General features: G+C 44.1%; 1 protein-coding gene across 1 annotated transcript; it reads right to left on the bottom strand.

Annotated features, from left to right (window-relative positions):
- Positions 1-4855: 4855 nt before the first annotated feature.
- TANC1 (tetratricopeptide repeat, ankyrin repeat and coiled-coil containing 1) lies at positions 4856-220664 on the bottom strand. The gene is made up of 26 exons (XM_054562425.1): positions 220534-220664; positions 146973-147052; positions 122719-122919; positions 89827-89931; positions 79321-79451; positions 78106-78292; positions 65637-65900; positions 60168-60290; positions 59074-59355; positions 58138-58295; positions 55876-56107; positions 54558-54724; positions 51972-52579; positions 44844-44952; positions 43755-43877; positions 35855-36091; positions 33881-34066; positions 31467-31545; positions 17084-17217; positions 15444-15567; positions 14939-15114; positions 12198-12330; positions 10664-10755; positions 8778-8924; positions 7792-7892; positions 4856-7117 (listed from the first exon to the last, which is right to left on the bottom strand). The coding sequence occupies exons 2-26, from the start codon at positions 147031-147033 to the stop codon at positions 5692-5694; spliced, it is 5586 nt and encodes a 1861-aa protein (XP_054418400.1). The 5' UTR covers positions 147034-147052; positions 220534-220664; the 3' UTR covers positions 4856-5691.
- Between the last annotated feature and the right edge of the window lie 2850 nt (positions 220665-223514).

The following is a 223514-nucleotide window of genomic DNA, read 5'->3' as shown; positions in this document are numbered from 1 at the left end:
ATATCCCATTACATGCAAACATCAGAATAATATAGAATATGATAGATACTGAAATTCTCGGTAATAGCCATTCATTTGATAACTCTGGAATCCTTCCAAAGAGAATTTGTAGCAAAATAATTGATTTGTTTATGAAGAGAAAATAACTTTCCTATGTTTAATGAGCAATTTTGTTAGATTCTAAATATTCAAGGTGTTAATGATTTTTCTCCATTATTCAAAAGCATTGTACAAGTTAAATGGAATAAATTATCATGACTATATTGAGTTAAATTTGCTAAAATATATAAAGTGGTAAATTATCCCTTTTTTTAGGATATAGAATTCTTGAAGTTTCTACATAATAGCCTAAGCGAGGGTGACTATACATCTTTAAGTATATTTTATTGATTATGCTATTATAGTTGTCCCAGTTTTTTCCCCTTTGCCCCCCTCCACCCAGTGCCCCCTTTCCCTCCAGCAGTCCCCCCTTTGTTCATGTCCATGGGCCGTGCATGTAAGCTCTTTGGCTTTTCCATTTCCTATACTATTCTTAACACTCCTGTCTATTTTGTTCCTACCAATTACGCTTCTCAATCCCTGTACCTTTTCCCCCCATTCTCTCCCGTACCCCTCCCAGATGATAACCCTCCAGATGAAATCCATACCTACGATTCTGTTCCTGTTCTGGTGGTTGCTAAGATTTTTTGTTTTGGGGTTGTTGTTTTTGTTTTTTTTTTAGCTTCAGTTGTTGATAGTTGTGAATTTGTTGCTTTTTTAATGTTCATAGTTTTGATCTTTTTCTTAAATAAGTCCCTTTAACATTTCATGTAATAATGGCTTGGTGGTGATGAACTCCTTTAGCTTTACCTTGTCTGGGAAGCACTTTATCTGCCCTTCCGCTCTGAATGATAGCTTTGCTGGACAGAGTTATCTAGGTTGTAGGTCTCTGCTTTTCAGCACTTTGAATACTTCTTGCTAGTACCTTTTCAGAAATCAGCTGACAGCCTTATGGGAACTCCATTTTAGGTAACTCTCTGCTTTTTTCTTGATGCTTTTAAGTTTCTCTCTTTATCTTAACCTCTGGATGTGTCTTGATATGGTCCTCTTTGGGTCTAACTTGTTTGAGATTCTAGTGCTTCCTGGACTTAATGTCTATTATTTCCTTCACCAAATTAGGTTTTCTTTCATTATTTTTTTGACTAAGTTTTCAGTTTCTTGTTCTTCCTCTTCTGGCATCCCTATGATTTGGATGTTGGCACTTCTGGAGATGTCCCAGAGTCTTCTTATACTTTTAATTCTTGTTTCTTCTTACTATTCTGATTGAATGTTTATTCCTTACATTCCAAATCATTGATTTGAATCCCAGCTTCCTTCCCTTCTCTGTTGGTTCCTTATAGATTTTTTTTTTTTCACCTAGTGTAACCTTCATTTCTTCCTTTATGTTGATGTCATATTCAATGAGATCTTTGAGCATCTGATCACCAGTGTTTTGAACTTTGCATATGATAGGTTGGCTATCTCCATTCTGTTTAGTTCTTTTTGGGGGTTTTGTTCTTTCATTTGGGCCATATTTCTTTGTCTCCTCAATTTGGCTGCCTCCCTGTGCTTCTGTGTATCAGGTAGAGCTGCTTTGATGCCTCATCTTAGTAGCGTAGCCTAATGCAGAAAAGGCACCTATAAATTATGTGGGATGGAGCCTTAGGTAATCACCAGGGTGAGGCACCCTGCTTCATCTCTTTGTGGCTGTGTGTGGGAGTACAGAGGGGACTCAGAGAGGGGACTGTGCCGCTGCTTGGCTTCTGGAAGTTTGCCCAGCGTGTACCCCATTTCCAGTCATTTCACCCACTCCCTGTATGTGACTGGTGCCCTTCCAGCTGTTGTCTTGGTGCAGAATCCTGGGGTACAGGGTGGGGTTCTGTACATTCTAATTCCGTGTGGGCCCTTTGAGTTTCCTGAAAATCTGGCAATTTATTCCACCACCCCAACACCCACTGATTTTTATAGCCAGAAGTTACAGAAATTTATCGTCCAGGCACTGGAGCCCTGGGCAGTGTGGTCTGGTCTGGGGCTGGGATCCCTTCACTCACAAGGTATCCCTCCCAAATTTTTATCCGCCCCATGTGAATGCGGGACCACCCCTGCCCGTTCCTCCACCAAAGCCTCTCCACGCCACACTGTGTCTCCTCACCTCTCCACGTCGTCACCCCGCCTACATGTCTGGATGAATGTGGCTTCTTTAAATCCTTGGTTGTCGGAATTCCAAGTTTAGGAAGTGGTGGTTGTATTGCCTTTATATACCTGCTTACCAGAATGGAAGCCATTAGTGGGAAACCTTGGCAAGCAAGGATCTAGATCTGTGCATTTCCCCGCAAAACCCTTGTTGTAATTGTTCAAAAATTTGGGAACTTTGAAATAAACTTGAAATAAAAGGGGAAAGTAATGTAATATAATTACTTTATATACTTAGTCTTTTCCTAAATTTTATAAACTTAGAGCCAGTAAGCTGTATGTTCACAGAGTGATGAGCCTAGCTACCACAGAAGTCTCCAAATGCCTTTTCTTTATAATTACTGCTTTGTACAATTTCAGTCATCTTCATAATGTATTGCCGAGTTATTTTGTGTTCACAATCTATGATTGTGGAAGACTTTTTTTCCCCCTCAATATTGCACATGTTTTTCACATTCTTTAGAGAACAAAAAAAAGTTGGGAACATATTCTAGAAGGTGTTTGTCTATTGTATTCTTTACAGAAAGTACACTAATTCTAACAGATTTTTTAATTGTTAGAGCCCAACACTGGACCAAATATCTTTTGATAAAATACTACTTATTTTCCAAAGGAGGCTTATCTGGTTTTTACATAGAAATTACTAAAAATCATCAAATTCATTTATAGAGAAAGTCATGTATATAAAAGGTTATTTTTTAAATGTTTGTTAGAGGTGTTTTTCTTTTCTACCTCTATAGTTTCTTGTTAAACTGGCTGAAAACTAACATGCCAATAATTTACCAAAGTACTTACAAATAAACCAAAGACAAACAACTCGCTATCCCTGTAAACACACAAGCAAAGACCTAAATGCTCCAGGTCCAGAGCCACCCATAGGAAGGACACACACAAACCCCCGCCACACTCCCCACGTTCCCTCGGGGCTGCACGGGAGCAGCACCCCTGCCTGCTGCCCGGGCCTCGGCACTGACCTGTAGAGCTTCCCAAGGTACTTTACTTTCTGGAATGATTGAACCAAGTATCTTTACTGAGACTGTATTAAAATTATAATGTAGTATATGTAACAAATTCTACCAGTAGTCATACTAAGCAGCTTCACAGGAAAAGTCATCCAACAAGAATTATCTATTGGCCAATAACACTTTCTCCTTCACACCTAGTTTATTTTTAACCTTTAGTTTATATGTATAACTTTAAAGAGGGACTTAAAATTCTATTCTTAGCCTTGTTAGTAATACTAGCGGTGACCAGATAACAACCTGCAGTAGGATTAGGGAATACTCAGGCTTAAGATTCCCAGTCAGGATTTTATTACAGCACAATACAGTTTAATGTTCCCTCTCATTCATTCTACTCCACTTTGAAACGGAAAAATGTGGGTATAAAGACAAATACACACTTTTTTAACTGAAAAGTAATACAGATGTGCTGAGAACGAACTTTCATCTAATAGTGATCTCTATGTTGCCAAAATATTTGAAAGTTATAGTACTAAAGATACCTTGTTGCCAGTAAAAGCATACACCAAGATTTCTGGAACAGATAAAATTATTGAATGTTCTTCTTTGTGCTTTCTTCCCTTTTCAGGCAAAAAGGCTAATTTTGACCCTTGAATATTTTGGGATTTCTAAAAGTTGTCACCCTTGTTTTAAAATTACTAAATGAAATTAAATACACATTTGATAGTATTACTGTAAAAATAGGCTTTTCACTATTTTCTTTAGGGTAACAAGACTGCCCCCGACTGAGCAAGGCAGGCAGCCGCCATCAGCGGCCATCCGCACCATCAGCACCTTCTTCACTTATCCGCGGTTTCATTTAATGCAAAACAAATTCTATTAATAGTCTTTATTCCATGTGGAAAAGTACAGTAGTTGTGCAAAAACAAAACTACATAACAAAAGAGTTAAGACTCACAAATATTAAAGAAAACAAACAATAAATAAGCCATAGTAGTTATAGCAGAACTCAAGAAAAGCCTATAAAAAAAAAGACAAAGCTGTACAAAACACATCAAGAACAAATGTTGAAGAATAACACCAGAGAATTCTATTCGTACAAAACTATAGTGATGCTCACAGGAACTTCATTACAACTATTCATTTTTAAAACATTCTGTAAATATAGACCTTCCTTCTCCCCAACTCTAGAAAATAAACTTCACATCCCAACATATAAAACAAATACATTCCCTCCTTTCTCAAACTAGCATTTTAACATCCTTCAATAGCACACCATTTTCATATAAAAATACCTTTAAGCCAAGGTTCATTCCTGTACCTTATCTTTACAAATGAATAATACATCAGTTTGGATTTAAGTAGCACCTCAAAGGTGTTCATATAAATGAAATAAAGTGCCGTTACTGGTACACTGTTAACATGCCATAATAATATATTGTTCAGTGCAATAACCAGTATGGATGAAGTTTACAAAGAACATGCAAATATGTAACTTTTTTTTTTAAGATTAACTACTTGAAATAGTTATATTTACAAGTCTGAATACACCTTGGCTATTTAATATGTACAACATGTGACTATAAAGTAGTGATTGTATAATAAAAAAAAAAGCAACCAATGAACCAGACCTTAAGTATCCAAATTAAATACTGTCCTTAAAGGACCCTGGAAGGCTCGTTCCAGGACCGCTATCGCTGTTAAAAGCAATCTGTGAACCAGCTGAGCGCTAATTTACATATCACCAAGAACACTATATTCTCAGTGTTACAGCCCAAATCCAGCCTGACCACCAGTCATGATTCCAAATGGCTTATACTGCTTCCAAAGAGTGAAACACCTTGTAATAGGAATATAATTCCAAAAAAGTGCTATAAAAATATGTTTAATGAGAATCATAACATGGAAATAAGTGCTTAATCCTCTTCAGGGCATTCCTATAAAGAAAACAATACTTGGATATTCTCATATTTTGCTTAAAAAGTCAACAATGTAACATTTATAGTCACATAGTCAGGTAGAAATTACTTGGGTCTTAATTTTACCTATGTATGTAAATTGGGATTTGACTCAACGGAACCATAACTTGAAAATTCCATCTTTTCCAGACTATCTCATCTGGCTATTTAGTCAGGAGTTATTCCTATCACTAGACATTTATATTCTCTAAGAAATATTATGATTTTACCACATAGCAAAGACTAGGAGAAAAGTGATAAAAACCAAATAATTTCATAAGAGAAAAAGCATTAGTTAACGTCTTCCTGGGTGTCTTAAGTTTCTAACTTAATAGACATAACTAATAGTTTTCAATTCTGGTTAGCATTCTTATGGTGACTTCTGATATTTATCAAAAGAAATTTTATCCCACATTTTAAATAAATCAATGGTATCTGATCCACCTCTAAAGAAAAAGGAAAGGAATATGGCTAAAAAGTAATTTTTCTCAAAAAAATCATTTAATTACCACCAAGAGCCAACACACTGTTTCAGATTCCACCAGCGGGTCCCTCTTGGCTTACACGTTTGATTCTATGAATGATCGCTTTGGTTTTGCCGAAGGCAGGTGGCCCCGGTGGGCTTCATTACCGATGTGAGGCTGCTGTTTAGAGATACTTTCCTGATACAGATGAGAAACGTTCTTGGTTATCCTGTTCTCTGGACAGTGGGCTGGGATTTGGCACTTTCTTTCCTCTAGCTCTTTCACCTGTGCCCCATTGTGGACACTTCCGCCCAGGGTTGCAACAGAACAGGTCTTTCCTTGGCTACTGTATCCCGCTGCTTGTTTGAGAGAGGGCTTCTCCGAGTTCGAGGACGGCAGGCCCACTGCAGAAGATGTGTTTGTCAGTAGCCCCTCCGGCACCGGGCAGTGCCAGGTGCGGCCCTGGGGGTGGTTCTGCTGCTGGAACCTCGCAGTCTTATCCATGATGCCCATGAACGGAGTGTTGCGTGGCCTGTGCTCAGCTGTGCCGCTCTGAGCCTGGTTAACAGCCTTGTCTTTAATTCGAGCATCTGGTCCCTGGCCCTTGAAGCCATCGGAAAAGCTACTGCTTGAAGTCAAACTACTGGTCGAACTTGATACCTTTATGCTGCTGGATGGAGAACCAGAAGAGCCTGAGCTGGTGAGGGAGGCTGGGTGACGCCCGTCGCCGCAGCTCACTGGCCCACCTTGGTTTAGTGGAGCTGCGTCCACGGCCATGGAGGCGTGAGCCAGAAGCCGCTCTGCCGTCTTTATCTTGCTCGGTAAAGGATATGCAGTGCCGCCCTCACCGTGCTGCAGCTGGGCGCCGTGGCTGGGGCCCAGCCGGTCTCCAAACCGGCCCGAGCCCCCCACAGTGAAAGCGCCTGCTCCCTCCGGAGGCTGGTTCCTGCCGCCAGCAGGAGCTGTTCTGCCTGGCATGGGACTCGGGGGAGGATTCGGAGAAGGGACCTGAATTTTTGTGCTACCGCTTCTCACGCCGGCCTGTCCAGAACCGAGATGCTGGCTGGTCTTCACTATCTGTGCCTGCTTGGTGGGCTGCATCATCGGCCCTGGCTGTGCTACAGGCTCCCGCAGGGGCTTGGAGACGGCTGGCCTGTTCGGTGGCGAGACTGGCCTTATCTTGGACTGCAACCCTTCTTGAAGGTTCCGGATATACGGGGAAGGGACCGATGAGGATGGCTGGGACCTGGGAGTCAGGGAAACGGATTCTTCCTGTGGGGAAGTTTCTTCTTCTTCAGCCTCCTCAAGACGAAAGTGGTCATTTAGTCCAGGGGTGGGGGCTTCCTCTTCGTTTTCTGAGTCGTTGGGTGGGGCCGCGGGTGGGCACTGCTGTTTTTGCTGCTGGCTCCTCTGGAGTTGCTTGCATTCCTCTTCCACGCGGGCCAGAAGCCTCTTGATCTCCTGATTGGTGGGGCACAGTTTCACAGCTTCTCGCAAGTCGGCCAGAGCTGCCGCAAACTGCCTTTATATGAAAGGGGAAGATACAATTACAAGCCATGTAAACACGTGTTCTGAATGTAACTATTCATAAAATATCGGCGCTAAAGGGAAAGAGAAGGTAGGTGAGTGAGTTTTGAACATTTAACTCTGGTGGACAGGACCCATTGAACTCGCCTACAGATACTGCGTGGGACGGCTGAACTCAAACCCAGCTCGGTGGATTCCAGGGCCCTCCTGTCTCTCTGAAGACCCCCGGGCTGGGACTGAGAACAGGCGTAGGTCAGTGGGTGTCAGGATCCTCTTCAAGTTATCTTCACCCTCCCCTTCCCTCATGCCTACCTCTAATTCAAAAGTCTTGTATGCCTCCTCCTCACTTCCCCAACACCTCACCTTCATGTCTCTAGTTGGCAGTTCCACGGACAATATGAACTAATCTAGAAGTTTCATGTGGCCGTAAGTGTCAACTGGGGTGGAGGGGAAGAACAGTCATTCAGATGTCAGGAGAAAAATCAAAGTTTAGCCATTGCTAATAATATCCACTACTGTGTCTCTTGGAAGCTACCAATTTCGTGTGAAAAGAGGCGAGAGGCATCTGAGCACTGCTTATGAGCCAGAAGCCCCAAAGTCACCCAGCGTCTTGACACCACAGAAGCACAAAGCGTTTCTAGTCACGCATCTCACCCCACCCGGGCATACCTGCTATTTCTCTTCGCTCGTGCCCTGGCATAAAAGGCTTCATAGGACTTCGGTTTCAATTCGAGAGCCTTGGTCGCAAATTCTTCTGCCATGCCAAAGTCCTGGTGTCAATAGTTAAAACACATGAGTCAGAAGAAGCACTGAAACAATTACAACTTTTTAACAGGAGTCTTGCTCTAAAGGTTAGCAGAGAATTAGGACATAAGAGGAGACAGGGGAAGGGCTAGGTAAGTCTGTTTTTCTGTTCAGTTTTAAAGTTAGGGGATAGTTAAAGCTTATCAGCATTCTAAAAGAACCCAGTAGAGAAGCAGCAGTAGATTGCTGGGGGGATGGGGATGGGGATGAGGAAGGAGCAGCAGTGCCCCGGAGGCTGCAGCAGGCGGGCCCCGCCCAGCACCGGAGGGCCGGCCTCGGGGAGCGCAGACGCCCCCTCCACTCCGGCAGGGGCAGCCTGTGTGGGCGCGGGCGCGGGCGCGGGCGCGGGCGTGGGCAGGCCAATAGCTTTGGTGGTGGGAGGGTGAAGTTAAAAAATAAATAGAAGAAAGAAGTACTGAAACAAACCTAATAGTTATGTTACAAATTAACTGAGTTAGCTACTATTTATTACAAAGTAAAGAGTTACTGGCATAACTCCTCAGCAAATATAATAAGCCCTATGCAGACTGACACCTTTGAGTTGAACTTGACCACGTCCTTTCATTTTAAATCTGGCGATGGGCAATGTTGGCAACATACAGGTGGGGAGGGTGGGCGAGCGGCTTGCAGTGAAGCCGAGGAAGCTATACCCAAGTGCGCCCTCTCAACATCTTGAGAGGTGGGCGGTGATAGCGATCAAACGGTGGCCATCCAAGAGAACCAGCAGGTTCACAGAAATGTGCACACGGACCTGACAGGAGGTCCCCCGATGTGGGCTATGGCAGGCCTGGCCTTCACCTCGGTGAAAACATCCCATTGCTAAAGGGCTGGAATAAGGGGGCTTAGCTTACATTGGTTTTCCTTCGGCAGCGAGACAGATTGAGATAGAGGGAAACCCTGAGTTCGTTGAATGGTCTCATGTCCTCTCCGAATCCTTCTCGAGGAAACTTCCTTAAGGCATACTGGTACCGCTGGGCTGCCTCTTTCATCTTCCCTTTCTAGGATCCGAAAACCACAGACATTTATCCTTCACCAGATGCTCCAAGATGAACAAGCTCCTACATCCTAAAGATCCTGGAGAGGTTCTCCCCCGGCTGCCAAAACCACAGGGCCGGCTGGAAGGCCCTGAGGCGGAAGCTCCGCAGCCAGAACCAGACCCTGGGCGGCGCGGGCACGGCCTCGCCTCACGAGGGAGGAAGGACGCTGGTTCTACAGGAGGGCAGCTGTAAATTGCCAAACTGGTAACTAGCAATCTTAACACATCAGGTTATCTTTTTAAATACAGTTTTGAAAACCTTTTCATGAATGCTTTCTCATTTTGCATCTCATTGATATCTCATAGTGATATTTTAATGCTAAACGTAATAGAAATCAGATGAAAACATAATACAATTCCTAAGGCAAGCAGAGTCTTGTGGATAAACCCAGAGCTTGCTGTAGAATAATGATGTTTTCTTTTAAAAGGAACGAAAGCATGGGTTTTAAAAATCAGAACAGCACTGCATGTCCTTTTCAAGGCCACAGAAATCCATGTAATGTGCTCAGTCAGTTCCGTCACGCAGCAGGGATGACGCCTGTTGAAAATGGCTTGGTGTTTCTAACCTAATTGCCTACCAAAACTCACATTAAAACCACTTCAAAGCTGCAACAATACACACTCTGAACTCAATTTCAAACTGATTCCAAGCCAGGAACCCTGCTGGGCCACGCTATAGGCCTATTTATTTATTATTTTAAAAAGAAAAGGGGAAAACTAAACCATAGCAAGTGCAGCAGCCTCATGGTAAAAAGGATTAAAATGGTCATAATCTAGGTTTTTGTTCTTAGAATCTTTTAATTCTGTCTAATCACTGACAAGGGAAGAACAGTGATCTATGTAAAGTAAATGGCCTAAGCTGCTGTTTAGACCAGGGAAGTTGGCAAAACGCAGCCCGTGGGCCCAGCGTGGCCCGCCACCTACGTGCACTAATGCAGTCTGACCGGGACGCAGCCGCGCCGGCTTGCAGGTCTGCTGTCTGTGGCTGCGTCGGCACCGCAGCGCCAAAGCTGGCGAGTAACAGGAACCACAGAGAAAAGCCCAAAATAGTTACTCTCTGGCCCTTTCTCGTACAAGTTTGCTTTTGTTCTAAACTGATGTCTTATTTTCGAAAATTTACTTTACAGTCAAGTTTATTCATGTGTAAATCTAATATTTCCATTTCTAAGAGAAAATGGAAAAAAAATTCAGCCTCCTGAGTAACTATTATATATCACTTAATGTCTTAAGTAAAAACATCTGCAGAAACAGTTTCGCATTCTAGAAGCTTACAGATACTAAAAATAATCAAGGCTCAGGAGACTTAATGATTCTTTTCTTCTGAAACTGTCTCTGGAATGTTCCTCTCCCATGCACCTCACGACTCCGTGCTCTGACCAACCTCCTGTGTGATGTGCTTCTTAAATTAGAAGCAAGTCTGTCTTCCCACCAAAGCTTCAGGCCCTAAGTCATAGTTAGAGCCACAGGGAATCGCTCGGAAATAATGGCTCTGGAAGACAACGAGAAGTGCTTTCTGCCTTGAAGATTCTGCCGTTAGGATATTAAAGCCTGGGCGTAAGGCCAGGTCAGCATCTCACGCAACTTCTATTAAAGCCACGCTGCGTGGATTCTGTAGGGGGCACAGCTACATCCATTATACACCAAACTGAGAGGCCGCTCGCGGGCCATTACAACATCATGGAAAAGGGCAAAACCACTTACTTTGTACATCATGTTTCCTTCCTCCATCAATTTCTGCAAAAGTATAATCAAAATATCAGGTTTGGAAGTAGCCATCGCCCAAGCAGCATTTCCTGCAAAATAAACACACGTTCAGAGGGACTCCGGCGCCGCGGAGGAACAGTGCTCAGCAGCCCCCCGGCCCCCACCCCGCCCCGCGGCTGGGACGCGCACAGCAGGGACCCAGCTGCAGAGGACCCTCGCCCACCGGTCCTGCTGGCCTCCTCCAGGCAGCAGGGCCCCGGGGAGCAGCCTTCCCTTCTGATCTTTGTGAGGCTGAACTAAGCACTCAGGGGGAAACGGTACCCGGCACAAAGTGCTGTTGTTCTGGGGAAAAAGGACTGGGAAACTAATGCATCGGAGCAGCAGCTATGGCCTATCCCCCTCTCTGATGGGCATTTGGGAATAAATCAATTAAATGAGGCTTCAGAATGGGCTCCTTAGGTCCCTGCTGTGCCCGGGACCGCAGCAGCGAAGGTGTTCTTACTCCTGCACTCCGCGCACTGTCTCCCGTTCCGTCTACTCCCAGGCTCCTCGGCTCGGCTCTCGCTCTTCCGCCCTCCTCGCACCGCTCCTGCTCTCGGCTGCCCCGGCCCACGGCCCGCCCGGCCCACGGCCCCGCCACGGCCCTCCCGCCATCCCCCTTCTAAACGCGTGCGGTGCGTCGCGCTCCAAGAGCACCGACCAGAGGCCGGCCTGCTCAGGAGCAAACCGGGGCTGTGACCGGAGGGAAGCTCTGTAGCTCCTCTGTGCTCTGGCTTCCTCCCCGGTACCATGAGGGCGTTGTCACCACCTCCTTAGACGGTAGGTGAGAGTATTAAAACAGTGAAAACAGACACGGCCTAGAGAAGTTCCCGATCCGGAGAACTGCTTAGTCATTTCCGCTAATACCATTTATCTTCATCACAGCCCCCCCCCCGCAGACCTGCTGTTGGCCGAAGTCCCGCCCTGTCAGACCGAAACAGGGACCTTCTGCTTGTCTCCCCGCACGTTCTGAGGGCCGTCCTGTTCCAACCAGCCACACACACGGGCTTGCCCTGCTCGATCTCCCCGACCTTGTCTCCGGTCAATCACACCGACGTCCCCTGCGCTGGGGCCGCCATCACGCGCCCAACCAGCCGCGCTTACTCTGCAGCAGCGGCCCCGGACTCGGCTGTCACCAGGACGGCTGTCACCAGGACGGCTGTCACCAGGACGCCCGTGAGCTCCCCCGCGCACGCCCGACCCCCGAGGCCACGGGAACCGCCCGGGCGGGACTCCTGGGCATCCTGAACACCCCGCAATCCTAGGCTGTCCTTCAGGGCTGGCCTCTGCTCCCTACCCACGCTGGCAATAAGAGTAGGAGCTGTTTAAACAGTTTAGGTGCCTGTGATTAAATAAGCATTAGAAGAGAAGGAGAAAAAAAATCTCCAGACATATGGCTTCTTAACCTGGGTGCAGGTAAATATTTATGGTCCCCGATATGCTCCAAAATCTGAAGCTAACCTCCCTCTATAGAACTGAGATGTTTACTGACCTAATTTGGCTCCTTTTCTCAGCAGTGCAATCACTACAGATGTGTTTCGACAGCCAATGGCTCTGTCCAGGGGGCGCATGCCACTATGGTCCACGTGCTCAATCACGGCCCCCTTCTCAACCAGGTACAGCACCTGCGCGGGAAGAGAGGCGTGAGCAGCGGCTCCCGGCCGGAGCCCGTCACTGGCCCACCTACAGTGCGCTGGTGTGGGGGCTTTTCTTGATTTTTGGTGCTTCTGGCCATGAGGGATCCTAGAATGTAAGTGAAGTTGACAGAAGACAGAAAAAAGGAGCTGCCATCCACATCTAAAACCCGCTCTGTTAAAGGGCATTTGATATCAGCAATGAGGCTCCCAGGAGGAGACGTGTTCTGCATACGCACTCATATGTCACAGGTGGGTAAATGCACACGTCCTCATCTGTCTGCCTCACCCCACCTCCCCACCCCAGAGACGAGACACAGTCACCTTTCCATCTCCAGTCACTTGGGAGCCACCCCTGCACCAGCTCCGGCAGGCGGCGGCGGCAGGCACTGCGGAAACACGGAGGCCCAGCCAGCCGCGCCGGCCGGCGGCCGGGGCCAGGGGGACCCAACTGCAGTGCCCTTCAAGGCCCGGGAGCGAGGCCGGAATCTTGGGGCTGTGAAGGTGGCAACATGGAGACCCTGGTATGGCAGCTGATGTGATTTGATAAAATAGTTGTCACAGAGAACAAGAGGAGAAACCACTTTGGCCCCTCAAAGTGATCCACTTACTGAGTAAGAAGCCTGAAGCTACTTGAGATTTTCACGTGGATCTGAAAGATCGATCCTATCAGTCCACCTGCTGTTCAAAATGACACTACAGGGATGAATACCCAGAATATATTAAAAACACCTACACCTTAAGAACAAAATCCCAAATAACCCAATTTAAAAATGGGCAAAGGATTTGAGTAGACTTTTTTTTTTTTTGCCAAAATGATATACAAATGGCCAACAAGCATATGAAAAGCTGCTCAACATCATTAATCATTTGGGAAATGCAAATCAAAACCACAATGAGCTGTCACCTTACAATGTTAGCATGGCCATTATTAAATAAATAAATAAATAAATAACATAAAAACAGAAAACAGTAAGTGTTGGAGAGGATGTGGAGAAGCAGGAACCCTGTGATCTGTTGGTGGGAATGGAAAATGGTGCGGCCACTCTGGACACAGTATAGAGATTCTTCAAAAAAAACTAAAAACAGAATTACCATATGATCCAGCAATTCCACTTCTGGGTCCATATCCAAAAGAATGTGAGTAGATCACAAAGAATTTGCAGGGTATCAATGAGAGAGTTGTATACCCATGTTCATAACAGTACTATCCACAATAGCCAAGAAGTGGAGGAAGCCTAAGTGTCCATAGATGGATGAATGGATAAAGACAATGTAGTAAATACATACAATGGACTGTTTATTCAGCCTTTACAAGGAAGGAAAGCCCATAACACGCTACAATGTGGATAAACCTTGAAGACATCATGCTAGGCGAAATAAGCCAGACACAAAAGGACAAACGCTGTATGATTCCATGTAACGAGGTACGTGGAGCAGACAAACTCAGAGATAGAAATTAGGATGGTGGTTCAGGGGCCGCGGGACGGGAGGAATGAGGAAGAGCCGTTTAATGGGTAAAGAGTTTCAGTTTTACACGATGAGAAAGCCTAGGCATCTGCTGCACAACAGTGTGTTGAACTCTTCACTTTGAAATGGCTCAGATGTAACATTTTGTGCTGAGTTATTTATCACAATTTTTTAAAAGGTGCTAGAATGCTAAATTCCTTCCCTTTTTTCCTAATGTTGATAAGTTACAGGATTTGGTAAGTAAGGTAGTATAAGCTAAAAAATAAAAGTGTAGATTCGTGAGGTTCAGCTAAAGAGCTGTTTTTGAAAATCGATATTAAGTACAGTTTACAATGTTCAGGAAGTGAAGACCATTTACCTCTAATATCACTGCCTTTTAAAAGCATCGAGGCCCAGGTATGCAGGATGGTGATGGCTTTTGCTCCAAGATCCACAGCTCTTAGCAACATAATACCTGACCCTCCAGGTAACCCTAACATTGGGCATATTAAACATTCAAAAGTGATAACTCCAAAGGGGCTGAATATTCCTCTAGGGCCCGCTGGGCACTGGAGATGTGGGTCCTGACAAAGGCATGGTTTCTACCCTGAGAAACATTCTGCAATTCTTGGTTTAGTAAGGTCTTACCCCTCTCACCGCAGTTAGACTTAGGCATCGGTCAGAGAGATAAAGATAGTGCCCACAGCATTCTAGACATTGCCATACTGCTTTAAAGACAACCAGCTAATTATTTGGTTAGCAATTTCTCACACACAAACACACACACACACATGAGTTTTAAATGATCTATAAAGGAATTCTGTTTACATGGATTAATATAGGAAAATTAAAGTACACATGCATGTGTGTATATACACATTCATGTATGTGTCTATTGTACATACAGTTTGCATCATGTATTTTTAAGCTTTTAAGAGTCTATTAAAATCTTTATACTACAGTTTTGGAATAGACTGCATGTCACAGAATTAAGAAAAATAAAAACACCCTACAGCACACACGCACGCCCTGACCCCACGCAGACACAGCCTCACACGCTCTCTGGAAGCAGTCTGGGTCCTGGGTGCCCGTGTGGCACTGACCCTGCTCGCTGGGCAGGTAGAGGGGTGTGCCCGCCCGTGGTACCTACCGTCTCCGCGTCGCCGTAGAAGGCCGCCAGGTCCAGGGGAGTGCGGCCGTTCTTGTCCATCTGGTCTATCTCGGCTCCTTCCTCAACCAGAAACTGGACCACTGCCCTGTGACCTTTCAGACAGGCCCAGCTTAAGGCTGACAAGCCCTCTTTGTCCAGAGAAGAAAGGGTGGCACCTGAAAGAAAAGCCCAATCCCAGAGCATTAACTCTGAAAGACAAAGCCCAGATGCAGCAAAGCGTTGCCCCTGGGTGAACAGCTGGCCCGAGTGTGTGGCCAGCAGGTGCTAAGGAACTGGAAGCTGATTTGGCAACCTGGTCATGCCATGGCAGCTGCGTAATGGGCATGCGGGCTTCATTACCTGTTCTCTGCCCCTGTGTGTCAGTCTCAAAATTTCCATAACAAAATGCCTTTCAAAATTTGAATCAGAAAGTACTGAATGAGTCTGCTAAAGCTCTCTGTCCACCCAAAAGAAACCCCAACGAGCAGACAGTGCACTCCGCTACCTTTGGAAAGGAGAAATTCCACGGTGCTCAGGTGCCCTTCACACGCGGCCACCATGAGGGGCGTCCGGCCCTGCTTGTCGCTTAGGTTCACATCACAGCCGCGGTCCAACAGCAATCTCATGATCTGAAATAAACACTCCGAATTACAATCTTCCTGCTATACTTTATATTATGTTCTCTGTGCCCAGGCAGGATTTCCCACCTTTAAAAGCAGGAAGAGGGCTCTCTTCTTTTGAAAACCCCACTAAGTTGTGTAATCAGGTGGCCTATAACATTTTTCCATTGCATTCTTTTGAACAAAATCTTCTTCGAGGTGTATGCTTTTTAAAACATGCCCAAACCAGGCCGTCACAGGAATCTGGGTGCCAATCACACTCAAGTAATGACCGGACAGCCCCCGCGGGGCACGTGGGACAACTGAGCAGAACTAAAAGGGGGCGAGTAATGGTCACGGATCCTCACGCGGGTGCTGGAGCGACTTTCCTGCCTGCAGCAAAGGGCACAGGCCAGGGACGCGGGGCGCAGGAAAATACTCGCCCACCACACCCCGAGTCATTTTCTCTACTAAGACCCAGAGCTTGGTGGATGGCTTGATGTTCACAGCGGGCAATTCTTAGCAGAGCTTCCTGGAGAAGATTCTCAGCTCAGGGCCACGCCGCTAAAAACAGCACATGTGACGAGGCTGGGGAGCAAAACCAAGAAGCCAGAGAGGTGTCTCCTGCAACCACCGCCCCAGTGGGAGTGGCTGTACATAGGGGGTAGTTAAGACTCTCTGTGGCTTGATACTCATTTCATCGCCACAGGAGAAGGGGGTGCATCCCCGTTGCTTTCTTGTTCTTGATACACTAACGCTTTCCAAAATGCCCCATGCCTTAGGAAGCAGACCAGAAGAGGGGATTAACTGGGCCGTCATGTAGAAGCTGTAGGGCACAGAGAATGCATGGTGCACGCCGAGCTCTGGGAAATAAAAGGAGAAAGGCCGAAATCTTGGTGGGAGCACTCATCGTTCCCGCCAACAGAGCTGGACAGGCAGACGCTACACCATGACGTAAACTTGGGTCTAGAAATGTCTTCCTATAATGAACATGGTAAGATCCATTTATTTGTTTGCCGCTCGTGTGTAACCTGGTGCCTGGCATACGGTGGGTTCACGTTCACTGTTTACAAAATGAAGGAACAAAATGACTGAACTGCTGCTCTCAAGGGTCCCATGTTCCCTTGAATTAAGGACAACACACCATTCACAGTAAAAGCAGTGAATCCCAGTGCTGGACCCAAGGGAGAGACTGTCCTTTTCCGGGGAGCACAGCGGAACCACTCCTCTCTCAAGTGGGACAAATGGGCCACACGATCACACCAACAACAGGTATGTCACAGCAAGTCTTCCGTTAACTTAACGGGGGCCCCCCGCCCCATTCCCCTCCCCAGGTAACAGGGGCTCTGACCCGGCCTACATGGCCCACAGCACCACACGGCTAAACGCACGCCTCCATCCAACAGTACACATGGCACCAGCAGAAGCGAGGACACTGAAATCGGGCGCAGGGCCCAGGGGAGCTGCGTGTGGGCCCAGGCGAGATGGCGAGAGCGAGCCCCACCCCGCTCACTGCCTCTGAGGCACTCCGGGGCCCACTGCGTACCTGCCAGTGCCCTTGGCGCGCCGCACAAAACAGAGGCGGGACCCCTCTCCGGTTGGTCCGGGACACGGCGGCCCCGCGCTCCAGCAGCAGCTCGCACACCTCCAGCTTCCCTCGTCCCGCAGCAGCAGTCAGGGCTGAAGCAAAGTCACAGGAAGGACAGTCTGTTAGGACGTGGTGCTCCCAGCGGCCCCAAATTCTTCGACACTCCTGCCATTGAGAGGAAGGGCTCTACCTATCAATGCCCCTACCCCCCAAATCTGGGGGAGCTCAGTGGCCAAGAGAACAGCAAAAATGATGCCATGCCAGAGTCTGGGCCCAGGTCTTAAGAGATGGGCACCTTCTGCTTCCCCAGAACACTCATTCTTGGACTCAGGTGCTATGCCGTGAGGAAGCCCAGGCCTCCCTGTGGGGAGATCCGCTGGGGGAGGAGCCGAGGCCTGTGTGTGGCTGGCAGTCCCAGGCGAGCTCCCCGCAGCCAGCCAGCAAAAGCCGCCAACCATGCGCGCCATCCTGGAAGCGTGTCCCCAGGCTGAGTCTGTCTGCGCCAGTTGAGGCCGTGGGAGCAGAAACGAGCCTCCTTCTCTACCAGGCCCAGCCCAAACTGCAGATTCCAGAGTTCCTAAGTTTCTGTCTTGTGGTTTACTTTTTACAGCAAGAAATAAGCAGAATAGAGTGCAACACAAACACAGAGATCAGTATTATTGTCCAGCTTGGCCCCTTTCCCTAAAATCATAAATTTCTTTCAATAAGAACTAATAATTATTGAGTCAGTAAAGAGCATATGCTATCATTCCTGCCTTTATGGAGCTTAGAATCTCTGTAACAGGCCAAGATTGGAGCTTAAGGATGTCAAGAAAGAGAAATCAGCCCTGGCTGGCGTGGGTCAGTGGACTGAGTGCCAGCTTGCAAACCAAAGGGTCACCAGTTCAATTCCCAGTCAGGGCACAAGCCTGCGTTGCGGGCCAGGTCCCCAGTAGGGAGTGCATGAGAGGCAACCACACACTGATATTTCTCTCTCTCTCTCTTTCTTCCTCTCCTCCCCTCTCTCCAGAAATAAATAAATAAATAAATAAATAAATAAATAAATAAATATGTGTGTGTGTGTGTGTGTGTGTGTATGTATGTAACAAAATTTATTTTAAAAACAAAAAATGAAATCAGATTACAGAGAGCCCTGAGTGGCCAGGCGAAGCGTCCTCGGGGCAGCGAGCTGCCGGCTGGGAGCCCTGGTGCGGGGGGTGCGTCAGCCACGGGTAAACGTGGCATGAATGGAAAGAGATTACGGAGCAACGGCTCACCCAATACGCTCACACCACTGACCTGCCTCCCCGCCCCTAGTCGTGATTCCTCCTGGGAGAGGATGTTAAAAGGAGGGGTTTGGTTAGAAGAGGGGCCTCTGTTGTGTCACGTGAATCACCATCTAGAGGAAAGGACAGTAGATTCTGGGGACAATCCCAGGCCAGGCCACATGCTTTCACTGGAAAAGGGGACAGGAAGGGGCTGAGGGCGAAGGACAGAGGCACCTCGGGAGGGCACATCTCTGTTGCTGGGGAGGAAGGAGAGGTTTGAGCGTGGTGCTGTGACTCTATCCCTGCTGCCTGCCTGGGACACCTTTGTTTTTTAGAGACAGCCTCAGGCTCACCAATGCCAGCTTTCAGAACAGACCAAGTGTTTCTCCAAATCAGTGAGACATCTCGGTATGGAAACAGGAAAAACACGGAATCAGGCCTTTCACAAGGGCAACATCGGAATGCCAGGGAACTTATTATTATTCATCCAAGTAATTGAGAAGCGGCTGTGCAACGATGGGAATGCTCATTTGCCGATGGTGGGAGTGAGGAGTAGGGGACCGACCTGCTGACACTGAGTAAAGTCGAAGATGCACATACGCTACCACCCAGCACCTCGCGCCCTGGAGACAGGTGCCTGGTGGTGTGTGCCTTGGCGCGCCCCAGAGATGCGTGCAACAGCGCTCACAGCGGCCCCCAGCCGGAAGCAACCCGGACGGCCATCAGCGGCGGAATGCATCCGTACATTGTGGTACAGTCAAACAATTGAATGTCACACAGTAATGACAATAAATGCTATGCAGCTAAATGCAACACAATGGGTCTGTTTCCCAAACTCAACATTAAGTCTAAGAAACAACACACAGAAGCACACACACACGGTGACTTTGTTCAAACGCAGTGCAGAAACTGGGCACTGCTGCGGCAGCCTTAGGAGAGGCCCAGACACGGGCCCTGGCTCGGGCCCTGGCTCTCAGTACCCGCGGCCTGAGCCTGCGTCCTGCTCTCCAGGGACCTAAGACCGGGGCAGCCAAGTATTCAGGGTGCAGCTTCCCACATGCTACCCCTCTCAGGACAGACAGACTCACCTGCTCCATCTTCCCATCAGCCTGTCCATGGCTGAACCCCCAGGAGACACACACATAAAAGGAGGCAAACCTGACACCTAGGCCTGACCTATGACAGAGAGCAGTTCCTCCAGGGGACAAAGAAGTCTCTACAGCCCTTCCTGAGGGTCACAGTGCACTAGGCTGGTGACTTCACCTCTTCACATGCCACAGAGAGGCACCCGCACCTGCCTGACAGATCACCCGAGCTCTGTGTCCGTCCCGGGGGGCTCCGCACCGGGGACGGGAGGGAGGTGGGTGCTAGGGAGCGAGCACACCAGGCAGCCCTACGCCAGGGACCTAGGGACACAGAGGTCAGGCCGAGCAAGATGGGGGGAGGCGAACCCTCTCCTTCCGAGAGGGCAAGTCAGCTCAGGCCCTCCGTCCCCCTGAGGCAGGGAATGTGTGACAAGAGTGGCTTGTCATTCGCAATCTTAATAATGCTTTTATCTGTCTATTCTAAGAATTTCTTACAACCACAAGAAGAGTCACTTCCAACGACAGCCGCCATCTGGAATGACTGACTTTCTCCAGACAGTGCAACCAGGCTAAAACGCAGAAGCGAGGCGCGGGCCACTGCGGACCTCGACTGTGGGGCCGTGCCTCTGCGCAAACAGGCGCGATGCCACTGATCTCAACTCGTAAACAAATGACCAACAAATGCCAGCACCTGACTAGAATTTATATCAGTTTTCTATATTGGTGCACTGGGGTGGAGGTGGGAGGCTCTCATATCCTAAAGGCTTGAAACCCAGTGGCCAAGGTGATCCAGTCTGCACCATGACAGTTGACACTAGAGGGTCCTGGTCCCGCTGCCCTGGGCACACCCATCACAGTTCATCCCTGCTGTGCTGTTAATGCTAATGATTTCTAAATCACTGGGGCACTTTTATATACATTATCTGGATGGGCCTAAACATGCCCCCCGTGAGCAGCTCGCGGGATGGAAGCCCTGGGCAGCGAGCCACACCGCCTGGACCTGCTGCTCCTTTGCAACCTTCCTCCAGTGAGGCCGCCTCTGCCCTCTCCTCCAGCTGTAGCTGAGTATGACAGACAACACACACACATGTGACAGACAGGGACATGGCCAGCACATACATATGCAGGGCACTGTGGAAAGAAAGAAACTCGGGGCTTCCATTTGATGAGGCCTGGAGCAGCTGATGCACCATAACGTTCCATTCGCCTTTATTTGGTCAACAAGGTTCATGGGCAATATAAATGGGCCCTTCAAATCAGTGTCTGCTGCAGCTGCTACTGAATTCCTGCAAAAGCAGCACATCAGAAGTGATAGGCCTGCACTAAAAATAGGACCTGGTGCTTTAAGGAGGCGCCAGAGAAGCCAGAGGACGGAGCAGCTGACAATCGGACGGGAGTGCCACGCGGCCCACCCAGGCCTGGCGACGGGGCTGGATGCCCTCGGCCTCTTTCTTTGAGGCCTGACTCACTATGCATTTGGTGGTGAACTTCCTTCTGAGGTGAGAAAGCACAGGCTGTAAGAGTCTCAGAGCTTCTCAGGCCTGAATCGATCACGTTCTGCACACACATTCCAAATGACGCTCTCATTGGCAAATGATGCCAGTAAAAAGCAGGACCCGTGTTTTCCTCCTTCTACCAAGACTGGATGTTTTTGGCTGCATCCCCCAGGACCCCTGAGGCTAGGCTGCATCTCAAGTGTCAGCAGCCGCAGGATTTAAGGATACCATATTTGGAAATAAGTGAGACTGAAGACTAGTCAACTTACATGCTTAAACAAACAAAATCAAGACAAGACTCTGCTCTGGAATTCCAACTATTCTGCTTAAAAAGCTGACCTCTGAGCTGACAACCAGACTCTAATGAGGGTCACTGCACTTGGCCTGGTCAGATAACAGGAGAGGGGACCAGGACAGCAGGACAGTGCACCCTGGCAGTGGGGCAAGGCCTTGTCTGCTGGCCAACAAAGTTCAAAGATGAAGGAGAAAACCAAAATGAACACACGGCATTTTCTAGGACTCAAACTGCACACAATTTTTTTTTTACTTGCAAAATCCTTAACAAGATGGTGCTATGGTAATTAAATTTCCATGAAAGCATATATCTGCTTCTGATGATTTTAATTTTATAGCAATACTGTCCTCTGTCTTCAGAGCACAAATATGTTTGTCACAGCAGATATTCACTTTAAGAAAAGCCAACTGACATGCAAGTATATGAAGTTATGGAAAGCACCAGTGAAATATGGTTCTTTGTAAAATGGATCATCTGCAGGGATCTTTTACATATTAAAGTTCCCTGGGCAAAGATGTGACTTATGAAAGTACACCTGTCAACTTGCCAGGAGCACAGGCATTCCACAGACAGGGCTGTTTATAACATTTCATCGCAGATCTGTCACTCACACAGGGATGACCTGTTAACCCTCTACCCCATATTCCTCTGTCCCCAGTTTGGAGACTTAGAGAGAAGGGTGACAGGTCAGTACCCACAGAGGCAGTTCCCAGGGTCCAGATGGCAACCTTTTCATAGATTACACACGGAGGACCCAGATCACCACCAAGACCGAGGTGAGCACGTTGGCCAAACGGCACGCACTGCGGCAGCCCCTTCCCGCGGGCTGAGATGGCTGAGGATGGGCGCGGGCGCGGGCGCGGCAGCTCAGCTCTGCTCGCACGCTTGTTTTTATTTGTGCAATTTATTTACTAATATATTGGCTTTCCCCCTCACTTCTAAAAACAGGTGGGATATTTTTTAAAAACTGAAAGTGCCCATCCTAATAGCAAACAGCAGGGTTCTCAAAAATGTCATCTCGGTGTAACCAAGATCGAAACCATTAGATGTGACAAAGGCAGTGACGTTCGAGCCTCAGGTGAAGGCTCACTGGACAAACCCCACTCAACTGTAAAGGGCGAGAATGAAAGTAAAAACTGTACGTGAAATACCGGAAAATTCTCAGTTAACTTATCCAAGAGGTAAAATATAATCAGGGACCTGACTGGTGTGGTTCAGTGAGTTGGGTGTTGTCCTGTAAACCAAAGGGTTGCTGGTTCAATTCCCAGTCCAGACACATGCCTGGGTTGTGGGCCAGGTCCCCAGGCGGTGGCCTGTGAGAGGCAACCAATCGATGTTCCCTTCATATATTGATGTTTCTCTCCCTTTTTCCTCCCTTCCCCTCTCTCTAAAAATAAATAAAATTAAAAAACATAAAAATATAATTAGGGATTTCATGATTTTTTTTTTAAACCTCACTTTCCTTCCACCACTGAGGGAAGGAGGTTTCTGTGAGATAATAGAGCAAACTTCCCAATAGCTATAAATTCCTCATCTCCTCAAAGAGTGGGCAGCTATTTGCTCTAATGCGCAACAACGTGCAGCAGACAATGAAGGCTGCTCTCAATGGAAAATGGCAGGGCACCGGGAGACCACCCTGGGAAGCCTCCGCACCCCAGCCTTGCCGGAACCCCTGCTGGCAGCGCACAGCCACGCTGGACCTTCTGCGCAGGAAGCCAGCACTGCGCACATGCTTTCTGAATCTCACCAGCTCTCGTTCAGAGCACCTTCCTTATTGTCCTGACCCTTCCCGATTGCTCTGCATTGGGCAGAAATGTCCCAGGAAGGGCTGCAGGGGCTGGCGGACAGCCAGCGGGCTGGGGTCAAGGAGAGGGAATCTGTGTTACAAGGTAACAGGCAGCCACCAAGCAGCAGGCAAAACAATGTTGCCTCCCCGACCCCATCAGCCCATTTCCCACTGTGCTACCTTTAGAAAACAAGGCAGGGATCAAATCTGAGGGACAGAGACACTCCTCGCACCTTACAAGTTCTAGTGGAAAAACAGTTAGTCTCTGTGTGCAGATTAAAGATTAAACATGAGCCTCAAATTGCCAAGGAATTCTTTAAAGAAATAAAGTGTGCAACTGCCACTAAACAAGACTTCAAGGGTGACCAAAATGCTTTTCTGTTCTTCCTATGTGTAAAGTAATTACAAAGTAACTATGATTCTATCACTTAAACATTTCAGTACTATATCAAGACCAAATGTATCATATAAATTAGTAATTTATTTACAATAATAACTAACAATCGACTTCTCTCAACCCTGGCAGCTATTACATCTGGTGAACACTTGCAACTGCCAAGCTCTGGGCAAAACACTGTGGGTGAATTCTCATTGCACCTCAACAGGAATCTTTTGAATGAGATGGTTATGTCCATTTTATTGAGGTGAAGGAATGAGTCATAAGAGTCGCATCATTTGCCCCAAATTGCGAAAGCAATCAATGTCCTCCAGGAGCCATGCTATCAAAACAGGAAGATCCTAACGTATTTTAAAAACATATTCTAACACTGCAAAGTGCTTCCTGCATGATGCTTCATGGAGTTCATTCATACATTCATTTCATACACAACTAACCTCTGTGAGGCAAGTACCACTCATCCAGTCTACAGATGAGGAAACTAATGCTCAGAATGTTAAATAATCCATTTATGTAACAGGTCACACCGCTCATGGGAGGCAGGGACGTGACTGGAAGTCAGGGAGTCCGGCTGGAGCCTGCGTTCTTAACTCCCACGCTGTCACCTCCGGAAGTCTCCTTTAAAAATATCCAACTAATCAGATGGGCTATGAGTGTTGTTTTAGAACAAGAGTGCAGAAAAACACTCTTCTTCTCCTGAAGAACCATTAAGCTTTCTCCCACGGACAATAAGAATAATCTACAATAACCCCTTTTCACTCTGGACACGTGGCACCCTCCGGCCAAAACAGCAGCTGAACCTCGTGACCTTCGGACGCGAGGGCAGGGGCACCTTGCTGCTCCTCCTGCCCTCATCCTGACTTCATTTTCCCCCGCTCTTATATGTATCATTTCAAATAAGCCCCTTCGAATCCTTTGAGGAATAATGGGTGCTATAAATAACACATCAATTCAATTTGAAAACAATTTCCTAAAATGCGGATGACATAAATCACCTTCCACACAGACTTTGTTCTAAGGATCTATCAGAAGAGCACAGCTCCGCGCAGCTGTCACTCCAAAGCCCGCTGACAGCGCTCACAGCCCCGACGGGCCCTCACACACCACGTGACTCCCAGCCGCACGGCGCCTGCCCTCCCCTGCTCCTGCCAGCGCCCAGCGCCCAGCGCCCAGCGCCCAGGGCCCAGGGCCCAGGGCCCAGCGCGGCGGCTCGGGAGGGCGGCTGCGTGCAGGTCGCTGTGCAGGGTGTGGGGGTAGAAGAGGTTGTTTTCACATACGCGCTTTACCCAAGCTCACATACCCAGTCTCAAAAAAGGAAAAGGAAGCAAGAAAGACTCCACATGTCATTTCAACAAGAATCCGAAAGACTCAATTACAGGTTTCCGGTGGGAGTGTCAATGAAGTGCCCGGAGCCCTAGGAGTGACGGAAAGACCGGGCAACAGTGTGTGTCGGTGAGGAGGCTTTCAGCTACCAAAATGCAGAAGAGTACAAGTTTTTATCTGGAAAGCAGAGGTTTGTGTTTTAAAAATGATGAAAGAATCACTCACCAGGACAACTCTCTGCACAGCAACAGTAACATAATAAAGGTGTGAACAGAGCTCTCGTAAGGGGTCAAGCGACCAAGCCTTTGCACCTGAGGCACCTCCCTGGGTGTCTGGCAGGGCCGCTCCTCACCCCTGTCCTGCCTGTCGGGCAGGGACACAGAGGCCAGCTGATTTCTGCTGCCCTCTCGGCGGCAGGAGTGGTCTCCGGAACACACCCACGGCAGGGGCAAGGCCCAGGGGTCTGTGCGAGCAGGAAGGGGACGGGGTGTCCTCAGTTCTTACCCCAAATCAACCTCCTCCCCTGTTAGGGTGACTCCCACACCCACTGCGCTTTACCCAGAGCCTGGGTTACCCTCCCGGGTGTCCCACACTATCTCACTCTGTCCTTCCTCTCACAGGGCTCCCCTCCCCTCAGGGTCCCGAGCCACCCCTCTCCCACACGCTCCAGGGCTCCATGTTACCCCAGCGTGGCCCTCCCCTTCCGAAGTCCTGGGTTACCCCTCTCTCAACCACCCAGGACCCTGGATTCTCCACACCCCGTCGTGGGTTCCCCCCAACACACAGCCTCTAGGGCCCTGGGTTATCCCTCCTTCATGCTTTTACACCAAGGCCGACCAAGAACGTCTGCCTTTTTTTGGGCTGACAGAAACCTGGATTCCATTCGCCTCACCTTTCTTAGACCCTAGCAGAGGAAGGAGCGCCTTGACAAGTATTTTCCAGCGACAGTGCCAGGGAGATGCTCAGGACCTCCAAAAAAACCGAGTCTTGAGTCTCAGCTTTTCTCCACAAGATATCTTTAGCAAATTCCTTAACACAAATTCTCCACGTGCCCCAACAAGCAATGGACAAACGCTTTTCCTTCCAGTCTCTCCCCCCAAATTCTGCTCTGGATGTGAATACCAAACTCAGTCCAGTCAGTTTTAAGTTTACTTTAGATTCTTACCACATAACAACCCTCCCTTATCAAGGAAAAAAAAAAAAGTACGGTAAAATTCACACAAAACAAAGGACCATTTCTAACCCGACCACCAGGCCTCCTGTTCCCGGGGTGCGTGCACTGTGCCCTGGGGTAGGCTTGGGGGTGATGAGCTCAGTCTTCTGGGGTCTGGGCCCACCTGCAGCTCAGAACTGAGGGGCACCTGCCCTCTAGGGGGATCAGAGCCAGAGCAGGGAATTAAAGCAGTGCCGTGGAGACGAAAGTGAAACCTGGAAAACGTCAAGGATGACATGCAACTGTATTCCATGGCCCAGTGAGGAAACAGGTAAGAGGACCCTCACCCCCAACACTGGCCTGGAAAGGCCCCCTGCCCAGCTGCTAGGCCTCAGACTCAAGTTCCAGGGCGGGGGCCAGGTCACATCCAGATCCCTCCTTCTGGGTCACTCCCAGAATTAGAGAACAGTGAGCTGCGATTAGAATGCACGCTGAACTGAACGGCTTCAGCGCACTACGGAAAGGGAGGGCTATGTAGCTACGTATCCTATTCAATTTACAGCGGTCAGCATTCAGCCCTTCGCAGAGGCAGAGGCAGAGGTGAAAAAGGTGTTTTTAACAGCTTTAGCGATAAAAAAAAACCCCCACAACATATATTTATAATGACTCAACTCCTTTGGAATGTTTGTGCCAACTAAAATAGCAGAGACAACATAAAAGAACCCTTTACAGGAAGTGTTTCCGTGCCTGTGCAACCACCTCTGTGGGAGCGCCCCTTCCGGGAATTCAGGAAGGGCCGCCCGGGAAGCCGTCAGCCGACGGGCAGGATGGCAACCTACCCCTGTGCGAAACCCGGGCCTCCAGGCCTGCTAGCAGACCAGCAGTGAGGCAGTACGAAGGGTTTCCAAGGGGCAAGCGGGTGAGGCCACAGCACACCCTGGGGCCTGCCGTCCAGCTGGCGCGGCACAAAGGGAGATGCTACGGACGCAAAGGTGGCTGGGGCCGCCAACGCCGTGCTGTCTGTCCGCCGTGCCCATGCCACGTTGGGCTGCTAATAAGTGTTCCCAGAGACGCAGTCCAGCACCCAATCACGCTCACAGCACAAGCGTGACACCGGTGACCAGGACAAGAGTCTCTAAGCCAGCCTGGAATCCAGCAGGACATGACCTGTGCACCAAGACAGACAGGAGACACCAGAAGAAAGGATCCTTGGGAGTCGCAGGGAAGGGGCTCCTGCCCCCACCCCTCCAACAACAAAGCTCCTCCCAAATTATTATGCAACATGAATGTCACCTACCCTAAAAATTGTATGGCTTTGTTTCCTGTAAACCCACTCGTCCACTTAGTTGACACCTACGTGACAAGCACCAGACTAGGAGTGGGGCTACCATGCTGGATGGCACAGAGAGACAGCATCCCCGTCATCACGGAAAATCCTACTGGGCAACACTAGACTAGGCAGTCACCATGCACACAGGTGAGCACAAGAGCCATGCATAGTTCTGCCCCGCTGAGGCCCACGATTTGGGCAAAACCGCCTTTTATCAAATAAGCAACAGCAACATTCACATTTATAAGTGGCAAGTGTTGTGAAGGGAACTGCAAAATGACCTAAACGAGTCAGGGGTGGGGAAGGCTTTGCTTAAAAAACAGGCATTATTTGCACATAAACTGGCAAATGCTTAAATAGAAGGGCCTCTCTACTCCTGCAAAGAGAGAGAAGTTCTGACCAGAAATGGAGACAGCAAGCTCACAGTCGTGAGAGTTGCCTGGAGTCTGGAAACACAGTCTGACAATTCACAACAGCATGAGGTCACCAGGTAAGCATCCAGCATCTCTGATCACTCAGGCTGGGCTGATTCACATCAAGCACCAGCATGGGAACAATAACTCTGTTAGATCGGGCCTTCGTGGGAGCCAGCATTTACTTGTCATGGCTGTGGAATGCCTGAAACCGAGAGCACACAAGCATCTGATGGGCTCTCTCAAGTTCCAGGCTGCCCAGAAACCATGAGACTGAGACAGTCTCACCAAGTCTGTGAATGTCCCGAACAAAGGGCCTGGGCAGGCTGCAGGGCAGAGCTGCTGGGCAGGGAGCCGCGCCCACAAGGCCCGCCCTCAGCGGCGCGAGCTCTCTCCAGCGGATCCTGCTGCTTCTCTGCCCCAGTGAGCGTGAGAAGTGTTAAAGAGCCACCACAGTGCACACCTGGTGTAGAAGGACTGGACTCTCAACATAAAATGGACATAAAAAGCAAATGGCCCCAGATGCTGGTGAAAAGGGAAACTTACCTCTCTAAAACTGGTAGAGATAATCTAAGAATTCTAAAAGCTGTTGCCACAAACTCTAAACATTGTTACCACTTTAAATGAATGTCTTCAAAATCTTATATGCTTTCTTGCTCTTTAAACCTAAGATAGGAACCATCCCCTTTGTCATGACTTCTGATGACTGGGTCATCCGCAGGGAGACACACACGGTACTAAAGGTGCACAGCTGTCCCTGCTCCCACCATCCCCACCTGGACTGACCTGAGTGAGAAGGGACCTCACGTCGGTCTGCCGTTCCCTGTGCCCCCTCCTCTCTGTCAGCTGTCATCCCCTTTCACAGATGACCTAGGACTTCCAACCAGCCCTAGGCATAACAACCACACTTTTGCGATGTACACTACACGCACTGGGATTGCAAAGGTCTCCCCGGGCAGAAAAGCAGAGAAGGCCTCTGCGCACAGATCTGGTGTCCCCACTTCTGGAATGTGGCTGTCAGAGGAGGAAAGGCAGGTAGCTGTGCTCCAAACAGGGTGGTGGCACTGCACAGAAAACAACGGGCCCTTCAAAGCCAGGCAGGGGAGCCAAAAGCAGACCCAGGGGACTCTGCCTTGTAACCCCACCGGCTGGTATTTTAAAGCCGAGCCATTCATAGCTGAAGCTTCACGGACAGACTTGTATACACTTACACAAGGGTTCAAAGACAAATAATGAGCTGCATTATTCACCCGGAGCTTCCAGTGGTTCTGTCATCTTCCCACACTCCAGACAGAATCAGATGCAAGATCCTGCCCTCAGGCTGTGGCTGGAGACAGACAAGCTCCATTCTTGACTGTCTGAGACACAAAGCACCACTGACCACAGGTGGGAATCAGGACCAAACAAAACCAGAGCAAAACAGCTGCTTTCACCTCCAAGGGCCCCTAGCGATTAGAAGCAGCGCACAGAGCAGTGCAGCCGGGGAGCCGCCAGGATGCGGCTCAGGGGGACCGGGGAGGGTGAGCTGGCGCGCCCGTTCGCGCGCTCCTTGTCTGGGCCTTCGGCTCCAGGAGGCATCTGGGGTTCGGTACTGTGGACCCTCCGTGGCCGAATCCCAAACACACAGCTCATGATCTGGGCAATGCCCCAAATTTGCAGATGCTCTCACTGAAAACTCCCTCTGCAAGGTTTCAAAGTACAGCCTTCACTGACAACCACAGACTGGGAAATTAGGAGGGTTGAGGGAGCAGGCAATCGTGGTCATTTCTGAAGAAACACAGGAGAAAGGCGGCAGATAGGAAATCTGAGAAGGCAGGACTGATTTCATGGAGCCGCAGTCCACAGAGAGCCCCCCGAGGGCCCCGAACACCTAAGAAAGAGTGCTTAGCTTTCTCTTGATGTAAAATAAGTCTTTTTTTTAAAAGAAGTCCCTCAAACTGTTGGTCGATGAACTTCACCCTGAAGCCTGCCGAGGAAGGCCGTGAGCTGCTTTCTAGGCTGCAAGCGGTCTGAAGGTCACGCTTTGGAAGGTGGGACTGAGCTGTCCTTTGCCTTTTCATTAGGACTGATGGGAAGTCAGTGGTTTCTCTTCCACGGCTCTTCAGCTACCAACCCAGCAGATTCTCAAGGAGGGGAGGGGGGCCCTGAAATTCAGATCCGATCATCTAGAGACACAGCGGACCATTCACACAGAGTCCCCAAGTGTGGCCCTTCTCTGGGTTTTTCTTCCCGCAAGAAAAATCACTGTCAGTATTAAAGGCTGGAGCTTCCCATTTGAGCTCAGTATGTGCTGTTAGCTACTACTAGCACTAACCGCCATGGCCACCACAGGCACTTCTCAGTATGTGTCACCACAAGTTGGACACTTGACACAGCTTTCACAGCGGTTCTCCATCTGTCCTGAAGTGGCGAGTCACCTGACACAACCTGGGGTGTCTGTTAAGAAACAGAATCCTGGGCTCCCCTAGTCCTGCTGAATCAGGATGTCTAGGCACCCGTATGCCAGGGGTTCTTGTCATTAGGGCATGTGGACAATATTCGGTATCTACATCACGATCCTGGAAAAGTAGCTACTGTTGACCTCATTTGATACGGAGGCAAAATAACTTGTCCCGAGTTGCTACGCTAGGCAATGAAAAGGCTGGGATTTGGACCCTCTGGCTAAGCACAAAGCACAGTCATGCGCTGTCCTGCCCTGCTGCCCACAACACGAGATGGAACTGGATGGAAATGTTTCTTTCCCTGAATTAGAGAGCAGCCTATACCATTTAAATGGGTGTGAGAAAGACCCCGCAAAGAATTAAGAGCAATATTGAAATCTACACACACGTAGCCCCAAGCATAATCCAGGCCTGCCTGGGGTCCTGCGCTCTCCCTGGAGCCGGGCCGCCGCCTCCTGAGGCACCGCACCGCACTGACAGCCTCGGGCGGCCCCCTTCCAGGGGCAGCACCAGGCCCTGTAGGGCAGGCCTGTGTCCCACCCACCCCCAAACTCTCCGAGGCTTTTCTTCAGTATGAGTTAGCGGATAAGCTCTACACACTGCCATTTGGCTTGTTAGGAAATAATTCAGAAGCATGTGGAAACAAATCCGCTCTAGAGAGGCGGGGGTCATGCATACTAACTACACCCCCCACACCGCCTGGAAACGCATATTAAACACTCTTGGCTACATCTTTTCAATAACGACTCTGACCTCCAAGTCTTAGATTCCAATACCAATTCAGTCCAACGGAAAACTTCAAAGCAGCATCTCCGGATCAATCTGACAGGTCACCAACTCAGACCTTCATTAAGACATACTCACCATGGGCTTCATTCCCGTGCTACAGTTAAGCACACCTACCCCACCCCGATGGAAATGGACTTGGTGGCTTGTTTTCAGTGTTTTAAGCACCCCCACCCCCTCCAGGGCCAAGTCCTGCTCTCATTCGACAAGGCAGGCCACCACCTTTCTCGCTGTGAGCACCTTTGATTCATCTGGAGCTGGGGGGGGGGGGGGGGGGGTGGAGGTTCCTGCCCTGCTCACAGGAGACCATGCTGGTTAGGCTAAGGGAATACCTTATTTAGGTATCTCTCGCTGACATTCATCAGATTAACAGGAACTGCTGGTCTAATTCAAAATGATTCAAATTTATATGCTTCCAGAAAAGTTTTACTGCTCATTTGGGAAGGTTTAAAAGCTCTAAGCTTCAAATGTTTCATGACAAAATAACAAAAGGATGATATGCATCCCCAATCATTCATAAGGCAATGAGGCTAAAATGGGGCTCAAACATCAGGCTGGTCCAGGCTGTAAGCAACGGAACCGTAATTACCTGTTTCTCCCCACAGTGTGTCGGCGCCATTGACGTCTATTTCATGTTCCTTTTCCAGTCCCAGCAAGCACTGGACCACCTGTCAGGAGTGGCAAGGTGATTTAATGAGTTCTCATAGCCATATGCGCTTATTATACCCCTCGTATCAAAGGAGAGACTGTGTTGTTTTTTCACCATGATTATCTCATGCTGCACAAGGAGAGAGAATATAATGAAAACCTTTTCAAGCATAATTCATACACTATTTGCACTTTCACTTTGAGAAGCATGAAAAAAATTCTCAGTGAATTTCAGCAACACGGTTCAGGATTACAGGTACTCAGAATTTTAATGAACTCCAGCATGCCCCAGATACGCCAGCCTCATCAACGGAGGGCCCAGGAGATCACACGAAGGGCAGTTTCTGCACAAAGCGCCAGAAGATGGTGACTCCATTTTCACAAGGAAAGAAAACAAGGTGATGCATATCTTTTTATTAAAATAAAATAAATTATATTGTTCTAATGATTTTTCTCCTGACAGCGTTGCTATTCTCTTCTGTACAGGCATCTGCCCCACCAAAGGGCAGGTGGAGTCACAGGGGTGGAGGCAGAACCTGGCTCCTGAGCAGTCGGAAGCCCCTGAGCCCTGAACCAGTACGAACGCTCGCCCTGTGCAACAGCGGCAGCAGGAGAGGACAGCAAAGCCATTTTCCTGTCTCCCAATCTGTACCCTTTGTGGTGAGCTGAACGGCGCCCCCAAATATGTCCATATCTTCATCCCAAAAACCTGGGAATGGTACCTGATATGTCAAGAAGGACAGTGCAAATGCGATTACAAGTCTTGAAATGGGACAATTAACCTGAATTACCCAGGTGCATATCTCATATACACCTGACGTCATCACCACTGTCCTTACAAGAGGGACGGGAAAAACATGTCTGAGGGAGGAGATGGGAGACAGAGGCACAGGTTCGAGTGATGCACTCTGAAGACAAAGGGAGGGGCCACAAGCTAAGGAGTATAGGTGGCTTCTAGAAACCAGAAAAAAGCTAAAAACCATCCCCTATAGCGCCCCCAGAAGGAGCACTGGCTTCCTGACACCTTATTTTAGCTCTGACCTCCAGGTCTGTAAGGAACAGGTATACGCTGTTTTGGGCCCCTGAAATCTGTGGTCACTTGTTACAACAGCATTGGGAAGCTAATACGCCCTTCGAGTTCTTTGCTGAATGAATCCTGCCCTTTTCCACAAAATGGTTACTGGCTGGGCTGAGTTTGCTTTCATACAGCATCCCTCCCAGCCAGCTTTAAAACAAGTTGAGTTTATCATAAACCTATTATATATATAATTTAACACATTTTTATGAAATACGGGTTTTTTTTAGGGAAGTATTTTTTCAAAACGAAAACATGTAAGTTGACTGGTCTTGCTTCCTATTTTTGGAAATCTTTCATGTCTCTCTTAAGAGAGCTGCATTCTCTTATGTTTCTGTATTCAACTTGTTGCAATATATTGTGATGTACTGTATATGTATATTTTTAATGTGCGTGTGCACCCGTGTGTGTGCACATGGGTGTGTAGGCCTGCTTGTGTGTTTTAAATGCCAAAAGTTAGCCAGCCAGCTTTGCACCCAAATTTATGTTAAACTGTTGGAGAGAAAACTCTTACCAAATACTGGCAACTCTGATTGCTTGAGAACAACAGAGAGTGAGAAATACACGGAAGGGAGCAGGTAAAATATTATTCAGTTCACAGACAAACTGGTCAGGAGATGACAATTAAACCTCCAAAGAGAGGACTGCCAACAATAGGGCACCAGAAATAAGTGCCCTATTGAACTACTGCAGGAAGTTTTCCTCCAGCGCAGGAACTGCAAGCGACAGGCATTCTTGTAGGCCATGAGAGCACTGATGGTGTATTTTTTTTAAAACCCTTCAGTGTACTCAAGGACAATTTTAGAATTAGGATTCCAGGTGATTATTTTTAAAAGAGCACAAGGACAAAAGAATGGACCAAAGTGTGTGTGTGTGGGGGGGGCGCGGGCGGGGCGGGAGGTAGAAGTAAAGCCAAAGGGCAAGAGGATAAAAGCAGAAGAGGGAAAGAAAAGAGAAACAGGCAAGGAAGAGCAGAAAATGAACATTACAAATGTTACGAAGGGCATGTGGGAGGGGTCCGCCCCCATCACATGAGCACGCATGTGTTCTCGACACTGTGGGCCCCGCCGGGCTTTCACTCACGGAAGGGTGGGATGCCGATGCCCCGGACCGTGGTTAAACTTGGTCAAACCAACTGCTGTTTCTTGAAATCCTCATTTTCTTCCATCTCTTTCATGCTTCACAGGCTAGTACCCAGAAGAAGGTGACTGGTACAAGTACCCACCCCACTGGACTACAGCCTCCAGTTTCCCAAGAAGGAACCGTGCAGCGTCACTCACCGAGCTGTGGCCCATGCTGGCGGCTGCTGTCAATGCCTGCTGCAGGGCCTGGCTCTTCTTCAGTGTGCCTGGCTGGGAAGGACCCGTTGACCACTCACAGCTCAGCAGGTACTGGAGGATGTCACCGTGGCCCCTCAGTGCACTGTGGACCAGCGCACACTGGCCTTTCTTATCCAAATGGTCCAACTGGAAGGCAGGAGCAGGAAAAGGTCACACTTTAGCATCACCTTTTCTCTGAGAACATGGGTGCAACACAAATGCTGTGTGCAAACCCCATCCCACTGCATATGTACACGGGGACTACGCCACATCCCCACCGGAATTACTTCGACGTGATGAACATACTGTTCCAGGTTTTGGGTTCCCCTTTGTACAACTAGCTATCACAAGACACCCTCCTCACTCCCTGTGTCTCTCCAGCAAGCAACCAGGAGCTCTGAGTTCTCTGGGAAGCGGGGGAGAGGACACAGACCAAAACCTCAGCCAAAGCCCTGTGCTTACCAACTCCAGTCCCCTGAGTGGAACATTCAAAATCTCCTGTGACAAGCTGCGATCTGGGGGGGCAGAGTAGTTCTTTAATCACTAAGCCAGGAGAGCCAGCAAAAGCAGGGGGGAATCTTAAAAACCTACCTCTGAACGAGAAAGGGCAAGAAGGGACTCTGTGAGTGGCATCTGATTAGAGAAGGTGGCCACGTGGTGGCAGGAGGCCAGAGACAAGTCAGTATGTCAAGTGTGGCTACAAAGCCAGGAAGGCCAGCTAGCCCCAAAGAGTGTCTGAGTGCTGTGTACCTCCTGAAGGGCCAAAGGCAGGTGACAATGTGTCAGTCCCTGTCTAAACTCGGGAATACTAAGATGGAATAGGAGTGCAGAGTGCAGGCTCTCCTTGCGTGCAAATTCTGGGGGTGCTCGGACCTTGCCCATCCCCTACAGATCTTTCAGTGGGATGGGAGGGGGCCTGCCAGCCTCCAAATAAAGCTAAGTCACAGTTTGGATGTGGAAATGGATGCATTAGGATGTGCCCCAACGCGCCCACTGGGAAGGCTGAACAGCAACATCTCTCTTCCTCCGCGAGCTACGCTGAAGTTCAGCCATTCCAAATGTCACACGTGTGAGAGAAAAACCAAAAATGCTCCGACTGTTACTATAAGCCTAATGTCTTTTTGTTGAACCTTAAGTATCCTAATTAATATAAAGACGAATATCAGCAATCCATTTCTGTTGTTATTCAAAAGCACATCTCCCTCCCCTGCCCCAAAGAAATGCTTATAGTAAACCTACAGAGAGTTTACAGTGCACTTGGCACTGCTCTCACTTAAGCTATTAACATTGATGTTCGTACAGTAGCCTATTTCATAATAATGTTAACATACTGATTTATTTAACGCTCACACAACAGCCCTGTGGTACTGTTGTTTCGCCCGTGTTACAGATGAGAAGCCGGAGACATGAAGCCTCAACAACTTGCCCAACATCCCAGCTGGTGGCTGGAGAAATGCAGATTCTGGGCTAAGACCCACGGAACTCAATTTTATTGTTTTTAAGAAAGGCATGAAATTATATGGGAGAAGGTGAGAAAAAAATTCAAACACTTAAATCTTTTCAACCTGTCAGTGCTGTGTTAAATTCCATGGTAAGTTCTGTGTCCACATTTGCAGGCTTTTGGAAGGATGGCCCTACTCCAGCTGCTGGTGGCGAGGAAGCTCCCCAGTAGCCTGCCTCCCCTCGGGCAATGTGAGGCTGAGTAAGAGCTTAGGAGCAAAACACACAGCCCCTCGCTCTCCAAGGCTGCGCGCTCGAGCACTAACTCAGGCGGGAGCACCCAGCAGTGCCCCAACTCCACCCTTTCTGTTTACGGGGTGGTTTCTATTCATTGCACCTCCACAAAGTAGAGACAAGGGGAAGACTGGCCTAGTTAATGATTCTAACAAGGATATGACGACATTTCCCTATCCGCTGGGGAAGGCTGCTGCTTACCCTTGCCCCCTTCTTGACCAGCAGACAAACCAGCTTCATGTGGCCAGCAGCTGCCGCGTAGCAGAGGGCGGTCATGCCATTCTCTGACATTCCGTCCAGGCAGGCACCAAATTCCAGGAGCAGAGTGACCACCTCCTCATGGCCCAGGTGGGACTGGACGCACAGGATCGGGGCGTTGTTTAACACTTCTGTCCTGTAGTTCACGTTGGCCCCTCCCAAAATCAGGAGGCGGCTCACCTGTTGGATAATGCCCCCCCAAACACGATTAATTTCTTACATAAATTTCACAACGTTCACAACTTTTTTTTTTCCAATCCTCACCAAAGAAATGTTTATTAATTTGAGAGAGAGAAAGAAAAGATGGCGGGAGTTGGGGCGGAGGGGAGGTGAAGAGAAACAGAAACACTGATGTGAGAGAGAAACATCAAGTAGAGGCTTCCCACACGTGCCCCAACCGGGGACTGGCCTCGCCGCCTCGGGATGCGCCCTGATTGGAATCAAACCCACACCTGTTGGTGCAAAGGATGACATTCCAACCAACAGAGCCACCCGGAAAGAGCAACACTGACAACGACTTTTGTGGAGAAGGGCAGTATTCTTATTTTAATCCAGTGGTTCTCAAACTTGAGTGTCTACCAGTGTTACCTGGGAATGTGCTGCAAGCGCACAGTCTCAGGGTGGCCGTGTGAAATGGCGCGGCAGCTATGGAAACAGTGCAGAGGTTCCCTAAGACCCAGCAAGCCCGTATCTTGGTTTATATCCAAAGGAAATGAAATCAGGATCTCAGAAAGATCGACCTGCTCTGCCATGTTCATGCAGCATTATACACAACAGCCAAGAGGTGGAAGCAAACTGAACGTCCTTCCGTGGCTGAATGGATAAATAGATGTTGCATGTGCCTGCGCGACAATGGAATATTATTTAGCCTTTAAAAGGAAGAATATTCTGACACACGCTCCACCATGGACGAACCTTATGGACATTACGTTAAGTGAATTAAGCCATACACAGAACGATAAACACTGTCGTGGTTTCCTTATATGAGGCACCTACAGTAGGTCAGATTCACAGAGGCAGAAAGTAGGACAGTGGTTGTCAAGGGCCAGGGGGAGGGCGAAATGAGAGCTGTTTAATGAGTATAAAGATTCAGTTTTACATGATGATAAAACTTCTGAAGATCTATTGCGCAGTAATGTGAATATACTTAACACTGAATTCTACACTTAAAAATAATTAAGGTAAAATAGAGACTAAAGGGATGACTACCAAGAGGGAGGGGGTGGGGGAATGAGTGAAAAGGGGGAAAGGAAATACAACCAGCAATACTGTGGTGAGTGTGCACAGTCACAGGTAATTACTAGAATTAGGGGGGTGACGCACTGTAACGTATAAAAAATGTCAAAGCACTATACTGTACACCCGAAACCAATATAATTAATGCATACCAACTAAACTTAAAAAAAATAAAAATAAAAACACAGTTATGATAGTCAATTTTATGGGTTTTTTAAAACCAAAATTAAAAATAAAAAAAGTTTAAAAGCACATTCTTAGTCCACACCTTCTGGACTTCTGATCCGCTTAGATCTGGGGTCAGGCCTGAGAATGTGTCTTTTTAACGAGTTCACAGTTTATGCTGACGCTGTTGGGCTGGGGTCCAACACTTGAAAAATCACTGCTTAATCTAAGTAAAAACAAAATTCGTGTTTCTGGTAATGCAATAATCATCACAGGGTTACATAGTTGACCCTGAGATAACAAGGCCAAAAGTAAGTGCATACACCCTCTTTTCTTCACAAGGAAGTGAGCCTAAAAGAAGAGGCGGAACGCGTGACAATGTTTGTGCCCTGGGATTGTCAGCAGCTCAAGATTCTTAAAAATAATCTTTTTCTAATTATGACATCACCACACACTAAACTACTTGGATCCAGACATGAGGGGAAGTTTATCTATAGATTTTAAAATAAAATCACGGAATACCTTGTGCAAACTGTACTTCTACTAAGGTCTTCTGCATTTCTCCAGACCACTGAAAAAATGATGGCCCTTTAACACCTATTACAGTGCCTCCTGCATTTCTTCTCCCAGTTCCCACCCCCCTCCTCGCCCGCCCCGCCCCCAGCTGCATCCCTCCCTCCCCTCACAGGCCCTGGCAGGCCTCCAGGCTGCCCACCAGGTGTGAAAACCGGAGACTATGTCATTCGTTTGACTGGAGTCACAAGGGATCATTAAAAGATGCAGAAAGACGATACATCATACACATTTCAAGTTATTTCCAAGATAAGCGTCCATAAGAGTAGCCGACAGAATTTTTACAAACTGACAGAAATTAGTATTACGAGGTGGTGAAACCACAACTCGGAACAGTGTGACGCATAAAGACCAGCTACAACCCAACGTGTAAACTGTGAAGGGTCCTGGTTGCTGCTGAAGCTCGAAGCCCAAGAGATCCAGCTCCCTCTGACCCCCTCACCCAGACCTTTCCCTCCCCTTCCCCCACTTCGGCCACACTGGGTCCAATGTTTGTTCTGCAACAAAGGCAAGCAGGCCCCAGCCTCCTGCCTCTACCCTTACAGTTTCCCTCTGCCAGGAACGCCCTTTCTGTAGTGGCAGGTGACAAAGGAGCGCCTCCTATAGGCCTCTGCTCCACCACTCTGCGCACATGCGCACACTTGTCGACAGAGCCACACCCCCACGCACGCCTCAACCTCAGGTGCTGCCCCATACTCTCTTCACACCCTATTTTCCGGCTTACCCACCGCATAGACAGGTGACATGCAGTGCAGAGGAGACCTCATGAGCCAGCCCGCGCCCGGTAACCTAACCCCATCAGAGGGGACCCTCTTCCTGCCCCACCCAGGTCAGCACCAGCTCGGCCCGAGGCTGCCACTGCCAGCCGGCACTCGTGGATGGAAAGGCAGAGAACGCACAGAAGTCAGAGAGGGTGTCCCTGTGCTACACTGACACTTTATGCGTGTCCTGACTCCTGCAGGGCCTGCTTGGCAAACATACATGGGTTTGCTCTTAAAAGCAGCACCAGACTCTAATATGATTCGAAAGTATTTAAAACTGTAAGGGCCAAACAAAGGTAAGGGTTTTTTAGGAAATGATTTCACCTTGGGCAACGACCGTTAGTAATGAAAGGAAGAGGATGACACTGGTGAAATACTTGGGGATTTTAAAACGGATGAGAAAACTGATTCTAACCAAGAGGAATAGAGGAGAAAACACACGTAACATCACCTCACTGAGAGGCACACCAGGCTGGCCACCACCAGACAGGCAGGGTCAGTTTGTACATTCCTCGGGTGACCGGCCAGTTCCCCTCTCCTCTCCAACCAATCCCAGCCCCTCCTGAGACCCATGTGCCTAACAGAAAAAGAAGATAGATTAAACTGAGAAAAAAGAGGATGGATTAAATTGTCTGAGTTCTCAACCAGCTCCTTAATTAACTTGCTGTTGATTTTCAGAGTATTATTCAACCTCTCTGAGCTTGAGGTGCCTCCTGAGAAAACAGCCAGTAGACCACCCATTCTACCCAACAGGTACTCTCTGCTGACAATGTTGGAAGGTGTACTCTCAGTACTCTCTTGCTTACAAGACATTACCTCGATGGTATGTGCTTAAGGGCAAAGCTTTCCTAACGATGTCTGTCATCAAGTGACACCTCATTTGCTTCCTGGGAAAAACATATCCTTCATGGTGCAAGGCGACGGGTATTTTTACCACATTACCCCATCAGTTTGTGGACCTTTCCCTAACCCATGGTTCTTCACCCTGCTGCACACTGAAACCGCCTGGGAGCTTGAAAGTATGCCTGCGCCCTGCCCTGGGAGATTCTGCCTCAGCTAGGCACCCGGATCCCCCGTGATTCTAGTTGGCAGCCAGGTCCGCTGCCGGCGGTGTGATCTGGGGCACGCTATGTTAACTGCCTCGGCCTCATCTGCACACTGGAGATAAAGACAGTTTCACCTCACTGGGGGGTTGTGAAGATTAAAAATGAATGTGACACACACACAGAAACATAAAGCACCTAGCACAGTCCTCAGGATCCCGTAAGTGCTAAATACGTCTTAATTGCTATCATCACACTCATCTTTCACAGACTCTTTAGAAGCGACAAGAACCCAGGTCCCTGACCTGAGAAGGCACAGAAGGCTGCTCTGCCCCAGGCACCCGGCCAGCGGGGTCTGGCCCCCCGGGGCTGTTCACCAGTTCGGGGCGGCAGGACGCCTCATGCTTGTTTGAGGGCAGGCGTGGGCTGCCCAGACCCACCAAATACCCGCGGCAGGCAGCTCCTCCTCACCACCACCGCCGCCACAGGCACATCCAGAAGTTTTCAGGCGCCTACAGCAGAGTCTCAGTTTCCAGAAAGGAGACAAAGCACTAGAAAAAAATAATTAACTTGCCCGTGTAATAAATGCCCAGTATTTTCCCAAGAACTTTAACAGCTCAATGAGGTTTCCCATCACTATGAGACAGGCTCTTTTGTTACCTCTGTTTGATAGGTAAGAGAACTGAGGCTCAGGGGGGATAAAGCACAGATTATCTCTGGGCACAAAGCTAATGACTGCCGCAGATCAGCCTGGCGGCATAAGCAGCAGCTCCAGCTAAGATTACTCCGTATTCAAGGAAGGGGTTTAAATGGTTCATCCTTGACATTTTTCCCCAACTACATAGAAATATTCCAACCATCACTGCCACAGACAGTCTCCTTGGATAACATTTGGAAACGGCAGTATTTCCTATAAACTTCTGGATTTAATGAATGCAAGGAAGCAGAAAGTGGCTGGGGGTCAGCAAAGTGATGTGACCATGAGGAACAGGAGAGGCGCTGGCGGGCACAGCGGAAGGCACGAGCCTCGGTTTCTTCAGTGGTATAAATGGAGGTTCACATCCACACAACAGCTTTAAACTGGGCATTGCCTAGCAATCATGCAAAATATGACTGGATCTTCTCGGCTAAGACAAGAATCACAGCCTGAATCCTCCTGCGTCCACAGCCCTGGGGAACTCGTGGCCAGCAACCAGTCCGACAGGACAGGGTGAGCCCAACAGCCAGCTGGACGGGAGCCTGGAGCGCTGGTGGCAGGGACCCCAGTGGGCCGGCCAGGGCCTGGGCTGGCACGCTGCTCGCCGGGCAGCGGGAGGCTCCATTGTTAGAAGTCCCTGGCATGCCATTAAAATTAAAATTCATCTACCAAGTAATCATTCTGGAGCAAAGTCACTTTAATTTACCAAAGTGACAAACTGCAATTATTGCTCAAAATGACATCCATTTCTGTATGACAACATTTAATACTCTCTAAAAAAAGTCCCTTAATTGCATGCATAATTTTAAATTACTGTAATTTATTCAAGATTCTGTGAAAACCTTTTTATTTTTTTTTTCTTGAAAGATAAAAAGAAACAGAAGGATAATGGAAAGCCTCAAAACCCTACACCCAAGTCGTGGAGTTCAGGGGACAGGGTGATGTGGGCGACGCGCGTCCTCTGAAACAAAGAGGAGCGCCACTGACAAGCACAAGTATGTTAAAGGGGAAAGTTTATAACCTGGGGGGGTCAGGTTCATTAGTGTTATGCTGCACCTTTTAATTTACTGTCTTCAAAGCTCATATTCAACTGAATATGGCGTTTCCCATTTAATTTTCTCCACACTGAAAGAATAACTTCTGTGCCCACAATTCATATAAATAGTAAAAACAGATACTGCTATTTTTATTCCTATTTCTTTCTTCCTTGCCATTGTTATAGAATTTTCTTAATTATGGACAAGCCAAAAGACACACTTGAAGCTGAGAGATGAAACAATGTTGTTATAGTAAACTCAACCCAATTTCTGTAAAACGTAAGACAAAAAGTCTTAATACAAATATTCTAGCATGGGACATCTAAACTCACCTGTGTCCTCCACCTTTCTTTTCGAGTAACTCCATCTAGAGAGGAAGTGCTTTCCTTGATCAGAAGCAGCTGCTTGAAGCTAATTCTCCCTAACCACGCTAACAGCTCCCCTGCCCCCCTGCCCCCCAGCTTGTGTGTGCAGTCCAGTTGAGACACGAGCGCCCCCAGCGACAGGTCTGGAGAGAGGCGCAAACACGCAGGGGAGCAGGGCGGAGCACGGGGTTCCTGAGAGTGGGCCTCCGGGGTGCTCCACTCCCAGGCGCCTGGCCAAGGGGGCGTCAGGATGAGATCCAATGGGCCCCCGACCACCAAGACTGGATCCCTAAAAGGGGGGTGAGCCCACCTGCACAAGGTAGCACTTTTATCTCTGCAAATACCCCATCTGTGTCCACCTGGAGGTGCTAGTCTTTCTCTGATACCAAGGCCCTGTCCTGGGCGGCGGGGCTCCCAAGTCGGAGCACTGCTCGGAGGTCCTCCTGACACCTAGGCTTCTTAGCATCGTTATACCTCCCCTCTGTGTGTCAGAAAGTGGGGCTCTAATGTACAGCACAGTCACTGCAGTTAACCATACCATACCGTGTATTTGAACGTTGCCAAAAGAGCAGACCTTAAAAGTTGTCATCACAAGGAAAAAAAAGTATAACTGTGCAGTGAGGGATGTTAACTAAATATATTGTGGTAGTCATTTTGCAATATATACAAATATCATATCATTATGTTGTGCATGTAAAATATGATGTTAGATGTCAGTTATATCTCAATTTTTTTAAAAAGAGTAAAATAAAAAAAATACACCAGAGAGGCAAGGGAAAGAGAAGAGGGACAGAGCAAACACCTACAGGACAGGGGAAGTGCTCTGCAAGCCCAGATCCCCAGCTACACATCCAAGGGGCACGTGCTGAGGCTGGGGTGTGCAGACAGAAGGGGAGAGGATGTGCAGAAAGTCTCTTGGGACTGTCCCCCCAACCCCAAGTACCATCTCTGGGACATGTGCCCCCTTCCCAGGAGAGTCTGATGAACCCAAAGTGAGAAGTGGAAGACAGGCCCAGAAATTTGCAGGGCTTCCTTAGTCTTTTGCTGCAGGACTACATTGGGTCACCCTCATGCTACTAAGGGGGGAACAGGTGTGACAGTTTTCATGGAGGTGACTGACAGGGAGGATGACTCCCTGGGCATGTGCCTCAGAGCCCCTGCCGGCAGCCAGGCAGCCAGGGCTTGCGAGCATGCCCTGGAGTCGGCAGATGTGTCAAGTGGGTGAAAACATTAATGATCTCATTTTGCTCTGCATTGGGAATGGTGGTTGCCAGCTGCTCTAATGTAAAGCAGTAGTTCCCTTACTGTGTGGGAGTTAACCCTTCTCTGTTGCTTTCACCAGATACTTGGCCTCTGCCTGCTTTAGATTCTTAGGCTGCATTCAATGAGGAAAGAAAAAAAAAACTACTCTAAAAAGCTCAGAGGGAAATTGTGACATGACAGCCCATGATCAAGAGCGAGGACACCACAGGCTCAGCTGCGGCCGACCCTGACACGCTTTCCACGGTCATAAACACACACGCACACGAAACCTTTGGTAATAGTTTTCCTCTATGTACATATTGCTTTGTGTCACTCATCAATGTGTAATTTCCTATGAACCATAAAGAGACAATCCAGATTAGAAACTCAGGACACTTAAAAAATCAATTTTCCCTGGAAATCTCCCTCTGACCTTTGGTTTCCTTTGTGAATTGCTTCCTTATCACACCCGCTCTGAAGAAGTCACTGCGTGCTCACACAGACGCCCGGACCACCCACTCTTCCAGCCGAGGGAAAGCTAAACTTTTAGAAGAGAAATGGTAATAGAGCTTTCAAGTGTGTGTGATTTACATCAGGGAAGAGCATCATTAGAAGCTCCGCCATCTCCTCCAGCACCGCCCAGGGCAGGGGGCGAGAGGGCTGCTGAAGAAACAGCAGCTGGCCTGGCAGCTCTGCTTCTCTTGCAGGAGAGCTGCTTGCTCACCTTGACATTGGGAGTATAGAGGTTCCTGAGAGAGGCGAGGGCAGCAGACAGTCCCTCCGTGCTATACCCGATCCACAGGGCTTGGAGATGGCTTGAGGAGATTCCTGTCTTCTTACTGAGGCCCTGGAAGCAATCAGAGACAGATCAGCCTCAGCTTCTCCTTGTGTGCCCCAGGGCGCGCAGATGCGAGCTGAGCCCTGGTGCAAGCTGTGACAGAGAAGGCCTGGACCTGTGTGCCCTCCCTCCTGAAACCAAGGATCAAGGAACTAACCTGCCTTTGCCACCTGAACCGCAGGCTTGGGGAAAGAGATGGAAGATGAGGAGAAATATCTTCTCCTTAGAGAAGTTCTCCAATCAAAGGAAGAATAAATGATAAAACAGCACCATTCTGTAACCCACCGTGAGTGAATGAATGCAGGTAGACACCTGCAGCGTGGAGGGCACCGCAGCAAGGGAAACAAGCACAAACGCTGTGCTTCCTGATGCAGGAAACCCCATGCAGAATTATATAGAGTTTAAACTCTTAAGGGCAAAGTAATCTCACACCGTAGGCGGGGGAAGGAGGTGAGAATCAAACCTGAATGTGATTAAGCCTCTAGATACAACTACCAAATGGCAGGAAATCGAGAGGAAAGAGGAACATGTTAAACTAGATCATGCGAAATAAGAACAACCAGAAAATACAGGTGGTGCAAAACTAGAGGGCAAGTTGAACTTGATTCTAAATTCAATAGAATGAATTCTTTGACTACAACAACCAGCAAACTAAAGATCAAGTAACTGGTGTTCTTTGACAACTAAGTAACAAGGAAACAACAGGGAATGAACGAAATAGAAACTTTAGGTGGTAAGAAACTTTAAATGGACTTAAAGGGGGAAAAAGTAAAACACAACCATAGCATTTAGATACATACTTCAGTGATTATAAGTCAGAACAGTAGTTCCTTTTAAGGAGAAGGAAGGGGGTTGCGTTTGGAGGGGAGCTTGCGGAGGGCTCTGAGGGCTGATAAAACTGCCGAAAACCTCCCAAACCAAAAACTCAGATAATGCCAACAGTGAGGCCCTTCCTCACAGGGGTGTGTGTCTCACCTTGAAAATGTGTGCCTTCAGGATGTGGTGGCCGAGCTCCATGGTCTGCTGGCGGTTCAGCTTGCCCTCTTGTCGTGAGAACATGAATGCCAGGAGAGCGTGCCCATTCCTGGAGCCAGAAACACAGACACTGGTAACGAACCACCCCACACCACGGGCCCTCAGGTGAGAACGTCACCGCACAAATCCTGAAATCCTGGCACTTCAGCCTCACCACGTTAAACAGTGGAAAGCTGCCTCTTTAAAAAGATGACCAATGCTGTTTGCTCTTCAAGTTATTTAAGGGCTTTCTCTGGATTCCCCTGTTTCCATGGAGTGACTCGGAGGGCAGCCCTAGCCAGGGCAGGTCTTTATCTCCGGAACTATCCCCTCTCTGTCCCTCATCCATCACTCTGTCATCACCTTACTTATGTCAGTCACAAAAATGTAAACTCCATGAAACTAAGAGTCTAGTCTAAGTCAAAAGTGCCCAACCCTTAGTAAGTCCTCCAAAAATTTTTCTTGGATGGATGGATGGACAGAGAGATGGACGAATGCACACGGTCACAGATGGAGCAGAGCCAGTGCAGGACCTGGCATTCAGACCTCCCCTCAGGACAGTCACCACTGGGGCAAACCTGGGCCAAAGGACACAGCCTTATAACGGGAGGGAAAGAAAAACCAGGTCATGCATAGTAACAGCTCGTGATCAGAACACCAGAATTCTACACTTGGCTGGAGCACAACCATCTGGCTGTGGGGGAAAGAAAGCCAAAGAAAGAAAGGTGTATGAGGGGGCTGGCTATGTCTGGGCACATGGTGGACATTCAGCTGACACCACCAGTGAACTCCCGACCAACCGCTGCATGGAGGAGCCATGCCACCCACTTTCCCCTGTGTGTTTGTGGAACTCCTTCTGTCTCCTGTGGACTCCATGCCTTTGTCTGAGCCAATTTCTTTGGAGAAGATGCTAATGGTTGCTTCTTCTGACAACAGTGACTTCTGCACAGTGTGAATTATTTTCATGTCTATCAACTTGAAAGCTGTGAAGTGCTGAATTTGGGGGGTGGGGTGGGAAGGAGGTATTTGTGGAGGAAAAGATAAACATTATGGAGGAAAATGCATTCTCCTAAATGTTTTCTGATAGGTACTAACCTAGATGATTAAAAGCCTTCATGATTTCAACAGTGTTCATCCAGATGCATCATTTTTCTCAAACAGGTTATAAACCATTTTAGAGATGGGGAAATAAAGGCAGGTGGATGCCAAGAGATTGTTTTTTATACTATAGGCAAAGGATGACTCTTAAGGCCACGTTGCCACTGAGTGTCCAATCCAATGTTTCATAATGGGCTGGAGCTTCCCCTTGAACACACCGCCCGGTGTTCCATGCACATGCCTCACCTCCTGAACCTCAGGCTCAGAGCTCCCTGCTCAGGTGAGAGCCTCCCGTGCTCCCACCTCTCCTGCTCCCTGTTCCCATGGAAACTGCCCTCTGCTACCATCAGTGCTCCAGACCCGCCCCCCATCCCAGTCCCTATCCGTGGGCCAGTCCCAGGGCTCCACCTGGTCCACATCACTCCAGCCACGGCCACTTTCCCAACCACGGCTTGGCCATCCTCAGTTTCCCAGTCTGCTGAGCTCTGCGGCCATGTCAACTGTGTCCTTACCAAAAATGTGCTGGCCCTTACCAGTGACAGCCATGCATGTGTCGATGGCTGGGCCAAAGGTTTCCAGGGCTCGCAGCTAAGCATGTGGCTTCCCACCTCTCTGAGGAGACAATTCACCAGGCAGTCGCAGGGTGTGCGTGCCCTTGTGGCCAAGCTACCTTTTCTTCCTTTCCTCCCGGTCTCGCGATCACGTGCCCCCTTCTAAGTCGACCCTCAGTCACGAGTCTGTTCATTTTGCGCAGCTTACACATATCAAGATTTACTTTATGCCAGATGCAGAAACTTAACTGAATTATTTCTTTAACCTGCACAACCTTGTGAATCACTAAGTATTAGGATTCCCAATTCGTTTACATGGGGAGATAGAGGTCTGAACGAACACCTTAGTGATTTGCCCAAGATCAAATGTCTGGTGAACGACTGAGCAGAGATTTGAACCTCAGTCTGCCCAGTGTGAGAACCCATGCTTTCAATCAGCAAACTATACTTTCTCATTCATTCATTTGTTCATTACCACCCCCCTCCCCCGCCCCACACCAGGCTTGATATTGGGGCTTCAGTGGGAACAATGGAAGGTGCTTCCCCTTGGGGAGCTCTCAGTGACTGCAGGAGATGCACACAAACAGGAGGAAATGCAGCTAGAATGGTGCTATGAACAGGCTCAGTGAGGACACAAAGGCTGCAAGCTGCCCCCCTCACTTAGCCCCCATTCCCTTGCATTTCCAGCTTCCCTTGCTTTAGGGATTGTGTTTCCAACAACGTCCCAATCTCCTGTATATTAAAAATAAAAACCAAACTCTTCCCCACACTTGAACAATGCCAACCTTTCCACCCTTCCACTTTCCAATCTAGGAGGCTGGCTCTCTCCCCTTTCACTCCCCACAACCCATCAGAAGGAGTCCCTAAGGATCCAGGATGCTCCCCCTGAACTGAAAAGACAATGGCTTTCTCTTAATCCTCATCTTCGTTCACCTCTGGACAGCCCTTCCACCCCAGCCTCCTTCCCTGCAACCCTCCGCCCTGCCCCAGCGGCCCAGCGCTCCCTTCCCTCTAAGGACACTTCCTTGCCAAATCCCACCCGCCCCTCTCCACCAGTGATGCCAAATCTTGAACTCCGACTTCTCCTCCAACCTGCAGACCCCACCTGCCATCGGAGCCTGTCCCGCTGGGGGAGCCGACCCCGCGAGCTGAAACTGCTGAAACCAAAAGCCAGCTCCCGCTCCGCAAAACCCCTCTCACACCTTCTGCCTTTCTTACCCTTCCAGAGAGCGAGGCCACTCCTGGTTTCTGAGGCTCGACACCTTGACATGGCACCTTCTTCCCCTCGACTTTGCCCACAAGGGCAAGCCACACCCACCTATCTCATGTCAGCAAGGCCTGTCTCCACCTCACTGCACGCTAAAGGCAGGTTTGACAAGCCCCCACTCCTGGCTGTCACAGTGGCCCCGACACCCCCCCCCCCCGCCCCCCCCCCGTCCACATCAATGCTCTCCACTCCAGAACCTTCACAGGTTCTTCGGAGGTGACTGATAAAAGGCCACACTCTTTAGGCACATCCTTTAGGCAGTTCTTTCCGCTCCTCTGTCCCACGACAAAAGCTCCAGCCGAACTTGATTTGTTGCTGCCGGAAGGCGGCCAGCTTATTCTGATGCGATGCCTTACACAGCTCCTTCTGTCTGCAACAGCCTTGTTCTACCTACTGAAACCCTAGCCATTCATTCCTCAAGTCAATGATGTGGAAAAAAAGGGGAAGGGAGACTGCTGGAGATTGAAAGAGTCCTTGTGCAACCCTAATGAATCAAAGGACCCCGAAATGATCCTCAATGGCTCTGAGAGACATTAAGACATTAGTGCCTCCTGATGGAAGTACTCTCTACAACCTATTAAGTATCTTTGCAAAAAAATTAAAAAAGGTAAAATATGACCAAGCTTCTAGATTTAATTAACCAATTTACAGAGAATAAAGGTGATAAACACATTCAAAACTACCATGAGATCACAACCAACAAAATTCACAGTACGGGAAACTAACAGAACAGACTGCCCCGTTGTTCTTTTCAAACAAATACAATGCGAAGAAAAAGCAAAAAGTAGGGGGGAATCCATAGATTAAAAAGGACACGATAAAGTGCATTTTATGGACCTTATCTGGATCCTGATTCACACATACTGAAACAATATGAAGAAAGTGGAGAGATAAGAGCATAATCAAATGTGTGATGATACTGCTAAACAGTATTAATATTTTAGGCATTGTGCTTAAATATGAAAATCTCCTTGAGATTTATAATCAATTATTTCAGGTAAAATGTCATGAAGCCTTGTATTTCAACAACAACAAAAAAAAATAGATGGAGCAAATTTTGCAAATATGTGCCATATTTAAGTCTAGGCAATGTGAATGAGGGCTCTGAGTAACTTAATTCTTTAACTTACTGATTCTGCTCCTGGATTCAAACCTAACAAATAATCAAAAACAGGAAGAAAAGAAGGAAGGGAGGAAGAGGGGGAAGGAGGGGGAGAAGCAGACCCTGTTGAGCATGTCTCTCTGTGAGGCTACTGTAACACAATGAGGCAATGGTCTTTTTCTTTTTACAGATAAGATGACTAAGGTTAAGAGAATTAAAATAACTTGTGCACAGAAATTACACAAGGTACTCATGGAAACAGCATGGTAATGCAGACCTCCTTCAAACACTGCTGCTTTCCTGTAAAGCACCAGGGTATTCGCAATAGGTTTTTATGTTTATAATTAATCAGAAACAATGCGAAAGACCCACAATAAGGGTACAGTGAAGGACATTATCATTTGCCTCCTAGGAGTTTTGCACAGCCATGCAAAATGACAGTTCACTAAGATGTCCACGGTGTACTAAGCAAAACAAGCAGAATGGGAATTTTTATGCAGAAAAAACAATTTGGAAAATGTTTTAAATGCAGGGAAAGGCAGAAACAAAAAGAAGTGTCGTTGTCTCTGCATGTTGGATTCTTTTTCCTTTCTCTTCTTTGTAACTGGGGGAAATCACCACTGCTTGGGGTGGGAAGAGAAACACGACCTATCTTTCCAGACCCACCTCAAATGTTACCATGTATGCGAAGCCCAGTCCAGAAATGATCGCCCCCCAGAGAAGCCCCTTCTCCTCTGTCCTGAAGGTCCACGCGCAGCGTGGCTCCCTCCCAGCACCGTCGCTGCCCGCCTCACTGCCCTCCTGGGTGGGAAGCCGTCGAGAACAGGGCCCTCGTCCCCAGAATCTCTGTATCTGCCATATGCCCCTGCATGCGGAGGGTCCGCAAAAACGTTTGCTGAGCTAAGTCCGGTAGCTTCCTTCCCGCATTGTCCTGTATATTGTCTGTCTGCTGATTGAAGTTCAAAACTATACAGGTCTCGGGTAAATGCTGACTCGCACAATCCTGAGAAGTATTGGGTTGGCCGAAAAGTCTAATTTTTCCCATGTGATGGCTTAGTTGTCTTCACTCAAAACAATCTTGTTAAATTGTATTGTGACAGCCATCATATCAGCATGCATTTTTTTTTTAAGAAAATCAAAACTGGTGAATTTTTGGGCAGCCATCTTAATACTAAAGATGGAAGGAAATACACATTTTTGGCATATTATGCTTTACTCTTTCAAGAAAGGTAAAAATGCAACTGAAATGCAAAAAATGATTTATGCAGTGTGTGGAGAAGGTGCTGTGAATGATCGAACGTGTCAAAAGTGGTCTGCGAAGTTTCTTGGTACCACTGACACTCTGGCCAAATAATTCTTTGCTATGGGGCTGTCTTATGCACTGGAAGATGTTTGGCAGCACGTCGGGCCTCTACCCACTAGAAGCCAATAGCAGTAGAGAACTGACATACTCAAAATATCCAAATCCATAAAGTTAGTGGTGAAAATAAAAACTGTCTTTTACAGAAAAAAGGTAACAGACCTTTTGGCCAACCCAATAACAACTCCTTTCCACTTGTTTGCCTTAGCCTAGTTCTGGCTCTGCCCATGGTAAGTCCCCATGCCTACTTACAGGGACACATAAGCACTCAGGAGTCCACGACCACGAGTAACAACCCATCGGTCACCCCACTCTCATCTCTGCCCTAGGCTACATGAACTCAATGCCACCCACCACCCAAAAGGGAGTGAAGCGTAACTGTGACTACAGCCCAACCACTGCCTCAAACCCCTGTAACGAATCCACGCCCACTGCTGAAGTCTTTCAATTTGTTTTATGTCTCGACAAACTCAATGACAGCCTGTCTTCCCAGAAAATGATCTGACTTTTCCTAGAAAATAACCCGTCTTGACTAAATATGTCATGACATAAAATTTACCTAGTATTAAGGTCTGGTTCAATAACCCGGGTGTTAAAGTTTATTGCCCCGCACCAGATTTAAAAGATAAATTCTTGACCCTGGGTCACCTAAGAAAACACTGCTATCACAACATAAAATAGCAGCTAGACCTATTAGGTCAGCATTGTCAACATTCGTGGGGAGAAAGGTGGTGTGCTGACCACAAGTTCTTATTCATTTCTGGATCCCTGCATCTGGTCAAATGCCCTGTCCAGCCTGAGAGGAACAATTTACCAGTTTGCCAGACCTGCTGTGCGAGTCTGCAGCAATTCCGACTCTCAGAGAGCAGAGCCACTCAAGACAGCAAAGGTGCCGGCCAGGGCCAGGGCCAGGCAGTAGTGGTGGTGTGAACATACCCTCATCTGAAAGCACCTGCACCTCCAAACCCCCTGCCCTCACCCTGACTGGCATCAGGCCACACAACAGGCAGGTTTACCACCACCTCTTCCCCTGAGCAGTAAGGAGAACCACATCCCGGTGCCGCTCTGCTGCAAATCCCTCAGTGGAACCTTCGTGGACGCAGCTGCCCCACCACCATCTCACCAATGGGGATCTGAGACTGGAACCTCGGACCTCCTGACCCACACCCCAGTCTGTTACACTGAGCTAAACCGCAAATGCAAAACGAGGCCGCACAGTGTAATCACTGTGCTCCCCTCTGGGTCAGCAGCCACATCTGATCCTGGGGACAAGCTCCATGCTCATGAGTTAGCAGGTGGGGAGAGGTGTTAGCAGCCCAAGTCAGCCCACAGGCCCCAGGGGAAGACAGTGAGCTGGGAACAGCTGCTAGAGTAGCCCGCTGCTTCCTGGGGCTGATATCACACCTTCCCGCCACGGACGGCTCCTGTAACAGGGACTGAATGGCACAGACACAGCACCAAAAGGCATCGCCTAGCCTCGCTTTCACCCAAGCGTACTGAGGAGTCCTAAAGTTCTAGCAATTAAAGAGAGGAAGCTTTTGGTGAGTAGCAGAGAAAATTTTCCATTGTTCCTGAAATTTTCATTCTGTGTTGTCTTTCCATTTAAAAAAAAAAAAAAAAAGAAAGAAAAAAGGTGAGTCACGTTCGAAATTCCTTCCCCACGTGCACAACAGACCCCTGCAAAGAGCTGGCAGAACGCGTCCTGTCATACCTGGGCTCACACAGGAAGGCAGTGTTTTCCCCATCTGCTCTCCACACCAGCCATTCCCGGAAGGACGGGTGGCAGAACATGCGGGTTTTGTCCCGCCTCTTGATGAGGAAGCAGGACAGGGCTTCCATCCTCTGCTGGAAGTCTTCCCATCCCTGCTCCCCTTGTATGTGGCCGGCATTAATGGCCTGGAAGATCTGCTCGTCCGTCATGGGGTGGAGGGACGCGAGGGCCACGTTTAAAATCGGAAGTGCCCTCTCAAAGGCGGACTGGGTCATGAACTTCATGTTGCACTGCAGCAGATAGAGCTCAGACAAAGACACGGGCACCACCTTGTAGCTGGCACTTTTGATGACCAAGTGTCCCCTCTGGAAGAGGTCCAAGGTGAGTTTGAGGTACAGGTAGGAGCCGAGGCTCCGCAGCACCAGGTGGCTGCTCACTTTCCCGATGAGGGCGGCATCGGCCTTGCCGTTCAGGGAGATATTGCTGAGGATGTCCTGGCTGCTGTGGACCCTGTGCTGGACATAGGCATGCAGGTCGCTGTGAATGTCCTTGTTGTCAGGAAAGTCATCTAAGGAAAGCTTGACAAACGGCAGCGCACTTACGATTTCCTGAAAAAGAAAAAGAAAAAAAGCCCCCAAACCACCACAGTGTCATTCCACAGAGATTTCTTTTTTTTATGTCAGCTGCATTTCAAACCAGATTCACTAGTTTTCTTTCAAGGAGGATTTTCGTGGATTACAGGGACTCATTATTTCGTATTAAAACATGTAATAGGATAAGGTGAAGATAAAAAGCTTATGTGAAAGAAATCCCGATGCGAGATTGAATCAGTTAAGGCTTTTCCAAAGCCCTGATCTGAAGACTCAGAGCCAAGAGAGATGTAAGAGCCCCAGCAACAATGCCACCTGGCCGAACCCGCAGAGGGGCAGTGAGGCCCGGAGGTGACCTGATACCCATAATCCTTACATTGTGCAACTGGTTATATAACAAGGACAAACACAAACCACCACTGTATCCCTAAGAACACAGCCAGACACAGAGATAAGAGGCATCCCTCTTAGTGCAGATACCAGGGCTGCATAACTGCACCAGGAAACCCGACGTGGCCTTCACGCAGTGCCTGGGGACAGCCTGCTGTCACACGGTGCCCTACTCTAGTAGAGCCCACTATCGTTTTCTTAAGTTGCTGGTTTGTAGTAAACTTTTAAAACTGTAGTAATGCATGCACAAGTGCACAAATGTAAGGGCACAGTGCCATTAATTTTCACAAAGTCAAAATCTACCTGGTAACCAGCAGCTCGGTAGAGAACACCAGCTCCCTGTCAGCACCTTGTCCCTGAGTGTCTCTCCCGTCCTGAAGATAAGCACCATCCTGACACTTGACAGCAGAGATGAGTTTGGTGGGCTTTTTTAAACGTGTCACTATCATTTCTGAGGGATTTAAGTGCATGTCCTCATTGAATGTAACAGCTACAGGGGGCAGGCTGAGTACAATGACTCCCATTTTATGTGAATGCTAACTAAACTTCTGGAAACTTACACAGCTGGTACGGAAAACACAGGACTCCTGTCCTTGCGCTCTGCTGACTGCTAGATTCTGCACCAATCAAAATTCCATGTTAAAAAAGTTTGACGGCGTTCTCATGCCACTTTCAATGAGGAATAAAAGAACCCAAATGCTATTGATTATTTTATTTTACTTTTTAAAAAATTTTATTTATTTTTAGGCAGAAGGGGAAGGGGGGGAGAGAGAGGGAGAGAAACATTAATGTGAGAGACAGAAACACTGATCAGTTGCCTCTTTCATGTACCCCGACCAGGGACCAACCTGCAGGCATGTGCCCTGACCAAGAATTGAACCGGAGACCTTTCCCTTTGTGGGATGAGGTCCAACAAACTGAGCCACACTGGTCAGGGCCCAAATGCTACTTGTAAATAAGTATCATAAAAGGGCAAAAATTTAATGTCTTTACTAAAAATGAGCAAGGTGGAAGGAGTCAATGGTTGAGATACAATTTTAGGGTTCAAATGAGGGGAAACATGAGGAAAATTTTAAAAAATCACCCTTCATCTCACTGAAAATGTTATCTCATGTTTAAGTTTTCGGGGGGGGGGGGGGAGACCTTTTCCAGAATAGGTCTTAAAAATGCCCTTCTTCATCCGTCCCTTTTTTCTTCATACAAAAAAAAAAAAAGAAAAGGAAACAAAGTCCCTCTGCATACCCATGTAAATAACTACTAGCAGGAATAACTTTAAATTCTAGCAGACCTGTTAGCCACACACCTCAAACAGCTCCCCAGACTGAGCGATGGTAGCACAGGGCTGGACACTTCCACTTTAGAAGCGCACATACAGCTGAATGCTAATAGAAAACTTACCTGACATCTTGATAAATGTGCCTTGAGGGGTAAAAAGGTTAGAGTTTCACCCATTTGGGGTTCTGTGCACTAATATTTCAAAGTCATAATAATAGTTTTAAATTCAGCAGCTAAGTGGTTTAAAACAATTTAAATTGTTAGTATTAATCACTGTAAAATTTGAGAATAAGGACTTGGAAAGAGATTTGAAAGTTCTTTTTTTTTTTACCTGAAAATTTGCTCTTACAGTCACAATCAACTTCAACCAGGCAGGAAATTTAGAGATAATCTTGGTAATAAATGAAGAAAGTGTATCTCCATAATCAGGTTTATGAAACTCAGCTTCATTCAAGCCATCTATCAAAATAATGTATTCTTCTTCAGGAATTTTCTGCTCTAAAGGATAAAATATTTTTTTAATTAAGAAATTATACATTTCTATAAGATGGCCCCACCTACTGTATTTTAATGCACAGTTTAAAGTGTTAGGAAAAACTAAAAATGTTTACATATGGCAGAAGAAACAGTTTACGCAGAAGCATATTTTCTATTAAATGCATTATGGAAACTGGAGCACAGAGCCAAAGAGAAAACCACTTCGCACAAAACAGTTTTCAGAAACATATTGCATTACACATATTTAGCAGAATTTTGCCCATGTATTACAGTTAGCGCTTCATAAACTACTGTCTCTGGGGTGAGTACAGCGAAGATAACATACAGAGGAAATCTGGGAAAGACCCTCAGCCCCGCACCTCCCCAGATGGGGCACCTTCGGTGGATTTCTGGGGAGGAAAAGTCACCCCCAAAGGGCACAGCGTCCAGCCCGAGGCACGTAGCTAGCCGGGGTGAGAGCTCTGCTGTAGAGATTCCTAGAACACGGTTCTTCCCTACAAACCTAAATCTAGTTTTCTATTTATTAGCACGAACTTTCTGCCCAGGGAACTGAGGAGACATGATGACATCTGTTTCAATTCCCTCTCTGTAGCACCTTTTGAAAGAAGTGCTATGGAAGCAGGTAAACTAGCGCAAAATGCGAGGAGGAGGAAGGATGTAAAACCAAAGGGCCTATTATAGCACTAATGCCCCGCCCCCCGCATCTTGTAGAATATTCAAGGGCAACAAAATCAGACTTCCAGAAATGGCTTTAGGTTCAACTCAGCTGAGCAGAGGCCCTGAAAAAAACATGCCGGCAATTTTCCTAAACAATCAGCTTATCCCCCTGCTATGCAGGAGTGCAAAATATGCAGGCAACAGTTTCTGGAGTGTAAGTCATCTAAATAACCTACAGTTGCAAATTAGCTACCTTGGAAATGTTCGACTGGCGAGTTAATTCTTATTAGAGATGTTTCGTTTAAAACTGGGTGGGTCCTTGGAAAGACGGTTCTGAGGAAGGGGAGGAGAGGCGCAGATTCACCCACATCTTCTCTCTGTGCCAATCTCACTTCCACCCCAGGGCCCAGCTGACCCCTCTCTCCTTCTGAGGACAGAAGCCCTGGGGACTCTGAACTAAGACTGAGGGGTTCTGGGGGGCTCATGGGAGGTACCGTTTCTCAGGTTTGTGAGTGGTTCCAGCACTCCCCTCTTGAAGGCAGCCACGGGGTCCTGCACGCAGGATCTGAGGCTCAGCATGCTCTGCAGCTGGGGCTCCTGTATCAGCAGGTCCCTGTAGGCAGCCAGCTGATGGGACCGGCAGAGCAGAGCCGCGATGCTATGCACGAACTCGGGCACCAGGCATGTGTAGGTGTTGTCGGCCTGGCAGTAGTGGTAGGCCACAACCTGGGGGAAGCAGACCAGCGGCGTCACTTCACACTCTTCACACAGTTCCTTTCACGTTCTCACATGGGGACAAATTCTAGTGTCCGCCAGGTAACAAGATACGTTGCTTCCATTCCCCAAGATGGAGCCATAATTTAGCTTAATTGATTCAGTGATTCCTTCATTCAATTCATGCAGTTTGCCGAGAGCTAAGCAACCTTCCCATTGCAGCCACAAATCCGTCTTGATTAGCACTAGGGTCAGCACCAGTCAGTGGCTAGGAAGGCCGGGCTGGGAAGTCACAGCTGCTTCCTCCCCGTGGCGGGAGGACCAGGCAGTCCGGCTCAAGCCTTCAGCCCCTTCTCCACACCCACCCCACACGGACCTGGTGCAGAAGTGCAACAGGGACAATCAGAAGAATCAAAATCGGAAATCAGCAAATCCCTGCCTATCCTGTGCAAGGACAAAGAGGAGAAGGGAGGTTCCTCCCTAGGCCCTGAGAGGGTGACGAGGATCCCCTTTGTACGGACTGGTATGAAGTGGCAGCAGGTTATTCGTTCGAGTCCCCAAGGAGAGTGGCAGATGCAAACTGTCTTGGGGGTAAGCGGTACATTGCAGAGAAATGAAAAACCTGATACTTTGCCCAATGAAGATGAACTAAGGAATATAAGTATGAGGTAAGGAAGGTGAAAAAGGTCAAAACACATAGTGCCAGGTGTTTTATGTTTCTCAGCAGCATCTGAGTCCATGCCGTCCCTCTCAGCTCTACCTCCCCTGCATACATAGAAGAGCCAGTAGCTACGGGTCACAGCTGAGGGCAGCAGATGCATGGATTAGACGCCTTGCCAGGGGGACACAGGTTAGCAACAAAAGATCCGTCTGCACACTCTTAAAAAGCAAGTGGCAAGAGTAGTTGTGGCCAATTCGGAACCTTCAGGGGACTTCCGTTCTAGACTAAATTTATCAGCAACACTCAGGAAAGACGATAGCTCTTCCACCCTCCCTTGGACAGAGTTAGCAGGGCTCCATGAGGACGCAAGGGCTTGTACAAACCACCCAAAGAAGCAGCCTGGACCACAGTCTACCCAGCACCCAATGGTGCGAAAATCAATATGGAGCCAAATACTTTAAAAAAAATGAATACTATAGGACGTAAGAATAAGTAGAGTCTTACGATGCTTTCGTTTCAGTTGTGTGTATGATCATGTGTGTGAGCACTCCTGGGTCTCTAGTGTAAGATCTATTTCTTATCGTGGGTCACAAAGTGGTGTGAAAAATCAGGGTGGCAGGTGCTTTATCGTCTGCCCTGCGTCCCTCACTCCGTATCACCTGTTCGTGAACACAGGACGAGTCAGGGGTCAGGGCTGCCCATGCAAGGGAAGCAGAAGTGAGGAGCAAGGATCTGGGGCAGAGAAGCACTCGTTGCAGTCCCCCCGTGCCTGCCTCTACCCCGGGGCTTCCTCACCAGACGCCCCTCATCACTGCCCACGCCCGCTGGTTCTCCAGCTCCACCCCTCACACCGCCGCTGCTGGGGAGACCCAAGCGGCTCACCAGGAGCGAGACGTGACAGATTTAACACAGGAGGGTGGCTGGTGAACCTGTGATGGAAGCTGAGCATATGGAAAATTTCGGAAGGACCTTGACAAGCATAAATTTAGGAAGGGAAAGTCAGCCAAGTCTCTTTTACAACACCGCAGAAAATGCCAGACAGAAAGACTCAGGGAACCGAGGGCCCCAGGCAAAAGCATGGGCAGAGGTGGCCGGAGGGCCCCGTTAAAGGGTGCATCTGTGGCAAGCGCAACTACCTGCTGCTGACTGAGGAATTTTCAATCCATCATTTAGGATGAACACAAGTCTACTGCCAATGTCTTAAGATACTTATTTTCAGTCATGCTTTTTTCATTTGTAGTACTCCTATCGCATTTTTATTAAAGGCTATACTTCTGCATTAAGCAACTGCTGTCCCTTTTGTAAGATCTCTTTCATAATTCAATTTTCAGGAGCCAAGCTCACTCTCTCTGGAGGTTCTCATAGACCAGGAGTATGTTACCTTGGAAGCGAGGTATTTCACTGCATCCTCTCTTGGTCTTTGGTTTTCAGGAGTATCAGACCCCGACCCAGTGGCCGTTTTAGCTACATTGGCACCACCTGTAGAAGTGCTCGGTGAGAGCAGCGGAGTGAACGGAGGATCTGGGGAGGAATCTGAAGCTGCAGAGAAGAGAGACCAATTACACTGTTTACAACATCACAACAGGGGTATGCATAGTGGGATAGTGAACGTATGTCTTCATTAGAGGCAGGGAGCACTTTAACAAGTGATGAGTGCACACAGGCACCAAATGCAAACGTGCACGTGGGAGCACCGGTCCCTCCTCTGCCGTCTCCCACCCACCCAGTTGTCCTCTCCGGAGAACTGCTGTTTCTCATTTCCTTTATTAAATTATTTTTGGTTTTAAAAAAATCATCTTGCATGGCTCACTTGTTCCTGGTTCAATATGTTAGAGACACTTTCTTTTCATGTGTTTATTAGACGTTAAAGAAGCCACAAATGGTCAAATCTTTGGCAACTCCATTCCATTTCTAAGTTAGTTTTTATGTTTTTGGTAAATCCCGTATAGAAGACAAAACAAAGGCTGCAGAGCACACACTCCTTCTGGTAGGTTCTGCTAGGAGCCTACGTGCCTTGGTTTTAGGACCAAAAATTCCCCAGGGCACTTGACCAGGCCTCGCTGCCTTATCTCTGTTCATACAGAGCAGGAGACCTGAGGGAAGGCTCGCCTCACCCCCGGTCATAGCTGCACAGGCACTACGAGAGGCAGACCCCCAAACAGTTCTCCAACATGTAATCACAGCCCTGATACAGCAGCTGGAACAACTTGAGGAAAATTGGGAATTTATGGGAATTTACATCTATCCAAATAGGAATTTCCTCCATCTATCTGATGCTAATATGATGAGCCAGACAAGCAGTTAAACACGGACATACTTTTAGGTGATGAACTGGGGCTGTTGGAAGCGATCTGCCTCATGCGGCTTCCGTGGCAGCTCAGTGCCACCAGCTTAGAAATGATCGCCGTCTTCCCAAAGCCCACGTTTCCAACAACCACTGCGCCTCTATTTTCTGTCAGTTCTGTGTTCCTCAAGTTCTCTTCTATCTGGTGAAAGAGCCAATCCCGTCCCACAAACACAGAGTCTGTTGTTATGCTCGGTACTTCAAACAACAGGGGCTTCAGCAGGATGTCTTGTGGCTTGTAGGGAGCAAATCGTGCTTAGGAAAAGAAAGATCATTATTTTCAATGAATGCCATCATTTTATACACTAAAAAAGCTCAGTTTATCCTTACATATATGTTATACTTGGTATAGTCTGTAGTTTTACCCTAAAAGGGATTTGTATTTCCAATCTGATCCTATTAATACTTCTGTAAGGCCTCATTAATTATAATATACTATGGGTACTATAAAGTATTCTATTAAAATGACTTTCTGGTCCTTTTATGCCTCTAAATTATTCTCACGACTCAAGGCTGACACAGAGAACGAGAGAGAGTGATTTCAAGGGCCAAGCCATGTCTCATCAGTTTATCTCAAAGAGCATTTAAGATACATTTCTTCCACTGCTACATGAGTAAAATGAAAATGTGCCTTCGCTGGAGACAGGGCCCAGCCCCCATCGCAGGGTCACGGCGCTCCGCCCTGACGGCGACTCTCTGCACAACACAACTGTGCGTTACAGGCGGATGAAGGAGACGGCATCACAGCCCAAGGAAGTGAAACCCAGCTGATTCTTTGTTGATTTAAAAAAAAAAAAAAGAGGGAGTGTTAAACTACTCCTCACTTCAAAGTAACATGTTGCAGAATTACTTTTCAACTCCAAAAGGAAGTTATCACATATTTTAAGAAGTCCAAAATTGTTAAGGATGGCCCCTGGCACAGCTTCCAGAAAAACTTTTACCACACGTGCCCTCCATTCACATCATCTTTTAATAGTAGTTGGTTTAAACGCTGGTTATCACAGATTTTCAGCATTTAGAAAAGGAGCTCAGCATATCCATGTGTCAGCAGATGGAAAGATAAATACCTTTAACTTCCTGCGCCCTACCTCCGGCCGTATTGTGCCATGGTAATCTAATTGACGTTCGAAGGGGAGCATTTCTCTGCCCATCTAAATAACTCAAATCTTCCAATTTGGTCGAGCTGGTCGCTGTAATATGAAACTGAAGTTTAGTCTCTTCAAAGTTGAGTTTAATATCATATCCAAGCTACAATTATAAACTATATAATTTATAAGCGATTCTGTTCAGGCATTCAACAAATTGTACTTCAATGTGATTTTGGTTTTATTCGCCCACCCAGGTTGATTTTCCCAGCAATGCTGTAAACCAAAAAGTGGTAAAAAAATAAAGTGCTGCTCATTCTTAAATGAAAGCATGTTGATATGGTTGCTATCAGTCTCCACGATTCCTGGACATAGACAAACTTCACCATAAATTTTTATGAAGAAATGTGACAATCAAGTGTCACTCTGAAAAGCTCCAGTACTCACTGCAAACAGGCAGCATGGTACTAGTGTTCTCTGCAGCCCTGAGAACCGGCCACCAGTGCCGGAACCCCAGCCTTGGTAATTAGGGGAGCAGATTCCACACGTACAATTCCACAGCGCTCACAGCCCTAAAAGCCAGTTCCTGGCAATATAAGTAGCCATGTGGACTTTAATGGGAATAAGCAGTCCTAAGCTTCAAATATTTATATACGTGTGTGTATACATATTATATTATAATATTCCATATGTATATACTTTTAAAAATTCTAAAAATAAGTAATCACATTTACCTCTGATCAAATCAGTAAGATTTATAGCACATAGCTACCTTTTTAAAAAGGATTTAGGGTCTATTCAAACATAGACATAGTTGTATTACAAAAATACCTAATGCAAAATAAGTTTATTCTCAGCAAATCTTAGAAGCAAATATACAGTGTTTTTGTCTTTAAAAAAAGACTCCTCTTAATTACAAACACATCCTAGGGTCACAGCAAGAGAACTCTAAATACATTTAATTTAATTTGGTTTGTGGGTTAAGTGGCCCAATATAAAGTACTATGGCTCTTAGACATACGATGATTTTCAGGATAATAAAACACAGATGTCATCTGAGGGCAAATGAGGAGGAAGAGGGAGTTACATTCCAAGGCTAACTTAGGCTTCTAAGTACTGGAGAAATCATTAGTGGGACCAAATCTCAAGGGACAGAAGTCAAGTTGGGCCATCTGTCTGCTGAAGACCCCCCGGCTCTGACCCAGCATCCAGCGGCCGACCGGCGCCACCTGCCTGGTCTGGGCCCTTCCTATTTTCCCTCCCAAGGCCTCTGTCCTTTCCTAGATCTCCGTGAGCACCATCCTTCTCCTTCGTTCAACAAGCACCTGGGTGGCTCCATGGCCTGGCTCTGTGACAGTGTGTCCGCTTGCGCTGCATTCTCCAAAGGGCAATCGACTGTGTGCCCTGCTCACCTTCCCAGTCCATGGAGAAACACGCGACACCTTAACTTTACAATAGCACACACTTATGCTTCTGTATCCTCTCAGTCATATCCACACCCTCTTCACATGCTCTGTGCACATTCACATCAATACTTCATGCAATCTCTCCTGTCGGAAAGATTCCACTGATTCCTTATGCAGGACTGCCAAAGGGACCCAAGCTATGGGAATCCAACAGCAGCCTCTGGCTTCTCCCCAGGTCCTTCACGACCACACCCATCACCCTGGCTTCCTATAATGATGTGCCTTGGAATGTTATTTCGGGGGACCTGGGCCTCAGCAAGGAGAGGGATCTGGCCCTCTCCTTGGCATATTCACCATGAATACCCCACATGCCCAGGGTTGAGGTAGAAGGGACAACCAACAGCGTAACCCATAAGCCAGCTGATGAATGTCTGACCTGCTGCTTCGGTGCAGGGGAACACAAAAGATGCTTGGAGCCCTAAAGGGTTTCCCATTTCCCTTCTTCTTCTGACCTCTTAAAACATGACAATTCAGTTTATAATTCTGTGACAACCAAAAGAATCAAGAATTGGAGGCTATAAAGGGCTAAATTATTGCAAAGAAGAGATTGCCAAAAAAGCCCTTGTTTGACACAGAGGCCAGAGATGAAGTTTCAGATGCCTGTTTTCAGATTTCCAGTCACCACGGCCTCAGCTCCAAAGTGTGCAACAAGATGCCTCAGCAACTGCACAGTTAATACGATTAAGCTGTGCTGAAGTGGACCACACTCAGCAGGCCTGCAGGTCACCAGGCGCCGGCTGCCTCTGCCTTCCAGGGTGCGTCAAAGCCATGGACAGAGAAGGACTGCAGAGTAGGAGCAGGGGGGCCCCAGCTGCCCAGCTCTGCACCCGAGGGTCCCACCTCGCAGAGCTGGTGCGTGCGCCCCACTCCACCTTCTTGCATGTGCCTTCGGCAGGTTCTCAGGCATTACCAGTACCAGAATCAGACTTGCTTCTGGTATTTAACACTAAATGCTTTCAAAATCCTACACAGTATTCAGAGCTGACAAAAATCAGAGGTAAAGCAATAATTTCATGCTGCAATAAACCTATTGAGAACATGTCTACAATTAAATTAATTACATATTTATTGCACACACATTGTGTCCAACATCTGGGTGAGAAGTACATTGGAATATGTTCAGAGATGAGTTTTTTGGTGGGATGGAGAGAGGTGGGGTGGGGTCGGGTGGAGTGGAAGGGGAGGCACAGAGAGACTCCTCTAAGCTCCATAAAGAGAAACATCTGTTGAAACACCATGAACTAACCTACCAAAAGTAGATGCCATTAAGTCCAGGCAATTACCAGTTAGAGTTTTAAGAAAACTGGCTAGTAATTATGTTTGTTGGTCTCCTGGAAAATTAAACAGTGTTCTGTGATCCACTTAGGGAGTATTTCAAAAGGAAAAATAGTCAAAAATAGTTGAACCCAATTACCCAACTCCTAAATGATGTAAGACAGCGTTTTAAAGGCTTCTCATTGTTCTTTTAAAGAAAGGAGTAGGTGTCCGCGCCGTCCATTCTGGTGTGACATGCTGTACGGACCTGGGAGCGGCATTCGAAACCAACCCCACTATAACTAGCCATTTACAGAGGAGCCCTCTGTATACTCAATCTCCAAACCTAGCCAACTTACTTTTATGATCTTGTCCATAAGAATGTCACTGTACTAGATGGTTAACAGTGAATAGACAGCCACAGTGCTCTGTGACAGGCTCAGTGTCAGTCACAGCTGGCAACCTCAGGAACTCGTTTCTGCACCCTCCCTCCCCAGGGGTTCCGGGACCCTTGAGGCCAGTATCCGCGTGAACACAGGCCGTTACCTGCCAGTCCATACTCTCCACACACCAAATCAAGTCAGTTGATGTTTCCTAGCAAATGGACATTTATTTGTGTTTACATGGACCTCATGTGCAAACACTTCCGAGAGGTTATAATATATGGTCCTTCACATATGACTGTAATCCTTCCAACATCTAGTGTTGCCCACTGCCTTGTTTGTGGCAGCCTGCCTTCTAATCACTAGACAAACAGTGCGGCATATGGTATAGACACCCTGAATCTTTTATTCTTTTCAGAAATACTTGAAAAATCTGGCTATTCCTTCTTAACTGAGGTTCAAGCTTTAGGGGTAGGCGGGTGGACAATGAAAAATCTACCAGACTTCCAGCTTGTCGACAGATACTATGATGTAAAGGCCTTGCCTACTTCCTTTCAAAATATGCTTTTCGTTTATAAAATGTGCAATACAGAAGAAATGAGCAAACCCATTAGGCCCGGCAGTCACTGCTCAGACCCAGAGGAAAAACTCTCCCAGTTCCACAGGAGGCCCTGCTGAAGTGCACACGGAGGAGCTAATGAATGAACACAGCAGACACCAGAAAGCCCTGCTGCACAATCACTGCAGACGCCTGGAAACACTCAGCTCACACCCACTGTCATTTCACATGGCAGGAGACCACATGAAAGAACATCAAGCAGAACACGTCACTGCAAATGGGGTGCTTTTAACACTGCTGAATTAATTTATCGATGTGTTTCCTAATTTTAAAATAGCTTCATGAAATTGAATACAAGTTTGCTATTTTGTGGGAGTCAGAAAAGCTATCAAGTTCTGGGATAATACAAATGAAGCATCCATCATAAGTCGCTAAATCCGGTCACCATTGCCTTGGGTGCCACATGTTAGGCTGTAGCAGTGGGATGGTGGTGGGAGGGCACACAGGCTTCTGGAAAAACCATCACTCAACACACATAAAGCTCTCCCGTACTTCTCTCTGGCAAGATGTGCCAAACCCCTCCTCTGGAACAAGGCCATGGTATTTCCTTTGAAGCAAATTAGAATTATGCCTCAGTACTTTCCCATCAGGGCAATTTATTTATCAGCTGCTTTAGAGTTCCATTGTTAAAAAAACAACCAACAACCACCAGAGTGACCTGCCTCATCCAGAAGGAACAGTACAAATCACAGAAAAATCCTTTGATGTAGAAAGAGAGAACCTGGGCCCATGCGTTAGTAGAGGAGAAATTTTAAGCACTGCATTGGTAACAAAGGATGACTAAAACAAGGCCCGACTGGGTAGCTCAATTGGTTAGAGCATCATCCCGATACAACAAGGTTGTGGATTCAATCCCCAGTCAGGGCACATACGAGAAGCTAACGAACACACAAGTAAGTGGGACAACCAATTGGTGTTTCTCTCTCTCTCTATCTCTAAAAATCAATAAATAAAACAAAAATTTTCTAAATGACCAAACAACTTCCTCTTCTATGTAAATTCTTCTAAGTTCATTCCAAGGGAACTCTTGAAACTCAGGACCTAAAAGCAGGCATGACAGCTCAGATGCAGAGCTCCTCCCCCCACCCGCCCCAAACTACTCTCCTTGCTTGCCAACCACCCACTGACCAGGCATCTGGCAACAGCACCACTTTCGGATCGTGTTCTAGGTCCAGCTGCCCCGTCGTGCCTATTTTCAGTTCCTTGACTGAGAGCTCTCACTGCCTCTGCTTATGTTTTCAGCTGTGAGATCCCTCCTAACAGAATTATTCAGACACTGGACCTCCCATCTCTAGGATGGACCTTGATTATAAAAACTATGTTTGGAAGTTGGATTAGACATAGGCATTCTTTGAGCTGCTATTAACAACGTCACTCAAAAGCATGATCCCTGTTTACCAAGATGTAGTACAAAGTCATAAATTTACTCAGGTGTAAAATAACAAAAACAAGGACAGAATTTTTGGTACTTTCTTCCCTCATAGACAAAGGGCCATATAGTCGAAATACCAGATTTAAAGAATTCCAGAGCAGAAGGATCATTTAAAGACAATTTAGTGCAGCCTTATCATGTTTACAGATAGGTGAACTGAGGTCTAGGAAAGTTAAGTGCCCGACCCATGAACACAAAGCTGGTTTGTGTCTGGATTAGTGTCCCAAGTGAAAAGAGTGAACACAGGGCACCTCAGACCCAGTAAGATAACCCTTCCAAGGAGAAGTGCGGCCTTACCTGCAACTGAGTTGGGCCGTGGCATTATTAACGAGCTGGAGCTCTGAGAATAAGGGACCGGACCATCTCCAACCGAGGCTTCAGCTTTGGGCGGCACACTCTCCGCTGACCCAGTGGGCTCCTCTTCTGCCACTGGGGAACAGTTATCTGCCCTGCGATCATGAAGCACTCCCTTCTGCACCCCTAACCTTAGGCTTCCATCCTTATTCCATTCCAAACTGGAGCCACTCCGGTCATCATTTTCGGATGAACTTGTAATTGTGGCTGAAATGAGAGACCAAAATACTTTGAAGGAGGCTGGTCACAGCTGAGGCTGTTGAGAGTGTGTACACGTACACACACACACACACACACACTCTCTCTCTCTCTCTCTCTCTCTCTCTCTCTCTCTCACAGCCCTTACCACGATCAAGGGAAAATTTTCCAGTCCACACAGATTTTTATCAAAATATGTTTCATACAATGTATTTTAGTAAATTAGAAGAATGTTGCTTATCAGGGGAAATAAACTGCTAAATTATTCTACAGGGGAGGAAAAGAACTCTAATAAGAAGATAATGAAAAAGCTGTCTAAAAGTGTCTGAGAGTCAACAGTGTATCCGTGTCATTTGGAGATGATGTTGCCTCTCTTTTTAACACAGATGAATTGCTCACAAAAGAATTTATATCTCATTAAATTCCTTTGAACCTTTAAATAATTTTTCCAAAGTAACAACATTTGTGTATAGGATGCGAGGGCAGGGAAGCACCATGGTTAATGCAGAAAAGATGCAAAAGAAAAATCTGTTCAAAGCGACACAACTGTAGAAACAAGCAGAGAATTTGGTCTTCAGAATTAAACTTTGGATCATCTGTTCAAGACAATCCAGAGACTCTGACTTGACTTTATTCCTTTGGTGGCACAGAATGGGAAGCCTCTATGTAAACAGCGAAAGGAAAACACAAGCACAGGAAGGGATGCATGATTGCAGAATTAAAATGTAACCCCTGAGAAAGAAAACCAGCACAGGAGACCCTCCAGAGAGAGGAGGAGGAATATGATGAAGAAAAGCAATACAGTACGGAGCAAAAGTAGGTTTACAGTGGTTTGTATGGTAAATAATACAATAATTAATAAATAATACAAGAATAACTTCTGTGATTCATGTACCCACGACTGTGAACCTATTTTTGCCCTACCCTGTAGTCACTCTATGTAGCTTCTATAAATAGCCACTTCCATTATCAAACCATACGTGATCCCCTTGTAAGGACTATTGACGAAGGACACTGGCTTGAGTCCTTGAGAACAAGGGTCATGACCTCTGATCCCTTTGTGTCCCCAATTGGAACCCAGCAGCCTGGGCCCTTCACTGCTGGAGGTACACGGGCGTGCACAGGGTCAGAGTGCATTCAGAACCCGGCCTCCAGGATTAAGCTGTTTCATCAACAGACCAAGAGGACACATACTTTTATCAGCAGGCTGGTGAACTAGCTCCAAACAGAGCCTGTTATCTAGGATCGAAAGGTCCAAAGGGATTTTGTTTATTTTTACAATGCTCTTCAAGGTTTATAAGTAAAGACAAAACACGTTCCTCGCTGTGGCTGCAAGGCTTTCTGCCCCAATTCTAAAACTGCCTTTGCTCCTGCTGTTCTAGTCTAGACTTACTATCCAGTGCTTATCTGTTTAAAAACCCCTCCTACATGCTGAAGCCTCCCTCTTTAGAGTATCTAGCACCCAGTCTCTTTTTCTGAACAGCACAGTGCCTGGCACATATTAAATGCTCAATAAATGCTTATTCAATGAACGGGCAAATGAACAAACTTCTATTTCAGCTGTGGTCACAGACACTACATTTAACTCATTGTTCTTGGTTCAGGACTGTTCGTGTTACATCTCTAACCAAAGTGTGACTTCATTTGTCACAGGCCCATCACACCTTTTGGGTATCTGTCACTATCCCCAGCATTTCTCAGTACTCTAGCAGGAGTATTAATGCTCATCTCCCCATGTGTTTGGAATCAATCACAGCCTTCACTGTGTGTGTGTGTGTTCTTTTAATGGCTCATTCATATGAGCATAAATACAGCAAGTATGATTCTTTCTATCCTAAACATGCTGCTGCTGGTGGCAATAGTAGCAGCTCACGTTTACTGTAGGTTACTATGCGTCAGGGACTGTGCTTACTGCTTCACAGGCACACTCTAATTAATTAATGTCGTTTATTAATGGTAATTAATTATTAATTATAATCCATTAATAAGTTGTGTATATTTTACAAACCTTCATTTGTAAGTCCAATGTCTGGGACTCAGAATGCTTTTCTCACAGAAATGTTATTAGGTTCCTAGGCTACCCCAGTATCTAAGTTACAGACTGGGCGGGGGGGTGAGTTGTTTGGTTTCAGAGTTGTGTCTGTTTTGCATTGGGGCACACATCCTTAGGGTGAAAAATAAACAAAGTCAAAGTGATGTTTTTCCTCTTCTGTTCCCCTAAGTGTCACACTTCAGAATCAAACCTCCAAGGACCTGAGCCCTGACTCAGACCTCAAGCAGCGGGAACACAGAAGAGGGGCTTCCCTACAAGGGACAGCACGCAGAAGCAGCGCTTGCAGGTTCCAGGAGGCAGCTGAGGAGAGCAGGGGCAGCCTGGTCCGGGCTCCTGGACTGAAGGGACGGACGGAAGGCCCAGCTCCCCCTGTGCAGCCACAGTGCCCCAGCCCTGACCTCCGACAAGTGACACACTTAGGGCCTGGCAGTGAGCACAAGGGAAGTGGGTGGGAGGGAGGCCCCGCTGCAGCAACAGCAGCTGAGATGGGCAGTCCCAGGTGCGGTTGTGGCTGCAAAAGCAGTGTATTATGAGTTGATGATACGTTTTGTGAGTAGGAGACTCTCCCGCTGCCCGCAGGAAGTTCACCTGAGAGACTTGGCTCCCCGTTCACACTCACCAGGCCCTGAGAGACAGGAAGCCAGAAGCTCTGACGCCAGGGGCCCGCCCGCAGAGATGTTCTGCTGAGATCGCCCCACTTCACAAGATTCCTGCCTAGGATCTAATACCGGATCCACCCCCCTGGCCTGAGGCCCAGGCAGTGTACTTTCATCTCGGCTCAGGCCCGATTAAGCCCTGAGGCAGATCCAGTGGGGCAGATAAAGGCCCGGCCTGTCCAGTTTCCCTGCATGACCCAAGAAGCACACCGAGTGGGGCAGCTCCACAGCCGCCAGGAAAGAGAAAGCAGTTACTTACAATAAATGACAAGCTACTGAAAAATATCTATGTTTCTTCCAGGCTAGCAGAAATCCAAACTCCTAATTACATTAACCCAGTCACCTTCAAGTTAAAACACACACACATGCACACACACCATTTTAACTATGATGACTTTTTTGAGAGCTTTAAAAAAAATTAGTGCCATTTGACATTTTCTGGGGGCTGCATAGTCTTTAAAGCTCCCTAGCAATTCAAAAATTCTAACATTTGATTCCTTCAACCAGTTCAGATGCCAGCTTTTGTCAATTAAGACTCGCTACCATCATCATACTGGGTCTCAAATACTCTTCCAACATGCAAGATTCTGTAAATGAGTGCTGTATCAGGCCTCACGTGTTATCATCAAGCTATGAGGTTACGTGCTGCTCACAATGTGGTATCAACTTCGGTTTGGTATTGCTCACTGATTCACATGTGCTACTTCTGATTCTCTGCATAGTTTGAAATTCTTTTTAACCACAAACTGAGTGTTATCTTCCTCTGTAGTAACAGCACAGGGCTATAGTATTTACAAAAAAAGTTTCAAACTCTATTAGGACACATACATGACCACCACAACCATGAGAAGGGTGGACAGGATGAGAACCATCAACCCCACCTTGTAGATATAGATCAGGAGAAACTGCTCGCGTGCTCGCTCGCTCTCTCTCTCTCTCTCTCTCTGTCACACACACACACACACACACACACACACACAGTTAATGGTATGTCCAATACCAGTTCTTTGGACTGCACATACACTGTGTTTTGAAATTCCCTTTGCCATGCACAGTGCTCAACACGCAGAAATGGCTCTAATTATTCTTGGCTCAGAAATACTTTGCAGTTCATGAAGTCTGTCTTGTTAAAAACAGTAGCCCCTGGGCTAGCTGGTAGGGGCCAGCCACAGGCTCAGAGGAGCCAGGAGGGAGCCGTGGTTGGGAGGTGGGGGGAGCAGAGAGATCTACTGAGTCATCCAATGTTTTGCTATATTAAGCCTCTGCAGTAAAACTATATTCTTTCTCTTTCCCAATTTTCCTTCACCCCTTCTTTGTCTTTTAAAGGTTCTTTCTATGTTGAATGTACACTAAACATAGAATCAGGGGAAAAAATCCATTTCATTCCAGGACTCAACAAGTACTTTGATTGGATATAAATCAAGTTATAGGCTTTAAAGAACATGAATAGAAAATTAAACTGACTACACCATTAGTCCAGAATTGTTTAGGAACTAAGGATCATTGATATCAAATGTAAACCAGATAGATAGCAGAGGTCTTTCTGAGCTGTGGAAAAGACAAGAAGTAAAAAATGCAAGAGGCTTGGGTTCAAACCTTGGCTTCTCTTCTGAGGACCCAGGGTGTGGGAGGGTATGTCTCTTTGGGCCCAGTGGTTTTGTCTCTTTCTTACAAACATCATCTTATATATTTGATTGTATCTCTCTCTGCATATATGACACTAGACACTGAAGAATAAAACAGTCTTCCCATGTATAAGCACAATGGATAAAATCTTAGGAGCCTGAGCCTGACTCCTGACTGCATTTTTCTTTTTATTTCCTTTTTCAACTCATACCTACACTGAGAAAGAAAAATCTTGTTTTACTAAATGTCTGTCTGTGAGCATTTTAAGTCCACTGGGGAGAAGTATAATAAATAAGTATCCTTCGGAAATAACAAGTGGCTAAATGAATATTATAATAGTGTTTCCTATGTATGGGCTCTGCCCAAAACCCTTATCATAGCTCAACTCACTCACCACTCACAGAGGAGCCCCACGGGCAGGAGGGCCCCGCACCGCCCACAGCCTTGCCGTGCTCCGAATGGGGCCCTGCACTGCTCTGACCGTGCCACGGCATTCGCAGGAAATTGTGAGGCTGCACCCCCAATACCTGGACTTCTAAATTACGTACGTATGCTATTCTCATTGATTGTAATATACACCACACACAATGAGAGAGGGAAAAAAAATGGAAGTTGAAATTCTCTTCAAGCACTCCGTAACTGTCCTGCATTCTCTCTTTTCCAAGCCAGGGTTCTATGAAGAAAACCCTTTGTCCTTCCCTGGATTGTGGAGAAAATCAGATACAAGCGCCTAAGTGGAGGGCCTCCTATGTCATCAGTGCTCAAGAATATTTTCCTCCCCACTCAACTGAAGAAAAATAAAGTAGCACTAAAAAACAAAAAAAATTAAAACTTCTATATTCAGCTTAATGGTTGACAGGAAGAGTTTAAAAGTTAAAACTCTGGACCAGCGAATTCAAGATCAGACAAGAAAGAAATACAGTGGTTACTTATAAAAATGAGAAAAGAGAAGAAGAGAATAAAAAAGGAAAATGTGGCTACTGCAGATACTACCTGCTTTGACATCACTGGAGAAAGATCACTAACGACTTTTGAAAGGGAAAGCAAAGAAACAAGAAATGAGTGGGAAAAGATCAAAGAGACAAGTTAAGGAAGCAACCTGTGACTCCCCGTCCTCTTGACAGATCTAAGTTTTGCTCCTCTCGGCGCTGCATTTAGGACCTCCCCAGGTGACAAAGGGGAAAATGGCACGGATGAAATCAGCCTGCACGCAACCTTCTGACTAGGACGCCAGCCTGTGCTTCGCCCTCTGCCCCACCCACAGACTGAGAAACCACACAGGGAACTGAGTCGGAGGCTCACCTGGAGGGACTGCTCCCTCACTCCCTTCGCAGAGCAAGGAACGGGCTCCAGTGACGGCACTTGAGCTGACGCGGCCTTCCCCGGAAGGCCACAGGGAGAGTGGCCTGAGTTACCTTTGGCTCCAGGGAACTTTCTGGCTTCTTTTACAACTTGTCATGGACAACAGCTTGGCTCCTCTGGCCAGGCCTGTGTAATGTGCTGCAGAGCCCCACTCTCTTCTGGCCTTGCCCTGTGTTTGGCTTGTGACAGACAGATCTCTGTACCAAATCTCCAGCTCAGAGCTCGCTGCGTTGCGCAAGGCGTGCTCTGCTATGACATGCAGCAAGGCCAGGGACCTGAGCCATGCATTCAGAGCAGCATTCTTCAGGCTTTTGATTGTGGAAACACCTAAAGGATCAGCTGGAGCAGGGCGGTGGGGGAAGGGAGGACAGACCTGCCTCACTCAGCCACTGGCCGTAATTCAGCCGACATAGCAGGTACTAGCCTCTGGGTTTAAACGTAACTTTTTCTAGTGACAGCACACGACACAGTGTTTAAAGCATCACGTAACCTGAACACTGAAGGCGTAGACAGTGGAGCTTGTTACATGGTCCAAAGGCTCCCCAAAGTTCTGGAATCTTCCATAAGAGAGCACAAGGCACTGTGAGTGGTTGATATTATTATGCACCTACAACATACATCTTCCATCAGAGATGCCAACCACCGTCATGTTTTAAACCCTTTCCAGCAGTTGACAACTTGCCAGGCCCTCCAGAGGACAACAGACCATTCTCTGGTCCCACAGGTGGACAGGTTTTGAAATAGATACTGTGCTTATCTTTATTGTCTCTTATTCCAGTACTGGACAAACTTGCTCTTGGTAAACAGGAGGTGCCAATAAATGCTTGCTACGCTGACAGAACAACCAATTTGAATAGAAGCATAGCAGGTGCTTTGCTGTCTCGAATAATCACCAAGGATTTCTTTCCCACATTAAATGTATTACAGAATTATATATGTAAAGGCAATTTTCTTCCTTCACCTAAGAGATTTAAAAAAAAAAGAAAGCGTCTATAATTAAGAATGATTTTTTTAAATTGCAGGCAAGTAGTAAAATGAATATTAACACTGATCTGAAACAGTAAATAGTTATTATCAAATCAGTTCCAAAGCATTTCAATTTAGCAGCAAGCAGGGCAATACAGGTGGCAACAAAGTAACATTAGCATAAAATCAAAAGGGCAGGATTTACCAGTTAAAAATGAAAACACAGGACAATTAATTCCCCTTTGCATGCCTCTCTATGCATGCGCTCATCTCTCCTGGGATACCAGGTCCAGGAAATAAAAGGTCTAAAGCTACCTCCGGAATCACTTTCATTTTACAAGCTTAGGGGGGCATATAAGAGAGACAGGGAGATAAAAATCAGCCCATGATAACTTTTTCTTTTAAGTACCCTAAGCAAAAAAACAAATATTATCCAACTCTATCTAATAAGCACCAGCAGGATAATAATTCAAGTGCCCACTCTTTCATTTTAAGTCACTTTGGCAGGAGAAACATTTCTGTGAAGGTATTCCCCTGCCTAAATTTACACCTGCCTCCCAGCTTTCAAGTGAGAAGGAGGAAAGCAAATAAATACAAGCCCCTCCCCCCAAAGAAAGGAAACAGGAAGCAGGAGAACCCACGTTCTTGCTTTCTCCCTTTCATATTCTGAACACTTCATCGCCCAGAAAGCTACCTGGCCTGGCTGGTGAAACGATGTGGCTCAGGTGTTGGGAAGCCTGGCAGGTGAACAACACACCTGCTCGGTGCAGGAGACATGCCTAGTAGGGGAGATAGGGCCCCTGTCCCTGGGAATCCCTTCCCCTCCCTTCCTGGATCTGTGCAACCACCCGCTCTCAAAAGGAAACACATCTACCGCACCACAAAAGTCCTCTGGAGATTCCAAGTGTCAGCAGGCACAAGCTGAGAGTAGAAGAGGGGATGGAAGGGGTGACTGACTTTTAATGACCTCTCTCCAAAGCCAGGATTTTTCTAATTGCTATCTGTAAGTCCTTGTCCTGGCCACATATATTAAAGATTTATATTTCTAAGAAAATATACTATTTTTATTAAATAATAAAATAAGATAGGAAAGATTTATTATTTTTTAAAATCTTGATAGGAAAGCTGGGTATTGTTTGTTTCTTCTCATCAAATATACATTCTCCTTCTTCCTTGAGAAAAGCCTATTTCCTTAAGGTAAATATCCACACATAAAATATTGATCATGATATGGGCATAAACAAATACTAAACAGTATGTTCAAATAAAAAAAATCCTTCAAAACCCACTATTTTCAGTGGTACTTTAAAAAAATCAGATTGGTTTTCACACAGATTCTGATGAAAACACATTTGTTCAAAGCTGGGATTAATACAGTCCACCATTTCCATTTGTACAGCTGGGAGCAAGTTATATCAAGGGAGTATCAATAAGAAAAAAAATGTTTTCTCAGGCAGGGAGGAGACACCTTTAAAAGCCCCTTCTTTATAATTTTTTTTTTCCTTTTCAAAACAAGTAATTGAAGAACTAGTTTATGGTGACTGGGTACAGCTGGCTTTCACATTTAAAAGGTTTTCACACGGCAGATCAGAAAAATCAGACACTAACTTCTAGGTCATGCCAATGATTTCAATACGTAAAGAGTAAGGAATTTTACTTTTTTTTTTTAAAAAGAAGATATTCATAGGGAATTCAGTTAATCCCATCCAGCTTAGACAGTATTTTTACATGACAGAATTATTATTCTTCTAAAGACATTTATGTTGGCAGAACTTGGACCTCCTGAAACAGGATAGAGTGGGACTCCCCTCTGCACAACACAATCAAGTGTGAACAGGGGGAGGGGAGGATCTGCTGAGCTCTGGCCTCCACAGAGAAGGATCGGAAGGGGTCCAGTAAATGCTTCCAATGGTTATCAGCCTGCCTCTTCTCCTACTAAGCAGTTCCTAAAAAGAAAATTATCTTCCCCTGCAATATGTCAGAACCGGTAGAAACAGGCCCCCGGCAGGGAAGCCTGTGGCAGCCCCAGGAAGGCGACCTGGGCATGTGGGGACGAGCTGCCCTCTGGCCCTGCTGGGCGAAAGCACTTAGAGTAAATATAATCAGCAAGATGGAAATCGGCTTAAGTAGAAGGGGAGGCCCAGGAAGACTTCAGGATGGGTTAGCACTGTTGGAAATCTCCCCTAAATGTCCCACATAAATGGTGTTAACACTGCACACGGAACGCCGGTCCGAGCCCTGTAGCGTGGGGGCCTCTAGTTCCCCAGAGCTTGTAAAGCCATGGCGGCTGTGGGCACTTCACACCGCCCACCCCCAAAACCTTTGCCGCTCCAACCTGGGCTCTGTGGGTTGATGAATCTTAAACGACTTAAAATGGAAAATTCACCAGAAAGCCTCTTCCTCCCTTCCCTGGCCCTACGTAAGTTGGAACATGGATCTGGACCAGCCTATTTTATAAGCGGCTGCCAGGCCTTCCAAAACAGAACGCCAAGGTATCTCGCTTTCATCTCTGCCCACTAGGATCGCTGTGTTCCTGAATATTTAATTCTGTTAAACATTGAAGGTTGCCATTCCCAGGCTACACCTTGCCAAAACAAGCCCTGTTCTTCAGGGAGAAGCAGCACACACGCCACCCCTGGCAATTACAACCAAGAACCACAACCGAGTCACAGGGCCCTGGGTCTCCGAAGAGGCAGTCCCTGGGCTGATTCAGGAGGAAGCTCTTTCCCTCGTCCGGCCCCGCCACTCCTGCCCCTTCAAAGACTGTGGCTACAGTCTGTCTGGAGAGGAAATACTTGCTTTTTTCCCCTTCTCCTCCCTACCACACCTCCAATGTGTCCCTTGGCAAAGGACTGTAATGCTGCAGGTCACCAAGGGAGAGAGAACAGAGGAACGTTGTCACCAGCCCAGCGTTTCCCTCTCAGCCACCTGTAGTCCTTACCCCCCCGCGCAGGGGATGAGCTAAAGCAACGTGAAGCACAGTCTCCAGTCTGGGGGGTCTTCCATAAAAAGGGGGCTTACCACCTCTCATTCCTCCCACTTTCATCTGCCGAGTTAAGGAATACATTGACTTGAGCCAAAAAATGAAGGAAAGCTTTGAGGACATAAAATGTGTCATTTAACTTTAAGGACAAAACTGTTTAAAATACAGATGACGTTAAAGATTTGACAATGCTAACTTGGACTGGGAATCCTGCATACCTTCTTTATAAACCAACTAACATTCCTTCCTTCCACAGAAATTGATAGTAGCAACAATTCTCTTTAATTTCTCATTCTCTACACCATTCTAGGAGCCCAGTAGAGAGCTGGGATAATACAGATGAGTCCCCTCTCCACATGAGATGAAAGTAAACAATAAAACAAGAAAAAACTAAGTTGAAGAAAAACACTGAGGAGTAACGGAGAACATATAACAAGGGGACTGACCAGTCTCAGATTGAGTGGAACTAGAGTAAATCAAGCACTAATTAAAGGCTCAATATTCCCGCAGCTCAGTCTTTCATGGACAACACAGGACCGAACCAGCAACTTTTCTTTCCTCCTGTTAGAGCATTTTTAATTGCAGCACTGTATCTCAAAGAGAAAGAAAGAAAGACAGAGAGAGAGAATGCATACATGAATGAATGAATGTCATTTTTTTGTTATTGAAAAAGTTTCTGACTGTCAAAACAAGTAACTGGATTGGTTGTAGTAAGAGGCACAAAATGCCAATGCCAGAACATACAATGAAAAGGAAAAGTTTGTCCATTAAAAAAAAAAAAAAAAAGGTTGCACTGGCCAACTTCTTGAATGAAAATAAACTCTACAGAGGAGACGGAATTTCAGCAGAGGTAAAAATGATGTAAAGAAAGTCATCTGGCTATCACAGAGCTAATACCAGAGACCTAGCAATGGCGAACAGCTCAGAGGGAGACAGGGCACGAGAACAGAAGGAACACTGGGAAAAGTTAGCTGGACTAGACTAAACAGCAGGTGGGCCAGCAGAGTGAGATGAGAATGGGGAATTGGCAAAATAAGCTCATTTGAAGCAGATTGAGAATTTAAATTTGCTACAAAACCTCAACCCACCATTTCTATGAGTGTCCAGAATCAGCTAACCTACAGAGAGCAGACTGAGCAGGGCTGGAGGTAAAGGGGGAAATGAGATGTGACTGCTAATGGCACAGGATTTCTTTTTGGGGTGATAAATGCATTCTGAAAGCAGGCTGAACTCTGAATATACCAAAAAAACCCCCAAAACGTTCAATGGCTTAAATGGGTGAATATTATGGTATGTGAGTCGTACCTCCATACAGCAATTAATCAAACACCCATTCACCAAAGAGCCTAATCCCAGTGAAAACTGAAGGAAGAGGCTGCCTTATTATGCTGAGGGCCCCAGACAAAGCTGCAGTAAGGATGACACCAAGACGCTCACAGTCCAGCCCCAGGAAGCTGACAGATCTGCGGCCACCTCCAAACTACAAACTGGGTAAACCTGCAACTTGGTTTTTCAAATTGCACTTGAAAGAGAATGCAGGTCACTCAATAAAAACCAGGAGCTCAAATGTCATTCCATTTGGTTACATATTATTAAGGAAGCAAGTGGGGTTCAGTCCATAAGAAAAAGTAAAATATCTATCAAAGACATGTAACCCAGCAAAAGGGAAGGAGCTGCATTGTTCAGTAGAGGACTGATGTTAAACAGCTGCGTGACCTTAGAGCCGAGGCGCCCCTGGGTGATCCGCCCAGCAGTCCCACATGCGTGTTTCCCAAAAGGCGCCAGACAGGAGACCTGAGACCCACAGATGCCCAGGCCAGCCTGCAGAAACTTAAATGCAGTCTGTCTGGGACTGGATGTAAAAACAAAGGCTCTTAAATTCCCTGGATGACTCTGACATGCACCTGGGACTAGAAACTACTAAACAAATCAGAATGCTTAATTTTACAGAGAGGAAAGAGACGTGCAAAGAACTCAAATGTTGCTCAAAGTCACTGAGCTGAGCAGCCCGAGTCAGGACTAGAATCCTGACGTTCACTTCAGGACAACCACACGAACTATGGAGGTACAGGGGGAACGGGGGCGCATTCTTAGAAAATCTTGGCCTCAAAAACTGGCCAAGCCCTATAATGGGATAATTCCCATTATAGGAAACCAAAGAACAAACACCTGGAAATACGTAGGGAAGTACGTGACCTTAAGATTGGGCTGGGGAGACTTTGCAGGATGCGTGGATTTCTCTGCCCTGCTGTGTCCTAGTGAGACCCAATCCCCAACAAATGCAATTCATTAGTGCGGAGGGCAGATTTTTGTAACTTCACAGGCCACATCTGACCGGGAAAATTTTTTACCAGATGAGTCCAGTGTTATAAAAGGAACACCAAGGAATGTCAAAGCCGATGCTTTATTCTCTCGGCTGTGCGTGGAGCCAGCACTGTCTGCAAAGAGCAGGGCAGGCCCTGGCAGACTGACCTTCACAGACCACGCTAAACCCTCTGAAGGGGAGCCTGGAGAGCGAATGCTCTGGCGGACGTGCATTGAGACATTACCGAGCAGTGTGCGCCTTACCTATAATCCCACTGTCCTTGCTTTCCAGGGTGGAGCTAGGGCTGCTGATGGTCTCACAGGGACTTTTGCTGGCTGCAGTCTTGCTGACACAGCTATTCAAGGTTGAGCAGGGGCTATCGGTGCTAGGAGATGCGGTGCTGCTTGTTAGTGTGGAGCAAGGACTGATGCCTTGGCTCAGAGCTGTGCACTGCAAGACGAACGGAAGCAGGAGTTAGCAGGGCTCACACAGGATGCTTCTAACACATTCTTTTGTTTTTAACGCTGAAACAGTAACATGAAAAACAGGAATGTGGAGAATAATTTTTAAAGTCTTGGGAGCTTAACATCTATACGGATCTTACGCGTTTTAAAAGAGAAACATCCTTGATCTGTTCCCCTCCCTTGTGATTCTTGTTTTGTGGCAAGGGCAGCCTTAGAAATAATGTAGTGGGAATGCGCATTTGTGAAACAGAAATAGCAAGCAGGCAGACTTCCTCTCATTTCAAGTCTGCCGAAGACAAATGGGTTCTTTGACCTCTGTACGGAAAATCTGGGAACTCTGTTTTCGTAATGTTTCACAAGCACTGCAGCCCGATTCAATTCCGCAAGATTTATGGGCTCTGGGAGCAGGGCAAGGAGACTGGTGGTCCCTGGGATCTCAGTCAAGGCATGACACCCATGCAGAGACCCTGGCCAGGGGCAGAAGCTCCAACCAGTCCCTCATTGCTATTCAGCCGGACACGTCTCCCCTAGAAGTGGCAGGCTGCTGCGCCCCAGGGTGGGGAGTGCGCTCAGGTAGATGAACCATGTGGTCTCATCTCATTTAGTCTCTGTCTCATCTCCTATAAATCTTTTTCTCACCCCACTGACCCTCCAAAATCTCAAGTGCTAAAAAAAGCAGCCATATGAGAAGAATGCTGCTATAAAGATAAAAGTAGTATCATTACTACGGGATTCTCTCAGCCACTTTAATTCATTTAGCCACTCTTCTCCGGGCGGTGACAGGAAGGTTAATGTGGACATTTTCTTAAGTTCTGCAGCCTCCTGCGTCTCTCCCCACCTCCCCACTGCAAAAACCCACAAGCGGTTGCAATAAATTTCAATACACAACAGCTCAAACTCATTTGACTGAACAATGACTTCCCCACTCGAGGAAGCGAGGAAGCGGGGTGGATGGTCGCCCCTTCATTCATCCTCCGAGCAGGTGAGAAATGCAGTGGCTTCCTCGGGCATTACCATGGTTTCATTTTTTTCTTCAATGGTTATGTGTGTGGCACTTGGGATCCCTTCTCCCAGTAAAAATCCCAGCCTTGTCAACAGTTCTTGAGCTGCCGGCGAACAGCTTGGTTCATTATCAGCCTTTGCTTCTGGAACAAAGAAAGAAAACAATGAAGATGCCCCTGTGGGACATTTCAGTAACACATCTGGAGGAGCTGGCACCAGAGCTGCTTGTCTGGGGCCTTTGCATATTTTTTTTTTTAAATGCGCAAAGTTTGACAATGTTGCCTGTCCTCTAGCAATACATTGTAATTAAGAGGTTGTGACTGGTTAGGGAAGACAGTAAAAGATAAACTCCAGGTGCAGAAGGTGAACTATTTGACCTGAATCAGAAGAACCCAGTGTCATGATCTGAAAGCGATGCTTAGTTCCACGTCATGTGAAAAATGGGTACACCAGACACCTGAAGCAGAAAAAGGCCTACCCTGCCTCTTCCTCTTGGGGAGCACAGTGTGGCCAATGCCCATAGGAGGCTGAAATAAAGGAAAACCCGAGAGGTCTGTTAGCAGAGGCAGGCAGGCTACTTAAATGTTGGGGTAAAACGGAAATCAAGTTTTCATCAAAACAAGGCAGGGGCATGACCACTTCGACAGAAACTTGCTCTGCTCACCCCACAGCAGTGAAAGACACCCAGGATTCCAACCCAAGGGTCAATCATCATAAGTCCAAGTTGAAACAAAGATGGTAAATCCCAGTGAAACGGGTCCTGAGAGATAGGATCCAGTAATACATTCTGTTGTCCACTCCACAAGAATATAGAGAAATCGGGCTGCGTTTTCAACGAGCTCCACAGCAATGCTACAGCACCTTTTACCTGAAGGCCCCCGGCATGCGCGCAAGACTTTCTTTCTTTCTGATCTCCCTAAGGCCAGTCCTTGCTTTTGGCACTGAAGAAATTTTTGTTGTTGCATTTGATTTAAATGTTGAGGTCTAGGTAAACCTTGTATCCAAAAACCTAAGGGTATGTCCTTAATTATGTTTGACAAAATGATATTCACATTATTCTAACCCCTCTCTTACATTTTAAAATCAGCATCCATCAGAGAATGAAGTAATGTATAAAGCAAACTGTGCTTACAGAAATTAGAACGTAAGAATATCCAACCTGTAATATAGTCTCTCATCTTAATGTTTTGTTCATTTTTGTTAAATTATCTAGATACCTAGAGCCATACATTCATGAACCAATTTCCCTAGATGTGGAAATCTGCATATAACAGACAGTAGGTCTTAGAAAAATACAATAAGGAAAGAAGAGCAAAATAGCAGTAATATCGGCACCAAAGTTCAATGGTAACTGCCTTTTGTGAGGAACTGCAAAAATCAAAATAAGCAGAGCTGAGAAGACCTTCTGTATTACCCTCACCCACACATCAGCTTTGCTGAGTCATGCTCCCTAGATGGCAGCTGGAAGGGAAACTAGGGGAGAAACGCCCCACCCTTATTCTCAAAGGCTTCCCGTGTTTGGGATGGGAAGAAGAGCTGTTTAAAACACAACCTGGGATGGTTTTAGTTGCTCTAGAAAATGAGGAATAAAATAACCAAGGCTTGAGTTGCTTGGGTTGAGAGTGCCCTGGATCGTTTGAGTGAAACTCGTAATATGCAGGGGCAGTGGCCGCAGGCCAACAGGGTTAAGGGAACTGCCCAGGGGCAGTCACCCCCACGTGAGAGCCAGGCAGCAGAAGGCCCCTTCAGAGATCTCACCAGAGATCTCAGCCACATTTTGATTCTCAAGGTGCATGGGCACCTGGGTGAGGGAGGCGGGAACCAAACCGAATCAACACTACCCAGGCACACCCAAGGGCCGAACCACTTCACAGCATACTCAGCCCCACCCTCCCTTGTCCCAAGGCTTGGGCAGGGCGAGCTGCTTTATCTTTGGTGGCAGCTGGACCAGAGGGAAAGAACAGGATGCAGATGAGAAGGGGAAGAAGTGGGTGAAGGGGCAGAACTCAGCAATTTCTCTAGTCCACGCCCCCCCTTTCCTTTCGAAACAATCTCTATACACTACCCGATTGTGACTGTGCCCCAGAATGTCTAGCTTCTAGTTCAACCTGAAACACTGGGGAAAGAGCCAGAAACTACTCCCAGTTGGCAGCTGCTATGGCGGCAGGGAGAGCAGCTGCACACGCTTGGCCGCCACAAAATTGGCCCTGAAGACGAGCAGGCCAGGGCGCACTTGGGGCTGGATCCCAGACCCGGCATCCTGCGTTAGGTCCTGCAGGAGCGGGGTGTCCCCGGCAGCGTCACTGCTGCCTCCGCCTTGCGTCTGCACAAAGACAGCCGTGACCGCCAAGGGGATAGAGATCCCCACAGACAACCAGCCATCAACCGTCACTTCAGGCAAGTTGTGGGGAGCAGTGGCAAGGCCAGGTTTAATGTCTGAATGGACAAAAGGCACCAAAATTCATGATTAACTTGTTCTCTAAACCATTCAACTGGACTTTGCTTCTATCTAAATTCCAAAACCCTACTGAGTTTTGAAATGCGTGCACAGACGTTATCTCGGTTTTGGCACTCATTAAGCCACTGCAATTTTTTTCTTCCAAAAGCTTCCCAACTATCTTTTCCTATTGCCCTGTCTTCTACAATGTCACCCTAGGGACCTTCCCCCCTCAAAAGCCCCCTTCAGTCTGAATTCCTCAATTCACATCAAACCTGCTGCATCTTTCCTTCCCTACTGCACAGGGCCTTCTCTCACTGAACTTTTCCTTCTGGCAGACAGACACCCGGCTGAAGTGTGACAGTGTCATTTTGGAAGAGATGAGATGCCGGGGAACTCACACCGACACATTTCACTGTGGAACGGAAGTGCATTCCTGCTTCCATAGTTGACCACCAAATACTGAGGTGTGAAGAGTCAGGAGAGAATTTCGTTAAGCTAATTCTTGCTCCAAAATGACCCCCCAAACCGAAGTCCACTGGGGCATATAAAGGGAGAGCTTCTTTTCATTTGTGTAATTAATACTGAAACACTCATCATTAATGGGGAAACCTTACCCACTACCAGTGGGATATGGGATGAGAGGAAGGCGTCATCTCTTAGCTGCACTTTACATCTCACAGATTTAAATATCCAAATAATTTACGACGGCTGTTATTTGGAGTTGAGAGAGTAACCGGCCTGACTCCCCAGGAATCCAAAAGTCAAGTGGAAGTGATAATTCTTCCCAATGACGGTTTCACAAAATCCTCACATATCACATACCATTGTGGAATACAATGTGGAGAAAGGCAAAGGGTATTTCTTGGATCGCTTCCTGTCTCTTTTTAACTATTCACACCTGTTGGCCCATGTTTGGGGCACAAACATGCAGGTGTAGTCCATAAACTCAGCAGCTCTCCAGTTACTGCCAACATCACTTCAAACCTATTTGTGCCCTTTATAATCATCCCCTCACCTTTCCCTAGAGTCTCAGAACCCTTTACAGTGTTAACTTCTCTAATTTCCTCACCGGGGAAGTAGCCAAAACCTCCTTCTTATATATTGTAAGGCTGTAAGGCTCAAAAAAGCGTGAGAAACACCTTACAAACCAAACATTTTTGAGATAAGATGTTGTATCAAATCGGTCATTTGTCTTTCTAATTTTAACACCAACAGCTATTATTTCATCTTCTAGTATCATGTATTCATATCTATATTCAATGTGCTTATATTTCTCTTACTTAAAAAATAGCTGTTTATAACTTCTCTGCCTTTAACAACTATTTCTGAAGTCACTCTTCCTTCGGAATAACAAATTCCCTCCTTTTTTCCTGATAAACTGTTCCAACTTGGCCCACTTTATTGCTTTCACTTCCCATCTGATCATTCCCTTAAAGTTCTTAAAGCCAAACGGTTATCAGCACCATGAAGATCCCTGATTACCAAAGATTGTCCCATCAAGATAAGCCTTTTTCCCACTCATCCTCCCCAAATTCTACAGAGCACTGGCCATTGCAGGCAATGTCCAGCCACTTACTAGCACCAGGACCTTTAATATCAGTTTCCAAGACAGTATTTCTGAATCAAGTCTGGCAAGTGGAACACATGGGGTTGATGTCAAATCCCTTCCCCTCCCCCCTCCACCTATCCATGACCTGCTTCTTGCCCCAAACCGCTTGTCTTCCTTGCCTCCTATTGACCAGCATTTGCCTGTTTCTTTCCAACTGCTCTTTCGCCTAAGCCATCACCATCCCCTCCTGCTTGGTTCCCCCCAAATACTATTTATAGAGGTGCATCCACCCAGGAACCTGAGCTGGTTCTGTCAGTAACTGATTCTAGTCTGCAACAAAAAAACATAGTTAACACACAAGTTATTTTTAAGCTTTTCATCTCATTCACCCCATACTGAATTATTACCAAATCTTACCATTTCTTCTTTCAAAATGTGTCCTGAATTAGGCTTTTTCTCTTCAGTCACAGTGCCACTTCTGCCTAAAGTGCTCATCTCCGCAAGGCTACATAACTATGAGACTCTAGATCAATTTCCTCCTCTATTTTTATTTTCTCCCTCTCCTTTTTGTTCCTCTAAGCCAGTGGTTCTCCAACATTTCGGTCTCAGGGCTCACTCTTAAAACTTGAGGACTCCAAAGAGCTTCGCCTTATGTGGATTATATCTCTTGATATTTTTAATTTCTAACATAATAAACAAGATTTTAAAAATCTATGTTAATGAATTTTACGTTAAAACATAGATGTTAAAAAAAAACATTTTAAATAAAAATAGCTTTATTTTCCATTTTAAAAGTTAGTTAAGTAGGGCATTGTTTTACATTTGTGCAAATCTCCTTAATGTCTGACTGAATAGAAGACAGCTGGATTTTAACATCTGCTTCTACATTCAACCTACTCTGATCTGTTCTTTTGGTTGAAATATGTGAAGAATTGTGGCCTCAGACAGAAATGTAGTTGGGAAAGGGAGGGACCTTTCTAGTTAATTACAGATATTCTTTGATACCTCATCAGAACTTGACAAGTAGCTATTTCTTAAAGGTTAATTCCAATGTTGACTCTGAGTCCATATGAATGAACTTCTTGTATTCTGTTACAGCAAAATCCATTAGATTTTTTTAGACTTCAAATGGGTTTTTACCCATACAAAATTTTATACCATCATGTTTTGGGCCATTTCAAAAATCTTGCAAATGTTGATATATTTTATTATGTAACACCAAAAAATCACATTCATTACTATCACCACAGATCTCAATTTAAAAGTCCTAGGAAGCCGTCAAGCTTAATGTGACAGATGCAAATCCCCAAAAATCTAATTTTCACTTTAAAGGTCAAATTTTACCATTGGCAACTAATCCTGTCAGGTTTTTTTTTCCTTTTAATTGAAGCAACATGTTCATTTTGTGCCTTTTTGAGAAAATGTGTGTCAAATACCCAATTCCAAATAACCATGGTTTGTCGGTCATTCTTTCAAGTAAAACTGATGTTCCACATTAAAAAATGGCTGTTCAGCCTGCAACGCAAACAATCACACAAGTTCTTTTCCCGAAGACAACCACCGTCTTTCAGCATGCAGAAGCAGTGCTTTTTGCGGATTTCCCATTTCATCAACACAGAACATTAAAAACATGAGTACTCAAGGATCAGGATTTAGTAACATTCATTATTTTTAGTCTTTCATCAAGGACAGTTTCAGTGAATTATTTTTGATGCGAGTGGCAGTGGAAAATACCATGTGTGGCCCTAAAATAGCAGGTGCCCCTACCTTGGCATGTAATAAGGCATCAGAAATTTAACCAGTGATAGTTGTTTGCTTTTTTTTTTCCACCATCAGTGCAAATCTCAATGCAAGAGAAATGAGAATACCTTTCTCAGTGTTATTGTGAAGAAGGGTATTGATCTCAGGGACCCTTGCAAGTGTCTCAGAGCCACCAAGAAGTCCACAGCCTACTTACATTTCGAGAACCTCTGCTTTAAAGTGTCCAATTGTATTACATTCTATCTTTTCTTAAAAATAAATGAACAAGCCACAGTTACATACACACTCCTCACTCTAGTTACTGATCTCTCATCTTCCCTTACCTTCTCAACTTCTTGGGATTAAAAAAAGGGGTCATTCCCCACCAATTCCATTTCCTTATCACCAACCTACAACTCAAACTCATTCGCATTCACAACTCTCCTCAAACATCCCTATTAGGCACAGCACTTTTTTTTTTTTTTTTTTTAAACAGCCTACCTCCTCTTTTGTTTTTCCTGTAGACTGTGACCTTGCAAATCCCGTCTGGCCACAGGCAAGTGGCAACTATCATAAAAGACACACAGAGGGAAAATCCATGGTTCCAGGATACCGTGTCTTCTAATGGGTTTTTCCCCTTCCCCTTCACTGGTGCTTCTACCTTATTCATAGCACATGAATTAAATACCGAAGTTTCTCAGTCCACCCTTCTCAATGACCTTGTCCTTAGTCTACCATACCTAGTCTCCTCTAAACAAAGGGCTGCCCAGCTGACATCCTGAGCTCTTTCTTGAGCCCCAGTTTGACTTTCCAACTGTTTATTGAACACTTTTGCCCAAATGTTTCACCAGCACCTCAAATTCAACGTGCTTGAAACTGACCTCAAAGCCAAATGGATGGTTTGCTCTCCTCCCCTGCCCCTAATGGACTCTCACAGCCTTCAGGTCATTATCTTTGTGTCTAGTGGCTGCAGGTCCTTGCAATTCCTCAAGAATCTGCCTATTCATCACCTCCTCTTTCCTGATCCAGTTCTAATTTGAGATCTTATTCTCTTAACTACTGAAATAATTTTTTAGCCACTCTCTAATCCTAGTCTCCTTGCTTGCCTCACTCCATCCTATAGTGCATCACCATTCTAAGAAGCTGAAAAATAGCAGGAGCTAGGTTACCTCTTGGGAAAGAAGAAGAATATGCTCAGAAGAAAATACAATTGTTTTATCTGTTAACCTGAGTAGTCAGTAGACAGTAGATAGATGCCATTATTCTTTATAGCTTTTTCATTCTCTATATCTTTCTGAAAGTCTGAAAGTAACCAAAAACATAAGGCATCGATATTTACTTAAACATGTATCTAAAAATGACTCACTCCTCCCAATAAGAGAGTTTTGCATTTAATTATTCTGCTGTTTCATATGTGTCAGTTTTACTTGCTAACCAGGTTGCCAGAAAAAATGTTTAATCATATTTTGAGACTGATCTTCATCAAGTAATGACTCATAACACTAAAACTTTCTCACCCCTCCCCATCAAAATCGATCATTACTCAAGTAGCTAATGATCAATTGAAGCAAACCTAAATGGATTATGGTTGCCCCTAATTCAAAGAAACACAGCTGTGAAACCTATTATAACTTAATAATCCTCTCTAATTTACGTGGGGTTTTTTTTTTGCCCTTAAGGCAGAGGTATCATTTTGTGAGCAAATGACATTTTCTCCCTAAACAATATGTTGGTTTAGGATAGAAAGCTTGTTTGTGAAGAGCCGATTCTTTGTGACACAGCTTATTAGGATGTGACGGGAAAAGGACTGCATTTTGTTTGAGGACCTCATTAAGTCACCATTTTTTGCCAGAGTCAAAAATGCTAGATTTCAAAAATATTCTAAAGCACTGAATAAAGTAGAATGTCTTTCCCTAAAGACAAATCCCAGTGAATGCAAATGGTAGCAGGCTCTTTGCTTACATTAAGAATGTTAGTGCTCACTTCAGCAGCACATATACTAAAAAAAAATGTTCATCTGCCCATATAACCCACTTCCCAGATGGCTAAAATATGCAAATTACACGTAAATATAATTACTTACAAATTATAATGAACAAATACAAAGAGCTCATTGGTTTTATTTTAATTTTATTTAAACTTTAAACAAAGAGCTAAGAATCACAAATTTGTGGAGCTACAGGGCCATAAAGCAGGGTGGCTTAGTCCAGGAACGGTATTATAAACACTTAAGAATAAACCTGCTATTTCATGAGTCTGTATGAAATTTCCAAAGCACTTCACCAGGAGCTGTTTTCATAGAGTTGGTTAGTCTGGTGAAAACTGAAATGCTATTATTGACAATACCCAGAAAACTGTCTTACAGTTTTTTTTTAAATGCTCAAAGGAAATATGGAAAACATAAGCTTAAATTTTAAATTAAAACTTAAGTGATGACATGAAACCCTAGAAGTTAGGGTTTGTTCGTTGTGGACCTGTACATACTTGGGTAAAAACTCAAACTCAATTAGCTTTAAATCACTCCAGCCTCTCCTTTAGTTCAATGACCTGGACATAACATTTACACTTTAATATGGCAAACTTAATTAACTCCACTGAAATTTAAAGGACTCCATGGGAATTACAAAACACACCATTCTTTACTATTTGTCAAGTTGAACTGTTAGGCAACCACCTCCTCATCGTCCAACAGATACTTGCCTGGGCTCCCACCAACACCATGACTATCCACATATGACCATGTGCCCACAAACATGAAGTACGCCCCTTTTCCAGACACCAAAAAAGGGAACACATACCCTGTTTCTTAAATCTAGGTGAAACTTCTAGAAACTTCTTGTCCTTGTTCAGAGCCCAGGTATGTCATAATTTCAGATCCCGTGGAGATAGGTGATGCCAAATCTAAGAGCTCAGTCTCAGGAGTGCACATGCAAAGCACAGGTGACTCCAGCAATATCAGTCACTACACTTGAATTCATCTCAGCTGGCAGCCAAGCATAAGAATGCTCCTTCACCCCAAGAAAGACAGCCAATTCCACCTTGAGCAAAAGGAGGGAAGTTGACAATGGAAACTATTTATAACCTCTTTTCTTTGCCCAATGCAAATCCTAAATTTCTGCCCCCTTCTCACTCTAGGGGAAGTCATAAGCTCTAGGAAGGACCTCAACAATGTTCTCTCCCAGAAAAGGAGAAGTTATATAATGGAGCCTAGGCCAGCCAAAATGCCAGGGACATAACCGCCCAGCATTACAAACACTTCAGGGGTGGGAATGAGGGCAAGAGGTGGCAGGCTTATTCTGAAATGGGCAGACAGCCCATAAATTCAATTACTGATATTCACTTTAGAGGAACAGGTTTTTATTTTCCATTCAACACCTGGGACAAAAATGAGAGAACAGATCCACACACAACACCTTGCACACGTGAATCCACAACACAGAGGGCCTTCATGCAGGTAGGATGGCTGTCTTAACCAGATACCACTGTGGACTCTCCCCTCTTCCCCACCACACACTCTGCCTGCCCGTCCTCAGCACAAATCCCACTGTGAACCTCTTACCTAAACCAAATGACTGGGTGTCTGGACAGAAGGGAAGAGGGTGGAATTTCTCATTCCAAGATGCACACAACACCACCTCTTTCCTGCCCCAAATGCCCAGCTTCTGGCCCCGTCTCATCCACCACCCATGCTAAACTGCTCTTCCTGATTTTCATCGTCTGCCAGTTCTCCCCCAGCTTGTTTTTAGCTTTATTTTGACCACCACCACCCCACTCTGTTTTCCTACTACCATGTCCTACTTCATACCTACTCCCCCATACCTCAGCAGAAACACGAAATACATACCTGGTGGTTAGAACATAAAGGAGTTCTGCTCCCACTCCCTCCCACCCCCAACTCAGGAGAGCGGGTGCCAGGTATTTCAAAGTGCAAATAAGGATGAGTTTTCCTAAGTTCTCTTCCAGCATTAACACATAAGCTTGTGCCCACATGGAGGAAAAACAGGTCTGCCTACATAAGCCAGGGTTCCTAAACACATGTTTCTTTAGGAAAATAGGATGTAAATTCGAAACACACAAATTAAAGACCATGGAGTTGTGAGTTGGGGGACCCCCTTCCTCAAGAAAGGAACAATGGGTAAATTCTTGCATTGATTTAGAAACATAAAGTACTATTAATACATCCATACAATGTTGTAAGTTTATAATGTCTGTTACACATTTCCAGCTACAGGGGGAAAAAAGAAAATATAAACTGTCTTCTTGAAAAGGTTTCAATCAGTTTGGAGATTTTTTCTTTTGCCTTACTTCAATGTTTCCCTAAAAAAAATTTTTTAGATGTTAAAACATACGCTTTCAAAGGCTACCAAATGTAAGCTAATTATTATAAGCTTTGTCCAGCTAAATTTTCAGCTTTTCAGACAAAGTCTGTTATTAAATATTTTAAAACGTTGGAGTACCGAAAAACAAAACAAAACAAAGTCCTGGAGGCAGTCCAGTGGCTGCTTTTTTATCCCCCACCTCCATGCCAGGGAAGTCAAAACTGAGAGGAAAGAAGAGTCAACCCTCCAACAATGCATGTGCACCCACTCAACTATTCCTACACTATGTATATAATTCCAGGAATTTACATTAGTTGAACAGATCTCTGGAACTGCCCAAGGGAAAAAACCTCCCAAACACATTCAGTTTAGCAAAATATTCCTGCAAGAGGCACTCAAGTTTCACTCAGAAATGAAGTGCCATTATGTAAAATCTTTAGGGGGGAGAATCATTGAAAACATATTCTTACCATTCTCATTCGGCTCAGCTGGCTTGGACACTTCTCTGAACGGGATTATAACTGCGTCTCCAGGCACTCGGGGGCTTTCCACATACTTGGGCTTCCTGACGGGACCTGCAGTGGGAAAGAGCTGAGTGTGGCTAATTTTTTCCAGATGCAAACAAAGCTTCAGCCTGTACAGTGTAGGTCCTCACCAGGACCCAAATATGCCTAAAGAAAGAGCCAGCCCTTTCCTGTCCCTTGAACAGACACACACAGTCACTTCAGTACAGACACTGGAACGTCCAGCCTGGGCTGCCAAAGAAGAAATGGATAAGCTCAGTTTCGAGAACGTAAACTTTGACAAAAACAAAGCTGCTCTTCTGCTGCGAAGTCTCTATGGCCGTCTTTGGTGTATGTCAAATAAGCAATTTTGACGTGTTCAAACCTGGACAGCTTGGGACCAAGGGTTCTTTATTGGGAATTTTTCTCTAACCAGGACAAAGACGATTGGGTTGCTTGGTCTCTCCAGAGTCAGGAAGCAAGGATCACAGCCAGCCTGTGACAGCAACATGCTCTGAGCAGCCACAGGACGCAGGCATTTAGTCAGATGGGTGCTGTGTGGGCCCTGTGCGGGGCAGAGAAGACGACTGCTTTCCAGGCAGCTGACACAGCTGCCTTCAGAAAGGCACAGCAGCTAGCCTGGCCTGCAATTCGGAGACACCAGAGAGCCTCACGGTTATGTATCTCACTACTCCCTCAGCCACGACTTATCAGAAAATCTGGAATTCTTAGTAAGACAGAGTAGAACCCTCACACCTTGCTAGTGCAATGCCTGGGTACAGCCTCTTTGGGAAAACAGGTGGGCAGTTCCTCAAGAAGGTTAAACACAGAAGCTAATGAATGTCCCAGCAAAATATACGTTCACACGAAAATTTGTGCACGAATGCTCGTAGTAGCATTATTCGTAGCAGCTAAATGTCTATCAACTGATGACAATGAAATTGTGATATATCCACACGATGGCATCTTATTGGGCAGTGAATCTCTCTTATTGGGCACTTATAGAAAGCAGTGAAATACTGATTCATGCATACTACAACACAGATGAAACCTGAAAACATTATGCTAGCTGAAAAAAGCCAGTCCCCAAAAATCACAAAGATTACATTTATATGGAATGTCCAGAGTAGAGAAATCTATAGGAACAATGTATGCCAGGTTGCCAGGGGCTGAGAGATATGCAGGTTTATGGGGTGATGGCTTAGGGGTATAAGACTTCTTTTTGGGGTGATCAAATATTTTAAAATTAGGTCATGGTGACTGTTGCACAACCTTCGGAATATGCTGAAAATTGCTGCAGTGTACCTTTTAAATGAGTGAATTGTATGCTATGAGAATTATATCTAAATAAATCTCCTTGCAAACAAACAACAACAAAAGACTGCTTATTCTGTCTGTTCTTTTCAATCATATCAGATCTGGGTCCAAAATCACCCACTGGACTCTCGTTTTCCTTGGTTGCCTGATACCAAAAGTGCGCTTTTAACAAGGCCACAGAGCCAGGAAACATTCACACTGTGAGAGGAAGGGTGGTGGGGGGAGGGCCCGACAGGGGTCCGTCCACAGCTCTCCCCCCAGCTCAGCACCAGGCCGAAGGCCTGACCCTCTGGGGCCTCTGCTCCATTGCCACACACTGAAGGGGTGAGTCAGGCTGGTTCTGAGCATCCTTCTGAGTGAAGCACCTTACACACCTGAGAAAGTCTGTTCAGAATGAGGTTTTATGGTGAGAGATGCTGCCATCTAAAGGTTTACTGCAAAAGCACCTACGCTACAATAAAAATAATCCAATAATGTACTATGTGTTAAAATAAACTGCATTATCAAAGAAGCTTACCGTACTTGACAAATAGGGCTATTATTTCAAACTTTAGACACCATGGTTTTTAAAGCCTTCTTCTGTTCCAGGATCCAATCTGAGATTCCACTGCATTCTGTGGCATTTAGTCATCCTGTGCCCCTGGTCTCCTCTTCCTGGCATTTCCCAGTCTTTCCTTGTTTTTTCATGACTTTTCCTGATGATTTTGAAGCCTGCTGGTTGATATTTTGAAGTATTTCTCTCAATTTGTATTTGCCTGATGTTTTCTTACGATTAGACTGGGGTTACAGATTTTGGGAAGAATGCCACAGAGATGGCCCCCTTGTCACATATTACTGTGACATCGCATGATATCAGCATGGCTTTTCCTGGTGTTACTAACTACGATCACTGCGTTTGGGGGCAGCTCTCATGTTTCTCTACTGTAAGATTTCTAATTTTCCTTTTCCATCCTCTGTTCCTAAGTAAGCGAGTCACTAAGTTTAGAAAAGAAGAAGAGAATTAAGGTCCACCTCCTGGACGAAAGAGTGTCAAGGGAATTCTGGACATTTGTTAAAAGCACTACAGTCATTAGTAAGTATTTGGGGGAGACACGGTGAGACTTCGCAAATGTCCTGTCTCAGGTCTGCGCACTGATCTGAGTGCCCTCCCTCCGGGGCTGCCTGCAGCCTTTACCCCGGAGGTGTTCCACGGTGAGTTTGTACTTTCCTCCGCTCTTTATTTGCATCACCTGGAATTCTTCTTCTCTAAGGAATATTTGTCCATGTCAGAAAGCTAATTTTTAAAAGGGTAAAATGGAATGGTTATGGGCGGAAGAGGGAGAATATGCTCACAATGTAAGTAGGAGGTGTAGGCTATACAACAGAACACAAAGTGTGATTCAGATTTTAGCTGAGACATACCCGCATCCATACAGGAATATGCATAGAGGAAAAGACCGGCAAGAGGGGAAACTGAGATATTTGCTGTGGAGGAGCCAGAAACTAGGAAGGGCCCAAACAGGGCAGGCAGAGATGGAACCAGGACAAATATGAGAATCTTTCTTCACGTTCAGTTTGGAACCTACTCCCTGTGGTAAAAGAGATCACAAACATATTTCTCTCTGGTCATCTGCTCTTTTCTATTTTAAGGACTTAAGGGAGATAACCCACTTTATCTGCCCAGTTATTCAAACTGTCCCAATCGGCCACCACACCACTGCACAAGAGCCACCTATAAGTCTCTGCTCACCTCAACTGGTCCCTGTCCAACTCTTCAGGTCATAACAGTATATCTAAAAAAAATGTACTTCCTGGCTCCAATCTACCTACCCCATACATCCTTCAAAAATATACTCTAGTGGTAAGTACTCTCTTAAAATGTGGGTTACATCTCATGGACGTATCAGTATTACAAACGGTTGGAATATCGAACCCCAAGGCCATCGGAAAGCATCCAATGCCCACCCACATAACTGTCTGAACTGTGTTCTGTTCAGAGGCCAACCACTAACTATAAGAATGACTCAACACTTAAAATGAAACGAATTACTCAACACTGAGGAGTGAGGGTATTAAGAGCAGAGCCACTGGGCTCACCACACTGACCAGTGACACTAGATGCAAAAGGAGGCCCAGAATATGCGGAAGGAAATAAGACATGTATGCAGTGATCCCACGAGGCTCAGCACTTAACAAACGTTACTTCGTTCAATCTTAATAAATTTGGGAGAAAAACACTATCTCCCCCATTTTTAGTTCAGGAAACTAAGCACCAATCAGTTAAATAATTTGCTCATGGCCTACACAGGGCAGAAATACAGTTTTGTGGTCTGTGCAGATTTGAAGTCCATGTATTCAACAACCACTTAGTACTGATAAAACTAGAAAATCCAGATTAAATGTGCATTTGTAGAAAAGGCCAGGGGAGGGGAAACCTCCACCATCCAAACGTCCACGGACCTTGGCTAAATGTCTTGCTCATACTTACTTGTCTCTGATATCCCACCCCCCCAATAACTTTTACTAGTTTGAAATATTATGATGTGAATATAAACTGCTCTCCAACATGGTCCTTTTATTTAAATTGCTTTTCACAAAAAGCTGGACCTCAAACACGATAAAACAAAATAAATTACCCCCTTCTCGATCACTCATTAAACACTTTGTGTTCACTTTCCATTAAACACAGCAGATGCACCGTCATTTGCCTTTATTCCCTTTCAAAACACCATTAACCTTGCAGTAAAAAGATCTGAGAGAAACCAATGGGGGAAAGGAGACAACCAGAGGCAAGAACCAATCTTCTGAAAGTAGGAAACAGATCACCAAGGAGCAGTGGATGGAGTGGCTAGAACATCTGAGTGCTGGGGGGAGGGACAGGGGGACTCAACCTGAGACAGGAGACATCTCTAGAGGCAGCGGTGTGGGTGGGATCAAACACAGGACCATGCGCTGGATAGCTATTTCAGATCCCCCTACCCAAACCAGGAGCATTCCCTCCCTCATCCTGGAGACGGAGTTTTCCTCTGGAAAGGCTGAGTGCCAAGACCGTGGAGACGCAGGAGCTGAACCCTTGAGGGCTACACTAAATAACAGATTAAGAAAAAATTCTGCAGGTTGCTGAGTCCCAGACAGATGCATCCTCCTTCTCAGCTCTAAGAACCCTGACAGCAAGCTTGCCTACCAAGGCAGGAAGAAACTAGAGGATTCCTCTCTGGGGAAGCTCAACAAGAGAAAAATGACCTATAAATCGTCACAGTTGGAGACAGGCCCCCAAATAAAAGGTGGGTCACGCTGCCCAATACCTGCACTCAGTACGCACCCACCCCTCTCCATGGGCATTTTAGCACCTCATACTTACACACCAACTAGGATCACCAGACAGTCAGGGAAGAGCCCACTCTGAAGGCCAGCCACCAAACCAGGTTAAAAAAGGAGCTCGGAGGAGTTAAAGAAAACAGGAGGAATGTTCTCCAGAATGAGAGAAGCTACTGCATCCACCACACAATGGGCTACTATGACAAGGGCGTTCGAGATCCCTGAGGTGGTCAGCTGACCAAACTGACCACAGAATGAGGACAAATGGAGGCCACACCAGTCCGGAACCATTGACATCATGAGGCACTAACCTTACACTTAACTGTCATCGACCAAACCGCAAAGACACGGAGATGGAAAACTCCCCCTAAATGAAGTGGCCGCATTCCTTGTGAAGTGCTCCACAGATATCAACGCTGAAAACTCCAGCTCCCCGACACCCCCCTTCCTCAGGGGAACTGACTGCCCAGCACCTTGCCACACACAGCTTTCTGCTGAAAATGAAATGCCTAAGCTATCTGGAAGTAAAATAATTTCCCCCCTTTTCAAAAACCAGGTGCCATCAGATTAATCTCCCCAAGGTAACCAGAATGCAGTAACAGTACATAATAATTACCCAGGAATGCACGGTATTCCTGCTACTAGCTATGTTTTAAGGCAAGAGGCTCTTAAAAACAAGACAAGACTGTCAGGTATTAGCTTGAAAATCAGCTCATCTAGAAGCCAAGGTGTTTCCTGGTCCCAGCGGCCTCACTTCCTGTCACTCTTTGAGGGCAAGGCCTCTAAGGGAGACCACCCTTCTCCCACGGGGTCGAAGCAGAGTCTAGGGCTGTGGCTAAAGCGCCAACGTGCCCAGTTTACAAGGTTTGAGGCAAACAGGGATCACTCTTGATCATAAATTAGTATCACCCACCTCACTGCACCTCGGGATCCCTCTCTTCACTCCAATTCCCTCATTCTTCTCCCACCTGCCTCTCCTCTACCAGGTGATACTGCGGAAGGGGGCTCTCAAAGTTAAAGGACTCGAGAGATGCAGAGAAACACAAAATGTGCTAAAAAGAGGTGAAACAAGTACCCCTTTAGGCAGCTTGCACGCCAAGCGCTCCTGCCAGCTCCCTTCCCTGCACAGAAGGGCCTGTGTCCATCAGGGAGGGGAGCTGCAATCCGCCCTTAATTACTTCATTCCAGGGCCTGGCAGGCACAGCGCTCTCTCCATTCAGTCTCCAGCCTTTCTGTAAATCTCCAAACACACTTTTCTCAGCACTCCGTTTCCCTCCTCTTTTTGACATTTTAATCACACAGATAACTATTTTGCTGCTTAGAAACTGCCATATAAGGAATTTTTTTATAAAAGAGATGGCGGAAATAAACCAAACGGGGCTTTACCTCGGGGCAGTGAAAGAGAGAAGGGCAGGGGTTAGTTGTCATTCCTGAGTGTTTCAGTTAAAAATAATTGTATATATACATATGAAAGCATTATTGGGGACGCAGAACACCTGAGGCTATTTATTGCATTTAATACCAACCGTACATTTTTCATGATACCTGGGGACTGTGAAAAGTGATACTTTGCGGTATCAATCATTTTAGAAAATTCGTTTTTAGCTTCTTGAACTTTCACAGTAAAGGTTCCTATCAATTTTATCTGGTCTAGGTTTTCATTTCACGTTGGAAAGTGTTCCCAACAACGAGAGAAAAATACGATGGAGACGAGTAAGAGGAACTTGCAAGGTGGGGGCAGCGAGCTGGGTTGGGGTGGAAACCTTTATCACTAATGCCATGCCAATGTTGTTCATTAAATAGCCATTTCCAAATGGTGAATTATGGCAAACCATCAGATCACTGTCTTGGATTTTTAAAGAGCACGATACCGAGGCTTCCAAAGTTGGGGCCCCCCTACCTCCTAAACCCCATAAAGAAAGAAATGGATGGGGGAGGAAGGAGGAGACAGAATTTGGGACGGAGAAGGGAGGACACCTGGCCTAACAGGAGCACTCCGTCACAGACCTGGGCTGATGACACCCTGCATCTGTGTCCCTTGCTCAGTTGAAGTAGGTGGGTGATGGGGTGGGGCTGCCTACACCCTACATCTGAGGAGTGACAGCCTCTTGGAAGGTTTCACTTTGACAGAAGGAGCCAGACAATTAACTGACCCAAGCAAAAGGCCTCAACTCAAGGGGAGGGCAATTTCAAGCCCAGTGTGTTTCCATCACTTGGATTTCTCCTAAGAAAAAACAGGGGAGAGGCTGTTAAGTAAAAACCTAAAGAACATCTTGAAAGAGCTCTACTCCAGGGAGTGGCAAAAGCAGCAGGGGGCTCCTCCGACCCACAGGCTGGGCGCTGGGCGCTGGGAGCTGCGGCAGGGCGAGGCTCCAGGACCGAAGCGCGCCAGGTGCTGCAGCGGCAAGAGCTTCCCTAGTCATAACCATGAAGGGACATAATCCCTGGAGACTTCCAGAAACACTTTAACAAGGGCCTGGGGCCTGATAGAAGGAGAGGAGGGTAGCCAAGTGAGTTATTACTACTAAGGTGACCTCATCTATATCCAAAGACAGGTGAGGTCTGGGGAAATTCAGATTGCAATTCTAGGGAAGAAAAAAAAAAAAACAGGTGGTGAGAGATAAAAATTGGTCACCTGCTGATGGGTAGATGTCAATATCCATTACCTTTAGGTGCTTCAATCTAGTGGGTAAACAGTTTACCAAAATGCAGCCATGATCCTTCCAATAAGATTTCACTAAAATAAGTGTTGACAAAGATTTTCAAGTTTGTTTGTAGTGTACATGTTTATAGCACTATGAGTATAATAAACTCCTAGTTCAACATAATAACCCAAGTCACGTTTCCACTTTCTTCCAGGGCAGTTTGGTCTGCCATACTGTTACTATACTATATATAATTGTTTGTAGATATTAAAGCACAGAAATTCATTAACTCACTTTATTTACTCAAGTAGTTGTTCCAAGTCCTCTGTGTGCCAGGCCCAGAGTGAGATCCTGAGGATCTCACTTGAGAGACAAGAGTCTTTATTACCTCATCTGAATGAATTTCATTTCAAAGCCCTTCAACGTGAGCAGTGTGATATAAATGTGTGTCTGTTGGCTTTATTCTATCACCTAAAGGCAATTTGTTGACTTAATCTGGAATACCCCAGGAGTAGTCAAGTAGCTTTTAATCCAAAGGCCACACTCAAAGATACCACTGCAAGTCAGTCAGCTAGCCATCCTTATCACCAGCCAACACCAAGGCTGTGTTAATTGGCACACTTGAGGTTATAAGTGGATTTTCACAGGGGCTAAATGTCTTTGTTAATTAGTATAATGCTTGTTGGAAATCTATGACCCTCACAGTAAGAGGATGGACTAGAAATCTCACAGAAGCACTCTTGCCCTTGTATGACCCAGGTGTGAACATCTAGCAGGCCCTCAGAAGGGCACCCTAGACTCACTAAGTGAATGGCCCCAGGTCCAGCTACTGATTCCAGGGAATTGTTAGGCCCAGGAAGCAAACGGCAGGACAACTGGAATTCTGTCTGTGGGAGGCAGAACTCTAACAGTATCGCTCCTGGTTACTGAATCACACATCTGGGTATTGCTGGGAAGGGACTCTGCTGAAGGGTAAGTAAGGTTACTAATCACCTGATCTTAAACTACAAAGATTACCCTGGGTTATAGGGTGGGCCCAAAGTAATCACACAAACCCTTTAAACAGAAAGAGGGAGGCTGAAGAGTCAATCTTTGTCTCATGAGGACATGTGACATGACTCCCTGGGGGCTTCCAGAAACTTCCAGGAACACTTTTACAAGGTCCTTGTGCAAAGAGAGGAAGGAAGCAAGTCAGTGTAATCTGAGTTATTACTACTACCATACCCAAGGAGTGGGAGCTTGAGAAGGACTCAACCCCTCTGGACTTGACCGATCGCTAACTTGGAAGATGGAAGGAGGAGGCCACCAGGAAAGGAATGCAGCCCGTGTGGAGAAGTTGAGAACAATCCCCAGCCCAGAACCAGCAAGGAAATGGGGACCTCAATTCTACAGCCTCGTGGTACTGAATTCTGCCAACCTGAACAAGCCTCCAAAAAAGACAACAGCCCTGCCAACGTCTTCGGCTCAGCCTTGTGAAACTCAGAGCGAAGACTCCACTATGCCCCCTGTGCCCGGCCTTCTAACCTCGGAACTGTAGGATAAATTTGCTTTAAGCTGGTGCATTTGTAGTAATTTCTTAGGGCACTAACAGAGAACAAATACATTGTCTATGAAATACATGCTACAGGTGAACACTGAATGCAAGGTGCTACCAGGCACCAAACGTTTAAAGGGACAGAGCTACAACTTCACTAGACATTAAAAAAACAACAAACAAACAAACAAACAAAAAACCTGGGCTTTGTTTTCATTCATACCCAAGTGAGTTCATAGGAAAGAAATCTCTAGCCTTCACCTCCTGTAACTCTGGTAAATTATAATTTACCATAAAGAATGTAATACCCAAAGTTGGTTTCATTATGCTGGTAAGAATCATTAAGCAAACCATGACAAATAAATGAATAACCATAAATCCTCATCTTAAGATGTCTCTGGAAGTTATGATCTGAGTCCCTGAAATGGAAATCTCAGGGATTCTCTAAGGAACTAGGAAAGGGATTCTCTTGTTTTTCACACTAGCAGGAAACAAGCCCTATGCTGCGTGATAAAGTTAACTGACTCCAGAAAGAACAAAGCGAGGCCCTCGAAAACTTCCTTTCCCTGTGGGTTCAGACTGGTTGTGCTCCAAGCATGGTCTCAAGACCAGCAGCAGCCTCACCTGAGATCTCATTAGAAGTGCAAATTGTCAGCGCGAGTGCAGGCCACTGAGTGATTCAGGTGCACACTGAGGTTAGCCTGGCTGGTGAACCTATAGCAGACCTGGCTCACTCTCTGACATAGCTTGCAGTCAAGGATGGAGGTCAGACAGCAACAGGCACGCAGCGCCCAGTGGTCAGTGTCTTGGCAAGCGCGGCAGCAGTGAGGGGAAGAGGCAGGACCTGAGTGGGCCTGAGGCGGAGGCGGAGGTGACATCACTCCCAGGGGGAGCGCGAAGGGGGGTGGGGGGATTCAGCCTTTCCACTCCTACACAGATCAGCAGCTGGAGGCACAGAGCCTTGCCTCTTGCTGGCCTCCTTACAGTACATATATACTCAGCAGGCACACAAATATTTATTAATTTTGACATGAAAAAGTTTTCTTCTGCTCTTTAAATGAATTAAACTTGCTATAAACTAATAACTTCTAAGGAATTTCCTAACTGTGAATGTTTTTAAAATATTTATGCAGTACAGTGGCTACTATGGAATCCTGTTCTAACCCCTTTCCTCCTTTCTGTCAAGAGGAGATCTGGGGGAAGGAAAGGGGTGCGGGAGAGAAGCATGGGTCCCAGAGGTTCCCACCTGCTGGCAGGCGCTCCCTGAGCCTGCCTAGCCACCTTGGATAGTGCAGGGGAAGAGCTGTCCTGCGTCTCACTCATCAGCTCTCTCCACAGTGTCCACATCAAGATTTCGCCACCCTCTTCAAACAAACCTCTGCTACACGCACATGCGTACACCACGTTCACCCTGCACGGAAAAGCTCAGCTCCTACGTCACAGACATAGTGGCCACCATAAGGAAACACCTGAAATGTTCCTCAACTCCAACCTTACACTCACTTGCAACAATACTCATCCTGTCACCTCTGGGAAAGTTAACCTCTCCACCTGTGCTCAGGACGTCAAGATTAAGAGCAAGGAAAAGCAAGTGAGATGCAGGTTCCAACAGTTTCTACAGAGAAATATACACAAAAAAATGTTGCTTTCAATAGGAGGAGTTATCCATTTAATCAGACTAGATCAAAAGATTCATCATAGGTGCTGGTTACAACCTAAGCTGAACTGAGATCATTAAGTGGGTTCAGTTTAGACAATGAGCTACCACTATACACCTAGCAGAATGGCTAAAATTTAGGGAAAAATTTTTTGATGATTAAAAACTGCTCGTGAGGATGCAGAACAACAGGAACTCTCCTACACTGCTGGTGGGAATGCAAAATAATACAACCACTTTGGAAAGCAGCTTGCATATATCATATAAAATTAAAAACCATATGACTAAGCAATTCCGCAACTAAGTATTGACCCAAGAGAAATGAAATTATGTGTTTACTAAAAAACCCATATGCACGTATTTACAGAAATTTTATTCATAATCATCAAAAACTAACTGGAAGCTACTCAAATGTCCTTCAACCGGTGAATGGATAAACTATCATATATCCATGCAATGCAATAAAAAGTAAAGAAGTATGGATACCTGCTACTATAACATTAATGAATTTCAAATCTATTATTCTTGGTGAAAGAACCTAGACTCAAAAGGCTGTACGTAGACTGTATGATTCCACTTCTGTGACATTCCGGAAAAGGCAAACTATAAGCCTGGAGAACAGCCCAGTGGTTTCCGGGGGGATAGGTGCTAATACCAAAGGAAGCAGGAAGAGGGAATTGTTCTGCACTTAATTGACTCCGTCACGCAACTCTGTACATCTGGCAAAGCTCCTAGATCTGTAAATGAAAAAGAATTGTGTTGTATGTAAATCAAAAAGTTAGTGGAAAAATTTTAATTAAAAAAGGGGGGCCTGACTTAGGTGTCCATCTGTGCAGGGGTGCATCACTCACCCTGTGCGAAGCCTCCATCCTGGGCAGGCGTCTCTGACCCACTGAGAAGCGCGCACAGCCAGAGGCCTGGCCCAGCATCTACCACGCCCTGCGCCTCGGGAAGGGAGCCCTAGTTTGTAACTGGTCACTGCTTTTGAAGTACCCAACACTTAAGAGATTAAAAAAAAAAAGATGATAACAGGGTGTCCCTTCCGTGGGATGCTGGGGGTGGTTTATGTAAAGCAGACTCTCCGGGACAATTCCATCCCAAAGGTATGCAGTCTTGACTGACTTTCTGTCAACTGGGCTATTTTATAGCTCTGCAATTTGCAAAAAAACCAAAAAACAAAAACTGATAGCAATGCAAATGAATTTTGTCTGGCAGAGAATATCGATCTCCGTAATCCAAATTCTCATTTAAACTGGTCTTCACATCTTGCTCATTTCCTCCTTAATTAATGAGCTAACTAAAATGGTTGACATAGGACCTTTTTCTGTTTCCATGTCATATTTTTGCCTTTTTGAGAAATTATACTTCAGCAGCACATCACATTAAGTGAATAAAAGACCATTTTCTAGCCTCTTTGGCAGCTAGGTAAATGCGGCCACTGAAAGAAAAGTGGGTGTTGGGGGGATTTCAAGGAAGGCTGTTTGAGGGGGGCTGGCCTAGCTGGGGGAGCTCCCTCTCTGCTCCTCTCTCCTCCTCGGGCCGGAAACGCTGGCGTGCCAGCCGGTGCTCTCACAATCACCGCAGACAAGGGGGCCTTGTGGCAGGAGGGTGTGGTAGGCTAATAATGGCTCTCAGAGATATGTCCCTGACCAAATCCCTGGCACCTGTACCTGTTACTTTATTTATAAAAAAGGTCAATGTGGATGTGCTATTAAGGATTCTGCGATAAAAACCTCACCCTGGATTATCCACGTGGGTCTGAAATGCCATCACAAATGACACCTTCTTAAGAGAAAGGCAAGATCAGCACACACAGAAGGGCGGGCACGTGAAGATGGGCAGAGAACGGAGTGACGCAACCATGAACACAAGGACCACGTGGAAGCCCCGAAGCCAGAAGCGGCCCGGGCGCGTTCTGCCCAGGGCCTCCCGAGGGAGCACAGCTCTGCTCCCACCTTGAGTTCCGACCTCCAGCCTCCAGAAAGGTGAGGGGACACACTTCTGTCGTTCTGTGATTTGTTAGGCAGCCCCAGGAAACTGGTACCGAGAGTGAGCGGCAAAAGAGAAGCCCAGGTCCCTGATGATACCTGGAAGGCCATTTACCTCCCGACTGTTAACAGAAAAAGTGGAATACATTTTTATCTTTTTTAAGCTATTATGTAGTATTTGAGTGTTTTGTACTTGCAACCAAACTTAATCCCCACACAGTAACGCACCAGAGTCAGGAATTTTGACCCAAACCTCCCCTTGCCTGAGCTGATCTACAGTACTGGTGGTCCTGCAACCTCAGAGGGCTGAAAATTAAGTGAAGAGCTGGGAAAATACGTCAAACCCAAAATCCTTATTTAATGGTGTTATTTTTAGAAACAAATTTGCCATTGCTGGGCATAACCAGGGAATATATCCAGTAGAGAATTTTTAACATTTTAAAAATGCAACAGAATATCTGACTGATTAGCTTTCATTCCTATTTGAAATATGTAATTTTTAGCTTCAAGTGAAATTCACTTTAAGTATATGATTTTAATTATATACATAAGATTTGCAAATTGAATTTAAAAGCTTATGGGAAGCTATGTTTTAAATTTTTAGCTTTAATACATTGAGCAGTAATTTGAAAGTCTTAGTCTCATCTGTACACAAAATGCTGCTGCTCTCAGACACGAAGACGCTCATTTTAACAACAGTGTCTCCACTGTACAAAGTCAGTCTCATACATTCAAAATATTCATAAGAGCTCAAGATTCTCTCATCCTAAAAAAAGAGAGAGAGAGAGAAGCAAGGAAAAAACAAATCTCAAGCCTAACAATGTCTGCAGCCTACCACATACACACACACACACAGAGCTGCTGGTCCGTCAGGTGAATTCTAGAACATTCCATGTCCTTGTGACTCACTGTCATCACTGTGTACTTGTCAGCATCCCCTGCACACTCACTGCTTGGTGCTCCCAGCACCTGTGCAGAGGCAGCGCTCCGCTCTGAGACACCACCTGAGGTCAGGAGCGGCCCACAATGTCTCCAAGCACCATTAGGGTGTTGGTGTGCAGGGCCACATGCACATGGCCTCTCACAATCCCAGAGGGTCCCACGGTACTGGCTGGCTCATCGGAGACCGACAGCAAGGGCTGCAGAGGTTATGCCTGCATGCTTGAGCCAAAGGTCCTTCTCTGCCAGCTAGGGTCAGGGGTGGGGGCGTCACACTTGAAAGCACGTGATTTCCATTATCTGAAATACCTCTTGAAAATATCAGGGAGCTATGAGAGCAGCAGCAACGTGGTATTTTGGGGCTTACCCATTATCTCTTTCGAGTTCGAACATGACAGTTGTACTCACAGATGGCATAGGCAACCCATGACGTCACTGACAAGGAGTCAGGTGAAGAGGCGCAGGCTGAGGTCTCCACACCACACCCCCCTCTGCAGCGACCCTCACAACCCTCCCAGCTGCCACATTCAACTTTGTCAGTGTGCTGGGTTCAGGACACACAGAGAGCAGGTTTCTGCACAACGGAGTTACAGTCCAGCTTCAGTTAGAATTGTTCTTAATTGCCAAAGAAATGACAATTTCATCTCACCTCACTCTCAAAAGCTGATCAAAATAAACATTAAGTTGAGAACTGCTGATTAACACTGACTGGTTACAACCAAAAAAAATTGGCTGCTTCTTGATTTTTTTTTTTTAAACCAGCTCTTAACAGGCTGTCACACTCATCTCCAGTCTCACACCTGCTAACAACAGTCAGCCAGGTCAACCACAGGCCACACTGAAAGCTCCCACCAACTCTTCCACCCACCTCTCCCGTCCTGAAGTCTCCTCCTGCTGCAGAGGGAAACATCCCAGAAGGCACGGAGCCCAGATCCCAACCCGCCCCGCGTTCCCACATAGCATGCTGGGCATTGGCAGGCTCCCTGCTACTCTCCACAGAAGCTTAAATATCTTAGGCCTCAGTGAAAAAACACCTACACACATTTGGGCAAAGAAGGATAAAACTACTACAATAAGTCTCCACTCTGACCAGTGTGGCTCAGCTGGTTGGGTGACATCCCATAATAGGAAAGGTCCTCTGTTCGAGTCCCAATTAGAGCACATGCCTGGGTTGCAGGTTCAGTCCCCAGTGGGGGCATGCATGAGAGGCAACCCATTGATGTTTCTCTCTCACGTGCTGTTTCTCTCCCTTTATCCCTCCCTCCCCCTCCCTCTAAAATAAATACAATATTTAAAATGAAAAAAATAAATAAATTAAGTCCCTCAACCGGCCTGTAGCCAAAGAAAAGTAGCTCCAGAAGATCAGGATTTCAATCTGTTGTGCTCTTAACACCTCAGCTATTAAACAATTCTGAATAATATGGGGAGTTTTAACTTAAAGTGTTTTCTTTTTACGTGAACCCAGGAATGTATAAATGCAAAATCAGAAGGTAGCTTCTCTTTTAAGAACTTGCAATTTTTTTTCCTTAAAGTACTTTTTTACTAGACAGCACACCAGTCAGGAAAGGTACGGAATACCGCTGAAGTTGTTCCTAGAGCACACGGATCCTTCAGCACTGACCACACAGTGGCGCTGCTTCAATGCTAATCTCAGATAAAATCCAAAAGTGTGTTCCTTTACCATCAAGACAACAATGCTTGCTTTGCACCTGTTTGGAGTTAGGAGCACGAAGTCCAGAAATGCTTTTTCTGTAAGGTTTCAGGTAACACACATATGGTTAGCAGTCTACACAGCAGAATTAAACTGCTGAGCCAGCAGCTCTGCACCCATTTTAGGCTGAACCTAACAGCACTCCAACCCTGTGTTTGGCCCCTGCAAAGGCTGATCAGCCTCACTTAGAGCAAACAAGGTAAACGTGGGGTAGACGGGCCTGACTACCTTTGGGTCCACCGCCTCACACGGCAACACTGAAATTTCATCTACCCATAAAGCTACAGTGATGTATGAATCAGTAAATGGGGAAGAAGAGATAAATCTCCCATGCAGAAAAATTCTAAATAATTTATGTAGATATTCCACCCTCAAGGAGGGGAGCATAACTGCCCACCCTTCATGGTGGGCTGCGCACAGTGACTTCCTCCCAGAGTGCAGTATGGAGAGGGGCATAAGGAACACCTGGCGACCGCTACCTTGGTCAGGGGACTGAAGTTATTGTAAGCTGCGGTTAAGTCGTCTTGCTAGCATATACCATCGACGCGACATGATGAGAAGGGCACTTTGAGCCTGTGGTCTTCCTCCCCCAAGACCCATAACTCCAGTCTAATCATAAGAAAAACATCCGATAAATCTCAGCAGAGTGGCATCCTACAAAGTACCTGAACAACAGGACTCAAAACTGCCAAGGTCATCAAAACCAAGGGAAGTCTGAGAAACTGTCTCAGCCAAGAGGAGGCTCAGGAGGCATGACAAGCAAAGGCAGTGCAGCATCCTGGGTAAGAGCCTGGCCATCAGGTATAAACCAAAGAAACAGAGGGGAAGTATAGACTTTAGTTAATAATGTATCAGTGTTAGTTCATTAGTTGTGACAGTGTGTCAGGGGAAACTGGGTATGTGGTTTATGGGAACTCTGAACTATCTCTGGAGCTTCTTCTATAAATAAGAAATTATTCTAAAATAAAAAGTTCATTTCAAAAAAGTTCACTTGGGGCTCAAATGATAATGAAGAGATGCCTGCACACCTAGAAGACTCCCTTTATCTTCTGTAGGGAGGAATGCGGGTGGTGTTCCTGCAAGTCCCCTGCATTCATTACAGAGAAGGGAGGTTGTGGCCGGCTGAACGGCATTCCCCCAAATTCATACGTTGAAGCCCTAAGCCCCCAGTATCTCAGAAACGGACTGTAGTTGGAGATGAGGCCTTTGAAGAGGTGAAGAAGTTAAAATGAGGCCATCGGGTGGGCCCTAATTCAATCTGACAGTTGTCCTTAAATGAGGAACTTCGGGCATACAGACAGACAGAAACCGGGATGAAAGACCACAGAGGACACAACGAGGAAGCGGTCCTCTGCCGGCCAAGGAGCCAGGCTTTAGGAGAAACTAAAGCTGCTGACACCTTGATCATGCACTTATAGCCTCGCTCCTGTAGAAAATAAACGTTTGTTGTTTAAGCCACCCCATCTGCCATACTTTGTGATGGCAGCCTGAGCTGACTAATACAAGGTAAAGCAGAAAACATGGCTTCACTGGTCATGGGAGGAACCATGGCAGGCACACAGAGCTTGCTGGCTTCTGTGCCACCTGTACCTTCTGAGCATCATCTGACCTATGGCTGCCATTTTGAGTGGCAATGAAGTGAAGTGGAAATGACCGGTGCTTTGGACTCAGGCAGACCGAAGTCCAAATCACAGCCGGTCATTAACTAGCTGTGTAACTGACTGTTAGGCGAGGCATCTAAACTCTTGGGTTTGTCCATCAACTATAAGTGGAGGTTAAAAATCTTTCAGCAGTGTCTAGTACATGGTAAGCACGGAATAAATACTAAGTTTCCACTCCCCGTTTCCTTTCCTCTCAGGCAAAAGTCAGGTTGACAACTATGGACTAGGGGTTAAATCCGTCCCACTGCACATTTTTATAAATTAAATGTAAGCAGAACATCGCCATGACCACCCATTTATGTATTATCTACAGCTGATCTGCACCACAGTGGCAGAGCTGAGTAGTTACAGCACAGACCACGTGGCTTTCAAGGCCTGAACTATTTACTCCCTGGCCTGTGACAGGACAGTTTGTTGACTTTACTCTAAGATCATCAATTACCATATTTTCAAAAGCTAACAATCCCTTTCCATTCCTTATCATACTTGACCTTTGTAGCATCTGCCACAGGTGCCATGTCTTGAAATATTCCTTCCTCCCTTGAGGCCAGTAACTTGTGGACCATTCAAGTTTCAAGACACTCAGATATGCAAAGTCAACCGTGCTGCCCGCACCTGACCACCCTGTTTCTGGATTCCGCAGTTGGTCAATTACAGCAGCACCTGCACTGTGACAGGGCAGAGCCATCACCCCCTGGGAATCCCAGGACGGGGCTTGTATTACATCGGCCAGAGCTTCAGTGTCCTTGCCTAAAATACCAGAACAATGACTACCGTGGAGGAACCTGTTAGGGGAAAAATGTAAAGCCACTAGCACAACAGTTTTTGAAATCTGGATCCATCTGGAAAACCAAGCTAGAGCCCTTAGCAAGCTTCTTTACTGGGCGCAAAGGAGGAGGTAAGGGTGTGGGGAGAGGTGGGTCACTCAGCGGTCTGGTCTGCTGGACGGCCCAAGGCAGTGCCCCAAGGGACAGTCCACTCACCCTCACCGCTGGACGGATACTTCCTATGTGTGCCATTTTATGAAAAAGACTCCCAAGCCTTGGCCCTGAGCCACTTTGCCCTTCTCTTCCTTCCCTAATTTTCACATACAAACAGGTCACCACAACCTTTTAGATTCGTCTTCTCCAAAATTTTCTCAAGTTGTCCTCCACCTCCCTCCCTTCTCTCCTTTGTGCCTGCAGAGGTTTAAGCCACTTTACTTCACCGTAAACCATTACAAAAGAGTCCCAACAAGTCCCCTTAATTCCAAGATGGCCTGTTTGAAATAGTTACTGTCTTAAAATTCAAATCTGTATATTTCATCTCTCTACCTTAAAAAATGGTCACACAACACCTCTGCCAAAAGAGTAAAATCCTTCCTTGCTCCCATTGTATGGCCACCCTTGTCTCCAATGCCTCCTGCCCTGCTGGCCTTGTGAGCTCCAGCCACTGCGGGCCCCTCACCCACATGCCCATGTGCCCTCCACACTTCGTGTAGGGCTGTGCCTTCCCTCTGGGACAGTTTTCCTGCCCAGCCCACCCAACCCCTGGAAGCACCCGTTCGCCACATAACCCCTAACTCAACCTTTAAGAGTCCCCTCCAATATCACAAACAACTGGAAACTTATCAGCTCCCCCAACGAGAGTCTTGCTCCTGTCTGTGATGTGACAACTTTGTGGGCACTGCAGTATCTTAACTGTCGTCATCTGTCTCCCTAAACAGAGTGGTCCCCATAGCTTAGGGCCAAGTGTTTATCCATCTTTTCATCGACCTCACCTCTAGTGCAGTGTTCAACACGCAGCTGATGCTCAGTAAACCTGCATAAAACAAGTGTTCATGGGACCTCAGTGAAAAAAAGATTGAAGTAACTAACTCGTGCCTTCAAGGCCATTTGGAAAAATAAAGACCACCACCAACAAAGAAAAGAAAAGAAGTCACATCCACCTACACAGTATCCTTTTATGATGAAAGGGTTCCTAGAAAATCTCTTGCCAACGTAGTTGCCAACAAGGCCAGGAGAGCTGTGGGGAAGAGAGCTCAGGAGAGCGCTGGTCCATTTGTAAAGGCCCAAGGGCACACGAACTAAGAATTTCAACTCTGGAAGGAAGAAACAGGGAAAGTGACAAAAATAATGAATGGGAGTCAAAATGCAAATAATAATATGATTTTATTAAGCAGCCTGCTGGGCTGTTTCTTTCTCACTTCAGGGAAAACATGTTTGCCTCAACAGTCTTCATTTTATCCCTGGTGTATCATAAAGAAATCCACGTGCAATACAGTGAAAGTCAAGGTACCTCACAGGTATCAAGCTACAGTAAGATATTTTCCTGCTTTAAAAGGATCTATAACTCCTCAGCTGTTCATTAAAACACCACAAACTTAAGAAAAATACACAGTGAAAGCTGATGTTGAGCCTGTATCAGTTCCTCAGGAACAACGGAATGTGTACTTCCTTGACCAGGCCGGCTGACATCCTTTCTTCCTGCTATAAGAGGGCTCAGGGGACCATTCCGGGGCATCTTTCTCAGCCAGACAGAACCAACCCTCACTTCAAGCCAACCCACAGATGGAGGGTTTCCCTGCTCCCATCCCCAAAAGCTTTGGTATCAGTTTGCTTCCTGGCGAATTGCTTCTCACACTCCTCCAAAACTCAGTGACTCGTGTTTCTCACTGTTTGATCTTTATCACTTTCAATAAGAGCTACAATAGGACCAAGAATAAATAAACAAGACATTTGGCCGGAGCGACACACACTACGAGAAATGAAAACCAATGAAATAGCAAATAGGACGCTTCCACCGAAGCTGTGTGAATGGGTCAGCTGGTCCAAAACACCATGCCCAGAACTTATGATCACAAATCTAATTAACAATTTAGTGTGAAAAGTGTCCTTAGCATTTACTTACCCGAATCCAAGTATCAACAATTTGACTGCCAAGGTCCCTGCCTTCCCTGCCCAGCACTGCCTTCCCTGCTTCACGTCAGAGGAACAAACTGACGTCAAAAGAGGATAAAGGAAATCTTACCCTTTGTGACAGCATGGAAGGACCTGGACAGCATTATGCTGAGTGGAATAAGCCACTCAGAGAAAGACAAGTACCATATGATTTCACTCGTATGTGGAATCTAATGAACAAACTGAACTAACAAACAAAAATAGAGACAGACTCATAGATATAGAGAACAGATGGGCAGCTGTCAGAGGGGAAGGAGTTGGGGGCTGTATGAAGAAGGTTAAGGGATTAAGCAAAAAAAAAAAAAAAAACAACAAAAAAACGAAACACCTCATAGACATGGGCAACAGTATGGTGATTACGAGAGGGAAAGGGAGGTAGAAGAGGATAAAGGGGGGAGACAAATGGTGATAGAAGGAGACTTGACTTGGGCTGGTGAACACACAATACAATATACAGATGATGTACTATAGAATTGTACACTTAAAACCTATGTAATTTTATTAATCAATGTCACCCCAATACATTCAATTAAAAAAAGAGGATGAAATATGAGAGAGGCCAACAATGAGGGTCAAAGTACCTGACCTCACAAGTCAGGGGCAGCAGCAGCATTTCTCGAGTGTGTTTCAGGAGCCAGTCACTTTACGAAGAGTCCCTCTACCCTCCCCAGATGAGCAAGGCAAGAATCAGAGAGGTTGTCAAGCAACTTCCAAGGACACAGAGCTACTAAGAACAGGGACTGGGATTTGAAACCAAGTCTATGTAACTTTCCGGGCCAGCAACTTCCCATGACACCACAAAGCCTGGGTAGAATTTCTCCATTTACAGAACAGAGAGGGAAGAGAGTCTGAGCTTATCTAATACAGATAAGATCTGCTCAAACCTCACTTCTAAAAAAAAAAAATCACACTCTGAGAATCTTTTCAATATATACCTAAATTTTAATGCATATATATGAGTGCATATATACATTCAATCCAATATTAGAGTATGCAAATTGGACTCTAATAGGAACAATGTAACTGAAAAAAATGCAAAGTATTTTGTAAAAGTGAGCTACTTTTAATAAAGGCTGTTTCTACTGAATTTCTGCTGAAGAGCTTGGAGTCCATAATCATTTTCAGACTGATACAAGAGCCTGTAAGCCTCAACCCAGTATCTCTAATTTCTATATCAAATATTTCCAAGTCAAATATTAATACTAGACTCTAGGGTATGTTCAACAGGCATATATTTCCTTTTGATTACTGAACACCATCATCATCCAGAGTCCTTGTGAAACATCAAAAGGCCCAAGACAGAAGCGCCAATATTTCTGCATTCTCAAATGCCACGTCTGTCCAGTGTTTCAGTGGAGTTATAACCTGGACACTTTTCTTGTATTCACTTACGTAAACGTGCTCGACAAGATGGGAGCAATCCTGGAGGCCAGCTGTTGCTCCCTCAGCCAGCCTCAGCCTCCACCCACCTGCCCGTCACATAATGGGATGCTGGTGTCTAAGTTACATATTTTGGGTGCAATGCAGACCTAAGTACAAACAATCTCCTTTATCTGGTGCTCATCCAAATAAACGACAACCTGTGTTAATGGCAGAGGAAAAACAGCTGTGCCGTCTGGTGACAGTGTGTCTGCATATGGCATTTATGGGCGATGTACGGGATGTCGAGGGTAACCTGACACAAACGTTTCTGCCTTTCCTCTGACCTTATCACTGACCTGCGTAAGGGACAACTCTGAAACTGTGCTCTCATACACGGTTTCAGGCAATAAGTAACTGCTCAACTTCCACTTGAGTTTTGCTCTCATTGCCTGGTGAACAAATTTGGACCTATTCTGGAGCACGTCCTCCTCTCCATCAGCTTCATGAATCACCGTCTCTCATTTCCACGGAGTGCTCATGAGAGCTTCCCAAATTGAGGCAGAGCACCACCGAGTGTCCCACCTCTTTACTTCACCTACATTTATTTTTTCTGTGAGAACCATTGCTTTCTTAAATTTTTGCACTTGCATCACTAGTTCTAAGAGCTGGCTTCCCTCACGGGGCAATTTTAAAGACATAAAATTTTAATCTCAAATCACATGCAAACCAAAAAGAAGATGAGTAACACAAGTGCTTGTTGGCAGAGCTGGAGTTAGAAACCAGACGTCAGTCAGTCATGGCATTAATGCTGCTCTCAGTCCTATTCACAGGGAACAAAGCCTGCTGCATGTCAAGAAGACATGTGCCTGCCAGAAAATAACCAGATCGGAGGGTGAGAACCCACTGGAGGGCATCTGGCTGAGGATAAAGAGTCAAGGAGATGGAAACCGCGGGAATCCATTCTCGGCCACCAAGGCAGATGAAGGAAGCTGAGGGCGGGCTCCGAGGCAGATGGTTACCCCAAAAGAGCAACCACCACAGGAGAAACCTGTGGATCAGGCCCTGCGCTTCGCAGTCTACATTTCATTTAAATCTCACTTATCCAGTAAGAGAACCACTGTTATTAACCCCATCTCTCAGAAGAGGAAACACCTATTAGAATGTCCCAAATCCAAAACACACACCAAAAACTGATGAGGCTATGGAGCAACAGGAATTCTCATCCACTGCTGGTGGGAATGCAAAATGGCACTGCCACTTTGGAAGAGAGTTTGGCAGTTTCTTACAAAGCTAAACTGACTCTTATACTCAATGTACCAATTGTGCGCCTTAGTATTTACTGAAAGGCACTAAAAACTTATGTCCACACAAAAACCTGCACCAGGTGTTTATAGCAGCTTTATTCCAAACTGCCAAGGCCCTGGCTGGTGTGACTCAATGGATCACATGCTGGCCAGTGAACCAAAGGTTGCCAGTTCAATTCCCAGTCAAGGCACATGCCTCGGTAGCGGGCCAGGGTGCCAGCTGGGGGCGTGTAAGAGGCAACCGATACATGTGTCTCCTTCTCCTCCCTCCCTTCCCCTCTAAAGTTAAATAAAATCTTAAAAAGAGACCACCAAAACTTGGAAGTAATTAAGATGTCTCTTCAGTAGGTCAACAAATAAAAGTACTGTAGTACATTCAGACAATTGGAATATTATCCAGTGCTAAAAAGAAATGAGCTAACAAGCCATGAAAAGACATGGAGGAATTTTTAATGCCTCTTACCTAGTAAAAGAAACCAATATGAAAAGGTCACATATTGTATGACTCCAATTATGCAATATCCTGGAAAAGGCAAAACTGTGGAAATAGTAAAAAAGTATCACTAATTGCCAGGGATTTGAGTTGGGGCAGAGAAAGAAGGATAAGTAGAAGCAGAGAGGATTTTCAGGGCAGTGAAAATACTCACTGTGTGATACCATAATGATAGAGACATGTCATTAGACATTCCAAACTCACAACAGAATGTTCAATATTGATATGAACCCGACGGTAAACTATGATACTTTGGGTGTTAGTGGTATGTCAGTGTAGGTACACTGATTTTAACAAATGTACCACTCTAGTGGGGGATGCTGATCATGGGGGAGGCTACGCATGTGTGGGGGCTGAGGGTATATGGGAAATCCCTGTCCCTTTCACTCCATTTTGCTGTGAACCTAACACTGCTCTAAAAAATAAAATCTATTTTTTTAAAAAGTGAACTCAGTGAACTCAGTATCTGCCCGTTAGGACCTTTGACCAATAAAAGAGGACTTTGTTGGTAATGGGAGTGACAAGAAAGCCACACCTCCATCAAAGAGTTTCCTCAATTGTATTTCTCAGAGCCCTTGTACAGAGAAAGGGTTCCGTGGGGAACACTGTTAGCTAGTTTCTCTACGTAAACTCTTGGAGGCACAGTTTACTGGTTTCAATGCTCGAGGCCCTAAAAACAAAGATTTCCCAGGTGGTCCCATTTTTCTTTTGTAAAGCACTCTAGTTCTTACTGGTTTCTCTTCTAAAGATCACCATTCTGTGCTCACTTCAGTTCCCCACTCCAGGCATGGCGCACACACACCTGATCCCTCTGCCTGGAACACAGCCAGCCACACCCACCGACACACACACTCTTGTTTCACAACAAACTGGAGGATTCAAGCTGGAATGTCAATCTTCTTCCTATTTCTACTTTACACTAACATTCATTAATGTCAGATACTAATACAACAGTCTCCATGGGCTTCTGCTTCTCTGTGAAATAGAAATGATCAAAAAGAAGATTCCCACCTCCACTGCCTTGTGTCCCCATCAATTTTCTGGAGATAAAGATACTCTGCCCTGGCTGGTGTGGCTCAGAGTACTGAGTGCGGGCCTGCAAACCAGAAGGTCACCGGTTCGATTCCTGGTTAGGGCACATGCCTGGGTTGCAGGCCAGGTCCCCTGATGGTGGCGTGCGAGAGGCAGCTGGTCAATGTATCTCTCACACATCAATGTTTCTCTCCCTCTCTTCCCCCCATCATCTCTAGAAAACAAATAAGATAAACACACACGCGAGCACATGCGCGCGCGCACACACTTACTCCTAAGCATGGAGTTGGGTGTGTCCCTGCCGCCATCTGACACAACCACAGGTTCCGCTGACACTGCTCTAAGGTGTGACTTGATACAACCTGCCATCAGTATTCACCTGAGGTGGCAGGAAACATGCACCGAAAGTACCCAAAACCTGAAAAAAGCAGGCAAGTAATAGGAGCGTAAAACACAGGGCTGAGGAGGCTGCTGGCAAACCCGGATTCAAACATGCTCCCCTGTACTCGCTGCCTGATGAGGGCAACGCCCTGACGGAGGAGTCATAGAAGCCTCAGTTCTCCCCGGATTAGGGGAAGGTGTGTTCCTAGTTTTATAAAGGTAAGGTGGCATCACATTTAAATTGTTGTTCCATTCATATTTTCAGCCAATCACATGGAGCTGATGAATGCCGACTACTAAAATCCTATTCATTTTAACAGGTACATATATCTGTGCCCCTCCCAGGGATAGCTGAAGGAAGTGATTAGAGCCTGTGTTCCAGGCTTCCAAGGGGGAAACAAAGACAAGACCCAAACAAAGACAAGGAACCCCCGGAATGTCAGGGCAGACGGAGGAGGATGCTCAGAGCTACAGATGTCGGCAGTAAGAAGTCACTTTTCACGGAGGGTAAAAGGCAGACGTGAAGGAAGGCTGGATGACACAGAGACGCACCCAGGCCCGAGCCCAACTCTGACAGGGAAAGTTCTGGCCTAGGGCATGGGGAAAAGAATAAGCAAAGCATAAATGGAACAACAGGGCTGGTTTAGGGCACAGCAATGAGTTGGTCAATCAAAGACCACTCAGTGGGAAAAGAACTCTCTTTTCAGTAAATGCCGCTGGGACAACAGGACGCCCACATGGGAAAGGAAGAGGCTGGCTCTGACCTCATGCCACACGCCCAAAATACTAACTCACGGAAGGGATTACAGACATAGATATATAAGAGTTAAAACTGTAAAACTCTTAGGAGAAAACAAAGGTTTAAGTCGTTGTGACCCTGGATTAGGTGATGGTTTCTCAGATATGGCATCAAAGGACAGCAACAAAATAATACATAAAATGGACATCAAAATGAAGCAATTTTGTGGTTGAAACAACAGCATCAAGAATATGAAAAAGAAACCCCACAGAATGGCAGAAAATATTTGCATACTGCATAACTTGTATGTAAACTATAATAGGAATTCTTACATCTTAGTAATAAAATTACAATGAGATCCCAGTTCAAGTGCACTGGCTATAATCAAAAAGATAGACCATAATAAATGGAAGGGTGTGGAGATACTGAAAGCCTCATACTCTGCTGATAGGGATATAAAATGGTGCCGTTCCTCTGAAAAACAATTCGGCAGCATTTCAATAGGTTAAACAGAATAACCGTATGATCCTGCAACCCTACTGCGAGCTACCACCCAAGAAAAATATGAACAGGCACATCCACACAAAAACAATACATACACAAATGGTCGTAGCAGCATTATTCATAATAGTCAAACGTGAAAACAACCCATATGGCCATAAACTGAAGAATGGAGTTTTAAAGTGTGGCATGAACATAGAATATGTGGTAATAAAATGGAATGAAATACATAGTGACACATGCTACAACATGGATAAACCTAGAAGACACTGTTACATGCAAGAAGCCAGTCAGAAAAGACTACATAGTGTATGATTCTATTTATATGAAATGCCCAGAATAGACCAACTATAAAGACAGAAAACAGACTAGAGGTTGCTAAAGGCTCGGGGCGGGGGGAGCGGGGATGTTGGGGGGGCGGAGGGGAGAGGGAGCAGGAAGGAATGTGGAGTGAGTGCTAATGAAAATTTTTTTAAGGAGATAAAAATGTTCTAAAATTAGATTGTGACAATGGTTGCACAACCCTGTAAAAATGCTAAAAAAAACACAACAAAAAACAACAACATTGAACTGTAAACTTTAAATGAATGAATGATATGGTATGTAAAATATCTCAATAAAGCTGTTTTTTAAAAAATGCAATGGGATAAATCATAGTGAAAATATATTTAAATTTAAATTGAGAAAACAAAAAACTTCTGTGAGTAATAAAACACTGTAAACCTAATTAAATGAAAAATGATGAACTAGGAAAATTTTTTTAATAACCTATATGGCTGAGAGCCTTAAAACAAACAACGAGAAAGCTGGGATCATTCAGTAAGAAACATGTGTTGCCGCCCCAGTAGAACAGAGGATAACTAGTACAAAAAATTCTCCAAAGAAGAAAGTACAAATGACCAATAACTATTAAAAAATTCATTTTAACATTAATGTTTTTACCCAGTAACCCTACTTTTACAGTCTATTCAATGAAATGTCAGAGATGCCTTTAAATATTAATATTGAAGAATGTTCTTCTGGAGGTCTTAGTGGAAAACTGGGAACCTCTTACGTGCCCAGTACTTGGGAGAGGGGCAAATACGTCACTGTGTTTGTGCTACCGAAACAAGACAGGAAAGACATTCAACCAAGCATCAAAGGTCATTGTTTTCTGGGAGTACAGAGGAAACCAGAATTTACTGTATCTTTATTTTATACATTTTTATAATATATTTTCCTCCTCAAATATCATTGCTAAAATTTAGAAACTAAAGATAAATACCTATGTATTTATATTTACCTTCACTGAAAAGGAATTATGAGATATAATCCCACTATCAGTGGCTCTTAAACTTGGCTACATGTTAGAATCACCTGGGAAGATTTAAAAAATTCTCAGTGCCCAGGCCATACCCCATATACATTAAATGAGGCTCTCTGAAGGTCCAACCCAGGCATCAGTATCTTCAAAGCTCTGAGCTGGTTTCAAGGAATAGCCAGATTGTGTATGGGTGAAACAGGAGGCAGGGGCAGGGGAATAAATAGCACTCAAAGGTCCTTAGGTTCCCAGCGGAGCAAGTGTGTGAATGCAGAACAGAAAACGTGTGTGTTCTGGTCATGGCTCAGAGTAGCAGGAAGCACAGCAAGGCTGCCTACTCCTTGGAGGAGGCTGCCACCTAACAAATCTCCAGGAGAAAATGAACAATGTTGTCCTATTCACCACAGCAGGACAAGCTGTCCTTGCTGAAGGTCAGTTCCTGGCTGTGGCCCTGACCACTCAGAGGAGAAAGCAGAGCCCAGAACTAGCTTGTTGGAACTGCGCATTTCCTGTTTTATTCTCCACCTCCCCCAAAACAGGCCTCACAGACGCTCAGGTGCACCACCTGAAGCCTCTGACCTCCCCATGTACATGCAAACACAATGCAGAGCCATGTCATCAGCAGCTCATGTGTCAGCAATAGACAGGAAGAGCGAAGCCGACCGGCATAGGAGAATGTGCTGGAGACAGAGGGAGGGGGCCTGGGCTGAGGCCAGACTCCATCAGCAACTTGTACATTGGGGTAAGTTCCATAAAGATGAGCAGTCTTTGGTTCCTCATCTGCAAAAAGTCCTGACTGGATATGCTATAGAGCCGGGATCCCCAACCCCTGGGCCAAGGACCCATAATGATCCCAATCTGTTAGGAACTGGGCCACACGACAGGAGGTGAGCTTGAATGTAATGCGTTTGAATCATCCTGAAACCATCCCTCCCGCCCCAGTCCGTGGTAAAATTGTCTTCCACGAAACCTGTCCCTGGTGCCAAAAAGGTGGGGACCGCTGCTAGAGAGGCCTTGCCGACTAACTTCTCTATGGTCCTCCATGATCCTCATTACAAAACAGGGACTGTGGGGTTGTAGCTAAAACTGGAAGCCAGCTGAATGCTGTTTCTGACCATGAACTTGATCTGACTCAGCTGTGATATTTCCCCTGACAGTATTGTGGAAAGAAAGAAAATGGAAATTGTCTGAGAAGTGTAGACAGAAGAGAAGTTCAAAAGAGGAAGGTCACAGAAAGACTTCTCTCAGCCGCCTCCTCCTAATTCTCAGTAGTCCACACTCGGCCTGACAAAGCACCAACGAGCACTGTCCATCTAAGACTATTCCCTGAAGAGGTTAACTTCAAAAAGAAACCTCTCAGAAAATGCTAGAGGGAATGTGCAATCAATACGGCTTTTCTGCAAAATGACTGGAGAGCATGTACCTAGAATCCTTAAAAATGCAGCCCGCTTAGTTCAATAATTTCACTTCTGGGAATCTGCCACTTTTGAGAAACCAGCTGTGTATTACAAATCACGGGATAATATTCACATCAGAGTTTTGGAGACTGGTTGCACAACAATGTGAATGTACTTAACACCACTGAACTGTACATGAAAAAGGGTTAAGATGATAAGGTTTAGGTGTATTTTACCACAATTAAAAATTAAAAATTTATAGGCATTTAATGGCAAAACAAACCCAAAGCAAAATATCTTGGCTTACGCTAAAAACAAAGAAAAAAACAAAACAAAACCCTAATGCTCTGGAGCAGTAGATCAGTTGGATGGAGCATCGTCCTGATACACCAAGGTTGCAGGCTCAATCTCCAGTCAGGGCACATACAAGAATCAACCAATGAATGCATAATAAATAAGTAAATCAACAAATCAATTTTTTTTTCCTCTCTCCCCCCCTTCCTCTCTCTATCTCTAAAATCAATTTTAAAAATCCTAAAAAATAACAAATATCACAAAACTGGAAATTAGTTAAAATCAATTATGGAATATTAAAAAAATGGACATTAAGTACAAGTTCTTCAGGCAAATGGGAAATTGCTCATGATATTATATTAAGTGATAAAAGGCAGAGCACATGTGGTCTCAGGTTTAGGTGGCATAGACTTTTTTTAAAAACTAGAAAAATCAAAACGCTAAGGGTAGTTCTGTCTCTGTGCTGGGACTTTCAATTTTCTACAAGAAACAGTCTTGAGGGGTGGAAGGGGGCGGGCCCTGGCAGGCATTAACTCATGGTTGAAGAATCAAAGGGCAGGAGGACTTCCACTCTACAGCCTGTAGCTTTGAGGTTTTCCTTTAAAGAAACAGACAGCCAGAGGGGTTTTCAAAACTGCTACGTCAGCTCTGTCAAAGGACAAAGACCTGAACTGGAAGCAGCAAAGGTGCAAACTGCCAGCAGGATCCAGTCACCCCATAAAAATGAGGACGAGGAAAGCAGTATCACCCGCCTGTCACCATCTGCTGTCTTAGCCATCTCAGTATTTTACAAGGTTGCTTCTCCTAAGTGCAGTACCTTTTGATGGTTTCATAATGGGCCTAACGTGACCTGGGAAATGTAATCCAAATAAATATAAAGGGAAATGTAATCCAAATAAATATAAAGTAACTAATGATATTACTAATAAATAAACCACAGGAAATGGGCTTTGCTCTTCTCTAGAAGACAAAAGGATACATTACAAATATTAATGAATTCTTAATCCAAAAAGGCTTGCACTAGCCACAGAATTACTTTAATGCATACTGGTCTTTGTTTTCATTACCAGAAAATGTATTCTCCATTTAGAAAAAAACAAATTTGAAATACTTGGAAAACTGCATCTTTTGACTAGCAGTAAAATATATATATACAGACATACACAAATGGAGCAAGGTAGTAGGAGAGTAAATAAAAATAATAATTAGCAATGTAAGTGGAATTTAAGAAATTCAATCATGTGAAATGCAGGGTATTGCAAGGTTAATGAAACAGTCTCTAGCCCAGAGTTCCCATGGCCCGAGAGCTAATCACCAATTGTATCAGTATACAAACTTTCATTAATACAGGCTGTGTGAGTGCCTATTACAAGGTTTACAGTATTTAACCTTCCCTAGAGTAATAGTGTTGGTCCTTGACAGTTTCTTTATTAGCATCAATTAGTGAAGAGTTTCTATCAAAACAAGTAAAACAGGTTTAGGTTTGTTCTTTATTTTTAAGCACCTTCTTAAAAGAGAGAGAGAAAGGGGTCTTGTCTTAAAAATGAGGAAAAAAATCATCAAGGTAATTTCAGAGCTGGGTCTGAAAAATGACAAGATCCCACTTGGGTGGAGGGAGCAGAAGGGGAGGGTTCCATACCTATGGGCACTGCACGCACAACACACCGTATTTACTGTATCATTAGCAACTACAGTGCTGCCTTTTTAAATAGATGGCTATCTTTAAATCCAGTGCATGTTCACAACCATATGTCAGCTATTTTTGCAGGCAGGTAGAACATTAGGGCTCTGGATAGTTTTCCAACAATGTGGCTTAAACAGAAATCTGTGTGTGTTAGACTCTGTGGGGATAATATCGTTCGTTTGTCTGATGTATTCTGAGTCACTGCCATTTTCGAGCAAGCTTCTCTGCCCTTAACTGTAAAATTATGAAGACAATAAAGCCAAAGTGCCACCATGAGACACTAATTTGCTGCACAAATTTGGGCACGACACAAGCACTGCTCCTTTAGAGAAGAACCTGCTTAGTGTATTTAATTACCATTTGGGTCAAAAGCATCTAATATGGAGAATGTTTTCTTCAACCCATTAAAAGGTTGAATGCTGCAGAACTACTTCCTTCTATTCATAAGGACTTGAAAGGAATTTAGCAAAAGTGAATTTTCTTCCTACAAGAAATACAAACCCTAGCACATATTCTCAAAACCAAAGATGTGTAATTTGGCCAGGCCACCGGAACAAGGCCTTGTCAGGGACTTCCCTGCAGGTGTGCCTCCCTGCGGCCTCTGAGGCCCTCCTGGACAGCCACACCTCCCAGGCTTCTCATGCCACTCAGTGCTACCTAACGTCCCACTAAAATGCCACTAAGTAAACAAACATATAAATTGTAACTATGTGAGGTGATGGATGTATTAACTAACCTTATTACTGTAATCATTTTTCAATGCATGCATACATAAAATTATGTATACATGTGTCAATTGTATCTCAATAAAGCTGAAAAAAACAAATACATTTGCCCTCTCAAAACATTCAGCAGGGCCCTGGCCAGGTAGAGCTCAGTCGGTTAGAGCGTCTTCCTCTTCCTGATATGCCAAGGTTGCAGGCTCCATTCCCTGGTCAGGGTACATATAAGAATCAATCAATGAATGCTTAAGTAGGTGGAACGACAAATCAATGTTTCTCTTTCTCTCTCCCTTCCTCTCTCTAAAATCAGTTTTTAAAAAGGATTATTAAAGTCCTACTAAAACAAACACTGAATTTCTTATTAATAATGCAATTATATCTGAAATGAAGTATTCCCTAGTCTATCAAGTGTGTGCCTGTCCTAAGACTCAGGCACAAGTCGGCTGCGGCAGGACAGGCTATCGGAGGGAAAACTGTGCTGACAATTTCTCTGCCCTTGGCATTATCCTCGACTGAGGTCCTCTAAGAGTCCACATGGGTTCAGAATTCTCTCTACTACCAATTTTACATAGATGAGGTACACTTAGAGAAGACACAGTGCCTGTCCTCAACCATCAGACATGGAAAGGACACAAATGCCCTAATTCAAGAAAAAAGGACAAATGATGTGGGTGATAAAAGAAAAAGTAAAATGCTGTGCACAATTTAATAGAAAGGGAGTAATTCCAATGGTGCAGCCAGCAAGAAAGGCAGCGTGGAAACTATGATTTAAAAGAAGAGAAGAAATCTATCAAGAGATACAACAGTACGGGGCGGGCAAAGAGAAGGAAAAATGGACATTCCAGGAATTTCCCCAAATACTGATAAACAGGTCAAATTCCTTGGCACAGGAAACCGCTTCATACCAAAAAGGTTTCCAAGTTCCAGCTAATGACTGAACTGTAAACAATGTTGTCCAAAATAAGAAAGTTCTAGAACAATAAAATACTTTGGACACTCACCAATTCAAAGCACCATTTCTAACATTCAAAGCCTTAAGAGTTGCCCTCTTAATTTTACCTCCCCACAAACTGCAAATATCCACTAAATGGTTCGGAAATAATGCATATGACAATAAGGAATACAAATATTGAAGAAACCAGAAAAACAGACACCAATTTTACCATCCCGGGGCACATTTTAGACTAATTCCAAACATGTTTACATGTAAATGAGAAGGATCTGCACTGACCATATAATTAATAAGGCCCAAACTGTCCTACCCTCAGTAAAAACAAACAACTCAGCAAACTTAAAAGAAGATCAAAGAACTTTTGGGACTCCAGGTATCAGCATTTTGGAAAGGCTTTCCTCACATCTGATTCATAACCTCTCCAAGCCAAGTAATGTTGGGTTTTTATAGGTAATGTTAAGTATAAAAACGTGGTAAGCATGAAGAAAGTGAAAAATATTTTAAACAAGTAATCTGTAAGTCCCTTTCCCCTGACACTTTAGAAGTCTGAATTTTCACAATTAAATTTTATAGCTGTGCAAATGCTGGATGATGTAATAAAGAAAAACACATCAGTATATAACACTAGGTAGTAATAACTGTTATCAGATTACACTTGCCAAAATCCAAAGCCTTTAAATGTACCACAATGTGTTCGGATTAAAGTGTTTCCTAATTCATGGCAAGAAAATAACAAAAGCAATGGTTAATATTAATACTGATAACAAGATCTTGAATCTTTGTAAAAGTCTAGCCTGAGTAAGCAATATACTTTATATCCAGGTTGAACCCAGGAAATACATCTATTCAAATCAGAATTTTTAAAAGGATTTCTTTCTAAATTACTGTAACAAAGGAAAAACCTGCTCCCAGATTTCTTGTAAGCCCTAGTTTTGCTTAATTTCAATCCATGTATTCCTACGCATATAACCAAGACCACTGGCGTGGGTACTGTTTTGTGCACTGTTTACCTGGGGACTTTTTGTTTGATCTCGATTGCACCGGGTGAGACTGTCGAGGCAGCAGAGGTGATGAGGGCAAAGACATGGAGACGCCTTTGGCCAAGCTCACTCTGTAGGTGTCCTCTGCTATAGGAAGACTGCTCACAGAAAAGTCGCCCGCAGGGCCAGGGGGCAGGGCTGCGGGGGAAGCGTCTGGACCAAAGTCACTTCCTGGAGTGGAGAAAGCAAACCTTAGGTTAGACCATCCATTGCAGGTAGAAGTGAACTTAATTCCTAAGAACTACATTTTTAGAATGTAATTCCCATATATCATATTGTGTGATGAATTTTTTTAACAATTTCTTTTCTCTACCACTCTTAGGACTTTTGACCCTGTGAAGGAAAAGTCAAGTTTCCCCATTCAAGCATCAATAAACTGCCTCAAACCCTTTTGACACCATCCCACCAGGTCTAGTTTCATTCATAACAATGAGTCCAGAAAGCCACTAATCTGAGATTAGACCAAGATCAAGTATGAATGACTCGTAAGCAGCTTTGGTTTCTAAAGGAGGGAGTTACTGACCTTATCAGTAGAACAGATTCAAACACCAAGATCCATTCCACAACTTCTCTCCAATAAAAATGACCGAGGGAGGGTCTAGCCCACTTCAACGCTCCTCCCCAGCCCCACACATCTCCTCTCATCTGATGCATTTCACACTTCCCATGGCACAAGGTGGACCATCCTGTTACTCAACCAGCCCACACGCTTCGTCATGAGACTGGAACCACGGTTAACTCAGCATTCAGACCCTACATGAACCTAAGACAAAAAAGCTTACTATTACAAAATTACACATTCTGGAATAAACAGATCCAAAGAAAAAATACAAAGGATGTGATTACAGTGTAGAGCATATACATAGAAGGGAATATGTAGGCTAGGACCAGACTCACTGAAAAAAAAAAAAAAAATACAGCCAATTCAATCCTCAAGTACTCAGGTCAGGGCCCTCCTCCTATTGTTCCCCTCAGACCCATCACCTCCTCCCCTGCCCCCTGCTGAGAGGCAACTAAGGAAGTGCAAGCAGAGGAGGTAAATCATTATCCTGGTAATTAAAAACATCTTCAAGCTTTAAATAATGTACCACAGAACTGGAAAGCTTTAGACAGTTTTCCACAAGCAAAGTAGCCTCACAGATGCTGACCAAGCAATCCTTACCATGCCTTCCAGACTCTGAAAACTCAAGGCCTGGATTTGAACTGAAGGCTGTCTAGCCAGGCAGGAATTCACTTTCAGCAGATCTATGCGCACAAGGCTCAAAGGGGATACGACCCAAAACATCCAGTTCAAACTGCATCCTTGTGCTTGTTTTTTGTGTTTGGAGGGATGGTGAAGTAGGGAGTCACCCCACCAGACCTGGAGGGGGTGGTATTTAAAAGAGGCAAACAAGCTGATACCTGACTTTCAACGGCAACTCAAAATCACCATAGCTGTGAGCAGAAAAGCCACGGTACCAGAATGGGTAAGCTGGCAACATCAGTAAGGTAATTTGTCTCACCTGGGCCAGCTATGCTTGAAAGGGTTTTAATAAACTTGGAAACTGAAGACTTATCACTAAATGACGAAATGACTGATATTTGAAGAAAAAATAACAAGAATTACCAGGAATTTTCAAAAAACAAGAACATTCATGCAAATGCCCAAGACAAATACTAGTCTGTCCCTGACGGAAGGAAGCGGGCAGGAGTTACGGGAGCTCCTCACCTCCTAAGTCCACGCAAACAGCAATGTCCCCACCCAGGTCCTCCTCCAGCCCTCCACCCTGCTTCCTGAGCCTGCACTGTGAGATACCGCTACCTCCAATTCCCAGGACCCTGGAGCTAGTCCTATGCCACCACAGTCAAGCCTGAAACCTTTTAAAAAACACCTCCTGAGATCTTGAGGAAGGGCATCATCTTTCCAGCTGCCTCCCCTTCAACTGTCTGGCAATGAAATGGATCTTACGGCAGAGCTGGGGGTGCACCATAAGGCCTACTCCCACTGGGGCCGAATGCCCACTACAGCGAGGAGACTTATGAAAGTAGAAGGGACAGTAGTTTTCTCTGGGCCAATACCTGGCTCTCATGACCAGCCCCTACACCACACTGGTGTCGCCTCAGGAAAACAGGTGCTGCGCTTACAAGAATGGCACCTGGTCACCACATTCCTGGATGTTTAGCAAGAAACACTAGGAGAGAGACAAGCTGTTGGAAAGCACTAAGGCCTCAGCCCACAACCTCAGGGGGTACACACACAGGATGTGGGGTGGGACCCTGAAGAGGGGACAGTGGTTTTCCCTGTGGTTTGAAGAGAACAACCTTGCCCTGGGGCTGCCCTTATGCTGCCTAAATCACCAACATGAGTGGCTGGCGGCTGTGGGACAGCCGGCCGGACAGGCAGGGGCAGGCGCTGTGACAAGGCACTGTCTTTCCTACTCACACGTGGGTATTTCTGGCCTGTACCCCAAAAAATAAATAAATAAATAAAAGACAACCCAGGTTTCAAGTTCCTTCATTTGGAATAAGGACACAAAATTAGGGAGAAATGCATGTACTGTGACAAATACCAGAAACAAAGAGTAAAGCCTGTTACTAAGAAAGGTTTTATTTTCTTAAATATTTAGTATTCTCTAATGTGACAGTGGAGAAATTGGGGATTCAAGGGTAAAAGAGAATTAGAGTTGCCTAATTACAAAATCTGTCCATAAACTTTGTTTATATTAAGTAAAACAAATATTTTCGTTAACTGCAAGTCTGGTGGGGGTGAATTTCCAAATTCACCGTAACCGCAAGGACCTTCAGCCTTCTGAGCAGCTGCGCTCCGGCACTTTGATTCTATGTGGTTGGCAATAAAAGGGGACTTAGAGATGGGGTTTGGGGAGGAAAGGTTTCTATTTCAAGTTGACATCGCACTACAGCATCAGTGCCAAACATGTTGTGTTGGGTTTGTTTTGAAAACACATTTAAAGATCCCTAACTTCCAGCTTCCTTTTGTTATGAAGGGAGACAAGTTTTATGTATGAACAGGTGGCACAAAGCACATGGAGTGATCCAGTGGCTGAGAAGCTACAGACAGAAGCTGTCGAGTCTGGTGCTTTAACTGCACAAGGGCAAAGCGGTTCAGGTCAAAGTCAGTCCAAGAGGCATCACAAAGATGCAGACGACGCCAGTGGCAGAAAGCGAAATCTCTCAGGGGCATCCACCAGAGCTATACAATATTGGTCTGGGCAACATAACACCAGAACTTCTCTGGCTGATTTAACATTCCTCAGCAAATGCTGAAAGAGGTTTAAGAAGAATTAAAAACATTTCACGGCCACGACCAGCATGGCTGGCATATTTCTTTGAGCCCTGAATAGATGCTTTTCTCTTAACTGTGATCTGTACTGTTCCCACCTCAGTCAAGTGATGGGAAGCACACCTCCTGCCGCAGCGGCGGCAGAAAGGCCCAGGCCGGGGAGGGCCGTGCGTCCTCTCCAGGGCAGGGGAGCCGGGAAATCAACCACGAATGCCTTACCAGGCCTTCTGTTCCACTGGCAGGTGTTTCCCATGGAACATTTACACACCATAGCCTTTCACATCCAACCAACATGCTTTTAATCTCAGACAGCACCTAGTCCAAGCACATTGTTTCCAAGACAGAAAGCTAGAGCACAGGGGTTAACCATGAAGAGGTCAGAACTTCCCCCCAAAGTCTCCCCAGCTGGCCAGCTCAGGCTCTACCATGCTCACTATTCTACATGATTAAGCACTTTACTTTGTGGGGGAGGAAGGGGGTCCCCCAAACAGACATGCTTTTAAATGAGTTAAATCTGTAAGAGGTCAATACACATTTGCTATACGGGTCATACATGGTCTCTGTCATTTATTTACATACACACACACACACATATATACACCTTTTCTCATTTTAAAATCATCAGTTTTCCAAGTTCCAAAAATAAAAGACTAGAAAGGGCACAGGGCATAAGATTCGTCCTGTTTGTAATAAATGAGTAAATACATACACACAAAAGAACTATAAATCCAAAACAGTTTGCAAAGATAATGGAATTATCAAAGGGGATAAAGTCATCCAATTGGATGTTTTAAATAGGCAGAAATGGTTTTTGATAATAGTTCTTTATTTTATTATTTTTTTCACTACTACAGACTGTGGAAAGGGATTTAAATGCATAATGAAAGAAAATGCGTCTGGAAGATAATGCATGTTTAAAGGCGGCTATGCAGAATGGCAAGCAAAGTCCAGCATCACAGATTAAAGTACAGAGAGTGCAGGATTAGAGAAGGCTTTTTTTTTTTTTTTTTAAAGGAGGGCAATGGAGCCAGGGAGATGAAAGTAAAAGCACATTTCAAGAAAGACTAGACCTGAGAAAGGCAAGGGTGAGCTCAGACATTCAGGTAAATAGGTCTGCAGATGCAGGAAATAAGATTTCCATTTATTGTTCCGTTGAAGTGGCTAGGTGGAGGAGGGGGGGAATGAAAGCTCAGAATAGAAAGAGAAAAGATGTTCTGTTTATCGAGTTCCAGAAAATGGGGCTTGGGTGAGACACTTAACTAGGGCATTAAATGTGTTAGGCATCTTTTATGCAGTCCCTGCCTGGAGTGCACTAATGTTTCTTAAACATATTTTCCAGCATAAGGTTTTATAACCATATAACTCATATATATTTACAGAAACCTAGAAAATTGGAAAAGATTTCCTCCCACAAGATCCAATATCATTTTTTGGAGGCTTCAGAAGGCACTCTCGGAAACTGAAAGCACTTTAAACCATTTTACATCTTATAGGATCTTCCCAAGTATCCAGCCAGACTGATGGTTAATGTGCATTTTCAAAAAGAAAGATTAATGTACCCGAGAAAGCAATTTTCCAAAACATTATTCGCACATTTGTGACTAATTCTCAAACAATATCACTAACAGGCAACAAAGCAGTGAACCCCCAGAATACAGAAAAACTTGGTCAATAGGATATGCTCAGACTTTTGTCTTCAAAACTCTACCAAGTGGATTCTAAATAGAAATCAATAAGTGCTATCTTCACAGTTTATTCTTAATACTCAACGGTTAAAGGACCAAATGTACTTTATCCTCAAACAGATGATGAGTAAACAGACTGGCTTTTCTTCTCTCATTGTCAGAGTTCTCCCCTGAAGCCATGTCAACATGTAGAGTTGCTGAGTTTTAAGTATAGGTGAACTCGGGAAAAATTCTCAATCCCAAGCCCCACAGGGTACACGTTAAAATTAAAAAACAAAACAAAACAAAACAACGTTTTTTTTTTTTTTTTTGGTAGACCATGTTGGGACCAGGTTTCAGGCTCTTCATATCTATGATCTCATGTCCTCACAACCACCTCCCGAAGTGGGTACTAATCTCACATCCCTCCTTCAGTTAGGAAACTGAGGCACAGGAAGCATCAAGTATCTTGCTGGAGGAAGCTGGCAAATGGCCAAGTTGTATTTGAGCCCCAAGTCCATGCTCTCAATGAGGCTCCCCCAAGAAATGGCTACTGACATAGGCCTTCATCATTACGTCATTTTGTATATTTAATAGAAAAACCAAAAATAGCACATGTAGGTCTACACGCAGTTCTGGGCCACTGTAGGAAGAAACACGTTCTCTCATCTATTTTTGCTTTTCGTGCTGGCTGGTTAATTAGCTCCACAGCACTCCTGGAACACTCCATTTGGGAGGAGCCCAGGCCGCAGGATCATTAATTTCCTCTCAATCACACCTTATGCTGTTACCATACAAGCAAAGTGGATCCGAGATAGATGTTTAGTCACCAAGCACCCTAAATAGTCTCTCCTGATTTCAGTCTGTACTGGAAATTCATTAACTCCTGCAGTCCTTGGGGCCTGCCACCTCTGCCCCGGGTGAAGGCACCAAATGCCATTCCTGACACACAGAACAAAGGATCCTGCCACTGTGCCTGGCCAGGGTGAAGGAGGTAGTGAGGCAGCTGTGGGCAAAAGCAAGCTGGCAGGGTTCGTCTGAAATCTGCACGGGACTCATCTGTCTACATTTCCTTGTCAGGTGTACTCGATACCTAGGTCCTGTCAGATACCTCACTCAGATTCTGAGATCCGCCAGGCCTGCTGCTACTGAGCATGGTGAGTTCCCAGTCCCCACACAGAAGGAAGCCTGAGCCCTTCCCAGGAAGGCTGTCCTGATGGGTCTGGGGTAAGGGGCTCAGGCGCTGGTCGTTAAATCGCATTAGGTGAGTCTCAGGTGCAGCTGGGATTGACAATTACAGAGTCAAGAGGGTCAAAAAGATGTGTGCTCCTATTAGAAGACAAAGAGGTAGGAGTGATGAAAAGGAAAGGCACTTGAGTTTCCATTATTCAAACTGTGTATCTGCAACGTGCATGTGCACATACACACCATGTTCATACATAAATATATGCAAACATTCACACTTGCACATGCATGGAGGGTCTCTAGAAGGACACACAGAAACCAGCAGCATTGGCTGCCTCTGGAACCGGAAATGACCAACTGGGAGTATGAATGAAGGTATGCGTTTTTATAGGGTTTACATCTTTTCTATGTGCACACATTTCCTCTAAATATTTTATTTATTTATTCTTAGAGAGGAAGGGAGAGAGAAAGAGAGGGAGAGAAACATCAATGTGTGGTTGCCTCTCGTGCATCCCCTGCTGGGGACCTGGCCTGCAACCCAGGCATGTGTCCTGACTGGGAATCAAACCAGCAATCCTTTGCTTCACAGGCTAACACTCAATCCACTGAGCCACACCAGCCAGGGCTCCTCTAAATATTTTAATTTACATTCTCTGGCATTTGTGCCATGTGTACATGTGAAAATATGAAGTCTAAATTGGCCACTTGCTATGGCCTACCTTGGCAAGTGGGTGAAATGAAGTTCTAGTCCACAGAGACTGTGATTTACCTGACCTTTTCTCTTTTGATGAAAAACCATCCCTCCCCTGCAAGAAAAACCCAAAACAATAAATGGAAGAAGACTGAGAACACTTAGCTTATTGGTGGAAGAAATGGGAGTATCTTCTTGAAAACTCAAAGAAGATTGAGAAAAAAATTCAGCAAACTGTCTGGCACCCTCAGTAGAATATAGGATAACAGAGCCTCTATACTTTTCATGTGGTGTTTCCTTTTTGATTGCTTTACCTAGAGGTTAGACTGAGATTAGAGGAAAGGGAAGGAAAGAAAGGCAACAGCTAAACTATGGTCCACATTTCAGGCATAAAGAGCAGACTAAACACTCTAAGGAGTCTACTCGGTGAGAGTCAAGCTTGAGGGGGTCTACCCAGGATATAGAGAAAGGGTCAAAGATTTTCATGATGTGAGAAAAGATTATAAATATGGAAAACAAAAGGTTTTTCTGAGAAGAAAACTCAAAGAAAAGAAAAAGAATCTTTTTTGAATTGACTTTTGCAGATTTAAAAGGACCTTCCATGCTTTTAGGCTGTTTCCCAAAGGGAGACCCACACCTGGACTCATCCTGGAAAAAATTTTGATAGTTTAGGAAAAAAATTATCATAAACATCCAGGTAACTACATATATAGGTTTCAAAAAAAATTAATGGGATACAAAATCATGAAACTTCCACAGGAACCAGAACCTAGAACCCAACTAACTGCCCTCAGACTCCTTGAATCCGCTCCCTGGGCTGTTATAGCAAAGCACCAAAACCTGGGTGACTGAGACAACAGAAATGTATCCTCACAGTTCTGAAGGCTGTTAAGTCCAAAATCAAGTTGTTGGGCAGAGTTCATGCTCTCTCTGCAGGCTGTAGGGGAGAATCTGGTCCACGCCTTTGCTTTAGTTTCTGGTGATTCTTGGCTTTCAGACACATCACTCCTATCTCTGCCTCCAAAATCACAGGGAATTCTGTGTGTGTGTCTCTTCTCTTCTAAAGACACCAGTCAAAATGGGTTAGGGCCTTCCTAATTCAGTACGAGCTCATCTACATCTACAAAGACCCTACTTCCAAATAACGTTGCTTTCACAGGTACTGAGGGTTGGGACCTCAAAGTTATCTTTTTGGAGGACACACTTCCACCCACAACACTTATCTTCTCCAACACCAAAAGCCAGAAGTAAAAAAAACAAAAACAAAAACAAAAAAAACCAACAAAAAACATCTATACACCTGAGGGAGCAAGCAGCATGATCAAACCATATAAAATCGAACCAAGTTTCCCATTAACTGCCTTATCAACCAAAAAACACTCTTAGATACTCCCCGGTTCAGAAAACACACACCCTATTTAATCCTTCTTGAGAAAAATGTCACTGAAGAATCGAATTTAATTATTCAACAGTGGGAACATTATGATTTTTAAAAAAGCAAGAAACTAAAACCCAAGCCCGGCCTTCAAATGCTTCCCTCCACTGCTCCCCCTCTGCTTCCACTCTCTTCTCATGCAGGAAATGTGTTTTTCGAACAACATCCTTCACCCCCTAGTGCAAAAAGAATCTCTTACTTTCTATCTGGTGACCCCTTAAAACAATAGCACCCTGTGCCAGAACTTGTTAACAATGGCTAACATTTTTTATTTGATTGTGACACTGAGCAAAGAAAGCTCTCTCTTCACCCCCCTCTTCCCTCCAAACAAGCACAGTAACACACCACAATGACCACTCTCATTGCCAAGAAACTGAAATTACAAAAAAGAAATATTTGAGTTTACCATACGGTCAACATTTTTTAAAACACGTGGAATAAGCCTTTAAGCCAGTGTACACAGTTTTGCATATGCCTTGTGATGGCAATGTGAAAATAATATGCACCACAAAAAGCAAAAAAGTAATTTCAATGAAATATATAGGTGGTGGTGAATCCTAAGAGGGTGGAAGTATCAATAGTTTTTCTCCCTTTCTTTTCCATTTTAAGGTTGGCCTATGTTCTGACATTTTCCTAATGAGAATGTTCTATAAGACACTTTATTTGAAACATAAATTTGTATCCGTCTCCTTTTACTTCCAGAGGTTCCCCAGCAAGCAGCGCCTCCCACCCCCACCCCACTTCCCCATCAAGTTCCTGCTCTGAGTCCCTTTCCCCAGAAAGGAGGGCTCACTTTTTCTTACCCAGGCACCTCTAACTACAACTATTGGTTTTAATCAATCCATCTGGCTCAGACTTGCCCTTGTCCATCTGGCCCAAACTGTCCATAGTTATCTCTCATCTCTCTCCCAGGTCTTACTGATGTCAGATGGTCTTCCTCATTGATTGTTACAGTTTTGGACTGGCTTCCTCCTACAGCCACCACGTGCTTCCAAGACACAGTTCCTTACTCTGTGTGCTTCAAAATAATCCATAAAAGGAACCTCACTGCCCTGGCTCTGTCTACACGGACTTCTCTGCTTTTAACTTCCAATCTCCAACCAATGAATCCTTCTCCTGACTGTACGTTCCCCAATAGCACCACCTGCGTATACCCTTTTAATTTGTAACAACAGAGACAACTCTACTTTTTCCACATAGCTTTCTTGGGGGTGGAGTGAGAGGGGAGCGGCACGAGGAATGACGAGAGTGGGGCCGCCACGCCGCACATCTCACCTCTATGTGAACGGCCCCGGAACGGGCAGTGAGGTGGCCCTGGGGACGACCGCCAAACCAGCTCCTAAGGCCCTTTGTCCGTCTCAGTCCCACACCCAGCCCTGCCATGACTGCCGAGAACATGGACCCTGAACTTCACATGAAGTGAGTACCCAAGTAACACATACGGTTTATATGGAGTTCCAAATACATGTAAAGCTCATCGAATGTATATGCCCTAATAATGAGGATGATTAAGCCAGCAGTTATTAAGACCTTACTTTGTGTACCACGCACCTGGCTAAGCACTTGATTTATGTTAAGTGTATTCATATACCCCACTCCACTGAAAGTAAACGCTGTTATTGCCCCCTTGGTACAGATGAGGAAAACTATGGCTTAGAGAGGCTGAGTTGTACGACTCCCATGGCCTATGAGTGAAAAATCCGGATTTGAACCTATACCGCCTGAGCCCTCAGCCAGAAATCTTAATCATTAAACCATACTGGATGTACCTCATGGATCCCCTAACCAAGGTGCATACCAAACATGGAGTACTGTTCGGTGCTTAACAAATTCTGATTATCATCCACAGATAATTTAGCAAGTCATATTTCCGCTGAATGATCATCATCAGGAACATTCTGTCATATTGGACACGCTGACATTTTGGGGGTGGAAAAATAAGTGGAGGGAAAAGGCTTTTAGAACAATACCACAACCAGTACACCACCCCCTCACTAACTACTCAGCTCCAAACTCTGGCAGGCCTGTCAGCAAAGCTGGCTGCCAACAGACCTCATTACAAGAGGAGGAGAGAATAAAAGGGAGCTGCTACCACTTATCTTATTTCAACTCCTTACAAGGAAAATGGGATCTGTAAACACTGGGGGGGGGGGGGGGGGAAATGACTCAAAGTTTCTAGGCAGCATTTAAAGTTTCATCCCCATAAACACATTAAAAATGCAATACAACCCATTCAGTGCATATTCTAGAAAGAAGCAGACCAAATCAACTGCGTACATGTGGCTATTTAACAAGATCCTTTTCAGGCCTGTATTGTGGAGGCAGGGAGTGGGGAGAGAATAAGATGACTTTACATTTTCTGCCTCTGTCATTTTATTTGCTATGTTCTTCCTCCATCATCACACCAAAAAAAAAAAAAAGAAAGAAAAATCATTGCTCAGTTTTTGAAACAGCAGCCTCAATGACATGTCTGGTAAAAGAGCTTAGCAACAATGTCAATATTGTCTCACCACAGCTAACCATATTAACATTCTACTCTAATCATGATTTCTCAAATATAAAGCAAAATACATGACATAGACAGAAAAATAAAGCAGAAACTCCATTCATTCTCTGAGTTTCACTCTGGGAAAATTGCCTCTAACATTTTCTGTACAGTTGCATGTAAACATTAAAATTATATTCAACAGCTATTAGTGTTTTGTGTCTCTAACCTGAAAGTGTGAAAATAAGCAAATGTTGATGAGGAATCGGCATAAACACAAAAACCAAATAAAATAGACTGACAAACTACTTTGATCAAATCCTGCCCTTTGTTATTTCTGTAATGGAATCCTTTCACTCATCCGCTTGTACATCTATATTCAAATTCATCTTTACAAAGTTGCCAAGAACAGGGTTTACTAAAAAATGGGGGAAGCTCTTTCTCCTAAAAGTTTTTGAAGTCACATACACATCCCTCGGCCGTGGCTGGTTGGAACTGGCCCTTCATACACACAGGAGCGAACGGAATGCCAGTGGATCCCCAACCTGGCTACCCATTCAAAAACCATTTTTAAAAAAATACAGAATCTTGGGCCCCACTGCTGGTGAGTGATTTAGGAGGCCTGAGGGGACTCTGAGTCACAAGTGGCTCCAGTGAACCCACCAGGCTTGGGAATCACTTGACCCACTTCACTAGAGCCAGCTCTTGTGACGGCAAGGTGAATACCAAGTCACGTGGGCACACCACCTTTGAGTGCACCCTCACCTTTCTACAGAGCTCTTTCCTGGGAGAGGGGAGGGGGCAGGAATGTGAGACCTGGCAGTCGGGTCTCGCATTCCTGCCCCCTCCCCAGTAAACACAGGCCCTCCCAGCCTGTTGCAGCAACTGTCCCATAGCACTGCGAGGACCAGGCTTTCCCTGCAGCCTCTCCTCCATCTGTTCTGGGGGGAATGGCCAGCGTCATGTCTGCCACACAAACAAGGAAATGACCGAAACAAACATATCTAAGACGCCACCACTGAGAGTCAAGGGGTGGAAAAGCAACGGAGCCAAAACAGTATAGAAAGTACCATAAATTATAATAGAAAACATTTATAAATTGTGTACTGTAATCCAGGTCCTGTTCTAAGTAGTCGTCCAACTCACTGAATCTTCAGGACGACCAAAAGTCCGAGAAAGTAGACACTGTTAGTATCCCCATTTTACAGATGCAAAAATGGAAACAGTGAGGTTAAGCAACTCGGCCTAGGAATGGAACCTAAGCAACCTGGCTGTTATCCTGCCCTGCACATAAGCTTTGGAGACAGAGAGACAAACTGGATTCAAATCCTGGCTCTGTCACTTACTAACTATAGTCTTCAGTCAGTTCTTTAACCTCTACTAATAAGCTATTGATCACATGGGTTAACTGTATAAGTATTTAACATGACCTCTGATACACAGGAACACGCGAAGAACGAATTCTACTTGTACTGCCATATTTTCTCCCAGGGAGTTCACTTCTGGTGAATCCAGTTTTTGACTATCCCACATTTCTATTAGAAATTTAAATATTTGTATATTTTATTTCCTTGATTAATGGGCATTTCCTAAAACCAAGGATACCACGTTGTAAAAGCAAAACAAAACAAATTCCCTACATCATCACTATCATGCCTAAAGTTTAAGAAAAAAAAAAACTTCGTTTCATTTGACCCTATATGGTTACTAATTGACATGATAGAGACCATTACCTTCATTTTATAAGCAAGAAAAGTGAGGTTCAGAAAAATGGGACAACTCGTTCAAAAAGAATTACTAGGTATGTTCAAACTGGAACTCTAAGTTTTCTGAAGCCAAATCAGCAGTGTTCTTATTCATGTTTAAGATGCTTCTTCCATAAATCAGGAAGGATTTGAGATACTATTTGGGAGTCCAATAAGCCATGGTAACAATTTCATGGATGGAGGGAGAAAAACTCCAGAATTTCTAATCTTCAGAATCCTAGAGCTCTAAGAGGTTTAATCAGATTAGCAGCATCAAAACTCTCATACAAAGCAGGGACAGAAAGCTGACCTCCCTGAAATAATGATTTGTAACCTCTCAGTCAGTTTTCAACATTGAACTTACAGAATTAAAACAAAATCCTTCACCTAATCCTATCAAAATGAAGTAAGGCTTCGATGAATCTTTTTAGGTTTTATAACTCAAAATTAAACATGACATGCTTGAAGTGCTTGGAACTCTAGCTAGCGAACAATCACTGGGAAGTTAACCTTACCAAAAAAATTGAAACAGCTAACGAACTCAACAGAAAAGTAGGTTAAATGAACAGGCAGGGCAGAGAAAGAAATTCAGATCTTTATTTTTGACAAATACTTATATATCACACACTAGCTACCAAGCATGGCTTTAGGCACTTGGATAAATATTAACTCATTTGCACCTTTGAAGTGCCCATAAGGCACAGAAAGTTAAGTAGTTTGCCTGAGCTGACATGGCTGGAAAACTGTGAGGCCAGGCTACAAATCCAAGGCAGGACAGTTTCAAACGACCAATATACATATAAAAATGTGCTTGAATTCATTCCAAAGAATTACATAATTAAAACAATGAGATACAATTTTTCCCTATGGCAAAGGTGAAAGAGTTTACCACCATGGCAAATGTGAACCAGCATTTTCATATACAGAAGGAGGAATTATAAATTTAATGCCACCATTTTGGAAGGCAATTTTATAAAATCTAGGAAAATTGTAAATAAGCAAACGTGTTAACCAACGGTTTTTCTTACAACTATTCTCATGAAAGCAAAGGTAGTTACATACAAGGACACTCACTTTAGTATTGACTATAATGACAACAAAAAAACCACAATGATCAAGGGAAATAATAAGTTATAAAATATTTTTCCAATATAATACTGAGCAACTTTTTAAAAAACTGTGTATTAGAATGTGCTAGCATTAAAAAAAAGTCTAAAAATGCATTCAATCAGCACAGTAATTTACAAACTAAAACACATTATAAGATCTGTGTGGGTTAAGGATCTAAATATGTATCTATGTGTGTGTATGACATATACAGGGTGCAGCAAAAGTAGGTTCACAGTGGCATCCACTTTCAAATAATTAATAAATAACACAAGAATACACTGTGTTGCATAAGCAGGTTTATGGTTTTGAGTGCACCAAGCAGTTTATTCCTATGCTTTTATTTTTTTTAATCTAATTTTTATTTTTGATTTTAGAGAGATGGGAAAGCAGAGAGAAAGAGAGAGAGAAACATTGACTGGCTGCCTTCTGCATCCACCCTGACTGGGAACAAAACCTAAAATCCAGGCATGTGCCCTGACCAAGAATTAAACTGGGGACCTTTCTGTTTGGGGGACAATGCCCAACCCACTGAGCAGCACCAGCCAGAGCTACTCTTGTATTACTATTTATTAAATATAGTATTCAAAAGTGGATACAACTGTAAACCTACTTTTGTTTCACCCTGAGAGATCTGTAAGAAAATATTAACATTAATCAGTCTTTGTGGGGTGAAAAGGGAAGCAGAGAACAAATGGGGATGGTGTCTTTACTTTCAATACCACTGTACAGCCCTTCTTAATTTAACTTTACTCGTACAGTGTTTGAGTGGCTTTACCAAAAAAAAAAGGGGGGGAGGGTCAATTTATAAGAGGCTCAAGGACACCAAACAAAAATGGGCTTTAAGATACAGAAAAATAGAGATATTACTCAAAGTGAGTCTGGATTAAAACTTTGTGACAATTTCAGAAATAATTCTTCTCCTGAAGGAAAAAGAAAGCACTTTTAGTGAAAGAAAAAAAACCAAAATAAATATCCCTGGAGGGAAAAATTATGAATATAAAGGAAATCTACTGTCTTCTATTTCAAGGATATGTTTCCCTTTATATTTACTCATTGCTAGAGATAAAAGGAAGCCTGCCAGAGACATAGTAGACACTGAACTCGTCTAGAACCAAAGACTACACTCTGATCTCATCTTTACTTAGCTCTAGGACCTTGCGCAGTGGCTCAGTGCTTCTTTTCCAAATACTCCTCAAAAAATGAAGACACTGAACTCAATTTCTAAGGTCCTTCTAGATCTAAAACCTTTTATTACTTTATCTCAGTTTGAAAGAATCCCTACCCATAATAATAGAAGACTATAAGCCACAGATAAAAACTGTACACTTAAAAAGACAGTAATTAAGGAGCTGCTTAACTCTCAGGACCCGAGGACCCTCCGACCCTCGGGACCGCGGGGCAGCAGGAAGCACCGGGACTTTCTGGCTGTGCACAGGGGCAGCGCCCGCTCCAGGACTGTGGAAAACCAGATGACTCATCTGAGTTGCTTCTATGCTCCTATTCTGCTTTCTCTATAAAATAAATGTCTTAAATGTAAGCAGGCAGACTAGCAGACCTCGACCCTTGGCTCAAACGCAAAACTTTAACAATGCAGGACACACTTCTATCCGTCTGACACAAGCAGTTTCACTATTCACAACTTCCACAAAAATTCACCAAGGTGTGACTTTATGAGGAAACCCCGCTACTACACACTGGGGGCAACACTGGAAAAAGGGAAAAACCAGACTAAGGAGCCTCATACATTCCCAACAGAAATAAACATACAAGGACATAAAAAGACAATCAATGATAAGAAAATATAAGTATTTAAAGATAAGAGGTCTATCAATCTCAAAGAAATGTGAATTAAAAACACGTTTTAACCTATAAAATTGGCGAAGATTACAATCCACAAATACCCAATACTAGCAAGAGTCATGCAAGCAGGCACGCTCACACGCTGCTTACACAGGTGGCGACCAAAACAATCCTGAAAAACAAACTGGCAAGAGGTTCCACAGCTCCTGAAAAGTTCATTTCCTTTCACCATTAATCCCTTGTCTAGAAACAGTCTACTGAAATAAGCAGAGATTTGTACAAATAAACTTATTTTCCAGACTTATTTTTTAATGAATGAGAAAAACATGGAAACAATTAAAATATACCCAAACAAATCATGGTATATAGTTACAATAAAGTATTAGATTTTTTTCAAAACCTAATGGCATTAAAAAGGATAAAGCAAAAGATAAAATAATATTTTTTTTCTTTTGTCCTATCAGTGTTTTCCCAATTTTCTCCAATGAGCACATACTATCTTGGGCATTGATTCAAAGACTCGTATTTATTCTCACTTTAACTTTTCCAAAACCAAATGTACGGAACAGTTGATGGCATATTAAAATCACTATTAGCCAGGCAGTGGTTGCAATGGCGCGGCCATTGACTTGACTGCGTTATTCCACCTGGTGGTGTAACTAGACAGTTATGAACCCGTTCAGGTTTCAGTCAACAAACCACCTAAGTCCATTGTGGGAAGCATAAGAACTCTGGATTTTACCTGAAAGCCTTCCAGCAAAGCCACCTTTTGAAGTTATGAAAAAATGGCATCAAACTTGCAGAATGGATGTCTACAGCTTGGGACAGAGTCCAAGAGAAAAGAGTAAAGAACTCAAAACGCACTGCAGCATCAATGATCTTGCCTGCAGAGGTGCTGCTGTCGTGGGGGGGTTAACGGCATGGCTGAGCAGGCAGGAGAAAATGTGCAGAAGAATCAAGCTCTAAATATAAATTCAAACTATCTCAACCAACTTTTCACTTACTTTTTCCTTCTATTTTATGAAAGTGATTGAGATATATAAAAATAACTCTAAAAAAGAAAATCTTCAGTAGTATAATAAGTAATCAAGCATTATGTCAGGTTAATTAACAGCAGTTCTTTCTTCCTTAGTAGTACATCAAACAGTGGTGTGTTTTACAATCAGTGAAATTAGGTATTACATTTATAATCAGAATAATAGAGACGAGTGCTATGGGTCGAGTTTTTGAACTTTGAGAACTGAAATGAAAGTGCAGTCCTCGGGACGCCAGCAGTGTTCCGGGCCTGCTCCCGTCCTCAGCCAGGGGTTTGCACCCAGGCTCTCAGCCTCTGCCACCAGCCAGTTCCATGGTCTCTAAACACTCTAGACAAGTGCCCAAACCATTACAGCCACCTATATGCATGTCCTGCATCAGAGACATCATCATGCCTCCGTAATCTGTGCCCTCGGACACTCAGAGGGCACAAAGAATCTCACTGTGTACCAAATCCAGCAGTTTGTCCCCAAACTCTCATAGAAATGGTCAACTCTCTGACACGAATACATTTTAAGGGAGTAAAGAATTAAAACCCTGCTACTCATCTTCTTTTATCTTTATCCCCAAGATAGTGCCGTGGTCCTCAGAACATAGGACAAGATTCTCGGAGTCTGCATTGGTACCCTTGATGGCCGACGTGTTATATAACCAGCCTGCCACCAAAGGGGAGAGAATGGGGGCTAGAGGGTCGAGAGACACACCCTACTTTCTAACTCCTTGATTTCAGATGGAAGAAGGGTCTCTCAATTCGATGCTCTACACCAGGGCTAGGGCTATCCAGCTGGTTACCCCTGAAGGCCATCCTGATGGACAACAACAAAGTGCAAGGTCAACACCCTCATCCCCTTAAGAATAATAAATTTAGATCATCCTTCATGGAGAAAAGAATTCAGTCTAGGTAAAAAATCTTTGGCAGACCACCTCCCCTCTCAGGAGCTCTATTTCCTGGTAGAGTCAAAGAAACCAAGTTTTTTATATTTCTGTAGAATAGAAATAAAACCTTGGAATCCCCCTTCTAGGAAATGAAAATAGGTCACATGAAAATTCAAATGTGGATGTTTTTAATGGGAATTAAGAAGCTATGCATGACAAAGCTCTTTGAAAATGAGGGCTATACAAAATAGGATCATTCGTTTTCTTTGTTTTTTACAGAAAATCAGCTTTGATGAAAAAAATTATTTGTGAAAAGAAATTAGATTTGACCAAAAAAATGAACTCTTAAGTGTTCATTTATATATTTCCCTGCTAAGTTTCCTATTGCATTTACACATAACATACAAAAACGGTATCCAAGTGAGTAAGAGTTGAGAATTTTGCCTCATCCTTTATGATATTCAGATAGGCTGTGACTTACTTTGCTGGAAGGTCTTACTGGCCATAAAAAGTGGAAGATACAGGATGAGTCTTGATTTCATCTTCTTCTCAGTCCGGAGCTTTCTCTAATTATGTCCCTCACTGGAAACAGGCATGGAAACTGGTTCAGGATGGACCAGTTTGGTCCATTGTATGTAGGTGTCTGACACATGATAAATGCTCAGTAAGTGTTTGTTCCCTCCCTTTTCTCTTTCATCCTTTAGATTTCCCTAAAACCTGTGGGAAAGCTACAGAGAGAATGAGGGACAAGGGTTTCCACAAAGAAAGAACTTCATTGACTAAAAATGTGTTGAAATGAAACATTTCAGAAAGTTTATAAACTGTACTTAGAAATCTATTCTTAAAGCTGCCAGCCAACTCCTGAAATCTCCTGAGCAAGGCAAAAAGCCTTTCCGTTTAACTTCATAAAGAAAAAGGATAAAACACAAGTATGTACTTGATATAGGCTAAAAGGTAAAATAAATGGTTTTAAAATATAAACCTCCATGAAACAAACAATTCAGAGATTTCCCACTTTTGTTATGAGCAAAAGGGTACAGATAGCCAAAAAGCTTTTAGTATCCAAGGCTGATGGCAGAATCAGTATTTGGAGGTGGGAAGTCACGGAAAGAAGCTTCTAGAACATACTCGTTTGCCTGAGCTCACTCATGCTTTTTCTTCAACAGAGAAGGAACAAGAAGGTTTAGAAGGGTCCTCTGAGGTACCATACAATTTTCCCCAGAAGGCAAAGCTCTGCTCAATATCTAGCAGAAGCCAGATGTTAAGTGAGACAATGTTACAAAGATGTTCTCTTATTTATCCCAGCAACATCCCTGTAAAGTGGCTTGGCTAAGTTAAGTAATTTGTCTAAATTCAAATAAACTGGGAGGTTATCAAACTAGGATTCAATTCTGTACCTTCTAATTCTAAAAGTGTCCTTTTTCTAGACTTTATAACATGTAAAATTGATAAAAACTGATAAAGGGACCAAACAATCCAAAGGAAACAGCTTTCCTGCTCCTACTAAAATCCAGCCGGGTTCCATTCTATCTTTAAATCACATCCTAATATTTTACAAAATTTGTTTCAATGTCCTGGTAAAGAGAGATACAATAGCTTTACAATGAATTACTTCTGCATATTCTGTTGCTTGGGAAACATTTTTGGGGTCAGTTAAAAACAAGATACTAAATATCCAGAGCTCAGCAAGACAGTCACTGCACTGAATTCCTAAATAATAGTCCACAACCACAGAAAATGGGCAATGCAGCACAGAATAATCAAAAGCAGCTTCATATTTTCCAGATAAAACAAAGCATCGTTTGTATTGAGGCATTTTTAGAAGGTACCACGGAAAACCAGACTGCAGCCTGGAATGGCTTAAAATACCACATTTAACAATCACATCAATGGCTTTTAAACTTTAGAGGCAAACAGCTTCCTTTTACTACAAATTCAAAGTGAAGGATTAGATGCAAAACTAACAGATTAATTCAGTACACATTCAAGCTCAGAGACTACCCATCCAGTGCCTTAATTAACACCATCACAAGTCTATTTAGCCAACCAGCTGGGTTTTAACAATGAAAAGGTGAAGGTCAATATTTTTTTAAAAAATAAATTGCTTCAAACTAAGGCCCCCCGCTTGGAAAAAAAAAAAAAACATAATTAAACTGAAAGAAAAAGACTAATAATTATTTTGGTATATTAAGCAACCTTTCCTTAACCAGTCTATATTTTAATTGAGGCAGGATCACAATTAAAATTTCACTGACCTTTGCTCTTTTGCCTCAACTTGAAGCTACTTCCACACCAATACGGAGTAACTAGGAGAGTTGTATGAGGCAAAGGACTATGGCTTCAAGCCTGGCAGACGGCAAGAGGAGGGCTGCACAGAGAGGCGGGGGGACCAACCCTCTCTAGGAGGGCAGGAGGTCTTACCTAATATTTCCAAAATGATGCCATTATCTCCAGGGTTAAAAACAAAAACATTATCAACTGTGAGCTTAGATTATAGCATAGATGTTAGATAAAATTACATTCATTTCTTGGAGGCCAATAGGAAAAAAAGGCCCACAACACTAGTTAAGCCATAAGGGTGTCCAACCTGTGGCCTGTGGGCCGCATGCCGCCCAACACAAAATCATAAATTTACTTAATATCTTTTTCCCCCCTTTAAGTTTTCATTAGCATTTGTGTAATTAATGTGTAGCCCAAGACTACTCTTATTCTTCCAGTGTGGCCCAGAGATGCCAAAAGGTTGGACACCCCAAGGAGTAGCTGTATTTTGAGCTGTAGTAGATCTCTGTGCTTTGTTTTTGAAGTAGAGAGGACGTGCCTAATCTCTATAACTGAAAAATCATCTGCAATGCACATTTTGGTGGGAGGTAAAGTCCACCTTGCCCTACAGAAGCTAAGTCCAAATACACACTTGTCCAGCCTCTCTTGCAGCTAGAACCCAGGCATGGAAACCAGGCTCAACCATTTACATGCACTTGACCCACACATTCAATTTTTCCTTGGCTATTCTTAAGCATTTTCTCTTTCAGATAAATTTGTAAGTTATGCTGTGTTAAAAAAAAAAAAGACAGGATTTTGGGAGCAATGATATAATAACAGTGGATACATTTCATTATACATTTCTCTAAACCAAAATAATGTATCACACCAAGAGTGAACCCTTATATGAACTATGGACCAGGGTGATAATGATGCGTTGATGGATGTTCATCAGTTGTAACCAATGTCCTACTCTGATGGGGGATGCTGATGATGGGAGAGGCTGTGCATGAGTGGAATCGGTGAGTATACAGGAAATCTCTGTACCTTCCTTCTCAATTTTGCTGTGAACCTACAACTGCTCTGAGAAAATAAAATCTTCAGAAAATGCAGGATAGCATTTGGGATTAAATGAAATGCACAGATAATTCTGTAAGATCTAGTGGTTTAAAAAAATGAATTTGCCTACTCAGGAATGTGGTATTTCTCTCCATTTACTCTGGTCTTCCTTTAAGACCTTCAGTAATGTTTTAGTATTTTCTTCAGTATAAGGCTTGACAATTTCTTCTTAGGTGGATATTTAAATTTTTTGTTTCTATTATGAAATGGGACTTTTTTCCCTATTCTTTTTCTAAACAGTGCTGCTGTACAGAAAAGATGTTAATTTCTTCTTATATTCCCTCTAAATGTTATTAGGTCCACATATGGTGTCAGGATACTCCCAATCTTAGAATGCAGTAACTATTTCATTTTCAAATTAAATAAGTTTAATAACAGTAACATGAAAATTTGGGGATAGAAAGGTCACATAAAATAACAAGACATATGGTAGAAGGTTGTAGACCTCTCTGGAGAGCTCCAAAATAAAGATAACACCTCATTTGTTTGTTTTAGATCAAGGTCCTAACAAAACAGCATGGAGAGAAAACATAAATGCCCTCATCTGATACTCCCCTCATTATGGTTTAATATTGATTTCTGTACCCTTAGGCCCACCCCCCAACTCAAAGTCAAGAGAAAGACAGTGTTCATTTGCCCTGATGGAATGAAAACAAGGTAAATTTACTTTACCAAAACACATTTTAAAGTTTTTAATATTGCATTCTCTGGTGTGACTGCATAGCCTCCAGAAAACACTTTTTGCTTGGCTGTAAGTACTTCCTAGGTAAAAAAGCATAATCATAAAAACAAACAAACACACAAACCAAAAAAACCCTTCAGCCCTGGCTGGTGTGACTCAGTGAATTGAGTGCCGACCTGTGAACCAAAGGGTCACCAATTCGATTCCCAGTGTAGGGCACATGCCTGGCTTGAAGGCCAGGTTCCCAGTAAGGGGTGGGCAAGATGCAACCACACATTGATGTTTCTCTCCCTCTCTTTCTCCTTCCCTTCCCTTCTCTAAAAATGAAATAAATAAAATCTTTTTTTTAAAAGCTCCTGCTATTTTTAAGAGTTCATGCAATGACTTTCAATAATTTAATGTCTCACTGTACATAATATTTCAAAAATCTTTATATAAATATAACTTGAATTTCACTACCTGCTAACATTTTACCAATAGTTTACAGTATATACATGTGATTTCTTCTTTTAGGGATAGGTGCTGAGGATATAACAACTTTTCAATACTTGTGAAAAATACTTGCTTTCATTTTAAGAATGCTAAATTTAACTCAGTAATTATTTTCCAAATTCTTAAAATAGGTTCAGCATATAAATATAGTTCAAAATTGTCTATTAAAAAAAAAACAATTTACAAAGGACAGGAAAAGCAGAACTCAGTATTTTAGACATACATATTTTCTAAATTTCTATGAGAGTTAAGTATATAACAATGAATTTTCCTTTGTGTTTGCAACAAAGATTGTTTTTAATTGGGAACAGTAGAGGAAAATTTTTCCATATTGCAGGAGATATTATTACCCAAGTTTCAGAGCAGTCTCAGTAGATTAGCCAGCTTCAATTTACAGAGAAACTTAGCTATGATTTACTTATATAATGAGAGTTGGCACAGAGCTGAGCATATGAATGGTCAAATTCCAAGTATGTTGCCCAATCATACTGTGATATAACTTCAAGATTTAAAATTCCATCCGCTTTGTTCCCCAACTAATATAACTGGGTTCTAGTTAAGAGGAAAAAGGCACATAGCATACAGATGTTTTATGAGAAATGTTCCCATTGATTTTTCAAGTTGGTTTGCATTAGTGAAAAGCTATAGTGTAGGACTTAGGGCAAAGAAATGATTCAAAAAAAACCCCCAAAACAAAAAACAACAGTAGTTACTCTTAAAGACCAAAGGGGGAATTAAATCCAAAATTACACTCTACAACTAAAAGTTTCAAATGTAAACTATGTGCACCCTCTGGCCCATCTGAAATGCAGGCTGCTGAAAATCATTTATATACTGTTATTTCACATCAGTCTGGACTGGTCATAAAGGACAATAGGTCTGTTGTAAAAGACTGTTTCCGGGCGTGGAGTTTTGGCTTAGAAACCCTGGCCACTGGCTGGTGGCTCTAGCCAGAAAACTTAGGATCTAACCCTATGCTGAAAATTACAACAGCATCTAAAGTAGCAAACAGCAAAGTTCCTAGGATGAGTGTCAGATGAGACAAAACTGGGGGGGCGGGGGGATATCCTTTTAACTGCTTTCAGAAAAATAAAGAGGAGGATGCTTTGGCCATGACCCAACAGAGGATGAATGTTCCTCTAGATAGAAATTATGTGAACTGAAAATTCTCCATAGTAACAATTCTAATTAATTATTCAAAGCTTGGGGTTGATTTTCTAAGGTTAAGAGCTAACTATGGTCTCCTGTTTCTATCATTAAAAACTGGTTTCTTCTTTGTATCTGCTTATTCAGGCATTAATTAGAAGCTTCTACTGGAATCTTATCAACAAGTTCACCACAAAGACTGGACTTTTAAGGTAAGTTTGCCATTTTGCAGATTTGGTTTCAGGGATAACTAACAGGAAATTTGTCTAGGTTCCATAATCAGAAAGTTTTTAAGTCGACTTTATCTGTAAATACAGAAACAACAGATACTGACAATATTATCACAAAGTATTACAAGATCTCTTGAATTAAGGAGTTAACTATAATTCACTGATATTTTGGTAATAAGCACATCTATTTGTATTTTAAGAGAAATCAGAACTGAAATGTCATTCAATATACAGTAATTCGGAAAACCAGCCATTCTCCAACTCTGGATTGACATGAATTTAGAGTGAAACGGCGCATTTCAGGGAAATTAATCCATGCTAAGAGGATTTATTTGTTCAATACAGGTAGACAATATGTAGTTTTTCTAGCAAGAGAAACGGAACCACACTGAGCGGTCAGCAAAATAACCTTACAAGATCCATCACAAGGACTGGAATGGAGAGCGCCATCGACCACACTGTACCAGTCCTCTACAAACAGAAATGAAACCTGAGCCCGGTTAGGGAGCTCTCATCATCATGAAAACCAGCAGGCTGGCACTGAGTGGGGCTACACCTGCTAAGGGGATCATCTGATCCTCAAAAGACAAGGCCCAGTCAGCCAGCCGTTGGTCAGACAGATAAAATGCAACTGCACGTGGCAAAGGGAAAAAGCTTCCTAGAAACCAAATTCCAGGATACACGTGCCATTCCACAACATCTTTAACTTGAACTCGGGATCTGAATGACCTGTTAGAATTATGAACCTTACAGGTCTCCTAAGGGAGGATTTGGTTCATAACCCAAACTCAATTTTCAAAGTCAGCTTCTCATAAAAAAAATCTAGAAGTGTTTTTCGTTTCCCACGGGCTCCAGTATGCTGTTGTTCTAACCTATATCACGTCTCTGACCCGTTCCCGAAGCAGTGACCTCTGCCCGGGCAGGCGAAACGGGGCCCTGAGGCCCCACGCCCACCACGCTTGCTCCACCCAGCTCGTTCCATACACGTACCTGTTTCCTTCTTGCTTCCCTTTCCTCCCTCTCGGCTCTTCTTCAGCACAGCCTTCAACATCTTCAACACCCCTTTGCTTCTGAAGACAAAAGGAGGGGAGAGAACAGCTGTCAGCTAGCATATAACTGGCATATTGACACAAGTGGTAACTTGTGTTCAAACAAACAAATCATTTAGAATAATATAAAGGCACCCTGAACTTTACATTAATTTTTTACAAATAAAGACGGGGAACTAAATGCTAAAGACGCAAGGAGTGTTTTGTAACTTTTAATGAAGTGATCACGAGTTCACTAACTATAAAAGTTAAAGAAAAAAAACAAAACAAAACCCACAACAGTGCATTCTCAGCATTCCACATCTAATTAAAGTAAGGAGGGTAAATCTGGGCACATTACTATAAGGTGTCTGGCATAGCAATGTGGGTCCTCCCAACCAAAAGAAAACATTAAAACAGAGAATCAAAAAGATAATGGTTAAGAAGGAAGCTACATGGTCAAAGGCAACATGTTTTACAGGTGCTACCGATTATATAACCACAAGGATAACATTTTGGAAGACTATCAGAAAGCAACATACCTTATAAGCATTTGCAAAATAAATACAGTGGGAACACATTTTAAAACTGATGTCGGGGACGTGATCAAACAGCCCACACTTGAATGGGTTTTTACTACAAAGAGTTATGACTCTTCTGGGGGATGGGTAGGAAAGCAGAACAGGCCAGTGGCATTAGGGCAGATTCCTTTCAATAAACCAGCTGTATTTTTAAGCAGGGTTGTACTGAGCATGTAAAAACAACACAATGGCCCAGGCCTAAGATGAAACCTGAAACCATCCCGAGAGCAGGAGACAGACAAAAGGACCATTATTTCATCACTTTGGCAGTCTCCCTCGGCTCTCTCCTCCCTCCACTAACTGAGATGAGATGGCTGGACAACTCCAAACACTTAACAAACCGGACTGGGTTGTGTTACCCATCACACCATCGCTAATGCACTAAGAAGAGGAAGGTAGAAAGCAAGCAGGTTGCTCCTGAAAGGAAAAAGAAAAAGAATAGAGAAAGAGAAGAGGAGAGAGTGGGGACAGAGGGAGAAACTCCTACATACTGCAGGGCTCCCAAACCTGTGTGGTTTGCCTGAATGCTTAAAACGGCCTCTGTGGAACACCCTGCATGACCTCTCAACCCCAGCTCAAGCACAGGTTTTGTGGGGATCACTGAGAGGCACGAAAAGTCCCAATGTGCTACCATTCACAGAATCCCACAATAGCAAGTACACAGCGTGACCTTTCTTATCCTTTGGGTCGGGGCCTGTATTTATTTTTCTAGGCCCTTTGTTTTCCTGATGAAGACACAGAGACCCTGGGAGGCTGACATGCCCAGGGGTCAGGCAGCTAATTAACAGCGGGGCCAGAATCCAAACTGCAGGCTGCTGGCGAGGGTCCTCCTCCTTCCTTCCGGGGGACCCCACTCTGTCCTCAGAGCAATGTAAAGCTTTGGGCAACACCGATCAGACACAAAAAGAAAAATTCAACAACAAACAAATAAACCACAGATATACTAGGGAAATAATACTTTACACAGATTTGGAGAAAGCTATACTGAAGTGTATTGGGGTTAAATCATCTTCACAACAAGTCTTTACACATAAGAGGGATATGGCTTAAAGTCTCATTCTTTTTCAAAATGCTACCTAAATGAACCCTTGTAAAAAGACCTGGGTTCCACCTAAAGGGCAAACACTGTGCTGGGAAGAGGGCCGTGGCTGCCTCCACAGGGAACTGTGGCAACACAAGCTTCTCGTGCCAGTCACGCTTCCGAGAAACAAGGCAGAATGTTGTGATGTGAAGACGGTAGGCAAAATTAAATAATAAATAAATAGATGCCTAGTAAGCACAGGCATTTTTTGTCTCCAAATAAATCAACCAACCTTCAGAGTCTGTCACTTAGCAAAGACTATATATTTTAAAAATAAAACAAAGAAAAATATTGAAGAGTTCATCCAAGGTCCCTTTTGAACTCTTCCAATTAATCCTGATGAATCACCCGGGTTGGCACCAACCCATAGCCCATTCATCGTTCCACTTGAAATATACGCCCCACAGGGCAAGCACTAGGAGACACTGACTTGGGCGTCTCATCCCAGACACTCTGTATGCCTATTCTGGAGGAGCTCAGCTGTTTTTTAGGTTAGTCATGTCTTCCACATGAGTGGTCTTGAGTAAAGTGAAAGAGGCTATCAGATATTTGCTGTAATGTTCTCCCTGCCACCGCCCCCCGACCCCCGTTTCCTGCTTTCCTCTATAAATAGCAAGTCAAGGGAAAGCGCTTAAATTCATAGTTACTCAAACTGTGACCTGGAGAAACTAACTGGTTATACCTGGGTGCAAAAGTAAGGAATCCCTGCACGTACACACCACAGAAGCTGAAAGGGAAAAAATTAGACTGTTCCCAGTGAGTGAAATCCTGAAATTAACACAGATCAATGTGGAGCTACACGAAGTCAGCAGGAGTCCCAATCATCCACACACCAAAAGACATAACTGGAATTTGATTTCAACAATATACCTAAAGACAGTGCCCATCTGAAGGTGGTGCCGGGTCAAAAGAAGCAACTATAATAATAGGCGGAATATAGTCCAGAGAAGATTGTCTGACACACCTGATAGTAACTATGTATTGGGTTGGCCAAAAGGTCCATTACATGCGTTCTGTACGATGGCTCCAGAGGTCTTAGTTGTCTTTAACTTCATTTGAAACAATTTTGTTAGACTGTATTGTCACAGCTGTGACATCAGTGTGCATTTAAAAAAAAAAAATCAAAGTTGGTGAATTTTTGTGCAGCCATTTTAATAGCGAACATTGGAAAAGATATGCAACATTTTCAGCATACTATGCTTTATCATTTCAAGAAAGGTAAAAACACAACTGAAACAAAGATTTGCACAATATATGAAGAAGGTGTTATACTGATCAAATGTGTCCGAAGTGGTTTGCAAAATTTCTTGGTATATTGACATTTTGACTAAATAATTCTTTGCTGTGGGGCTGTCTTATGCATTGGAAGATGTTTAGCAGCACCTCTGACCTCTACCCACTAGCAGCCAATAGCAGGAGATGGCCGACAGACTCAAAATATCCGAATCAGTGAAGTTATTTGTGAAAATGAAAAATGTTTTTTTATTTTACGGGAAAAACATAACAGACTTATCAGCCGACCCAATACTTATAAACAGACACCCCACATTCAATTCTAGAAATGGACCCATCAGGCTTTCGGAGCCCAGTGTTATTAAACATTTGGCATCACATAACTACTTTGCCTTGCCCTGATTCTGTTCTCACTGAAAAGCGCCTCATAATTTGGCTCCTTTCTCAGCCTAACAACAGTAGGGAGTGTGCTGGTCTAGTCAACCCAACACAACTGTCTGGCTTGTTGACAGATAGTCTGGGAATAAATTAATAAATGGATGTTCTGGCTTTAAACAAAAGCCATCATGAGCTCTGTTAAAGGGAGCCAGTTTACCAAGTACCATCTATTGGAGAATATTGAGTTTCTGGCCTCAGTCTGAATACCAAAAGGAAGACGGTGGTAACTTCTTGAATGTAAATGCCACCATGATGCAGTCTTGTGAAGTCAGCCAGCAGGCTCTCCCTGAATGACACCTTCTGCATATCATACACGCATCCCTTCCCACCTCAACTTCTACTGTCATTTTTCCCCTATAAAGGGTGAGCGCTGTCCTGCCACAGAAGTAGGTCAAAATAGAAATGATGCAAACCCACTTTCCTGACACAGTCCTTCAGACCCAGCTGATTAAATGACAAGCCCAACACACTGTAAAAGAATGACCAGAAGCTATCAAGTGGCTACTTGAGGACAGCACCTGTGGTAAGGACTTCGAGACAAACATTGCATGATTAAACATAAGAGATAATATCTTTTTCTCACTTTAAATATATTATAGACCAAAATGCACAGGTTCAATTCAAATAAATACTAGCCAAATGGAATCTCTCAATTTCCCCCCATAAAACCTGAGTCTCTATGACAGCAAGTAGTACAAATAAAAGGTTGGATTTGAACACTTAATCTTTGAAAAAATACAAAACTTCAGCTGTAATTTCTTTAAATTATACACATTTGAGAAAGAGGAATGACCAGCCTCTAGGTTACCACAACTGAAATTAACTAACGGGAGAGATTTTCCTATAGTATTCATTTAAGAGAAAATAAAATATGAGTATATGACATTACCCTTTGAAGATCTGTGATCTGAAGTCAACCGAGTTTCCTTGTGTCAAACATCTAAGTTTCCCAAATGCCACAGAGTCTTCATATTAAAATCCCCAGAAGTTAAACCAACCATCAAGCTTACTTTCACTTCTTGGATTTCCCTTGTAACACATAAAGTCTTTGGGGATAGGCACAATGTCTCCATGTTATATGTCAAAATTCTACAGTGATTACCATGGTATATAAAACATAACAAAAATCACCCTAGATAAAATGGTAAAACAGTGAGAAGAATTCAATACAAGACAAAATGTATTCCACTGGCAATCACCATGGTACTTATTGTAAAACAATGGCCACCTTGTCTGAAATCACAGGATAACAAAAGCAATAAAAATATCCCTCTTCTGGAGTGCCACACTGCCTGTTCATACAACTTCAAGTTGAATCTGTGAGCTGAGGGCAGGAGCTATGTTAATTCTTTAACAGATACAAACAGAGGCCAGAACACAGGCTTCACACCCACTCTGTTCTCAGTATTATTTTTTTGACAGATTTAACTAGGTTACAATGAACACAGATGAGTGATTTCTTCCAAATCGAGCAATTAACAAACATTTATAGTAGTTTATAATCTACAAAGAACATTCCTATATATCTTCTCATTCACTAGGAACGCAAGAAAACTCGGTTAAATCCACGTGTCATCAGGCAATGGGAGACAGGGGAAGAAAAGGCTTTCATAGTATCTCTTAATGTCTGCACCTGAATTAATCTTAAAATCTCAAGGTAATGATGAAATCATATTATCTAGTTATCCTGAATAAACACACACTTTGTGCACATTCCAGCTGAGGGAGCTTCTCCCATCAAGCCATCCATCTGACCTCAAAGCAAAGTTGTCTCTGAAGGAGCCCCTTTTTAAAAAAAAAAAAAAAAATCAGTAAAGCCAAAGTAGCCATTTTTACACATTGAAAACACTAGAAACTAAGATGTACATAATTTTTAAGAAATATTTTTATTTCAGAGAAGGGAAAGACATCAAAAACACACTCAATTGCCCTAGCTGGGTGACTCAGTTGGTTGGAGCATCGTCCCATACATCAAATGGTTGCAGGTTGGACTCCTGGTCATGGCACATGCCTAGGCTGCAGGTTCAATCCCCAGTTGGGGTACAAATGGGAGCAACTAAATGGTGTTTCTCATTGATGTTTCTCTGTCTCTCTCTCTCTCTCTCCCCCCTCCACCTACTTCCTCTCTCTCTAAAATCAATAAATGTATGCTCACGTGAGGATTAAAAAAAATCCTCAATTTTAGGAACTCAAAATTTTTCTGCACATTGTAAGGTATGAGACCTTACTATCATCATGTCTTCTGCATGGACTGACTACCTTTGGAACATTTCTTTGCATTAGCAATCTTTAATGTTTATCAAAAGAAAGGATGTAAGTGGTGGCACTTGGGGGTTGAAGCTGCCTACAAGATAAATAAAACAGAACAGAGCAAATAAGAGAAAACAAAGTAGAATAGAGATCACATAAGGAGAAAAAAAAGGGGTGGGGGTTGCCAGAGTGGGCACTTTGCTGTTGTCTGGAAATTCACGGGAAACTGCATCCTGAAAGCAAGAGCCATATCTCAACATTTGTTCAGAGGTCCCATGAGACTGGGGAAAAACCATCCCTTGATGAATACTTGAAATTCCAGGAGGTTTCTCTCACATTTTTTTTTTCCTAAAGTAGAAAAAGCCTAGGAATCAGGAGACCTAGTCCCATAGCTCTGGCCTTAGCACCGTGACTAGGAACCAGTCCCTGAATTTCTCTAGGACTCAGATGCTTTGTCCAGAAAAGATGAGAGAGAGAAGAGTGGTCTCTTGATGAAGCAACCAGAAAGCAATCATGATAATAAGGAAAGAATCAGCCTTTGGTTTTGTTTAACTGGTAGAGCTGGGAAATACGGCATCACTCACTCCCTAAGACACACAGGCCTAACCATTTGGTCTTCTTTATTCAAGCCCACTCTACAAATTGTACCTCTAATTCTCCTGCTCTTTTCTTTCAGTTAGGTTTGTCTTGGGCAAAATGACTTCAAATTTGAGTGTGAGTTATTAAAAAGCACAGTAAATTTATAGTCACAAGTGGTATAAATTTAAGTGTTCTGAACAGGAAGTTTGAACTCAACTGTTTTTAGTTCTGGTGCACAAAATTAAGTGAAAATTTCCTATTAGGTTAAAATCACTTTCAACCTACATTTAAAATATTCTGTAGGGAGATATACAAATTCTTTCAGGAAAAATGTTTTTAAAAAAATCTGATTCCTCTAGACTGGTATTTTAAGCTGCTGAAAAATGATTATATATAATCTTGTTTAGTGAACTTCTCATTTTGAATACTACTTGGCAAAAAGGAAATTTCACTTTTGGAGGAAAATATGAAGAAAGTACCTCCTTCTGGCTGCAAAAGCCATTTTTGTATATTGTGAAGGGATTTGGCAGTCCAACTTTTTCTTTAAAGGTTTATTTATTTTTAGAGTGCGGGTAAGGGAGGGAGAAAGAGAGGGAGCGAAACATCAATGTACAGGAGAACTATCGATTAGTTGCCTCTTGCACGCACCCCAGCCAGGACAAACCTGCGGCCCAGGCATGTGCCCTGACTGGAAACCACGTCAGCGACCTTTTGCTCTGCAGGAGGATGCCCAACCTACTGAGCCACACCGGTCAGGGCTTGGCAGTCCAACTTTTCATACTATCTTCTCCATAAACCCTTCATGGCCCAGTGTAGTCAAAAGGTGTCTGTAATACCATATTCTGCTCTGTACTGATACATGGTTATCATTTAAAATCACAGTGAAAAATGTTGACTCTACAAATCCCCATGGCACCTAGCAATGTACCTTACAAGGTACCACAAATGCTTAAAAAAAAAAATCTCATAAAATGAATGAGTAGCAGAGTTATTATGGAAGGGAAATCGAAACCAATGACAAGTCTCACAGTTGAAGAATTCTTCTGGTACCAAGAACTAATTTTCAAGTTTACAGTCAAAATTATTTGGCTCATGCACAATGAACAAAAAGAATCAAAGCTGAACAGCACAAGGAATCAAAGCTGAACAGGAAGAGAGTGAAGCCTTTAAGAGGTGTGACACCAAGAGAGAACAGGGATGGTATCGGGAGATCAAAGAGCAAACAAAACCAGGCTAAGTCAATGAAGAAGTCTGGTCTTTTTAAATCGACTTGAAAATGTTAGATAGGGAACAATTCTGGACAATGACAAAGTCTGCACGATGGTTAATACCATAGTTTGGTGCAGTAGAATGTCCTCAAGTGATGGTTGTTGAAAGCAAAGAAGTCAAGGAACTTGATTCTTGGTTAGGAAGGTAATGCAAGAGGCAGGATCTGAGATATCAACCAGTATCCTAATAGCTAGTGTTTACTAAGCGTTTACTAAACGTCAGGTAAGATAAAGAGTTTTACATACATATATAATCTCATTTTATCCTCAAAAAATCATCTATGAAATAGTTGACTCTTTTCTTTTTAGAGATAAAAAAAAAAAGCACACAAAAGTTTAGAGAGAGTAACAACTTCCCCTAAGTCCCACGATGAGTAAAGGTGGAGCTGGAACTAGAACCCAGAGCTGACTTGAAAGATCAGGCATTGAGCAGCCACCTCCAAAATCCTCAATGAACTTGGGGTCGGGGGAGAGAGAGAGGACCAGGAGAGCACAAAATACAAGCTTCAAAAACAGGGTAGCTGCTGCATGGGGGTGATGGTGTAGTTGTTACGGACCCAGTCAAGGAAGGCTGAGAAAAAGCGAACGTCAGCTTTGGGCCCTGGAGGCCACACAGCCAAAAGCTCAAGGAGAACCATCTAGGGTTTAAGGTGAATCCCAGTCTTTGAATGTGGTCCTATCCTCTCCCGCCCAGCTCTGGGGAGGGTGTGACTAGGGCCACAGGGTGCTCCCGGGTGTAAGGTTTACAGCAACCGAGACCTAAGTCCCAACCATCATTATGTCTTTTAGCTCCATAACAACCACACTTGATTATATTCTCTTCTCTTTTCCCTTCTCCTTCCTGCTGTGTTTTCTGCTTATATCACACCACCGAGCTATGATCTTTAACTTACACTGACCACCTTCTTGACTTGTAACAACTACGACTCTCCAAACAGAGGTACAAGGCTTTCGGTAAAGAAAATGACTTTGGGCAAGTGGTTTAGCCTTCTACGGATTCTGCTGATGGAAATACTGCTCCCTTTCCTACTTGACTGGACAATTCCAGATCTCTTCCCCTTGTAGGTGTTATAATTTTAAGGAGGAAACTTTATTTCTTGTTCATGAGACCACTGTAATCACAGCAGCCCTTTGGAGGAGTCTATGGCACAGGTGATAGGCCTTGAGTCTGAAAGGAAGAGAGACCTTGACGGCATGTCAGAAAGTCCATTTTTCAAAAAGTGTTAAAAGGCACTCAGTCAATCAATGCCAGTGGAATGAAGTCTGGTATTATAAATCTAAAGAAATTAAATTTTTAAAATTGCACTGCATCTGGCCTCAAAGTGAAAAAGGTCAGACAACTTCAAAGATGCCCGCTGAAAGGCAGCTATTCATTACAGAAAGATCTCTTGCTTATTTATGTAGCTGACAGATGGATCGTTCTTAAAGCCCCAGAATATAAGACATCAAAACCCCTCCTCTACTTCTGTCAGTGACTTGCTATGATGCTCTGAACAAGGTTATAACCTCCCCAGGCCCTAACGTCACTAGGATGGAAGTTCTCAATACCCATGTATTTTTTTTTCTTTTTTAAATAACTCCCCCAAGTGACTCTAATGTGTGGCCAGCATCACTTACCACTAACTATATTCCAGGCCCTACGCTAAGCATTAGTCATTCAATCCTTACATCCACCCTATGCAGAGGTACTATATGTATCTCCAGTCTACAAAGGCCAGTGACATGCTCAGGGTTACACAGCTCATAAAGACAGAGCTGGGGTGCCCATCCAGACAGTCTGACCCAGAGCCTGACCACACAGTCTGTATTCTGTGCCTCCTTTTCTGGATAAAAAAGAGAAAGACTGGCTCCCAGGGACCTGGTGAATTGGTCACACATAGACAAAATTTCCATGTAGGAAAACAAGAAATCATCTTCGGACACACCCCTCCACCCCAGGAGTAGCATCCCATGCCTCAAATCTCTGCGTAAAAAGGGAATTTACCTTTATTGAAAAACACCATTTCCGTAAGGTCTGTCAGGCATCCAACTTATTAGAGTTATTTCAAATTACACTGTTGTGAATGTGTGACCTGGAGGCATCATGCGACAAAATACATTCTAAAATGGGCGAGCTTCTTGTGAGCTCACAGGGGAAGACAATTTGGGGCAGAGATCTCTGTCTCACATGAGCAACGCTCCCCCTATTCCTAACACTTACTCAGAAGGTTAAGAACTATGTTATTCAAGAGGAGCTCCAAAAACCACCCGTGTCTTACGACGTGGATTGCATTGAGGCTTATTAAAAGGTAACGGGATGGGGCAGAGAATGGCCTGTTGCCCAAATTTTCTTTGTTTCTTTGGGCAGTTTCACACAGTCCAGTGGACATAACCAAGTTTTAACCTCCAGCACCAAGTTCTGCATATAAACAAGGGTATGCCTGCAGTGAAGAGCTGAATTGAATCTATACAAACCACACGGCATCATCTCTTCCTATGGCTAAAGCAAATAATTTGAAATTTTAGGCGAAACCATTCTCAGCCAGACACACTCGGGTGCAGGAAGCAGGTGTAACAGGGACTGGCATGGGGCCCTGCGAGAAAAGCCACGTGGGAATGGGCAGTGACTTTATTTTTTAATTTACTCTAGTTGCTCCAAAATGGGGACTACCAGAGCCCCAGATGATAAAAGTCAAAGATACGTCATGCCAAGAAACAAAAGCTAACTATGTTAAGACTCTCTCTCTCTCTTTTTTTTTTTTTATGTTAACAAAACCAGTCTCAAAGCAAGATGGAAAAGACACAAGGGTGCCACCAAAGCAAGAGTGTGTGACCTTTTAAGTGACATGAACTGCTTCAGCAATCTAGACCCTCTAATCAGAATGCTTAGAAATGACTTTGACATTGAAAATATGACTACTCCCCCCAAAAAATCCAATTATATTGAAACACAGATATCAAAATACTATTTAAAAAGCAAATCTGTGACAACAGTAATGTGCTTGTTAATGCATAAAATACAAGGTACAGCTGCGGGTCTAATAGCTATGGTAGTTTTCTAAGCAGAGATAGGCAGAAACGATAGTTTAATCTCCAACAATGTGATATAAAAATCTATAACTTCTATGTGCCAAAGCCACAGTGCTACTGAGAGTACATGGTTTGGTGCCCACTTGCATGACTGAACAGAAAGCCACATTTTTTTGGTTAGAGGTCAGTAACAATGAAGGTGTAAAATTTTTCCCACCCATCCAAGTTCACAGAACCCCTGAAGGCCATCTAACGACCCCAGGGGCGAGAGGCCCGGACCTGGGCAATCACAGTCAGACTCAATGGAACCATTACTCAGACCTGCCAAGAGCTCTGCTAATAGCTCAGTTTTATCCAGCTCACAGAACCACTGAAATTCTGAACATTAAGCAGTAATTTACTGATTGGCAAACATTGGCAGGACTGGGTATTCCACATATGCCCTGCTCCTAGCAACCCAGTGCCAAGTCCTATGATTAGTCTTCAGAGTAGTCTGTAAAAGTTCTGTTTAACAAGAATGTCCATCACCGCCAAATTACAAACTCACCCACAGTAACGAGCCTGGCATTGAAGGAGAATCACCTGGGGAAATTTTCGGTGAGACAATATACAAAAACAGGAAAGCCAGGGTAAATACTTTGGACTGGTATAATTTTTTATTGGTTTTGTTGCTTTCTTGGATGCTCTCCTTACCTTTTTAAAAAGCATTTAAGATCCAGCTATTAATTGGATCAGACTTCCTAGCAAGGGTGGTAGTACGGGCTTGGCTTCTCCTGCCCCCATTGCCTCTCCTACAGTCAGGCCATTTCCCAGCTGCGTGCCCTAAATCAGGGGATGCCCTGATTTATAAATATAATTCAGAGTCCAAAATACATGAACTTGCATTGGGCCACTGCCAGTTTCTCATGGTTCCTGGGTAACTGAGACGGTTTTTGTTTTCATGGTTAGGACTTACAACAACAGCTGCAAGAGCGTAAGACTTTTCCTAGACTCATAAAATTACCTAAGTCTGGCTCGCAGTTTCAGCCGTGGCAGCCGCCAAATTTCCCAGAAAGATGCAAGCCTTGTGTAGTTCTAGAAGAGCTGGGATGGTAGCTGTGTACACTAAACTGAAGGCATTCAAACACGGCCCAACAGCAAAAAGAACATTCCAACTGAATTTTGAATTACAAACTAATTCCTATGCGTCAGGATTACAAATGTTATTTTTAGGAGTTCCATTGAATTTTAAATCAAACCTATGACATTCAAGCTTTACACTTGAAGTTACGTGACATGCCCTGTATGGACATCAGGTTTTTTGTTCTATAAAACCCAGTGAAAGGTTCAATTAAAGTCCTTAGTAACTCTGCAGCGAAACCTTTGATCCTGGATTCTGTCACCCCTTCTCTTAATACATAAAGATGGAATGAAACACAGCTCAGGGCTAAGGACCAAAATTGGTACTGTGACGTGGCACGGGAACCACACATGCATGTCCATGTGCACTCAGCTCGTTTTTCTTCCAGTTGGGGGTGGGGGGGTGAGTTTCAGAAGCAACAGTCTCCAAACTGAAACGTTTCCTTATACATGTACATGTAGCACAGCTACAAAGTTGTTTCCTACATGTAAGTGTGTGGTCCAAATGCCTTCCATTAAGGAAAAGCAGCCCGATTAAAACCCAGTGGAGAAGAGGAACACATATTTTTATTTCAATGTCTTTGAATCACAGACAGTGGATGTGAAATTATTCTAGATATAATGAAGATGTTGCACAGATGTATTAAGTTTTCGTGGTCTCAATGTAACATCTTTCTTGTACAACAAAATATGGGAGTCTGCAACAAAGCTGGATATGAAATAATTTTTTAAATATCTGGTCCTTGTTTTTATGTACTCAACTTCCTAAGACAATTTCCTTCTGCCTTGTCACAAAACTAATGAAGCCCACATTTCAATGTACTGATAATTCACTGAAAACCACAAAGACATTTCATCTCCAACTCAGTTATATTATGACTTCTGATAATTACCTCCTCTTAATACTGTAAGTCTGTTACAAATAGAAGACCTAAATTTACTCCACAAGTCCAACAAACCACCATGAAAATACCAGTGGAGGTTGAAACAAATGCACCCTGAGGCAGGCACCGTTAGGTTTTCATCATGAGGTATCTTGTTTAGTGCTCACAGTAAGAAGGGGGTGGGAGCTATAACTGGCTTCATTGACAGAGAGAAATTGAGACTTAGAGAATCTCAGCAGCCCTACCCCAGGCCACCTTCCCTCTGACCACCACACTCCACTGTCTTTCTTGCAGAAAAACACACAAGAACCCTGACTTGGGCACACTTAGCCTGGATCCCAAGATGACATGATGTACAAGACCAGCCTCCATCGCACAAACTTGGGGCCTACAGACAACACTGTGACAAAATTCCAACGTTACTGTGATCATTCGGTTTTATTTACAACTGCATCACCACATACTCCTAAACATTTATACTTATCCTTCTGAAAGGGAAACTGGATGCCATAACTTCAAATATACAATTTCAAAGCACTCAATCTTGGCTCTCTTTCCTCTGTACCATTTTCTTTGGAAAAAATTATCTTAAAACCACGTTTTTCAACTGCTGCCCCTCTGAGGGCAGCTCAGAGACCCGTCTCCCCACTGTCTGGGCTGTGCTGCAGTGATAGCGCTTGCTTCCCTTGCTGGCCCCCACCCTGGCAACACAAACTCAGCATGTCCCGAAGGGCTCTTCTGCCTCTTCCCGTGATGTCCAAGACCGACTCGCCGGCCTGGGTTCCAGGTCGCTGCGGCTGAGCAACCCCCGTTAGGCCACCAGAGCCAAGGCCTCTAAATCCTCGAGGCTTCTGTCCTTGTCCAACGAACATCCATCAAGTTACTAAGTCTCACAAATCCATCTCCTCTCCTCTCCACTCCCTCCCACCCTTCTGGCGCGGCCTTTGCTAGCTTACTGGGCTAACCCAAAAGCCTGCCGCCGATTCCTCTCACTTCAGCCCAGGTAAAGGGCATCGGAATCACCTGCAGGGCTTGTCAAGCCAGGTTCCTGGGCCCCATCCCCAGAGGCTCTGATTTTCAGGTGTGAAATGAAGCTGAAACTGTATTTCTAACAAGTTCCAGCTGATGATAAGGCTCCTCCTCAGGGTCCACAGCCCCAAAACCCACTGCTTCAGACACTCGCTTTCCACCTCACAGGAATGAATTCTTCCTGAAACGTTCCTTCGGACACTAACCTTATTAAATCTGAAAATGCAGGCCTGTGATAACTAAATGTGGCCAGTAATAGCGACTACTCACCAAAGACCCACCATCTTCAGGTACATTATCTCTGTCGCTGGGCAGTTAAGACAACCCTGTAAAATACACAGCATTACCCCAAATTTGTAGGGCAATTTTGTAAAAAAGAAAAAAAATTGAGACTTAGAAAGGTTATATGATTTCCAAATTCCACAGTAACAAATTGGTTTTATATATTCATTGAAGGGGACCCTCTCCTCAGACAAACTGTTACCATAACATGATGGAAAGGGGAGAACTATGAAGGAAAACAAACAATGTTTTCTTCCCAGGATGGGCCCCAAGGAGAGATCTAGGAGGAAACAATGTACAGGGTATTCTGTGCCACCATTTAGGGTTCCTTTCAGTACAGCACAAAATGTGCTCAAATCTACCCCCATCATGACCAATTTAACAGAATAAAGAAAACATCAGTAGACTGCTTTAATTTACCTGCCTACACCTAAATATGAACTCTCTAGTTTTTGTAGATTATATCCTTACCTGTTCTAAAATAGTTATACTCAGATCCGATAAAAATGAGATCTACATATTCCTTATTAACAAAGTCTTTACCTGACAGACCCTTTTCTGCCTTTATTACTGCTAGCAGGTGTATGATTCAGTCGTCATGATCAGACATCCAGGAGAGTTTATACTTTTACAAGGTATCATTAGTATTGGGGGTGGGGGGGAGGGAGACACTCATCTGAGCTGGCCAATTATTGACTTCCAAAAATAGCCTTGAACTTTAAAGCACATTCCCTTATGCCATCCCTTCTGATTATCATAAAAAACCTTCTGAGGATACACAGCATGATCCCACCATCTTAATCTCAGGTGATCCAGCTAATGCTCAGCTAATAGAGCTAGGGATTGAACCCGGATAAAGATACAGACCATAGCTTTGCCATTAAGGATCCTGTCCTTAGTACCTACTATGTAAGAAAATATATATAACATGACACACACATATGAATAAGACCCAGTTCCTTCCCCTCAACAAAGACAACCTACTCAACCAGAGGTCTCAAATAGCGCTGTGGTGTTATGGGAATGAAGCAAGACTATTTTGGAGTCAGGCAGACCAACCCATAGGTTTAAAATCCGCAAATCCTAACTCCACTGTGCTTTACACGGCCTCTGATCGTGGGCCTATAATGTCATCTCTATGAACCTTAGATTCCTCATTTATAACAGAGGTGATACACCACAAAATAGTTATGAAAATTAGAAATAAACATATGACATGTACCTAGGACTATGCCTAGCATAAAATGTATATGACATAAATAGTCAAAATTGTCTGTTATTAGATCTGCTGATATAGGCCCAAGTGCAACTTTTAAAGCCCATAATAATGTCAGTGAAAGAGTCTTTTCCTTTCTTATTTAGGACATTAAAATGATAGGATTGAATCGCCAATTAAAATATGGGGCTGACTGAGGGAGGATGAAGGATGAATCACAATTCTGGCTTGAATAACGCCAATGACCAAAGTGGGAAAGCAGACAGAAGTATGGGGGTGAGGGGATTTTTTTGGAGGGGTGGGGGGCAGGAAGCAGGCAATAATTAGGAGGGAAAAGAGTTCAGTTTGGCTATTGCAAGTTAAAAGTACATATGAGTCATCCAAGCAGAAAGGCCTGAAAGATTGTTTGAGATGGGGGTGAAGTCAGAGAGAGACTTGAAGGCCATTAATATGTGGGTGGGAGCTGAGGTCATGGAAGTACTGAGGTCCCCCAAAGAGGCTGAGCGAACTAAAGAAAAGCACCAAGGAAGAAAGCCCAGGAAACAGAACATTTAAGGGCAGACACAGCAGGACCCAGGAAGGTATGGAAGAAGAAAAGCAGTCAAGAACGGTGAAAAGGAACCTAGAGGAGAAAGTTGCAAACAAGGAATGCTGTAAGAAAGTCATGTCACGAATCCTATCAGGCTCTGACCGGTGTGGCTCAGTGGTTGGGCGTCATCCTGCAAACCCAAAACCGAAAGGCTACCAGATCTATTCCCGGTCGGGGCACATGCCTGGGTGGCGGCACCCAAGAGGCAACAGATCAATGTTTCTCTCATCCATCAATGTTTCTCTCCCTCTCTTTCTCCCTCCCTTCCCCTAAAGGGAAAAAAAAATCCTAGAAGAGGCCACTTGTGACCTTAACAAGAGCAGTTTCGTGAAGTTGAGGCATCGTAAACCAAATGACAGGTCTTGTGTAAAGTCCCTAAATGGTAAAATTCTTTGATTTCAAAATAGAAACTTATGTTCCTTGAAACCCATATTATTAAAACCTCACAGAACAATGGGCTGCAGAGTTTTCTTTCACAGAAAGGAAATTTGCAAGAGACAGTTAAAACCCATAAAAACCATTTAAAATTATCTTTCCCATTAAGCTCCTATCTCCTTCTTAAAGTTGGTCCCAGAGGAGAAAAAAATTACCTAATTCTTTGCCACCCAAAAACTGGAGGGGAAAAAAAAAGGGTATAACTTACTAAACAAATTTCCTGCCCAACAAATCTCTAAGGGCGATACACTTAAATAGCTATTTCAATGTTACTTTCAGAAATGTGTTACCACAGGTCAGAGGCTTTGGTTTCAATATGCAAATCTATGCATACTTTGGTAAAATTCCACATAAGCAGATTCCCACCTGGATTTCTAAATAAGCCTAAGCTCTTGTTAAATACAGTAAATTGTCCTTCAATGTCCTTGTATACTTACAACCATAGAAAGTGTTGTCACAGGCAATTTTAAATTAAAGTTATAAAATGGCTCTACAATGCAAATTATGGCACAAGGAGGGAATGTTTGGGTTGGCAGTATAAACTGGTTAAACTAGTTAGGAGAGTTCAAAACGAATTCCCCCCAAACATCTGCGCAGGCTAAGAAAGAGGTTTTTGTTTTTAAGTCTCCTCCACATACAAATATTTTTCAAGTAGTTACACACCATCACCTTTTGAGGAGCTTTAAAAAGTAACAAACAAGCAAGGACTCCCTCCCCACCCGCAAAATTCTAACTTAGCACACCTGTGGGGTTCTTGGTGTCCTCATTTTTAAAGCTTCATGGTGGGTTCTGTTGTGCACCTCACTGCCAGGCTCCCGCTGAGAAGCTTTGCCTTTGGAAGGATTCCCCCAAAGTTTTGGGGGGCAACGTGTCTAACCCTGTTCTTCATGGGACGAGCAAGGCATGGCGGGAGGGGTGAGTGCAGAACAGGGAGCCCTGCCAACAAGCCTCACCACACAGACAGCAGAGCGCACCTGCGTATCACATGGGCGGTTCAAGAATTCACAGGTTTCTTTAACCTTGACCCCATCTCCTATGCAGGAGCATTTCCAACACGCACAGAGAAAGGATCCAGTGCAGTTTTCAGTGCCCCTCCCCGCCGGCAGCCATTCCACCCAGGACCCCCTGCGGGTTCCTGCTCCACCGCTGACCGCGGGCAGCTGCGCATACACAGGAGAATCCTCCACGCTCTGCTCACTTAAAGGGGGGACTGCAGATTGGTCTCAGCCAATTCTCTCTCTTAAAGGAAGGAGGAAAGAATTTGAGTCCTCCTACAGGCTACACACTGGAGATAGGGAAGGCAAATAAAAGATGAGTGAAACAAAAATTACCCGTCAGGAACCTCCCACTGGACTAGACCCCTGCAAGTAGGCATCTCTGTTTCAAAAGTTACGAGTAGGACTATACAGCATAGGAAAACCACAGTACAGGAGACATTTAGCAACTTTCCTAAAGTTCCTAAAGCCACACAAATAGAAAATCCTCCTTGAAACCTGGGGGAGGGGAACAGCCCAATTTGAAATCAGTTACAACACAGCCTGCAAAACAGGTGGGAGACAGAACTTCAACCAGAAGGGCCGGCATGACCCTAAAAAGCCAACCCAGGAAGAGTAGAGGGGTGATAAGGAGGGGTGTAAACGTTCTCTTGTTTGTCTCCTGGTAGCTAAAGAGGGATTTGTGATTAAAATCACAAAGTTCTTCACGGGGTACGGGGGACAGGAGAGCGACATTGATAAAAATAGACAGCCAGCGTGACATTATCGAAAATCTGAAAACCTGTGTCAGTTGTACTTCTATGTAAGCAAACTGTAAGCCAAGATACTAAGCCATTCACTCAACATACAGTCAATGTTTTCAGTGCGAACGTACTGTGCCAGACACTATAAAAAGACCAAAAAAAAAAAAAAGGCCCTGTAGTGAGGACAAATAAGTAAAATTAGAAAAGTTCTGAAAGAATGTACTGAAGCATCCATTTTATTAAGAGTGCTTTAACATACCTTAGACACTGATTTTTTTTTTTTAATTATCCTTAAATTTGTAGGAATAAAGACCCGATTTTCCTTCAAAGCCCTCAACATTTTCGGAAAACAGTATATCTTGGAAGCCGTGGTCTGTCAGAGTCCAGTCGCTCCCTCACCTCCGCACTCACACTCACCTCGCCTCACCCCAGGCTCCACTTGCTTGCAACAGAGAGGAGCTGTCTCCCTCGGGGGCACTGGCCAAGTCCCTCCGGATACACCGACCACAGAAAGCTGGAAGGAAAACTGGAAAAAAGAAAACCTGTCAGCACACTCCCAGTGTGAGACACACAGTGCAGAGTTTATAAAACCAGTTACAACCTCCTAAAACTCCCGACGAAGCCACGACGGAGAGAAAAGAGACATCAGCTCATCCATACTCTTCACCGAGGGAAAAGCTGGGTGAGCGGCCGGCACTCCTGAGCGAACTCCTTTCAGATACCCTCTGTTCAAGGTGACCCGGGACGTTTACTGAAAGCCCCTTGTCTTGAGCTTTTACTAGTGTCCCATTTACCTCCTCCACTATCTCAGGTTTTCTCTTTAAGAGAGGCTAATGGGTTTAAAACCCAACACACAAAGAAATGTTTCAAAAGTTGAAGATAAGCAGCCAAGAACCTCTCTCAAACACGGTTCTGAAGTTCTCCAGCTACCTCCCTGCCGTATTTCCTGACGCACTCCTCACAGGCCGCAGCTCTCTCCAAAACTCAGCATTTCCAAACACACTGCCCAATTTCACGCTTTTGGCTCTCCCTGTCCCCCGTCCTGAAACACCTCTCCCCTACTCTGGAAATGAGTCATCCTCCACACACAGATCAAGTGTCACCTGCATGGCCCGCCCCGCCCCCATGGCATCTCACCGGTCCCCCCTCTGCACTGGCCAGTACCTGTGTTCTAGCACTTGCTTCCTTCTGCCTTGACCTCCCCTCCTACCGGTTTCTCAAGAGCGGGTCTCACCTGGCGTCCCCCACACCTTCCTCCTGCTCTGATCACAAGTAGAGGCCTGTGTGTTGACTAGAGGAGTCCAATGAAAGGTTTCCCCATGCTTGGCGCAGACTCTTTCCCTGGGAAATATTCTTTTCACTGCTACACCAATCCTGGAAAATGTTCTTTTTCAAGGGAGCTCTCCGTGCTCCAACACACAGGCAACCCGGCTCTCGCCCAAGTCAATTCCCTCCTCACAACGCTGCCAAGGCTTCTTTGCCAAAAAGGACAAAATCGTGGGTAGTCACGTTTGAGCCAACCAAACCACCTTGGCAGGGCCCCTGAGTACTACTAGGTTTGTGTGTGCAAAGACTGGGTGGAGGCCTTTCCTCCCTTTTACGTCTGTAGAATGGGGTTAGGTCTGGACAACATGGCCCCCTCTCCCACCAGGATTTCAGGGAAGAGAACGGAGCATAGGTGCTCTTCTCTGGGAGGAAACCAGGTGACTCGGGACAGGCTCCGTCTCCCCCAAGTCCCAAGTCAGCGGAGCTCTCTCTCAAGCAGAACACAGAGCAGAAGCCTCCGCGGACCAGGCGGTCACCCCGTGTCAAATGTTTAATGTTTCCTCCAAGAGGCCTCGTCGCGTGTTCGGCGACAGCCCACAAACGCTGCCAAGGCTTCTGGGCTCCTGAGGTTCTTCCCTCACCAGCTTGCCGACCTCACTGGCTAGCACTTAAGCATTCACTGCAGGACAGCACCACCTGGTGAATAGTAGCTCAAATATCTGAGGCGTCCTCCTATTATTCGCTCATAAAAAGGATCACCTGCCACTTTGCAGCGGGCTCTGGCAGCCAGGGAGGGAATCCGTCTGACAGCTGCTGCCAGTGCATCGGCCAAGCTCCTTTCATAAAGCACACCTCAGCAGAAAAGACAGGCTTCTCGTTTGTCCCCACCACAAGGGACAGACAAGTATAAAAGAGTATCCATCGCAGCCGCACCTGCCCACTGTCACACAGACCCTGTGCCCAGAGGACCCACAGACGGGTGTGCCCTTCAAATTAAATGTCACAGGTTATGCCCACACATACTGTCCCTCTGGCCTCTTTTCCACCTAGAGCAACCCAATTGTTACACTACTCTGTCAAGGGCAGGGGGATGAGTCCTTTCTGAGTGTAAGACTACAAAGGCACCACTATAAATTACAGAGTTACAGATGTCCCAAAGGGAGGCGGCTTCCTGCGAGGAGGGTTGTCCCTGCAGCCTGTTTTTGTGGTGATGAGATCACAGAGTTGAGATGCTGTATTTGGTCCTACATGGGTTTTACGGGCCATATTCAGCAATTAGAGAAAGGAGAAAGGAAGGTCAACAAGACCAGAGGAATTCTGAATGGCGTTTGAGCAGTTATAACTACAGTTAGGTCACTCACTGCCCGGACTCAGAAGAGAAGCCATGCCTTCAGTTTTCACTCTTCGTCCTTCAGAATCTATTTTAAATTGGCAAAAACATGGAGCTTTTTACATTTTTTTGTTGCTGTTTTGACATCCCTCTGTTCAAAGGCCTTTTCAATGCACAATCCAAAACTTGAACCCAAGAAAGTTTTGAAAAAGTAGTATTTACACCATAAAATATTCTCATGTAAAATGCAAAAGATGACAAAATTCACTTGCTGAAGGAATTTTTAAGGAACCTAAACACAAGAGTTTAGAGACTAACTGAATGATGACCTCAACTACTTTTTATTTTCAGATCCAATTTCCAATTGGCTCAAAAAAAAAAAAATAAGGCTTAAGATGCTTTTGAGAAGAAGTATTAGGGTTAACCTCCTGGTCATCACCCTCTTTCCAGGATGAACAGAGAAACTTCAAAGTTGTTTTTCCAAAAGAAGTATTCAAAAAAAAATTGTTTTCTCTCAAATACCCTCCTAAAAATGTAGCTCTGAGCCTCCACAGACCACAAGACAAAGATGACTGTATGCATTCATGGTCCGAGCCATGTGACCATCGGTCCCATGTGACAGCCCAGCTCCTCCGGGTGTGCAAGGCTCTGTGGTACTAACGCGGCTCCAGAGAGGCCCAGAGAGGTCAGACTGTGGAGAAGGCCACTCAGGCACAACCTGCCAAGTGCATGAGCAGGCTCCAGTCACCCTCCATTGTTCAGAGAGAGTAGAAAACAATACCACAAAAATCCTAGAGCAAATAAAAGAAAGGTCTAGTTTTTGTTTTGTTTCACTGTGAAGGCTGGTCCTTACAGAAAGCAGGCTTAAATAAAGAAGATAGCAAGGAGAACTCTGTGGGGATCCGGCTCACACTTGAGACATGAATGGCAAAAGGCATTATTTAAAAGGGCCTGTTTCCACTTCTAATCTTGATGCTTCCATCTTCCTTAAGACAGGTGTACTGCACCACCCTGTACTGTTGCATCTATCAACTACCTGAGGTGTGTCTTCAATCCTAACCACCTGTCAGAATGTCCTGGGAAGCTCTGAAAATTCTGATGCCCAGAAGAATTAAAACAGAATCTCTGGGGATGGGGCCCAAATGTCGGTGCTTTTTAAAGCTGACCCACTAACTCTGATGCATAGCCAGGACTGTGAACCACTACCCCTGACCTATCCCCAGGGTATTTTCTTTTATCTTGGGAGGAGGGAAGGAAATATTTCTGCCTTAAAAAAAGAGGATGGAGCAGAAATACAAATGGACTGGGGAAAGGACTCCAAAACTGATGTGAGTAACCACGCAGGTGACGATCCCTTGCTAGGCGCGAAGTGTGGCCGGCAGGTGCACCCCACCCTCCCTGAGGGAAAAGCCGGGAGTGGGGACAGGACTGAGTTGTTCACTACCTAAGTAAGCCCTGGCTGGACTCTATCACCGAGTTGGCAAGAGGTATTAAAGCTCATCTGTAAAGCACATTCTTTTGTCAAGTGTTTACTATGTGAGAAATGATATAACATGATGGCTTTCACATGTGAAGACACTATTAAACTATTTACCCTATGATTTCTCTTGGTTCTTCTAATAACAGCACTAACAGGTTGTTTTACTGACAATCCGTATTTTCTTGCCTGCCCAATCTAACAAAGCACATGCTCATTATAGGATTTCTGCCTGGAGCTACACTGCTCAAAGAACAGAGCTTGCCTAGGTAAAAAACCAGCTGGCTCCTACGAGGGCTGAACCCGAACTTGATTTCAATTAGCATGGTGATGTGCTCAGATGTGGCAGCGACTGACTGCGTAAGCAAGAGAACCTGTGTGCCTGGGTGAAGGCAAGGACTGTGGGAACACTGTCTCCAGCTGAGGGGCTAACTCTGAGCTCGCTTCCATGTTCCAGAATTCCTAGAGTTACCTGCTCCCTACTGGTTTTGTAATAGAGTGACAAAAATCAGGCTGTCCAGCTTGAATGCCTCCTTCCAATTTCTGTCTCTCACGGGGGAATTAATCAGCTTTTGCCTTATTCATCCTTTGCCATCTGTACCAGAATGACCTGGGCCATTCCTGGACACCACCCCAAACTAAATAAAGGAATCGTAATATCTGAAGTAGAGCCCAACAGTCTGCATTTTAAGCAACCACACAGACACAACAGTCTGTGAACACGTCACAAACCCTCATCAGTGCTGCCTTTCAAATGGGCTTATCAATGTCCTGCTAAATCTCTCCATAACCACTGCCACTTCCTAACTGGGGTTTCATCAACTCACCCTCCTCCTTGGTCTCCAAATGCATCTGGTCTCTCCGGTGCATACTGGACTGCATGGCTGCTTACTCGAATACCACCTGGATCACTGCACTGCGGGCCCCACACTCCTGCCTCAAGTCACCCTCCACTGAACTCTCACCCAATGCAAAACTTCTCTTCCTCTTTCAACTGAGGGCTTCAGGTCTGCTAGTTCTCTCTCCCACATGGACGTTAGTCTTCTTGAAGGCACAGTCCCCATCATCCCTCCATATCTTCCACAGGGCTCAGTACCTCTTAGGTTTCAAGAACAGTGGCTGACAGACAAATCAAGCCCCTGCCTCAGTCCCAATTTTCTTTCCTCCACCTTCTTCTTACTTCCCCTGAGAAAACTTTTATTTTTCTCCTTTCCATAACAAAATTGGTAAGGGTAGGAGAGAAGATTTGCATTACCAGGGGAGAAACGGCAGAAGAGAAAAGTCATAAGCTAGCAACCTCAACTATCCAGCCAACAGCCAGGAACCAAGATTTAGTCTTTCCAGCTGCCAAAATCTGCAACTCAATTCCTGCACAATTCAGAAGAGAACTTCCCAACCTCCTCCAAGCTCTCTCCAACACCTCCTTCCCAGGCTCTCCCCGAGAGCTATGTTACTCCTCCTTCAGATACAATTCTAGAAAGAGGGAAATACTTGGTTTCCCAGGTCCCCATAAATTAAGAGGGTGGAGAGCGACTGTTAGATCAAGACACAATGACAGCCCTGAGAAGCTATGACTGACAGGAGACAATTTATAAATCCCAAACCACAGATTACAGGCTGTTAGAGTTTAAATAGCCTTTCAATCCCCCAAAGTGTTCAAGGACACCAAAACAAAGCATTTTGAAACAGTACAATTAGTGGCTCTGAGATTACCCCGTGCCGAAGAAAATGTTACTTCACTTTCAGTGGGTCTCCAGCCACTATATCCAGTGGGAGAAGATGCCCACAAGGCCAACCTCAGTCCCTAAGACCCACGTGTTCTAAGAAAAGGTCAGGGAGGGAGGCTGGTGGGGGGGTTGGGGGGGACTGTATCCAACTGCAATGCAAATCTCTATGTGGTCTCCAATAGCCCTGAACACAGGGACGAACTTTCAGGAGCTGGCACACACCCCTCACCATTGCCATTCTGACAGGGAACCTTCTATCTAGCTACTCCCAACCTCCCCACACGCTCCTCACTTCTCGTCTGCCTTATCTTGTGGTATGTATGAATAGAGCTCCTCACCAGAGTAGAAATTTCCTTCAGCAGAGGGACAGCAGCTTTGTGTGGACACAAAAGCGTCCCCATCACCACATCTCACCCCTGACACTTGCTGGCACTTGGCTAGTTGAATTTGTCCAGAAGCCCTAAGGCCAGATGATCTAAGGGGGCGGGGCGGGGGGGGACACACATATAAATGCGTATGTTTTAAAATAGCCCAAGCAGGCCTGGTCTGCATGGCTCAATTGGATGAACATTGTCCCATAAGGCAAAAGGTTAGAGGTTTGATTCCTGGTCAGGGCTCACGCCTGGGCTGCGGGACAGGTCCCCAACTGGGGTGCGTGCGAGAAGCAACCAATCAATGTTTCTCTCTCATATCGATGTTTCTCTCCTTCTCTTTCTCCCTACCTCCCCCTCTCTCTAAATAAATAAAATATATTTTTTTAAATAGCCCAAGCATTTCTATCATCTTTAAAGGCATCAGTTTTCCTCCTTTCTTATGGAGTTAAAAACATAGGTTTAAATGTTAAGATTCTGTGATCAAGAGGACAATCTTCAGTTTTCTTAGAATCTAATCTGTATGGGTCATAGAGCCAAGGAATAAATTCTGCACCACTGTGTGTGCCTATCTAGACCTCAAAATTTCCCTTGATCTAAAGTAACCTAACCTCAAATAGCTTCATTCAGAAATGATACTGGGTAACTTTATATTTATGTCTTGATCAGTAATAGCATTCAAAAGTATTGATTTGCTTTGGGTTTAGCAAAGACCATATTGTAACAAATTTAACTCACAGTTGTATAATATAAGGTTATGATTTATACTTGGAATTTTTTCAATTTAATTTTTATTTTATTTTTTCCATTTACCATTTAACTCCCTTATACCCTCTTCCACTTCTCCCCACCCCCCTCCCCCCACGCGGTAATCGCCACTGTTGACCATGTCCATGAGACCTTGTTTTTCTTGCTCTATCCCTCCACCCCTGACTCCCCCCACCAGAGCTGTCAGCCAGTCTCTATTTTGCTTGTTAGTTCAGTTTGTTCACTAGATTTCACATATAAGTAAAATCATATGGTATTTCTTTCCCTGACTGGCTTATTTCACTTAACATTATACTCTCCAGGCCCATCCATGCTGTCGCAAAGGGTAAAACTTTCTTCTTTGTTATAGCCAAGAAGTATTCCATGGTGTCAGTTGCTTTATCCACTCACCTACTGATGGACACTGGGCTGATTCCCAAACCTGGCTATTGTAAATAATGCTGCAATAAACATAGGGGTGCTTATATTCTTTCAAATTAGTGTTTCGGGTTTCTTCAGATAAACTCTCAGAAGTGGAATTGCTGGGTTTTTATATAAACTGAGTTAAAAACTAATCGTATTTCCATATTATTAAAAGTAATTCTCAGTCTTGTTTTAAGCTCATTGCTGAATATGCCATTTACACTCTAATAGGGTACAAACAGGGTACAATGACCTGCAGGGTATCGAAAATCTCTCTAGCTAGGTCTAGGCTGCCCAGGACGCCCTGGCTGCTGTTTCCAGCTTCTACAGCCCTTCCTTCCCCACAGCTAAAGCCTCTTGACCCTCGCCCCTACCTTCCTCTCCAATGGGAATTCCTAGAATAGAGATTTAAACAGCTCGGGCCAAGTTGCTCTTGCGGCTCAACAGGCCCTGACCTTGTGTCTAATAACTTGACTTCTTTCTCCTGCATTCCACAGGCCTAACTCAGCCTCTAACTCAGTGATGATAACCGTGCCTGCGCCCCTCTCTTGGTAAGTCCCTGAGGGCTGAGGTGCTGCCCTGTCTTGGCAATCCTCCAGGGGACTGGAGGCCTACTCTGGGCCCACATGGCCACCGTAGGTCAAGGCACATGGGAGCTTAGGTCAGATCTGATGCCCTGGGCCACCCCAGACCTCCGCTTGCCAATCCACTAGCACTGAACACCCCTGCTCTTTCCTTCTGGCACACTGGACTTCCTCTCAGCTGCAAATACCAGGATTGCTGCCCCTACCACATGTCCCCCATGCCTGGGCGGGGAGTTCCAGGCCAAAACTGGGCCTCTCAATAGGAAATGACTCAGGTCACAAGAGGCTGAGGGTCCCCTGGCCTGTACACAAAGAAGTCACAAGATCTGGATGATCCTACCCTACCGAAAATTAAAACCCCAGCAACAAAACATCAACAAAGCAAGAGGAAATAGGATATATCTTCCCCTATGTTGCCAGGGTACATTGAAGCCATGGCACCCTCATTCACTAGCTCTAAGGTAAAACCTGAGAAATATCAGAGAAATAACTACAACTGGGTGGAGGGGAATTAGAGGACCTCTTATAAACCACTTGAAGGCTAATACTTATGACTACTGAAATCACAAGCATGAAAATAACCAAATAAATTCTTCTCTCCTGGGAAATCAAGGAGAGAAGACCCTATTAACAAAGCTAAATTTATATGTACATTTTTACCAATACCCTGTCAAGAAATCAGACAACACTAAAAACTAGCTGGTTAAACTGTCAGCCCCTTCAAAATAACATGAAAAACAGCAACCTTCATTTTCTGGTCAAAGTTTATTTTTGCAGTACCCATCATTTTCTATAGAATTCTAGCATTTTCTGCTTTCTACCACTATTCTGTAGACTTTTCCCCCTTGACTTCCTATCTTTGCTTTTTGATCTTGTTAGCAATCCTGAAAATTCCAACCTTGCAATTTCTTTCAGTCCTGGGAAGGAGTCACACCAGCCATTTAAACCCAAAAGCAGTGTCAACACTTCCTCAATGACACAGCTGTGCTGAGTGACCAGTGAATACAAGTTTGTTTTTCTTTTCTTTTTTTTTTTTTTAAATGATGACTTCTCTTTAAAATAACTCTCAAAGTCATCGAACACATAACTTTGCGGTCAACAACAATAAGGCATTAGTAAAGCAGAAAGTACTAACTGCTGATGGTAAAGCGCAGCGATTATAAACATCCAAGAGGGGCTGCCCAGTGACTCCAGGCAGAAGACAACCCACTCTGCATGTCATGCATTACGTGGGACACACATTCCATTTTATAAACCTAAAAAAACAACAACATTAACAACATATAGGCATATGATTCAGCAATCCCACTTCTGGATATTTATCCTAAAGAATTGAAAACAGGGATCCCCAAGAGATATTAGCAGTTCCACATTCACTACAGCACTATTCATAGTAGCCAAGATGTAGAAGCAACCTAAATGTCCACGGACAGATGAATGGATAAAGAATATATAGTATTGGGTTGGCCAAAAAGTTTGTTTAGTTTTTTTCCTGTACGATGGCTCTAGTAGTGCTTAGTTGTCTTTAACTTCATTCAAAACAATTTTGTTCAATTGTATTGTCACAGATTTCGTATCAACATGCATTTTAAAAAGACAACAAAATTGGTGAATTTTTGTGCAGCCATTTTAATATTGAAGATGGAAGAAAATATGCAATATTTGAGGCGTATTATGCCTTATTATTTCAAGAAAGGTAAAAATGCAAATGAAACACACAAAAAAGATTTGTGCAGTGTATAGAGAAGGTGCTATGACTGATCAAGCATGTGAAAAGTGGTTTGCAAAGTTCCTTGGTACTATGGACATTTTGGCTAAATAATTCTTTGCTGGGGGGCTGTCTTATGCACTGGAAGATGTTCAGCAGCCTCCCTGGCCTTGACCCACTAGAAGCCAAGAGTGGGAGGCAGCTGACAAGACTCAAAATATCCAAGTCAATAAAGTTATTGGTGAAAATGAAAAATGTGTCTTATTTTATGGAAAAAAAAACTAAATAGGCTTTTTTGGCCAACCCAGTGTAGAGCTACAATGGATTATTATTAAACATTTTAAAAAAAGGAAATCTTATCACATGCTACAACATGGATGAATCTTGAGGACATTACACTAAGTGAAACAAGCCAATCATAGAAGGTCAAATCCTAGAAGATTCCAACTCAGGTGACGTATCTAAAGTAGTCTGACTCACAGAAGCAGAAAGTAGAAACAGAAAGCAGGGGCGGAGGGGAGGGGGACGTGGGGAAATGCTCAATAGCTATAAAGCGATGTAAAATGCAGAAGCTCTAGGATCTACTGTACAACGTTGTGCTTATAGTTAACAAAACCATTCCCTTAAAAATTTGCTAAGAGGATGTATCTCATGTCATGTGTTTCTTTTCCACACTTTTTTTAAAAAAAAAGAGAGAGAAAAAACAAGCTGAGGATTATGCTGGTTTCAAAGCTCCCATCCCTTCTGCTTCATGCTACCTACATGCAAGAGAAATACAAACAAAATAAATGAGCATATAATTAAGGAATAGAGTACCTACAATTCTAATTTTTGGATTGCTATTTCTTATGGCGAGAACCCCCAAACACATATCAATGTTCCCAGTTCAAATGGTCTCCCAGTGAAAGAAGGGACCCCGGACATACGTTCAGGAGAAAGGTGCATACAAAACACATAACTAACTATTCTGGACAGAGGGCATTTCTGCTTAATTCCAAAACCACAAGTGTGCTCAGTGTAACAAGATTGCCAGGTGATGCATAATTGTGCCTGCGCAGCGTCTCCATCTCCTTCCTGAGTCACAGCCCACTAAGAGGACTGCTGAGAAAGAGTGGCATCGTGGCCACTCCCCTGACAAGCAGTGTCACCTCAAGGAAGTCACATCATTTCCCCTCCATTAGCCTTCAAGTCTTCAATTATCAAAGTAGGAATACCTCCAAAGGCTGTTGTGAACAAGTAAAATAATGTATATCCAGGGTTTTCAAACCTATTTTTAAGTCAAATTCTTTTCTTGTACAATTTAGAAGTAATGAAAAGGCATTGATCTCTCTATTAATTTCCCTAGGGAAAATTTTCAGTTGTCTTCAGTTTTTCATTTTTTAAATGAGAAAAGTCCCCTCTTTGGGCCTCTAAACTTTTACTTACGGCCTGTATCACACACCCTACCCTTTAATTACATCCCCCTCTGCATTTTATATTCTTTCTTGCACGTAGACAGTATGGTAAAAGAGAAAAGACAGGAACTCTGAAGTCACAATAATCTGGATCCTTGTGCTGGCCTGTCAGTATTTTTCATATATTGTACTTTTTTTAACTTCAAAGCAATCTTTTCAAGTGTGCATGAAAGACAATTTTAAAAAAAGTTCAGTAATTCTTTCAGTTTTAATTTCAGTTGTATGCTGTTAAATTTAAATAAAATTAAATTTACTATTTTCTTTTAAACATCTGCAGTAAATTTCTGAATGGTAAAATTACTTTTCTGTGTATTTTTTTAAAATTTCCTACCAGAAGCATAGATTACTTTTGTCATTGGGGAAATAACTTTTAAAAAGAAAAGCCTTAATAATTTTCATTTAAATGAGAAAAGGGTCCAAACCCTGCCCTCCAGCATCAAACGTGGATCTGAACCACTGACATCCACTGAAGTGAGGGCAAGAGCCAAATATTATGTGCATATGGTATCATAAGAGGTCTGCCCAGGAAAAGTCCAGCCATTGTTAATATAATGAGAATGGTTTGCATGATATCGATGTAACCTGGCAGCCAAGGGGAGTGGACTGGAATGCGCACATGTGAGCAATGATGACTTCACTGTACTAGTCAGTGGGGGCAGTAGATACCATTGTGTGAGCATGTGCACTATATGGCTGTCACATTCAAAATGACTGAGAGTAGAGCAAAAAATCTGCATCAAGTTTTGCAATAAGCTTGAACATTCCTCCGCGGAAACTATTTGGATGATTCAGAAGGTTTTCGGGGACCATGTAATGAGTGCAGCACAAATAAAAGTGTGGCACAAACGCTTCAGATATGGTCGAGAATGTGTTGAAAGTGATCTCACAAGAAGAACACCTGATAATGTTGGCTGTGTACAGGCTGAGATGAACAGAGATCAGCCACTGACAGTGCCAGAACTAGAAGCTGATCTGGGGATTCCAAAAATGACTGTGTCCGACACAGGATCTTGGCATGAAACATGTCATGGCGAAATTCATTCTGCAGCTTCTGCTTCCAGAGCAGAAGGAACATCACGCAGCAGTTGCAAATGATTTGATTCAAACCACTACCGATAACCAGATTTCCTCAAGAAGGTCATAACCAGAGATGAATCGTGGGCCTATGGTTATGATCTGGAAACGAAGGCTCAGCTGCCCAGTTGGAAGTCACCTGGTCCTCCACACCCAAAGAAGGCACAGCAAAGTCGCAGCAAGGTGAAGACAATATTAACTGTGTTTTTTGATTGGGGAGGTGCTGTCCATCACGAGTACACCTCTCCAGGCCAAACAATTAATAAGGAGTACTACCTCAATATTCTTTATCTGTTGAGAGATACAGTATGATGAAAGTGTCCATAGCTATGGGCAACTGATGACTGGCAGCTTTATCAGGACAACGTGCCCGCTCCCACATCGCATCACGTCTCATGCAGAGCTCTTCGGTGAAACATTAAATCACCCAGGTGACTCAGCCCTCCTACAGCCCAGATTTGGCACCTTGTGACTTCTGGCTTTCCCAAAACTCAAATCACTTTTGATAGGGAAGATATTTCAGACTCTCAATGAGAACATATTCAGGAAAATATGACAGGGCAGCTGATGGCGATTCCAACAAAGTATTTTGCAGTGTCTGAACAGTGGAAGAGATGTTGGGAGAACTGTGTGAGGTCCCAAGGTGTCTATTTTGAAGTGGACTGAGGCATCATTGTCCTATGTACAATGTTTCTTGTATCTTCTTCAATAAATGTCTCTATTTTTCATATTACATGGCTGGATTGTGTGACTGGATAGCTTCTGGACAGACCCATATCATCACTCAATATGCAAATTACCTAAGTTAAACATTCTCCTAACATTCTCATTTACAGTATTATCTGTTAGATGATCAGATCATTTAGTTTAGGGTACTGTGCTAATGAGTAAGAACTTGAGTCTCTTTTCTTAGCCTCTTGTAGCTCCAGACTCCAGTCATCTCACAAAGCACAGCAGATGGTCCCAAACCACACCTGTACCAGCAAACCATTTCAAATACCCTGGTGATGACCCAAATGAGTGATAACACATTATTATCCACTAACTTGACAAGCTCTGTTTTCCCAAAGATGACAGAAAGATAAAAGTAAAAGCACTATATTGTCTAGAAAAAGACTCTTAGACAGGAAGCCCAAAAAAGGAGACACTGGCTACACCACACAACAGATGTGTATATGACCTTGAACTAGTCTCAAATTCGTAGGCCCTGATCAGCTTTATGTGCAAAGGCAGCAAAGTGGATTACACGTGTTCAAGCCTTTCCAATTCTAAAATTCTATCTAAATCCACATATTCTTAATTGACTCTGAATTTAAAGAAATAAAGCATGTAAAATCCTTAACACAGCAGCTAGCATACAGTAAGCATGTCATAAATGCTGGCAGCTGTTATTCAAATAAGGAGGTTCAGGTCTGCAAGTGTTATACACAGAATATTTGCATTTCTTTGGTGGGATTTTCAAAAGGATAAGAAACGCACACTTTAAAGTCCTATTTTAATCAGCACTGTTAAAATCAAAGGAGCCCAAAATGAAACAATAAATTATGGAGCTGTACATGAGAGGATATAAGCCTCTCAAATCGACTGGCTTTGTCTTGTTTTAGTTTAGACGCTCAGTGAACCCTTGGCGGCACTGGGAGGAAAGCGGGAGTGTTGTAAAGACGTACTTCGCCCAGCACGCTCAGCACAGGTTTACTGAAAACTGCTGTATGAAAGTTGCCACTGGGGAAGTAGAGACCTTGCCTCCAGTTCTAAACAATGACAAGTGATGAGTGTTCCTGGGGTCCCAACTGTGAAGGGGCCTGGATCAGTGAAAGGTGATCCTGAAACCTCCAGAACAAAGGTCTCAAACTAGCGGTTTGCAGGCTTGGTTTCTGTTTGTAATTGAGTTAGGTTGCCAGCACTTAAAAAATAGAGAGGTCATACATAAATGAGGAGCTCTAACTTCTCTTGGAAAAATGGAAGTGCCAGCAGAACTGAGCCCACATTCCCACTCAGCAGCAGCCTACAGTAGCTGAGCCGCACCTTCACCTCCAGAGCTCCTTTCTTTAACCCCGACCCTGGGGATGAGGATGGGCTGCCATTTGCCATCAGCTCACACCCTCCCTGGCTCGGATCTGGTTTCCTTTGCCCACTCCTCCTGTGCATAATGAAGGAGCTGCTTCAGGCTCAGGAGCAGAAACTACTGAGCTCGACAGACTCTCTGCTCTGCCATATACTAGCCACGCTGTTATCGTAGGCAAGTAATTCAGCTCTCAGTTTCCCAAATGCAAAACTGGGGTAAAAATAGCATTTACCTCACAGGGCTGGTGTGAGGGGAAATGTGCTGTTATCTGCAAAGTGCTTAGAGCCGTGCCTGATACGTAGCAACTGCTCTATAAATATTAGATGTTACTACTTTCTGGTCCCCAAAGGCGTATGCGTTTAGAACGTGTGTCCTAGAACTTTAATACTCTAATGCTATGTACTAAAATTTTTTATGATGAAAAAGAAAATGGCATATGGCAAAAACTGTTCAGATACAACTTAATTACCAGACCCATTAGAAACAAAGGACAAATATTATATGATTTCTCTTATATGAGGTGCCTAGAAGAACAAAGTTATAGAGACAGAACGCAGAGCAGAGGTTAGAAGGGCAGGGAAGAGGAGATGGGGAGTCAGTGCTGAACGGTACAGTCTCTCTTAGGGATGACGGAAAAGTTGTGGCGGTGGATGGATGGCGGGATGACTGTGCGATACTTTAAATGTACTTAATGCCATTCAATTAGTCACTTAAAAATGGTTAAAATGTTAATTTTGTTATGTATATTTTCTTTTTTTCATTTTTGCATGCATGCCATGCCTGTCGTTTCCCTTTTTAAATTAAATTTATTGGAGTGACACTGGTTAATAACATTATATATGTTTCAGGTACCTCTTTATAATACAACATCTATATTTGTTTTGTACATCTCAGCGTAATTTTTTTTAAAAATGAAGTACTAGAGCCAACATAATTTGGTCTGCTGCCTCATGCTAGAATTAAGTTATTAATGACCACAAAGACCCCAAATGCCTGTAAGTTCATGTTCTCAAAAGCCAAATATGCACCGCGCTGCCCGTAACAGTTTAGGGGGAACAGTATTAACTGTTTTAACAGCTGTGCAGCACAACAGCGGGCTTTCTTCTCAATCTGGAGGCTTCCTGGAAATGCATCTGTAGCAACTACAGTACAAGGCTGGTGGGATAGATACCTGCCTACAGCAGTCTGGCTGTTCTTCCTTCACTATAAAATGCTCCACACAGACACCTCATTCTCTCTTTTCTCTCAACAAAAATACAAAATGGGAGGCCTTCTGCCAAGCCCGATGCAACTGGCTATCTCTGAACTGTGGTATGCTGGGCAACAATGACAAGAGATGTTGATCTCCACGTCTTTTTTATAATAGCATTCGAAGCACGTGCACACTCCAAGTCCTGCCAGGCTGTACATCAACATGCACAAGGGAATGTCCCAGACCATTTCAATCAGGGTCTTATTTTTAAATTTTTACATACTGCTACTTTCCATGGTATCTTTCCTTCATTTAAAAAAGAAGCATATAAAATATAAGTTAATATCATTTTGAAAACTGCATTTACCCTGGGAAACATGCTCCCCTCCCCCCTCCCCCGCCAAAGGTATATCCAGTATGTATTTGCAGTCTTCCAACTCAGAACCACTGCAAATATTTCCTTCCTGACATTTACAGGACCCTCCCCTATGAGTCAGGCAAATGGCACCAAAGTCTCTCTAAGAAGAAACTGCACTACACTTCGAAATGTCTTAAGTGAACTGATGACTTTTTTGGCACAAGTGCTTGGCAGGAAAGACCTTTTTAAATATTACTGAAAATTCAAAACGATAGAAGATATTGATATCTTTTATTTTTTTACATATGACATGCTGAGTACCAACCCACACTTGGAATGGGAGAACTACCTGGTGCCTTCTTGATTTCCTCTGTTGCCAGATAATTAAGAGACCAACCACCCAGGTGGCTGCATGTCCTAGCGTTAAACCCTCAAACACTGATGATCATGTTCCCCTGCAAGGGCAGAAAAAGTATTCCATAGAGACTAAAAGGGAAGCGATCATAGGCAAAGTGCACCGTTTACATCTCTTTAAAACCAATGTGTAGATCAAATGACAAGTATTTTTATACTCCAGAGATCAAAGGATGAGAAGATATATGTTTTTAAAACTCACTAAAAAAACAGCCTCAAGCAAAACTATTGCCATCTGAGAAATGGCTTCAGTCTACAGACCAGCGAGGCAGGGAACTGGAGAGGAGTTGTTATTTCTGTGAGTAGGACGTTTGGCCTTCCCTGTCCAAGCTGCATATAAACCAAACAACAAATATTAAACAGATCTGGGAATGTCAGTGAATTAGGAGACAAAAAAAAAACCCCAAAAAACAAAAAAACCCAGAGTGTGACCTCAGATCTGCTGCTGTTCTGGCCTGAATTTGTGTCCCCCTCAAAATTCATGTTGAAATCCTATCTCCCAGTACATCAGAAAGTGATTTTATTTGCAGATAACATCTTTAAACAGAGGTAATCAAGTTAAAATGAGGTCATTGGGGTGGGCCCTAATACAATATGACTAGTGTCCTTACAAAAAGGGGAAATTTGAACACAGAGACAGACATAGAGGGAAGATGCTATGAAGAGACACAGGGACATATGACCAGCAACACTGAAAGGAAAAGAAATCAAAGAGAGGGGGGAAGGGGAAAGTCAAGGAACATATAGCAAGGACTCATGGACAAAACAAAGGGGGGGGAGGGGGGGGGGAAGGGGGGGGGGAGGCGGAAAATGTATTTAAAGTAAAAAAAAAAAAAAAAAGAGACACAGGGAAAAGACGGCCACATATAAGCCAAGGAGGGAGGCCTAGAACACATTCTTCCCTCACAGGCCTCAGAAAAAGCCAGCCCTGCCAGCACCTTGATCTTGGACTTCTAGCCCCCAGAGCTGTGAGACAAGACATTTCTGTTGATTAAGCCACCTGGTCTGTGGTACTTTGTTAGGGCTGCCTCGTAGACTAAGACAGCTATTTACCAGTCGCGTAGCCTCATACTGGACACAGCTCAGTCCCCAGGGGCCTCTCCTATCAAGCGGACACAAGACAACACCCAAGCTATGAAGGCTGTGTAGCCTATCAGCACTGTGCCAGGCACAGTGGGTTACAGAAGAAATCTAAAACCCTCTCTAGCCTCTCCTGCAAAGATCTTGCCACCTAACTGGCACAGAGAATGTATAACACATTGCAAGTTGACCACAATGCTATAAATCAGGACCAAGATTGTAATTTTTAATCAAATTCTTTATCAGACAACAAGCAAAAGAGCCAAGTCAAATTTTAAGATACGATTTTCCCAGGACAAATAGCAAGCACATCATAAATACTCTCATGTTCTGCGAAGTTCAGGCCTATCAGGATGTGTCATCCTCTGTGTCTGACCCCCTTGGGACACAATTTTACTGCAGCAATATGACGTAACCGCCCTGCTCTGTCCACCAAGCAGAATACAATATGCCTTCAATATGGCAGCCCGTTTCATCTCCCTAAATACATAATTGATTTTCAACATTTTATGCTCTAGTTACTGCCCAAAAACAGACTGGGACAAGTTCACATTTCAAATGCTTTTTCCCTTAAAGTAAAAAAGGAATGATCAGAACAAGTAATGATCCATCTTCAACTTTCACTTGGAGGAGTCATTTGCTCACTACTTTCTCCAGTTTCTCTGTCACTCATATATCTACCCTTTGTGTGTGAGAAAGATGCAGAACCTAACCAACCTGGCTGGAAACAGTGCCACACAGACTATGAGAAACCACCAAAGAGAAGAAGAAATTGTCTTTCTTTAGAACACTGAAAGAACAGCTACTTACATTCCCAATAGAAACAGAATTAGGAGCAATGTCAAACAAAAATTAAAAGCTTAAATCTCCCTGAAAAAAAAGTAGAGCTATATATTTAGGTCATTTTATTTTTAACCACAGCCTTCGAAATGACCTGAATACCCCAACATCCACTCTAAATGACAAGTTTTGCAATTTCTATGAATAATTTAGTTGGGCAAATTTGTTGTACTTGTTGAATAAAAATGTTACTTTAGAAAATGACAAGCCAGTTGCCCACAGTAATTTTCAGTCTGAATAGCTTCCATTACCCTTAGGAAAAAGCAGCGTGTGAGGGGAGAGAACAACTTTAAAACCGGGTCTCCTGCAGGGCAGAGACTTCATCAGCCATATGGAAAGGGGCAGCTTTTGTTTACCTGAAATTTTCCATCTATTCACACTCTCTCAAAAAAAAAAAAAAAAAAAAATCTAGATGTACCAAGGTATTTTAAAGTTCCAAAGCATGTGTTTGAATTCCATTTCTGAAAGTCATTGCTATTAGCACAATCAATTACAGTGGCTTCCTTAGAACATGGAGTGAATAATACATGCAATGCCGGAATATTTCACTTTGACTTCCATTAAAATGGAAACAACAGCTGTATTAGCCTCAGCAACAACAATACAGTTAGTGGCTTTTTTGTTTTGTTTTTAAATCCAACCTTACTCTTAAAAAACCAATATCTCAAATAGAAGAAAATCAATGTATCTGGAATGTTGTTAGCCTCGGGGGTAAAAAAAAAAATACAAAAACAGCATTTATTGCCCTGGCCCAGTAGCTCAGTTGGTTGAAGCATGTCCAGATACACCAAGGTTGTGGGTCGATCCTCCGTCAGGGCACATATGAGAATCAACCAGTGAATGCATAAATAAGTGTAACAACAAATTGATCTCTCTCTCTCTCTCTCTCTCTCTCTCTCTCTCTCTCTCTTTCTGTCTCTCTCTCTCTATCAATCAAAATTTTTAATTAAAAAAAAAGCAGCATTTATTATTGCTGGAGAGCAAAGAGTGGGGATGGTGCTGCTTGGTTCTCATTCCCTTTTATGTGCATAGCAACCCTCCCTGGTTCTGGGTCTCTCTCTGATGTCTCGCTCACCCCTTCCTAGAAGCCCTAGAGACTTATCCTTGGTGCTTGGGAACCAAATCTGGGGCCCAGGGCCCAGCCACTCTTCACTTTTTGGGTGCCAAGCTAGCGTCTGGATGCATACATTGAAGTCTGTTTTTTTGTAGAGAGAGGGGAAGGAAGGTGAAAAAGAGAGAGAGAGAAACATCAATGTAAGAGAGAAACATAGATCAGTTCCCTCTTACATGTACCCTGACCTGGGACCAAACCTGCAACTCAGATATGTGCCTTGACCAGGGATCAAACCAGCTACCTTTCCCTTCGCAGGGCAACACCCAACCCAGCCACAACTGTGAGGGCCATTTCGGCCTTCTTAAACATTCTGTCTCCATGGGCGCAGGCCTCCACGTGGGGAAGGCTTGATGGCCCAGCATTGCCTGTGAGCAGCGCAGCCAGCGTGACTATCACGGAATTCACTGTTAGGAAGCCCACCGTTGACACATAGTTCAGTCATATTCTCCAATTTTAGTTCTGTCAGTGAAGAAGGTGCAGTTTTAATTCCTGATGTATTCTTTCTCCTGTCTATCAGAACCAGCTCAGAACTCAGATCGGCAGGAAAACCTGGGGTGTCATTTACTGGCCCCCTTCAAATCCCAAAAATAAAAAAAATTGTTTTTCCTCTTTGAAGGGTAGAATTTAATATCTTAACATTTTTTAAAAGTTTATTTTACTTCTAAGTAACCACTGAGAAAATAGAACAATTCTAATACCCAAAACACTGAGTTTTCTCCTTTCATTCAAAACATAGATGAATCACTGCTCTTATTATTACAACTATTTCTCATCATATTCCAGCTCAGCCACTCACCTAGTGGCAGCTGAGTGAACTTGTCTGTTATTCCTTCATTTGTAAAACGGAAATAGCTATATCCCTACCTCATATGTATGATCTACAGTGAATGACATAATGTGGATTGACTACTACACATAATGTAACTGGGCCATACACACAGGTAGTGTTAAATAAATGTCACCTCCCACCTTCATCTATTCAAATGGACACTCCCATTTAGAACCAGAAGGGGCTCTGGGGAATGTTTCAATAAACCTTTCTTTTACCTTTAGATGAGGAAACTGAGACCCAGCGTGAACCAGTGCCATCTGCCAAAGGTCACTCAGAAGAACAAAATATATTTTTTGAGAGACAGAGAGGGAGAAATATTGGTGTGAGAGAGAAACATCTATCAGTTGCCTCCCACAGACATCCCAACCAGGGATCAAACTCGCAACCCAGGTATGTGCCCTGACTAGGAATCGAACCTGCAACCTTTTGGTGTGCAGGACGACCCTCCAACCAATTGAGCAGAGCAAAAGAAAACTTATGAAAGCTTTCATTCACTTCTACAAACACGCAGTTCTGAATGTTGTTTCCTTTCTGCACCCTTGAAATAGAACTGACAGATCGTAATCTGTGCACTAGAGCCACGTGTACCAACAATGGTGAGGAGGACTTGCAGGATTTATGGGCACGCCTGCCATGGGCCAGGCCAGAGACTAACACTCCCACGGCCTCTCATTCAAAGGGTTAGGAAGGGCATGGTTGCATTCCTCTGGTGAGTAATGTTTCTGGAGTAAGCATAACTTTTCCTTGAGTCACTCTTTGTACAGTCACTTTTCTCAAGGACTCCCAGCAACCCCCAATCCTTATTTTATCGCTTTCTAATTCTACCCTTGTCGTGTCTAAGTACTTGCCAACTATCACGGTTCCTCAGATTGCCCTGCCCATCTAAGCCATAAACTCATAAACCAGTTATTTATGCGAGTGACTAAGCCTCTTTTATGCAGAATTAGGAACAGGAATATTTACTACTGGTGTTCTCTTAATGATGATATAACTATCATTTAAGAAAACATACTCAATCTTTTAAGGAAGTTCCCAAGGGAATAGAAGGTACCCATAAAGATCCATATTTCCTATTTCCACTGGTTCTTTAATATTCAGCTCACCTATTTTCAGAAGAGGTTTTCTTCTCTCTTGTTGTGAAATGCTCTGCTGAATATACTCCAATAGCACGTAAGTATTTTATTTATGTATAATCAATAAAATGCCATCACTATTGAAATGCCGTCCAGTCCCACTTTCCTTCAGTACTAAGTACATAGTTGTGCCGTCTTAAATGAAGCTTTGCCCACATCTATCATTTATTTCTCCAGTCTGCTTTTAGGTCCCCTAGAAATGATAATTTAAATTCTAAATCTGTCTGAAATTCCTAACTTATCACAGTAGTTACACCCTGTCCCAGAGATCAACAAAAACCCGTAGATGATCAGTCTACCCCAAGCATCATCCCAAATGCATTCACACTCACTACTCCCCGCTGCTCTGAGGTGGGCACCGACGCTGTCAGGCTAATGACTTCCACCTTGGAGTGCCATTACAGACCCCACCCCCCACCCCCACCCCCAGGCAGGGACGCAAACAGAAATTTGTTAACATCAGTCTCCTTTTGTCTGATCTTTGAAACCCAGAAACAGGTAAAGTGTTTGACAATCTTAGAAAATGTTCATTTGTTTGGAAAGTAAGACCAATTTACCACCAAATATTCCACAATAACGACAATTAGTGCACCACTCCAGGCTCTCTGCGCTCCTGCCTTTCCAGAGACTTGAGCAGCCTCTGCCCTAATCTCTCCTGGGGGCTGTAATCAGAGTTGCCTCCTCGAGACCCCCTCCATTCACCCACAGCTCTTGCCAAGGTCAAGTCCAGTGACTTCACCTTATTTCCATTTTCTCACTTCCAAAGGATTAACTTGACTCCATTCAGGTCTAGTCCTTTCAAATTTAAAAGTAATTTTGCATACTTTGTATATGAACTGTATTTTTTCCTCCAGTATGTCCAGCATAATCAGTTATGAGGAATTGTTTAGAACATTCTAATAGGGACACTTTAATCTGCAGGAGTGTGGTTTGGGACCACCTCACCAGCATTTTCAGGCAGATGGCCAGGGAGAGCCTTCTAGTTTATGCCCCAAAACATCCTACACTCATACACTCAATCTGTCTGAGATTTTACCCCTCTGTCAATTTCTCATCCACAGATCACTCCAAAAAACTAGCAAACCCTTCTTCAAACAATGCCATGTGCTTTGTCTTTGGGATTACTTTTAGTCTTTCAAAACCAAATAAAACAGGAGACTACAAGGTGATCTCCTGGATTAGAAAAAAAAAATATTACACTGTCTAGTCATGTTTACTTATCTCATTCTTTTTTTGCATATTTCTATTTTTGCACATTTTATAATGCAAATAGCTTACCAGTAAACAATTTGTGATTATAATCCATAAGTAAATCAATGTTGCAGATATAAGCAAAAAAGTACTTTACTGATAGGATTGCTATGTGAAAAATGTTTAGACTACTGGGCTAAACAATAACACTTTCTTATAATACACCTTTTTGGTGCTCTATGGACAACTCTTACTAAAATGTTTAATTCTAGTTGTTTGGCTAATAAAATATTTTATATTCAAGCAGTGTTTACAAAGTAACAATATTCTTATTATTAAAATCAGCTCTTACTTTGGCTTTCCTATCATATCTCTGAACTACATTTTTTCATTTAGGTCTATTCTTAAAGACAGTCTTCATGATTTAAAAAAATTTTTCACTTCACTTGAAAATTACAACCAAGCAAACAAACAATCTTTTAAAAATAAATGACACTCAAGGAAAAACTGCAAGGAAAAAAAAAATATAGCACTTGAAAGGTACAGGCACTAGTCTAAGTTTTTCTTATTTAGTCCTCATAACATTATAATTATAAAATTGTATCATGCAATATTCATTCTAATAGAATTAATTATAAAAATTAGTATTTTTAGTAGATGGGGAACTTTACTTTTCAAAACCCAAGGCAACTTTAAATAATATTTTCAAGAAGAGGCTCTGAAGACATTATTCTCTGTCCCTTCCACTTTCTTCATCTACCTCCTGTCAAGGAATCCCAGTTATTTATGGCGTGGGACTGGACAGGCGATTTAACCTCTGAGTCTCAGAATCCTTATCGGCATTCAGTTCATTTATTGGGTACCTACTCTGGTCCTATTCTTCGTCCTGTTCTTGGCTGGGGGATACAGCAGAGAACAAAAGGCAAGATTCTGTTCTCAAGTGAATAAAAGACAAGATCCTTTTTTCAAGGAACCTATTAGATAATACCAGGAAGGCACTCGGCCCAGAAAATAACCACTCATTATGATGTTAGCCATTATTATTTCCCCAAACGAAGGGCTACCTTAGTTATTATTCTCTTAGTCCTATTTTCACTTTAAGGGAAATCCCATTTACCTCATTCTACCTAGCTCCCAAATGTTTCCTAGCCAGAAAAAAACATCAGGGAAGGCAGTTAAATGACTCATCAGAATTTGGTGCCAACAAGCGTACTGACTCTCTACCTTTCCTTGCACAGAACTGCTGTAAAGCTCTACAGATCCAGCCAGCAACTGGGGGGAAAGCACATCACAGCCAGGAACAGGGTTCTGCAAAGGACTTCGGATGGACAGCACCCTGCTGCACCGACCCTCCCAGGACTGACTTTTCGATGAGGCTGACGAAGGTCCATGTACACCTGGAGGATGTGGTGAGGCGCTGCTGTGCCTTTGACAGCTGCAAGATTCAACTGCAGAGCAACTGCATTCCCAGCAACGCCGGCTTCCAGGCCGCCCTTTCCAGGGCCTGCCATGAGAACATCTCTTTATTTATTCAAAATTATTATCTAATCACAACCGCAGGCCACGCTCTCCATGGCTACCACTGTTACCCAGAAAACACTGCTCAAGCAGCCTGTCTTTCAGGACAAAATCTAAAAGCACCAGCAGAATGAAAGATTCCTCCAGATCCAAAGTAAACACGTGGAGGAAAATGATAACAGGAACTCTCAAGAGAGCACTTCCCTTATAAACAGCTTAGATCATTTCACAAGCTCCTCACTGAATTCAAGTATCTGAGCAGGCCCAGCTCTCCAGCCAGGGGTCACCGATACCACTGGCCACCTCTGAAGACAGGATACACCTTAGGAGATTGTGGTTACAACCTCAAAAACTTCCATTTCCTAATGTATGTATTTCATACCGTTCTGCGAAAAAGAAAGAAAATCGGCCACAAAATGTTTACAGTTTGCTGATCCCCTGCAAAGCCAGGGAGGTGGCTATCATCTGACCCCAGCCTTGGTACCTATCTGCTCTCAGCATTAGAAATAGTCAACCCTCCTCACCATGGTCACGCACCTAACCTCAATATCAGGTTGCTGATTTCAGACTTCATAGGAAGAAGGGAGGAAGCGGGGAAGGGAGGAAGGAAGGGAGGAAGGAAAAGCAGGCACAGGCTGAGCCCCATCTCTGTGCTGTCCATACCTCTAGCCCCTCCTCCCACTGCAGGTCCCAATCTGGGAAGAATCTTCTACCAACAGGACAGTCTGAAGACAGCAGACACCTCCCCCTCAATATTGGGCCCTTAAGCTTCTCTGGAGCCCCCACCTCCTTCTGAGACCAGGTCACCTGGACCTTCCACCAGCTCCGTCACAGCTCACGCTCCATCCAGACACGACAGGACCGCCCGTGCATCCGACCTCTCATCCCCGTGGCCCTGCTGCTCCCCGGCCCCCACTCTTCTCTCCTCGCAGCATCTTCCTTCTTGCAGTCCTGCCTCTACCAACAACGCCCTCCCTCCTCTTCCTCTCCACCACAGCCTCTGGAACCTGCTTGCTCTTGTTAAATTTCCTAGGGGTACTAATAGAGGCTTTGGAGTCAGGGATCTGGTAGCACCCAGTCTCCACCATTTTCTGGGTGTATGGCCTTGGGCGAGTTGACTAATCACGTCAAACCTGAGATGCCTCATCTTTCCAACCGATGAGCATTAAATGAAAGGACCATTAAATGAAAAATACACATAAAGCATTTAGCAAAATCCCTGGCACACGTTCATATATTTGATAAATGCCCATTCTGCACCAGAAGAAAGGGTTCAAAATGGTAGCAATTATTATTTTTTCCCTCCATACTTTTTAAATTTTTACCATGGTAAAAGTATATACAATATTAAATGCATATTTAACATTGTACACTTGCTAATGTTAAGTACACTTGTTTATCAAGTGTATACTTCAATGGCATTAAGTACATTCACACTGTTGTGCAATCACACTGTTGTGCAACGACTACCACCATCCATCTCTAATACTTGCTTAGCTTCCTACACTGAAACAGTATCCCTCAAAAACTAAGTGGCCGTCCCCACTCACCCCTGTGGCAGGGCCTCTCCCCACTAGGAGGTGCTGGATGAGCCCATTTCTCTTCCAACCTCATATACAAATTCATCCACCTTGGAGACTCTTACAGTTCTGTCACCTACCTATTTTTGGTAACTTCTGTTCACTGGGGAAAAAGCAGGGAGGGACTTCGTTCACAACTTTCTCCTTAGCCAGAGGGCAGCTCCTAAAGAAACAAAAGCACGGCTGGCCGTGAGGAAGAGGGTGGGTGGAGGGACTGGACACCCCAGATTGGAATCCCACTATTTATTCACTCTGCGACCTTGAGCATTACTTAAGCAATCTGGAGGTTAAGTTTCCTCACCTGTAAATGGGGGTAATAACGGCACCTGTTCACAGCTGGAAGCCCCTGAGAGCAGGGCCTAGCACACAGCACCTGGTGACTCCACCTCCTCTCCCTTTACTGCTCTTGAGCCTCTAATCCTTGGCTCCTGACTCTAGTCCTCCATTCCCAGGGCCACGCCTTAGAGCCAGAGGGCACGATTCCACCAGCGCGCCTGCTGACCACGCCCTCCCGTCGCTGTAGTGCTCCCACCCCCTCACTCCCTGGAGTGTGTCCCCTTCTTCATTCCCCAGCAGTGTGGACCCCACCGTTGATCATCTGACTCCCCCCCATGCCAGCACCCTCCATTCTCTGCAACATTCTCCTTTTGTCTCACCATTGGGAATTAACACCACAACTCAGCTTCCCTACACCTGAGCCCCGGACCCAAAGCTCCCAAAGAGAAGTCACACCACTCACGAAGAGATGCCACTACATTTGAATGTCTCTGAGCCAGAAAGGCTCTCAGCATCCTAAAAAAAGCCCCCTTCCATTCTCCTCAACCACCATCTCAGTCTTTCATCATCATTCCCAACCCTGCTCTAGCAAATGCCCTTTCCCCCATTTAACCCAGAAAGCCAACCCAGCAAGCTTGATACGCTAACACTGTAACTTCCTGCTAACACTGTTCTTCACCCACCGCACATCTGCATGCACGGACTTGGCTTCTCCTCACTGCTATCCCAAATCAACCCTCCCATGAGCCCCCCTGCAGCTCCCTCCTGCAATCCACGCTGCCACCGCACTCACCCATCTTGTTCCGTGCCCCCGAACACACACTGTTTACCTTACACGCCTCAGCTGTCCTCTCTGCCCAACCACACTTGCTCAACCTACCTACTCCCTTGAGATGAAGCTCAAGAATCACCTCCTCCAGGAAGTCTCCCCTCATTCCTCCTCCTCAGATTCCTTTAACTTCTGCAACCCTCACTTTGCCGTTTCCTCTGATTGTGTCCCTCCCTAAGACTAGAAGCTACAAAGTCTATTCGGAATCCTCAGGTCCTGGCACATGGGGGGAGGGGTGATAACTACTGAATAAATCAAAGGATGAGTACAGCAGCCCTGAACTGTTTTATTAAAATGTCTTATTAAAAATATGACCAATTAAGATTCATAATCAGCCACTTACACATGATGCCATACATTTTCTTCCTCTGATCTAGGCTGAGAAACATCCCTCCCCCTTTTCCCAGAACAAATACTCCTTTGATGAAAGAAAAAAACAGAAACAAAACACTACTTCCTCCTCCACCAAAATAGAAAATCTAAAATAGCAGTTTATGAAAAAATATCCAGCTGATACTGGCTTAGGTGGTAATAAGTGCTATTGTCCAAGCTGAAGAGGAGAAAGGGAAGTTTACTTTGGATGGCTACTTGGGGAGGCAACGATACTCAAGTCCTCAATAAGAAAACTGACCATAATAATAAGTCTCAGATCTATTTATAAGGCAAGGGAGGTGGAGGAAGGGGGTAACTCCAGTGGAAATTTCCTTCCTTTGTTTAGTTTTACTTCAGGTACAGCTTCCATACTAATTTCTCGAAACTAACTTACGAGGATTTATTTTATAGGAAGTAATTTTGAAGGGCCCCAGGGAGCTGCAGATGGTACCTCGGGGGCCCATCTGTTTAAGGATGAAAGCTCGGCGTGCACCATTACATCACCCTGACCTTCCTCAGCAACTTCCTATCCGACAGAATCTAGATGTTTGCTCTGTCAACAAGATATTTGTGTTTGTCCCCAGCCTCCGGCTTTGGTTCCTGATTAGTTTTAAAATCATTATGCACCCAGGCTGAATAGGACTACTGTTAGCAGCTGTAAGGTCCTCCTCTGGGCAAGTCCCCAAGTCTGTGGCCTTCAGGGAGTGATTTCTGTCCCTTCCGTACAATTACACACTCTCCTGATTGATGAGCTGATCAGCTCTCCTACTCCCGTCCGGAGCTGAAGCCTCTCTCTTCCTGCTCTAAGTATTTTCCCAGAGGACCAGAGGGGAGGGAAGAATGGCTTGGGCTCTCTCCCCAAAGACACGCTGGGGCGCTCTACATGGCAGCATGAGCACTCAGCACCGTTCCAGTCCAGACTCGCCGTCCCTTCCCGCCGCCTTGAAAGCAGCCCACGCCGGTCAATGCCAATGCAGGTACTGGAAACACGTGGCGAGAAAACAGCTGCTATTTCCCGCAGGCTCCCAGACCGCACAGTGGCCCCCCCCATGCCCCCCCAAGCACAGAACCACTTCGGTCAAGCATGGTCCCCTAATCACATGCAACCGTGATCATCTCTGAAACTGCCCGTGTGACCTGCGTCCTCTCCATCTTTTCATCCTCTCTGTGCTCAACAGGGCACAATGACAGACACGGCACCAGCTCTGAGTGCCTGGGAGCAGCTTAGTGCTAGATGGCAGCTGTGGCAGAAGTTACATTTTAAATAGGTTTTTGGGTTTTGTTTTTTTTAAGGGGAAGGGCATTATGTGTATTGATGTTTGCAACTTACTTTGAAATACTTTTTAAAATAAGATGAATAGCTAGGTAGGTACGTAATAAAGCAGGGATCGTAAAATCCAAACTGTAGGCTCTTGGTTGTGGGCATGTGGGTGTGCACTGTACATTGCTATCAACTTTACATTGGAATGTTTTCATAGTTAAATGTTGGGGGGAATGTTTTTAGGGTCTTTTAAAAAATAACTGAATTCCACAGTTATTTGGGTCGCACCAGTTTTTTTTACTAATGAATGTCCTTTTTCTGTTCCAGGATCCACATCCGGGATTGCCCTATCTCCTTAGTCTTCTTGGGTCTGTTTTCCATGACCTTCACAGTTTGGAAGAACACTGGTCAGGTGTTGTGTCTCATGTCCCTCAGCTGGGATTTGACTGAACTTTCTCTCACGGTGTGACTGAGGTTATGGGTTTTGGTGGGGAAACCAGAGTGCCCTTCTCATCATATTATATTAAGGGGACACACTAGCAACATGACTTACTGCTGGTGATGTCAACTGTGATTATTTGGTTAAGGTAGTGTTTGTCGGATTTCTCCTTTACCCCTTCCCATACTCTATCCTTTAGAAGCGAGTCACTAACTTCAGCCCATACTCAAGGAGGGTACATTAAGCCCCAGCTCCTGATGCGTAAGTAGCTACACAAATTGTACGGAATTGTTCCATGAGGAAGATGGTTCTTTTCCCCGTGTACATTTATGTATATTTATTTCACACTTTGGGTCACAATGCAGCACTACACTGTTTATTGTTGCTTAAATCATTCCAGCTTTGGCTATTAGGAGCTCTCTGAGGTTGGCGCCTATGTCCTTTTGACATGCCCACATCCTTTGTTCTTTGAGCACTTCCTTCTATTCTGGCAAAATAAGATGCTCTAGACCTATAATTATCCACCTCTCCCAGGAGTCCTGGTTGCTTTTATTGGAGAATAGTGTTTAGAAACCAAGATCTAGGTATGTTGTTGCTTCTGAGTGTCACTGCTTCCAAGCCCTCCCAGTGGACAGACCTAGGAAATGCATTCAAGGACAGAACCCCGTGTATGCACCACACATCTATAATGATTTCTATATCTATTTTAAGCTAAACATAAATTGACGCTGATGTCTCCTCCAACTCTAGTCTAGTGCTGCATGGCTCACTGAGTGCAGCCTCTTGCCCTTGCTCATCTGTAACTTCCCTCTCCAACAGTGGGAAAGCCGGCTCTCACCATCCGCCATCCATATACTTACTTGTTCAACTCCTGAATACATGTATAGAGCATTAGAATTGGTAACTTGTTCAGCCATGAGAAGCAACTTATCAACTTGGGTACCGTGTAAATGTACGGTTCCTTTTGTCTTTAGCCTCACAGTGTCTGGCTAAACACCATTTTCCAAAGTTACTTAGGTTCACGCCTTCTGTCCTCGTCCCCTTTGCTGAGGCCGTATCATACTTGTAAATCAGGTCGATTCTTTTGTCACAGTCCGCACTCACCCCAGGACACATACCCCCACACACCCCTCTCTGGCCTTTTGTTTTTAATTTGTATACAGTTCTTGAATAAAGTTATTTTTCTTGTCTAGCTTTATTGAGGTATAATTGAGAAATAAAATTATAAGATATTTATAGTGCGTAATGTGATGTTTTGATAATATCTATCCATTGTGAAAGGATTCCTCCCAAGTTCATCAACAAATCCATCTCATTTACTTTTTTGGTGAGAACGCTTAAATTTTACTCTCTTAGCACATGTAAATTATACCATATTATACAATTCAGTGTTATGAACTGTAGTTACCATGTTATACATTAGATCCTCAGACTTTATTCATCTTATAGCTGAATAAGCCGTCTACCAAACACTCTATTTCCCATACCCTAGTCCCTGGGAACCACTTTTCTACTCTGTTTCTATGAGTCTGACTTTTTTTTTAATGATTCCACATATAAATGATACCATGTAGTGTTTGTCTTTCTCTGCCTAGCTTATTTCACTTAGCATACTGCCCTCTAGGTTCATCCATGTTGTCACAGTAACAGGACTTCCTTCTTTTTTAGGGCTAAATATTATTCCATTGCTTATATATACCATGGGTTTTTTTTATTCATTCATCTGCTGATGGATATTTAGATTACCTGCTCAAGTTCTTTAGTGCCTATTTTACCTAAATATGTAGTCTATTTAATTACCTGACATTGCTTTCTAATGGTATACATGCTTTACTGTATCCTTTGTACTTTAACACTTATTTCTGAGTGTGCCCCTCAATACCTACAGCATTTCCAGACGACAGTGATTACTCAGATTCTAATAAAATAAACAGAGTCTACAAATTTATTTTTTAAAATTACTATGCTAAGTTGATTTTAACCCAGTTTAATTGCTGGAGGTCTTTCAATATAACTGTAGAAAGTGCATGTTCACTGCATTATTATTTAAAATTCAATAATAAGTAGTTAAAAATTGTTATACCTATAGTTTGAAATATGAAATACATGCAATCATTAGAAATCATTTGTAAAATACATACCAGTTACTATGCACCATAGGTGTGTGTATGTAAAAAACATCAAACTATACAATAAAAGTATAGCATATCATTTAACACAAATAATATATGTGTATGTCTATAAAAAGAAAGCATTGAAGGACACATGTCAAACAAATTATTTTTTAAATTCCTCCTTGTCTTATTTTTAATTAAAACTAAGGAAAAAAGACTGTTTGTTGTGTGGGTAACTTTACAGAGGATTTTTCTAAGGCAGAAGGTGTTGGACCAGACAAAGTGGAAGGAACAAAATCAGCTTCTATGCACCAAGCTCTGCATCACCTTCAGGTAGAGGATGCAAAGAATGTGAGCAAAAAGCACGGCTGGTGGATGCCCCTGGGTCAGCTATAATCTGAAACTAGCACATAAAAGGTGAAGACAGTGGTCCCTGTGCGAACATGGTTACCACGGACAGAAGTACCGAATGGAACTGAGAGCTGTCTGGGAAGCATCCTGAGAAATGAAGGGCATGGATGGAGTCTTAAAGGACAGGAAAGATTTAAATTAGGGGCTGGAAGGTATTAATAAGTCCGCCCACTCGCCTGCAAGTCTTCTCATTATGCCATTCTATAAAAACCCAAGGGCAACCTGAAGCAATGACAGCCACAGGCACAGCTTCAATAAAAGTATCCCGCCCTCTGACAATCCTGCCTCTGGCAAATGGCTCAGGGGGTGAGTGGGGAGAAGATTACCTAAAAGGATCTGGTTAACCTCTAGCAGGTTTGATAACATTCAAACGGCTGATAATAACAGGAGCCTAACTCTGGGTTTCCAACGATTAGCATATTACATTGGAATTTATACTATATCTCTGTTTTTTTAAAAAAGTGCTTTTTAAAAGAGTAACATAAATAAACACATGGTAATCATGCATTCCACTGAAAAAGTTCAACGGCAATAATGACCGTTGCCATAACTTTCAATGCACAACCCTGTGGCCACCAGCTAGCCACTTCCGGAACAGATGTAACACACCCTTACACAAACACAGGGACAACACCCCCAGGGCCTAGGAGGAGCTAGCAATGCTGAACATTTAGCTATACAAGGCAGTGGGTGTTTTACACATATTATCTCTTAGTCTTCACATCTAGCAAGGCAAGGAAGGATTAGCCCTATAAATGGCCACTCAATTCAAAATTAGCAAAAGTTGACTTCTGGTCAAGATGGCGGCATAAGCAGACATGGCTCACCTCCTCGCACAACCACATCAAAATTACAACTAAAATATGGAAGAACCACCACTCAGAACCTTCAGAAATAGAGTTGAATGGAAGTCTGACAACTACAGAATTAAAGAAACCATATCTATCCAGACTGGCAGGAGGGGCGCGCATGTGGAACAGGATGGTCCCTCACCTACATGTGGTGGATAAAAATTCGGGAGGATATCTTAGGAGTGAGGAGTCCCAGTCACACAGCAGATGCCCAGCCCAGGGTTCCAGAGCCAGGAAGATGAGTCCCCACAACTTCTGGCTACAAAAACCAGCAGGCATTGATTCAGTGGAAGAAACTGCTGGAGCCTCAAGCAGTTCCTCTTGAAGAACCCGCACACAGATTCACCTACTCAGTCTCACTCCATCTGAGCTCCAGCACCAGAGTAGTGGCTTGAAAGGCACCAGTGGCATACCAGGAGGAACTGAAGTATTTGGCATCAAGGCATGCAGAAGCCATTGTCCCTTTTCTAAACTCTCCCCATACAGAGCCAGCATGCTGATGCCATATCTGATACTCTATCAACCTGGCTAACACTGTTTGACCTGCCCTGAGATCCCCAGAGACTCTGCCCCACCCAACTTATGGGCCTACCCAAGTTGCTTTTCCATATGAATGGCTGGTTTTGGCTCATGCTTCACAACTTCCTAAATCCTATAAAACAAGCAACAGCTGGCATTAGTGAGTCTCCAGCTGGGCACCAGCAGCAGCAAACTTAGATTCAGAGCTTGGCTTTGCCTGGGAATCTCCAAGCCCAGCACAAGTAGCAGCCATCTCAGATTGCTTTTTAACTCAGGCAGGGTGGCCCCAGGTAAAACACAGAGTGGGGCTGACCCTGGCCTGCACCACCCAGGAAACCCCAGGGCCAGCGCACCCAGTGAAGGGCTACAGACCACGTCGGAGCACCGCCACCCTGCGCCTGCACAGCTGATCCTCTACAGAGGGTGATAGTTGCTGGTCAATGGTCATAGCCAGCTCTTGCAGCTGACTGGCCTGGGTAAATCCCTCCCATTGATCTGCCAAGAGCAACCAAGGCTTAACTACAAGAAGAGGGTGTGCTCAGCCTACATGAAGGGCACACGTTGAATATCCAACTTGGGAGATAGGGGAGGTTATGTTACTGGGCCATACAGGACACCTACTATATTAGGCCATACTACCAAGACGCCAAGTCAAAGCAGCTCTACCTAATACATAGAAACAAACACAGGGAGGCTGCCAAAATGAGGCATGGCCCAAGTGAAAGAACAGATCAAAACTCCAAAAACGGAGCTAAACAAATGGAGATAAGCAATCTATCTGATGCAGAGTTCAAAACACTGATTGTTTGTAAGGATGCTCAAGGAACTTAGTGAGGACCTCAGCAACATAAAAAAAGATCCAATTAGAAACCAAGGATATATTAATTAAAATAAAGAACAGTTTACAGGGAAACAACAGTAGAGTGGATGAAGCCGAGAATCAAATCAATGATTTGAAACATAAGGAAGCAAAAAACAAATCAGAACAAGAAGAGAAAAGAACCCCCCAAAAAGAAGATAGTATAAGCAGCCTCTGAGAGAACTTTAAGAGGTCCAACATTCACATCATAGGAGTGCCAGAAGGAGAAGAGAAAGAGGAAGACTTTGGAAATCTGTCTGAAAAAATAGTGAAAAGGAACTTACCTAATTTGGTGAAGGAAATAGACATGCAAGTCCAGGAAGCACAGAGTCCCAAACAACATGGATGCAAAGAGGCCCACACCAAGACACATCATAATTAAAATGCCAAAGGTTAAAGATAAAGAATTTAAAAGGAGCAAGAGAAAAGCAGTTAGTACCTACAGGGGAGTTTCCATTAGACTGTCAACTGATTTCTGAAAAGAAACTTTGCAGGCTAGAAGGGATTAGCAAGAAATATTCAGAGTCATGAAAAGCAAGGACCTATAGCCAAGATTGTTCTATCCAGCAAAGATATCATTTAGAATCAAAGGGCAGATAAAGAGTTTCCCAGAGAAGAAAAAACTAAAGGAGTTCATCATGACCAAACTAGTATTATATGAAATGTTAAAGGGACTTAGTTAAGAAAAAGTAGAAGATCAAAACTATGAACAATAAAATGGCAATAAATAAGAATCTATTAACAATTGAATCTAAAAAACAAACTAAGCAAACAAGAAAAACAAACAGAATCATGGACACAGAAAGCATTTTGATGGTTGCCAGATGGAGGGGGTTGTGGGGGAATGGGTGAAGAGGTGAGGGGATTAAGAAGAACAGATAGGTAGTCACAGAATAGCCACGGGGATGTAAAGTACAGTGTAGGAAATGGAGCAGCCAAAGAACTTACGCACATGACCCATGGACATGGACAATGTTGGGGGGATTGCCTGTAGGAGTGGGGGGTGCTGGGTTGAGGCGAGGCAAAGAGGGAAAAATCAGGACAACTGTAATAGCATAATCAATAAAATATAAAAATTTAAAAAAACATAAAGTATTTTTTAAAAATTAGCAAACCCTAAATTCACATTCGGCCCTGTCCACCTCCGAGCCTGTGTGTCATCTTTCCACTCACAGTCGTGTCTTATGTATCCAAAAACTTAAAAAGCAGACTTAAAGATACCTTTTGTACCACTTTCAAAACAAATATATTCAGTTTTTCTCAAAATAGTTCTTTCACAAAGAATTGATATGTGATGCCAAGAATTAAATTTAAAAATCTAAAAGCATACCCTCAAACCCCAATGCAATAGTTCACGACGTCTGATTCAGCAAAATATTACAAAGCTCACAAATAAGCCAACCTATTTATAATTTGTAAGTTTTTTTAAAAAATGATTGCAAATCTAAAATATTAAAAACTTTTTTCCTCTATGAAGATCTCAAATTGAGACATGAACATCCAGACTGATTTTTTTTTTCAATCTCAATGAGGACTAATCTAGTTTGTGTTCTAAAATGGATTACCCTCTTCCTCTCTACATGCTTCTCCCCCCTTCCACTCACTCTCCCCAACCCCCAAAAGTGGTTCTGCTTCTGCTGCTAACTGCAGAACAACGGTTCTATTCTGTGATCTAGAAACCATGAAATAAAAAAGGTTAGAACCCTTTGATAGTCTAACTTTGATAGTTAGAACCCTTTGAAGGAGAGAGAGGGGGCAAGGGAAAGTGGTGGGGGGGAGGCAGAGACAAATGTATTTGAAAAAATAAATTAAAAAAAAAAAAAAAAAGAAATCCCCCTGGAAAGTTAAAACTAGGTATGTCAAGTACATCAGAGTTACTTTTCCAAACCATGTGAAGAGTTTTCCATGTTAAAATGATTTAATCTCATATGCACTCTTTAAATGATTTAGAAAGATACTGTCAAATCCACACTGTAGATGTTTGGAATATCAGTGCCAAACTTCAGCATTTTCATTCACACAGGAGGCACTCAAATGCTATTTGCTATGGAATAAAAGCAATTCAGGATAAAAGACATTGCTTTCTATTTAGAAAAAAAAACAAACAGAAGAGAACGTTAGTGATTAACTTTTTCAAAATTTAACAAGAGAGATTAAAGGTTGAAATTTGGAGGTGGAGAGAAAGGAAATATCTATATTTTTATTTTTTTAAGAGTAAAGAAAGATGTTTCATATTTCTTTAAAATATGGATTATAAAAGTAATACATAAATAATGAAAAAGTAGTATAAAAGTAATTTTTTAAATAGGAAAATTGTTTGATTTTACCACCCAAAGAGCTATCACCCTTTTTTTCTATGTACACAAGCACATAAAGGGGCCTAGCCTAGAATCTATCTGCACATGGTAGACCCTTACATGTTAAACAATTACTTAATACATACTTTGAAGGGGAAGGAAAAGCGTGTGCTTATTTCATGCATACTATTCTACAACCTGTTGTTATATTTCAACAACAGTAGATAGAAGACATCTTTCTACATCACTCCACTAAGCTTCCTCTCACCTTGTACAAAGTTCCTTATTAACTCCATTGCATGGATAGCAAAGTTTTTCCCCAAGCTCCTTTTGATGTAACTATTTGGTTTTCCCACTTTTTTTTATTAAGTAATACTGCAATGAATATGTGTGTATATAACTTTATGAGTTTGTATAATTATTTCCTTAGCATAAATTTCTAGAACTGGAATTTCTGGGTCAAACAGTTGGCATGTCTTAAGTCATCACGCTGACGGGTTGCCCTCCCTAACGGTTGGCCCCATGTATTCTCCCAACACTCTGTGAGCGTACTCATCTACCCATTCTCCTTACCGATACTGGTATTATTCTTTTGCACCAAACCATCACAAAAATAGTTAATTCAGTGAACCCCTATCATGGGCTAGGTACCATCTTAAAACCTTGTGTGAATTATGATAGCTCTGCGGAGACAGGTAGGTGCCCACATACACTTTAGACCTGTTTAACTGATGGGAAACTAATACCCAGAGGTGTTAAGTAATTTGCCCAAGGTTATACAGCTTGTCAAAGATACTGCTAGCATTCGAACCCAGTTCATTTATGACCAGATTCAACACACTACAGCAATTACATTTCATGAAAAGGTCAAAATCCTGTTTACATAGTCTAAATGAAGCCCAGTCATCTCTTTACCCAACAAAACCTACTGAAAATTCTGATTGCAAGAACAATGGAAAGCCTGCTGGGCCCGAGTAAGGAGAACTGAGTTCATGGTTGATTTGAGTTCAGCCCCTTACAAGTAGCTGCCGTGTGACTTTGGGAAGACTGCTTACCCTAAATCTCTTTCCTGGGCTGAAAATGGCTCATACCTACCATCTCTACAATTAAATGCTGTTGTAAAGCCCAAAAGGAACATCCACTCCTTCAAAAATACTTGCTGAGCCATTTCCCTGTGCCCTGCACTGTGTTGACAAAGAGGCTACCCTGCCCCAAAGGTCTAGGAAGAGAGAAATGTCAGAAAACCAAACAGCTATGAAGGAGGACGCCTGAGCTGAGTGTTTCCCAGGCGCCACAAGTAAAGGAATCACGGTGGTTCACAATAGAGCAGCTACTCAAAAAGACAAGGAGAGCCATCACACAGCACTGGGGGAAAAAACTCATGAAATCCCTCAAGGAGAAAAGCCTATAAGTAATGTGTATTTTAGTTACAGTCATATTTTTTACAAACGTGTATGCAAAGAATGGAAGGAAATTAAGATCACTGATATTGAGCAAAAACATAGTATCATTCTATTCTCTCCTTTTCCAAACGGTACAGCACATTGTTTTAACATTTATAATTCCTAAAATATTTTAATTGCTATGAGAGCACAGATGGAAGTGATTAATTGTGACTGAAATAATGTATGTGAAAGTGGGAAACTCTAAAACCCCCCATGAATGGTATTATTGTCAGAGCATGAAATAATCTAGCATTCTGCATAATAGCATTACAGTGCAGTAGCTCAAGTTATTTTTACTCTCTGCTGCGTGGTTTCTGGCTCACCTGATAATGCACAACGTTAGTAATTTCTTTACAGTATTTTCTTTTCTTAAAAACAAATGCATGCATGGGAAGAACAGCCAAACAGTACAAAGGGGTCTGCAGTGGAGCTCAGGACTGTTACCTATCCCAAACCACCATATCCCTCCCAAAGGCAACTGCCGTAAGTAGTTTCTTACATATGCTTCTTTCAAAGATACTCTGTGCATTGATACAGTTTTCATTTAATAATATTCTTGGAAGTTTCTCCTTAAGATCACATATAAACCATCTTTTAACGTCTGCAGATCACTCTGTTGTATGGATGCATTTTATTTAATTAGACTAAGCACTATAAAAATGTCTGACAATGCTATTAAACACTATTTATATAATTATTTTTCCTTACATTTTGATTTTCCAACCTTGCAAGGCACCAGAAGCACCAGAACCTTCACAGACACCAGTCTCTCTGGGCTCATTTCCCAGGACTCCCTGCTTCCAGCCAAACCCAGGCCAAGTATAGTTCTCCTAAACACTCCATCCATTGCTCTTGCCGTTGCTTTGGCTGTGACCCATCCCACCTTCCTTAGCTTGGCTAGTTCTTACTCAGTCCTTCAAGAGGGGGTCAAGGTATAACCTCCTTCTGGAAGGAGAGGCTCTCCCAACCCTCGGGGCAGATGGAATGTTCCTGTATCAGCTCCTGTCACAGCCTTAGGTTTAGAGCTTAACCTCTGAGATGAATTTGTATGTCAGCCCTGACCACCAGATTTCAAGTTCCTCCAGGACAGAAACCACATCTTACTAATCTTTGTGATGGCCAGAGTTTAGTACAAAGCTTGCCACACTAAATATATTTGACACCCATTGAATCAAGCTAAAAGGAGTAAGGGAACTTCCGGACACCTATTAGGCGCCAAGCCCTCCCTACCCTGGATGCACTGGGAAAACACTATTTCTTGCTGAGTACAACGATCCCCATTTTACAGATGAAAAAACCAGGGCCCCAGAGTTAGGAAACTTCTCCAAGGGCATAGGGAGGGCTGAAACCTGAACCCAAGTCTACTTTACTCCAGATTCACTGATCTTTCCGTTATGCTGTTCACTTCCATGTTTTGATGCTGAAAGTTAAGTGAAGAGGTCTCACACACAGTCCTGATGGAGAGCATACCTTCGTAATAATTTTGGGTAATCTAAATTTTGGATAAGGGCACTACAGTCCTTCAAAATATTTAGTCACAAGGAATCTACATTGTAGAACTAAAATGGCAGAAAAACAAAGAGGACGTTAGGAACAAGCAAATCTTGTCTACAGCACCCACAAATACGCACTTAGCACACCCAGGCAGAGTCTTTCAGGAGCCACTGAAAACAGAAAGAACAAGCAGCCTTAAGCAGCTGCAATATTCCTGCTTAACTCCACCAGTTTGCTCTCCCTGAACCTTTGGTTACATCCCAAGTTTCTCTCACCACCATCCCCCGCGCCAACTTCACAGCACAGTCCCCATACCACTCACTGACACAGGCCTTTGGGCCAGCACCCTTAAAAGATTTCAAATCTGACCAATCCTGCACAGACCCAGTCACCCAGGAATGCCTGTCAGTGGGCCATGGGTGGGACAAGAGGGCGCTGCGGGGGCAGATGCCAGGGTCCTGTTAAAAGACTGCGAGACCTGGGGCCAGATAGGGACCCTCTTCTGAAAGCTGGGTGTAGCAAGAATGCCTGCATTCTCTCAAGGCCTTTAAGAGAATGGGATTAGATCTTTGAAGAAAAGGAACCAGCAGAGTCTGGCACCAAGGTGAGGGCTCAATTGGCTTTTCTTCAGTGACTGAACAAACTAACAGGAGAGCAAGCCGACCTCCTCCCGTCCCCTCCAGCAGGGTGGGGAGCTCGGAAGCCCCGTGACTCACGTAGGAAGTAGAAATGGCATTTAGCAAAGGTGGGGAAAGGAGAGGAAAGGAGAGGAACCTGCTCCTCCCTCCCACAAACCAGAAAAAATGAACTAATCAGCAGCAAGCAATTAAGGCACCCAAATCTTGTTCAGTAGGGGAAACAAAGAAGCAAAAATTATTCCAAGAGTAACCACGTACCAACAAAAAGGACTGGTAGGCAGAAAACAAAAAACAAAAGCAAAAAAATAAAATAATAACTCTTTCTTTCCTATTATCAGCCACAACCAAATGAGAAAGAATGCCTCATAATTCCAGCAGGAAGGTAGAACGAGGTAGTTAATGGCTATAAACAAATGCACCACGCACAGTCCGGCTGAGCTGCACTGCCAACTGGAGTAAGGAGGCAGCAGACGGCGTGTGGGGCACCCCCAGGCCCACCCTCCCGCCCAGGGTAAGGGAGTACGGCGGGGTTCAGATCTGGGTTTTGACTTTTTGTCTCTCAATTCCCAAACAACCTTCACAAGTACCTGCCTTCCAAAGTCACAGAAAACAAGCTCAGGCAGGGTTACCCCATGGAGACTAAGGGACGGAGTTGGAACCTGAGCCCAGTTTGTCTGGCTTCAAAGCCTCCACTCACCCAAAAAAGGCACAACTTGTGGGGTGGGGGGTGGGCAAAATGGATGAAGGATGTCAAAAGGTACAAACGTCCAGTTACAAAATAAGTCCTGATGATAGAATGTATACCATGGTGACTATTATTAACAGTACTGTATTGTCTACTTGAGGGTTGCTAAGAGAGTAAATTTTAAAAGTTTCCATCACAAGGAGAAAGCATTTATAACTGTGTAGTGACAGATGTTAACTAGCCTTACTGTGGTGATCCCTTGGCAATATATACAAATATCAAACCATTATGTTGTATACCTGAAACTAATAGAAAGTTACACGTCAACTATATCCCAATTTTTTCAAAAAGACACAATTCACAGGGAGAAAGGGTAGAAGGGCCTTAGACTGCGGTCTTGACTACTAACAAGTAAATGGTCTAATAACTGGTTGCTTAGTGGAGTTTAAAACCTAGATTTCAAAGAGCTGAGTGCTTTTCATTGATTCATTTTCCGCTGTATTGAGATATTATTGACATATATATAAGTTTAAGGTATACGTGATGATTTGATACACATTATCACAAAATGATTACCACAATTAGATTAGTTAACACCAACAGCCCATACTATTACTGTGCGCACATGTGGTACTAACATTAAAGATCTGCTTTCTTAACAACTCACAAATATGTAACATAGTTTTGCCAAATACAGCTCACCGTATACTGTACATTAGATCACCATTCAGTGACCTTTAGTCTGTGACACCCTAGGCCATTCCTAGGCAAACCAAGAACCCCATTCTACCCCTCACTCCCCACATCTCAGGTTCCCTCCCTCAACCTTCTTTTTCATAAGTAAGAAAAACACTCAGAATCTAATTTCACTAGAAACTTCTTGCCAAAGGTCCACTTAAAAGGCAAAACCAAACCAAATTTTTAGGGCTTGCTACTTTTGAGTATTAATCCAAATAACTAAAAAGCATCCTTGGCAGAATTAAGTATTAATGGACCTAAGTTCCTAAAAACAAGCAATTTCCCTAGATGTTGCTTTTTACCAGAAATCAACAGCATACTGTTTAAGGAGCTATCAAAAGGTCCCTGAAAGAAGTGAAATTAAAAAACAGCCTTGGCCATTCAGAGCCAAACATTCTCAAAAGCATGATCCTGTCCCCACCTGCCTCACTTGACCCAGGGTCTTGGTATGAATGCAGATTGCTCAACTCCACTCCAGACCCACTGAGGCAACACCTGCGGGCAGGGCTTGGAAATGTGTGTTCAGAGGAAGTGCCCTACGTGATTCCTAGAGGCAGTACCATTTAGGACTAGGGGCTGCCGGAGTAGGGGCTACTTACCCATCCCCTCCTACAGAAGTTCTATCCCAAGCCTACCCTGAGGACGTAAAGAGGTTTCTTCAGGGAGGCCGGGATGCCACTCCAAGAACCAAACTTCCCACTACCTACTGGGCATTTCCACCTGGGTATCCCAAAAGGGCCCCACACCCTGCCTCTCGCCTCCTGAGAGAGCCCTCAGGTACTTGTGTCATTCATTGTCTGCTCTTGCTGCCGCACCTGGAAACAGCCTTGCTTTTCACCTTTAGTCAGCTGCCAAGTATAGTGAGTCCTCACCAAACGTCGCCCCTGGGTTCTGCAACTTTAAGTGAAACGATTCATAAGGAAATCAATTTGACTACAGGCTAATTGATATAAACAAGGGAAGTTCCTGCAGCATCTCACTGTATCACATGAATGATGAAATGACCTTGAATGAAATGATGAGATTCAAGGACCTGTTGTATTCCTTTTCTGGTCTCAAAGTAGCTTCCATTCCACCCAAAATTATCTCCCCTGTGCAGCTTTCTTTGAGTTCTCACTCTCTCTGTTGTAAAAGCACGGTGCCCTAAAAGCACAGGAATGTCACCCTGAGCTCCAGTCTTGGCTGAGCCAGGTCACCCTGAGCCCATCTCCTTGTCTGCAAAATGAGGATGATGAGAACAGCAGTCCATGAAAAGTTTTTTGCTTGGATTACAGGAGCTAATGCCCCCTAAATGCAAAATAAAAGGCATTCTACTGACATTAGTTCTCTTCCTCCCACTAACTTCAGCTCCAACATCATCTCTCACCTGACCTACTTCAAAAGCCTCATAGCAGAGAGCCCTGCCGCCCATCTGTCCCCACGCCAGCCTCTCCTCCACAGCACCGCTGCCAGAGCTTTTCTCCGACACACAGCTCTGATTACATCATCTCACCGCTTTAAAACCTTTGATAGCTATCGCTTACTTTACAGGATCAAGTCCATACTTCTTAGTCTGGCATGCAGGGCCTTTTGCAATCTGCTTCTCTCCTCCCTGTCACTGTACCCAAATGCCAAGCACCATCTGCTCTAGTAACAACACCCCAAACATGACTTGTATTTTCATGCTTCCCGGCCTCTGCTCATCGTGCTTCCTTCATAGAAAGCCCCTCACCCTCTCTCCACCTGGCGAAGTGTTACACATCCTTCACCTCCTCCCTGGAACCCCCTTCTTCCCCCTGCTCCCCCTCCTCCTCCTCCTGCTCTCCCTCCCCTCCCTCTACCTCCTGCTGCACACGTGTCTCTCTAGCATGTGTGCTATGCATGCACTCGTTTCCTCAGACTGAGACACAGAGTTAGGCCTCACACTCAGAAGAGCACACAGTGACAGCCCTCAGGAAATATTTGTTGGAAAAATGAATGCAAGACTTCCACCATCCTTTGACAAATGAAAAGTTTCTAATTTGTCAAATAGATAACACCTTCATGGCAACTTTTTACTTCTAAACTCATAAGGATATTGTATTTTTTGAGCAAGCGAAGGCTGCTCTTAATGAAGGAAGCAAAAACACTTCATCCTATGAAGGTGAAATGTCTTTAAAAATTCCATCGGCTTAGAAGGCGATCACTATCCCTCTAGAAGTGGTATCTTCTCCTTTTTTTCCACAATGGAGGAGGGAAATCAGGCTCTTTGATTCCTCCAGGCTTGACTTGTGGTATGCGGAGCTGGACAGTTTAAGGAGTCCCTATTGTGTACACAAAACATTTCCAAAAGGAAAAGATAAATAAAAATCTTGGTGAATGATACAGAAAAGGTGTTAAAAGCTCACGAGCAGCTGGACTTGCGTGTCCTTAAGGCAGCGAGTTCACTGACAGAGAATAGGTGCTGCGTGGGCAGGGAGGGGCGTGAGCCCGGGGCCTCCCTGAGACCTTCCCCGTATTGTAAAAGGCAGCAGCAGAGCCAAATGCCCAACACTTGGAGACAGCTGATAGAGGGAAACTCTTCTGTTTAATAAATGCCAAGAAGGCAAGGCCCATAAAGGTCTATCAAAGAGGCCTTCAAACTGTCCCTTGACTTCTCCTGTTCAAAACTTAGGATGTATCCATTCTTCCTTTACATGAGTCTTTAACAGGGCACGCCGACAGTCAGAAGATTTCTCCCTCCTCGCCCCGCCCCGTGAGGGTGTGAGGCCCTGTCGGGAAGCCTGCTCTCCTGGTTGGCAACAGCCCCGCCCCTAAACGCGCACACAGGACGAGAGCGTGGCACTGTAGACTTACTCCATCTACACAAAACAAAGCTCAACGTTCTAATCTAAACCACACTCAAACAAAGCTCTACTGAAGTCAGTGGAGCGTCTCATGTTCTCAGTCTTATTAAATAAATGGATTTTGAAATATTCATTTTAATTAAAACCAGTCCGTTTGTTACCAATATCCTCATGCCAATAATAAAATACCCCCCTTTTTTTCCTTTCGTTCCTTTTTCTCTATAAATTACCATCTAAAACTGTCTCACTTGTTTGTTCAAAACATTTCATATAAACATCTAGTTGCTTTAATATAAGCAACCAACTAACTATACAGATTGTCTTGGAATCAAGGTCTTCCGTAACAAGTAGCTTAAAATTAGCAGTTTCCAAAACACTCAAAACAAAAACTTCCATTCAACTACTGATTCAGGAAGTTGAATTTTAAAGTATGGCTAAGAGGATGAAAGGAAAGAAGGGGATCTGTTTTTGGCACCTATGAGCCAAGCCTGGTGCTACGCATTTTATATAGGTTTTCACCTTTAGTCTTAGCGTGAACTCTACGGAGCAGGAGTTACTACCCTATTTCACGGACAAAGAAAGAGAGGTCAAGAAAACTGCCCAAAGCTACACACAAAACGACAGTTCATCTGGCTTCAAAGATCACGTGTTTTCACTATACCCTATATATTTGTATTTTGAAAAGGGGAAGAGAAAACAAGAGTATGTGTGTGTGTGTGTGTTTACTGTACTGCTCTAGCTACAAAAGACCTGTTCTGTCCAGAGCACCTTATTATTTAAAATAGGCAAACTGTAATGTATCAAACAGTATTCTTGTCTGCTAAGGGATTAAATATAAGAACGTGCTGGGAACTGCCTGTGACAGCTACCATTCATCACACAAAGCTACTTTATATATATTGTGCTATTCTTCATTAAGACTCACAGAATTCCTTTAAGTTTAATTTTTCCCAGATATACAACAAGTACTTGGAAGGATATCAAGGAGAAAAAACTTAAGCAGCAAATTAAGTTAGCATAGTCAGCTATGATAAGAACATTTATTTACATGTCTGAGTTTCCAAGACAATGTACGTATGAAATTATCACCCTGAGTCATTTTCGTTAGTTATATAAATGTTTGATTACTATGTTGTACACCTGAAATGAATACAGTATTATACATGTCAGCTGTATGTGAAAAATAAAAAAAATTTCTAAGAAATATTATCACCTGAGGGTATACTTAGATTTATGGCTGTATTTCAAATTAATATAAGCATTTATTTTCAAAAGTACTGTTAAAATTTATCAAATGGAAGTAGAATTAATGCATATTCCTAAATTAATGTGCTTCGAAGTAAATCTTTATGGAATAGTGTTTTACCATTACAATTCACATACCCTGTCATTCTGAATCTAATTTAACCACCAAAAATGTTTAACACCCAAGGCACTTTACCCAAGAGGCACATAGTTTACAGTCTTAAAATATACTGAAAACTTATATCCACTTAACCAGGCCAACTATTCAGAATATCACCACGTTCCAACCACAACTGGAATAAATTAAACTTGCACCTCTTTGATATACTAATGAAATTAATTTCCAACATACTCTAAGCCCTTACTTTATATATATAAAAAGAAGACTACTTATGCATTGCTAAATTAATGCCTATTCCCAAGTCACAGGAGAAAAAAGCATAGTCTAGGGCCTATTCTTGTCAAAAGTATTTAAACTGAATTTAAATATGCCTTTAGATCTAATCTCTAGCTTATAGGAAATACATGAGACAAAGGAACATGGTAAACAACACCACAAGGAAACAATTTCAGAAAACAGGACAGCCTACCAGTCTCTCCTAAAAGTCAAGAGGGAGAGGGAGGGGTGGTGAGATAGTATTCTTCTACATTTACAAAAACTGAAGGGACAAAAACAACAACACACAATGCAGTGTGTGAACCTTGACTGAATCCTGGTTCCAAAAAAAAAACAAACACGGTGACAAATTACATCTGGGGGACAATGAGATGACGTTAAGAAATTACTGTGAATTTTATTAAAAGTGATAATGCATAGTGATTTTTTTTCTTATGTCCTTAGTTACAAATGCATATCAAAGTTTGCCAAGTGAAATGATACGATGTCTGCGATTTCCTTTAAAATATTTCAGCAAATTAAACAACCCAAAACTATTCTCTCGCCAAAAGATGCTTTGTAAAAAAGTTTCTACAGCTCAATGCATTTGGAAAATACTAAATACTCTGTTCCCCTTCAAAGCGATTTAGAATGAACATTAGAAATAAGGTGCTCAAAATTCCTGCAGTGAAGACAAAAATGCCTATTATACTTTGGTTAACCCAGAGATTGACACTTATTTGAACACAGAACCGTTTTTCCCTACCTTAACATCTATTAATTCCTTCAGAATCAGTTTCTTATTACTGCATTAATTCCCAAAGTGGGTTCCATAGGAAACTCTGAGGTAAGGCTCTCTAAATTACACACATGCTTCAAGAACTCCAAATTTAAAAAAAAAAAAAAAAAAAAAAAAAAATTTCACAATTGCATCTATCTGCAACTAAGGTGCCATTCACTTTTTCTGTCTTTTGCATCTATAAATAAGTAGATGTTTACTCTGCACATAAACATGTTTTAATTTTGTCAGACTCTTTCTATAATGTGAAATTACCACTGTAAAACTTCCCCCAAATGCAGTTAAGCTTCACTTATTCAAATCCATTTCCTTGGAGCTCTACAATGGAATAGACTTCAAGTCCATCCACATTGTCACACCACACCTAGTTTTCACTTTCAAAACTACCTTGAGATTTTTTAAAGATTTCCTCAACCCTCCAAGTAAGTTACTGGCTACAGAGTAACAGAACACAAAACAAAACCTACAATCAAAACTCTCCACTTTCTTTCAGGTGGTACTTAAGGGTTTCCAGTAATTTACCTCCAAGTCTCCCAGATTTGCATCTTGATGCACCAGAACTGGTCCCATTCTTAAAAATGCGTCCTTTGTGTAGTTGAACAACTAGATTCCAAGACAGATTCACTTTACCACAGATCCTACTCACTCAATGACTAAAAGTTGCATAGCAAGAATTCAACTAATGTCTAGTTGGGTTTTGGTTTTTGTTGTCTTTTTTTTTTTTTTTAAGAAAAATTGTATCCTATTCTATCTAAGAGCCTCAGCACTTTAAAACTTTGGAAATACTTTTAAAAGAAAACAAAAATGGCTAACAAAGAAATCTGAGCTCGAAGTCACTGCTACAAGGAAACAGTCAAATTTGATGTCTCCCTTGCATCTGGGAGGCAATTTACAACGTTCAAAACCCTTTCATATACATTCTGTCATTTGACCCTCAAAACCCTGGAGAGATGTCTGTTTTCCATCATGATAACATATATTTAACATGGCTCAACTTGAAAGCCGACAACTTGTCAACCCTCAATTATCCTTACCATGGAGAGAATATCGGCATAAATAATTTGATTCAGCTGAGCGGTGTGGCTTCCAACAGGGCGCTCCTGTCTCCCAACAGGGACGCTCAAGCCAGGCCCCACCACCGGGCCTGTCTGCCCTGTTTTTGCTTGGTGGTATTCTTGCAGATAGCTAACTGTTCACAGGCACTTAGACCTTCATACAGCTCATCCTCCAGGACTTGCCTGTCAGTCCACGAGGAAAGAAGAGCGCTTTGAACTCACTGTATCTGCCTAGGATTGTCCAGTGATTTTTTTTGCACCATCATCTCAGGGTGTTTACCATTTTCATCCATGTCAGTGTTCCCACGTGAAAGAAGGACAATGTGTCACTAACTACAGGCAACACGTGTGAGCGCAGACAAAACAGCCTTGGGATAAACATCACCCCAGTCTGGATCCTGCATCCTCCTGTCTTGGCATGTGCACTGCTTGCCCTCAGATTCCCTACGGCTCTCAGCCTACGGCTGTCGAGGGCTGGGGGTGAGAGGACCTCCACACAGTAACTGGCCTGGACTGTGTTTAACAACTGTGGGTTCTCTGTCTGCCTCCATTTCTCTGAGAAGAGGAAACAAGCAATTAAAACAATATGACTAAGGCAAGACAGGCCCCTACCATCAAGAAGCCTACAATCCATAGCCAAGCAAAGTGTTGGGGGTGAGGGGCACAACTTAATAAAAGGCAAAACAAGAAAGGTATCAAAGAATGTACAAACGATGTGCTAAGGGGATTAAATAGAATTAACCATTTAAAAGCAGAAGGGGGAAATCCGAAAAACGTTAATGAGAAAGCAATATTTATTTGAGTGAGGCCATGAAGGACAATGAAAATTTCAGTCATAGGCCTCCTCAAAGGCAACATTGACACACAGTATGTGACAGTTATAGAATGGGCAGGAACTCAGGGGCACCTGCAGAGACACAGAGAGGACAACTGGGTCTGGAAAAGAAGGTTACGACCCAGATCACGGAGATCTGTGAATATATAAGGGCACCAGCCACAGCTCGCTCTTGTCCTTGTATCTGCTATGCTACCTTCAACTGCAAGTAACAAAAAGTAAGTGATTATAAGAGACGTAAACTGTGGCCTCAAGACTTTTTTAATCATAGTGCCCTAACAGTAAAAAATTAAACATGTACCCATAATATATATTAAGTTGTATATACAGGGGTGGGCAAAAGTAGGTTTACAGTTTTGAGTACATGAAACACAATTTATTGTTTACTTGTATTACAACTGTAAACCTACTTTTGCCCACTCCTCTCATTTATACATAATTAAAACACTAGAATTATAAATTACATGCATATACCACTACAGTATGTACATAAAACATCCACTAAAAACTTATTAAAGGATGAGAATGATTCAAACAGTAGCCTTAAGGTTATTTTTATTTATTAATACAAATCCATATATAATTTTGTGCCACCTTAAGTCATTTCCTAATCTCCTAATAAGACAAATTCTTGTTCCTGTATACATACCTCATTATCATTACTCTTTCTTTGCAAGAATCTTTTTAAGTCATTTGTCCATTTTGTGGAAGTCAATTTAGTTAATACTAGGTAATAGGATCTGTAAGTCCATTTATATGGATAGAGTGCGCCAACGGCCAAGAATGAGAATGAAGGCACCGTTATCAATTTCACCAGGTTGTACAAAGCTCACTCCTTCCTCAGGTGACCTCAAACAATCTAAGTGACAAGAGACTTTCATATATACCAACCAGTACCAACCACCTATTAAATATTAATAAACCTTAATTTTTTCTAGATAAGGTTTTAACATTTTCTTCCATGCTGAATCATCTAGCACACTCCACTTTGGAGATTCCTGTCTCAAACAATAACATTTTTTTCTAACAAAAGAAGTTCTGAGTCAGAGGGGTTCTAGGGTTGGTTAAATTCAGCAGCTAAAAAAGTCATTGGCGCCTTCCATCTTTGTATTTCTGTAAGCCTCAGAATGTCAACTTGTTCAATTTTGCTGACAATCTTAGGTTCCCAATGTGGTAGGACCTAACTGGTGTCACATCCCTATCCATTAACCAGACACTGACAAAAAGTATGGTATTACTAAAGTTCACTTGGCTTAATCGACATGCACTCCCTGGGGCAAGAGACATACCCAACCTACCCTGAAGTGCAGAGCCAACGTAAAACTAGTCAAAAGCAGGATTATGTTTCAAATAATGTGGTAAGTTATCACAGCAATGACCCCTGCAATAAATCACGTAACCACCAGAGCATGAGTGAGCCTAGGCACAGGCGTAAGAACCACCCAGCTGAGCCCTACTCCAATTTCGGATCTCATACAAATCAACGGTTGTCAAGCCACAAGAAGGAAGGGGGGCCAAGATGGGGAATGCTGTGATACGGGCAACAAACCATCCCTGGCATAGCCCTCTATGCATATGGGACAATGGAAGAAGAAAAAAACATACCGTTTCATTCCCACAGTTGTTTGTTTTTCAATTCAAACATCTCGTTCAGCCAGCAAGCACTCAATAAACATTAATAATTGATGTTCCTAATCCAAGTAATCGAGAATAAAACATGGCAGAGAGAGGGGGGCATATAATGGGTTACATGGGAATAATGACAAACTCCTGAGTTTTTTTGCAATAATTCAATATACAAGCTCCTGAATATGCAGCAATTCAAACCCACAGAGAAGGTCAAAAAGTCTACTACTCTCAAGACCATGGGGTATACATCACAGGAGCATTAAAAATGGTCACACTCCTTAGCACACTGGTACGTTGTTATGCCCCAGCAATACCGCTTTTAGAAGCCTATCGTGCATTAGACAGTTTGCTCTTTTCGTTTAACCGGTCCCCTCTCCCTTCCATTAACAATAATCACCTTCTTTGTCGGACACTTCATTGCCCCACGGTCCCACAGTTTGGGTCCCATGGGGACTGCCAATCATAACTCACCTTTGGCTGGCATTAAGCCAATCAAGTTCTCTCCAGAGTTTTCCCAAATTAAAACTAAGAGCAAACAGTCAGTTTCTTGATGACATGAGTTTATGAAGCTACCAGTGGCCACGTACCTCTGTGTGCTGTGCCTTGTGATTTAACGAAGAGTCCATCGTATCTGAGCCAAAGGGCTCTGATGGCCTAAGAGATATTTCTTTCCAACATACCAAACTGTCAAAAAGAACTGGTTACATTATGGTAATATATATAATAGATTTACTAACCAGTCATTAAAACAGTGCCAAAGAAAAATGTACTGATATGACAGGGGGGAAAAAAGCACATTACGTTAAGTATCTACACACTCAACTATGCCAATCATTATATGCACCCTTGTATGTTGAATCTTTTTCATATTTCCTCAGAAGCACACAAAATATAGGATCCTGTTTTTGCATGACTATATATGCATGAAAAAGTCATAGCCAAGTGCTTCTTGGAGACTGCCCCATCCCCCAACCCAACTCACAGGGGTAATAATCCACTGTTCAGGACCGGCAAGCAACCCTGGTTGTGCTGGGTGGGGCAGGGAAGGTGGGGGTGAGTCACTGTGGCTCTGGGCTATATGGGTAAACATCCTGCATTCACATCTGTATACAACGGTGGCTAGAAGACTTTCACTAAAATTCCCCCAGGGCAGTGGCAAAATCTGTGCTAAAATCCAGGATCTATGCCATCCCTTTGCAAGACTTTTCTTGTCCCTGACATTCTTGCCTGTGAGACTCTTCAGTCCAGAACATTCTCCTTGATCATACACACCTGCCGGAGCCCCTGAAGACAACATCTACCCTAGAAGGACAACCTGCAGCAGTGACGCAGACGCACCGACCCAAACCAAACCAGAACCTCTTTTACTCTCTACAAGATGATGTTTCCCAATAACCTTCTTTATCAGAAGTCCTCCCGTCATTCAAAATCCATGCTCCCGATAACAACATCCAGAAGCCATTCTTCAGCTTTGCTGCTCTTGTCCTTGTCCAGTACAGGAATTACAAAGTATCCCGACTTCATTAGCAAACACTGCTTCAAAACACTCTCCATGCCATTTATTTCCATGTGTACAAGGAAATAAATGGCAGCCTTTTTTCAGTCAGTCAGTTGCTGCTGACTGATGCATCCTATTTTTGAGGATGAAACACCATTGCTTAATATTTTGAAAAGACAGTCTTCTTAGAATAAGTTTAAAACTGAAGATGGAGAGTCTGCTCAGATAAAAAAGAGCCCATAGTTCAGCACATAATTTTATTTTAGAACCTTTTCAAGAAAATCCATACCAGCTTCCAGATGAGTGTCAAGCTGCACTCAGAGCTCGTAAGTAGGCAAGCAGGACACAGGACGCACATTGAGAGTGATAGTGAAAATTGTTCACCTGCAACCTACTACTTCTTTACCATTAAATCAATAGCACCATAAGGGAAGAATTTATTTAGAATAGAAAGCGCTACAAAATCAGATTTATTTAGACATCAGTAAAAAGAGCTCAAGAAGGATGACACCAAAAAAGGGACATTCATCCAGGCTTTGTAAATTAAGCTGAGGGATACCAAGATGAAAGGCAAGTGACATGTTCATTTCTTATTTTTAGAAAGACATACAGATTTGAGCTGTGATTTTCTTAAGAATGCTGTCTGAAGTACTAGCCCGAATTATAAATCACATGATACCCTGAAGCCTACTTAATAAAAAAAGAAGTTGAGAATAAACAAATGATTAGTTTGAGGTATGTGAATTTCTGAACTCTCTTAAGGGAGAAAGTTTTATTACCACTGTTAGTGAACTGTTTTTAATCTCTGACATCAAAGCATAGATGTTAACCCTGGGGTCCTGAAACCAGAATAAACCATAAATGAGAAACTACCACATACTAACATCAGTCTGTCAGGTTTTGGCCAATTCACAGGTGACACCATGAATAAAGAGAGGTACGGGGGATGAGCAGGGAGAATCAGAAGACCTAGGTTCAACTCCAGCAGGTATAGATAATATTTAGCAAACTGATTCAACTTGCCCTGCCTCAGTACTTAACTGAGTGTTTGGGGTCAAAATATGGAGGTAAAGCCCTTTGTAAACCCCAAAGTACTGTTTTACTATTACAGCACTGACCCCAGAATGTCTGCATTTCTCAGAGTCTTGAAGAGTCACAGAACTTTAGGGTGGAAAGGTCATTGCATTTTAGGGATGATAATGATGAGAAAACCAAGTCCCAGAAAAGTTTGAGTCTTGCCCAGGAAACACTTTTGTAAACTGGTGGGGATCGAGGGAGGGTCTAGTTTTTCCACCACTAAAATACTCAGAGAGTTCAAAACAAAACTATTCTAGGACTAAAATCCCTCCCCAGATATAGTACATATGTACAAACACACAGTCCCCAGCTTACGATGGCTTGCCTTATAATTTTTTTTTACTTTATGATGATGTGAAAGTGATTCATGCGCTAAATTACATGAGATATTCAGCACTTCATTATAAAATAGGCTTTGTGTTAGATGATTTTACCCAACTGTAAGTATCCTGAGTACATTTAAGGTGGGCTAGGCTAAGCTTATGCTATTCATGTTCAGTACTTTAGAACTATTAAATACATTTTTGACTTGTGATTTTTATTTTATTTTTAGAGAGAGGAGAAAGGAGGGAGAAAAAGAGAGAGAGCTACATCAATGCGAGAGAGAAACATGGATTGGCAGTCTCCTGCACAGCCCTGACCAGAGACCAAACCCGCAACCTAGGCATGCACCCTGACTGGGAATCGAACTGGCAACCCTTCACTTTGTGGAACAACACCCAACCACAACACACTGATCAAGGCTGGACTTGTGATATTTTAAACTTATGATGGATTTATCAGAACATAACTATCATAAGTCAGGGAACATCAACTTATCTGTATAATTCCTCTGCTTTATTTTGCTTTTGTAAACTTTACTTCTGTTGCTTAAAAGTTAAATTAAACTCTTCATCAGAAAGATAAAAATAAAGCCAGTTCCCTGGTTATGAGACTCACAGCCTACTTTCAATCCAATGCAGAGAAAACCTGAACAATTGGGTTAGAAATGTCTAATGAAAATATCAACATAACACTAACCTCCAGTTATGTTGGCAGGCATCATTATAATACGGATTATAGTTCCATCATCCCAGGGATATTGGTTTTAATGTTCCCTGGGAGATCGAGAATTAGTCAGCAACTTAGAAGGAAGGGGGTATTGCCTAAAAATGGACAATTTAGTGGAGACAATTCCATTGTCTTTAAAATTGTGCCCTCGCCCTGGCTGATGTGGTTCAGTGGACTGAGTATCGGCCTCTGAACCAAAAGGTCTCAGGTTCAATTCCCAGTCAGGGCACAAGCCTGGGTTGCAGGCCAGGTCCCCAGTTGGGGGCCCATGACAGGCAACTGATCGATGTGTCTCTCACACATTGATGTGTCCCTCCTCCTCTTTCTCCCTCCCTTGCCCCCTCTCTAAAAGTAAATAAATAAAATCTTTTTTAAAAAAATTGTGCCCTCGATCACCCAGTATCAACAACCCACTATGGCACCAAAGAAATTGTGTGTGGTTAAAGAAACAATATGTTCTTTTTTTCTGCAAGCAGTTATGGGAAGCAGAAAAAGGCTGACTATGAATCAGTTATGTTTTAGTTCCATGGTGGACATAAATTATGATAATTTGGACATTCTGGTGGTTAAACCAGAAAGCAGGAAAACCATAGTTTCCAAGTCCCTGTAAAAGTTAAGTTTGTGGCCACCCAACTGAAAGACAGGGCCATGAGAAGTGCCCATAACTTATTTCTGGACTTTCCTGACTCCACAAAATCGATGACACTATTTCCCATCCCTTATTGTCAAATCACAACGGTCCGGAAGCCTGGATTGAATTCACTTGGCAGGTAACAGGAGCAACCCTAGGAGGAAGTCCTGAAGGATGTCAGATACCATATTTCCTTTTGTCCTGCATACTTTTCATCTTAACACCGCTAGGATATATTTTCCATACATTCTGACACCCACCAAGCGTTCTGGACGACACAAACTTTGCAGAAACTGCCATACCGTAGGGAAGGTCCCTTGTGAAATCCTTAAGTAGCTTAGATGAGTAAAACATACTACTATAATGAGCATGTCTCAGTGGCTCATAAATTCTTTCATTCCCAGCAATCAAGGAGCAGCTGTTAAAAATCCAGGACTCTTCCTAGTAGCAGATCTGAAATACCTCCAAGCTGGACAGAGAAGCTTCACAAACGCTTTCTTTTCTTCCCCCACCTCCCCCGACCTCCCCCCACCTCCTCCCACCTCCCCCCACCTCCCCACTCCCATTGCAGGAGTACCAGCTTGGTAGTAATAACGATGACCCAGGAAGGAAAAAGCGGGGGCGGGGGACGGAGAGCGAGCAGCCGATCTGGTGAAAGCAGAGATGCAGGCTCCCTTCATTTCCTCTACAGAGAAATACCAACTCTCTGTATCAACTAACCAGGTTTCTAACTTTTCTCTCCCATCCGCGCCCCCACTCCAAACACATTAGTAAATTCTGCAGTCTGGCGGGATGGTATTTCCAGAATTAGGGGCATCAGCAGTCCTAAGCCCTTTCCCCAAAGATTCTGAACGGGCACTTCCGTTCTTTGCCCGAGTTCGAGGCCCATCCCACGGGAAGATTCAGCTTCCCTTTACCTTGTAACCCGCCCAGACGGCGCCGCCGCAACTCGGGTCAAGTTCAAGATGAAGGTGCCCTCCTAACCTCCCCGAATTGACTCTCTAACGGGGAACAGCGCTACTGAGATGATTCCCGTCAGTCCAGGCACGGGGATCTGGGGCAAGAGTGGGCTGGAGGGCAGACTGTGTCCGAACCGCGTGTCCTCCAGCTCCCTGGCTGTGGCGCCGTATTTCTACCTGGCCATCGCCGCATTTCCTCCCGGCGCGTTATACAGTAAGTCAAATAAGTTTTTGAGAACGCTGGCCCAGAGACGCTGCTGTATGCAAAAACAACACACAATGCCTAGGCTTCCTTCCTCGCCAGCCGTTCCGGAAGGCTGCCGCGCCAAAGCGGAGAGCCCCGCACACCCCACGCATTGTTCCCGCACCCCAAAGTCCTTCAGGAAGAACGCGCGCCCTAAGTACCCCCAAAGTGACCACTCTCCACTCTCCAAAGAACATATTCACCATCTTGATACAATTTTCATCCTTCTCAGCTCCCCCTCAATGTTTAATCCTACCTATCTTACCACCCCCCCCCCAAAAAAAGAACGTGGATATGCTAATCGCACCGTTCTTGGAGGTGAAGCAATAGACTTTCAGCCCAAACAGTGGCATTACGACACCACCCTCCACCGGCTAAGTTCACCCGGCAACTTCGCGACCCGCACTCTCCTACACTCCGGGGCACCCTGAACCCCGCGGTACCAGGCGCGCCTCTCCGCCCTAGGTACCAGGCGCTGCCCAGGCCTTTGCCAAGCCCGAGGGCTACAAAGGAGGTGAGAAAGGGGTCAAGGAGACTGGGTAGGGGTGGTCTTGAAACACAGCGTGCCGTCACGCGTTCCCGGTGCCCCCGAACCCCAGATCGGTCTGGCGGGGAAGGGATGGTGAAGGAAAGGCGCAGACTCTCCAGAGCCGCCAGCACTAAGGCCTGAGGTGCACAACATGTCCGAGCCTATCCCCGGAAAGCTCCCGGGTGTGCCCCAGAGAAGGGGGGGCAGGCTCCAGAAACTTTCCCACATGCCTTTCTACTCTCCTCATGACCCTTTCTTCCTCCCTGGGACCCCTCTTCTCTCCTCTGCCCCGCTAAGGCTGGCCCTGCCCGGGGCGCTCCAAGGCCCGCGGTGGTGTCAGGGCTGCAAGAGTTACCTGCCGGGAAAGTTTCCAGCTCTTCGCCGCGGTTCCCCACCCCCAGGGCCCGGCCTCGGGGCGCGGTCAGCTAGGCGCTCCTCCACTGCCTCTCCTCTGGCTTCCGAGGCTGCCGCTGCTCCCGCAGCTGCCACAGCGGAGGCAAGGATCCAGCCAGTCCCCACCACCGCCCCCCCAACCTCCGCCTCCCTCGGCCCACACCGGGGCCTCATTGGCAGCCCGAATCCCCGCCCTTGCGCGTGTTCCCGAAGGCACCTTCTTCTCGCGCGCCCGCCCGGGCCGCGCCTCCCGCGCCCCTCCCCGCCTGGGGCTGGGGCGACTCCCGAGACCCGGCGCGCGAACTTTGGGCCAGGCGCAGCGCCTCTCCTCCTCGCTTCTCCCTGCCGAGTCCCTAGCTTTCTCCTAGGTGGCCCGTCCCTCGGCACCTGAGCTTGGGCCACTCAGGGACTGGGTCAAGATGGGTGATAGTCTTTTTTTTTTTTAAATCTCTCTAAAATCAGTGAAGTGACACGGCCTCTTTCCTCCTTACTGCCTTTTGAAAACAACCGAGGAGGACATATGGGAGCAATTAACCAAGCTAAGTTTTGGTGAATGCTTTAGGGTGACTTTGTGTGGCTGTCTTGAATTTTCTCTGCCTCGCTCGCTCGCTCTCCCCCTTCCCCCCCCCCCCCGTCCCCTCCACCCCTGCCTCCCTCCACACCTTCTGGAGCAAGAATGAGCTAAAAAGATGGAAGGTGTAGAGGGGGGGCATCTCTTCTGCACTGTCTTTTTCTTTGCTGAAACCTAATTAGTGATGTTAAGGGAGAGAGGATTGCCTGGGCGACCCCGGGGCCGGGTGTCTGCAGCCTCCTCTGACCGTTCCAGGCTAGCCCTGGGCTGCCTGTGTTACATCCACAGAGGACCAACGATGTGCTTCTATGGGCGGGAGGAGGAGGTATGGAGCGGGGAGAAACACAAAGATGCTATTATTGCTTCAGTTGGTAGCAGTAAACGAAATTCCCGAGGTCCCAAAATGTTTTGTTATTCCCCAGCGGAGCGAGAGCTGGGATAGGGCTTTGGGTTCAGGAGTCCCGGTTTCACCCAGGAATCCCAGGCAGCCATTTCAGGCTAGGGGGCTAACGCACTCCATACCCCAAACCCTTTAGACCCGCCTTGGTCAAGAAGGATCAACCAGGACCGCTGCTTCCTTGTGTGGCCTGGGGGTATTGTGCAGAGGTCACCCCAATGGTGGGTCTGGAGCAGGGAATACAGAAGTTGCTGTAAATGGATTTATGGGCAACCTCTAACCTTGCTGTGGCAAACCTGCCTTTAAAGAGAACTGTTTTAAACAAGCTCCCCCATAAAAACTTCCACCTCATGCAGAGCTTCCCAATATAAAGATATCTGGGGAGGGGAGTGTCCATATTTAAAGTTCTTATGAAAAAGGAAAGAGGGCAAAATGCCACACAATCGCTTTACATAAATAAAAGATGACTGAAATTTGCTGGATTTTTCACCCATAGTTTCAAAGGCCTGATTATTACTGGGCTGTTGTTTGAGCAGTAAGCATTATCAGCAGCCTTGAAGTCTTCCTGTAGCAAAACAGAATATGAATATTTAAAATATAAACTTATTAAACCAGAGAAGCTATGGACTTATTTCTTTACTCTGAAATGTCTCGTTGCTGAAAAACATGGTAATAGGTTTTATTTAATTTCTCTTGAAATGATATACATAAAAGTTACCAATCTTTCAACAACAGATGAAGAAGCCGGACAGCAACCTTAATGATGAAAGAATGACACAAACAAGCACCAAAAAAATAAAAAATAAAAACCCTGCACAGATTTTAATCTGAAATATTAAGATATAAAAGAAACAATCCTAGAGAAATCAACTGGCACAATTCCCTGCCTCAGACTTCTTTATAATGGATGAAATGTATAGTGCATGCAATTTATCATTTGTATAATATCATGTTCTGTCTTTGGCTCTTCTAAGCTGTATTCTCCAAATATTTGATGAAATTACTTCGTTAAATTGGGCTTTGAAGACAATGAAATTCATTCCCGCCCCCCCCCCAGCTCACTAAGTAGCAAGTAGAAAAACACATAAAGTAATTATGTTAATTACCAGCATCATCTTTAGATTAGTTGAAAAAAAAATTGTCTTTATAGTTTCAGAAGTCACAGCCACTAAAGAAGTAACTTCATCACTGCCTACTTAGAAGTGTTTAACATTCAAAACAGGCATAAAGCTAGCAATCTGAAATTTGTACACAGAAGGGCCCTGTCTCCCCTTCTTCCTGTAGTGTTTATACAATACGAACTACATATGTTATTATGCACAATCTGATCTCCAGCTCTAAGCAGCTAATATTACATAGAGTATGCCACACTAAGAACATCAAAGCTGTCTGAAGCTGAGTGAAAATGGTACATTTTATAGAAGACAAGGCCAAAAACACAAGGTAATAAAAATTCGTGGGTAAGGAAAAATAGGGGATACATTAAAATCAAGTCTGTAAGAAAATATTTGAACATTTTCTAAGCATATAAATACAGGGTGAGGCAAAAGTAGGCTTACAGTTGTTTATATGGAAAATAATATAATAATTAAAAAATAACATAAGAATAAACTTTCACATACTTGCAACTGTAAACCTACTCTTGCCCCACACTGTATGTAAAGTATTAGCTGAGCAGAGATTCAAAAAACAAATTTTAATACTTTTTAAAAACCTTGCTTTTCTCTTTAAAAAAGTATGATGCTTTTAGTTAATTATTAGGTGATGGTTTATTTGTATTTTTAGGGGGAGGGGAGAGCCAGAATCACCTCTTCCTTTTCTTAGGGTATTTCTGCTCATTCCATTCAGTATGAAAAGCTCACTCATTACATTTCTGTTGATTCCAGCTAGGAAAAAAAAAAAAATTAAAAAGCCCTGACTGGTGTGGTTCAGTGGGATGGGCGTCATACCGCAAACATAAGGTCACTGGTTCGAT

The sequence above is a fragment of the Pteronotus mesoamericanus genome, unplaced genomic scaffold (genome assembly GCF_021234165.1).
Source record: "Pteronotus mesoamericanus isolate MK-2021 breed Mesoamerican mustached bat unplaced genomic scaffold, CSHL_Meso_final scaffold_651, whole genome shotgun sequence".
Classification (NCBI taxonomy): Eukaryota; Metazoa; Chordata; class Mammalia; order Chiroptera; family Mormoopidae; genus Pteronotus; species Pteronotus mesoamericanus.
Note: the sequence above shows the minus strand (reverse complement) of the source record. Positions and strands in the feature narration are given on the sequence as shown.

Excerpts from the sequence above, each read along its gene's own strand:
- TANC1 (XM_054562425.1), bottom strand. The coding sequence starts at position 147,033 with ATGTTGAAGGCTGTGCTGAAGAAGAGCCGAGAGGGAGGAAAGGGAAGC. Across the intron at positions 89,932-122,718 it reads ATCAAACAAAAAGTCCCCAG|GTCCCGTCAGGAAGCCCAAG; the intron begins GTAAACAGTGCA and ends TTCCCACTGCAG. Across the intron at positions 17,218-31,466 it reads CACACTGTGGGGAGAAACAG|CCCTGACTGCTGCTGCGGGA; the intron begins GTAATTACGGTT and ends ACTTTGCTTCAG.